The 285,764-nt window shown below is 40.3% G+C and overlaps 10 protein-coding genes and 1 long non-coding RNA gene across 31 annotated transcripts; 5 read left to right on the plus strand and 6 right to left on the minus strand.

Moving 5' to 3' along the window:
* The first annotated feature begins 5,473 nt into the window (after positions 1-5,473).
* Positions 5,474-35,250, plus strand: ENTPD5 (ectonucleoside triphosphate diphosphohydrolase 5 (inactive)). 7 transcript variants are annotated; one of them, XR_013929441.1, is made up of 16 exons: positions 5,484-5,614; positions 7,037-7,093; positions 10,850-11,127; positions 12,104-12,183; positions 14,157-14,300; positions 14,674-14,749; positions 16,404-16,439; positions 17,335-17,423; positions 20,147-20,226; positions 21,703-21,764; positions 23,150-23,251; positions 24,129-24,269; positions 24,607-24,663; positions 26,142-26,257; positions 26,443-26,593; positions 34,949-35,250. XR_013929441.1 is itself a non-coding variant. In XM_080395315.1 (15 exons), exons 3-15 carry the CDS (start codon positions 10,866-10,868, stop codon positions 26,527-26,529), a joined length of 1,332 nt encoding a protein of 443 aa, XP_080251441.1. In that variant the 5' UTR covers positions 5,484-5,614; positions 7,037-7,093; positions 10,850-10,865; the 3' UTR covers positions 26,530-30,078. The 7 variants fall into 7 exon arrangements, 5 of the variants coding, with proteins under 5 accessions (XP_080251443.1, XP_080251441.1, XP_080251445.1 ...); XR_013929442.1 differs by lacking the exon at positions 34,949-35,250 and adding an exon at positions 32,250-32,412; XM_080395315.1 differs by lacking the exon at positions 34,949-35,250 and having other exon boundaries at positions 26,443-30,078.
* COQ6 (coenzyme Q6, monooxygenase) lies at positions 30,595-39,867 on the minus strand (the record flags this gene model as incomplete). Of its 3 annotated transcripts, XM_080395310.1 has the most annotated exons (12): positions 30,595-30,747; positions 31,870-32,036; positions 32,422-32,537; positions 33,651-33,853; positions 34,261-34,368; positions 34,718-34,780; positions 34,881-34,988; positions 35,373-35,503; positions 35,945-36,068; positions 37,189-37,247; positions 37,938-38,072; positions 39,705-39,867. In XM_080395310.1, 12 exons carry the CDS (start codon positions 39,865-39,867, stop codon positions 30,718-30,720), a joined length of 1,407 nt encoding a protein of 468 aa, XP_080251436.1. In that variant the 3' UTR covers positions 30,595-30,717. The 3 variants fall into 3 exon arrangements, with proteins under 3 accessions (XP_080251436.1, XP_080251437.1, XP_080251438.1); XM_080395311.1 differs by lacking the exon at positions 37,938-38,072; XM_080395312.1 differs by lacking the exon at positions 39,705-39,867 and having other exon boundaries at positions 35,945-36,067; positions 36,536-39,695.
* A 130-nt stretch (positions 39,868-39,997) lies between these two features.
* Positions 39,998-48,667, plus strand: FAM161B (FAM161 centrosomal protein B). Of its 2 annotated transcripts, none has more exons than XR_013929440.1 (9): positions 39,998-40,123; positions 40,271-40,479; positions 41,668-42,230; positions 43,964-44,301; positions 44,680-44,807; positions 45,100-45,267; positions 45,756-45,855; positions 47,251-47,395; positions 47,640-48,667. XR_013929440.1 is itself a non-coding variant. In XM_080395307.1 (9 exons), the coding sequence occupies exons 2-9, from the start codon at positions 40,331-40,333 to the stop codon at positions 47,728-47,730; spliced, it is 1,668 nt and encodes a 555-aa protein (XP_080251433.1). In that variant the 5' UTR covers positions 39,998-40,123; positions 40,271-40,330; the 3' UTR covers positions 47,731-48,667. The 2 variants fall into 2 exon arrangements, 1 of the variants encoding a protein (XP_080251433.1); XM_080395307.1 differs by having other exon boundaries at positions 47,265-47,395.
* Positions 41,761-45,931, minus strand: LOC308067088. The gene is made up of 3 exons (XR_013929443.1): positions 45,835-45,931; positions 44,602-44,782; positions 41,761-41,890 (listed from the first exon to the last, which is right to left on the minus strand). It is a non-coding gene; the product is annotated as an uncharacterized lncRNA (long non-coding RNA).
* A 1,440-nt stretch (positions 48,668-50,107) lies between the features above and the next one.
* Positions 50,108-67,560, minus strand: ZNF410 (zinc finger protein 410). The gene is made up of 10 exons (XM_080395314.1): positions 67,424-67,560; positions 66,028-66,231; positions 58,400-58,535; positions 57,868-58,101; positions 57,391-57,582; positions 56,383-56,542; positions 55,369-55,550; positions 52,532-52,621; positions 51,299-51,424; positions 50,108-50,741 (listed from the first exon to the last, which is right to left on the minus strand). Exons 2-10 carry the CDS (start codon positions 66,058-66,060, stop codon positions 50,557-50,559), a joined length of 1,338 nt encoding a protein of 445 aa, XP_080251440.1. The 5' UTR covers positions 66,061-66,231; positions 67,424-67,560; the 3' UTR covers positions 50,108-50,556.
* Positions 67,561-71,024: 3,464 nt separating this feature from the next.
* On the plus strand, positions 71,025-89,548 carry FBXO33 (F-box protein 33). The gene is made up of 4 exons (XM_080395313.1): positions 71,025-71,649; positions 78,136-78,246; positions 83,723-84,408; positions 88,570-89,548. Exons 1-4 carry the CDS (start codon positions 71,123-71,125, stop codon positions 88,839-88,841), a joined length of 1,596 nt encoding a protein of 531 aa, XP_080251439.1. The 5' UTR covers positions 71,025-71,122; the 3' UTR covers positions 88,842-89,548.
* Positions 89,549-90,723: 1,175 nt separating this feature from the next.
* MIA2 (MIA SH3 domain ER export factor 2) lies at positions 90,724-137,168 on the minus strand. 5 transcript variants are annotated; one of them, XM_080395289.1, is made up of 29 exons: positions 132,613-137,168; positions 131,021-131,154; positions 129,630-129,716; positions 128,128-129,289; positions 124,170-124,385; positions 123,946-124,043; positions 120,714-120,845; positions 118,153-118,174; positions 117,942-118,030; positions 117,471-117,542; positions 116,676-116,786; positions 116,394-116,465; positions 115,863-115,967; positions 112,233-112,355; positions 111,582-111,705; positions 109,966-110,012; positions 109,452-109,542; positions 108,096-108,234; positions 106,069-106,170; positions 104,681-104,741; positions 104,329-104,364; positions 103,344-103,411; positions 102,583-102,665; positions 102,093-102,224; positions 100,153-100,305; positions 98,685-98,816; positions 97,134-97,210; positions 95,972-96,194; positions 94,568-95,132 (listed from the first exon to the last, which is right to left on the minus strand). In XM_080395289.1, exons 1-29 carry the CDS (start codon positions 132,725-132,727, stop codon positions 94,981-94,983), a joined length of 4,158 nt encoding a protein of 1,385 aa, XP_080251415.1. In that variant the 5' UTR covers positions 132,728-137,168; the 3' UTR covers positions 94,568-94,980. The 5 variants fall into 5 exon arrangements, with proteins under 5 accessions (XP_080251412.1, XP_080251415.1, XP_080251413.1 ...); XM_080395286.1 differs by lacking the exons at positions 123,946-124,043; positions 124,170-124,385; positions 128,128-129,289; ... (1 more) ...; positions 131,021-131,154; positions 132,613-137,168 and adding exons at positions 90,724-93,030; positions 121,692-122,290 and having other exon boundaries at positions 94,935-95,132; XM_080395287.1 differs by lacking the exons at positions 123,946-124,043; positions 124,170-124,385; positions 128,128-129,289; ... (1 more) ...; positions 131,021-131,154; positions 132,613-137,168 and adding an exon at positions 122,392-123,039.
* Positions 137,169-137,257: 89 nt separating this feature from the next.
* PNN (pinin, desmosome associated protein) lies at positions 137,258-147,764 on the minus strand. The gene is made up of 9 exons (XM_080395298.1): positions 147,549-147,764; positions 147,134-147,205; positions 146,203-146,271; positions 144,986-145,058; positions 144,807-144,901; positions 142,774-142,849; positions 140,910-141,065; positions 140,689-140,827; positions 137,258-139,645 (listed from the first exon to the last, which is right to left on the minus strand). The coding sequence occupies exons 1-9, from the start codon at positions 147,659-147,661 to the stop codon at positions 138,357-138,359; spliced, it is 2,082 nt and encodes a 693-aa protein (XP_080251424.1). The 5' UTR covers positions 147,662-147,764; the 3' UTR covers positions 137,258-138,356.
* Positions 147,765-149,393: 1,629 nt separating this feature from the next.
* TRAPPC6B (trafficking protein particle complex subunit 6B) lies at positions 149,394-156,832 on the plus strand. 2 transcript variants are annotated; one of them, XM_080395327.1, is made up of 7 exons: positions 149,400-149,576; positions 149,653-149,720; positions 150,741-150,858; positions 152,347-152,430; positions 153,472-153,565; positions 154,226-154,274; positions 154,944-156,832. In XM_080395327.1, the coding sequence occupies exons 1-6, from the start codon at positions 149,496-149,498 to the stop codon at positions 154,255-154,257; spliced, it is 477 nt and encodes a 158-aa protein (XP_080251453.1). In that variant the 5' UTR covers positions 149,400-149,495; the 3' UTR covers positions 154,258-154,274; positions 154,944-156,832. The 2 variants fall into 2 exon arrangements, with proteins under 2 accessions (XP_080251454.1, XP_080251453.1); XM_080395328.1 differs by having other exon boundaries at positions 149,394-149,576; positions 154,226-156,832.
* A 239-nt stretch (positions 156,833-157,071) lies between these two features.
* GEMIN2 (gem nuclear organelle associated protein 2) lies at positions 157,072-164,780 on the minus strand. 2 transcript variants are annotated; one of them, XM_080395326.1, is made up of 10 exons: positions 164,563-164,780; positions 164,055-164,139; positions 162,780-162,869; positions 161,080-161,139; positions 160,798-160,908; positions 160,381-160,425; positions 159,566-159,634; positions 158,107-158,217; positions 157,849-157,907; positions 157,072-157,521 (listed from the first exon to the last, which is right to left on the minus strand). In XM_080395326.1, the coding sequence occupies exons 1-10, from the start codon at positions 164,682-164,684 to the stop codon at positions 157,482-157,484; spliced, it is 792 nt and encodes a 263-aa protein (XP_080251452.1). In that variant the 5' UTR covers positions 164,685-164,780; the 3' UTR covers positions 157,072-157,481. The 2 variants fall into 2 exon arrangements, with proteins under 2 accessions (XP_080251452.1, XP_080251451.1); XM_080395325.1 differs by lacking the exon at positions 159,566-159,634 and having other exon boundaries at positions 164,563-164,777.
* Positions 164,781-164,935: 155 nt separating this feature from the next.
* On the plus strand, positions 164,936-196,711 carry SEC23A (SEC23 homolog A, COPII coat complex component). Of its 6 annotated transcripts, XM_080395290.1 has the most exons (22): positions 164,936-165,897; positions 166,105-166,280; positions 167,509-167,713; positions 172,381-172,622; positions 174,486-174,543; positions 174,805-174,891; positions 175,967-176,203; positions 176,303-176,382; positions 177,322-177,466; positions 177,804-177,962; positions 178,787-178,902; positions 180,978-181,101; positions 182,216-182,296; positions 184,069-184,158; positions 185,117-185,223; positions 186,235-186,388; positions 187,114-187,191; positions 188,246-188,407; positions 189,551-189,637; positions 191,063-191,218; positions 191,832-191,897; positions 195,285-196,711. In XM_080395290.1, exons 4-22 carry the CDS (start codon positions 172,402-172,404, stop codon positions 195,372-195,374), a joined length of 2,298 nt encoding a protein of 765 aa, XP_080251416.1. In that variant the 5' UTR covers positions 164,936-165,897; positions 166,105-166,280; positions 167,509-167,713; positions 172,381-172,401; the 3' UTR covers positions 195,375-196,711. The 6 variants fall into 6 exon arrangements, with proteins under 6 accessions (XP_080251416.1, XP_080251417.1, XP_080251418.1 ...); XM_080395291.1 differs by lacking the exon at positions 164,936-165,897 and having other exon boundaries at positions 166,026-166,280; XM_080395292.1 differs by lacking the exons at positions 164,936-165,897; positions 166,105-166,280 and having other exon boundaries at positions 167,481-167,713.
* Positions 196,712-285,764: the final 89,053 nt, after the last annotated feature.

Consider the following 285,764-nt stretch of genomic DNA (forward strand, 5'->3'; position numbering starts at 1 on the left):
TTTGTGTGCAGACATCTTTTCTGATTATCTGCATTTCCAGCAGCATTTTTTGAACAGATGGTTTTAGATAATGGCACTAGAAATACAAACCTTTTATCTGCCTTTTTTAATTAATGAAACACCTCTTCAGTTCAAGCTGCAGATGTTGACTGATCATGATGTACCTGCCTTATCTCACTGCTTACTGCTTTCCACACACTTCTTTATTCAATATTCACTATACAAATTAAGCTAAAGAATAATCTTTTATATTATACAAATCTAATATGAAGTATCTCATAATAAATTTCTTTAGACTATATTAAAATACAATTTTGTAGTCAACCATTTGTCTCCTATTAAGTTATTTCTTGCCTGGAAGGCACTGAAATCTAGATTGTCAAAGCTATTTGATACTCTTAAGTCCAAAAATTATGTTAAAATGGTTTAACCATCTTTGAGAATTGGACCCTGTGACTTCCACTTCTGGGTTTTTTAAAAGGCTACAACTCCCACCCCCGTTTCTGGAAGTGGTGGTCTGCCTCTCCAAAGGAGGTGTCTCTCATCTTTCTGTATAAATCCCTCCAGGGCTCCTGATAACTATTTTTTATCTGGTTATTTGATGTCTGAGTATTATTTTGTTTTGCGTGCTTAACTGCCTTGTGTCTGACATGATGGTGTGCCAGAACCCCTCCCTGCATATTCTGAAGTATTCTAAAGTGGGAGGGATGACAGTGGCATCCATTACATACAACCAGGACTGAGGAGATGTTAGATGGTGTGGTGTAATTTAGTATTTTACCAAGTTTTGCTTTATTCTTTAGTATTGTCAGGAGCTGAAGCTGAAGTAGCCAAAACTGGTGTATTTCCTGTGAGGAAGACGTAAGAGCAACATAATCCTCATCTAATGGTGATTTACACTCAGCCAGGTTTCTAATTCCACACCAAACTTGTTTTCTAAAATTAACAGCAAGCAAGAATGCCAGGGCACCTGAGCTATTGCAGTACACTCTCCAAAATCAGCACTAGGAATCAAACATGAGTTCAGTTTGCTACGGAATTCTGTATTTTGTGGCAAAATCGTTACAATTAAAAGGGAATGAGGAGAAACAAACAATTTTTTACAGGATTTATTTTAGTCATAAGTCAACTTGTGTTTGTATTCCATTCCTCAAGCTTTCATACTCTGCAGCTTTATGTGTGCTCTTATTTGTTGGCAAATACTGATAAAAGGAGTTAAATCCATGCATAAATTAGAACCATAGAAACTGACGAGTAAATCATTCAATTATACATTTCTTATATCCACTGTCATAACCTCAATAAAATTTGCCAAAATAAACTTTTAACAGAGAGAGACTGATATTCCACCCTAAGCATTAGGTCTCCCCAAACTACATTAAAAATCATAGCATTCTAGGTTTCTCTTTGGGCCCTCCTATGTCCCAGTTCATGGCTTATAATATATTTAATGCTGTTTGAACATTGAATTCCCGGTGTAAGGCGTATTTTAGGTATCTCTAAGGTCATGCTCCCAAGTTTCTTGTGCAGACAGCAATGAGCTAGAGTAAGCACACTTTTAATAATCTGGTTGTGGATATTTGTACTTTTTAATACCAGGCAGATGGCTTTACGGTACTCTTATGTGTATGAGGAGTGCTACTGTCACAATATATGTTATTTAGTTGTTTGGTCAAGGTGGATAGAGATTCATTAATGGCTGAACAAAATTAATCCCACTGCACTGAGCAAAGTTAATTCTCCACCCCGCTCCTCCCTTCCTCATCAGTACTGAAATTTACTTCCACTTGCTTTTCTTTTGATACTACACATAAAGATCTAACAGAACAGTCTGGTGTATGTCCAAAGTTAGTATATAGTCTATCAACTTTTTCAAAGGTTAATGTATCTCACACCGAGCCACACAGTTAGATTCAGAGTTCCTTGGAATCCCCTGAACTGGAGTTACCAGCCCAGCTCCTGTAACAGGGAAAAATCAGCATTCACCTACTCAGGAAACAGAATATTACCATGGATTTGTGCCGTTCATTTTGGTAAAAAGCAACTGCAGAACACATTATTTTTGTTCCTATGTCAACTCACTTGATAACCACTTTTTCAACCTGGATTTTTTTCTCTGGAAAACTAAGAAAAGATCAATGATGAAAGTTTCAAAGGCATCTCTCTTGGGTTCTGTACATGTAAAACAGGTTTTAAATTCTAGCTCTGCGTTGCTCTTGTTCAGCTGTTCATAGCATGTAAATTAAAAAAATAGATCTGAGCACACAGTGCTGTCTTGTCAACTTCTAAATCTATGGCTCTCTAAACTAAGAAGAACCAAACCATTGGTTTCTGTTACATGTGTAATGAATACTGGGAGGGGGAGGGTAATACTAACATACTAGTTTCAAGTACATTGTCCTTCCCTTGCTTCTCCTGTTCATACATAAAAGGGTCAATATGTATAACCAATTTTTATTCTCAGTTCCGGTCTCCCCCTTCTCTTGCTCCAAGGAGTAGCTTCCTTAGATCTCAGTAACTACTTTCAGCTCTGATTTTTCATGAAATGTTTCTGCTGTTATCATTTTTGAGGTAAGATAACCTGAACTGAACAAAGCATTCTGACTGTGTCGCCAAGTTATTCAATAGCCAATGCATACTAAGCAAACACTTTGCTTGGGAGTAGGGTAATTTTGACCTCTCACCAAGGATGTATGCAAGCTACACCAATAGGGGGCCTTAACTCTTATGGCTTAAAATCCAAGTGCCTGGACACCGCTGCAGTTTGTAGGCACTGACTTCTAGCAGGAGGTTGGAGACCTGCAGTCCTGGCCACTGCAGCATGTGTAGCCCTAACTTAAATTAAGCTGCATTCTAATACGGATTCTAAGATACTCATCACAAAGCTGAGATTTTGTTTTAGTCACTATAAAATGTGATCCTGTCAATCAGTGATGTGCTGCATGTGATCTCAGTTTTGATATGTCAGTCTATTTCATGTAAACACTTAATTTTGAGATTATTATGAAGCTTGAGGAAAACAGCCTTTGAAAGCACAATGCAAAGCAGGGGCTTCTGACATATGGAAGAACAGCTGAAAAAAGACTGGATTTGCCATCTACTGGATGTTTCTGTTAAAAAGATCAGCAGCATAGTAAAGAGCTGTTAGCAGGGGAAGGATGCGAGGAGGAAACAACCACAACACCTGTTCTCTCTCCCTCTGCATTTCTGTGAGGGGGGGAGGAGGCAGAGAATTCAGGAGTGAAGCTGAGCCTGGGGGAAGAGGGGAGGGGTGGGAGAAAGGTATTTTAAGATTTGGTTTTCTTATTATCCTATTCTGATTGGTAATAAATTTGTTTCCCCAAGTTGAATCTGTTTTGTTGTGATGGTAATTGCTGAGTGATTTCCCTGTCCTTATGACAAAAGGCTTGTGGGTTGAGATATTTTCTCTCCCCATGTCCAGCTGAGGAAGGGAGGAGTGATAGAGTGGCTTGGTGGGCACCTGGAGTCCATCCAAGGTCAACTCACATCTATCACTTATAGCTTTTTCTGCTCCTTATGATCTGAGGGCAAGACAAAGTTCTTTGTCGAGTCTGCTTGATGGGAGATAACCGTCTTGAAGTGCAGATGAGCACAGTTCTGTTTCTTATCAAAGCCTGATTAACAAATAATTTTCTCAGTTCTTTGCAAGAATTCTTGATTCAACAGTAATGAATGAAGAAGTATTCAAAGTAGTTACTGTTTACGAGTGAAAATGAAACATACCTTTGCTGTGCCTCTGGCCGCACCCATCATTACCCAGCTGGTTCCTAATACTATTTCAGATGCTATAAAATACTCGTACTACTATCTGAAATAATACTGGAGAGTCACGGGATAATTCCCACATCACCAGTGGCTTTTTCAAGTGCTTTCTTAATGCAATATTTTTGCATCAAAACCTGTAACAGTTTACTGCCCTAGCTTGTTCCTTGTAGTAAAATCGGAACTATTCAGCCTGCTTCAAGGATCCCACTGTTCTGAGGACAAAGAGAAAAGTTAATTCACCAGCTGCTGCTTCTCTTCTTGGACTCACTGTTTCAAATCAATCAGCTTCTGCTTCAGTCTCTCAATCTGTGAAAAGAGAAATCAAGAAACAGTAACTGGGGCTGGAGGGGGGGAAGTATCCTTGCTGTGTGCTTCTCTTCAAATTTAATTATGAGAACACACAGAAAGAGAAGTCCTTCATTGAGAGTGTTCAGGAATATTAAAACATGTTTAAAACTGATTTGTGTTAAGCATAGGAAATAACATAAGCTTAAACTATAAACCCCCAAGTATATTAGTCACAGATCTATTTGTATCTACTGAAGAATTAAAACTATGTGCACAGAGGGCTTTCTTCCTTAGTGTTTTGGATAGCAGTGCAGTGTTAGAGAAGTAGTTTAGAAAAGAAGGAGGAAAAAAAAAAAAGATACAGAGAGAAAAACTGGTAGCTGGAAAAAGGTGTAAGATCTTCCATACTGGGTAGGCTGGAAAAAAATGGTGGCATGTGAGCAAGAAAATAATCTCCTACCGTTTGACCTCACTGATGACCTGGGGAACAGAGCTTTGTATCTCCTTATTCAATCAATAGGATGTGGAAAGTAATTTTAGCCTCCATTTTTCAGTGGTTTTTTTCTAACTTAAAAAAGGGGTTTGCTTGGTACTTGTATTTAGAAAAGTAGGACTAGGACTAAAGTGAAATAACCTGCAACAGAGGAAATGGAAGCCACACTCTAAAGCTTCTTTCTCTTCATTGTTTTCTGAAAACAGTTTGGCTCTATTTTCTCTAAAGCCTTCTCCAGGTAGCCAACACCCGCGGGTTTCCGCTTAGCTTTATTTTTTTTTTTTCCCCAGGCTGAACAAACGCCTCAGCCTCTTCTCGGACACCGTGCGCTGGATCCGCCGACCACGTCAGTGCCTCCTCCGCGCTATTCGTTGCGGGATATCGCTCTCCCCCACGGGGCCGTCCAGTATTCCTGGGGGGGGGGGGGGGGGCAGGCCCCGGGCGGGAGGGCACCAGCGGCACGGCCCGTCCCCGCCGCAGGGCTGCACTGCTGCCTCAGGCCAGCCGGGAGCCCGCCTGCCTCCATCTTGGGCCGCAGGCACCGGGCCACGGGGCGAGGCGCGGGCAGGACCTGCCGCTCGGTATGTCGCTGTGTCTGGCGGCGGGGAGGGCGGCCCGACCGGTGCGCGCACACCGCCACCGCCTCCTGGACTCGCTCGGTGAGGAAGGGCCGTCCCCGGTCGCTCCCGGCCAGCCGGGGGGCGGCCTCACGCCGCTGGGCCCCGGACGCCTCCCGCAGCGCCCCGTCCCACTCCTCCTCAGGCGTCCGCCGCCGCGTCTCCGCGGCAACCCGCCCCGCCCCTCACGGCGGTGGCCCCGCCCCGTTGCCTCGGTTACCAGCCGCCACGTCACCTGCCTCGGGACCGCCACCCCCCGCCCCCCTCAGGCCGCGGCGGGGCGCGCGCGGCGGCCCGTTCTCATGGAAACCGGACGGCGCCCTCCCGCGACGCGATACTCCCGCGACGGGCGCGTCACGCGGGCGCGCTGAGGTGACGCGCGCGGGCCGGCGAGATGTGGCGCCGCCGCCGCCAGCGCTCCGAGCGGCCGGTGAGCGCGCTCGGGCGGTGGCGGCGGGGGCGGGAGGCAGGAGGCGGGCGGCGGCGCTGTGCTGCCATGGGAACAGTCCCGCGCCCCGCCCCGTGCGAGCGGTGCCGGCACCGGCACCGCGCGGAGTGAGGGGCGGCCGCCGTCCTGCCGGTTGCGGCGGAGGAGCGGGCAGCGCCGCTCCCAGACTGGGTGACAACCCCGGCCGGGGCCTGTCCCCGGTGCCCCGGGAGGGCGCGGCGTGGCGCCGGGGGGGCGTCAGGAGGTTCTCGGCAGCCGAGAGTCGGCGGCGTTTCCGTTACTCTGCTGGGGCGGCGGGAGGACGCCCTGCCTGGGGCGGGTGGCCGGGGAGGGAGAAATGCGCGTTCTTGCCGGGGTTCCTGCCTCGCGTTACCGGTGCCGGCGGCGGGAGGAGGGCGGCGGGGTCCCCCGGGCCGCGCTCGTCGCTGGCCGGGCGCAGGGGGCAGCCGTGGGGGCGTTTCCGTGAGGAGAGGACGTGAAGGTGCGGACGTGGCTGGGGCGGGCTCGGTGCGAGGGGTTCGGCGGCAGCAGGGGAGAGCGCTCAGGGGGCCGGCAGGGCAATCACCTCAGCCCTGGCGGCACTGCCCCCCGCCAACAATCACCCCGGCCCTGGCGCCACTGCGCCCCCCCCCTTCCGCCCAACACCACCAGTTACTCCAGTGGAAGCTCCTGCGGCGCCACAGGCGAACGGCAGGGCACAGCGCACTCTGGGAAAGCTGCCTTGGGCTAATTAAATTGGAAAAAATTAAAACCCCAGTTGGCCAGGCATGAGGATAAATAAGTAATGTTTATGTGGAGCCCCAGCGTGGGGAAAAAGATTAAAGCTGCTGATAACGCGTGCTTGTGGGTTGGTTCTGCGGGTTTTTTTCTAGCAATTAAAGTTTTAGATCCAGAATTTTCCCCGAAATGTATGTGTGCAAAGAATATCCTGCCATTATCTTTATGGAAATGCTGGGAAATTCTACCAATGAATTCCGTTATTTGTATTGTGACTTTTAAGCTGTGTGCTTTTAAGAAGCTTAAATTTTTGTCAAAACAATCCAAGAAACCTTTTTTTTTTTTTTTTAACTAGATAAGAATGAGCCCAGAAAAAATGTAGTGACTTTTTGTTTCGGGGGGGGAAGGTAAAAATGTATTGTGTAGTCATGAGTGTTAAGTAAAAGCTGCTCATCTGGGAAATAGATCTTGTTACCATAAGAGCAGCTCATCTGGAAAATAGATTTTGTTACCGGTTTAGTGCAGAAGATAGACTTTCCATTCTGGATGATTTCTGGTTTGCTTGAGCAATAAATAACAATATGAACTGAATTACATAAATCGTCTATTTTGTTTCCTAAAATATTTTCCTAAACGTTTATACATTGTAAATGTTTCTAATTATTTTTTTAATCTTTTTCTTTATAGCCAAATATTTCCCAGTAATATTTTGGGAAACAGAAGGAAAATTCTTGTGTGTCTCAGGTACGCTGCTTTTCCGTCCCCTCGGAACAGACAGATTGTTTTTTGCAGGGAAATGCTGCTGTTGCTGTGGTTTGGGTTTTTGCATGTTCTTTTGTCAGAAATATTCAATAACATGGGTGAGACTTTCTTGTCTTGAAAACTATCAGTGTTTCTCTATATGGTGAACTCTAATTAAGGTTGTGTTTTGCTGTCTTAAGGTTTATTATTATTATGGCAATGGTTTTGTTTTGTTGTTTAAAGGAGAGTTTGGTCAGGTTTTGGATTGGTTTGGGTTTTTTGTGTTTTTTTCTTTCTTTCTTTCCTTTCCTATTCATGGTTCTAGTTTTGGCAGTCTCTATGCAGCATCCCAGGATTTCTGGATCATACAGTCTGTGTAGCTACCAAGTCTTTATATTGAATGTGCTTCAACTTTTTGGTTTAGTATCTAAAATCATCTTATACCAATGATACTTACATGTGTTTCTCTGGGTTGGGAAATGAGTGTTCTACCTTCCGGCACTGGACTCAGGCCAGTGCTGTGGAGGTCAACTGTAATGTGTGTGTAAATGTTTTACTAACTTGTTGAACTCAGTTAACTTACAACTTGTTGAAATTCATCCTGTGTAATTATCTGAGCATGTTTCACTGCTTGTATTGAGTTACGATAAACTCAAATTTGAATAAAGCAACGCAACTGATGATTTCTGTGCCTCCATGACCTTATAATTTGCCTGATACATAGTCCACTCCTACTAGCTGAAAGTGAAGGTGAAGAAAAGTGCAGGCACAGTGTCTCTTGTCGCAGTGCTCCGAAGTGGTTTTCATTAGGAATCTCTGGAGTGGAATAGCTGTTGCTTGCATCCTGCTTCAGGTGTGTGCCTAATGTATTCATGATTCATGTTGGTTGTTGCTGATCATTTATAAAGGTAGTAAGTAAAACCTGATGATGATGGTATGTACATTCTACCTGCTGAACTGTTTGCTTACATTAATTAACTTGTGCTCATATTACTGTTACCCTGTTTTATTCTGATAGAAGCTAGGATTTTAAGTAGTTTGAGAGGAACTCTTTTGGAAACATTTTTCCTTCTCAATAACGAATCTTTTGTCTATATCTACCTTAAATTTTTTCTTCCATTCTTTCTTTTGACCCTCTCTTTCTGAATTCCTTTTCCGTTGCCATTTCTGTTATGCTCTGCCAATTTCCCCGTCTCATCTCTGACTTCTTAGTTTCCTCATCTACTTTTATGCTTCTTGTGAATGCTGTTTTGCTGGCGTGCTTGGGCAAATGGTCTTCACCACTCACTGAAAAGGCTCAGTGTGCTTGTTTCTTAATGACAGTGGAGAAAAGTAAAATTCAAAAGTGGTTGTTTTGGTAATTTCTTGTCTTTACAAGTGTAAAGGTGTAACGGGAAAAAGTCGGGGGAGAAGTAGAAAACGGTGGTGGATGTTTGAGAAGGGATAGAGAAGAGAAGTTTAGTGAGGGAATGTTTCATGGGCTAAGACTCATCCACTGGTAGATCTGGTGAGAAAAGTATGTGTTGTTGATGGCAGTTGCTCAGATATTTTCGGATCATCAGAGATTCTTGCATAAGGCTTGCATAAGGGTCACGTGTCGTTCGTAATAGGACTCTGGAGTTTGTTCTTAAGGCAGGTGCTTGGGATGTATTTGTGATGGTTCAGTAAGCAAAATTCTTGCATGAGAATGACAACACCTCTTCTGACCAACTGGAAGGTAGTACTCATTAATGCAGCTTATGTTCTGTTAAAACAGTACAGCTTCTTGGATTTTCAGTAGACCTCCTTGCTGTGGTGAAGCAAATGTGGGTAATGCCAGCTGCATCTTAGTACAAATCCATACCTACGAAGCTGCCAAATGGCTCGGCATTTTTCATAAGCTCTGTTCAGAACAGGACTTTTAAGTTTTGACAGGTTAGAATTAATTTTTTACTCATTTCCACATAAAATGTGAATGCTTTAGAGACTACTACAGCTGGGAGTTGATCTGTCACAGACGGTGGCCAGGGCTATTGCCTGTTTGTGGAATTGTAAAGTCACTTCTTCCTTTCCTCAGAGTGTGCTTCTAGGGCAGAGTGGATCAAGAGTTTGTGCTTCTGCCCACAGCTCTCTGCACTTACTAGGAACAGGAGGATACAAATAAAGGTCACAGAAGTCAGGCAAGGTTACCCTTCTGCAGTGGGCTGTGCATTTTGTTTGTGCCAGAGATAGCTGAAAGCTTAAGTGAGTTAGAGAGACACTAGAGGAATGACCCAGTGTGACGTTGTTTACTGAGAATGGGTAAAAGTTAATCTCACTTTGCTGTGACTGGGGACAAAGGTGAAGGATGGAAATAATAAAAGTAGTACAAGGGCTAAGTCTGGGATAAAATGTAGTGGAGGATAAGTGAGGTTTTTGGGCATGTGAGAAAGGTGGGCGGAAATAGAGGCTATGTCAGGTTCACATAGAACGGGAAGGAGAGAGGTTAGGATTAGGAATTAATAAATGTAGCATAGAGATCACAAAGAATTTGAGAAAATACAGTGGGGCTGAGCAGATTGCTGAAAGACAAGTGTTAGGGCTAGAGGTGGGTGAGGGTCTCGGGCAGAGCAGGTGAAAAGGCATACAAGTGGAATATTCAGTGCTGCAGGTGGATGGATGTGTTACTAAATATCTGGAGAATGATAAGGAGCTGCTTGCAACTTCTGTATGCTGAGTGCTCCATGCGTATGTCAGTGCAGGCAATACTGCATATGGTGGTGCATCTGGCCACACGGTCTTTTCTGCTGTTAAAATGCAAATAACAAAGATAGCTATGTATTCTTTTTTTTCTGGGCACTTAATGAACCCTATAATTTCTGTACCGGTATCTTTCCTTTATTAACATTTCTTAGGGAAAATATACATGCAAAGAGGTATGTGTTAACTGAGAGGAGGTGTAATTCAATCATGATATCCAATACTGTGTCACACACCTTTGAGGCTTTGGCTTTATTGAAGCTGTTGTTAGAAGCTGTGTAAGCAACCTGAGTGTTCAGGGCAACTGTGAGAAGGGTGGTGGGGTTTTGCTAGTGGGTGGGCGTTTTTTTTGCAATTTTGAAAATTAAAACTGTGTCAGGAGAAAATGGTGAAAAAACAAAATGAAGACAAAAAGGAAAGAGATGAAAAATACTGAGAGGCAGAGCCCAGGTGCACCTTACAGTTCAGTCCCTGTTGTGCAGCACAGGCTTTTTCCTGGGGATGCTGCTGTAAGAATATGGCTTCACTCTCTCTGTGTGCTAATTTCTCCCAGCAGCTGTTCATAGCCTGAGATGAAATTCTCTTTGTTTGTGACTCTGAATAACGCTTGTGTTCTGCCACAGCATCTCAAGTGTGTAAACGTTAAAGTGGTTCTGCCCTGAGCTTCCCTTTGCTGATGCTTCTTTTCAGATAATATTTGAGCTTTTTGGAGGTTCGGGGGACTCTAAATGTTGACAACCTGCAAGCCAAATCAGAGAAAAAAATTGTCTAAATAAAGTCAAAACTGGAAATACTGGGAAGCAAACTAATGCTTCTGCATTTGGGAAATGGAGAAACCCTTACTCTAAAAGAACAGTTTGTAGTTTTAGCACTAAATGCAGTAAATCACATCTTTTGGATGAGGTGTTGAAAAGCATCTAAAGGGCAGAGTATATGTGTATAAACTATGATATTTTTTTTTTGGTGTTTTTTTCCTACAGACTTTTAAAGGAGAGAGCTCTTGGTAATTTTCATTCCTGCTTTTTTTTTTTTTCTCTACAGAACCAACTGCAGCTCTATGATTGCTGATCCATGCTTGACTGCCTCAAGGGGTCCTGGCAAGATGGCATCTTCCAGACTTCCCATCCTTCTATCGTTGGCATTTTCCTCTTTGTCCGTTGTTCTTTCCCATTCAAACAGGGAGATGTGGTTTCAGGATTTCTTTCCGCCTAATGTGTGCCCTATATATGCCAAAGCCAACACTTTTTATGGCATAATGTTTGATGCAGGGAGCACTGGAACCCGGATTCACATTTACACCTTTGTACAGAAGAGCCCAGGTAAGACCCCATGTCAGTCTGTGCGCTTGGAGTATGTTGACTTAGGCTGCAACTTCCTGAAAGAGGGTGGATATTTTTTTTTCCCAACACAGCATTTGGGAACAACTGAATATTTCTACAGTTTGTCCTTCAAATGGTCCTCTGGCAGATGATCATTGTCTGTTTCTGGTGGAGTTTTGCTGTGAAAATACCTTTTTCATAGATCTTTCGAAACTCAGATGTTTAATTCTGGATATACTGGAGAGTTCTGAATTTCCAAAGATTTTCATCTATGCGGCTGTTTAAAGGAATGTCTCGTTGAATTGGAAAGATGCTTACATTGTTCTTGTCAAGTTGCATGTTACCTTGAATTCTATCAAGAGATATTTAAATTCTGCATATGCTTATATGTCACGTTTTGTAGCAAATTAAAATTGGTCAGGAGACCTCCTGTGCACAGATGCACCACACTCCAGTATGTCTGCTTCTGACGTGGTGCCCAGGTACCCAAATTGGCTGCACTCGCAACAGGATTCAAGAGGGTGAATTAGCTTGGGTACAGTGAGCCAGCAAATTTGCAGACGTTGCAGATTGGCTGCTGGGACTCAGCTAATAAGCCCTTCAGGGCCATGCATAGTACCTATGAATTAGTATTTCACAACTAGTTTGGGGACAGAAGGGGAAAGAAATTTTATTAAGATTAGGCAACAGTCATACTATATTGCTATAACTCATTGTAGTTCTCAAATGCAAAATTAACATACTTCTAGTTGTAACAGCTTAATAAATTGCTTTTGAACTTGGAGGTTGCAAGGACAACATTATGTTAAATATGTTCCTGAAGTCAAGGAACAGTGCTTGTTTTAGCAGAGTAACAGTACAGTTTGCAAGTGGAAATTAAGGATAGTCATCTTACAGGGGTTGCAGGCAACCTTTATGAAAGTAAAGAAAAAGATTGGAGGTGTTGATTGTTTCATGTAATGTTTTGTTTGTGCAGAAAATCTTCCTGAGTTGGAAGGGGAAATCTTTGAGTCTGTGAAGCCGGGTCTTTCTGCATATGCTGATCAGCCTGAAAAGGTAAGGTGCCCTTCTTCATCCCCTGTGAGTTGGCCTTGCTTCTGCTAATATGACTTGGACTCAAACTAGCAGTTCAAGTGTTACTAATTGTAATTGCAGAGAGTCAAGAAAAAGTTTAAAGGTTCTACTGCTGGCTCTTTAAACCTGTCGCTCTACTTTTGTGAATTAGTTTCTACACAGTGAAGTGGGAGCTGTTGTTTTACATATTTCATCAATGGAACAATGGCTTAATTGCTTAACTGCCATATATAACTAGACTATGTGCCTTTGAGAATTTCAAAGAAAAAGTGATTTTTGGCTCTAACAGCATCCATATTCAATGTTTATTTCCCCTATAGCTACCCCAAATATGAGTAAATATAATCTCCTGTCTCATTTACTAATTATTTTCTCAGTTATTAATTTTGGTCGAAATTTTCAGTGCTGGTCACAGTTGAAATCAGCATATTTTGTTTTGATTTGCTTAGTTTAGAAGTATGTGGTTAAGACCATGTGGGTTTTCTTTTTTTAGTCATGTTACACTGACAAGCAAAGAGGGTTCATTTGACTGACTCCTAAAAATGATGAATTTTTGTGTGCGTGTGTGTAGTTGGATATACAAGTTTATTTTTTTACGTAAGTTACAGAGAAGGGGAAGGAGAAAGACGCACTTAGCAGGTTAAGCCTGCTAATAATTTGTTTGTTTTGATTCTTTGCTGTTATCTTTGGAACCATGGCTTGGAAGCCAGTGATATGTAGGACTCATTTCAGTCAGGCTCAGTTAAATATTTGAGTACAGTTTTAGCTGAGAAATTATTTAGGTATAGGCAGTTACTCTTCTACTGCCTCTGGACTTTTGTTGTTTTGTTTATATGTGGAGTTTTTCAAAACACAGTTGGACAGTTCCATCTTCCACAATCAGATTTATTAATTAACATACATACACATTTATAATTTTAATAAATTGAAGTTAGGTGCCATCCTCTATTTTCAAATGGGGGCTAGTTTTGAATTCATGCTCAGTATACTCATTCCCTGCCACTCTGTTGGATCAGGAGTCAGAAACGAGCACACAGCAGAAAGCACTAAAATAGTCCTGTTGTTGTGATACCCAGGGCCATTCCTGAAGCAAACTGCTATTTTCCAGATCCCCTACACTGACAGTAAGCTCTTTCACAAGCTAAAGGAGGTGCCAGAGAAATGCTAGATTAGATACTCTACCTTGTGTGCTTTGAGTTGGGGACTAGCATAGGGGAAGTTTCAAGTTTCTCATTTTGCTCAGTTGCATTCAATGCTACAGGAATTTTGGTGTGAAACTTTATGGAAGAGAGAATGGCTTTTGGATTTTTTTAAACTTTGATGAGATCTCCCATGCTTTCACTAAATTGTCTTGTTCGTTGGGTAGGAGAGGAGAAGAATTCACTCCAAAAGGAATTTCTAGACTTTTCTCAGGAGAATGTTTATTGCTAAGGCAGAACTGTATTTGTTAGAGCAGTGTAACTAATTGAGAGCCCAGCAGCAATGCCTGTACCTCATGTGGTAAGCAGTCTACAGCTGGCATTTTAATTACACTACTTGCTATGGACACACTTGGAATTATATTGTGTTTAGTGAAATCTGCAGACATTCCCCTTGACCCTGATAGTTTCAGTTAGTAATTGCACCATCTAGTTTCATCCTACTGCAAGATGTTTAGGTTTGTCAAGTAATCAGTTCCCTTACCTGCCTTCATCCTTTCCAAAAAATACCTTCCACAAACAACAAGATTTCTCTCATGTAAGATATATCTCTGAATACACCCTTCTTTCCAATGCAGACATTCTCTTTAAAGTTCTAAGGAGTTGTCTAGCACAGTTTTTATACTTAGCTTGGGTGTGAGTGAGGTATCTTGGCTATTGAATACTGGTTTCACTAGTGTTGAGGGAGAACTGGGAGGCCTGTTCTCTGATGGCCTGTAGAAGGAAGTCAAAAGAAAAACATCCTTTTCCTTTTAGGGTGCTGAAACTGTCAAAAGGTTGCTGGACATGGCCATAGATGCTGTGCCACCTCATCTCTGGAAGAAGACCCCAGTGGTGTTAAAAGCCACAGCTGGACTGCGCTTGCTCTCAGAGGAGAAAGCTCAGGCTCTGCTTTTAGAGGTAATACTAAGATCTTTTGGATGCACTTGTATTGCTCCTCCTGTTTCATCATTCATGACTCAGTTCTCTATTCTGTCTAGCATGAGAGAATTTCAGCTGTCAAAAGTGATTGTAAACCTATGACAGCATGAAACTCGCAGACTTTCTTGTATGGTCCTGAAATCCTCTGAGTTGATGCAGATAGAAGGCATGGGGAGAGAGACCTATGATACTTTTTTCTTCCTTTCCTAGCCTTTGAAAGAGGAAGAATATTGTCTACTCCACACACTTGTCTTATTTTCTACTGCTGTGAAAAAGAAAACTTTCTTTGTCACCCTCAGAGCAGAACAAGACTCCTAAGACCAAGGAATATAATCATAATTTCTTTCTTCAGGTGAGAGAAGTCTTTGAGGAATCACCATTTCTTGTTCCAGAGGACAGTGTTAGCATCATGGATGGGTCTTATGAAGGTATGTTTTAGAAAGAGGAAAAAGTGAAAGCAAAGAGAAATAGGGGGGGAGAGAAAGAGAGAGATCTTATGAGCGTGAGAGGGAGAGATAAATGGTCACTAAACTGAGTGAAAAAATAAAAGCTTTCTAACCTTGTTTGAAACAATGCAATCCCGCTTTTCCTAGGTGGTGTTGATGACTTGATCATCTGTTAGGCTACAAGTGCAGACACACAGAGATGTATGACTTAGCTAGATGAAGGTTCTTCTGAAACCTTCTGAGGTTCCAGACCAGAACCTCATCGCAGAAATAAGTATGCAGGCTAATGCAGGCTCACCCGCTGAAGCCTGCTCTTGGGAACCAGTGGAAAAAAAATGGTGTCCCCTTCTGAAAGGCAACATGACAATACAGAGCAAGCTGGGAAGCTTATGGGAAGTGCCTTGTAAATTCTGCAGTATCAGCATTAAAAGTGACCTATTCTGATTAGCTCATCAAATTTTGGGTGAAAATTGAAAGCACTGTGAATATTAGAGGAGGATGAAGGATAATTGGCAAGTATTAAAAAATTAGATAACAAAACAAATAAATAATACATCTAAAAATATTCTGACCGGGAAAAATGCAGCTAGTAAAGTAGCAAAGGAAGTAACGTAGAATACAACAAAAGGTGAAATATGTTGTGGGTTTGGAGTGAGTGATGATTTTGCAGTGCAGAACAGACCACTGTAACATTTTGGCTACATATCCAGACATACTACTTTGGAGAACAGGCAGGTAATAATCCTTCTGTACAGATGCCTGAAAAGAGCCATCTGTGATGTTACGTTGAGTTCTGAACACTGCATTATGGCAGATGTATTGCCAGTTCAGAAGGTGTTCAAGGAAATCAAGAAGAAACGTCAGGATGCTTAAACTACCAATAAATGGAGGAAGATTAAAGAGCAAAATCTGTCTGCATGGGCCAGGAGAAAAGGACAAGTACCATAAAGTCTGCAAGCATTCAGTGAAGTATGATGCCAGGCATAGTTTGTCAACAGGATTAACGGGTGAATGTATAGTAGGGAAAAGTGTTGTATTGACAGGGAGCAGGACCAGAGGCATAATAGAGCACAGCATAGCCTGCCAAGGTTTATTTTAAAATCCCACTTCATCTACTGTCATGTTTGCCTGTGTTTGGGTGAGACTCATGCTGGTGTCAAGCAAGCTGCTGGAGTCAGAGGAGTTGTTCGTGTTTTACTTGTTGCCACTGTATCTGTAGTGTAATTACAGAAACCACGAGATTAAAACGCAGTGGTATGTATGCGCTTTTCAGACTGGGAATTGAAAAGCCCGGGGCAGAGGGTGGGGGGCTTGTGGAATCGGCCAAGGAAACTTGTGCATTGTGTCAGCTTGTTACTACTGTGTATATTGTTTGGATAATAGACATAATTTGTGCATGCTGCAGTTGCATGGATGTTACAAACGTTCTACCTATCACAGCTTATGAGATTTTAATGAATCAATAATGCATCATATCACTTAATTATAAGTTTGAATTAATCTCTGAAGGATGGGGTTACATGTAGTTAGTAATGATTTCTAGGTAAATATATAACATGTGAAGGAGTGCTAATAGCAGGCAGGAGGTTGTGGGAGTATTCAGTTGTGACTTTTTTCTCTTTTTCACTCTTTGCAGGAATTTTAGCCTGGATCACTGTGAACTTTTTGACAGGTAGTTAATTCTGCATAACTTCTTTCTAAATATCAACTTGAGTCTCTCCTGTAGAGGTGATCACCCTAAGTTTCTCTGCCTTGGTTGCTGTGTCTTGCTTTTTTTCCCTACTGCGGCATCAGTGCTAAAACAGTGGATTGTTTTGGGCAGCTGTGTTTCAGAGGGTGAGCCACACCTGTAGTAAAAAGGAGGCATCTTAATCCAGAAGGTTCCAGGATTTACTCAAGACTTGGGGGGCACTGGCAAGCTGGTTTTTCTAACATCATAGGTAGGGGAGCAGTACTGCTTATCTGTTAGAAGGTGGGAAACAATGTTTTACAATGTTCCTCATCCCAGCCTGAACCATGCAACTAAAATGGTGTAACAGGGGATGCGTTGGAGCTGGAGCCCTACTGGCTTTAAGAAGTTCTGGGAATGCAATCTAGTGAAAAGAAAATCAGTATTCTAGTAGATACATGAGCAAGCAAAAAAGCTGCTGTGGGTGAAGAGAAATGGTAATAGCTGATTCTGCTCTTATTATCCCTCCTCTCCTAGTGCCCTTGACCAGTTACAGAATTTATGTGCTCTCCCTCACAGTCGTCTTTCAGCAGGGGATACTTTGTCTTTTTGTGCTTCTGCTGGATACCTAGAGATTTATCTGCCTTTGTCTCTTGGGAGGGGAAGGTTGGAATCAAGGAAGAAAGTCCTATGAATGTTTTTGTGATGCCTTCTGTTTGCCAACCTTTTCTCCGTGATTTTTTTTTTTTTTTTTTTTTTTTTGTCTTTGAAGGCCAGTTCAGCCCTCCTGTATTGCTGTGATACTGTGATAACTTTGGTGGCTGACTGAGCATACACGCAGTATCCACATTTTAGCATTTGTGTGCTTGAGCTGTTCTGAGCATGGTGTTGTTTGCAGGACAGCTGTCTGGCCAGAACCAGCATACTGTTGGGACTCTGGATTTGGGAGGAGCCTCAACCCAGATCACTTTCCTGCCACAGTTTGAGGTGAGGAGTGGTTGGGTTGGGACTGCAAGGCCAGTGGAGAGCCCTGAGCACTGCTGTGCTCTCTGATAGCACTTTGTTAGCAGTGGCACAAGCAGAACATCTGTGGTGTGCAGAGCATCTGTGTTGTACAGAACATCTGTATTTCTGTTTCCTTGGACATCAGCCGTTGACTGATAGGCGCCTGCAAACAAAGGAGCCTGGATAACAAGGAAGTAAAAAGAAAGAAAGCAAATGGGTAAAACCAAAGAGAAACCGCTTTTGTTTTCTAGACCCAGGCTGGGAAAGCCCCATTAATGCTGATATTACTTTGTATTCAATAAATATAGAACAAACAGTTCCAGGGAGTATTCTTGCATATTACAAGAAATTTAGGGTCTGCTCTGATGCTGAAGTATTTAATATTTTTTTTCCCCCAGTCTGGTAACAGATCCTCACTAAATTTTGGAGGGGGCAGGTGGTGGGGTGGAGCAGGGAGTGTCTCAACAGGACAAAAGTCTTTTGTAATAGCACAGTCAATCTCAATCCTGTAGTCTTATTGATTTCTTCTCATTTCCTTTGAGAATTCCTTTCTCTGTTCCTAAGTCCATCTCTGTCCTATTTGTCAGAAATTCTATAGCTCTTTAGTAACAGTTTAAACTGGAATCCGAGTCTAAAGTTTGCATGGGAAAATTACGTGGGTATTGAAGGGCACTATAGCATTCTGTACTGTGATATTGTAAAGTTGGTTTTGTCACTCCTTCTGAGGGGAGTCCTTTGTTTAGCATTTTTTGTTTACAGAAATTGAGATTCTTTAAGGGTGTTTGGTGACCATAAAACACATGGTTTTCATATCAGGATATTATAATTCTGCAGTGGTGGGTCATGTTGAAACATGACATGTAACCTTATCTTGTTCAGCAAAGCCTCAAGTACTCTGGACTTGCCCTCTGTTTTGTGTTGATAACACCTGCTGAAATGGGCACTGGACCAACAGGAAGGAGTGTTGCATGTCAGGGTTTTGGAGAATAAATAGAGCTGTGAAGTAGGCTGAACTGCAGCTCAGGATTCAAATGTCTCCTTAGAGCCCTGCAGGAAAAGGCCTCAAGGGTTTGCTACTGACCGGGACCGATGGTGTGAATTCATAGGGCAAAAAATGTGGAGTCAAGGTTCATGTTTCCTTGCTTGTACGCTGTCTGCTTCTCACCTGTATTGTCAAGTTCACACAAAAAAGCACATGCATAGCTCTGTATGTTTCTGAAGACTTTTTCCCATCTGACAGAATTAGCAGGGATTCCCCGCTTTGGTTTGTAGAGGGTTTTCTTCCCTTCCTGCAGTCTGAGGCAGTCACATGTTGGCTGTTGTATTCATTTTGAACAAAATACTGTAATAGTAAGGGATTAATGAAATGCAGATTACAAGCAAATAAAGACATACGGTGATAACTGCGTGGAGCTGTTTTTAAGCTAGTGTTATGCTTTTCATGGTATTATTGCCAAAGTTATAAGCAACTGAAAAACAAACATAGTCATTATGAAATTGTCTGTCTGATGCCTGCCTCACTGAGGAGGGGTGTGAGGATTTCTACTTTTTTGTGAAAGCCAGGCATGAAAAAATCTGGTTGTTTTCTCCAAACCATTTTTTTCTGCATCTCTCCTTTTAGTTTTTGTGATGTACAGTTTAGGAACAGAACTCAAAATATGGCAGAATCTGGGTATGTTGGATCAAGGATGTGAGTGCCATTCCACGTAAGGCCCAAAGTAAATTTCAGTTTGTATTTGTTCAGGAGAAACTCAAGCTGAACACTGCCAAATCTCTTTCCGCTTTGAGCAGGCTTCTGTCTAGAACTCTACATTTATAACAGAAATAACCCGGATCAGGATCTGCATACTTGAATGGTAACTACAGGAACTGTGCAGCTTCAGTCCTCTTTGAGATTCTGCTCCTTGGCCCAAAGCAACTGTCAGATAGGAATGCAAGCCAAAAAAGGATGGGAGAATGAGGTCACTAGCAGAGGGAACACAGAAACTGGGACTGGGATCTTGGAGACTGGAAACAAGGGAGCAGTAAATAAGCCCTAGACTGGTTCAGATTTACAAGAATGAGAGTTAGTCTGGCAAGAAGGTAGGGACTGAGTACCAGTGGGGCGAGGTGCGCACAGAGGGAAGACTGTGAAAGGCGGAAAACTGGAGGTGGTGAGACAAGAGGTTAATTTAGAGGAAAGCCCTTAAGCCAGGTCATAAAGCAGCCCTAAGACTGAGAGTGAGTGGTCACAATGTTTCTTTGAGTATCAGTGAGATGTTTAATGTGGTCAAAACGTGGCCTGTACTTCACTTTGCATCTTTAATTCTTCTGAGTTCTTGAATTGAGGTGTCTATTCTGACTTGCAAAAGTCCATAATGTTTCTAGTGCAGCTGATTTCGGTGGGGACTCTGTGTATGTAGACTAGCGTGTAAGTACTCTGAATAACTCAGCTATCCTGAATTAGAAAGTATTTTCATCCTGATCTGTTGCGCTTCCCTACTATACATTGAAGTAACACCAAGATGCATATAAATAAACTCAGTGTTAAAAAGCTGTAGATGTTACAGCAGTGTGCACTGTTGGAAAACTGTTCTTTGTGTTCAAAGCAGATCACATGAGTGTGCAGTAAACCCTGTGGGTGTATCTGTGATATTGCATCAAAGCTGGTTATTTTTTATTGCATAATAGAAACTAAAAGATTTCTTCTTTTACTTAACTTTTAGGAAACTTTGAAGGAAACCCCTGGGGATTTTCTTACCTCATTTGAAATGTTTAATAGCACCTACAAGCTCTATACCCACAGGTGAGGAGCAAAAAGGCTGCTGTCTCCGCTGGGGAAATCAGTCTTTCTGCAGCCCCTGAGCTAACCGCAAATGGCTGTCATCCTGTTACCAGCTGTTGGGAGCATGACTTTTTTTACTAGTTTTCTTATCTGCTTGAAACATTAGTTGAAGTGGAACATGACATTAGTTGACTGGAAACATTCCAGGATCATAGTTAATATCATTGCAACGGAATATTAGTTAGTCTGTCAAATGGAGAGGAAGTATTATGAGTCACTGTATTTAACGAGAAGAATTCTTATTACTGCGTTCAAGCCAAATACTCTGGACCAAGCAGAAAGGTAGATATTGTGCCAGTAGTCAGAACTAAACCTGGTCAGAGGTTTGGAAAGAGGACCTTCCTGAGACTCTTTACTTCTTAGTTTGAAATGGCATATCTCATCAGCAACGGGACAAAAAGTAACACCTAGACTGATGTAAACCAGAGACGGCCATAGGCAGCTGATACAGACCCTGGAGCACAACAGATTCATGAACCAATTGAAGAGGGTACTTGGCCTCAGATAATACAGTTGTGCTTACTGCATTAAGCTGACACGTTTCTGAGATGTCTACAGTGAAATCCAGAGAGTTTACCTGCATGACTTAGAGTTGGTCTCAGCCAGTAACTAGTAGGGTGAAGATTATCATCTCAAGTCAGTTGCAGCATACGCTTGCTTGACAGCAGAGCTGGTGTAATAGTCCTCCTTTCCTCCTGCTTATATTTACTGACGTAACCTATCACTGTATTCACCAGTGCAGTCCATTAGATCACTTAAAATAATTGTGGTTGAAAATCTTCTCCTAAAAATGAGGGAGCTGGAGGTTAGTTTAACTCTGATTTATTCTGTAAACATTTGTGTTGACACGACTAAAGGGATAAGTAGCCAGACACAGAGGTGGGAATGAAAGGCCAACAGGCTTTTAATCTGGTTGTGTTTTCGTAAATGTTGTTTACATCCTAGCTTATAATGAGTATAGCAGTAATCTGTGGAGTCAAACAGGTGAATTTTCACAAAGGCACAGCTCCCATTTAGTTGGAGCTTCTGCAGTTGCCTTGTTAGTTCTGCCCTAAGAGCACATAGTCTTACGTGTGTGACAAAAATGGCCATTGTATTCCCCATGGACTCCTCACAATACCCTTCTTTTTCCTTCATTTTTAAGATTGTGTGGTTTTGCTTTTCATGAATGTCTTGCAGAACTGTCATCAGCTCTAACTGCTTTCTGCAATTTTAGATTTACCCATTTTACTGCTTGTTGGTAATTCTTGGGTTTGTGTCACTCTTTTTGTACTTGGAATTGTTCTGGCAAAGGGAACTCTTGTTTTAGAGAGGGGAGACTTGTGGGAAGCAGAGGAAGGCAATCTGGTTTGAGTGTTCCAAGATTTAGGAAGACACTATAGGTGAAGTGTATCAGATGTGTGAGAATTAAAACTGTAATGTCTTTGTTGTTTGCAGCTATTTGGGGTTTGGACTAAAAGCTGCCAGACTAGCAACACTTGGAGCTTTGAATATGGAAGGTATGTTAACATGATAAAATATACAATATTTTTGAAGAGATGGTCAGATGGAGCCTTGTATCAGCATCAGCAGCCCATTTCCCCCGTCTTCACTTCTGTTTCTTCTGGGTTTTTACATTTTCGCTGGTATAAATCTGTCTGCAAACGGGCTACTGCTTAAGTAGTTGTCTTGTGAGACAGCTACTTTTCCGTATTTCCAGGTTCAGCCAGCAGTGAGACTAAGTGAAAATTCCAGAACTGCACACATGGGAACATACAAACGCCATACAGACATGGCCTGCCACAAACGCACAGCTTTACACATCCACAGAAACACAAACAGCATGAATAATTCCTTTTCTGAAGGATTGCTGCTTAGGCCAAACCCATTTTATAGACCTCCCTGGTGGCCTGCCGTGTTCCTCCTGTTGTATTTGCTGATTAGTGAAGTCCCTGAGCACTCTCACTCACTAACTTGGATGCATAGTCACATTCCTGAGCCTTTCCAGTCTCTCACCCAGACCTTAAGTCCTTCCAGTCTTCATGCCCAGAGCTTGGGACTTTTGCCCAGTCTCTGTCCAGGACCCTGGATGTCTTTCCACCTTCTGGATTCTTACTTGCTAGCTAGATGGACTTGCGTTAATTACTGGAACGTACTCAAGTAAAAAATAGTTGGGAATAGGATTTAAGAAAAGGATAGGACAGACTGCAGTTGACTGGTCACAAAGCTCAGACAGAAAAGCATACTGACTTGTGATTGCCTTCTTTTGTCGTCCCCTTCATTTTCCCACATTTGTGCTTCCCTGATCCCCCCTTTCCCTGCCTTGGAGCCTTCCCCTAAACATCCCATAGTAATTTTTGCAGTCCCACAATCCCCCTCAACCAGCTTTTTCTGTGAGACCTGTGGTGGCCACAATAATCATGTTTTTTTCTTAATAGTTACTGTATTTCTGGCTGAACCCTTCAAAGGTACATTCAGTGGATCCTGGAGCAGCCATTGATCAGTGTCTTAGGAGGTTTTGTCTTCATTGCTAGTTGTTTTGTTTGTCTCTGTTATCTGCTGCTTGTTAGGGTTTGTGTGTCTGTGTTTAATTTGTTACCTCTCTTGTTTCTTGCCTTCTGTGGTAATAGCCATTACCCAGATATCCTTGTGCCATTTATCTGTCATTAACAAATGACAAGCCCAGCTGCTTCGCAGCTTGTAGGACAAAATGGACACAACTTTTCCAGACTGAGACTGGTCCTTAATTCATAATTAGTTTGTGCAGCATCTGTCAATTCAGATTTCCGTACTTTTGCTTAAAGACCTTAATTAAGATCTTTCAGCTTTTTATTTTCTGATTCTGCATATTGATTGATAACTGTTAAATTTTATCCTTTCTGACTCCCCTCTGGTTGCATTTCAGCTGTGGATGGACAAATGTTCCGCAGTTCTTGTTTGCCAAAGCAGCTGGAGGCAGAGTGGCACTTCGGGGGAGTGAAATACTGGTATGGTGGCAACAAAGAAGGTAAACTAAGGGGACTTGCTGCTTCTTGTAAGATAAGTCTTGTCTCCAGAATCTGAGGTTTTCCTTGGCAAATATTCCATCAGTTATCTCAGGTTATGAAGGATACCTGTCCAGTCATAAATGTGGACTTTTGACAGAGCCAAAGGAAAATTTGAAGAGATATATCTGAGAATAGCTGGTCTGTACTCTCTGTGCTATGGCTGTGATCTCTTACTACAAATGCTACTTTATAGGAAATGTTAGAGTTACTTGTGCGAATGGGAGAGGTTTTTCTGAGGCTTTGAGCTAAGTGAAAAAGGTCTGGCTGTGTTAGGATACACTTTGGCCTACCAGTTATTGTATCTCACTTGTGGAACTGTTTCTTAAGATACTGACCCTAATGCTGCATACAGAGGGTGACGCTGCTACCATCAGCGACTAGAACAGATCCCAGTGGTGACTGGTGCTGCTTTGCTTTACAGTGGGGAACAGAAGAGCTGTTTGTGGTGTGTGGACTGATAAAATTACAGTGTGATGGGAAAGGAAAGTAAGGTTTTATCTCGCAGGTGGTAGCAAACGTAAGTGAGATTCTGCTGACCACAGAACACAGCAATGGGAGTTTTGCCTGATGGGGAAGAAGCTTTTCAAGCACCTGTACTATTTGTGCAGTGCACCTTTCAGACTGCTATGACCAGGTCTAACCAGTTCTGCTTGATGATAGTGATTTAGAGTCCTTGCATGCAGATGCCATGCTGGCTTACAGAAAGGATACCTAAGCTCTTCTCACCCCATCCGATGCTTTAATCTTTTGCTTCTTCCCTTTTTCATCCTGTCGCCACTGATTCTTCTGTCTCTGGTTATGCCTGTTTGGCTCACCCCATCTGTGTTTTTCCTACAGGAGAAACAGGATTCAAGCCTTGCTACTTGGAAGTACTCAAGGTTGTCAAAGGGAAACTGCACCAACCAGATGAGATTCGCCAACGTTCCTTCTATGCTTTCTCCTATTACTATGATCGAGCAGTTGACACAGACCTAATTGGTAAATTGGTTTGGGATAATCTACTATGTGTGAGCATGTCAACAAGAAGGTTAGACGGAGGGAACAGGGGAGCAGGAAAAGGAATTGTGTTGAGAAAGAGGAAATACACAGAATGCCATCAGGGAATGAACGTATATCCATCAGTGCAGTCTGATGTTCAGTGTTCAGCAGATGAGACTTGTGCTTTAAGCTCCAGTTACATTTGCAGCTCTCTCTTCTGATACTAACAGATCTCACTCCTAGCCCAGCATCACAGTTGCACTCTAGGGTCAACTTAGATATAGAACTCAAATTCTTTCAGGTCTGTGACGATGTTTTCTCACCTCTTCCTTTTCAGATTATGAAGAGGGAGGTGTTTTGGAAGTGAGAGATTTTGAAAGAAAAGCCAAAGAAGGTAATTGTCATGAGACTTGGGAAACTGGTGTGTACAAGAAACAACAAAAATACGTATGTATTGGCAGTACATAATCTGAGTTTGACATAAAGGAAAAAAAAAAACCAAACCAAACCCCAGTTTGTTTAACCTTTATTCCACATGCACCTTCCGTGTCATGTTACTTTTATTAGCCAACACCTGTAACTGTTGCAGATGACAGTACTGATAGAGCAGTGAGGGGAAACATAGTGTTATTAGTGGCTTCACAGCTCTATTCAGGTGAGGAGGGATAGAGTTCATACATGTCAGTACAAAAGAAAGTGAATTTGCCGTATCAAGAGCTCTTTCTGTCAAACTGCAACTCTCTGAGTTTAGGAGAGCACTGACTTCTCTGTCACCTTAAAACCTTTTTAATCTCTAACAAAATGGAGGGGGAGAGTAAGTCTGACGGCCTTTTCTGCATTCCTTTCCCTCCCCTGACTTTTTTTCTGAATGCTTGTTCTGGTTTTGTACCTCCTCCTGTAAAATGAGAGCAAGGCATTACCTCTGAATTGCAGAGGTATCTACCTCATGATAGACTCTATTTTTCACCAGAAGATGTTTATGTAGTTGAAGACTGACCTTTTTCTAAAATAGAACTTAAATTCTAATGATTTTTCAGTTAAACTTAATATGTCTAGAAACTCTGATGGTTTTGAACAGGGGGATTAGTCTGCAGAGTTTGAGTGTGCATTGGTTGGGTTTTTTTCCCCTGGATACTGAGAGAGCTAATTTCCAAAGATGCACCTAAGATGTTATCTAACACCATCAAACCATTTATTTAGCTTTAAAAGCATTGGAATATCAGTTCTGTGACCCTAAATTAATGCTCCTCTTTCTCATTCAATAGTAGGAAGATGCTGCTTATCAGTTTCTAAAAAGAAGTGAACTCTGCTCTTGGTACTTGTAGAACAGGGCGGTAGCAGTAGGTCTAGAAGATGATGCTTAGTGTAAATCCATTTCCTAGTCACTGTCACCTTTATTGTGACTTAGCTGCAGCAAGGGAATGGTTGGTTGGGCAAAAGCCTTTTCCATATCCTTGGACATGTGTGGTTGGGAAAAAAATAAAAGCAGCTGCCATCTCAGAATTACTGGAGCCGTCCTTGGTGACTAGACAAGGAACACAAATGACATTGTGTGCTTGAAAGAATAAGTAATCTACCAACTCCCTGCCAGCTGTCAATTGAGCAGAGATTCAGACTTCAAAAGAGCTATGTGGATTATGTTGCTGTAATAAAAGCTGTATTTGCAATGGAGTTAAGAGAAAGTGGAAGTACTATATGGGTTTTTCTCCAACATTGTAGAGCAGCTGTGTAGCATGTACCATCTGTCATATGTACCCGTTAATAGAAGTGGGTGGCTTGTTTTAGTAGGCTTTGGCTTGAGGTCAGTTCAAATGTACAATGTGGATAAAAACTCTGGTTTTGCTGAGATCTGGTGTTTTTTCTTCTCTCTAGTCTGTGATAACATGGAGAGGTACAACTCAGCCAGTCCTTTCCTCTGCATGGATCTCACTTACATCACCGCTTTACTAAAGGAAGGTTTTGGATTTAGGGACAATACCCTCTTACAGGTAAGAAAAAGGTTAAATCCCAAAGCCAGCTTTCCAATCTCTGTATCAATCAACATGCAGTAGTTCATTTTTCTCATTAATTATCTACTGAGTTTTTCCAGGGTTGTGCCATGTAGTTGCTGTCATCTGTGCAACATATGAATCTAGAGAACTGTCAGGAACAATAACTCTTTCTTCCTTTATAGTTAACAAAGAAAGTGAACAACATTGAGACAAGCTGGACTTTGGGTGCTACCTTTCACCTACTGCAGTCTCTGGGGATAACCTATTGAGCTGTGACATTCCTGCGGACTTCAGCATTTCTGAAAGGCTGAGAAAGCAAATGGAAATCTCCAGGTACGTTGTTCAGCTGGAGTTGGTCACAGCAGAACACAGACCAAAGGTATAGAACAGATCTTCACCCCAGATTGGCGTCGTGCATCATGAGAGTTGCCACAGTGTGATTTATGATTGTGATTGCTGTAAATGATCCAGAAGCTGCCTTCTGACAGACAAAAGACCTTAACCCCAGCGGAGTATCCGCAAGGCGCTCAAAGCCAGCTTTCACCAGCACGTTTGTATAGCGTCCCATTGCTAGAAGCACAGAGTAAGTACCTGGCATATGGTGGCAGGCTACAGACATGTGACTTCCCCTCCCCATTTTATTTTAAACACACTTAAGTTTGCTTGTGAGACGTTAAATACAGACATCAAAGATGGCACCAGCAGTCATTCAGAGAAAAGTGAACAATGCTGGATGATGCCAGCCTCAGCGTTTCAAGTACCTGACTGTTAGCTTGGCTAATACGTTGCAGGAAGACTCCAGTCTTTCAAGAAGGGGTCTGTTATAAGCACACTTTGGGCATGGTTTTGGGAAAGGTGTCGGCTAAAACAGAGGTTGTAACTTACCAAGTATTTCTTTAGGCAGCAGTCATTTCCTAAGCAGAACATGTGCCCGACTGTGTTCCTTTTAGCTGCCCTTTACAAGTCTATGCAGCTATACCGTACATCCAGGTAGAATACCTGATAACTCGATTCATTTAGCATGTAGTCATAACACATAGTTGTGCTGGCACAACTAGGCAGCAGTGCTAGCTATTTAAACCCCACTGCCAAAAAAATGCTTGTCACGTTACATCCACAGGGAAATTAAGGGTGCAGTCAGATGAAATGGCTGATCTGATAGCTCACTTTGCCCTGAGAGGCAGTTCTGTTTCTCTGCTCTCAGCAAGGCACTCACACAGCTGCCTTTCCCCTGATGCTGGTGCTCCTCGGGTTCTTTGGTGAACCAATTCATGACACCAAACTTGATTTAAATCAACTCACCGAAGAGTCAAGCCTAGTGCCAGCATGAGGGAAAAGAGCACTGCACAGCCTGGAGAGACCTGCTGGGCCACAGCCCATTTTGTCCAAGTGAGCTGTGGATCTCCATCTGAAAGTTTGGGCTTACCACTTCCTGCACTTTCCTTAGGAACCTTCTCTGCCTACAGAGTTTTTTTTGCAGTTGTTTAATAGACAAAAATGGGGAGAGAGTGGAATTAGCATCAGAAACAGAGGGAGAACAAGAAACGAAGTAGCTCTGCTTGCTTATCTCTTGTCCCTTTTAAATTGTTTTAAACTTCATTTCTCTTTAATATAGTGGAGCTGGACCCACGAAATGTTGTTGCAGGCCTGCATTGCTCTGGCATGATTTTTAATATATATATTAGGACTTAAGGAACAGTGTGCCCGGTGAAGGGGTTGCAGCTGTTTGGGAAGGCCAAGACTTCTGTCAGGATAGCGTGAAGCTGTTTGAGTAACAATTTAAAGTGACACCAAACATAGAAGCAATGAAAGATCAGTATTTTAAATACAGCATCTCATCAGCTAGGTTAGAAAGCTGGGCTGTAGAATCCTGGTTTTTTTGTTTAATTGGCTGTAGAGAAGATCAAGGCTGCTTGAATACCTTGAGGCTCCAGGTGCAGACCTTGCATTGCCCTAAGTAGAAACAGCAGAAGAGACAACTTTTTCCACGAAATTTCCATGAAATAGCTGGCAGGTAGCTCATAAAAAAATTAGTATCTTCTACTCACTATAGAATGTACAAAGAAAAGGTAAATCTACCCCAGTCATAAGAACAGAGGTATTATGTGACAAAGGGAAGCTTTTGTCCACCAATTTCTTGTGATGAATACTTTCCTGTCAGGCATTTACAGTTACCTATTTGCTCTAACACACCTTTCCCACTTCTGTAAAACCAAAGACTGCCCTGACACTACCTTCCCTGCAAACTGGATTTGAAAATAATTAGCGATTCCCAGCAAGGGGAGGAAGGAGCTTACTTGTGCCCTCACCAATCTTGCCAGGCAGTTTGGAGGCACTTGCCTTACTGTGAATAGCAGTCCACTTGCAGTTAGCAGCATTGAGTTTGACTGTGGCTGGTCAAGCTAATCCCTTCTCCTGTCTCAGGTTTTATGGTGCTAGGGTGTGAGGTACGCTTTCGATTGAACAAGTTCAGTCAGCAACAGGAGAGCGAGGGCTGGGCACAGAGCTATACCCCTACCTGTCCCACCACTGACACCCTGCTGTCAATTCAGGCTGTTTCTTTGAAATATGAAATGTCCATCCTACCTGTATTCCTCCCTACCAGAATCCATTTTGAGATTCATGTCGAGCGTCACACCAGACTTCTGTTCCTTGCTCCCTAGGAGCTTGTTTGAACATGAAGAAAGTAGTTGTGGCCTCTTCAACTGCAAACATTTCTTATTCCCCTTCCTAGTACCTTATAAAGCTTAGCACATGGTCTGCTCTGCACAAGGTGACTGCAAACACATTCATTTTGTCTTCAGTGAAGAATTAATATTCACTTCTGTATTCTCAGAGAACATGAATAGGTGCAGTGGTTACTAGCCAGGCTGCGTCACGCCTGAGAACTAGCTAATTTAATAATCCCAAAGTCTTCTTTCTGTCTGAGCCAGTGCTATGACAAACTCTTACTCGACCTTGGGGCTGAGCCGTAAGCAGGGAGGCTGCATTTGAAACAAGAAGGGAAGGTGGGATGTTGTACGCAAGGAACCAGCAGCAGCAGATCTGCCACCTGAATAGACACTCACCCTGCGGAGTGCATAAGGGTTTGGTTTTGTCTGAAGGGAAAATGGTCTAGAACGAGATGGGTGCTATGCAGAGGATGCTTCTTTTCTGTGTTCTTTGCCTCAGACTCCAGTACTACAAGTGCTAGGTGGGAGCATCTGCTTCCCAGTGCCAAAGCTGTGTTAAAGCTGAATGCTCACGGCCTGCTTTTGTCACTGGCACAATTCATTTACTGAAGCATAACTGCTGCTCTCTACCAGGGGCCTGATCCTGCAGTCATGAGAGAAACAAAAACTCTACCCAAAGGTTTCTTTTGCAAGAAATTGCAGAATTGAGCCCCTGCTGTTTACATCTGAACTACTCGAGGTGGGTGGGGGATCTAGAGAAGCCAGTCAAGTCCTCACACCTACCCTAGTGCAATGAGATTATTTATTAGCTTAACTAAAAACTAAGCAGCCTTTTAAGAGTCCAGTTCTACTTGCAGCCCTGATTTCTGTCTCCTCCTTTGTAATGTCTTTTAGCCAGTCACTAACAGGAACTGTCTTATAGGAGTTACTGAAGAAGCACAAATAATGGGTTTCAGCTCAGAGCTTATGTTTCATTCTTTCTGACGTTAATTCCTGATACTGGTAAACCATACCTGTAAATCTTGCCTGTGGGCAGTGCTCACAATTTTGTGAGTGGCAAACGTCTAATGCAGGAGGCTGGTGTTTGGAACCTAAGACAGAATATCTTGAATGTCTATTTTAGTAATTAAAGCATTTTTAACAATATTCAAGACATTGTGGTACAGTTTTTTTCCTAGATATTACTGTTGTCTTGCAATTTTTTCATGGAGCCCTCAAGACCGGCCAATTTGACAAGAAACACCATTATTACATAAAGCACCAAAAGAAGGGTGGAGAAGAGGGTGAAAGACAGACAAGATTACAGCTTTAAAACATACCTGCCACCATAAGCTGTCTCTCTCTCTGCTAAAATCTCCCCCTCCTTTCTGAATCCAGGAAGTGCTAAGAACCCAGGAGTGACATTACCGCTCTAGAAATCATGTCAGGGAAAACTGAAAGTAATTAAGCAGCAAAAGTTGCAGCTGGCAAAATTCAGCACCGTATTTGCCAAAAGCCAGACAGCGGTTTTCACCTCAAGCTGCAATTCAAGACCCCCAAATTAAAAGCACATCGTACAGAGAGTTCTGTGGCTGAAGACACCATCGTACTACAGGAAGAGACTGTAAATCCTCTTGAGGAGAGCCGATGAGACAGAACTTTTTCATAAACCAGTGAATGATGTAAGACACAACTCCATCCCTGTTTTTATTGTTAAAATAACACAACTCCAAGATCCAAGTCAGTCAGAGTCCTTATAAGGGCAATACATTCACTGGCACGCTGCTGCTCCAAACTGACAACAAATCACTTGCTGGCAAAAGCCATGATTTGCTCCTAAAAAGAGTAGAAAAAGAAAAGTAATTCATAAACTGGTAATAAGCACATATTCTAGAAAGCAGCTGTAGTCTCCTTCCTTTTATATATATCAACAACAGTTCTTTGTCAGCCTTCCTAGCCAAATGCAGAGCACCTATCCCTGTATGCTAGAAAACTGAAGTTGCAGCATCCCATTGTAGCATGAAACAGAGGTGTTACCAACAGGTTGCGTGCTCAGAAAAGAGGTCTTCATTTGGTTTTCTGCTTTAAACAGAGAAACAGAAAAAAAATGGAGCAGTGAAGCAGTGGCAGCATAGTCCTCTTTTTAAGGCAACTAATACAGACACCTTGCCAGTGGCAGCTACTGTGCCTTCAGAACTTACTGCTCTTCAGCTTGGGTAGTGTCTTTACTGTGAGCGTAACACAAAGGAAACAGGCCTCCTCTGTTAAACAGGAAGAAGGTGACTTGATTTGTGGAATAAAACATTCAAATCCAGGAATGAGGAATCTGATTTGAGGGTCCTTGGGAGCTTTAAGAGCAGGTGGCTTAAGGAAAATCATGAAAATCCATCCACTAGGTCAAGATGGTGCAACAGACACCATCGGACAGGAAGACAGGCTGCAAATGGAGGGTCTTTTAAGACTGAACCTCCTCACAACTGCCTGCCTCAGGTAATGCCATTATAGAGACTTGCACTGCTGCTACGAGGGAACAGTTTCACAAGGCAGAACAGCACAGAAACAGGTAACTCATTTGAGCTGCACACCACATCTGCCAAGTCACCTGATGTCACCTTATTCTTAGTGAAGATGTGTCTACATAGGGCTGGTTTTTCATAGTGTGTTTTTGGAATGCAGTTCAAGGTTCCACATTTTCATTGCACAGCACATTGCACAGCACAATGACTTCTAACCCCTGACTACTGATAGAAACACTTGGATCCCTTATCCTCCCTGGTGCAGAGCAAGAAAAGTTACTACTGAGCCATCAGTTATTTAGGAATTCCTCAGGCTCATTCAGGACACAAAACCTCAGAGTGAACAAGTAGCATTTTCCAACCAAAAATTTTTCATTTAAAAGAAAAAATAATTCACAGCTTTGGACTCTTCCTACAGCCCTCACTAAAGTGAGAGTCTTACTTTGACAAAAGGCAGGGCATTTGTTGCTTGCAATCCCCATGTCCTCAGCAACACCAAGGGAGTCAGTCTCGTGGAGTAAAGCCTCTTTAGCACATCAATAGCAGCCATCAAGGAGACATTGTGCCTCTGACGTTCTGTCTCAAACTTTAAGAGATGTCTTAAGGAGCCTGGAAGAGAACAGAATGTTCCTATTAAAGCTGACATGCCACAATTGTGCATTTTATTTATATAGCAGTCTTCACTGACAACTGAAAACAGAGAAAGAGAACAGAGCAATGGTCTATCTTAATTAATAAAGGCCTCCATCCATCAGCTAGTGCTCTTCATCTCACCACCTCTAACTGCCATCCTGCAGAACTTTTTTTTTTTTTTTAAAGCAGCTTTGAGATTTGTGGGATGGAAACTGCATCCAAGAATCTTTCACTGCTCCACAGCCAATCAGAGATGCTTATTTCAAACACAAGACAGCAGCACACTTAACCTGCGTGTCCTGATAGCAGCAATGGCCTGTAAGACTCATCTTACTGCCACTTCATCATCTTGGATCCTTACCCAGGTCACTCCCATTGAAGGCTGCTGCACTGAGGTGACGCGCTAAACATTCAATATCGCCAAAGCCCAGGTTTACACCTTGTCCTGCAAGTGGGTGGACTCTGTGTGCTGCATCCCTGGAGCAAGAGAAGACAGAAATTTATATCTCTTCTTGAAGAAAGTCATAATGGATGACAAACCCCGGTATGGCACTCCTCAGTTCCTTGCAATGAACACCACCTTACAGCAGCATATACATTTTATCCAGTACCTCCCTGTATCTATGCTGAATGACCTGACTGCCTCTCCAGTTGTAGGAAGCAAGATAAAGGGGAGGCAACAAAAAGCAGTTCTGAAAAGAAAAATTATAAAGAGGTGACTAAACAAAGAATCAAAGTCCTCTCTCAGCTTACATGTGGCACAGGCCTTAATGTTTTTGTAAGTGACCTCAGCACAACAGGAAGTCTGTCATCACAAACACAAAGGAGACAGACATCATGAATACAAAGGAGAAGAGGGATATTATTGAAAAGAAACAAAATCAGGTTCTTTTATGAGCAGACTTATCTGTAAAGGACAAAGCCAGACATACTGATAAGTGAGTCAAAGTCAGAGAAAAGGAATGAAGTTTGGGTATGAAATGTAAGATCATGCACTTCAACAAGCTATCAAGCACAGAGTGCTCCTGAGCAGGGAGTGGCTCACAGGTTGGAAAGATGAGTATCTGAAGTGTAATACAGCATCCAAGAATTACTATAAGCTGCCAGTGTATTGCAGCTGTGGTGGAGAAAAAAGTACGTGCAACCTTAGAATATAAAAGATATTTTCCTTTTTCTATAGGCCACCATACAAAAGCCTATGACATCCCATTTGGCATAATTTGTAAGTTTTGTCATTTGCATTCAAGAAAAGTGAGTTTAAAATTCAAACTGGTACACAGAATGGCTGCTACAGTGTTTGGAGAAGAACAGGTCCAGCATGAGATAATACTGGATTGTTTCACTGAACTACACAAACCAGAAAAGGGAAATAATTATCCCACAGTTTATGTAAAAAGCACACACAACGGACAGAACGCTACTCACAGAAAACAACTGTTGGCACAAGAGCACACAGTACAAACTGGGCCTGGATAAAGTCACACTGAAACTATAAATTATTTCTAACCATCCAGTTTGTTGACTGGGAGTTGCTATACTCTCATCACTTCTGACCACACGCCACCCACGGGCTACTATTAGGGACCTTACCCGATAAGAGCCACGCGGTGCTGGACATACTCGGTCGCATGCCCCATTCCAAGAGGGAACATGGCTCGACTCTCTGGATCTGCTTTAGCAACACTTGGGGGCAGCTGACGGACTGCAGTCCCTGCGGGCGTCAGGAGTAAAATAGCAGATCGAAACATGGCCCCAGCAGTGTCGATGAAGTCCGAGTGGTTTATGTTGCTCCACTGAAAAAACAAACAAAGCTTTAAGATGTTAACCCTAACTAGACATATAAAAGAATCCAGTTGAAAAGAAATCTGAAAGAGCTCCAAATACTGAATTTTAACTTCTTGGACAACATTTTACAGTAGAAGAAATTATCTTCATCGTTTTAAGACATTTTCCAACTAGGATGAGTCTACCCTTCCCACTTTTTGGAAATTTAGTTCAACTTCTGTGACTTTCAGAACTAACCTAATTTAGTCCCAAAGGGTCATCCTTTCTTTGCAAAGTGCCTTTTTAGTACCATCCTCACCAGAGAAAGGAACTTGAGAATCCACCTCTCCCATGACTACCCTTTAAGCTGTAGGGTTCCATTATATTTCTCGTGATTACAACAAAGCCTCATACCCACCACGAGGCTGATACTCACAAAGGCAGAGTTGATGCTATCCACAAAACTTTCCTCGTCCATAGCAAGAAGTTCAGATGCATGTTCATGACATGTAGACCAGACCAGAGAGCTGGCAGTGTCAGACAGCTAGTTTTAAGAGAACATCAAGGGTAAGTATCAAGAGAAAAAGAAGGAAAAATAAACCATAAGTGCAGATTTCCCTGCTGCCCTGCCCCATACTAGTCCCTCTGCACATCACTCCTCCAGCTCAACTTGCTACAAGAGCAAAATACCAAGGATAAAGCGAGAGGGCAGGAGGGGGAAAAAATGCAGGAACTGAAAAGTAAAGGGCAGCTGGACAAATTCTGAAAGAGACAGAACCAACAAAGGCAGGCATAGACAAAATTACTAGAAAAGAACAGACTAAAAAAGTAAAGAAACCCAAACAAACAAAACAGACCTTAAAAAAAAATACAGAGACCACAAGTCATCTTACCGGAAGAAGCGCAATTGGCCCTGTGGGAAGGAACCTCTGCCACGCTACGTTATTGTCTGTGGCCTACAGTGGAAAGAACCAAGCAGACAGTTAGGAACTAGCAACCTGAATCACTGCTTAAGCTGTTCTGCTGCTTATGGAAGAGTCATTAGCAGCATTTCACCTCAGACAAATGAAGAGTTGCCACCACAGCTGACTGGTCATACTGATGCTCAATGTTCTTAATTTCAGCTTTCTGCCGGACTAGAGAGTTATGTCCATCCGCACCGATCTGCAAAACAAAGAGATATAAAGCAACCTCTTCAGCCACTCCTAAGAAAGCCAATACACCAGCCTACAAACCTCAGCCTGCACATACACATTTTGTGTTTATTCAGAATAAAAAAAAAAGAAAAATAAAAAAAAAAGAAAAATAAAAAAAAATCCCCCAAAACCAGAAGAAGTGGCCCATTCTGCTCTTGTCCACTTTGTCTCGTACTGGGTACAGAAAAGGCTATGCACCATGTCCCACAGCATCTCTGTCAGAGTTAGCCACTCACCTCACTCAAGCCCTCCACGTGGGTGGAGCGGCACACACGGAATCAGAACCAAATCCAGTGGAAAGGACTTGGGTGAGAGATGATGCCTGATCAACAGAAATAAAAAGTTTAGTTACCAGCAGTTTGGTCTGAAGTCTGCGTCCATCAGCTAACTCAATTTGGACCCAAGGGCTTGTATCACATCTGTGAGAGGAAAGGGGCCAGGTATACCCGACTGCTCTGCTCCCGTAGAAAACCTCCACCCGGTCTGATGGGAACACAAAGTACCATGGTCACAGCATGATACAGACATGAAAAGAGGAAACATTGCTACAACAGCAAAGGCCATACGTGTCTTAATGGCAACCTTAAGAGCTGACACTACAATTCTCAAGGCGCTCTGAAATAACAGATCTGGCCAACCCTTTGTCACTGCAACGCCTGCTCTGGATAGAGAGCTACAGATCTTCTCATTAAGTCTATTTTTGGAGAGACTTATGTTCTGGAGAACTACAGATGCAACTGCTTTCTTGCTGTATAGCCTTTGGAAGACAGATTTCTCCCTCCCCTCCCAATTCAAGAAGCTGCCTATGTCTCAGAGTTACTTATTAGATTAATTTCTCCCTCTCACAACGTGGTGCATACAACAGAAGGCAAGTAACTGAAAGCTCTCTGCAGGAAATAAAATATTAAAGAAGTTGTCCACTACCTGCTACTGCATCTAACTGTTTTGTGAGAGCAGACATAATGACATCATTCTCCACTATGTAACCCATGTCATCTAAGTCATCTTTCTCAAAAACGATCATGGCTTCTGAACAAGCATCCCACACCTACAAAGAAAAAATACATTACATGAAGCTACACAATAAGGAAGTGCTGTTCCTTTTAGGGACTATGAATGTATCCATCCTAATGGGAAAAGGACACGGCAATCTAGAAATGCAGAACTACAGGAAATGTCCTGGATTACTGTTTACTCCCAGCTACTACAGTAAATCACGTAATTCCTTTCATACAATTATTTAGCTTCATCTCAAAACCTAATTGCAAAGTTTTTTATCCCTACTTTCCTGTTACAGAGTTAACATATAAAGCTGCCCCACCACCCTGTGGGTTAACCCCAGCAGGCAGCTCAGCCCCACAACAGCCGCTCGCGCACTCCCCTGCAGTGGGATGGGGAAGAGAATTGGAAGGGTAAAAGCATGAAAACTTGTGGGTTGAGATAAAGACAGTTTAATAGGTAAAGCAAAAGCTGCGTGTGCAAGCAGAGCAAAACAAGGAATTCATTCACCACTTCCCGTCAGCAGGCAGGTGTTCAGCCATCTGCAGGACAGCAGGGCTCCAGCATGTGTAACAGTTACTCGGGAAGTCAAATGCCCCAACTCCAAACGTCCTCCCCTTCCTCCTTCTCTCCCTCAGCTTTTATTGCTGAGCATGATGTTGTATGGTGTGAGATATCCCTGAGGTCAGCTGGGGTCAGCTGTCCTGGCCGAGTCCCCTCCCAGCTTCTTGTGCGCGTCCTGGCAGGGCAGTGAGAGAAACAGAGCCAGCCTGGCGCTGCGTAAGCACTGCTCAGCCATAGCTAAAACATGCCTGTGTTATCAACAGTTTTAACTACAAATCCAAAACACAGCACTGTACAAGCTACTATGAAGAAAATTAACTCTATCCCAGCCAAAACCGAAACACACCTTTACCTTTATTTCCTGACTAGCACGCCTGCCTCAATATCTACAGCTTCCATTAGGAATCAACCTTTAATTCCTGTATTGTCAAGACGCTGAGGACAGGTATTTCTGAGTAGATTGCTACCCCAAAGAAATTAACAGAAATCATCATAAGCAGGACCTGCCCTTTGCCAAAGGAAAACCCTTTGGATCATTACTGTGAGTACTTCTGAGAATGCAAAGTGACAGACACATAGTATATTTGCAGCTGTAAGGAAGGCACCTGCATTCGCCGGAATGGTTTGAGTCTCAGGCTGCAGACATGATCCCAGGCACCAAAACCTGAAAGACGAAAAGGACACAATCGCATGGAGGTGCAGGTTCACACGTGACATTGGGATCCAGACAAACCGAAGCTCGCTCCACACTCTCCTCCTCCCTCCCTGCCCATCAGTGCCCAGACTCTGGGCCAGATCTGCCTCGATACTCTCACAGCTCCAGCATCGCATCACTGCACTGTTAACACAAGCCAGCAGGAATGAAACAATCCCTGGACACTGTGATATAACAGTCAACTCGCACTGTCCTACCACCAAGTAATAAAACAGACACAGAAACACACGGCCATCGTTGTTTAGAACATTTCTTTCTCCATAAGGAATCAAGGATCAAATCTGTCTTTAAAATGAAAATTAATTGGAAGCGAGTTACCAGAGCACAGAGCATCAAGTACGTGCTTCTTTTGTGAACAGAAGATTCCAGACGTTTTAGAGAGCACCTTACACCCTTTCACTAGCCTAATTTCACAAATATTTATCTCTAACAAATCAGACCAAGATACCAGAACATGGATCCCTGTTACTAAGACAAGGCTGATTTAATCACAATTCAGCACATAGAACACTAAGAGACAAATGCAAATAATTCTGTTGAGTTTAGGACGAAGGCAGCCCATGCTCAAAGGGGTTTTGTTTAAACAAAATAAAACCAGTTCAAATACACTGTTAAAAATGCAAACAACAGAAATCATACTGCTTAGCAGGGTTGCTGATCCTGGGGAAATGGAGCTGACCCTGTTGCTGTAACTGTCTGGCATGTGATCATAATCTTTCCTAGGACCAGCCTCCAGCAGAGCAATCTTCTTATCACGGAAGTGGATATCATGCCCTAAAACAAGCAAATACACGCTTTGTTACAATGCTCCTGCCAAAAATCTCATTTCTTATTTCTCTATCAGTAATGGCTCTGCATTTCTGCAATACAATAGAGTACATGCAAAACTTAATAAGCAACACATTTACAATACAGGTTTTGACCAGGCAGGTAAACTTTTGTATTACAAAGCTTTATGACCACAATGCTGTTACTGAGATGGACAACCCTTTTGCAGTTAAGGCAAGGATTAGATGTTTTCTTGTTGTACAAAATTTACATTTTTGTACAAATTTGTGCCTATCTTGTTATGGAAGTTCATTATTGAAGTAATTAAGGAGTAAAATCTGCAATGTTTACTCCACACACAGAACAAGTTTTTCAGAGTTTAAACATAAATTCACCTATTAGAGCAAGAGATCAAAATAAAACTTCTATGACACTTAGCAACTACAATAATGTTTTCTTTATCCTCATATTCCAGCAGTGGAATAGCACAGTTAGTTCAGACTTTTAACTATCACTTAAACTGAACTGGAAAAAAGAAAGAATGAAGAGAGGACTCAAGTAAAGAGTAAATCACACTACAACTGAATTAGGCAGGCCTGTTGCATATGACTGCTATGGTTGCAGAAGGTATGGAGAGCAGAAATGGTGTCATTATAACATCTAAAGTTTACTCCTACAGCACCCTAGTAGCAGCATCCTGAATGTATTTTCTAGATTATGCAAAATGTAACCTTATCTCTTGAAAGGTCCCAAAGCTGCATGTTAGCCTCAGATATCACTGCTGGAGGGGATCCTTAGGCTGTCTCAGTTCAGCTGTGGTCTTGTTTAACAAAACAAGCAGAACAACAACAAGTTTGCAAGGTAAACCTTATACTTGCAAAGCATTTATTACTTAGGACCTTTGGTCTTCTTCACACTCTTAACACTTCCGTCACTACTACACCCTTCTGAATCTACACTACAAATAAGGCAGCAGCCACTACTCTCAGGATTTCTAGTGGTACAAACCAAGCACAAACCCATTTTAATTTAGTATTCACATGCTTAAAACACAGGGTCAGAGAATAAACTTCGGATCAGAAAAGCATTCTCAGCTATGGCTGAAATTACACATCAGTGAGTTAAGGGTGGCCGTGTTTAACAGAAACACTATAAGCAGTCCACAGAATTCAAAGTAATGGCTATGCTAACATATATCTGTCTATAAATACAAGGCTTATCATAGCAATCAGCTAACCAAACAGCTTTAAGTCAACTTTAGAGTGCTGTCATAAGGGGATGCAGGAATAAGGTGATTCCACAGCAGGATCTTGAACATTAAGATTCTAAATAACTACAGACTTATCTCACGCTGTCACCAAGACGTATTAATAATTACGGTCGACTTATACAAGTACCCGACACTCGACACATTGAACAGTTTTGGGAAAGCTCCATAAGTTTTTCGTGGAATCGGGTGAGGCAGCAGGACACAAAACCCGTGACCCGCTGAACTCACAGAACGACGCCTCGGGAGGCCCGAGGACCGCCGAGATGTCGCATCACCGCGGCGGGGGCAGGAAGGACAGGAGGCGGGCCAAGCCGGGCCGGGGGCACCCGCGACACCGGCCGGAGCGGGCGAGAAGGTCACAGCCTTACCTAGAACGGCGGCCATGGCGCTCCCCACCATACCCCCACCCGACACCACCACATCGTAGAGCGGCGCGGCGGTGGCGGCGACAGACCGGAGCGGAACCCGCGGCCCAGCCCACAGCCGCCCACCCAGCGGAGCCAGCAACCTCCGTCCGCACACCGCCGCCATGACAGCGGAAATGACGACACGCCCCCACCTCCGAACGGAAGTCGCGCCAGGAAACCATAGCAACGTAGCCTGCCTGAGGGCGCGCTACGCCAAACAGCTCTTCCCGAGCGCCAATGAGCGAGCGGCAGGTGCGGCCCGCCTTGGAGACTGATTGGCTGTTTCAGGCTAAGAAGGCGGGACTAGAGTGCAGCGGCCTTCGCTGATTGGCGGGGCTCGGGAGTTGTGCCGTTAGAGAGGCAGAGGTGGCGGCCTGCAGGTGAGGGGAACGGCCTAGTCTTGGTGATCGCCGTTTTACCTCAGCCGCCGGGGCTGAGGTAAAGCCGCCATCTCCGAGGCGGGCACAGAATTTGAGGTCTCACCTCCGAAACTAGCGCTTTTCGTGTTATTTTTTATTTCCTTCCAGGTGACACGGCATCTCCTCAGGCTGTAGCGGCCTCAACTCCTGCATCTCCTGCCTGGGAGCATGGGAGGCCGCCAGTCTCCGTTAGAACCGGGCTTACCGTGCCAGGGAAAATTCTGGGATGCCCTCGGGGTATCGGAAGAGGATGAGGAGCTGGAGGGTTTCAGGCGGGAGGTGGCAGTCCTGCGTGACAAGCTGCGGGAGGCTCTCAGGTAGGATGGTGCCTGGTAAGGATGGTAGAATGGCATGGGGGATTCCTGCTGCTGCTGAGCACGGAAGTCCCAAGATACATGTATATAGTACCGAAAAACTGGCCACAAATGTTATTCACTAATGGAAGGATGGGACCAACAGGTGCCCACCTAAACAGCATTCACAGGAACTGCACAAATCCCATTCCTGCTCATCAACTAATCGTGTTTACAATTTGCTAGCAGATCACACGCAATTCTATTCAGCATCCAGTCTTCAGAGCTGGGGTCTCTCCAACATCTAGCTCTCAGATGTCTTGCGGTTAGCCCAGCTTGAAGTTCACTAGCAGATCACATACACATTACATGTGTACATACACACAGATATATATATATATATATATATTCACACATGTTACAAAGCAAATAGTTTATTCAGAAAAACAGTCTGTGACAATCCCCTGGCAAGTGCATTGACCAGGAAGGAGCCTGTTTATACATGACTGGCACCTTCCGTTTGCTCCCCTTTTCCCATTTTCCTGTTCTCAGTCCACCCTGATCCTTCCTTTTTACCTGCATTTACTCCTACCCCAAATATCTAGTCAGTTTTACTCAGTTTCACAATCACCCACAAACATCTTATGAGAATTTTGCTATTTCAATAAGACCCACAATAGTCTTGGGGATTTTTTCTTATCATTAATTATATGGTCTTGTCATCAGCTACAAAGTTTCCAGCTGAATCTCTTTAAGAGTTGCACTAAAGCAGTTCCTTGCAATGGCCCTTCCATCAGCATCTTAGGAATGCTGGTGTTCAGTACTGTTAGGATTTCTGCATCTGTGTACCTAATTTATTGCCTCTCCTGAGCAGCTATCAGCCATATATCCTTAAAGTTGGAACTTTCTGGTTTACTTGTGGCCTTTCTGGTAATACGAGTGCTAGCAGCATAATAAATTGCATTACAAAGCTAAGTAGGCGTAACCGCCATTTTATGCATGAAAAATGGAAAACAAGCAAAGCTCTGCTCGTGAACTTTGATAGCAAAGCAACATAAAGAGCATGAGAACGATGAATGATAAGCCCTAGGCCTGTCTTTTAATGACCAGCTCAGTCTGTGGTGTCTTTCTCTTAATCAGTAGTGCGTCCCTTCTTTTAACTTGTTTTTTAATGATTGCACTTATTTCCTCTTCATAATGTCTTTGTCTTAGTTGTACATCTGGAAACAAAAGGCAGTCTAGTTCTTTGATTGACCTCACCTCGGACAGTACCTGGGATCAGCAAAAGCCTCACTTGTTTCCTAAATCCCGCTTAAGGCCAAAAAGCGCTTCATCTCCCTGGATTCCTTCCATCACCATCCCTCAGCCTTTCAAAATGACGCTGCGGGAAGCTCGCAAAAAGTCCCAGCTGATGAAGTCATACATGTTTCTTGAACTAGACAAACAGAGAGACAAAATGCAAAGCCAGGATGAAGCTGAATGTCAGAAACAATTCCGGGCACAGCCTGTACCTGCCCATGTGTTTCTGCCCCTTTATCAGGAAATAATGGAGCAGAATGAGATTCGCAGGCAAACGGCAACACAGAAAAGAAAGGAGCTGCTACTTTCTACCCAGAGGCCCTTCAGTTTCCTGGAGAAGGAGGAGAAAAAGAAAGAAGCTATCAGACAAAAGTTCTTGGCGGCAGCAACCTCAAATGAGAGTTCCAAACAGAAGCAAGCCAGTAAAAAAGTTCCTAAATCTACCTACGGCCCACTTCTTGGAGATAAACTCAAAGGTAAATGCCAGGTTTTTCCTGTAAAAACAACTCCCTGCCTGTCCCTCGCTGTCTCCATGCTGGGAGGTAGGATCATGGCATTACTTGGAGCATGAAGCCAGTATCACTATGTGCCCTGGTGGTATCTGGTCTCCTGTATATCACTGCTCATTACATCTCACCTAGATGCCCTTACAGGAAAGTGACCTAAACTTAGCAGTCTTGTACCAGTGTCAGCAGCAGCAGTTCTGTACCACTCCCCAGCACACATGGGTACATTAAGCTCCTCAGGCAGATTTCCATACCCGTTTTGCTGCAAGTCATGACAGTTTGGGAATCCTTCCCTGCAGTGGATTCCATATGTTTGGTTACACTGAAGGGACTTGGATGATTTGTGGCACAAACGTGAAGACAGACATAGTGTCAAAAGCATCCAAGGTCGGTGCGGTATCTTGGAACTGATAATTTTACTCCCACCCAAGTAATCTGTGCTGCACAGAACCTCTAGAAGAAAAATATTTCCTGAGCCCAAATCAGGCAATTGATTCAGTTCTAAGTGACAGTGCAGTTGTCCAGTCTCTCCTGCCATTTTCTGATGTTTTCAGTTACCTTCCCACTGACTCTCCACCTTATTAAGTGCTAAAACAGGGGAGGTAGGTGCTAGGACTGTTCTAGCCAGAGGGACAGCCAAGGAAATTTTCCTGATGCTCAATTTCTTTCAGATGGCTTAAGCCCCCACAGCTTGAAGTGTGAAGTAAGCAATACAGACTTCATGCTTGAATATGGAACTAAACCAGTCTTCGATAATTCTCATTGGTTTTCTTACTCCTTTCTTTTTTTACCGTTTCCTACTAATTTCTTCTTGAGTATACACCGGTTCAGTTTTCATCAGAGAACATTCTGTTGTGTGTGCTAAACTAAATATATTAGAAAGGTAAAAGAAAGCAAAGGACAAGCTGGTGTTCTATCTAGTATATGAGAAGGGAGGAGGGATGAACATTTCATACCTCAGTCAATGCAAACTTATAAATAGACTCAGAAAAAGTCTTACTTTTCAAACAGCAGTATTGATTTCTTTTTTTCTAAAAGCAAAAAGCCAGCCCACAGCCAACCATTCATCTGTATTTTCACAAATATTTAGTGCTGCACAGGAAAGGACTCAGTTTGATGCTGTACCCTGAAGCACACTCTTTCTATGGAAAGTTTGTCACAGAAGTCACAAGACATGATCCATCCACCAAGTTCTCCTTACTTAAAATCTTTTCCAAGATAGACAAACACGGCTGGATATTGCATGTCACCCATTACAGGTGTATGTGAACAGTCATACACCTGGATCACACAGTCAACATAATGGCGTATGCGCCTGTATGTCCCATATGAAAAGTAGAACCTTGATTAACACAACACTTCTGCCAGACAAAGGCCACAGGTTATCTAGTACCCCTAAGAGCAGGAATAGGAGGAGAAGGCTTGTTCAGTAACTTAACTCTGGTAAGTGAAAGAGATATTTGGAGATTAATGGCTAAGAAAGAGGCTACCCATTTTTTTCTGGTATCCTTGAATATTTTTTTCCTGGCAGGCAGAGGACAGAGAGGCTGGAAAGTGGGGAAAAAGGACAGAGGACGGCTGGTCTCTCATACATGTGTAGCTCCCATCATAAAAAAAAAACAGCTGTAGAGTTGTGCAGTGGCAATTTCAGAGTCTTTTATGTCACTCATATTCTTCTCATTGCTTTGCTTTTGATTCATTAGAAGCTGAACTCTACAGAGAAATCCGCATTCAAATGAGAGCGAAGGATTTGCTTGAGAGCTCCATAGCTCCTATAGATACTAGCACCTGTCAGAGGGAGCCTCAATCCCGAACTGCCACTAAAACTAAGCAGGAAAGGCTTGGCTTCTTGCAGGACAAAAGTTTCAGCTTCAAGCCAAGGATTAATCCAACAATACCGGATTTTGAAGGACTTTACTGGGCATTTCAGAGGGAAGCAGTAAGGAGACAAGAAATCAAAGAGGCAACTCGTAATAAGCCATTCAAGCTAAGAACCTCCAATCTCCGTGGCAGGCAGAGGCAGGCTAATGAAAAACTAAAGGTGAGATGACTGGATATTTCTGTGGTACTGCTTTCTCCGATCAAGATAGTAACTTCTTAAATTTCTAGCATTAATTTATGGATGGTTAATGTCCTGTGACCTCTGCCCTTGTCTTGGGAATACTGCAGAATTCTAGGACAAAGCAGAGAACAAATTTCTACACAGAGATGAGCTGTGACAGCTAAGGCTCAGCCACCCTTCCATACCCTCAGTCACACCTCCTTCCCCTCATCCCTCAGCTCCTCCCCATGTAAATCCCTATTGATGGAAGAGAGAAGAATGAGTGCATTGCCCTCATACCCCAGCTGTGGTCTTGGGTAGACAGAGGAGATTCTGTACTGTGAACAAATACGCTGAATGAAGTTCCATTTTTTTCAGGATTCTCAGCAACTTTCCAAGGTTTCAGTGCAAAAAATTCATTCTCTTTCCGGACTTTCCTCTCTGTCTTCCAACACCCTTCCAGTGCATATCACAGATGCAACTAGAAAAAGGGAATCTGCTATTAGGTAAGTAGAAAAGTTTATCTAAAAGACCATACACCAACTAATGACCAAAATGGAGGAAAAAAGTCAGTGTTTTCCCTCATCACATTAACTACATCAGCAATACTTTTCCTAAATGTTTCTCTGTCTTCTTTCTTTGCTAGTTCTTGCCCTGACTCTCACTTGATTTGGGAGCTGCACAGTCATATGTCTGAAATTTTGCTTTTCTCCTTAAAGGACTACAAAAGTAAAATTCCCTGCTAGCATGTAGCCTGGCAGTCTTAAATGAGCTCATTAGTAACTTTTTTCTAAATAGATACTCCCAAGATAACAAAAAGGAAGGGGACAAGGAAGGAATTTATTGGCTGGAGAAACAGAAAAAGAAATGTCAAGCTATCCGAAAGTCAGTGAACAGCCGAGCAAAAGCCCTAGATCCGCATAAAAGTCTGGAGGAAACACACAAGGAGAAGTTGAAACAGAACCGGTCAGTATCCTATTCTGCACAGAAACAATCTGTTTGCTCTACTAATTGGGAATCATCAGATAATCATTTAGGAGGAATTGGGTCTAAGAACATTCCTAGCCTAACTTTCTTGGCTCTCATACCCATTCCACATTCATTTGGATTTCTCGACAATTCCACACTACTCCTTCCATACAGAACAGTTTCCTTTAGATTAACATTTGTAGAAACTAATTTGTACAAACAAGCCAACTGAAATATATGATTTGGTAAGGCACACACAAGAGCACATTTTCTGAAAATGTGAACACTGGTTCTCTGCTTCCAGTCCAGTAGTAAAGCTTTGCTAATGGGTCCGTAAGTGACCAGTGTAGGATATTTTTTTCCCAGTATTTGGAATCAAGAGAATTACCAGAGCTATTTAAAGGATGAAGCAGTTACTGAGAATTCCTCATTCCTGATCAGCTACAGTCAGACGGAACCTGTATTAGGCAACTTTTCCATTTCAGGCAAACTATGAGAGACAGAACAAAGGAATACAGAAAGGAGCTGGAAGAAATGCAGCTGCGAGTCAAGAACAAACCATACCTCTTTGAGCAGGTCACCAAGGTAACTGTTCAAGTTCCAGGTTGTTTCTGGGTGACTCCATACATTGTCTTTCATGTAAGGCAGGCATTAAGAAATGCAGTCTCAAGTTAATTCACAGATAAGAAGGTGCAAATGGTTGTATAGTGTCTTGACTACACTCAAAATAACACATGGAAGGGCCACCCAAGTAAAATTTAAATTCCTTCCCACCACTTGAAAAAACACTCAAGACTTTTTTTCTTGGTTGTAGAGCTTTCCAGTCCCCAGTATATACTGCAATCAAAATATCTGGTCTGATCAAACTCAAGGCCTTGTCACACCAGAAATTATATGAATACCTATTCTGCACCTAAATACCACAGCCTACGGTCTAGAATTTTTAAAACTTTTTTTTCTTAAAGCCCTCTCCAGTTGAGCACTTACTCTTTGTACCTCTACTGTTACTAGAAAAACATTCATGACAGCTGTATCGCTTATATCCCCTGCAAGTTCTGCTCTCTGGGGCTGCGTTCAGCACATCTCATCCATCACGCGCCGCCAGCTGCAAATCTGCATTGCACTGGAGGTGTAGGTACGATCTTTACTCTCTGTAAAGCATCTTTTCGCCAGGGTTTTCTCTTCCAGTTCTGTCTCCTTCAGGGATGATAATCTGGTTAGAGACAGAGTGACGATACACTGACAACATGCTGATTTAAGGTTTCTCAATAGAATGTACCCTCCTGGGTCAGACTTTCTGTTCAGGTGAGTGGTTAACGGAGGCACATTTGGATGATAAGTGTTGGTAACATTTCTGTTTGCCAGGTTCCGGTAGTATCGATAGCATTCACTCGTATTGAGACAAGATTTCTGTCCTTCCATAGAGAACACCTTAATCTTTAGGAACTGGCCAGTCTCCCTGGAAAACTGTCATCTCAGACTCCATTAATTGGCAAGGTTTATTTGGAGGCAGTGAGGATATAGGATCCAGGATGCTTGGTTTTCAGTTTCATGAAGGTGAGCCGACAGGAAGATATTTCACAGGTGTTTTCCATTTATTGAACTCCACTGTCATTAGTGCTTACAAGTTACAAGCAAACATGCTTCCAGAATTTCTCACAACCCTTTGTTGCACGTATTCTCAATTTGAGTGTCCGAATCAGGGCTCAGACACAAGTATGCTAGTCTGGTAGGACTGGAATGCTGTAGAAGCAGGAGGAACAGAAGAAGGAAGAATAAAAAGAACAGATGCAGAAAAAGGTGAGCTCTGGCTTAGAGAGATGTGAGACATCATCCTAGTATTCAGTTGTGGCACTGTACTGTATTGATGAGAGAAATTTTGGGTAGGGGCTTTACTCCTGTTCTCTTTAGGAGTGTCACCTGTGAACTTTAAAATGACTTACGGGGAACTGTATGCTTACTACATACTTACTGTTTAAGTTTCACTTTCATAGCATGATGCTCGTCAAGGAGCAGAGCGTCGCTACAGACACACCCTCCAGCAGGTTGGGCTAAGTGAAGAATTTGTGACGAAGAAAGGGAAAGATGCCACTGACTTGCTGGAAGAAGAATCTGATGTTCTCAGGTAATAAAAACAATGCAACACAACTCTTGTGCCTTTGACTAAGAACATTTTCCTTGTTCATGAACGCATTCCAGTTTGTATCATCTACTGTAGGCAAAACTAAATCAGCTTCACTCCTCTTATTAAGCATCACGGCTTCTCTATCTTAACTCCTGTGACTGCACTCTATTTCTTATGCATGGAGCAAAGCAGCAAGCAAGCACTGCAAAACATTTCCAGTATTAGACAATCCCTATTTCTGCAGAGTGCCCAAGCCTCGGGATGGAAAGGACGACTGTACTGTACAGGAAGGAGAACCTCACGAGGAACAGAGCAGAAAGGAAATGGCAACATAAAATCTAGCAGAAGAATCCATCGATCGTCTCTGGATTTTTTTAATTCAAGATTCTCCAGGTTAAGCCTCAGGAACTTTATGGTTTAGGCTGACGCCTAAGAGTTGCTGTGGGGTAAGTGAGATGTGAGAACTTAGTGAAGGAAAAAAAAAGAACCAACACGTTTAAAGCATGTCTTGTGCAACCCAGCAAACCCTGCAGCCTCCCTTAGTCTTCACAAGTGTTCCTCGTGTGAGCCATTTCCCTTTCTTTCACGGGCAACAAAAGTTAAAAAGGTTGAAGCATTATCTTTGGATAAAAGCAGATATGAAAGAGGTGCATCCTCTAGTGTCAGCTCCTTGTGTTCACGCCACAGAAGTGCACAGAAAGGGGAGAATGGCCTTCGGGTGTGCTGAATCTTGGTGTACACATGTATGTGGTAGAATGCTTTTAAACAAGGTATTTCTAAAAAAAGCCCAAACAGACGAATTTGACCTACCTTGGGAGAAGACTCAGAGGGAAGTCCTTCCCTGGTGTTAACTCTCCATTCATTCATTACCAGCTCTGCGCACTCCTCCCATTAGGAAGAAGCAATACACTTTCTATATTAAAAAAAAAAACACCCATAGGTCATTAATTTGGTCTGGAAAACAACCAAAATTATGAAGAAAGTCTTAATTAAATAATGCATCACTTTGGATTGCTGTTGTCCTAATTATACTAGTACTGTAACATCAAAGATGGACTTTGGTGGAAGAAAGATTACGTATCATTTATTAGCTGTCAGCATGTTGCACTCAAATGCCTGGTGCATCTTGAACAGTGCAGTTCACACATTAGCGGTCCTCCTTTACCTGACAGTAAGAATGACCTCAAAAATACAAACCCTTACCACCTGGAAAAAAACTTACCACTGAGAATTACAGTAGTAATTAATGAGATTAAAAGATTTTTAAATGGCTATCATGTTTCTGCATTGTCCAATTTCTTTATCAATCATCTTTTCCTCACTTAAACAGAAGCTGTGTCTCTCCATCTGAGTCACCTCAATCCATTTCTCCTTACACTGTAACAGCAAAACCTCATCATCAAATCAGAAATGCAGCACCTGTATTAGATAGAGAGATAAAACGGAGATATCTCATTTTTAATCATAACCAAGTACTAGATGCAAGAACCGATGGCGCTGGGTTGCAGGCTGCGCTGTTACGCTCCCGCAGAGCCCAATACCCAGCGGAGCGCGCTGGCTGGAGCCGCCCTCCCCTCCGCACTGCCAAGGACCCTGGGAGGGTTTGAGGAAGGCTGGTGTCAGTGTACCAGCTTCTACACAGGTTTAACTGCAGGGCACACAAAGGCTCTTCCTTCTCCTGTATCCCCTGGAAAAGAGCAGTGATGTAATCGTATTGTCACGCTGCCTTGTCACATTGAAAGGGGAAGGAAAGATCTCTTCCGTGCTCCAAGTCTGTGGTCTTAAGCCGGTCAAGCTTGAATGGCTATATCTGAAGGAAGCGTGAAGTTTTAACACATACATTTTAAGGGGTATTCACTAAAACTGGTTGCTAATTTCCATAATAATACTTGATGATGCTTGAAAAAGACGTTTCCAATATGTTAAAGTGTAAAGGAAGACCTTAAGAAAGGTCTTAAGGAACAGAGGCTTGACTTTACATTAATATACGCTATTATGCCACATCCCTTTAACAAACACTGAGGTGGCAGCATGCATGGGTACAGTATAAATCCAAGTCTAATATTGGTCCCTAAACAGAAATTGCTGAAATGGTGATGAAAGTAGAAGCATCAAACTAAGTAACTGAAACTCACTAGCACCTTTCTTGCTAAACAAAGTGTTGTTCTGAAAGTAGGATTACATTTCCGTCACGCTAAAAGAGATTCGTAATCTCTTAATATATCTCAAGTAGGGTATGGCAATAAATCATTTCAACTTTTGCTCTGGATTTTTGCATTTTATAAAAATACTTCGATATTTTTAGTTAAAAGAATCGCAGGCCGTTCAGCTAACCTATACACACACCGTGGTAAAGACGACCTCTCAGTGGAGCATACCGATGAGAGGGCAGCCAAACCACATCAGACCCTGATGCGCAGGTACCTGGTGGAGCTTCTGCAAGAACCTCCAAGATTACAACAGCTTTACCGACAGCAGCGCTACCTTTGCGTTCAGCTAGGGAGCAATATAAACTCAAAACATTCTCTGCATAGCAGCTATTAGAGACACATAGTATCTTAGCAAAACTGCACTCATAATAATGCCAATTCTGAAGTCTTTTAACAAAAATTCACAACATCTACGTGGTAGACTCATTTTAAAGAGTTTGATGTGCCAAACAAATTTTGGAGGGAAAAGTGACTGGGGAAAGCAGGAAAAGAACACAGCAAATGTAATTAAATGATACCAAGTAGTACATTTATTTCAGATAGTAAGTCAGCTTCTGACAGTGAGATGTATTAGAATATAGTCTCTGAAGGTAAAGGATGGGAGGAAGGCCTGTTGCTCAAGATACTGGATGTTGGTGCCTAGCACAATGAGGTCCTGGTCCTTAACTGGGGCTCCCAGTGCTCCAGCAAAACAAACACTTTAGGCTTTAGGAGAATGGACTGCATAAACAGTTTTAACATGGCGTTCCACGACATGGGCTAAATGACACCTAAGCAGCAGACTTCACCTTTTAAGCGCTGCAAGAGAGAAACTTGGTCCGGTAGGTCTTCTCCAGCTCCAGTTTTAGGATTCATTCTCCACCTACCCACCGGCTCCGGGCACCGATAAAGCAGTGTTCACTCATCCCACTGCGACATGGCGAGCCTCTGGGAGGAACGAGCGATCCCGCTTCAGTCACCGCATATAAGAGGGCGGAAAAAAGAGCAGCTGGTCTCGCCCTCCTCTACTCCAATGATAGACTCGGTGTCCGGCAGGTGCAGCGACTCAACACCAAGGCTGGGCTGAGAGTTCATGGAGATGAGGTTCTTACTATGCACTGTAGATTCTTCCAGCAAACTGCTGCCCATCAGCGACTCTAACGCAAAAAGAAAAGGTAAAACAAAATTCTCACGATGTCATAATACTGCAATAGAAGATACAATCCCTACCCCCTTCAAGTTACACAGACTTCTTCCCTACACGACTTTATCCGTTCCTACCCTTTAGGCGTCTGGATCTCCAGGGGATGGTAACTCCTGTATTTATTGTTTTGAGACTTAACATGGCAGGATCTCACACAGGCTTGGCTTTCTCTTTAAATAATTCACATTGCATAAAAAACCAGGCTGCTTACAACAAAAATACATGAAGGGCACAAATGCCATGTAAAAAAAAAAAAAGAAACCAGATTTGTGTTAATTTAAAAAATAATAAACCTATCTGCCCCTTGATCACAATACAGAATTACACCTTTGTCTTCTACCCTAGGAAAGGAGCAGGTGAGCAATCCATCCTCGTCTCCAAGAGGAACAGTCTTTCATTCCTCACTCGCTTGTGGTCTCGTATTTTCAGGACAAACATCTTCCCTTCTCTTTGACCATCCACCAATTATTCCCCCCCAGAGCGTGCCCTGCCCTCCCCTCCCTCCCTTACCTGGCTGCTCTCGCTCTCTGCTGCCAGCCGCTCCAATTCGGGAGTGGTGTTTCCTCATATGCACATTTCTGCTACCACTCTGGGAAAATGTCTTCCCACAAATTTGGCACTGATGGGGCTTCACTCCTTGGAGTAAAAGGGGAAAAAATATCCCAAGAATTACCAAATTGGGAATAAAGATCTCATCAACCAAGAAGCCAACAATACTGTTTTGAAATAGCTGTTGACACCACCGGGGCTAATTAATTATCAGTGAAAAAACAAATGAGAAATATTCCTGTTTCCTGGAGAGCACTAAGCTTCTAGAAGAGAAGAGTTTTAGAAAATATCAGTATTGTCAGCTGTTGGAAAACAGTCTGAAGAGTAACATAAAGTCTTCAATTCTGATTTATGAGAGGGAACAAGTTATTTGAAATCTCTTACTCAGTGACATGGAAACATTTGATGTCCCATACCTAAAAAGCCAAAAGCAAGGAAGCAGAGGCACGGAAGCTATCTCCCGCCATCACACATTGCAGCATCTGGTTTACATTACTGAGCAGAGACCAGATGATGACTTGTCACTGTCAAAGGCTTCCCACCTTACAGAACAGTCTATCATTTTCACAATACAACAAATATGTCCATACGTGTGAGCTCAACAGCATGGAAGCCAAGGAGACAAGAAAGAAAAAGCATGGAGAACTCGGGTAGTCCTGGAAGTTACTACCCCAGTAAAATGCCCCCCTTCCCCAAACATGACATATTCATCACGTGCTGATGATATTTAAGATAGATCAATCAAACCAGAAGGCAGAAGTTTTGCAACACTTGTGGTATACATTTCCATCTAGTGCTTTGTCCAATTACAAGTATGTAGCATTAAAAAACTAAGCAAAATCCCACCTGTGGCAAAAATCCACTCATGAGAGATTTCAGGTTTGACTAGCTTTGATTAATATATAGAGGTGCTAGATTCTCTCTTTCAAATAAGAAAATGGCAGCTATGAAAACTTCATGACATTTTAGAAACAATCTAAAAAATTATTTTTTAAAATTTGTTTTAATTTAGAAACAGAAACAACAGAAAAGATTAAAGTGTACAGGCCACAGGCACCACAAAGGAAGTCATGAAGCACTATGACCAGAAGTCCTGTAGAAACCTGGGAGTGTTTCTTAAAGAAATCAAATCAAAGTTCTACAATAAAGATCTTTTCTCAGACAGGTCACAGAATGTCAGATGAAGACTCTTACCCGAGTGGACAACCAAATGTTTCCGAAGGCTGGAGTATTCGGCAAAGGAGCGACCACATCCCTGTGCCTCACACAGAAAGGGTTTTTCCCCTACAAGGGAAAAGTAAGTTCTTAGATTTTGGGATCACAACTTGATCTGACTGTCCCAGTCCCTGAGAGCAGCCTGGAGATCTCTAGCCCATTCCCCCTTTTGGCCTTAGGTGCAACAGAGTTCAACAGACATTACATATATGCTTCCTAAGGCTTGTAAAGCACTCTCTTCATCAGCTTTCAAGAGGAAACGCTGGCTTGCTTTCTGAAATATTCTTAGATCATCATTTGCTGAAAGGGAAGCAAGGGTCCACTTTCTAAACTGACCTTCAAAGTACATAAATACCAAAAGAGTAACGTAAAAAGTACCGAGACTACGATATGTCTTCTATATGCAGTTCTTAACAACTAGCTCTCTGCTTCACGTACTCCCAGGATCCTGTTCCCTTTCTGCCTGTCAGTGCCAAAAATCCCATTAACTGTGGTTTCCCTTCATATCAGATTCTACACTTTATTTCAGATCAGGCTGAACTTGCCAAAATCCTGTGCGAGATGTGTCATTTGTATTTATACGTGGAGGAACAGGGCTTCAAGGCACAATTTGTTCTCACAGGCTGAAATTTGTTATTTTTATACATCTCCACGGCTATTTTTGTATTTATCTAAATGATGATAAATCTGGAGGTGACTACAGCAATGCAATGCAATATAATTAAGTTCTAAACACGCTCTTACAAAGCCTTAAATAAAACTTGAGGTAACTTTTGCCTGCAGCATCCTACTAAAGAACTCAATATACCATGTTTAACACTAGGATTTCAAGTCTTTAACTAGACTACTGTATCAGAGTAACAGCATGTCCACAGGAGATTAAGCAAGCTCTTTTGCTACTCTATTGTCTAACATATACATAGTTATTTCAGAGTAAACTTGTTCTTAAAGTTGTTTCTACTGTGATTTTGCCTTTAGAAGTCATCTGCCTACAGTTAATTTCTCAGTTTCTTACCTACTATAGCGTTCAACAGCACTGAGTAAGAAGGATCAACACAGCATGTTGACTGGTGTTACAAAGCTGAAATATGCAGCATATTCTCAAACACTGATTGTACCTTCTGGCTTGTTGTAAATATTTAAAACTTGGAAAGAGGGAAGGAAAAACTACCACTGACAAAAATAACAGCACACAGTTCCATCTGTAAGAAACCCTAGCAGTTTTGTAACACCTTTGGTCTGATCAAACCCTTAATTGCACATTACCAATTTGCAGTTAAGAAAGTTATTATTTACTCCTCCAGAAGCTACTGCTCTCTTGGTTGCAGAACACTCGCTCTGTCATGGAGGACTGCGCTGTGTCAGCTGGCCTACTAACTTTATTTGCACCTTGGCTGGGAGCTTTAAGTGCAAAAGTAAATGCAAAAACTAAGGCTGCTGTTACTACACATTCAACATTTTATTATTGGTATATATAACACTTAACTACATCCCAACATCTGCCCCCAAACCATGTGTTCTAGCTAGACTGGAAATTCTTTAAAATAGCAACCTTTTTCCATGTGTGTCTACAAACTACATACCATACGGTAGTGTTTAAGTAAGGCAGAAGGCATAAACAGCTGCTGGCGGCCCACATAATCTGCTTTTTCATGTTACTAGAGAGGCCTTGTGCTCTCACAGTTGTCAAGGTTATTTTGAAATGTTAACCAACTGTAATGCGATGCTACCTGCGCCTAGGCCATCAGGGAATCTCTAACAATATTCTGAGAGGCTTGAACTAGGCCATTTGTTTAATAACCCTGAGGCTTAAAAAAAACAAACCAAACACAACCATCAGAATATTCACCATGAACTTTCCTAACTATTAAATTGCTGATCATTTCAGCAGTAATTTTTATGCCTCTCAAACAACTTTCTAGGATAAAAACACCTAAAGTACTTTATTGCAGTTCCCAAGACTTTGGCTGGTACACAAACTTCTAAAAATATTAACATGGGAGCATCACATTCTCCAGAGGAGACAGCATAAACAAACCATGTATAAAATACAGCACTATGAAATAAAGATTCTTGTTTTATTCAATATAAAAAGCTGAGCATGAGTTAAGAGTACATAGGCTCCAGCATATGGTAACATCCCGAATTAGCATTAGCACAAACGGAGCAGTTTGCATGCCAGAATGCTGTCTTCTAATTATTGCCTTTTTCTACTAGGCTTCACTACTATATTTTTGCTACTCACGCCGCTGTATTCCTCATTTCCCTAAATTTCCCAAATGTAGTCATTCTACAAGCAGCACAGGTAACATAAGCCAGTCAGATTCTGCCACATGTCAGTACAGCTACAACCGTGCCCACCAGGACTCTTACACTGGAGAAATATCTAAGCTGTTGTGCCTTTCAGGAATTTAAAATAGCTTCGTTATGAAAAACAATTACAGCAGTCATGTTCACTAACTGTTCCCTTGGGAACAATCTAGTTTCTCCCAAAAACAACACACACACCTCCCTCCAGCAAACAACCTGAGGGGGGAAGGGAATCTTCAGAGCACGATACTGAGTAGAGTACAGCATCATCATATAGCATTTGTAGGGTAAACCTATGTGAAATTGTACAAGACAGTAAAGGCAGTAAGCAGTTGCTTACTTAATTTGACCTAAAGATCGATGCGCGTCAACAGATAAGGGACATTAATGAAGGGCAGAGATAAACAACATAATCTCAAAAGTTTGAGGATGGAGGAGGAAGTGGTTTATTCCTCAGTAAAGACCCCACCTCTGCAGACCACAAAAAGATGAGGTCTAAAACACACCGGTGTGAATTCGTAGGTGGTTCTTCAGATTTCCAGCTGTTGTGAACTGTTTCCCGCAGCCCAGCTCTGTGCACACAAAAGGTTTTTCACCGTTGTGAGTTCTCATGTGCACCTTCAGCCTCTGCAAGACGTAGAAACTTTTCCCACAACCTTCTGCTGGGCAGGTGAAGGAGCGGTCATTCCTGGAAAGCAACAAAATAGCTGTTTCATTACCAGCTACTGCAATGTATTCTTCAGGAACACTTGATTTCTTTCTTTTTTTTTTTTTTTTTAATTACATAAAAGTGGAAACATTTAAACCAAAATTAATTATACCAGAAAACAGAGGGACTCAACCAAAGTTAGTGACCTAAATTTGACCTAAGGAACTAGGGTCTGGGTGGTCCACTGGAAGAATCTGTTGAGGTAATATCTTATCATCATATTACGTTGCCTATTCCCTACCCAGAATGATTTAGTAAAGTGGTGCAACAGATCATACAGGCACACTGTGGTATTTCAGTCACTGTAGGATCAAAAATGACTGTACCGTACACGTAACATATGCAATTACTGCTGGCCCTGTCTCAGGGCAAGGTGATGGGCTTGCTTTTGGAGTCCTTCCCAGTTTTTAAGCTTCTTGTCTACAATTTACCTTAGAGACTGCCAATTCCTTAGCTAAAAAAGATTAGGGTCATTTGTTAGAGCAAGTTACTTTGTTTAAGGGTATATAAAAATATGACAGCATCCTACAGGTTCTAATGTTCATATACCAAAGAAGGGATCATGATGCTCTTTACTGAACACCTGTTAAAACGCAAATATTCTAAACTGAACACTGACAAGGACCTGCAAACATAACCTAAGTCTGGTCAAAGTGTTTCAACATAAATGACCTAAAGCAAGCAACAGGCCTAGTATTTCTAAGAGTAATACCAGGTTTTCACAACTGGTTGATGTCAAAAACTAACGCTATCCCAAATACAGAGCACAGTTTTTCAAAGTCATGACAATATATAGCTTTATTCTGCTCACCGGTGTGTTTTCAGATGATACTTGAAGTGAGCTGGCCACACAAATGTCCGATCGCAGCCCTCAACTGTGCACTTCAGCTTCCTTTCCACACGAGATAAATGAGGAATGGGGCTAGAGTCTTTCGGCTGCCCATCTCCTGAGCAAAGATGAACATTTTCACCTGGAAGAAAAAGCCCACCAAAATCTAAAGAAGATACAGATTACTATAATATGTCAAATTTAATAGACAAAACCAGCATCGTATACAATACAGGACTGTAAAGCAAGTATGTGCCTGGCTACTAATTGTTTACAATGTCCTACATGCTGCTGCCTAGCCCACAACGGGGATCAGAGAGATTTGCAAACCTTACCAGGCACATAAACTATTCCCAACAAGCTATCTGTATCAGATCAGCTGCTACCAGATGAGGCTCATCACATGTAGAATAGAAAGCCAATGCATCAAAAACGGTAAAATGGTCTCTATATCAATATCAACCAACCAATTTTAAGTATCAGCCAAGATAACTCTTTAAAAACATCTCAGCTAAAAAAAAGATATATTGCATTTGTTTGCAATCATTTATTAAAATAATTAAGTCACAAAACATGTGACTAAATGCAATCATGCATTCTCCAGAAAGCTGATCTCCAAACCCAGTGGAGCTAAGAAGAAAGTATGAATTACTGTATGCATTAAAAATAGACACTTGAAAGTGAAAATGAAAGTTGAAATTCAAGCAGCTGCAGTCAGAAAGGAGATACTCTTTACAAGTACCAGACAACAGGTGGACTACAATGGAACTGCTGGCTCCACTAAAGTTCATTCCCTGAGAAAAAATGGAGAGCCTGTTTATATTGCAGAAAAACCCACATGGCTGCTCTGTATAATTCTGTCACTGATGATTTGAAGATGTCAGAACAGATTAAAAGCAAGAGAGAGTGAAAGAGACAAAGAAACAAGCTGAAACTAGGGGCCTCATATGGAACACTCAGCTTTTGAGACAGGATCAGGGGGTTTCCTACCATTATTGCTTGCTTTGGCATTCTTAGCAAGCTGTGCCCGAGTGGCAGCAATTAAACTGTCATGGGCCAATTCTTGCACTCGTAGGAACCATGGGGTACTGCTGTCTGTGCTATCATGAGAGAGAAAGTCATTTCCAGAATCTTCTGCTTCATCTTGAACAAACACCAAGTGCTCTGCTGGAGACCCCAGCCCTAGAAAAGAAGACAACTTCATGAAACAGCAGGAAACAGAGGGAAATTAATCTTGCTTCCCAGAGGCTAATGTTCACAGCATAGATGCAATAGCTGCACTGAAAAAGTCTTCACTGACCTCTACATTGTAGAAAGTTGTTGATGATTAAATGCTCCTGAAATACGCAATAATGCCCAGCAAATTTCGTGATCCTTCCCCTTCATAAGCAGCAGGGGCAGAGTTGTATATCCTGCATTCTGCTGTCTGAGACATTTCCAGCCAGATGACAAACAGAAGACAATTACCTGCTCTTGTTAGGTTGAGAAGAATAAATGAAGTGCTGTCACCGGGCTGGAGGTCTTGCAATAAACTGGAAGTCTCTGGAGTTGACAGAAGTTCAGATGGTTTCTGTACATTCTGTGCCCTTGTTTCCTCTCCATCAGGGCCCACATTTACCTGGAGACTTCTCAAGACAGCAGATGAAGAAACATCTTTGGAGGAGTTAGTGTGACTTGGAGAAGTGAGATCTCTTTCATCATCTGGTGAAGAAAGTGAAACCAAAGTAAATAAAAGTATAAATACAGCATGACTAAAAAATACCTATGAAGTTATTTTTCTAGGAAAAAAGTAGAACTTGAGAGAAACTGGAGGAGGAAGGAATTTTCTAACTAGTCAGACTTCACTGTTACATGAGAAAAGTTTCAGTCACCCTTCTGAACTTGTTCCTCCATCCCTGGAATGAACGCCTGATCAGCAAGAGGCTGCAGGCCACAGTGGAGCAGTTTAAGACAGCTGTCCGAAGGGCACAATCACAAAGATCTGCCACACAGATTTTACCTGGCAACATGAGTCTGTTGCATTCTGAGGTCTCAGTCACAGGAAGGAGAGAAAGACAGGTGATGTCTTTTGGTTCCGATTCCACCAGCCCTTGCCCCAGTGGAATAGATGTATTCTGAACAAACTGAACCAGCAGCTGAAAAAAAGATACTGAAGATTAGGTCAAGAGTAGCACAAATCATTTAAAAAGGTACTAAACCCAGTCCATTAATCTCTCTTGTCTTGCAGGAGACACTGAATATAATCCCACGAATACGCATCAAAATTAATGGAAGCTTTTCAGTGTACATCAATGACAAAGAAGGAATTGTTTGCCATCTCTCAAGTACCTATAAAATTCTCATTTCTTTAACATACAGTAAACAGCTCTGGATCATTGCAGACTACTCTGAAGGTTGCTAAGGCTATACTATTTTTTAATTAATCTCTTACCAAAATAAATTTTACCAATATATGCCATGTTTTAAGGCATGTATTCCTTATTATTTCATCTTTTACCACCTGATACTTTACTACACTCCAGCCTTCCAAGTAAATGTTTTCCATGCTCAGCTTTCGGTAAGGGTATGTTTTGTAAATCATTTCCTTTAAATTTGTAACCGAAAGAAAGGTGGGCTTTTAAATAAAAAAGCAAGCAAAAGACTAGTTGCAAAGTCCTCTGGTTAATGGCTATTCAAAATAGGCAGATAGTGATCAGAGGAACAAGGTTAGGATGACAAGGGGGAGCACACAGCCTTATCGATCCCATCAGCTACTCCTAAAACCATCAAAGATGGGCAATTACCGCTATTGTCCATAGTGTGAAACCCACCCACCGCAGGGGACACCAGGAATACTATGCAGAGTAAGGTGGGCTACCGCACAGAGGTGTAGGAATTACACTGGGATGCATTCCCTGGGCAGGGCTTTGGGACTGAACAAGAGGTGTGGGGCAATTGTATAGGATTTAGTTTTTTAAGGGAAAAGCCAAAGGCGGGAAAAGGAAGGGATCAAAGTGGATCAGGGCAGAACAAACACAGGAACATGGAGAGGGGAGGATAAAAGAGGCCCATTACATATAAGCAGGAAGTTGGTCAAGTCAGTTGTCTGGCCCAGCCTACCCATTGCAGTCCATCCTGCCTCCTTACTAAACTCCATTCCTAACTGTTCCCTGTGTGATCCTGCTCTCTGGAGTGTGTGTGCGTGTCTGACACACTAGTGAACTCCCAAGCCAGACCAGCTGGCAAGCAGAAGGAGAAGTGTGGGGACATATCCTGGAGAAAACCATGAAGGTTTTCCCTAGGCAGCAACCCTTGGAAACAGAATCAGCCACTTTGTGCTGCCTGTTTATGTGAGGAAAGGTGGACAGAGCCTGGATCTGGCTCACCACTTTGCCTCGTCCAGGGCTGTGGATGGACCCTGTTCCCAGCACCCGCCGCTGGCTGCCACGCTCAGGCGCTGCGGCATTGTGCTCTGGTCAGGGAGGGCACTGCCTGGGCTGGGACCACCCTCGGCTCCCAGCTCACACTCCCTTAGGAGCAGCCCGTCTTTGCTGACAATTATGAAGGTAAAAATTAAGTCCTGAAGTTATTGAGATGGCAATTTGCCACTTGACTTAGGCCACAAGCCAGGCTGCAGTTTGAAAGGTTAGCACTTTTTCCTCTTAGGTGTAAGATTATCCAGAGGCCCCAGCAACAGAGGGAACTATTTTTACATCATCAAAAAAAACCCCACATAGGCAATAAGAGACAGTCCCTCCCCCAAGGCCATGCATTCTAATTTAAGATTAAAAAATGAGAGAAAGAGGTGTAAAAAGAGAAGAGAGTCAGGAATAACAGAGCAAGGCAACCAGAAGAAAGAAGCTGGGTCTAAAAAATGTGAGCAGCAAGACCGTTCTAAATTATGGGATTATCTTTCATTTAAAAGCTATTCATGATTCCTACTCCACCATGAAACACTTGTTTTATGGACTCTTCTGTTTTTATACAGAAAGCCTTAGATAAAACTTTCTCCTACAATAGGAAAGCTTTGCTTCAAACCTTCCACTTTCACAAAGCAACATTAAGCCATGAGGGAAAAGCAAAATGCAGCAGCCACAAACAGATGCTCAGAAGAAAAGAGATCCTGCTAATTTTCTTTGTAAAGTAATAAGCTAGTACAGAGAATTAAAAGGGAGCAAAAGAAGCAGAAGTGAAAAAAATAAAGGACATGAATCATGCTTGTTATTAAAATTTGGAATGAAAACCCCCAACCCTTCCCATAAACTAAAGCAAACTAATCACCAACTCTACTTCAAATAATTCAGAGCAAACAAAGATGTTCACAGACAGCTGTATCTTGACATCTAAGTACTTTTATAAACCTCCCTTCCTGTTCACAAACATTGAATACCTTTGTGACAACTACAGCAAGTGGAATATGGGAAAAAAACCTCATTAGTAATACTGTGTTCTGCTTTCTTTTAATTTGGTTTTGCAGGCAGCTGAAAGCAAATAGGAAATTGTAAGGGTATCTGGTGTTCTGCTATTCAACATAAAAGACAGGCTAGGAACAGGAGAGGTGATAAATTAAATGCACAGATACACAAATGCTAACAAACTGCAGATAAGGGAGAGTAACAAAGACCAGAACTCCCAGGACACTGATGGATGGGCCATTACAGGAATGACTTGAGTGTGACCTTGAAGAAATTCAACCAGAAACTTTGTAAGAAATTGGAACAACATTATCATGGGTTACCAGAACACATCTCAGAGCAAACTTCTTATGGGATATGGGGGAAATTCTGGGAGTGGGTGAAGAGGTATCTTCAGAGGCAGCTGTGGGAATCTGAAAAATTTAGGGATGTCTAGGGGAAGGATCAAAGGTAGGGAAAGGGAGGGAATCAAGGTGAATAGGAAAGGAACAACCATGGGGAACAGGAAGGGGGTGGGGAATAGCATGGGTGACCACATGTTAGCAGGTTGCAGGTCATTACGCTGCTCTGCCTCCTCACCACAGTCTACCCTGTCTTCTCAAATGCTCTTTGCTCCTAAATAGTTTCCAAGTACATTCATCTAATTAACTTCATGTTGGACTAGTCTGCGCATAGAAGGAAACAACCCGGAAACTCAAGATCCTGGCCAGAGACTGCACTAAAAAGCCCAGGGCCCCGAGACGGATACTGGAAAGACTCAAGGTTTGGCAAACTGGACAGATGGCTGACTGTGAGTATGTGTGCCAGCTGAGTGAGCGCATGTGTGTTTTTTCACCTTTTTTTCACATTTCAAGCCTGGTTACCTGATGAGTAGGAACAGGATGAGGATGGTGGTCTTTGTGTTCCATGTGAATGCCATTTGTGTTTGTGGGTGTCTGTAAAAGTACTGTCCTGCCAGGTGTTAGTGTTCACAGCCATAGGTGTCTGTACTGTCTACGGTGCAGGGGCGCATATTTGCAATTCAGGCTCAGCATCACTTGTACGTGCACCTGTGAACACAGTTCAGTGGTCTCTTGTCTGAATGACCAGAAAGGGAGAAATCTCCTGGATGCTACAGTTCATCAGATCTTGTAAGTGTATAAAATCTGGCATCACAAACAGGATCCAGATGGGCTGTATGTATTCCTGAGACAGTGACTATAGAATCCCTTTGTAAGGAGGGGATTGATCCTTCTGCAAATATGGCCAAAGCGGTGGAATTTGTAACCAAGCAGCTAGAACACCTTAAGGCATCTGAATAGTAATAGTTAGGGAAACTTAATGTACAGAATATCAACGGAAAGCAAAATGAATAAGAGGTGTGAGGTGGCTTTATAGTCAAGATATCCCATCCCTTGGAATTCGAAACAAATGTTGATACTAATTGCCAAAGGACATCCTTGACTTAGAGATTCAAACTTTATGGGCCATACGTGAGTCATACAGAGAGAATCCATAAGCCTTGAATGCATAGAACGGGCAAAGTTCAGCTGAATCTTGCTATAAAGAATTTTTTTTTCTCTGCCATACCACCTTCTTGAATATACACACCCTCCTTTTACTCCTTCTACTGAAACACCACATAACTCTGAAAATCCTGTAACTAACGTAGACAGTGCACGTACTAAAAATGTAAAATATTTCTTGGCTTTTGTCACTAAACAAATAGTTGTCATCCCTGCTGGTCAACAAGAGATGGTTGCACGGAATGATCCCAGGGTCCATCACCACAAGCAGTGCAGAATGCTTGTGTTACCAAGAAGCTTGTATGATGTCCCTGACCCAAGAGCGGAAAACAAAACAAAACAAAACCACAAAGAAAAATTTGTTTAAAGTACTAGGAACCCCTCCTAGAGATCCTTAAAAAAAACCCCAAAGACATTGCAGAAACAAATGAAAATATAGCCATCTGGGACGGATCGGGTTGAAGTGTATGTCCCATAACAGACCCCCTTCATCTGATGATTCAAAAGCCAGGAAACATCAGACAGCTGCTTTGTGTGAGGTGAGGGTGGCTGGGAGAAACAGGGGAGGAAGGTTTTCCAGTACCAGCATTCTGATCTATCCTCCCCCAGGACAGCTGGAGAGCTAGACTCCCAGAGCAGCAGGGACCACGTTTGTTAATCAATACTGTTTCTGTTCTAAATTTAACCAGTGAACCACTACGAAATAAAGGGGTCAAAAGAACATTTAGCAGAGGGGGAGGGGTGGAAGGGAAAGGAGGCATTGGCGCAGAAGGGTGTGGAAGGCAGGAGGCACTTCCTAGAAACTGAGATGACCTCCTCTCATACAACCTCTGGGGAATGAATTCATTCGGAAGAGTCTGTCCTTGTGAGGCCCTGATGAGGAGAGAAAGGAGAGGCTAAAATACCTCCCTCCACCCCTTTTTCAACAGCCAATTCAATTTATAGACCAGAGCTGTAGTTCACTTGAGTGTGCCAGAGCTACCCCCGACTGCAGAAAGCACCCTGCAGTGTGGTGGTGGCTGGAAATACTTGCAATTATAACAAAGCACCCTCAAGGCTTAACGCATGCAAAATGCAGATCTTACCAGTTCCCTGAGGAATGCTGGTAATACAGCATTGGGGGCAGGGAGTCCAGAAGAAAAAGCAGATCCATCTGCTCGAACAAACTGTCTCCAAGCAACTTTGTAACTTCCTACTAAAGGAAGATTCACCTCTACTCGAGTATTAAACACTTACTGGCACCTCTGTAGCTTCTTTAGGGATACAACCAGTAGCAAAGACACTTGCCAGCCACAGTACTTTGATTAACATTATCTAGACGCTACGCAAATATGGTTAGCTCTTCATACCTTTCTCACATGGTAAGGGATATGATATGAAAGAACATCTGTGGCTATAAGAGTTATGGTGCCATGGCTGATGATTTATCATGACTGATTTAAGAGATATTTGAATTTGGGAAAGGTGTAGAAAGGATAACTACCAGTTTCACATTGAAGGAGTAGAAAATAGCATTAATCTAACAGTCAACTTTTGCAATCAAAACCAGAAAGGTGTGTACAGATTTGGTAATGCAAATGAACCACAGTTTGCAGTATAAAATAGCCTCAATGAAAATTGAGGAATGTGGTTTAGAAGACAGCATCTATGGAAAGGATCCCCTCTGCAGCCACTGCAGCTTTCATGCATCAGGCTTATTCCTGCTGGAGAATGGCCTGCTCTGCTTCTGAGCTTGCTGGAAAGGAAATGCAACTCTGCTATGGAGAAATACAATTATTATGTAAACACACCTAATTAACAAACACTTTACTCAAGTGGAGAAAAGACTATGGCCAATTACAACTCCTATTTGAGGAATAAGGGAACAAGCATTCCAACTATCCTGGTCCTTGGCTGTCAGAAATAATCTATGGGAATCCACCCACTCACAGACTGAAGTAACAAAGTCCCCCCCTTATCATTCGTAACAGAGAGAAAATATGATAGCAGTTATGAGATATCAACCACAAAGCAAGAGGAACTCATTGCAGCCCATGCTGAGACTACTCAGGGCTACTATGAATTTGCAGCTGCTTTTCCTGAATAGTGCGACTGGAAGGGCTTTGGCTGCTCCATTAAGAAAAAAATACCTTACCACATCACCTGGGCTGTGAGGAAATACCAGCATGTAATTATCAATCTCTTTAGAGTATCAGTTTAAAATACCTGCTATACTGCATATGGACTGAAAAGGGATAGAAACATAAGACTCGAAAACAATTCAATTTAAACTTCCCCAAAAGGTACTTCACAGCAGTACTAAGTCCCCTGCTCCAGGATCTCAGCCTTCTGAAGAGGGGAAGCTGAGAATGGGAAAAGCAAGGACACAAATAATACAGTCCTCTGCACTTTTAAGTGGGGGAATGTACAACTTGCTGACTATCAGCTATTCAGCCTAAAAAGCAAAGGCAAGAAACAGGAGAGGTAATAAACTGAGCACACCGATACAACTGCGTTGAAAGTACAAACTGCAGACTGCTGTACCTAGAACAAATTATAGGCAAGAGTAACAAAACCCAGCGCTCAACACTTATCAGTGGGCCACTGCTGAAGTGCAGTCTTGAAGAGGTTCAACCAGAACTTCAGTAAGAAAATTGTCTTGCATTACCTGAATGGGTCTCACAGGAAAGACCACCCTTTTTGTCTGATGTAACAGGGACTGCAGGATGTAGAAAACATTATGCAACGTTTAGGGGGAGGATCAAAGGAGGAATCAACCAGGGGGTGCGGGGGAGTGGGAAGAGACTCCAATAACTTTTGCTGGCTGCTGGTCAGTACACTGCTGTGTTTGATCACTACAGTCCCTTCTATCAACTTACTAAACATATTCCTAAATATTCTACCCACAAGTGCGTGACTGCGACTGAACTTCTAGTTGACTAATATGTGAGGAGGAGGCAGCAAACACAGTCTGGAAAACCCCAAGATTCCAGCCAGAAACCAGCTAAAAAGCCCTGGGCACAGATACCAGAAGAACTTTAGGCCTGGCAGGGACCAAAGACATCTGTGAATGTATGTCAAGTGATGAGCATATAGATATATTGCACTAACAAACTTTAGTGGTGTTCATGGTGTTTGTGTTTACCTCTTAAAGTGACTTTAAGACCTGTGTGTGTGTTAATCTGTTTGTGGCCAGCTGTATGTGCACTTGTGTTCACACACATACATGGCTGCAATTCATGCTCAGCCATGCCACCAGCTGAACCTAGGAATGGTCCAGCAGCCTCACACAGAGCAATCAGGATCCCCTGGGTGCTGCTGCCTACCACTTCTGCCAACTGCTTAACAGAAACATGAGTACTTCAAAAAACAGAACTAGCTGATGCTACTAGAATAACCCAGACTCCCCCAAACCAAGTAAAGTCAATTTGGTTTGAGGGAAAGAAGTAGTCAATACAGTAATTTATTTTATTCTTGTAACAGAAAGAACATTATAATAGTGAAAAACATAATGTAACCTGAGAACAGGCAAAGAGTATGGGCTGACACTTGAAAGGGGGGGGGGGGGAAACCTGCAATATTCTTTAATCTTTTACTATTCAATTCAAACCATGGAAGCATTAGAAGATGCCAGTGAAAACACTTTGAGAATTAACATGTAAGCAGCAAATTGAGTAAACTCATTGAACTTTTTCAAAGTGTTGCCCATAAATGTTCCTGGGAACCAAATCCAGTTCATAATTGCTCACCTCAGGTTTGGATTCTAACTCATCCGATAACATTGATTCAAGTGTCCGATTCCTGCAGCTGTCCTCAGCAAGGCACAGGGGGGGTTTTGTTTGTTTTAGTTCAGAGAGAACAACTCTCCCTGCTTATTCTCATATTTTCCTAAGTGTAAAACAGCACGGTGGTCCTTCTGCAAGAAGCTGTGTTGCACAAATATTCAATTTAACCTACAACAACAAAAAAGGAAATATAAAGATATAGGAACTCTCTTTATGACAGCAAAGCAAAAAGAACCAAGAAAATACTTTAAAGTACGGGGAAAACTCATTTATCCAGGTTCCTGTATTTCTGTTGCCATTGAGTTGGCAAAACAACATCCTAACGCTGTGAAATTAGTTTTCAAAGGCCGTTTACCACATTTCCTTTGCAATAGCTCATTTTCAATGGAGAACTGAATTGTTCGTCCTGGATACTTACAAATGAACTGAAAAAACACACAGAGCATGCAAAAAACAAGGAGGCTGAATTCCCAGCCTGCAAAACAGTGGAAATATCCGAATTGTTGATGAAAGGCAACCATATACAACCTGTGTCACCAGGAAACCTCAGCTTTTCCAGTCTGTTAAAAGGTTACATTTCTGAGTGTATGAAGTGTCTCGATGAACACAGGTAGAAGTTATTTCAGTAATTTCCATACTACATTTCTTTTCTTTGAGCTAAAGGGAAAATGCAAGTTTGTAGCTATTTTTGCTTGCTGGGAAAGCACTCAGACACAAGCGGTGGGAGAAGAAAGTGAACTAGGTACAGTTCCTCCACGCCGGCTGCCATCACAGCTATGCCTACTGAATATATTAAAAACCAACGAGAATACTGGATCAGCTGGCATGAGAACCCACAGCACTCCTGACACCAGGCAGCTGCGGCACAAGGTACCCCGTACAGGAGCCTCCCCTTCTGCCAAGGGACAAGGTAACACGCCGAGGGAGAGCCGGGTACCGGACAGCCGGGTACCTCAGGCCCGGGCCCACCCGCCGCCCCTTCCCGCCCGCACCCACGGGGCGGGCCCCGAGCGGCCCGCGGGGCCCCCAGGCCGGGCCGCCCACTCAGCCGGGAGGGCACCGGGGGCAGCCCGGCGGGGGGCCGGCGCCCAGGGGCAGGGGGAGAGAGAGCCGCCGGCGCCTCGGGGCGGGACGGGGCACCGAGGCCAGCCAAGGGCCGCGCCCCTCCCCCACCGCGGGGCAGGTGCGCCGCCCCTCCCCCACCGCGAGGGTCGCTCCGTCGCCCTGAGGGGCAGCCCCCGGCGGTGGGAGGGCCAGGCCGCCCGCCCCCGCTCCCCGGCCCGCTGGGCTCCCCTGCCCCGCGGAGGGCGGCGCGTGCTGGCGGAGCACCCAGGCCCCCGCCTCCCCCCGCCCGCCTTACCGGCATCTCCGCCGCCCGGATGTGACGGCCGCCCGGCCGGAAATGCCAGAGGCGGGGGGGGGAGGGGCGGCGCGCTCCCGCCGGCGCTATGGTGAGCGCCACTTCCGCCCGCCGCCGGGGGCTCCGCGGGGCCGTGCTCCTCTCCCCGCCTCCCCCGGCTCTTACCGGGGCCCCCGCAGCGTTCCCGCCGTGGCGCGGCCCCGCTCCCCCGGGCCCTGCCTGAGGCGCCGCCGCGGGGCGGAGCGTTGCGCAGCGCGGGAGCTCCCGCCTGCCACGGACCCGGTTTCTTGTGATTCCCCCCCAGCCCCGACAGACCGACAGTACCAGCTCGGTGGTGCCTGGGGTTTCACCGGTTCCGCTGGGACCGTTACCAGGGCTGCGGCCTGGTTCCTCTTAAAAGTTACCTCCTGAGATGGGGAGTGTGTTCCAGGCGAAGATGATGCAGGCAGTTTACGGTCAAGTTCGACGTTTGGCTGCTCAGCTCCTCTTCAACGTAAATCAATGCCAAAGACACGTTAGTTCAGTTTGTTGCAGCACGTGTGGAAACACTTTTCCTACTAGTACTTTGTTTTCTGGTTTGCCTTTGCTCTGATGGTGTGTCTGTCCTTGCAGCTGGTAATGGAGAACTCCCGAGCTCACAGCAGCTCACTAGTGACATGTCCCAAGTTAGTACTTCCAGGAACACATGTCTTAACCTGTACCTAAAAATCAGGAAGGGACTGAGTAACTTTAAAAGCTTGTCCTTTGGCTCATTAGCCTTATCTTGGTACCTGTGGGTTAGCAGGACAGTGCTCCTGAAGCAGCGGGGTTGGCAGCCTCTGGTCTTGACATGAGCTACAGAACCGGTGACCTTCAAGCCCAGTAAACTTTGACATGGTTACGGCCAGCCCGCAGCTCTGGAGCCACGCGTGACTCCTGACTCCCATGCCAGAACAGCTGCTTGCAGGACGGTGCTGGTGCTGCGGAGCAATGAGAATCCCGGCGATATGGAAGTAACCCAAGAGCAGCTGTCAAGGCTGGCAAAACCAGGTTCTCTAGAGCTCCCTGGGCACGCAGCCCATTCTGGTCCATGGTGGACTACGCAAGAACCTGTGGTCACTTCTCAGGAAATGGCTGTCACCTCCTGCCTCTGAACTGCTTCAGAATGGTTTCTGCCTTTCAGCCCCTCCAAGATGTGAGGTATGGCTCCTCTGCCTTTCAGCCATTTGGAAATTTTGATTTCCAGCTTAAAGATTCATGGTTACCTTCCTCAGCTTTAAACGTTCAGCAAGTGGCTTCATGGGGGGCTATGCACTGGAGCGGTACTAACAGATTAGTGCTTCAGCAAAAAGGCTGTTGATCACCTGCCTGTTGGAGCCACCCAGTAGCTCCCTAAAGGCTGCAAGCAAGTTAGATGCACGTCTTTTTCCAAGGTATTATCCCACCAACTTGCAGTCACTGCATTAGTACTAACAAAACCCTCTCAGTCAAGCTGAAGCACATTTCTAATGCCCAGAGCAGGGAAAACTCTGATTTAACACCCAGAATAGGCAGCCTCAGAGACTGGGTTGCCTCAGTGCCATACCGGCCATGCAGATGGATTGAATCAGGGAACCTCACAAAGTCTGGCATTTATTACGTCAGACCACTTGGCCATAGCTGTGATAACCTGAAGTTTTAGACAGACCCACTTACTCAAGCCTACAAAAGTAGAAGGTAATAGCTCCTGGGACTGAGTTGTTTAACATAACCCCGATAAACTGGAGCTGAGTAAATGACCATGTAATGGTCACAGTAAAAGACCATTCCAGGCACGGTTCCAGCATGCCACATTTGCTGATCCAATGCCACCCAACAAAGGCAACCAGAAATGCAAAACCGCTAACTTCATAAACCATTTTTTCTTGATGCACTTCAGTAATTCCAGGGCACTGAATCGTAAAGCTTGATTCTATTACATTAAGATACTTAGTAATCTCGGAAGTCCTTTGACTCATCGTCAGCTCAACGATGTGCAAGTGTTGAGTAGGTATTAAAACACAGAGACGTGTAGGTGCCCAAGTTCCTTTCATTTGCATCCTTCTAGGCCAGATGAGTGTGGCTGCTTCAGAGCTTGCATCTTGATTGCCTGGGGAATTTTGGTATAATCTGAAAGGGGAATCTGCAGTGGGAGTAGCACAGCACTTACCCGAGTTGTTTACGCAGGTCCAAATCACTCGCACAGGTGCGTGAAGCAGCAGTGATCCCTGATGGGAGAAGAATTGCCTGGCTGGGAATTTCCTAGCATCTCACTTTCTCAATAACATCTGCCCCTCTGGGATTCTTCTCTCTTATCAAGGAGAAATAGAAGACTCGGTCACATTTCCCCCATGACCAGATTCAAGAAAAGATAAACAATACTGGTTTTTCATCCCTGCTGTGGGACAGAGAAAACAGCTAGTCTTGGAGTAAAAGGGGAGTGGTGTTTTAGATTTGGTTGTTGATAAAGCTGTTTATAGCGGGACCCTATTCTGAACGCAAAGAGGAGCCCAGGCTTTATTTCTCATCAGATCTTTTGCTCTTTCATGTGTGTATTTCTGTATGCTCAGATATAACACAGTTTACGTATAGTTACGTGCGTTACTCCAAGACACTAGCAGTACTGTTTTATTTCAATAAGGTTCTGAAATTGTACAACTTACACATTCAGCTGCAATTAACTTCAATGCTCAGCTTTGAAGCACAGTTTTGTAACAGATTTTTAAATTCTCTCAAAAGTCTGCATGCACAAGAGAAGTTATCTTCCCACACCTACAGCTGATGTTGGCACGGTTATTATGAAGCGGGTGACTTTTAAGGAGCTGAGAGAAGTAAGATTTGGAGCATTTCCCCATGTACCCCCTCAGGCTCGCAGCCAGCACCGTGACATGTCGGGCTCTGTCGCGCTTCGCGTCTCCTGGCCGTCAGCGCGTCCCGCGGCGGCGGCGGGAACGCTGCTGAGGTAACGCCGCGGGCTGAAGCGTACGTGCCCCGCGCCGCCGCCCGCCCCAACTTTCCCAACACAAGGCGCCTGCCCCCGGGAGCGCCCAGCGAACCACGGGCACTGGCGGCGGGGCCTCGCCCCGGCCCCGGCCCTCCCGCCGCACTGCGTTAAGGCGGAGGAGCCGCTGGAGCGGGGCGCGCTGCCGGGCCGGCCTACTCAGGGCGCAGCGCCGGTGGGTCTCGGAGCTGAGCCTCGGGGGGCCGCCGCGCCGGGGTCCGCCGCGGGGCTGGGGCGCGCAGCCCCCCCGCGCCGCGACGGGGCGGTTGGGCAGAGGCGGCCGCGCGCTGCCGCCACGGAGGGGTTAACGGCCAACGGCCCCTCACGGAGGCGGCAGGAGCTGGCTCCGCCTCCCACCCGCCGATGGCACGTTCCATCCGCCCCGTGGGGTAATTCCTCCACCAGACGCCGCGGCGGCTCTCCCCGCCCCGCAGGAACAGAGAGCGGCGCCGGCGGCGTGTTCGCTCGCACCCCCCTCCGGGCTGCGTGGTAGGGCCCACGCGGCGCCGCGCGGGTGGGTGGTCCGGCCCACATCCCCCCCCCCCCCCGCACCCCTTCCCCCCGCCTTGCGCCCCTCCCCGCCGCCCTGGGTGTTGGTACGGCCCGCCCCGCCCCTCGTCCCCCCCCGGCGGCGGCGCGGGTGGTGCGTCCCGGCAGCAGCCGCGTCCCGGCCGGCGCCCGCCCCCTCCGCCTTGTCATTGATGTTGTTGTTTTTGTCGCAGGAGCCGGAGGCGAGGCCGGGGCCGCCGCCGCCTGGGGCCGCCGCCGCAGCAGCAGCGGGGCTCGGCCCGGCGCCAGGCATGTCGGTGTGCGGGGAGGCGGTAGGCGCCGGCTCCCTGCCCAGCGAGCTGGTGGTGCACATCTTCTCCTTCCTGGCGGGCCCCGACCGGCTGCGGGCCTCGGCCGCCTGCTCGCACTGGCGGGAGTGCCTCTTCTACCCGGCCCTCTGGCCGCGCCTCCGCCTCAGCCTCCGCGTCTCGCCGGCCGAGCGCCCGCGCCTCGAGTTCCTCATGCGCAAGTGCGGCTGGTTCGTCCGTGAGCTCCGCGTACAGTTCGCCGCCGACAACTACCCCAGCGGCGGGGGGGGGGCGGCGGCGGGGGCGGCGGGCGAGGGCGCCGCGGCGGCGGGCGACGGGGAGGCGCCTCCGCTCTGCCCGCGCTGGCTCGACCTGCTGAGGACCTACCTGGAGCTGGTGCTGTGCGTCCTGAGCAGCGTCCGCAACAACAGGTACCGCCGCCGGGCCGGGGGGGGCAGGGGGCCGCGCCTCGGCCGGCGGGGGGCGGCGGGGGGACCCCTCTGAGCGGCCGGTGCCTGGGGGGCTGCGGCGCTGGAGCCGGGGGGGGGGCCGGGACATGGGGCCGCCGGGACTGAAGCGAGGGCGCGCTGCTTCGGGCCGCCCGTTTTTACCGTGTTCGGTAGCTCGGTGGGGAAACGGAGCGCAGGCTGTTGGCTGCCGAGGGGCCGGTCGGTGCGCGGAACGGGCTGTGACGGTGAAAACTTGCCCGTCTCATTGCGGGGAGGGGCTGCGGGGGAGGGGGGGCACCCGGAGCTGGCTGCGGGGGCAGGGGGCAGGGGGCCGGGGGGGGGAGGCACCTTCGCTTTGCCATGCCAGCCTCGCCGCGGACGGGCTTCACATCTCTTATGCCTGATGGAAAAATAATGGATGTCATGAGACATGAGTAGCGGGGTGTGTGTGTTCAAGTGACAGCCCCGGTGTTTTCTGGAGGTGTTCTGTATCGGGGTGCTGCCCCCTTCCCCCCCCCCCAGCCCCGAGGGCACCGCCGCTGCCCCGCCGAGCCCCCTGCCGCTCTGCCCTCACCGGCCGCACTGGGGGGCGGGCTCGGGGCTCGCTGGGAGGGTCTTACGTTTGTTTATTGGAAAAGTACTTCAGACGTAGGACTTGCTTGGCCAAAATAAATCGTAGAAATGTTTTCCTGTGGTTTGGACTTAAGATGCGTTTAGAGCTTCCTTTTTCGCAGGGTAACTTGGGCAGGTGGGATGATTTCCTCGCGTTGGAAGTTCCTTAAAATGCGAACGCTTATAGTGTCTGTACCACGTGTGGGTGTAATCCAGATAAATATCTTTCTAAAAAGATAACATTCAGATACCCTAATACATGGCCTGTAGTCAGCACCTAGGACAGGAAGGCAGGGATGTTACAGTCAGGTTGTGGTGTGTTTGGAAAGCCGTGCAGATATTTGGGTAGGAAGTGGTTAATATTATTTCCCCTCTGTGTGCATATAGCTTCACCTATCAAAAAAAAAAAAAAAAAAAAAAAGAAGAAGAAAAGCTGCAAGTATTTCAAGGTACCTTTAGGATGAATTAAACCTCGTGGAGGGCCTTTGGAAAACTGCGACTGAGTCGTGGTCTGGTCACCGCCCCTCTTTGATTCCAGAGGGATTAGAGAGCACTTTGAGGCCTCCTGGCTTCCGTATTTTGAATTATAGCGAGGGAACCTAACGTGTAATTCCTCGTTGCTTTGTGACTGATGCAGATGTGGTGTGTGAGGTCTCACTTTCGGTTCATCTGCTCTGTTGTGCCCAGCAGGTACCTCCTGCGGTGCAGCTGCCTTGGCTGGGTCATACAAACCCTGCTCTTGGAAACAGCTCCTTGGCCCCAGCTCACCTTGATCCGAATTTATTTCTTGCCCTGTGAATCCTCGGTGTGTGAATCGTGGCCATCTGTCTTGATTATTCTTCTCTTGCCTCTGAGTAGCTTTCACTTAACTGTTGAATCTTTGGGAAATCCAGTTAATGTTATAAGTGGAAAAAATGTCAGTGATTATCTGAGACAAGTATTGCTACACGGACTTGGAATTTTAAAATAAATAGTATCTGCAGGAGATGTTGCCTGAGGGTTTTGCTGGAAAAACTAGAGTGCTTGCTTTTTTTTTTTTTTTTTTTTTTCCTTTCCCTCTGTCTCACTAAAATATGAGGCTGTCAAAATTAAATGTGTTGTGAGGCCTTTGGTATGCTTTTTCTTTTGAAAAAGATTTATTCTCCATGGCCTTAACGGAAACTCATACAAGGGCACTTGCTTTCTAAAGGTCTTTTTGCAGATTCACTATGTACAGTGTGGTTTAGGACTGCGGTAAAATATTATGTGGAAGGTGGTTGTTTCTCCAGTACCTGTTCTCTGCTAGATTTGTATAATTTTGGGGCCAAGTCAGAGGTGAAAAGTTACCAACTTCGATAGGATTTTGCATTATTGTACTTTCTTGCTGTCTTCAAATCATTTGCGTGCTGCTCTTGTGTTTTAAAATTAAGTAACGTGTGACTGGCGAACACAGGGTACCTGGTTATTACAGCAGGCTTTTTTTTTTAATGAGCATTTAAAAAACAAGGGGGAGGGGGGAATTTACATTAAACATGACCTTTTATGCAGTTTTACTTCTGAATAGATTCCTTTTATCCCCTTGAACAGACAAGGTTTTTAGTTTATTTTGGTGTTTTGGTTTTGTTTTTTTTTCCTTGCAAGGTTTAACTACCAACAATTGATTAGTTTGCATGTAGAACATTGGATTTTAGCTCTTTTAAGTAGAGTTTCGAGATTGAAACAAAGTGGGAAGGAGCATTAAACTATGCTAAATTGCTGCCTAGTTCTCACTGTGACCACATGTCCAAACTGGAGGAATTGTCACCTTCCTGATGCTTAGTTTTGTCTAAGGAATGACCACAGTCCAGTCACTTTACTTCTCTGCTTCTGTTTATTCATCCGTAACTCGAGTATAATTGATAATTCCTTTTTGCTTGCTGTATGACATTGTACGTGGGATAGCTACAGTAATTTCCAAAATAATGGAAACAGCAGCGTTTTTGACTTCTCCAGTGGCTGAATCACTTTAAACGCGTTCCTTTTGGAATTAAGTTTGAAACAGGATAGTTCTTTCATAACTCCTGTCAGCCCTTATGATAGCTTTCTGGCAGAGAAGTTCAAAGAACTTCCATCTTGTACTTCGGAACTGGGGAGGAAGAAACATACTTTTGTGAAATGGTATGCTGTTTCTTAACTGTGTAATCTTCTTGTAGTCTTTTAAAATCTACTATTAAACAGTACAGTAACAACCCCCCTCCTTTTGTGGGGGGGAGCACTTCAGATGGGTCTAGAGAATTCCTTGAGGATTTGCAATATCGCAGGACCTAAGAAAAGTAGTGACTAAAAATAATGCAATTTCTAAATGCTGTCCTGGGTAGAGAAGAATGATGTGTATTTTTGCTAATAAAAGCATTTTCTTTACAACATAAAATTGCCAATTTCTAAGCAGATCTGCATGTTAAGTCTCTAGAAAAATATTTCCAAATGACCTTTGCTAACTCTGGTGGACTTAAGGAAGTAACTATTTGTCTACAACTTGATTTAAAACCAGCTGATGATATTCTGAGAAGTACTGCTGCTGGCAGCCAGTTGTCATCCAAAAAGGTATATTGTAGATCTGTCTCATATTTGAGGTAGAGCTGAAGTTGCTGTAAACTTTATTTTGTGGGTGGCAGCTTATTACTCCCAAAACACTGCCTTAATAGTGCTGGGACTATGGTGAACTCTAAAAATCTGTAATTTAATTAAATAAAAGGTACTAAAGTACTGTTTATAGTGATCTGTACTTTTTCCATAAGTTGTTACGTTTATGGCAGTAAACGAAGCAAAATAACTGCATATTACTGTTTAAACAGTTGATGTTCTGCTTCCTATTAAAAAAAGGAAAAGATACAGGTGGGTGTAATGTTCTGTAGCAGTAGCGGGAGGGACAAGTTGTTTGTTAGTGGCTCTTGAGAAATCCTAATAATCTGCACCTTCTCAAACTGATCTCTCAAAACTAAGTTCTGGAAGGCAGGTGGGAGGATGACAAACTTTGTGTGTGTCATTTCGGTGCATACAGTAGCTAATAAGCAATTGCTGATCATTCAGTAGGAAAAATCTGTGTTCTTTTATGCAACTGAAATCTCAAAGTACAGTCTCTCCTCTAGCTGATTACAAAGGAAAATAGGAAGGTAGTGATACATTTCCCCACCCCCACCCCCCTGCTTTTCCTCTGCAGGACATTAATTTGTGTGACTTGTTTGTTCTTTGCTGTGGAAACAAAAATGAAAGTTACAGTCAGACTGTGGCATCTCGGTGAGGTATGGTATCCATCTTGGAGTTGCCAAAAATTGGTGAATCGCTCAAAACAGTAGATTGTGGCTGTATTTGAGTTTTTTTTATGGCGCTTTTCTATAGGTCTGAGCAGGCAGCTGCAACTGGCAAAAACTAGTATAGTAATACAATATGTGCCTTACCACTTTGTTCATGTTGAATGCAAGCCAGGCCATTTTGTTCTTTTTTTTCATTGGGTGTTCAAAAAAAACCTACCAAAACTGAAGATGGAGCCTAGAAAGAAGCTTATTACATTTCATATGCTTTTTGAGCTAATGGAAAATAAACGGTTCAGAAATTCCCCCCAAACACGTTTTTCCCCAGCTGTGTGTCTGAGTAGTGCATAGGATTAAGATGCCATTATGACTTCTAGCAAAAGATGACAATTAACTTCTAAATAATTTTATTTAAATAGCAATCACTTTACTCTCTGCAATAAAGATGAGATGTGAGCTGAATGCCATAGAGATTATATGACACTGCAGATAGTAGCAAAAATCTAATACTGTGTTGAACTGTGATCAGATTTGTTGATGTCATCTGTGCTGTGAATGGAAAAATAATTGGATGTTTTCATTGCTTAAGTTTTGAGGTGGAGAACTTTTCCGTGTTTCTCTGTAGTGCATGAAATGGCAGTCAAATAGACGTATTAAAAATGTGTGGGATAGTAGGAAATAGTGTTTCGTGTGTCCTGTAGTTTGGTGGCTCTAAAATTAATACCTGCCTACGGTAGCATTCGCTGGGGGTACCAGTAGCACAAAAGAAAAAGACCTTCATCACCTGTGTGATGTGACTATGTAGGTGATTCAGAATTGTTCTGAAGATTGCATTTTGTCTCTTTGCTCTCAGAGTTAAGTCACCGAGATCAGAAGATAAAAGCTTAATTATAGCATTGGCTGTGAACACTGCCTTTCACACCAGGTGGAGGTTTCTGCTGCTTTCCCTGTCACACCAGACTATCTTACAGCTTTTGAGGAAAGGAGAGCCCAAAATACTCTTGGTGGTGGTGCCAGCATCTTCAGATTTCCCTGCCAAGCTTATTCTTCTGTATGATCTGGCATCGTCTTAGTCAGGTTTATAGAATATTGAGCATGTGGTCAGGGCTCAGTTTATATTAACGTATCATCGGTACAGTAGTTCTGTATTTAAAAGACTTCCAAATTGTTAGAATTTTTGGAACAGTTACAAGATTTTCTAGGAATTTTGATCTGGTATTTGTCATGACTCAATACGAAGCTTGTGGATCTTGCTACTAGGTGGTAGTTCACCTATAGAAAAAAAGTAGCAGGTGCAACAGTGGGTAGATTTCAGGAAACTAAGCTATGGTTATTGAACACAGGAACTCCAAAACAGGTGAAGAACGATTTATGATAGATACCAATCACAGACTGCAGTTCATACTTCTAAAATGCAAAACTTGGCCAACTGATACGTTTTTTTTCCTCCCCCCCATCAGCTCATACTGCGGAGGTAGTGACCGGTCACTGTAGCTTCCCTGAGCTGTGAGCTTTGTAATTGTATTGCATTTCCCTCAAAACTGATCTGAAATATTGGCGTATGATTTGTAAGCCAGAAGAAATAAGAATTTATGTAACTCAGTTGTCAGCTACAGGTTAATTGGCATCTGCTGTTTAAGATTAATTTAACTTGTGTAGCCATTTATGATGAAACTGGAGTTTCTGCCCTGTTAATTATCAATTGCAGACTAGTCCTTGCGTGTTAGGAGTAAATCTAATTTACAGCATGTATAAATATAAAAAACGTTGGCCCAAAACTTAGTCAGTTAAAAAAAAATAAAAGTAAATGCCACACAGATACTCTAAAACTGCAGTCATTTTCATATCTCTTGCTTGATCTTTTTTCAGGAGTAGAACAGATGTAAGTCAGGGAAAGGAAAACTGACTGGCTAGCACACCAAGTCATGTCCAGCATAAACTTAAGAGGTTTTATTTCACTTCTTTTTAGGTATCCCTTCCAAGAATTAAAATTGTATGTCATGGTGGACTGCTAATTCTTTTCAGGTCACTGATGGGAAAGATTAGAACAGCCTCCCTTACTTTGGTATAACAGAAATTAGACACTGATTAGGGTGTGGGGAGCTTTCAATTTTCCTGTCTGAGGTTTGTGTTGCCTTGATTTTGAGGCAGGTTTGGGCTCCGGTTTGTAACCCAGGGTTGTATGTGGTTGTGTTCTACTTGGGCGTTAAATGTTAAAAGGAATAGGTATTTGATGTTTTCATCTGTGGCACTTACCACACATGTTCCAAGGATTAAAAATTGCATGAAAGCCCTGCTAAAAGTTTTCTTTATGGTGCTGGCCTGCTGAAAATACTCCTGTGGTGACTGAAAACTGGCACTTGCTTTTACAGCTGGATTCAGCAGCTTGCATGGTCCTCTTCCCCTTTTTACTTCAGTCTCCTTTTCTTAGTTTCCATGTGTGCCTGTGTTCCAGGACAATAGGATGTTTCTGAAAACAAACTACATTGTTCCATGTAATAATGTGTTTGTTTGACTTAGCTAGAATGATTCCTGACAGTGTTTTAATTTTGTGTACAGATTCCTTTTTTATTTTGTCATTTCATAGGAACCTCCAGAAGTTAAGTCTCTTTGGGGATATAAGCATTCTGCAGCAACATGGAAGTATATCAAATACATACCTCGGCAAGGTTGACCCTGATGGCAAGAAGATTAAGCAGTAAGTTATATCTGTAATTTATCAAATACATTAAAATAATAAAAACAGATAACACAGATTTTCATGCCTGAAATACATGCCTGAGAAAGCTTTACGTTTTTAATAGGATGAGAATCTAAATTATTAAATTGAGTTGACTTCTGTTCCTGCTATTTACATGAAGTAGTCTGGTTTTGTGGCTTTTTTTTTTTTCTTTTAGCAGAGTGAGAATCCCTTCTTTCCTCTTTTCATTGTGTTCTAGAAACCATATCATGTTAACGGCACAAAAGAGGAGCAGGGATGGGGGGTTGTTACCAGCACCTCCACTATTGCTGCACATGAAAGAATTAGAAAAGTAATCTGTTGTGTTTCACAAGAATTGAGAGCATATAGCGAGCAAACTTGAAAGAGAGCGTAAACACAAACAACTTATTTCAAGTTGCATCTCAAAACTAGGTTATATATTTGCAGAATTCCTGGAAGATGCAGTTTGCAATGTGCTTGTTAGTTCAGAGGTGTATTTCAGCTTGCCACAATTACATTATGGTACAGTCCTTGAATGCTTATAATTAAAATAGCTGGTTCTTTTTCTTTGGAAAAAATTAAATACAGTGTAAAAAGCTACTGACTTCTGGAAAAAATTACCACAGAGGGAGTGATGCTAAGTTAACCATTTCAGTAGTTCTGCTAAACTTTCCATATAGATAAAACCTGAATACCATCATTTTAATTTGTAAATTTGTTTAATTTTTAAACATCTATATCCCATAGTTTGGGAGTGGAATGACTACAGCCACTCCAGATATTTACTATTATTTTTTGGAGTGTTTTCAGAAGTAGTATAGTATATTATCAGATCAGTGTATGTATGTGAACACAACCACTGAACTAAATGTTTGGTCATGACTTAAATTTGCAAACAGTGCAAATACAGATGTGTCACACACTGTGTCTTTGTCATCCGTTATGCTTAGAATGCAGGACTTGGAGCAATTTGGAATTCTATTTAACATGTGTACTGTAGTGCTGTGTGCAGGTAAAAGGCTGATTCAGTAAAAGCTCTTTTTTTTCCATATCCTTTGTTGTAAAAATATAAATATATAATATCTTTGCCAAGGGGCTTGAATAAATCAATCTAAGCAGATGTTTACTCAGCTGAGTGCATGGTTAAATGTTTCTTCAAACAAATAACAAAAATAAGAATGCACATTTTGGAGCCATAAACCATTCAAAACTCATTATCTAATTTGAAGTTAAGTCTTTTAAGGTAAATATTGACCTTTGCACATTTTGGAATGAGCAAATAAATATGGGGGGTTTGGAGTTTTTTTGGGGTTTGCTTTTTTTTTTTTCCTAGAATAAAACAATGTGTTTGGGACCTGCTAGTCCTTTTCTAAATTAAAGAAGAGCTGGCAGTGTTTTTTCAGTGTTCTCAAGTTCGTCAGCACTAGCAGCAGGCTTACTTGAGGAAGTAAATCACGATGGCTCCTTAGTCTTGTCTTTTGCATCAGTTAGGCTGTGAAACGTGGATACTGACAACTAATGTTGAAAGGTTTTCAGCAGCCTTTGGACACAGTGTGATTGGCAGTCGGGGATTTTTGGAATCCATTTGGTGATAAACCTTACCAGCTGTTTCAGGAACTTTTTTCAGTTAAAGCAGTTGGGGAAGAAAACATTTTCTTAATTCCGTAGCATTGAGCTGGATGTGACAGATCGTGGGTGAAATCCCAGCTAGCACAGAACCATTAGGATGCTCCCCCAGATTTAGATGAAGGGTTATTCTGAGGGAGAGGAGACTTTAGATCATGTTTTCAAAAGTATCCTTTTAGCATGGTTTGTAAGGCTTGTTCTTTTCCTGTATAGCATGTGTCCCTGGTTACTTCCTAAAATATTCTTTGCAACTCTGTTCCTTAGTGTTGGGAAGCTCAGCGTAAGCGATGCATTTGTCTTGTGTTGAACAAAGGGTAGTTGTTTAAAATTTTGGCTTTCTGAAATCTGCTTCCCATGACTGATCCATGTGGTTCAGATAGTTTGGTTTCCAAAAGAACCAGTTTAGCCTCTGTTACTAAACAAAACGTTTTGATTGATAGTCTTTAATTAAACAAATAGGCTCCATATGGACCTTAGTAAGATCTTTGCTTCCTGTCCAGGGCCATCGATGTGCTTGACTACTGGTCAGGACTGTTTTTTGGGCTTAAACAGTAATTCAGCTGTTCTAGTCAGGCTTTGATCTGTCCTCTGTCTGAAAGTGCCATTTGGGGCATTAATTGTGAAAGTTAATTTATTCTGAGGTTTTTATTTTTTAAATAGTTTGCTTCAGTATGATCCCACTAGGTTTCAGGTTGGTGGTGAACATCCCATAACTGCTGCTTACAGGGAACAAAGGGGGATGATTAAGTACACTTGCTGAAGCATCACTAGGTTATGTTGTTTTCTTGCACATGCTGAGCTCTGCTTATTATGTTTTGTGCTATACTTGCTAAACCATGCTTAAACTTGAGTTTTAAAAGTGAGGTTTAAGAAAAAATGTTGTACTACATGCTAAGCAGTTGAAGTAAAAGTTGCTATGATAATAAAGCGTTAATACCCAAGAATTCACTTAATTTGTCTAAACTTCTAGAACACATTTCAAACTATTTTTTGCAAACTCCAGTTAGATGCAGTCTGTTCATGGAAAAATAGAATGTATATAAGAATTTCCAGGGGAGGAAACCCCCCTGTTAGGGTATTTGAAAAATGTATTTGAAATATGTTAAAACTAATGGCCTGTGGTTTATATGGTGCTTCCTGTCTGGCCTAATACAAAGCAGGTATTAAAAACAATCCAAAAGTGATCACTGTTAAATACGTCTCTATTGACATGTTTGATCTCTTTTTATTAAATTGGCAAAGAACTGGGGCAAGTTTTCCTAGGGCCTTCAGGCTGGTAGACTTTCAGCACAGATCTAAATACTTGTATAAATACTTCAGTGTTTGCACTAAAAAGTTGATGTGTAGATAGCATTAAATCAGTATCTCTCTTTTTACTGTAATTCCCATAGGGCAGAAAACCCACCCTACAGCTCCAGAGTTCTGTATCATAATTCTTTTCATTAAATTGTGTGAGGACCGGAACAGTGCTCTTCTGAGCTTAGATGTTTTAAGTCATCCGAGAAGCACAATTGAAACAGATTTTCAGTGCGGTGAGGTATATAGATGGTAGTATTCTACTGAGCATCTCAAAAGTGATTTGTCATCTTTTCAATTGTTCTGTGAAATATTACAAGCGCTGTTAAGATTGACTGCTTAGGCTATCACGAAACAAATTCTACCATTGCTGCAACCACTACGGCACCTTTTGTAGGTGAGTGTGCGTGGTGAGAGGCGGGAGGGAAGGGTCTTGGTTCATTGGAAGAAATTAGAGAGGTTTCTGTGGTAGAACCTTGTTCTTTGGGGCACTGTCAGAGAATCTGCCTTCAATTTAAGCATCGGCAGGAATAATTATCAAACAATCATTGCTGGGATCAAACAGGGCTCATCTGAACTATAAAAGAATTTAGGAATAAAATAGCAAAACTACACTATCTGTGACGTGAACTGTTGTTTAAAACTTTAATTTGTGTCACAGTTGCCAGTCCTTGGTTTAAAAACAAAATGTTGAGAGAAGATCTGGGAGAACTGAAATCTTTAAACCTGATGACTATACTAGGCAAAACCTTGGAAACTATTCTGAGGTGTATAATAGATAAATACAGTAACGACACCAACTCTTCCGCTTACAAAGAGAAGTCAGGACTCGCAAACCCAGTACGTTCTTAAGAGAAGGAAGAAAGCACACGCAGGCAAGGGAGAGGATGAGTAAGGATTTCGCAGGGGAGAGGATGAATGAAGATTGATCCTGTAACTTTCTTACAACAGCAGGATTTATGGGGCATCAAAGGTTGTAGGTGACAGGTTCAGAGCAAGCAAGAAGAGGGTGGAAAGACATTGCAGAGTTCTTTATTATTGGATGTTACAGTTGCTAAAAGCTTACTTGGCTCAAAGAGGGACCTGGAGAAATCGGTAGAAGTGAGGTCCCTGAGGGTTACCGTTACAGAAAGCTGCCTCTGGCTCAGGAGGTCCGAATTACAAATTTTTGGAAACTAGGCAGATATTTGAGAAATATCTCTGTGCTTTCCATGTTCTGTTGCACTTTGGGCATTGGTGTTTCTCTGCTGTCAGTCAGGATACTGGGCTAAATAAGCTTTTATAATTTTTTCTGGACATTACGTCGATTGAAGATGTGTGGATGAGAATAACAACTTTGTAACATTGTTTTGCTTAGATGTATAAAGTATATAGATACTCGTAATGATAAAGGAAAAAGTGTTCTGTGCAAAACGTACCCTGATTTGAGGCACAAAGATTGCTGTTAGTTTTGCAGTGGAGCTGTTTACGTCTTATTTCGTGATGTTTCATGGAACTGTCATAGCCTGGCTTAACTGCTTCCCTTAAATGCTGATCTCTCCTTCTGGCAGACCAGGGTATGAGATCTAGCGCTTATCTACACGTGTCCTAAAATGTATATGCTCAAAGAACACTTGTCATTTGGGCAGGAGGACTGTTTTGGGCCTTAGCAGCTGTGGGAAGACGACTGGGAAAGTATTTATATGGAGTAAGTTTGTAGAGTTTGACTGTACTATTTAAACTTAGTATTCAAAACCTTATCTCAAAATACTTTTGAACATCCCTTCATTAAAAAAAAATAAAGGGGTAGGAGGGGTGGGATGCATCAGGATAAGTACATAATAATTATGCAGTGTAATAAATGCCATGAGGATTCTGGCAGTGCCAGAATTATCTGGTGCTTGTAATCTGAGACTGAAATATTACCAGGTCCGAGTAATTTTGGTAAAACTTGAACCTTTTGACACTTGAAAATCCAGTTAGCTGTACATTCAGAATTACTTAAAGAATCTTCTCACATGTTTGTTCTTTACCCTTTAATGAGCAAACTCAAGCGGTTAGTTTCAGATCACTCTCACTTACGCTCGAAGTCCAAGTTTCTGCAACCTTTCATTGACAATTACTTTTTTTTCCATATTGAATTTGCAGTTCTGGAGAGGTTAGCAAACATGAAAAGTTGTTTTTAAAAAACAAGAGCTGTGTTTTAAAGGCATTACAGGTTTTCTTATTTGCATAACCTTAAAATGTATGTGGGAGGGTGTTAAGTACGTGCTGGAAAATACATGAAACGAAGGTTCGTAGTGTGCCACGGTTTTTGAAAGGCGAAGTATGTAATTTTTCTCAAGACGGTTTACGATTTTAACCTTTTAAGCGCAGTGAAGATTAGATTGCTGTGGGAAGTCTGCAGAGCCAGGTTCTAACATTTGTAGTTCACAAGAACCATAACAGCACCTTCCTGCAGAGTAAGGCCATAAATGAAAGAAGAATTCTTGAATTAAAAAGTAGAATGGTATGCAATTGGTAAGACTAAACCATGTTTAATAGGATCATTGTCTGTTTTGTTTACTTGCAGAATCCAGCAGCTGTTTGAAGAGATATTAGGCAATAGCAGGCAATTGAAATGGCTGTCTTGTGGGTTTATGCTGCAAATAGTAACTCCCACATCATTGTCCTCCTTATCAAACCCCATAGCCAACACCATGGAACATCTGAGCTTGCTGGACAACCACATCCCTGGTAATACCACTCTGATCACTGCGGTTGAATTGGAGCGCTTTGTGAATCTGCGTTCGCTCGCGTTGGATTTCTGTGATTTTACAGCTGAAATGGCAAGAGTCCTGGCTGACAGCAACCATGTGCCTTTGCATCGACTGTCTCTCCTGGTCCACAGCGTTTCCATAATGCACAAGTCATTGAACAGTATGCCAGAAGATGAGAATTGGAAGGCGCTGACTCGCAACAGCACTAATCTTCGGGTCTATATAATGGCCTTTGATGTCAAGAGTGATGATATGTTAAGGATTCTTAAGCCCAGTATCCCCCTAGAGAGGATTCACTTTGACAGCTACATCACCTGTGTGTCAGGGGCTGTTGTTGACCTCATATCCAGGCAGTATGACAAGTTCCTCACTCATTTTATACTAATGAATGATGTGATAGATATGTCTGGCTTCCCAGATCTTAGCGACAACCGGAATGAAGATCCACTTGTCTTATTGGCCTGGAGGTGCACAAGACTGTCTCTCCTCGCTGTTCATGGTAGGTAATACATTGCAGAGGCACAGTATGTGACTTTGGAGCACTTAGAACACTCGAGCCTGTCTGATCATAATGTGTTTTAGCGGAATGGTGTTCAAAAGTCCCCTGCACAGTTGCTATACATGCTGTTGTACCTTAGACTGGTAATTTTGCATTTGAAAATTTGAAGGTGTTTATCGTGTACGAGTTCTAAGCGTACTCGTAGCTTACCAACTTCTGTTGAGAAGTCACAGGATTTTACTAGACTGCTCACAGAAATGGGGATAACTAAGAACTGAGCATTCTGGGAGGCTTATCCTGAAAGCAGTCTGCACTGTGCAAGTTCCACCAAGCAGCTGGTTACGTGAATATGAACACTGAAAACATTTGCTGTTTTACTGTGAGCTCATATGCTGGCAAGATTAGATAATTGTGCTTCCTGTTTGTAAATAAAATGGGTGAAGTGCCCCAAGGCTGAGGGAAGGAAGTCTCTTACCAGTTTGGTAAGACTTTGCCAGCAGATGAAGGCTGAAAAATAGAATGTGGAGGAGGTTACCTTGCTGAGTGCATTTGTTTCAGTAATACCGGAGCTAGGCTTACCCCACCTATTTATTTGGCGTGTAATTGCAAATGAAAAAAAGTGTGCATTTGTACTCAGCTCTGCCATCAGTACAGTACTGGCTAGAAGTTACAGTTGCTTGGCAAATTCTAAGGCACCTGCAAGTGAAACGGTGCAGAACAGTTATTTTTGTGCGTGCCAAGTCAGCTTACCAAGAGCAAGTTTGGTGGTGCCTGCGTGAAGGAGTTAATTGATGACTCTGTTGTGTTGCGTAAGAACGAATGCAGCATTCCTCAGACTTCCTCGGACTACTTGGGGGGGTAAATCATTCATTCAGCACAAGCAGGAGACCTTCAGCAGCGAAGGCTGTACATTCAGATTGCCATTGGTCGCAGTCAAGAAGGTCCTGCTGTATTTGCTTGAAAAAGTTTTTCCATTGACTTCTACTGAAGAACTGTGGTGGGGGATCAATTCAGTTGTCTCTCCTTTACAGTTTCCAGGTCTGACAGCTTTTGGCTCCCGGCATGTGACCTTAACTGCTCTAATGTGGATTTTAGCTGTTTCTTTTAACATTTGGACACAAGTTTGAGGACCTTTAAAAAAAATAAACACACGTTACCTTAATTTATCCTCCTGCTCCAGGGAAGTCCTCTAATATATTCTCTAAACTTAAAAAGAGAGCTGGTAAAATATTTGAACATAAGTTTGTGTTAAGTATCATTTAATACCAGTGCATCTCTGTTCAGTAGAAGGTATTAGTCTGTGCAGAGCATCGGGAAAGCAAATGCCTTCTACAGTTCTGTCTAGCAAGTGGTTGTTGCTGCATCTTCTTTCTTTGGAGAGATGCTGTGTGTACCCAGGGGAGAGAATGGCCAAATAATCACCCTTGCTCTGATGTTGGGATTCGGATTCTTTGCCCTTCTTTTCTCAGTTCCTTGCTTCAGAAGCTGGCTAAGCTGCTTATAATGCCTCCTGATCTTTTCTAAGCTGTAAATACGGCTTCTGTGGTACTAGAGCATAAGCATCTTTCTTCTAGAGCAGCAACTGTGAGAAGAACATGGCTAGGACCGAAGATCTAGAACATGTGATGCTTCAGTACAGTCTTAGCCTCATGCTTGTATTTTCTGGGATTTACCATGTAGTAGTTTCTGGCTCCACTTGTCGTATTCTTCATGATACTATCAAGCTTCCTTCAGGAAAAAGTGGTGGTTTTGTTCAGGGTGCCATAATTTGCTTTATATTTAAGTGCTCAGGTTTCTTCTGTCTCCTGAAGTGGTTATTCTTCAGTTTCCAATTCCTCTCAGGTGTTTTTTAGTTTTCCATCTTTTGCTATTATTTTTCTGTGAAAAAGCTTTGAGTTACATATAGTTTCGGCTGCCACTTGTCACTGGCCAAAAGAGGTGGGGGAAGACATACCCTAAAAACACTCTTTCCTTGGGTACCTCGAGAATATCTTCTGCCTTTTGTGGGAGGTCACATCATGTTTCCACCAAGGTAGTATCTTCAGGAGCAGAGGAAAGCCGATTGAAGGATATTAAATATATTCTTGCAGAATGAAGGAAAGATGTGAAGAGTGTGTGGTCATTTGGGATGGGATGGAGACAGTAGGATACTCAGAGTGGTATGATCTAGCACTGTGAATGAAAAGCACGCCTATGGGGCGTCAAGCTTCACCACCACCCCCCGTAAGAGAAGGACAATTCGCGTGGATTTCCAAGACTGTGTTGTAAACGTATTGTGTTACCTACGAGATTCTCAGTTTTATTCTGTCCGTGAGCAAAGCTAAAATTGGAATTTGACTAGCAAGGAAAACCAAATTATGGTATGTCCATGGTGAATTTGTTGTTCGGTAATAATTGTAGTGAGGTGATCATTCCTTCTTACCTCTGAATACTTAGCTGGGCAGAGGTTCTCAGCTGCTGGAAAGTTACTGAGAAACTTCAGGCAAAACTTTTGAAAGGAGAATTAATTGAAATTGAGATTGAGAATAAGGTGTTTGTTCCAAAACACAGACGATCTGACCATGAAAAGTTACAGCAAAAGCCACATGCCTGAACCGCAGGGATGGTACAGGGGACTTAACTGCAGTTTTTGTTCCCTTTATTCTTGCACTTTCTCTCAGGGATTTCTTTAGTAAGTTCCTTTACCATCAAGATAACCGGAAGATGGTGTGAGCTCTTTCAAATCGTGATGGGGAGTGTTGTCTCCCAGGTGGAGACAGCAATACAGGTGCAATTTTCTGTCAGGTTTAACGGCCTGCAGCCTTATTGACACCTTCATCTTCTGTGGACAGTCGTGCTGGAGGTGAAGTATCAGCAGGTGGTAATTGTAAGAATGCATCATTCCTAATGGTTAATATACCAGAAATGTGCCATACAGATGTGTGCAGACTTCTTTGTTGAAAACTTGCCCTGAGTAACGTATTTACAGGAAGCCTTGAGAAAAACGGCAGGAAAAAGTAAAAGAAAACAGAATGGAAATTTCTCCTTTATTACTTTGGCATCGGTTTTCTTCATCCTTTAACTAAGTGCCTTGATACATTATGATGTAGAGCATCCTTATTAATTTACCTTATAAATTAAAATAAATTAACCGCATTGTTGAAGACCAACCCACGGTTAGTTTTTATTTCTCAGCAGCTTAATTTCCCCAGTTCAAATACTGTGCAGTCTGCAGCTTTACTTGGAATCCCAGTGGGCATCTCCCCAAGAGGCGCTTAGCACCTGTGAGAATGATGAAGGCAGAAATGAGCCTTTCCTTCTGCAGTGGAGGGGCTGACTTGGCGGAGCTCCCAAAAAGGGATGTTCCCAGATCATCTGTGGTTTGCACCTGAATAAGGAGCTCAGCATTTGCCTTAGCCAGGGTACAGAAAGCTAACAGGTAACTGGGGAGTAGGTGTTTTTGAAGAAGGATGCCAATATACGCTAATGGGAAGAGCGGGAAGCTTTGTAATTCTGTTTAATCTTGGGTAGAATAACAAGATACAGGTAGGGGTTTTTATACTGGTGTGACCTGTTTCCTGGAGAGGCTTCTGGGGGGGGTGTGTGTGTGTTGGTATTTTTCACTTGGTTGGCTTGGTTTGGTTTTTTTCGTTGTTGTTTTGGCATTGATTTGGGGTTTTGTTTTGGGCATTATTTGTTAAGTCTAAGCTAGTGCAACAAAAGCAAACTTCAGATATTTTTTTTTCTAGCATAAGCACAGTTTTGAAACAATCCTTTGGTACATTCACTTAAAATAATTGATTATTCATTCTTTTAATTCTATTTATTTATACTATTAAGCAGATCACAGGAGGTTTGAAATTGAAGGTATAACTTGAAGTAAGAAAAGCCACTTTTCTACAAATGGTGAAAAAATTAGATCTAGAAAAGCTTGGCCAAACTATCTGAAATACTTTTGATACTTTCTTATTCAGAATATAAAATGGGGCTTTAACACTTGCAACCAAAAAAAACCAAACCCATGCTCTAGGGGGATTCTGCCAGACAGAAGATGACAAAACAGGTTGGGAAGGACGTTGAGATGGTCTGGTATTAAGTATTTCAGTAAAAAATTGCCTTGTAGCAAAACGACAGAGCAACCTTTTTTTTTTTTTTTTTCCCCTTTCTTTTTCCCCCACCTAGGTTACACAGTTTGGGCTCATAACCTTATAGCAATTGCTCGTCTTCGTGGCTCTGACCTGAAAGTCCTGGAGGTCACAGAAGAAAGCATTGATTTCGACCAAGGAGAACTGGCAGACCAGGATGTGGATCCAGTACACAATCTCATTGAGCAAGTTTCTCTCGGATTGGGTCGACCTTGGCACGCAGTCATGGACATCGAGCTGCTCAGTGTCTTCACCGAGCCAACCCGTCACTTTTACAGAGAGATGCAAAGCTTCAGTGAAGGCATTTAGCTCCTTATTTACAATTCCTGTGGTTACATATGCAAGTAGGGTCCTATTATGTTTTTTCAGTAGCGTGAATTAACCCCTTTTGTGCTGTGTTTAATCAGTATTAGCTATATAGAATTATATATGTGTATTCTACTTCTTGATCAAAGAACGTAGTCGGGTATTGGTTTAGAAGCTGAAAGTGGCAGTGTTTAGGGTTTTCACGGTTAATGGACTTGTCTACCAAACCTTACAGAGGTACAGCCAAAGGCTGTCTGAGGTTGCCGGCTAACTTTTACTTTTGTTGAGTAACTGCGTTTTGAATGATTTTTATTATCCCATCGGAGTTCCGTGCTCAGGAGCCAACTCTTTTTAATACCCATATCCATAGCCCAGTGGATTTCTGTGCTGTCATTGTGTGCTTAATCTGGTAGCATGCTACTTAATAGGCTTAAAGGAAGAGAGGTCTGCCCAGGACTGTTCGTTGTAAGACTCTCGCCTTGCTTTATTTCACGTGCAGGTTCCGAAGCATGACTAAACTCCCATTCTCAGCTGTTGGTAGCTGTTAAGCGGCAGAGTGAAACACTAGCTTTTCAGGTACCTGCACTTCCAGATCCACTCCATAAGCTGTAGTCTTTCTGGATTCTTTGCAAACTCCTCCTTGTTTATTCTCATGTTCTGTCGCCTTCCTTAAAAGTTAGCTTTGGGCCAAAGTTTTAAGGGGGGGGGGGGGGGGGGGGGGGGCGGGAAAAAAGCAAGAATGTGCACTCCGATGAGGTACACACGTAACAGTGAAGACTTCAGTACAGAGGTATACACCCGCAAACAAACATTAGTCGTGAAATCCCTAGCAACCGAGTCACTGGATTTTCTCTGTCAGCGCCTGTGTCAGCTGCCAAAGAATAGATTAAAAACGAAGAAGTGCCCACATGCTGGCAGGGGCAGGCCAACTTCTGGCCAGCCAGATACTGCTAGATTGTAATATATAAGGTCGAATTTCGACCTGTGGTACACAGCTGTGCTGTGGCTCAGTCAGCAACCTCAGAACTCTTAACAAACATGCACCTGTTTCACTGTGAATAGTGAATGTAAAGGAAGGAAAGGAAACAAATACAAAGCTTGTTCTATCACAGGTATGAGCTGCTATGATGCATGAAGAACATTCCATGAAGTATGTTTTAAAATCTTGTTATATCTGAGAGGCTTTAAAAGCCGATTTAACTGTTTCAGGGCAACCGCGGTACAGACGTGGTCTCTGTGAGACTTCCACCTGACCCCAGTTTTAAGTGGTACGAATGTTGTGCATTTAATGTTTAAAGGACAGTCTGCAATAATAAAGTAAGTGGCCAACGTGGGTGCCCAGCAGTGCTGAGACCTGGCTGCTATATTGTAAGCTTTGGAAAACACAATTTATGCAACAGATGTCCAGATATGATTCTATTTATGGAAAAAGTTTATATGTGTTTTACAAATGGTTTTACCATCTTATATTAAAATGACCTTTTGACAGGTGTGCGCTGTTTTGTCTCCAGTGAGCACATACCATGCGGATTTTATATGTACATCAGTAGAGTGAATCCACTGGCACAGTGTGTGTATATGCCAGATGTGGTGAGATTTTATCTTATAAATGTGATCAGATTAAAAAAAAAAAAACTCCTGACAGAAAATGTAAGGAAACCAGCTGAATGTTTGACTTGATGACTGATGTTGTATGGTTTATGTTAAATGTATATTCTTTTAATCAATGAATAAAGCATTAAAAATGGATCGCTGTATAAAATATTTTATTGTATCAGCATGAAGATTTTTAGAATTAAAAGGCAACATCGTTCATAAGCTGTGTGTAACTGGTAGCTCCCATTGTGTGTAGGTCAACAAAAGAGTCTAAAATAAGTCGTACGGTAATTTTTTTTAATTTGGCTGAATTTTGTCAACATTTTCTTGGGGGGTGGAAGAAGGGGACGGATGCTTTGCTAAAGATCAGACTGTCAGACCAGTTAGCACAAACTGGTGTATCATGATATACCAACAAACAGTATATCGTGATATGACTTAGACTGATACAGTAAACTGGATTGTAAAATATAGACTTATTTTTGAGAAATTCCTGCATCCATTGCAATCGCTTAAATCAAAATCTAATGTGCTCAAGAACAATGTGTAGTACTTCTTTGGTGTCCCACTATTAAATAGATTATGAATACCTGCAATGCTTTGGTTTGACATTTTATCCATGCTCAAGAGTACGTAGCTGTGTATTCCGAATGAAAACTGCAAATGTCTGTTTAGCTGTCGAGGCGCTGCCATGCCCTGTAATGGCTGATTGTGCTGTGAGAATTGTCGGAGTGGCTGCTCAGTGTGTGCGTGCCAAGCACGGATTTAATTGGAGCTTCTGAACTTCGTTTTGTGATGGTCCACACCGCTACCAGGTGTAAGAATTGTGCTGCTGCCTGTTCAAGCAGTCTCCTAGATCGGCTCGATTTGGTAAGCAAGATCATTTACCAGCATACTAAAGAGATGCGATTATGATAAAGCATAAGATAAATAATACAATTAGTAATGAAGATAAGGTAAATACTGTTACAGCTTCTCATATTCCAGGAAAGTGAAATAATGGGACTTGGTGCCTTTCAGGGCTCAGCCTCAGGAGGGAGGTTTATGTGACAGTTAAAACTGATGGTGTTTGTTCAGCATCATCTGGACCTTAAATTTGGTCATCAAGTGGTTAAGGTTTCTGGGTTGGTTTTTTTTTCTGTGTGACTTCCTGAAGCAAATGCTGCACCCTGAGCTTTAAGCGGAGTTGCAGGTTGTTAATTTTATCTCTGCGGACTACTGTGTTTCTATGGCTAACTGTCTTCATGCAGCTGGGAAGTAACTTGTTTACCTTTCTGTTACATAAATGTGGTTCTCTTTTTAGTTTGACCTATTTTCTTCTTTGTTTTTAATTAACTTAGTCTTGAAAGAGAGGACGAGGAGCGGGAGAAACAGGCCACTTGACTATGGTGGGGATGTTCGGTCCCTTTGCTTAGTGCAGTTACAGCCACGATGTTTACTGTAGGCAGTATGTATATGTATGTGTATGTGTGTATATATATATATATATGCTGATTCAATGGATGGCTGTTGTTAGTGCTCCAGCGCTGGTTTTTTTGCATATAGTCTGAAGTCTATAGTCACTGGTATGGCTTGTGGTCCAGGTGCACTTACAACGGATTGCTGGCATCTTTCTTACTTTACAAGTATAGGCAGTCCAGTAGGGCGTGAGCAGTGCTGGAGAAATACACCTCCGATTGTTCTGTTGTCTTAGAAATAAATAAGTTGGGTTTGTTGTTTGTATTTGTAGCAATGATCTGAATTAGTGATACCAGGATGAAGGAATTCAAGCTGAAGCGATCTGAAATCAGATGTTGGGGAACTAACAGGGCCTTAACACAGATCGTACACTGGCATTTGGGGTGGGACTTTGCAAACTGTGTGAAGTCACTTGGAACTTGCATAATCCCAAATGGGGTTTAAAATCCAAGGGGTTTTTTGTTCCTCTTTGCTTTTCCTAAAGAGACAGTGATGTCAGGTTGGCCTTGCTGCATTCTAGATTTAGCAGCAGGAACTTGGAACACAAGCCCTCAATTGTTAAAACTGGATTGCTTTTGCTTTCGAAGGGGAGCAGGGGCTTCCCGGCGTGCACGCTTGTGTGACCCTTCTCGGTTAAACATACCTAAATGCATCTTAGGGGGTTACTACACCCTGCTTCCTATGGCATAAATCTGAGCTTGTTCTCAAATTACTTGTCTGCAAATTAATTTTTGGGCTATTACTTGTGGGGGGGAATGTCTGAATTTATTCCATTCTCTCTGCGGGATGATCTAATCCGTGCTTGTCCTGCATTATCTTAGCCCAGCTATTTTTTGTTTTGCCTGCAGCTTCCAATATCATTGCGGACGTAGATTGTTTTGGTGGAGGAAGAATTGTTTTTTTGCAGACAGTTAATTACAAGCTAGAACAAATATTTAACCCACGCAGAGAAAATACTGTATTTGTTCAGAAAACATAGTTACCTTTGTAAGTACTTTGCAACCCTTAAGGTGAGTTGGAAAAAACGAGAAAGGGTTCTCATGGTGGCAGCGTTCCCAAACTAAGGACTCTCTGCTTGTCCACTGGTTCTACGTACAGGTCCAAGCTTGATAGTTGGCAGCTCTGGTTATTCCTAGGGCTGGTGTCAAGGGCAAGGGTAAGACCAAGTAATTCCTATTAGAATCCCGGTGAAGTCTTCCAGGCAAACTTGGAGGCTTGAGAAAACAACTAATTGGCTAAAAATGATGCAACAGCTGAATTAAGCTAAATAGGAGAACAGTTTGACATGGATGATGCTTTAAAGTGTCTGTTGTCAGCATGCCTTGTTGCGTGGCTCAAGTACAAAGGCTCGTCTGAATGCCTCAAGGACTGAAGTAGGGGTAGAAAGCAGAATAAAGAGCCAGGGGAGAGTTCTGCAGGAGACAAGCCTACGTGGGAATAATGGTAGGAGCAGGAGTACCGAGCTGCGAAAGAAAAAGCTCACTTGGCAGACTTGACCCAAGAAGCAATTACAAAAAAAAAGGGCTGGAGGTTTCTTTGGTAACTTCTAATTATGGGGTGTGGTGGCTGCATTTATATTAAAGGCTGAAACTGGGTTTTGTGTGTGTGTGCCTGTGCGCACTCGGGCAGAAAAAAGGGGAACGGGCTGAACTGCCCACCGCTGCTACTGTGGGTGGGGGCTTGCCTAGAAACATTTCCTCCTTTATCTGAGGGTCCCTCACCAGCTGACTGCATTGAGTACATATTTTCAAGTCGAAGCTAAACCGATGGAACAGCCACCAGCTTCTAGCGAGCCTCCAGATTGTACAGCAGTCAGTAAAAACGGAGCTGGGCTTTGTTCAGACCAGCACAGCACGGGATGCCTGTGCCCGGCCTCCTGTGGGGGCAGTTGCCACAAGGGAGGAAGCTACTGGTAACCTCACGGGGATGAGACAACACACCAAGTGCTCTTACAGGTACAAAATTATTAATGCTGCAGTTTGCTGCTTTTTAAAAAAAATTCTGCTTTTTTGTGAAGCTTAGCAATCACTACAAAATGTGTGTGGACACCATGTCTAAATTTATATGTTCGTTTGGGTTTTGTAAATGTTTGCCACAGACCACTTTTGTTGCTAAGTGTACTTGTTCTAGACAAGAAAAATTCTTCCTGGCCTTGCAGCTTTAACGCAGTACTAGGTGCTGGGATAGCCACGCATACAGAAATTTTCTGCCCCATCCTATGTGGCCATTTTGTTGATAAATCCCAAGTCCTCTCTGGCTGTAACAGTTGAAGGAATGGGGAGCTGTGTTCTGGGTTTTTTTGTCCCACCCAGCTTCCCAAATATTAAAATATGAAGGCTAATAAACTGAACTCATGTTGAGACAGTAAAAAATCCTGAGGAGTAGTTTGCTGCAGACAGAGCTAGATGATGCTTCAGCACCACCGGACCCTTGCCTAACTCCTTCCTCCCGTGTCACAACTCCCCACACACACACCTTCGCTAGAACGGTGCCCCCACCCTCAGCTTGGCAGCTATGAGTCAGCAAGTCTGCATTCCTCTCCCCTCCCACTGTAGTGGTCGGACAACTGCCACTTTGTAAAGCTGTGACAGCTGAAAGACTAACGAGGTCATTAACAGCATACGGATGTAGTAGGGGACAATATTAATTCCTCCCCACTTCAACAGGGACACTGCTTTTATTTTCTGTAGACTTTTATTAACTGTTTCAATTTGTTTTCACATTCTATTCATAAAGCAGCAAATATCACTTTTGGCATGCAGAGAGTCCCTGTACAGCTAAACAAGGACAAAGCAGCTGGACTTTTAAAATATGGTTCACATGATTTGAATTTGTACACCTCTGAAGAGATTACTCAAGTTAGAAATACTTAATTTAAAATGACTACTGTACAAATGGAAGTCACTTATTCACAATATTCATAGTTATTTCATTCTCTATTTACATAATACTATCCTGAGAATTTTCTATTAAGCTTCAATTTGAGCAAAGTAGTTTATATAGACCTAAGTAACAATGGTTACTTAATGTAAGGAAAAATACCATTAGGAGAGCACAGAAACAGGTCAGCGCGTTGCTCAAGTGACTGTCAAGTCTCTTGCTGCGGTTCTGGTTGTTCTACAGCTGATGGATTTGACTGAGGTGGCTCAACTCTGTTTTCAGGAGGAAGCGGCGGAGGCAAAAATCCAGGTCGTGGAGGGGGATAGTGAGGATACGATCTCATTGGAAATGGACTTCTTACTGTGAAGGGATCAGAGCAGTCCCGTTAATAGCAGTCACAACAGTAAACACCTGCCAGCTCCTCCTACCCCCCCCATGCCTTACTGCTCAGCAATGGCCGATGGAAACAGAAGCCACACCACTGAGCTAGGTGAGGGAGGTGTCACGCTCTGAAGAGACAGAGACGCTGGGATCACCTCTTTCAGTAGCCACCTGCGACAGGCTCACGGCAGCAGCCAGTCACTGTCCATAGGTGATCATACTTTACAACTATTTTGGAAGATAAATGGCTTAGCTCTTCACACATTAATCAGAGAACAGCAGGAGGCAGAAGCCCTTTGGTCTGATATGTACTTTGCTCCACTAATGCAAACTCTAAAGAAAAACTAAAAGGTATGTCCCGAATGCATGCCTTTGTGTGGACACGCACACCTCAGAGCTAAAGGATGAAACTTCAAGATTTCTAGATGATGCAACCTTATAGGAGGAAAAGGATTAAGATAAGCATCTACTTGCTTTCCTACCCCAAAAAAAGAACCCTTTAACTGCTGAGCAGTAAATGTATGCATACTTCCAGCCAAAGCTAGTATTTGTAAAAACATTATCAACATCAGCAACTGTGGAAAAGATGATGTACAACGCAATTAACTTAAATCAGCACCACAGAGTTGTTTAGGTTGGAAGAGACCTTTAAGATCACTGACTCCAACCGTTAACCTAGCACTGCCAACTCCACCACTAAAAGTTTAATTGAGAAACAGTATGTGCAAATAAAGATGTTACCCGGTGTGGTAACTCACTACCAGCACAAGGCACTCAGGTGCATCAGCTTGAACTAAAGGCTGGCAAAAGCTACGTACTTGGTGGTGAAGGGCGCAGAAGCCCGAAGTCTCGTACTGGAAAACATTCATGTGGTCCGTACATGCCAGCAGGAGGAGGGGGAGGAAAAGGAGGTCCTCGTCTCATGAAAGGTGCTCTAGGATCCACAGGTAGCGGAGGTCTGACTGGAGGGAAAGGGGGAGGAGCAAAGCCTGAACCGACGGCTTCACTTTCAGAGGCCAGCGACTGATCAGGTAGCGAGTTCTGCAACACAACGAAAACAGGGAAGTCAGCTGAGGGAAAGGGATAAGGAGAGGGAACACCTCCATCTTTATCAGGCCCACTTGGAAGCAGACTGCCATACTAGCTAACACCTAGTTCCAACTCTGCTAAGCTATGGCCTGATCCTGAGAAAGGCTGGCTATAGGCACTGACCATCAGCTTGACCACAGTTTCATCTTTTGGGTTATAACTAATTTTCCTCAGGGATTATATTAGTCATACATCAAAATTCATTCACAGGACAGGAAGTGCTGTGATAAAAGTCGTTGTGGTTTAGCCCCAGCTGGCAACTAAGTACCATGCAGCCACTCACTCCCTTCCACCAGCAGGATGGGGAGGAGAATCTGGGAAAAAGGTAAAACTTATGGATTGAGACAGGAGCAATTTAATATAGCAACAATAATTATATTAAGATGGAGAGAGGAATAAAATCCAATAGGAAAAAATAAGTGATGCACAAAACAATTACTCACCGCCCAGCCAGTTCCACAGCAGTGATTGTCAGGCCTGGGCCAACCCCCTCCCCTCCAGCTTATATAGCATGGAATACCCCTTTGGCTAGTTGAGGTCAACTGTCCTGGCTGTGTCCCCTTCCCCACTTCTTTGCCCCTCCAGCCCTCTCCCTGGCACGGCCTGAGACACTGAAAAGTCCTTGACTTAATATAAACAGGACCTAGCAACAACTAAAAACATCAGTGTGTTATCAACATTGTTCTCGTACTACATCCAAAGCACAGCACTGCACCAGCTACTAAGAAAATTAACGCTATCACAGCTGAAACCAGGACAAAGTATGGATACAATTTTATAATCTGGACCGCACAGTACAACGTAACATGACCAACGTACTAGAGACATATTTTCCTAAGTATTTTGCAGAAAATTAAAGCTTCTTTAAATCAACTTTGTTTAGGTACTTACACTAAGGTTAGAAGGATCTCTCATCCCATTTCCACTTGGTTCTGTTCGTGGGCTATTTTCTGGAGATGTTTGTCCATCTGCATGTAAAAGTTAAACAAGTCATTCAGTGCTGACCTCCTCCTCTCCACCACCAATTTCAGTATTTTTTCCTGAAATCAGGATATATACACAAGGAAAAAAAAAAAAAAACCCGAACACCAAAAAAAGTACTGCTATACCAAGCAACTATTCTGCAGGCAGACTGAAAGACAACTGAGGAACACAGAGCTACACCCCTGTATTTTCTCCAATTTCTCTACAGGTCACATGTGAATTACAAGGTTGCAGCTTTTACCAAAGTTTCTCGTACCTAAATCAGGCTTTTTCTTCCATTCTAGTATTATTGGGTGTTTTAGAAGTTACAAGTGCATTTTCCTAGCGATGCATCTTAACATCGCTATAGCAGTTCCATTTTCCCCCTCTCTCCTGCTACCACTTTCTTTGTTAAGTCCCTCACTGGGAACAACTGCACTACAGTATGCTCTTGCATAAAGCTTGGCAGCAATCCTATTCCAAATTTGACAAAACCCGATTCCTTAGTTGCTAAACATCAAGGAGACTTTCAGAACTACATCAGCTCTGGATAAGCATTCAGAAATAAGTATCCTCATATTTGCTGTACTCACTTTATAAATTAAGAGATAAATAGGAACTTTACTTGGTTTTTACCTTTATACTTCCAAGAACAAGTATTTTCAGTAACAACCAGAGAAAATCATTAAAGGGAATTGTCAGAGGAGAATCTGACGGGATATAAAATATACTAAAATTTATACACTAAATGTACTCCTTTCATAAAAAAAAAAAAAAAAAAAGACAAAAACACAAAAAAGCCAACAAAACAAAAACCCATAAACCCCCAAACCTCAGATTTGAAGAATGCTGCTTTCTCACACTTCTGTCTGAATAAAGACAATAACACTATAATGCACCAGACTGAAACAATACTTCTGACAAGTGATTTTTCATCTGCACGTTGTATTTCTTCTCTGAGGCAAACAAAGCTCTTCTCTCAATGAACCAATGACAGGTCTTTTCCAAAAATCTGTTACTTGTCATTTCAAGCAGGCTTTGCCTTTATTGAAATGACTGGTTTTTTGCTGTTATTCTTTCAGTCTTATTGACTCTGACTCTTTCCAACTTCACCAAAACGTAACGTGGAAATGCAAGTAAGGGTTTGTGGTATTTCAATGCTGTGGTGAGCCTCATGGGAGAGGTCAAAATAGACTCAAGGCTAATCCTGAACTGTTAGCATATAGAACAGTGAAAGTGGACAAGAAAAACACCTCGTAACTACCATTCACTGAATCCCATCCACCTGACAGAAGAGACTGCTATTACTGATAATAGGGCAGGACTGCATCAAGGCTGGCAGGTGTTAAAATGTTTTTTTACACAATGTAACATCAGGTCTGTGGTAGCTACAAAGTTGTCTTCTCACCACCCCTTACTAGGCATAGTCAACTTACACCGAGATTCTCCATCTGATAGCATCGTGGAAGCAATTCCCACCTGTTTTATCAAAAGACTGCACATTGTAAGTTCGGAGTTCTGCTGGTCCAGAAAGTCTTCCAGTATTTGGAGGATTAGGGAAAAATCTTTCTTGTCTTCGAGGAGGAAGAACTGGATCAGGGTAAGGCTCACCTAAGATGGAAGAAATTGTAGAACAGGTCAGTGAAGATTTATTCGCCCCATTCCATACAATTTTAGACCAACAAAATTCTCTGGTTATCTTATGCTCTTGTAAATACCCAAAGTGAGTATCACAAGGTGAGCAAATAAATCTTACAAAACACCAAACACAAGAATCCCACCAGGTATGTACTATTGCTTATGTTTCTAAGGAGCTGCAAAAAAAGAAAGCTCATTGATCTTTGGTTGAACATACAGTAGAATTATGAAAGTTATGATTGCCTAAATTATAAACAGTGAGGCCTTGAAACAAAGGTTTGGCACAGCAAGAAAGGTCAAAGGCAAAATAAAGTAGTATACATTTTAAGCCATTCTTAGATAAGAGTGCTGTCCTCTGCTACATTTCATAGTGCTGTTTCCACCAACTTCCTTGCATCAGACACGGCAATCAGTCACACAGCTACAAGACAAGCTGTATCAGTGAGATCCAAGTGCAAAGAGGGGGTAAGAACACAGCTCGGGTCAAGGAAACAAGATTACCCCTCTGCAATATCCTGTTAATAGATCAAATCTGGCAAATGAGAAACTGCATCCTGAGCAGACTTCGAGTTTTGTAATAGGGCTTTCACACAGATGTGTAGCAAATACAATATTGCCTGCTGCGTTTAATAACTGAGATACTTTAACCTTTTTACTTTTTAATGTTTTAATACTTTTTTAAACTTAATTGCATTTTGGAAGGTTATCCATCCCCTTGCATTGTTTACTTGAGAAGTATCAGTAGTATTCTCTTTAATTAATCTCTGTTTTCCTTGAGTGATAACATGCAACACAGATGTTTAGCTGAAGACTGATTTTGTTGTTGTTATCAAAGAGGCAGCAGCAACATGAAAATGCACGCCAAACAGGATGACTGTACCATGGTACTCCTGTACTATTAATATGAGGTTTTTTTAAAACTATACTTTTCAACATTAGCTAGCTTTTATTTATTCCTTTATTTAAGGCTAATGTACCATTAACACTTTCTACTTTCTCAGATCTCTTATTAATTATCCAACCCAGACAGGTCTTTTGATGCACTAGAACAACACCCAGTAAGATGATAAAACCGAACAGTTGATTGTACACTGCTAGAACCAATGTATATTTAAAAGACAGCGTAGAAGTGCAAGTGAACCACACCATTCAAGATGGAAAACCCCCTGCTATTAAAAAAACCCCACCTTTCCAGTGCAGTTCCAAGAAAACATTTCAAATTTTTAAGCAAAAAATACTTCAAATATATACGCTGCAAGTCAGTACCTCTATTTTTCCACAGATACAGTAGCTAAGCAGATTTTTATACCTGGTGGAGGCAGAATTATCCTGCGTTCTCTGTCCCAAGGAGGAGACAGGGATCCAGTATCTGATGGTGGTCTGTGGGGATCAGTTAATCTATCAGAACTCAGGTCTCCTCTTTCGTTACCAGCTTCATACATTGCAGTTTGTCCTCTGGATCCTAATCGAAAAAATAAGATAGCTGCTTACTCAGGTATTTTAAATCCTCTGTTATGGCTTTCTTCATTAAGTCTGAAAATAGTAAAATAAATCATGGAATGCCAACATAGTCAAGATACAAGAGGCGCGTGGCTCCACAGGACTCTCCAGCTGTTTGCTGATGACCAGTTACGTTTACTGGAAGCGTTTAAAAGGTTTGAAATGAAAAACAAATCAGCTCAAGAAGAGTGCAATCTAGACTACCCACAATTTTATTTTCTGTAGAAGTTTTAAGAGTTTTAGTTCATTCGAATCAGAGAAACTACCGCCCTCATGATAAATCTTTTAAAAAAAAAATAGAAAGACATAACAATACACACATAACCAAGTGCAAGAGAAACTGTAACAACGAGTGATTTTAAGTTGCAAGCTTCCTTTAAAATAGATTTGGTCTGAAAAATTACAGAAATACTGAATCCTGGTATCATTCTCTAATTCTCTATCCTAAAATTCAGCCTAAAATTTGAATCCACTTCATGTCTTGTCTAAAGTGAGATGACCACTATAATGACCGCTATAATTGCTCTGTAGCTGACATTATTTAAACACATAATTTGTTTAATCTGCCCAAATTACATCAGTGCTCCATTGTTGCGGTAGTTATGCCTTTGCATAGCCTCCTTCCTTGCTAATACTGCATCCTGAAATCCAATTTTACTCTTCCTCACCAGCAACAGCTGAGCTACAATTTAGAAATACATTGGACAGCTCAGTTTCATTACTTACTGTCTCTATACAAATAAATTGGCAAATACCATTTTGCTTGATTTAGCTACAGTTGAACACATTTGAACTCAAGCTTTTCTGACGTAGAAAATGAATCCATTTTCATGTGCAGCTGGATATGCTTTTTTACAAAGAATTAGAGTAAATAAATAGTTCATGCTGGTCTTTGAAAAAAAATCAATGTTGATTAGTGAAACCCTTACAGAACAGACATTTAGATGTATTTCCCATTAAGTACAGGTTTCAACAGGTGTAACAGTAGTAGTAAATTAAATAGTAGCTTCTTCATAACCTGTAACAGATGCTGAACTTCACTCTAGCATTTATCTACACTATGTCTGTCAACATCAAAAATATGAAGGAACAGTATTTTTCTTCCCTTACAACCCACGACACCATGGCTTACTTTCACCTACTACTCAGTCTCTTGAATTTAACTCCTTACACATACAACCTTTCTGGTCCCTTTTATCACTAAGGAAGACACTGTCTCTGTGTACAATGACTGCCTCTAATTTAGAACAAAGGGAGGAAAATAATTTACTGAATCGGTAGCTTTCTAGTGTCATAACCCCCAGCAAAACTGTCTCACATTTTTGACAACACAGGTACTCTCTCCTTCTCTCACTGACTGTAGACCAATGAGATAGAAGGGGCAGTATTCTTTCTTCAAAAATCTGGCTCTTGTTTACTTTAAAAATCATGTTTATTTCAGCAGAACGCCACTTGTCCAAGAAATAAAACAAGACTGATTAAGTTTGGCTTTTCACTTTTCTCAGTCTATGCTTCTAAAGTGAATCCACTGACCAACCTACCAGTAACGACTAAATTTTCCATTCTACTGTTACACATGAGACAGCTTTAGAAGCAAGCTGAAAAACAGGAAGAGTTTGTCCAACTAACTGTTTATATTGAATTGGTTGTTTTAATATTTTGTCACCAACAAGAGGAAAAGGTGTGACAGCTTTAGAGTAGAGGAGAGAGAAATCCAGAATAGATACTTTTCAAGTTCAAGAATTGTACCTCTTCCTCCTCCTCCACCTGGAAGCATAGGTGAAAGCCTTAAAGGACCCTCCAATAAAGTTGGAGGGGAAAGAAAAGCTCTTGTTTCAGATGAAGGCCGGCCCATTGGTGAGGGTCCATATGGGGAATGCTCTGGAACAGTTAAAACAAGATACTCAAGTTCACAATATATAGTTTAGCAAACTGTATGAAGTAATTAACTTCTCAGGTGTTTAAAACTAAATTATGTAAGTAAAATGAAAATTGTGGTCTAATTACCATGTGTATCACATTCCCAGCCTACTCTCATTGACGCTACAAATGCTTTTAGTTTCAACAAAATACTCGACATGACCTAGAGTCACTTATGACCCAATTATTTTTTAAAATGATTGTTATTTGTACATACACATGGCCAAAATAGTTTTCAAACAATTACATATGTGTGGTCTTGGAAAACAAAACCATAAACCAAAACAATTAGGCTCTATTTTACAATTCAATACTGTACCTCTGCCAAATGGCCTAACTGGAACATCAAGACCATAAGGATCTTTTTCTAAAAGGTCAAGTTTAAATTCTGCTTCAGTTAATCTGCAAATAAACAACAAAATAGTAGTAAATAATCAAGAAATGCAAAAGTTTTACCGGACTGCACCATTTACTGCTAGGCTTTCTATTTAAAGGATTAATGAAGCAAAGTATTTTATCCCCTAAATAAAGACAAGGATGTCACAGAACTCTGAGCTTAATAATTCCTGAAAGCATTTCTCTATGCTGCTCTATTTTAAATGCAATTTGAATTGGCATATTAGATGTCACAATTTCTAGTATGACATTACTCTCGTGAGTACTCTAAATGGCATTCCAAGTATTAGTTAACTTCACACCTAAAGGTTCCTCTCCACCACTACTACCTGGAGCTATTAGGTCAGTATTAATTTCTGAGATAAGCTGTAAAATCATTAGGTAACCATGATATCTGCTTGATACATACTTATTTAAAACAAACAACAAACAACACCCCCCCCAAAACCTTTGAGTTCTAGTACTACATCCTGCTTCCTTCCTGTAATGATAACATGCAAGAAAGTAAGAACTTAAGAACTATGTGAAATATTGAAATATTTCAGGAACATTCAAATTTCTTTCAGAACTCCAATGGGCCACAACTCATTAACATAGGTCTAGAAAACAACAGCTTGCATAAATCCAAAACACACATGCATGCCAAATTGCATTCATTCAGAATTAGATCCGGACTGCACTTACTTTTGTCTGTTATGTGAATTTTCTTTTTTTATATCACTGAGGTGTCTTTCAGCGGCTCGGGCTGTCAGCTTTGGGGAGGGACAAAAATCAGATGCTTAGATATTGCAGTTTACCAATTAAATGTTTCATAAATATGACAGGTCCTAGATCCAAGACATTATTTTCTATCCGAAGTGTGTGGACTGTGTTTTTGTAAGATATGACTCATGTATAAAGCATATGAAACAAAGCCTCACATACATGACCAAATGACATTACCAGTTCCACTACGCAAATTTTTGAGGAATGATAGGGCTTTCCTGCAGGTCCTTAAAACTGCAGAAATTAAATTATTTGGCTATAGCTGCTTTTGAATATCTACAGAATATACACAAGACTTAAGTCTCAAATTTTATATGAGAAAATTTTATTCTAAAATCCTATAGGTAAAAACTGTAAAATTATGACCACGAAGTGCCTCAGCACCGGAACTGAAGAATGTATTAGTCAGGAGATATTTTAAAGTTCCCTGTTTGGAGAAAAAAAAAGGTAAAAATGGATTTTGCAGCAGCCTTCTTAGGAAGCTGTCAATGGAACACACTGTTCCCACAGGGCATAATGTCTTCTATTAGTAGATAAAAGCAGTGAAGTACATCCAGGGAAAATATTACAATGGCATTGAAACGAGGCCAAAAGCTTATATTATTAGCAAAATGTCACACACTTGTTAAATGGTAACACGTTATTCCAGCAGATTTATTGCTATAGCAAATAATAGTGTAATATCAGTCTACTGTGCTAATAGATATCCAGCTTAATTATTCTAACTGCTCTACATGACAGAAGTATTTTTAACATGCTTTTGTGTATTTCTGCAAGAAATCTATATGTTTAAAGGTGACAGGTTAATTTTGATTGTCTGTTTTTAATAAAAAGTGATAAAAAAAGCTATTCAAATCATGGAAAAGATGCACAGAGTTCAGAAAATTCAGTATTTGGAACTTACCCAATTATCATGAGCTTTCTTCTCATGTGAAGTAATCTGTGAAAAAGAGATTCATTTGATCATTATTCATCTAGAAAAGAAAATTTAGTACTGAGTATATGTTCTTATTTGTAAATTTCTTGTGTGTGGGTGATTTATAATGAGACATCTAAGCTTAAATTTAAACTTTTTAGTAAAGTTATCTGGTGATCTCTGCTATGAAATTGTGTCAGTCAAAACTAGATGGCATTAAGGTGGGGGACACACACATGACAACAAAAAAACTACCCCACAAAATCAAGCCAAATGCAGTACCACAACCTAGCTGAAAGCAGTATTTCAGTTGCATTAACATCCCTCCTACTTGACGTACCTGATTCTGGTATGAACGAATGGTTCTTTCTAGCTCTTCTTCAAGATCTTTTGCTCGCTGTCTGTGACAAAGTTAGGATTTATGACATTGTAATAAGATACAGAGGAAAGTAATTTTAAATAGAGTAAATACTATGGTAAACAAAAGGTCTAATTAAGATTTTTTTTTTATATATCCAAAAGACAGTATTGCCACTTAGGCCTATGCGAGACAAAACATAGTATCAGTGGAAATTCTAGGCCCTATAGTAAAAACAGGAACATAAACAAAAGAACAGAACCAAAAAGCCCAACATCTCCCCAACTTTTCGATGGTCTGCAGCAAGTTTCCAGCATGAAGGATACCCCTCCACATATGCCCTGACAGCCAGCCTCACCCAGCTCTGCAAACGTGCCAGCGTAGCTAGAGCATCACGCTGTCACAGGCTACCACAGTCAGTCCTGAGGGTCAGTCATTTGTACTAAAGTTATTTCAAGACCACAGAAAGCACGATGCCACTTTTGCTGACAGCTGCCCTTGCACAGCCTCTCTTGGTTCTACGCTCTCTCAGCAGGTGGGTCAAAGACACATGCACTATTCAGTGATACTCCATTTGCAATATTCATAGTCTCTAAAATTAAGAAGTCTACAAAGTTTGCATTCCAAGTAAATTGGGAAGGGTGAATTCTGGCTTCCTGTATGAATACTGACAAAAGTCTACAAGAACAAATCTAATTAACTCTTCAGGAAGCACTGTTGATCAGTATCGTTCAGTTATAGTCAACGTTCCCATAAACACTGAAGGAAGATGGGGAATATACACTGCAGACTGAAGAACTGTGCCATAGTTTTGAGAAACTACAGAAACAAACCAGACGTACACGGTGTAACACAAAACAGAGCAAAGCAGTTAAACAACTACAGAAAATATTCCCACATCATAATAGTCTAGTAAAGAATTTCTAAACAACAGTACTATTCGAGAAGCTTAGAGATACAGATATAGAATACTGTAACTACACAATATAAATGTTAGGATCTATAGGAAAACTGAACATTGCATTTATTTCACAGTATTCACTTAACTTTGTATTTTTATCTCTGTTCAGTAAAGGGAATTAAATTAGAGACCCAATTCTACCACTCCATTAAAGCTAACATGTCAATATGATTAACATTCTAATGGAAAAAAGGTTGCCAGTGGTCTTTGATAGCTGGGCTTTTTAACAAAGCAAAACCTCCCTTAGTATGTATTATTACACACAAACTAGCATGTAACACACACAACACACCTCCAACAAAGAAACTAGAAGAAAATACATTAACTTATGCTGGTGTTTTTATTAGTTCTCTATTGCCTTTTGTTCACTTTGGAACAAGTGATTACAGCAACTGAAATCTGTAATTACCTGTAGCTGTTTAGTTCTTCAGCAGCATGATTAATTTTTTCATCTACTTTAGAAAGCTTTTCTTCTTTCTGTAGGCGTTCTCTCTCTTCTACTGTCAGCTTCCTTTAAGAAAATCCAAAAACTATGATTAATTCTGTTTCAAGTCAACAATTTTGTAGTTGGTCTGTCAAGAAAAACTTCTCCAATTATTCAAGTGTGATGAATACATGATATGTACCCAGATAAAGTGTTTTACAGGCAACATATGAAGTGGCATAAATAGCACTAGTTTGTATTCATGTTAGTTTATTCAGTTCATTAACTGTTCTGTATGAAGCAATTAGATTACCACTACTTCTAAAAAGAACCTGGGAAGACAATCCATATTCCCAAAGCATATTTCTATTGGGGAAGCGGCAAAAAAATGCAGCCACAAATCAAATCAGAAACTAAAAACCAAACTGCACTAATTTTCAGTGATTTGTTCTGGTACTTTTTTACATTTTAAAATAATCTTCTTTAGAAGAAAGAAGTTGTTATTAGCTATTAAAAAAGTTATTAAAAACATTATTTCCAGGTCCCTCTTTTTTTACGCCGTATCAGGGACTATGGAAGAGAACACCCACATACCAGACCAGAGATTATGCACAAGGTGGTGCAGAACACACGTGGATACTACTGCTGCATATAGCCACGAATGGATAAACTCGTCATTTTCCTGTGAACAGCAGTCCTTAACAATCAAGCTACCTAAATCATGGATCTTTTGAACATGATTTATACTTCTTTTCTACTCAGTCTTCACTTCCCACTTTTCTATTTCTGTTGTATGAACACATCCAGCTTTTTATAAGATACCTTGTTAATACTAATAGCCTTTCTTATTCTGCTATCTCATCATGCCAGCTTCTCCCCACTTCTTTTTGGCTTTTCTAAAATCTTTGATAAACAGCATACATTTGCTGAGCTTCAGTGTGGTATTTTTGAATATCACCTACACAGTCTGCAAATATTTTTTCCTTTCGACTGCCCATCATAGCTTCTTTCTAATATGTTCCTTCCCACTACCCCACCCCAGGATTTTTTTTAAAATTAAACGTTAATAGTAGATTTCTACGTTTTGTTGCATCTACAAAGATGCCAAGTATCTACACAAATACACATCTATGCGCTACAAAGCAGATTATTGAAATAACTATTGTATTTCAATACTTCACATACTTTAAAAAGGTCCTGCATATTGCTCAGTACAGGATCAAGACCTGTGCTGCTCCTCTTGCTTCCTTCAAGATTATGTCTACTCCTTGAAATAATTTCTGGGTAGTAAAACTGCCATTTTACCACCACACCCTAAAATTAGGCCCCCTGCTCCCTTCCTGCCCTGTCCACACACATAATTCTGAAGATTACTACGTGCCCCATCCTATTCCAATCAACATTATTTCTAGCCCTTAACTTATTTCTGATTTCAATCAGTAAATCATAATCCTTATTATCATCCTGACTGTGAGGCAAACAGTACAGCCTTCATACTCTGCCTTTATTGGTAAGGAAAACCTGATTCACAGGGGTTCTGTGTTGCCTACTGATAACAGGAAGCTTGCCTATGTTTTAACTCCAAGCTTAGTTTTATATATAGCATCACTCCTCTGCTGACATTACTACCTCTCAACTATATAAAATATACCTCACAGTTAAAGTAGCTAATGATCATCCATCTTTCAGCAATTTTGATAGCTGTATTATATCATATCTTAATTTAACAGAAGAAAATATATAATCAAGTTTTCCAACTTTACCCACCTTATTTCATAGATTAAAAATATTTTTTTTTGCTTATCTTTCTGTACTTGCTTGTGGAAAAGTCCTAAAATAATATACCACTACTTTCACGGAAACAATTTCTATAAAATTACTGTGATCACTAACGTACATGAAGGTGTAACATAACAGTCTTCACAATTCAGAAAACTCTGGAAAGCAGTATTAAAATGTTCAGCCCCCCAAATCAAACAGTAAGCATTGAATATAAAAAGAGGAACCAGCACCTGTGTAGTTTCATTTCATTTTCTTGATAAAGCTCAGTCATTACTTTAAGTTTCTGCTGAAGCTTTTGAACTTCACTTTCAAAATGTTCATTTTCAGACTGCAAGGAAGCTTGTTGACTTTGAAGTTTTTCTATACGTTCTGTCAAATTCAGAGATAATTATATGGGGATAAGGCACAACTTACAAAATTAAAATATTTGCAGTATTTTGGTATATAAAGAAGTCTGTAAAAACCTTTGATCCTATGTTGATTTTATAATATAAGCAATAACATGTTTATGTATTTCAGTAATTTATACACATTGAGAAGTAGTACTGCTCCTTTTGATGGGAAACCTACAACTATACTCTCTACCTGCCTCAAAGCGCAGCTCTGAGCACGTATCTAGCCTTTGCTCCAAATTGTATAGCTTCTTTGAAAACAATGCAGTTTTGTAACTCACAATATAGATTTTCATTCAGGGCTCTTATTATTGTAATTATTCTACTAAAGTAGTAACGCTGGTACCATCATACACTCTTGCAGATTCACCCACACGAGGACTTGCTGAGTAGCCTGAAGGGATAACTCAGATTTGTCAAACTACCTTATCTTTCCAAATTAAAATCAGTCGTACTTCTTTTCTTATTTACTATTCCTATGCCTCTCCAAGAAACACAGAAAACTTCAATAAGTTTGAGTATCTTTATGGGACAGAGTTACGATCTACTTGTAAAGCACACCAGCAGAAAGAGTCACTTTAAAGGACTATCAAAAACTGAAAAATACAGTTTTACAGAGCATGTCATCACCCAAATAACAAAGCACAGTACATTCAAATGTGATGGCTACCCTGCTGGCTGTTACCTGTAATTACAGGCTTTAATTTGAATTCAAGTAGCAGATTTCACTTCATAAGGTTTAATACAGTATGTCCTACACAACAAAGGAAAAAAACCAGAGCATGACACTTTTAGGTTCAGTTTTCTAAATGCAGTATTTTCGACTCATTACAACTAAGCTACCATTTTTAATAGATAGTTCTAGAATTTAAACACTATCGTTTCATGTCCAGAATATGTAAAGACAGTATTATATATTTATTAACATCACTTTGCCCATGTGTTTTCAGATTCTATAACTTAAGTTATACCATATTCCAGCAGAGTATAACAAAATTTGCAAATGATGCTTTGCCTCCAAAATCAAATACTTTAAATAGCTAAGCAACTTAAACCTAAACAGGCATTTTAAAAATCAAGTAGAGCTATTAATGTAAACTTAATTCAGTTTTTACTGGACGTAATACAGCCTTTTACATCATTTTACAAAAACAGCATCTTACTAATCTTAAAGGCAAAACAACATTTATTTACCTGTAAGTTCTCCTTTAGCTTTATTTTCATCAGACAGTTTTGAATACATTTGATCTCTTTCCGTTTCCAGGGTCTTTAAACAAGCATTTAACTATAATCAAAATTTTAAAAAATAAGCATTTTAAGATTACCAGAAACTGTTTGCATGCAAAAATATCTAACTAAACATTAAAAGATCCTGAACTCTGTGATACTAATATCTATATGCCTATATATTAATAATTTTATATTTATCACATATAATAATATAATATAAATTATATCATAATATTAAATCACTATACTATAATAATATCTATATTATTTTCTATATTACGAATATTTTTATTATTTCTGTTTATCATTAATTTATATTTTATATATAAACATGTATTTATGTATAATATATAAATATCTTTATGTATTATATTATTATAATTTTACATTAAAGATATTAATCTATAATTAATCCTACCATTGCATATAATCTCTCTAGTTTCCCCCCTCCATCCACAAGTTTCTTAAAATCACATACCTTTGCAGCGTAGATCAATTTCTTTATAGTTCGTTTTTGCTGATCATCTGATTGACAGAATAGAATAATGTCACAAAAAAAAAAAAAAGCATAAAAAGGTTTGTGACAGATTACTACTGTTACCTTTTTTGTTTCTACAAAAAAGCAATCCCCATCATACCATGACAGGCATACAAGTACTGAGGCTTGAGCAACAGGACCTGAGCCAAAGCTGACCTCTAGATGAACCTGCCCACTGAACATTTTATATATATATATATTTAGCATCCAATCATTAGCAGAATATGCATGATCATTAGTGAAATATGTATGACCATTAGTGAAAAATGTAGCTGAAATAGAATATAACCATTAGTGAAGATATAGTACATCCTTCCTTGCTTAAAGGCAAGCGGCCAAGATTATGAAATGAGATATATGGCCTTGTCCGCAAACCGGTGGTTAAAATCAAGTAGATAAGGAAAACTCCCCTTGGTTCCTCCCTGAGCCCTGGCCAGGCTTCAATGAGATCTAAGAGGAGAGCAAAACCAGATGTTCCCACATTTGAAATTAGGTAAGCTTGTTTATTCAGTGGTATAAAAGCTGGAGCCTCTTACAGTGACCTTGGACACCTCACCTACGAGTGGATGCACTGTGTAGGACCTCCCAATTGCTGGGAAAGGTTCTCCAGATCCTCACTGTAACCGGGGCTCCCCAGCAACTGTGGATCTGGATTATGGCAAAGTATTAGGGCCATTAGCGATGGATCTTTCTTTACTGCTATAGTCTGTCAGATGTAGGAGTGACTAGGTGTATTACCTTGTCTTGTTTAATTCTTGCTGTATTATTTCATTTGCTATTTATTTCACTTACTATTCTATTGCTTTAAACGTAAGTAAAGATAAACTCACTTTAAGTAGGTGTTTGTGTCCCTTGTGCTGACCCTGTCTATTGGCAAAACAGGGGGCGGGGGGGGAAATTCCTGTATTCTAGTGCTTTGTTTGCCAATCAATCAGACTCAGAACATCAGAATGTTCATGTTAAAAATGAGATGCTGAATACACACTGCAAGATTTACTGGGATGTGCTCTATGATCAGCACCAGTATAAAAAGAAGCTGAAGTAACAATAAGGAGGAAGAAAGGCTCTCCTGTGCTGCTGTTTTGAGACGACCCACACCTACACTCATCCTTGTAGCCGCCTGCTACAAGTAACACCTGTATAAGGACAAGGAAGCAGAAATTAGGCTCCAAGGACCCACAGTTCTACTGCTGGGAGGAGTGTCAAGAAAAAGTGAAACAAGGTTTCCACCTAAAAATGTTTGAGAATCACTGCTTAATGCTAACATAGGCTAAAGTCATTTTGTAAGGGACCCAGCACTGAGTTTTTACCTCCCTCTGTGATAATAGGTATGTATGTTTTAGCTATATCCACACACTGCTAAATAGTAGCATACATTGTTGTTCCAGAGGTGTCCACACATCAGTCAACTGTGCAACATGAGTAACATAGGGTGATTTTTGAAAATCCAACTTCTACAAAGCTTATCTTTCAACTTTCCTGGAAGTTTGTTGGTTCCGTATTTCTAAAACATCCACTAAATTAATATTTAAGATGGGAAGCTATTGAAACCATACCTAAGTGCTCTCCATTCTCTGTTTCACCCTTTATATCTGTGTCCCAGTGATTATCTTCAGCATCATCATCTTCACTTATTGCTGAACTCCAGTCTTTCATCTTCAGTAAGTATTGTGTCAGCGACTAAGAAAAAGCCAAACAAAACACAAACAGTAAAAAAACATATAATCAATGAATATGTAGTTACCATTAACACTACTTTTCCAAGATTTCTGTCTTTTATTTAGTTCCCTTAGCAGATTAAGCGAGGCCCACATACAGGATCCTACATCTGATATTACTGCGGGTCAGCAAGTGTGATTTTCAGATAGCCAAGTATGCATGCTTATAGCAGGGCTTGTGTATGTAAAGTACATACATGTAAGAATACACTCCCAACTCCCATGCTCCAAATTTTAAAGAAAATCAGACACTCTATCAGAATTATGCCAGCTTCCAAGCTTCCACAGCTATCAGACTGCTCCTTTGTGCTGCTAAGCAACCTTTTTTGTTCAGCAGGAAACAAGACGTTAAAAGATGAAGACAGCAAACAAAAACCCAAAACAGCTTAATGCATATTAAGACAAGGAGAGCTTCTTAAGACTTTCTTGGAACTCAATGATTATCATCAGTCCAAACAATCTAATTCAATACTAGCTGTCGTAGTTTACCTTGACTTGACTCTCTTTATTTTTCAATACTTCTTCTATATCCGCTTTAGATGATTCAAACATCTTAGTTTGTTCATTTAGTTCACTAAATCGTTCACCCCATCCTTCAGCTTCTTGTAAAAGCTAAAAAGGTAAATAGCAGATCAGCATGACTGTCTATTACAACCGAGAATCAAGGATGAATAGTACTTGAGTCTGTTATGCATATTATTGATACGTAAGCAGAATTTTAACCTCTCACCTATCAGTAAGAATTAACAGACATAGACTGTAAGACTGTTAAACCTCAAGAGTTGAAAAATAAGGCTTCTATGTTATTGTCCAGTTGCTCTAGCTGCAATAGCTCTCCATTGTAATTAGCTCTTAGGACATTTTTAAACATTTATAAGAACAATTCAGTTAATAGTCCACTCAGTTTAAAAACCCTGATGTGACAATATCAATGGATATAAAATAGTGACAATTTGTATAACAGCTACAAACACTGAGGAATGGATGGAGAGGAGAACATTCATGCCCCAGTATGCACACACACTTCTGAAATTGTACCTGTCTTTTCAACCTAGAAGAGGTCAGTGAGGTACACTAAACTAGGAAGCTTTTTAGACAGCTGCTATTTAAATTCACGTGACTTGCAAAACCACATTACTTCTCCTCTCTCCTCCATACCTCTTAAAGTAATTTTAAAATTTTATTTTAAAAAAGCTTCCCTGTTAATGAAAGTCACAGAAACTGTCCCTAATCTACACCTACTAGTATATGCTTTTGTAGTTAACAAAAAAGACAGGCAGATTCCAATTTACAGACATCTCCCCATAAAATCTCATTTCACAAAAATACTTTGCAGCACTAAAGGGGTTAGTACACTTAAGCACCAGTTCATCAAAAATAGCCACTGCAACATATTAACTCATTAAACCATGCCTTCATATTGTGAGAACAAAACTGAACCGATGCAAGTTTCCGTTAAGACAAAACATGCAGTACAAAAACATGGGGTACAGCACAAAAAAAATTGTGTTAAGAGTCTGTCAAAAGAATATTGCTTAAAGTTGCACAACAGGCAACCAATTTAAAAACAGTCAATGTACAGAAAGGAATAACTAGGTTGAGCAACAAGAACACAACAGCCAGTTATACTAAAAATAAAACCAGAAAATGGTAATTAAACAGGGGAACTGCCATGCAAATAGACAAGCAAGCCTGAATACTACTTATCAAAGATGAACTAGAAGGCAAAAAGCAAAAAGTATATGACTAGAATTGGATGAACCTCACTCGGCACACAACTGCACCTTTCAAGCAGTAAAAGCCATGTATGAATTTGCAGCATCATGCAAACTACCTATGATGGATAAAACAAAAATACTCTTTATGCTAATACTGCCCAGAAAATGTACACAGGCAACTACTTTTATCATTAATTGTCACCCTCAAAGGCAAGCTATACTTTTAAGAGATTCCTTCTTCACAAAGCCAAAGAAAATAATCTGACATCAATTTATGTACCTGTAAGAATTACAATAAAGAGAAATAGCAAGGATTTGCAATGATCTAAAGCAATATATATTTCTGATGTTCCTGCAAAAAACAAGACACAGAAAGTTTGGAGTTCATTAACAGTTCCCTTGTTCAAACTAAAAGGCCCAATCCTCTCTCTGACACATCATAAATCTGAGACAGCACATCTGTTATAATATTTAAACTATGATGTGCCAGAAGATTATGACCCATTAGTGCAAATGGACAGAGGAAGAAAGTACTCTACTTTCTGTGAACAAATAACACCTTTGTTACCTTTTGCGCATAAGTGAAATTCCATCTTAAAAAAACAAAGTAAGAAAGAAAAATAAAAAAGGGATCTAATACAGCAAACTAATTCACATGCTTACACAACCTCACAAAAGCAAACACAAATAAGCAGATACTCTCTTTTCCTTCCTTATCAGGTACCATCAACTCTCATCAGGTTTACCAAAATACAATATACACAAATGTCTCAAAATACTAAAAACTGCAACAAAGCTCAGTTAACAACAAAGTGCAGTAATTAATCCCAGATAATATGGTTACGGAACAACCATTCCCAGGTTATTTTATCTTGAACAAATGCAAAGAACCTTAGTTTTATCTAGGAACCTGGCAAATTAATTACACTCTGGGAGTTGTTTTTACTGATTTTTTTTCCTGGGTTTGCTTGATATAAAATGATTGCCTATAAAATGTAGAGTCATTGTCAGCACTCAATATTATCTTACTCTAAGTACTATTTTTTACTAAAACGAAAGAAAGAAGATTCTTTTCACACAAATAATTGGATTATTTCTGTTTGAACCCAAGACATTACCAGAGAAAAACCAAAAAAATCCCTCTCTATGAAAACTTTGTGTACCGATTCTCAAAATTTATTACATAAGTATACTGTTACATTCGAAATAAAGCACCAAGACCAGACCCTTCCTCCTCACAGAAACAAAAAGGATGTATACATTAGACAAAGATTCCCGAAGGAAAATAAATATCAAGCAACTTCGTCTCACGGTGCTAACACCAAATCTAGTGTTTCTACACTCATAGCACCCAATAAAATTGCCTTTTTTTTTTTTTTGTGGTCACAAACATGTAATCCTAAAATTAGAGGAAAATACAAAGTTTTACTGATAACAGAGTTGTCAGAACTTAAATATTCCTCCTGCAGATCTTTTATTTCCAGTAACCTTTTTTCTTTGTTCTGAATCACTAAGTCTGACATGCACAAGGTTTTGATGGAGAGGACTAAAGCACTCCCCAGCTTTTTATCAGACTGCTAAAAACCAACAGGCCTGTACTTCTCCTCCTTCCCCCCAACAAGATACCTATCAGGTTACTGTTCAGACAAGGAGATCACCAGTTCGGAAAATAAGCACATAGCCATTAAAAAACCCCAAACCACCCAACCCCTGCCCCACCCCAGCCCCAAAAGCATTCCATGGAACATTTAGTGTTCCGAGATATTTTTTGTTAGGAAAAAAAATAGAATAATTTCATTGTAAACCAGTTACTGCACAGGACAACTATTGGATACACCGAACTTTTTAAAATAATCAGCATTCTTTGGGATCTGGCTATGGCACGGAGGAAAATAAACAGCTAAAATTTGGGAAGGAACAGTCTTCTCTGTCCCTTTTTATTACCTACCTAACTTTTCATTAATTCATCCACAGTTGTACTACAGTAAGTTTTTTACCTGCCTTTTGCATACTCTGCAATTTAATTTCTGGATCAAGTATAAGCATTTTCACTCTGCTTCTGTAAAAGATTCTAGCTGCAGACTTGCTCAAATCTTTCTGCTTTCCTCTAGGTCTCAGCAAAATTCTTGCTAGTCTTATATTACCACATGCTTTCTTTCTCACTCTATGCATGTTTCCCCACAATATTCCTCTAAATACTAATTTCTTTTTTTATAACAGGACTATTTCAGACAAAGTTATTCCAACAATCATTTTAAAGCCATGTCCTCATCCTCATACCATTTCCTAGAACACTCAGGGGTATTAACAAACATGTTGAGGGTGAGCTCCTTGGAGAAATCATATTTACACAGCGTCATAAGAAAATAAAATATCGTAAGGATAACCAGGAAGAACCTACCTGTTTCTCACTTTCCTGGAGATGGCAGTTTTCATCTACTGCATCTTGAATGGATGTCTTGAGTCTCTCTGTATTAACCTGATATACTTTTAAGGTGGACTTGGCCTAAGTGAAATAAAACATGTTGTTTAAATAGTATAGGTGAAGATGTAAGCGGAGTCACAATGGTCATTTGACTTACTTTCTTAGGTTTTGCAGCTGCGTTCTATATTTTCCCATATTTTCCCTACAGTTTCAACAGTTTTTCCTGACTGTAGTTTTGCAACACTATGTATCATGGTGGAGTAAGACAACAAAGAAAACACAAGGTAACTACTTCCCAATAAATGCCAATCACTGTATGAAATTCGAAGTTGCTAAATCAAGTCACACAAAATTACTCAGCCTTATAAAGTATTTTGTTTTACACAGCATATTATTTCTGCACCCTTAATAGAAAAAAAAAAAAAAACGACCAAACCCCTAAACAGCAACTACGTGCAGAACAGAGAAATTGCAAAGATTTGAAAACAGAAACTTGACTGGACATACCTCATCAATTTGTGACTGTATAGATTTTGCTTCATTCTCTAAAGACTCCACTTTCTTCTGAATTTCAGCCACCTGAAAATTATTAGTTGTCATATAGCTTCTTCCACAGATTTGACCAAAAAGGACTAGGCAATTAATAAAGTTATTTTAATTTTCAAACTAAGAAGGTTCTACTACCAAATCAGTAAAAAAAACCCTTTTCTTCTCTGGTGTATTTTCCTTTATGGGTGTCATTTTTCTAATATGCTACAGGCAGTATGACAGGACTCTATTTATTCTTACCAAGTTATCATTTTCTGATTGCTTAGATTTTTCTTCTTCCAGTTCTTTTTCTAGATTTTCGATTTCTTGGTTGAGTTCCGAGTTTGACTTGTTCAGTTTCTCATGCATTTCCTGAATCAAGTTGTTTTGACAGTAAACATAAAACATTTGACATTAATTATATATGAAGACAAGTACGTCTTAAATATGACAGCAACGTAAGTTTAACAAATTTCACCTTATCAAGGATAAATCTCAAAGTACTCTAGAGACTCTTGCATGCTAACAAAACCTGTACAGGATCTGAGGTGCAGAATGAAATCTATTTGGGGTTTTGTTACAAACATTTTATAAAGCCCATTAGGTATTTGATTCAATTTTCCAGAAATCTTTTACAAATCTGTTCTCAGTTTGAGGGATATAAACAATGTAGTGGTAGATTTTGTTTACAATTATGCTCCAGTAGCCTATAAAATATATTTGAATTAAATGTGATGTGAGAAAAAAATACTCCATGCACTATTCACTCTCCTAGAAACAGGAACAATTTACTTTCTAGAAAATGAAATACTGTCTAATATACCATTTGCTCTAATATCAATCACTTTTAATGTAATTGTTACAAAGCCATCTCAATTTAAATGCCTCACTTCTGTATCATTTTCAGTAACTCAGGACTAAAGTAACAATGCTCTCAATGGAAACAAGGTTTTGGGGTTTTGTTGGTTTTGGTGTGATTTTTTTTAATAGTGGCAGCATTTTCCCAAAGTACTGCCTTAAATGGTAGAAATTAATAATTTGCACTTATCTTTTTACCTCAAAAAAAGATGTGTCTGTTGATTCTCTCATAACATTACCATCCTTCAGAGACAATTCTAAATCTTCAAACTGAAAAGGAAATACCTTACGTCAGAATGTACGTAAAGAACTGCTTAAATAATAGCATTAATTCATGATGCTCTAGTCTGAAACATAGCCACCATCTAAACATTCACAAATGCTCCTTGCTGGAAGTCAGGAAAGCCTTAGCCCTAGTAGGTTATTCCAGTGACATAAAGCAAAGACATTTTAAAATTGTTTCCAGTGAAATATATCATATTATGAGTTAAAGGTAGAGCTTGCTAACACCTTGGTGCACTTAAAGGCACTGACAGGAAGAAGCAGTTAAAGAACCATTTTAAAAGCTTTTAAAGATCTTACTTTTAGATAAGTGTAGTATTTTAAATACTTGATAAATAGAACCGTTTTCTGTGACACATCTGAAAGCAATTAAGTGAGGACCATTACCTCTTTTTTGCAAAGGCTGAGTTTTTCAAGAATTTTGCATTTGTCTTCAACTAGTTCAGCAATTTTATTGGCAAGCTGTTTTTCCCTTCCTAAAAAAAAGGCAGACAGTTAAGTGTTGCAACATCCAAATAATTAAAAGAAGAAAAAAAAAAAGAAGAAAAAAAAGAAGAAAGTCATACTCCAAATAAACAGTATAAAAAAATACGCTTACCTACATAAAGTCGACTTCTAACCTGAAATAAAAAGAATAAATACTGAAAACATCTGGTCAATTACTCTTGCGTAGTATCTGAAAACTAATCTTTTAAGCTGTGGTTCCATATCAGTTTAACCATGAAACTTAAATGCAGTATATATAAATACAGGCTGCTGTTAAAAATGAGCAATTGCATCCTCTGCTCTTATTCCCTCCATGGCTGTGTGTTTACCCTGTCCTTCTCCCACTCTAATTAAAGAGAAAGAAGAAGGGAAAGGAGGTTAGTTTTCACCTGGATCACTTTGACAACATACCTCTGTATAGTAATCACATAACCGTGAGTGCCAACACAAGGTGCTAGTGGATATGCACAGCCAAAAGATAACAAAAGGGGAGGGAGGGGGGAGCTCCACATGCCAGCTCAGATGTAACTTCCTATAAAGACACCCCCCCCCCCCCCCAATACATTATAAACACAACAGAGCAGCAGTAAGGGTACTACTTGATGGGCACCCTGCCCAGATGCAACTCAGTGGGAATTGCCAAATCAGCAACTGCCATGTGGGGTCTAGTGCCCTAGAATCAAAATCTAACCAACTGTGGGATAGAATTGTCACAAATGGCCTGGACAACGTGACAGACGCAGAACTTGGCTGAACCCACACAAAATTTACAACACAGCATTCCTCTCAAGGCTGGGCCAGGATCATGTGCCGAACATACAATGGGTCCCTCAGATTTTCCGTTTCTTCCTCATCTAAAACCATGGTAAGGCCAGGGAGTCCAAGTAATAGAAAAGGGAGGAGAAAGAAGCCAAACCAAGCCCCATTAGTTTTGAGTAAGTAACCACTAATTCTTCAAAGAGCAGTCAGTGTAGTTTTAAGAACGGATGACTGAAAAACCTATCATTAACATCTTATCTAATGCCTCAGTCACATGTGCAGGAAGAAAACAATACTAGGGGTACTGCTTGACTTATTTCAGCTGAAATGCCTCTTTCATACCACCTAGAAGGATGCTGCTAGAAAACAGAAGGAATGACCCGAATTACAGGTACATTAACTTATACAAATCCCCTTCCAAACAATCTGAATTGCTGCTGCAGAATAAGGTGGCATTTTTCCAGATCTGAGTTGATGTCAGAACCCTAAAAATGCAGTTGCTCATATCTAAAAAACTAAACAGCTACACAACCTATCTTCAAACATGAGCATCATTACACCAAGCACCAAAATCACATTCTGTCTATTAAGAAGTATATAAAAACTGGGGAGAAATTCAGAATACTGAATTATGGACAGTGACCCCATTTCCTTAGTAAGGAGAGTATGGTAGGCAGCTGTTATTACGCAGATCCTTACTTACTCACAATAGAAGACAACCCTTACCTCAAAAAACGTAATCTGATTTGTGCATTAAAAGGTTTCAGTACCGTGTTTCTCAAAGTCATCAGCTTAGTCCTCACCAACAGCACACAGTAAATTGGTTCACTGTTCCGATAAACAGAAACAAGGTCACTGTTCAAAGTTTTAAAAGGTCTCCCTTGATGGGAATCCATCTGGATTGCTTTTGCTTAAAATTACCTTGAAAGACCTGAGCTGGCCTGGCTATAGCCAGGGTAGTCACAGAGACATCAATACACACAGCAATACATACGCCCTAGGGAAGACCTCTATACCCCGTGAAAATAATTTAAGGCTGACTTTGAAAGCCTGGTGTAGAAATTACAAAGGGACAGAAAAAGGAAGCCTTACTACAGTGAGTTTCATTGCATTTCCTCTAACGACAAGTCAGTCGGTACACCTCCAAACACCTACTGTCTTGACAAAACTGACTACTTCTCGATTTCTCTTTTAGAGGGATTCTAAACTCCATCACAACAGATTTAAAATGCTGAAACAGTATATATCTCGAACAAAATACCAACTTCAATTCAAACCATTAATGCACTCTACACAATCTGCATGTAATCTGAACACTTACTGTGCTGGTTTTGTCTGGGATAGAGTTAATTTTCTTCATAGTAGCTAGTATGGGCTGCGTTTTGGGTTTGTGCTGAAAACAGTGTTGACAATTCAGGGATGTTTTCATTACTGCTGAGCAGTGCTTACACAGAATCAAGGCCTTTTCTGCTTCCCACACCACCCCTCCAGAAAGTAGGCCGGGGGTGCACAAGAAGCTGGGAGGAGGCACGGCTGGGACAGCCGACCCCAACCGAGCAACTTGATATACCATATGACAGCACACTCAGCATGTAACGCTGAGGGAAAAAGAAAGGAGGTGCCACGTTTGAAGTTGTCTCATTTGTCTTCCCAAGCAACTATTAGCTGTGATGAAGCCCTGCTTTCCTGCAGATGGCTGAGCACATGCCTGCCAACGAGAAGTGGTGAATGAATTCCTTGTTTTGTTTTGCTCTGCTTGCACACACAGCTTTTGCTTTACCTATTAAGCTGTCTTTATCTCAACCCACAAGTTTTCTCACTTTTCTGATTATCTCCCCCATCCTGATGCAGGGGGAGTGAGCCAGCAGCTGCGTGGTCCTTAGCTGCCAGCTGCAGTTAAACCATGACACTTACTGACTGGTAACTTCTATACAGGAACAAGAGAATTGTAAAGGCTCCAACAATGCCAGCACAAATCACTATTTCCCACGGGAAACCGTACAGATCAGGACCAGGTCTCATGCCTTCAGGGAGTGAAGCCACAGCCTGAAAAACAACGTAAAAAGCTTCAACTAAAGGAAAACAGGTTAATATTTTCAACAGAAACAGACATTAAATGTTGACTTGGTTTACTTCCAAGGCTTGCACATTTTTCTTCCTCAGAACTCTGAGAAAATGGTTAACATAAGCCCTTGATTTTTAAATTATATGTTTACCAAGTGAAGAAAAAAAAAGAAAATAATAGTTCCAGCAAGATATGATGATGACTAGATAAGGCTCTGAAAACTTTTCCTTCAGAACCTAACACCTACGGTAAATTCTCCAGTGAGTTGTCTACATGTTTCACTGTTGGAAGAATCAATGCTAATAAGAATTTTATGATTTACTGGTAAAAAAATCTGCTCAACCAAGTTCAGTATGTTGGGTTTGTACGAACACAGTTAATGCTTCAACACGTTTTAAACACTTTAACTCAGGTTCTATTTGCAAACGGATGCCACTACTTACTCAAAGATATAACCTGCTGAATGCAGCTCACGTACTACGTGTGCCCTCTGTTTAAGAACGTGTTACTGTGCAGCAAAGCCTTAATCTTGATTTCTTTAATAAACTGGTCAGGCTGCCCCCATCTCAGGCCAAGAGGGGTGTGCGTGCGTGTGCCATCAGGGAGCCTTCGTGCCACCGCTTTGCCTTTTAGAGACCCCCATTATTCTCGACCCAGCGGCCACAGCTTCAGCAGGACGGGCGCGGCCCGGCCCCCCGGCCCCGCCACAGGCCGGTGCGGGCCGCTTCCCTCAGGCCCCAGCCCCTCGCCGCCCCCCCGCAGCGCCGTTTCCCCCAACGCCGCTGCACAAGCCGCCGGCCCCGGGCGGAGGCGGGTCCCGCACTCACCCTGCGAGCCCCTTCCAAGACCCAGCCGCAGTAGCGCTGCGCGCTCTCCCGCAGGCCAAGCCAGAGGCTGGCGGTGGCAACGTCCAAAGCATCGCCGCGGCCGCCGGCAGCCATCTTACCGCGGGCGGCCGCCCCGGCCCTCCGCCGCGCGGCCCCTTCCGCCTCGCCGCTAGACAACCGGCCTGTACCACTGCCGCCGGGCGGGGGGGTGCAACAGCGAGGGGGGGAACAGCGCGGGCACAGGTGGGAGCGGCCGGGGGGGCCCGAAGGGGGCGGCGGGCTGTACCACTGCCACAGGAGTGGGGGCGCAACACCACCACCGGCGGGAGGGAGCGGGAGATACCACCGCCGGGGGAGGTGTAAGTGCCATGGCGGCAGCGGGCCGCAGGCCTCACCGCTCCTCCTCGGCCCGGGGAGCGGGGTGCCTCCGGGCGCGGCTCCGAGCTCCAGAGCCGACGGGGCAGCCGGGCCGCAGGGGTGCCCTCCCCGGGGCAGCCCGGCGGCTCTGGGCTCTCCCGCACCTCTCCCGCCAGACCTTGCCTTCGCGTCACGGCCGCAGGCGGGAAGAACCGGCCGCTCCCCTCGGCGAACGCACGGCTCCGGCCCCCGCCCGCCGCACCGACGGGGCCGCACCGACGGGGCCCCGCTGGCCGCGGACCTGCCCCCGCTCCCCGTCGGCGTTCTGCGCGGGGAAACTCACCTCCCCGCTGGAGCCTGCTGCGTCCATCCGCACCCGCGTCTTTACAGAAATAAAACTCTTGAGGGCTAGACTCCCGGGGAGAGGCCTGGCTCCGGCCGGGGAGACGTGCCGCCTGGCCGCCCTGTGCCCACACCGGGAGCCGGCGCCGCCATTCGCCCGGCGGGGGGGCGGGGAGGGCAACAGGTGGGTGAAGGACCGGCGGCCGCTTGCGCAAGTGCCTTGTGTACGTGCGCAGCCGGTACCGCGCCCCACGGCCGCCGGGGTACCGCGCCTCACGCTCGGGGCAGTTCAATATAATTTAAACTAGATTTCTTCAGCTGAGTTTGTTACAAATCCATCGTACCGGGGCTGCTGATACACAAATGCACGGGAAGATGCGAGGAACCGTAGCTGCAATGCCACCTGGCAATGGGTTCTTTATCATCTCATTCACCAGGACTGTTTTTGTATTCTTTTTTTCCATAACTATTTTTCCACATGCACCCTTTTTCCCCCCAACATACACTAATTCTATTTTTGAAGTGCAAGGTGAGCGACTTGCCTGCAAAGCTGGTACCAACTAAGAGACAATGATGGGCAGAATGTGCAAGTGCCTTTTTTGGCCATATCAAACAATACAAGAATGATTTTGGCCATACAGTGAACTATCAATGAGCATTGAAATCCAGTCTGGTTCATGAGAGGGGGAAAAAAAATAATCCTTCAGGTTTTCCTGTCCTAGGCTGCAATTTAGCAGCATTTACATTCAGCATTTACATAGCCAGAGTCTATGTAAGTACACTGGAAAACGAGAACAAATGTATGTGGTTCTTAAACATCATTTATCCAATCTAAACAAAGTTAAACCAAAGTACCAAAATTAATGAATTTTACCATATACCACTTCACCTGATATTACTCTTCAGTTTAGAGGGGACAGTGCAACAACATCTACCTTTTCTCACATTCCTGTGGCCACATTGTTGCCTATGCAGTTATGTCCAGTACGGTCCACCTTCACTCTGTTCCTACATTTTGATACTTAAAGACATCCCCATAGCAATCATAATCCCATTTTGTATCTTACATATTTGCTTAGAAAATTATTTTTTAAATGCAACTATGAACTATGGGAATATTTGGGAATCAAGGCTTTGAAATTACCTTTTAATGGAAGTATTCTGGTTATTTTACCTATTTAACACAAACTTTCTAAGTCCAAGCAAATTTAGCCAGTACTGTTATGGGAACTAGAGGGAGCTGTGAGTTTCATGTAAAAAACCCACACCAAATGCTGGTATTTTGACCACAAAAGTGTTTTCCTGGCTGTTCTGTAAAAAAAATCCAGCACACTAAGCTCATCAGATACTGCAGTGCAAACACGAGAGGCAGATGAACAGTAGCTAACCTGACATTTTCTTATTCTATCTCATTTAGGTTCTCAGATACCCTCAGAAGCAAGGGGAAGGGTTTTTTTTCCTTTCTTTTTCTAGGGGCACTTTGTTGCAGAACACAACCAATAACTGGCTTAATTTTGCACTAATGTCAACATTGTATCACATAAAGAACTCTTACCTTTTTGATAATACTTGCGAATGCTGAAAATACAGATTTTATTGATTCCCTGATCTCAAGAGCATTTAAGCAGAGAAGTATCTGATATATCCAGCCTCCTGGTTTGTTCATAAGGGAGGGAAAAAAAAAAAAAAAGTTTTTACATTACAATTGTCAATATAATTCCAACCTTCTTTTTAAGATTGCAAGTTTATTTTCCTTAAAATTAAGAAACTTAAACTTACCATTACTTGGAACATAGTTCTGGATGGCATCTGAGAAAGGCTTTTTGACATCAAATGGGAAGTCAGCTACTGAACTGTCCATTTTTTCTTCAGAATTTACTGCAAGAACTGCTATTGCTTTTGAGTGTTGGTCACTGTCACAGTCCTTGTCTGCAGCTGCATTCATTTCATACTCCTCTGGTGTTTCTTCTAGCAGCTTTCTTCTAGTGCCTATTCCTGCAAATAATTGTGAAAGGAAGTCATGTTTATTTTCAAAGGATTCAACTTACACGCTTTTATAAGATATTAACCTCTACAGAGGTTTTTATTTTTATTTTCCTCAACTTAAAGCCAAACACTGGACCGTTACATTGGAGTAAAAATATGCTATGCATTTATGATTGAAGAAATGCTTGTTCAAACAAACTGGAAAAAGCTTTACAAAAAGAAAATTAAAAATGTGATGTAGGATTAAAGATTAACAACTTTCCACAGTCTAACACACTTTACTGTGAAATACAAGAAACTACAGGCATGCTTGTGCAGAAGGCACCCAACTTCCTCAGTTTCAGTGACTTAGAGCAAATTGCCTGATGCCAATAAAATACCATTTTCAAAAAACCCCACACTTTGCTTGGCCGATGTAAGAAAATAAAAATAAAATTACAAATTAATTAATTTTTTAATTCTATGCTTCAAGCCAGTACTGGCCAAAGATACACATCACAAATGATAGTCCAATAGTCAAAAGTGAGGAAGAGTAACTGGCTCTTAACTGCTACCATTGCATTAACTAAATCTGCACTATTAGATCCTCAAAATATCATAAGTAAGTCATTAACTACTATTAGTTAGGTGTGCTACCACTTCATTTCCAATCACCAGAAGGAGACAGTGTTGTAGCTGTTGTATTTTTTTCCCTCAAATGAAGCACATTTTGTTCTTGCTACATCACTGATAGGGAAGCATTAGCCCAGTACCTTTAGCTGCAATTTGGGCTGCACACTTTATTGTTATAGCAGACAAAAGCTCTGGCAGCTCTAGAGGAACATTCCTTTTTTCCATACATTTTTCTTGCCCAATGTTGAAATTGTGCCCCTTTGTGCAGACACAATCACCTGTTTCCTCTGCAAAGTGTTGTCCTTACGTGAGTAAAGCTGTGAATTCAAAGAATCTTTTCAAATTGCTGGTGCAGCTGCATCAGTTTGCTTCCCTTGCAGAGATGCTCTGCAGGTTGCTTAGTATCTTAACTTTAAATAAAATTGTTGGAATGTAATGCACAGGTTTGGTAAATCTGAGTGTTTCTCATACAATATTTGCCTGGTTTTCCTTGGGTTTGGGAACGTGAACTTTGTCTGCCTTACTATGGTTTTGCCAGTTTGCTTGTTTTCGCTGGATTCTGCAGCAGTATTTTTTCCAAAATGCCAAGCTGTCCTTCCTCAAATTTATCTTGCGTGATTTCTAAATTGATTTAATCATTTTCTGCATCTTCTGCAGATTTAGTAGTATCTTTTTCTTGTTCAGATTCCTTTTCTCTTAACTCCGTCTCATTCTTCTGTGCAGTATGTAATTCTACCAGCCCCATTGTCATCCCTATTTTCATTTGGGTTTTTTTTTAACAAAACATGCATCCTCAAACTCTTTTTCTATAAGCTTAATTATTAGTTTTACTAAATATATTTTCAAAGAACCCCGATGGTCTAGTAAAAATACTATCTGGAACCCTTTCTGTGAGAATATGATTTTTATTGTTTATGTTCCTGGACTTGGACTCTCTTTGATTTTCAGATTCTTTCTTTTTTTCTTTCTGCCTCCTATCTTGTTTTAGTCACAGCAATTAATTTTTCAGTATTATTCAGTTACAACAGTGTCTTCTTTTTCAACATGTACTTTATCAGCCAGGTTTCTGAGCAATCCCAGGTTTCCAAGATCCAATTAATCTGTTTTTTTTTAATAGCAATCTGAATTTCTAGTTTGAGGAGATACTAATTGGACATGCTATATTTTTTTTCTTTAAATTTGTCTTCTATTGTAGAAAGCTTCTAGGGTAAAAGTTCACACTCAGTCAGGCTAATACCATGTGACTGCTCTGTTACTTTTGTTGTTAATACATTTTCTTTATAATTTTTTTTTTTTTTACTTGAATTCAGTTGAAGACTTTGGTATTATTTTGTCTTTTGATGATGCGTTCCAAAACGGTTTCATTTTCTATGTTTTTGTATCTTGCACTGTTGTAACGGCTTGATGTGCCTAAATCTGATGTTACAGAATAGTCTTATTTTACTATATCACATGTAATTTTTGTATTTCTTTCTAAGATCTGGATTAGGACTGTCCTCTGACCCATTCTTTGGTACCAGAAGCTCACGTTGGGAGCATGAATCTTCCTGTGTTATTTCTGCTTCATCTTTCTGATGTTGCATGTTTATAGGAATTTTTTCAGTTTGTAGCTTCTCTCCTGAGAGGCAAGAGCACCAAGTGTTGTCCTGTCCTTTACTAATCTGGTAGATTTTGTTGGGTTTTGGTTTGGTTGGTTTTTTTTTTGTTTGTTTTTGTTTTTTTATTCTGTTATTTTGCACTGCCAGCTGAAGAGAAAGATGATTCTTTTTGGAGGTATAACTGTCACCTCATTCATTATGTTTGGCTTCAGTTTCTTTTCATAATAGTATTTTATTAAGGCTTAAATTGAGGCCTTTTTTATTATTATTATGGAAGCTTAGCTCTTCTATTGTCAGCAAGCAAGTTTTACCTTCCATTCTGAAACTCTGTAATTCTCCAAGTGACCAGTTTCTTCAGAAGTTTTGGTGCCTGTTAAACTGAAGCCACTAGATGAGGGGTAAGGAGAGAAATGTTGGTCTGCAATCAGTTCTTGGGACTCCTCAGATTTCTGATCCTGTTCATCATTCAAAATATCCTGACTGAAATCTTTGATGATGTTTTCATAAAACCCTAGTGGGTCGTTTTTGTTCCCTGGTTAGTGAATTTTCTCTTTTATGTCATCATCCATTTTGAACTGGCTTTTTGATACTGAATTTTGATCTGTGCCACATCATTTGACTGGTTCTCAGATGTTTCCAAAGTAAGACTTTGTTCGCTGTCACATGGGTCTTCTTGATGCCCAGATGATTATCTGCAGTTCCTGGTAGTTCCCTATAACTTGGTAATTTGTTTTCTGAATTTAGAGGTTCTTGTATACAAGTGTTGAGGTTATTTTGTTCTTTTTGCACTGTTTCAACTGTTTCCATTTTTTATTCTCCCTGCAGATGAGGTATAATTTCCACTGTATTTTCAAAATTCAATTTTGAAGGTAAATATAGAGAATCTTTGGAGACAGAGTCATTATAATAACCTTTTATATTGGTGTTTTCCTGACCTTCACTACTCTTAGAAACATCATCTTTAGCACTGGAGTAACTAAACAAGGGTACATGCTGTCTTTGAGATACTTCAGGTTGCACTAGTGTTTCAACAGATAAAATCTGAAAGCATCACTATTACTAATTTGACAAAATGTTTTGCTTTTCCATGACTGCATTCATTATTTTGCACAGCTAGTGAGGAAAACATTGCTTTCTTGGATTGCACCCTCATCTTTTCAGACAACTGCTCGCTAACTCTCTGATTTACTTGTTATTATTTCCTTGTAATATTTCATCGTGGTTTTCAGTTTGAGGGGCTTCTTCACTTAAAAAAATATCTCTTTTTTTTTTATCATAATCTTGCAAATTCTGCACTTGGTCTTTTTTGGCTGTTGAATTCTGAAACTCTGTCTGCAAAACGACTAAAAGAGAAGAAATGGTTCTGTTCTTCAGCTATGTCAGGATTTTCTTCTGTATTTTTTGTGTCTGAGGGATCACAGTTTTGAGGTGGGCTAAGAGAAGAAGAAATATGATCTGATGCAATTGATTATGTGACTGTTGATTATCATACTTGTCCATGTTATAATTAATAAAACTATTAGAGGTATTTGTATACCAACCTGAATGGTCATGTCTGCTGTCTGACTCCTGGTTTCTCTTTTTCACTTCAGTGTTTTCCAGCAGTTGGCTTTTTGATACAAAGTCTTGTTCTGAACTGTGAGGTTCTATTGGCTTCTCTTTGTCACCTGTTAGTATATCAAAAGAGGATTCTCCACTACTTGACATGCTTTTGGTGTCTTTAAGGGTATGCACACGTGCTGGTATCTCCCCAGGATTTGGCATGTTACTGTTTGAATCTGTTATTTCTTGTGCATTCTTCTCTTCATCTTCTTCATCTGTCACTGCTTTAACCATTTCTTTTGATTCTTTGTCCATGTGCGATTCTTCCTGGTCTATAGTCTGCACTTCTTCATCCTTATTTGCTTCATCCTCTGTTTCTCTGCTTTGCTGGTCTTCCATTGCAATTGTATCTTTCTCAGCATGGCCAAAATTAAGAATATTACTTAAATCCAAATTAAACCAATTCAGTTTGGATTCTTGGCTTTCGCTCTTTTCTCCTTCTGTCAGTAACTCTGTGACTGTTGTTTCCTGTTCATTATTGGAGTGTCCAGGCACACCAGAAACATCATTGATTGGTGATTCATTTTTTTCTGATGCCAAACCAATGTCCACATTTTTGTCAGCAAAATACAGAAGGTCTGTCAATCCACCTTGAAACCAAACAGATGCTGGGGGTTCTTGTTCCTCCTTGTCATTTGTCTCCTGTAAGTCATTTTCAGCAGTTACCAATATTTTTCTGCCTCGGTATGTATTTTCTTCCAAAGATTCAGTAATGGCTGTTAAGGGCTCTTCATCGCTTTTACTTCCCATGGTAAACCATCCTGCAATCCAACTGGACTGAGCTGGAATGGTCTCTAGTGGGAGACTGTTTTGCATTTCTTCCTCTTCGGTATCATCTTTTCTGTTCTCATTTTTTCTAACCAACTTTTTGCTTGCCGACTCCTCCTGAGTGTGAGATTCTGTGGAATCATTTTCAGAAACCGATTCAGCTCTTTCTTCCTTTTGCATGGAGTCTTTTGTATGTTTGAAGAGTTCATCTTCCTGCAGCTTTGATTTGGCATCAGATGATGAATATTCTCTTTCTTTGTTGTGACCATGTGATGTGCTATCTTCATTTTCAAGAGTGTACTTATCTCCGTGAAGACAAAGGAAATCAGTTTCCTAAAAGAACAATATTAACTTTTAAAATGTCTTCATGTGTAATTTTCTACAGTACTGTGTAGCACAGCATTATATCTTTATTTTCTTTCTGTGTAGTTACATGTGTGTGCAGCTTTACATAAGGGACTGGAAGTAATTATATTATTCCTAATGGTTCTATATAATTAATTAAATAAAAATTATTTTAGAGGACAATAAACATGTAAATGGAACAATAATGAAAAAAATATGGTTTGAATTATCTGAAATAAAATATGCATCGACACTTGAATTTCTAACTGAATATTAAAATTTTCAGCCGCTGTGAACTACATTGGAAAATCTGGTGATGTTGGTTTACCCTAGTGAGCACTTCAACTTCTTCCACGATAAAAACTTCCTCAACCTTCACAGCATCTTTTGGGAAATATCCAAAATCCTTTCCTTTCTGTAAAAAATATAAAAGGAATGAGAGTATTTAAACTTCAGTGATACGTTAGTGCTTGCATATGTTCTAGAAAAGTACAAATAAGAAGTTTCTAGGGCTTCCCCCTACCCCTTCATTTTGTTTGGTCAAAAGATTGATTTATTTTTTCTTCAAAAAAGTGTTCCATTTGCCGTGTCAGAGAGCAAGGGAAAGTATATTACTCCATCCTGTTATTTTCTGTATTATTTTTATGAAGAAGTCTTTGTGCAGAACCAAACCAGTAGCCTTAACACTGCTGCAACTGAAGTCAGTGTTGTGTGCACAGGTGGTGTCCACCAGCTCCTACTAAAATTGGCTGCAAATTTCCCATTGAGTCCACCGGGAGAAAAATTGTGCCTTAATAATTAATGACCCATAATAAGTTACGAGAAAAGTAGGATATGAAATTCAGGTAAGAGGCCAGCTGAAGAGAAAACGGCGAAAAAAAGATGGCAATTATATACAAAATAATGCACATGTTGATGATAATGCCCAAAAGAATCAAGTAAGGTTCAGTCTGACTAAGAAGTCAACCACTGGCTTTACATCAAAGCATTGTACATAGCCTTTAATGGAGCAATACATCTTGGAAAGCAAGAAAGAGTGAGGTACCTGCAAAAATACTCTTGGATGAAAAATGGAAGACAGAATTTCACTGTTAAACAATAAATGTGATAGATCTTTTACCAAAAAAAAAAAAAAAAAAAAAAAAAAGCCTGCCAGTATCTTCTGGTTTTGAACCACTTGCACCGTTTTATTAGCAGTTGGATTTGGATCAGCGTATCTGTTCCTTCTTAGATATAACATAACCACATGGCTGTTGTAACAGTTGTTCCAAATCAAATACGTGTGGTAACCTCTCTGGGAACTTTTGCTGGGCACTTGTGAAGTCAGGTCCCAATACTGGATTGCTGATTAAACAACTGTAAAACCTTCTTACCCACAGACCCTTACCTACCCATAGGTAGGTACCTGACCTGATAGACCTGTGTGTTTTTAAGGGAACCAGATGAAATCATTATAGCCAAATCACTAGATGAGGGAGACTGGAAACTTGGATTGTGATCTTGACTTTGCCGCTCTGTGAATGATCTTTGCCAAGGTTTGATTTTTCTTTTTTATGTGAAGATAATAACCCATCTCCCAAGCACTGTGTTGATCCATGACTGGCTAATATTACAAAAAGAGATGGAAGATCTCTGGAAGCAAGCAAACTGCAGTTGTTATGCTATTATTACGCTATCTAAATTATTTATAGCAAAAGTCTTTCAGATTGAAGTACTTACACTTCCTGTCCACAAGTTTTCATTTTTCCTTGAAAGTTTGGAGTATACCATTATCTCTTCCCCTGTTTTGAAGTTAAGATACAGGCAGTCAGGCCCTAAGTAGTCTGTAGTGGCTTGAACTCTGCTCATTGCCGCTGCAATAGCATGTGGAAAGAAAGAAAGAAAGAAAGTATAGCAACCATTTTGTCTGAAGTCCGATAGGTTACTGAGGAAGTCTGATATATAAAAATACATTAAAATGTTTGTTAATACACCAATATGTGCTTTGTTATGATACTAATCCATTTATATCATCAAGTGGAAAACAACGAATGGAAAAAGCAGCCCTGTCCTGTTTTCTTTCTTGTTTGCTACAGGCATCAAGGAGAAAAGGCCTTGTTCTATACGGGCACTTCCCAGTCCTCACTCAGCCAAGCTTTCAATGCTGAGATGCCTGTGGAGAATTAGCAAGTTCAACTACTAAAGCCAGATCTAAACAACTAAGAGATATTTCCCAGGGATATTTATAGTTGTCTGATTTAGAGAGTCTTAAGTTAAATCTAGTAATTATTTTAGGGATGTTGTCGTCCCTTTTGAATATATTTATCTTATGGAGACAATAGGTAAGTTTAAGCAATATAAACCTTAAACACACTGTCAAAACCAAGGTTTCCAATTCAATTTGAATGACTTTAAATTCTCTGTCTCCGCCCCTTTCTCCCCACCGAAACCACTACTGATGTGCTCTGGGCAGTCTGGAGCCTGTTCCACAAAAAGAGACACCTCTGCGCATCCAGAACCTGCCGAGGTCAGTGTGGTTCCACCAGGATAACGAAGATCAGAGGAAATCTAAGGTCTCTCACACTTCAGGACAAGCTACCCGCATTGAAAGTGCAACAAGTAAGGCTGCCAGACCGATGGAGGCAGCTTAGAAACAGCTTCAATTACATATGCTTACGACAGGTATCACAATGGTAATCAATGGATAATAAATGGTGCATTATTTATTGCTGCCCACTTGTGATTCAGTGGCTCCGCTTGCTGCAGAGATATTTACTCCACAGGAATTCCACAACTAGTTACAGCTCTTACTGCATGGCAAAGAAGAAAAAATAAGTAAAGGGGAAATATTAACAGGGCCTTTTGTAGGAAGGATTACCAAAAAATGAGACCAAACAGTTTGCTTAGAGTAGAAAAAAACAGAGTTTTACTGAATGGGCTGTGAATGTACTAAAGCCACAAGACATATAGTCTTCTTTCTCAGTTTGTAACCTACTATTTTTTTTAATTCCTTTTGTACCTGTAAAGAATGAGTTAAAACTACTTTAAAGCTGCTTTACACTGCCAGTTTTGAGGAAACCTCAGAAAAATTAGCTGTTCAAGAGTATTACTGAACTTTGGTCTTTACATACTTACACAATGCGATCCAGCAAGTATTTTTTTCTTTCTGTTTGAAAACTTCAAGCCAATTGCTCATAAACTTAGTATATTGACAACAAATATTTTCTATGGCTACTCATTTTCAGTCTGTTTCATTGCTAATTTTGACATTATGATTTGTAATAGCTACACATACACCATAGACTCCTTTTGAAAAAAACTTTGTTACTTACTCTCACATTCCCGATCACCACACTTCTTCCATTCTGAAAGTACCTTTGTACAGTGCAGACTTGTTGAAAATGAAATTACTAGCAGCAAAATTCTCTGATCCAAGATCCTTGACATTTTAAACCTAGAACACACTGAAACTGTAGAAATTGCATCTATGTGCGATTAGCAAGAATTTTCTACTTAATATTTCTTAGCTTAACAAAACACTGCAAAGAAACTTATAACCCCGTTTTCCTTCTCTCATCCGCTTAAACAGAACTATGCTAACCTGCTAACAATCTGCACAGTCAGGTGTCCTGATTATATGCATAAGTTTAATAATTAACTATCTTCTGATAGTTAGACTGATGTTTGAATACAAAGAAACTAGTTCTGGTCACATAAAAACTTAGCCTCCATCAGATAGGTTCTTTTGTACTGAGTTGGTGAAAGACTGTGTTAGGGGAAATTCAACAAACAATTGTTTTAGGATTTTTTCCAGATTATGAATGCATTTTTAATACACATCTTCCATCTGATTTTAAGATGGACTAGCCATTTTATGCATATATTGCTTTGCATGATTGCTAATATAGGTACTAAAAAATGTCTAGCTTTTTGTTTTGTTTAATAAACTATATTTTGTGTGCACTGATATGTTTTGGATTATTTATAGGAACAGAATTTTTTCCCACATACTCTTTTGGAGTTTTCTCACACACTGGATGCCAAGTAAAATCCTTTAACATGGGGAATACTTACTCTACTCCAAATTTTTTTAAAGGTGCTTGGCAGTTTTCAGCCTCTTAAGACAACTAGAGAATCCATATGCCATCTCCACAAATATCACAGAGCAATTTATCAAAGCTGAGCAGATGATAGTTCCTGCTTTTTAAGGAATACCCTCTGTTTCTTAGCAACCTGTTATCCAATATAGAGTTATAAGTAATGTTTTCTCAAACACAGGTTATGCTTTAAAGCATTAATTACGCAGGGAGTTGTACACTGGTTATATAGGTATGAAGCTGTGCTATAGATGAAAACTTGCAGAGAGGTTTGTGTTAGAAGTAAGCTTTGCTTCAGAGGGCTCACGTCATCATCTCACACTTCCTTGGTGACCTTAACACAGTACGTCTAATTTATCTACACAACAGGGGCTTCGCCCTTCCTTTCCCTCCCTCCTGCATGAGGCAGCCTCCTCTCCCTCCCTTCTTGATAGCATCCCAAGCCCTGCATCCCTTCCCAGCCTGATATTTGCCCTCGCATGCTTCCTAGTAGGCCTGCCCCTCCTTTGGTCCTGAGCATGACTCACACAGAATTTGCTCTGCTTTCTCTTGCCATGAATTTAAGCTGTATCCTACTTGCAGCATAGGTTCCCCCACCCTCCTGCTCCACAGCTCCAACCTGCCATGCGCTGGCGCTTAGCCTCATCCAGCCAGCAAACAGCCTGGAGGCTGGGAGAGGGCACAGTGTGAGCCCGGGTCATGTTAACCAGCAATGTCCGGCAAACAAAAAAAATCAGTGTGGGTGACATATCCTCCCGTTGCAATCTAACACTTTGGCCCCTTCCTTTGCCACGTGACCCGGTAGTCAGACAGACCTATCCTATGACCAGCTGCCTCTGCTGTTAGGTAATCCACCGGAGAGCTGCCTTGTGCACCAGGCAGAACACGCTATCGATTGGCACCCCACACTCGCTCCTGACTAGCTGATGCAGCCCCATCCCCAGCATCAACAGCCCCCTTCACTTCCCTGGATCCTGTGTTACTTAGAGGGTCAGTAATCCGGGACCTTCCTTGGGGTCCAAGCAGCTAAAACATGACAAACAAAAAAAATGGGTGAGCAGAAAAATTAGACAGGCTTTTTTTTTAATTCTTCTTCTCATTCCCAAGTCTCTACAGATTAGGACAGATTGGTAAGAAGGAATATACAAGAAATATATACTGGGAGAACTCTATATGTATACTAAGTATATTGTGCAATATCAAAAAAAGGACGCTTTTTTCCCACTAAGATTAACAACTGGTCTTTCATAATGTTGCACACCAGCCACAGAACATGGGGCAAAGCCCAGCAATGGGCCTAGAAAGGCCAACAGCCCCTTTTTGAGCCTGGTAACATGGATCCCATTCACCTAAAAATGGAAAAGCCAGGTATTCTGGCACTTAATATTACATACTTAAGCAAGTTTGTGTGGGAAAGCAAACTATCCGACCCACACCTTGAGATCTGCACATTATTACTATGTTTGTCGAAACAGCTCTGAAAAAGACTCTGACCTGAGTTTTGTATGGACGCCTAGAACTAATTCTCAAGTCTTTATATGGAGAAAAAATCTTGCAGCTCATCTTAGCTACTCAGTTTAATCTGCATCTGCAGTTTTCAGGTTATTCTGGGCACTGCTCAGTGTCCCTTAGTCTCAACAATCATTCTTCTAGGTTTGACGCTGTTAAAAGCCTGATAAGCATTGCTCTGATCTCTGTTCCTCTAGTAACTTCAATAATAAATCACAATTTATATAAAATATTCTTTCCTTCTAGGTGCAAATCCTGTACTGGCAGACATTATACAAGTGTAACTTTTAATCACCTTTGAACTAGAGTCAAAGAGTAAGATTTGTGGAGTTTATCACAGGTGGCTTCCAAAGGACAAAGTTGAAAGCCGTACAGCAGATAATGAGAGCTTTCTGTTCTGCAGAACTGAAGCAACAAATGTGGGGACTGCTACACTTACAAAGACAAACAACGCTAATGAAAAAAGTAAATGGTATAGAGTCAGTGCATAGCATAAAAGCTCTAAAAAACCCCAAACAAACAAACACCCCTCAAACATCCCTCTGAAGTTATACTTAAGAAGGGACCATGTGATGGAAGCCTCCACAAGACAGGCATAGAGCATACATGGTACGTTGCCCACTCACATAAAGCATCTCGCTACTTTTCCCCTTTTTCTATCATTCCTTTTTCCACATGACTTGAGTGAAGAGAACAAAGTGTTTTTCCTTTGATCTTGACTCGCCACTATGGGGAACGGAATTAAGAAAGTGCTTTAATTGTTTCCTACCTCTATGCTATCTACATTTTATTCTCAGAACCCCTTAACTGTTGCATCACATTCAGTCTTGAAATTGTTGGCTACTTGACTGCACTCATGGTCTCAGCCCTACCCACAGCTCTGAAATGGTTTCAGGGTAAGGATGGAACCCAGAGGTCAAATGTAATAATTACTGAAAATACTACTGCTTTATAAAGACAAAGGTCTGTATGTAATACTGTGCTAACAGCATACTACTCTCTCGTACTATTTCTCTAGTGGTACACTGATTGGAATACCTTTTAGAAAGCTTTGTTCTGATGAAGTTACGACACACTGATGTTTATGTTGCACCGAGCCCCTGAGATTTACCCAGGCTAACTATTAATTGACAGCACAGCTCAACCTCACAGGAAGTTTCTTCTAACAAACACGAAACTATCAAAGACATCACCAGCTCCACACTTGGCAACAAACCTTGGTTTTCACCTTGTATAAAAATAACAACCCTGCTTGTAACATAACCTGAAACAATGTAATCAACCCAATCCCTAGTTGGGTTACCAGGACCCACCACACTGTTTTTATAAACCCTGTTAATGAGCTCCTCTGAAACAGCTGGCTTCTGACTAGCAGCCAACTTCTCTAGCTTTGCATAACGACTACAGCATCAGCCGTGAAAGCCCATACAGCAAATACACTATAGCAGTGAATCACTCAAGCACAACGTAAGAAACCTTCAGAATATTCCATTTTAGGGAAAAAAAACAAGTATGTAATTAATCAACAAAATTATAATGGCCTCCAAAGGCAATTTGAAATGCGAAGTTAGTTAGAACATGCAAAACAGTAACATTTACTCAGCTACTCAGTATAAAAGTTTGTTCTGGCCGTGTTTACCAACTTCAATAAGACATTTGAACTTTTGCTTGACCTTCAAAAAATAAGGCACATTAAACCACCGCATTCCTCTGAAGGCAAGGAAATACAGTTGGAGACTACCGACATGAACTAAAAATGATTCTCAGCTGCAGAGAAGCAGAAGCAGATAGGATACTGAAGTAGCAAGTGGACTGAAGACTCAGAATGAAGTATCAAACTTGTTGAGAAGGGGGAAGCCTGAGGAGCTTGCCCACTGCGTCCATTTGTACTGAAAGAACATTCTGCTTCATCCCTTGCCAGACATACATTTCTGTAAGACAGGAAGTTCAGCACTTCAGAACACAGAAGTCTGTCACTGCTCTTGCGTTCAGATGAAAATTCCCCAAATCAATACACTCCTGAACTAGAACTTTGCAAAAGTCTGCTTTCTGTTCCAGAAAAAAAAGGGTACATATGGCATTTCATACACTAAAATAAGCTCACATGTCACTTCCATTCCAAAAATATTTCTAGGACTTCCTGGTCTACGATTTGGCTTACGAGATATGACAATTCTCTTCCTGCCAAAACGACACAGATTACAGCAGTGTTTCAAATTCAGTTAATAGGCGTTAATTAAAGCCTGTAAGAACAATATTGGATACAGAGCTTCTGAGGTACAGTCACCTGCAATTATGATTCATGCTTTAAAGGTAGAAAGGCTAAGGTAATACACCTGTGTTATAGAAAACATCATAGGCATCGAGAGAGTAGTCTACAAAGCCACATTTATTTGCACATGTACAGAACAGAGCGACAGATGTTATTGTTTTCCATACAAAATTATATAAAAACAGAATTCACCTTCATAGATAACACCATACCACTTTAAGTTGTATTAAATACATTCAGAAAGCATTCTTGCACGCACACGACATTAGTATTAGGTAGTCCCAGGTAACTCCAACACTGCAATTTAATTATCCCTAGTGGTATGAAGGGATCAAAGATTAGTCTGCAACTAAAATGAAAAGAATCCCGGTAGAGAAGCAAGCTGAAGTCTTTCTCCACTGGCCATCAAAGCAAGGAACATCATTGAACAGATTTTAACTGTCTCCAGAACACAGATGTTAATACTACCAAAGCACCCGCAGAAGGCAGGTAAGAGTGGTATTCCAGACTGACTTGAACTGTCTTGGCCAGTGTTAACATTCCTATTTAATCATTGCTTGCCTAGGGATAGGAAAAAGTTTTATAAAACTGGAAGATAGAATTGAGTAAGAGCTTGTGATTACAGAAGAAAACAAGGAATTATAGATTCAAATCAATTACTTTCCCTTCCTACCCAGCACTGGAGACTACTCCCTTTTCTGGGTCTTAAGATTCCCATTCTTACAAGGAATAGAGAGGAAAAGCAAAATTTCACATTTCCTGCAACACTGCCTCCCTACATATGATCTATAAGAGGAATTTAATTGTCAACAGGACATCTCAAACAATTTATTTAAAATGCACATTTATTTCTAAAAAAAAATACGTATGATACAGAAGAAGTGATCACGCCTACTTAAAGGTTTACCTATTAAAATATACAGAGGATCTTAATGAGTACAGGGTATTTAAAAAAAGATGCAAAGGAGTGTTAATCTTTTATTTTTACATTTTCAGGAACTTCACATAATTTTGGTAAGTAACCTTTTACAAAATTATGTAAAAAGTACAAGAACGCCTGGTAAACAGTCTGCATTTTTCCAAAAGATTTTTTACAGCATGCAATTCTTAAGGCAGCCTTCTCCTCCTTACAAGGAATCCTTTCACTCAAATAATCTTCTGCTGCAAAGATTAGGCTAAAGAAGCTTGGTCTCTTCTGTTAACGCCTTTTGTCTTTCCTGTCTGATTTACGGTCTCTTTCACTCCGTGAAGTTCTCTTGCCTGACCGACTACTTTCTGATATAGACCTCTTTCTGTCAGATCTTGAACTTTTATCCTTTGAGCTTTTGGCATCTCTACTCCCACCTTTTGAGGACTTGTGACTTCTATCTACTCCTGAAGCATCCCTTCGCTTCCTGTCTGTGCTCCTTCTGCGTTTTCTATCTCTGTTATGCCCTCTTCCTCGGCTTCGACTTCTACTTTCACTACTGCTAGAGCTACTGCTACTACTGTCCCTGCTAGTAGTTCCACTTGTAGTGCTGCTGGTGGTGGAACTACTCCGACTGCTACTGCTGCCAGTGCTGGAACTACTTCCACTACTAGTACTGCTTGAAGTACTACTGCTACTACTGCTGCTGCTACTATGGCTATGACTCTTACCAGTTTTGTTCCCTGCCCTACCCCTGCTTCTACTCCTAGTCTTACTCTTAGTTTCTGCACTTGGTGTCTGACTCTGCTCAGTCTGTGCCTCAACCACCTTTACAGACACCACAGCATTTTCATCCTTGTCTGTCTGGGGCTCTGTATCCTGAGTGGACTGAGACAACTGAGGTGACTGTGGCAGTGGCACAGACTGCAGCCGAGATAGAGCCTCAGCCGCAGGTTCTGGCTGAGCTTCAGGTGCCTTCTCCTGTTTTTCTTCAGGTTCAGCTTCAATGTCTGGTTTGATACCTTTCTCCTTCTCGGGAGAAGGAACATTGCACACTTTTTCTGGCTGAGCATCACACTCTGTTTCTGGTTCCACTTCTTTGCCATTTTCATTTTCTATAGGGTCTACGCTATCTGCCTCATTCATTTCAGCCACATCCTGCTCATTATCCAGTGGCTGAACATTTTCACTTTCCTCTTTTACAGCTGTGACCTCTTCATGCTGACCATCCTGTTGCTTGTCATTCTCCCTCACCTCGGTAGTCTCTTCTACTTTAATCTCCATTTCATGTTTCTGTTCATCCTCTTCCTGTTCTTTCTCTGCATCACTATGCCCTGAACCTGTTTTTCCCTTTTCCTCCCCTACCTCCTCCATTTCTACATCATTGTGCTGATTACCTGTCTCCATCTCTTCCACCTGCTGAGCCACCTTACCCTCTTCCTGCTCCTTGTTCTGTTCTTCCTTCTTTTCTTCATTCTGTTCTTCCTTCTGTTCTTTTTCCTTCACAGATTGTCTTCTGGGCCTGGCCTCCATTTTGTTAATCTGCTCTGCAAATTCGTTTCGCCTGCTTTCAAAGAGTGCTGGGGAATAAATGCATAAATAATAGTTTCAGATTATCTACAGACACTGAAGTCTATTTTCCCCTTAACTATGAACTAATAAGTTATCAAACTGTTTTAACTTATAAATACTGCATCCTTATTCATTCTGAAGTAGCAAGCCATTCATGCATAATGGAAAAGACTGCTAGTTACCTTAAGAAAACAAAGCAAAGGGGATAGTCAGCTCAGCTGAGTATCAGAACAGTAAAGCCCTAAATCTAAGCTAACAAAAAGAGGTTTTGACTTCATCAAAATCAATCCAACCAACAGTATATCAATATAATACCTTAATTTCCTGGTATTTATATATTAACAAGGTTATACTACCTAAGGTAAACAAAAGACAGTAAGGATCAGCAAAAAGCTCGTTAGGTATTAAGAAAGCTTAAATAACATAAGCTATTCAGACAGGTGAGCTAGTTTCTCTTATCCCCCAACCCCACACAATGTAGAAGAGTTCCTTAAGAGAAAAAAACCCAATACATTCTCATTTCAATAAAGAAAGAACAGTAGGTCTAGCATCAACCGGAGTATTTTACATTGTTTTCCAAAAGAAAAATATAGTCATCCTGCGAAACAGAAATGAACACACATTAAGGTGAAAAAAAAGAAGTCATCATAAAGTTCTAGTGCTGTGCTTAAGAAAATGCTTCTCAAATCCCTTGTAAAAACCTGCATTTCCTTGGGTCTTCAATCCATAGAATCTGCCTTTTCAAAAACTAAGCTGCTGCACTGGCATACGTCTGGTAACTAAAGCTAATGTTAAGGACTATGTTTTAAACACATACCTCAGATTATGTATAGACCTCTTTTGACTTCTTGTAAGAGAACCAAAGCACATCCAACATAAAAATAAGTCACTGAAAGAGTAATGTTCACTTATGATGAACACCCATGCAAGAACATACATTTTGTTCTAACCATGAAAATCATGTATTTAAGCAGAGACACTTAAAAAGAAATCTGTACAGCAAACAAAGGGAGGCAAGAACAAGGACTCTCGTATCAAAAAGACCACTTACCATTCATCTTTTTCTGTGACTCTTCCATCAACTTCTGTGTAGCAGGACACATTCTGCCAGGTATGTAGAATAAGTGGGGTTTCGTCTTTGTTCTTATGTATTTAATTATTTTAGCATTATGTTCATTCCATTCTTCTTGCTGAGTAATGAAAGAAAATAACCCTAAGATACAGCAGAATAGTTTAAACAAGAAAAAGATGAAGAGCAAAATTAAAACTCACCAACTGAGCAAGCTCAACCTTTTGCTCCAGTAACCGCAGCTCCGTCTGTTTAGCACGTCTTTCCTCAAACAGTTCTCGCCTTTCATTTTCAACTTGCTTTCTTTCTTCCTCTGCCTGCACTTCAAGTTTTTGTTCAATTTCTTGTCGTCTCTTTTGCTAAAATAAATAAAGATGTATCTTAAATATTTGTTTCTAAATCAAGAAAGTGTTCTAGTTTGGTTCACTTAAATTTTTGAATTACTTATACCATTAAAGACAATCCTAAGAACACACTAAGAAATATTTCCTAGATTACAGGTAATAGAAGAGAGTCATTGCTGGCTGGCACCTAATTTTTTGTGGTTGAACTATAAAATTGTGGGCCCCTGTGGATTTCTACCTGCTTTTCTGTCATTCAGTTTTGATTTTAATTTTCAAGACAAGCTTCAACAAGTTTTTTCCCCAACAGCATAAAAAAAAAAATTATTTCTGTTATTCCACTGAGGAAAACAAAGTCAGCTCCCCCAGAAACAAAGGACTGCAGACTGGTGTTTGTGACCAACAAAATTTACATTGTGAATACTTCCAGTATATTCATTGCTAATTAGATATATTACTACAATCCAGGAATGTCCTGTTTCTATGTCCTAGACAGCCATATGCTCAGATTGTACAATAGCTGTCTAATAAAAAAAAAAAGTACAGTTTAGTGCCTGGACAACAAAATAGCTGCGCCATAAAACTCTTCAGGCCTCTACTTTGATTTATAGCAAGTTCTTAAGTAAGAAGAGAACAATGCCTACACAAATTTTCAGAAAAATGCTGCAAAGAGCAGTAACTCCTCGAAGTCTCCTGATGCAAACACATACTACTACAGATTAGACAAGGACTCCATGTTACTAAAGCATCCTAATCAATAGTTTCTTGTTCTAAAGGCAGCCAGGCAGCAAAGAACTTTGGTCCTTTCTCATGAGCTACATGAGAAGTTAAACAGCAGGATATCTAAATACTGGATCTGAAAGTAATCAATATCAACACTGCAAGCCAGCTATGCTAACGCTACACAGAAAAGATTTCAAGTTTAAAGACTTGGTTTCTGTTTCCACCAGACTGCTGAAAGTAGAACTTTCAAACAGTGTTTTTGAGCTAAAGGTTATTAGCATTAACTGAATTACCCATTTAGGGCAACAGTAAACAAAGAGCATACCCCGCACAATTTAAAAGGAGTACTAGGAATAAAGTTACCACCATCCTATATACAAGTTTTTTGAGGTTACCACTAAGCTATGCAAAGCCTTCACTTCAGTACAACCACATCTCCACTTAAAAACAGGAATTCTTGTTATCTATACAGGGAGGGAAAAGCCATTCGTAGTCAGACAGCACAATACAACGACGCATTTCTGTATACTTGGTTATAATTTTAAAGATCTGGAACGCATCAGGGTGGGCACTGCTTTAGCAACACTGAATCACTATTATTTACAGAAGTAACCTATGACCTGTTGAATAGTTATCTGATTAAATTCCATTTACTTTGAAATGATCCCCAAATAATGTAAACAAGAAAAAAGGATCTATTTTGTATTTTATATGTTTTTAAAATGTATAGCAATAAAAAAAAGCCCACAACCAACAAAACATCGCCTTTTCACTTCTGCAATGGTCATAAACAGTGCTTTAGAGTCATGAAATTGTTGGGAGTCCCCTTCCTGCCTCCCATTCCAATTCCACTAAACCAAACTAAACAAAAACCTACATGCACTCTTACTAATCCATTGCACCTGCAACCTACGCTGTGAAGAATTTTTATTCCTATTTGAATCTGCTTAACCACACAGCTTTACTTTATTGTTTACAGTCTGATAAAACCAAAAATAAGTACCCTCTCAGTAGCAACCGTGGACTCCTGTTTAAATTTCTGAAGAGTGCCCATCAACAAGCCAAATATACGTCGATTCCTGGATAAAAACAAAAAGAAGTTTAAGATTCAGTTCAAGTACCAAGATTTTTATTTGCATAAACCATCAGAGAAACCTTCCACCTCAGTGTTTATTTTTAAAGGCTCGAGTATTACTAAAGGCCATAGCGATAGAACACGTATTGGCTGTGCCAACAGTAGTCAAGGATATAATTTACATGTATCATATCATATTTTCCTGAAGAGCAAGACACAGCTCTTATCCGTAACACAGCACAGTTAACATGGGAAAAATTGGAAGCCTGTGCATTTTACATCTGGAAATAATGACACTAAGGAAATACTAAAAAAAAAAAAACCAAACATCCAAAAGCAGAAAGTACTGAAGAAAAAGTTGACTCAATACAGTGTGAGCTGTCAATAAAGCAGTGAACTGGAAGGTCATTGGACTTTCTGAAAAACGTACCCCACCCACCCACCCAGAGGATTAAGGAGAAATGGAACCACAGGGGACTGAAAGCTCATCTGTCACAGTTTGCCTGACAGTATCTTCTACAATGAGATGCTGCACTGAGGGATGAAACCAGAACTGCTCTCATCCAATTAAGCATCGTTTTGAGAAAACCTAAATAAAGTCAAATTCTTCAAGTAATTCCCTTCTTCTGAGCAAGAACTAATTTATTGAATTTCACTTTTTCTTTCTTTCCATTTTATCCTAAATCAAGGCTTTACAGCAAAAGGCAAACTCCCTTATTCGCCTTGAACTTTCACCCAATTAAGAGAAAAAGGAAACACTACTCTGTTAACTCGGTACCACTACACTATGGTGACACAAACCTGACATGGAAAGGTAAAGGTACTTGTATATTAAGGAGCAGAAGCAGGAATAAAGGAAGAATTATTCAAAGTGTATTTGTATATGAATGACATCCCAGAAGACAGTGAGCAAGGGTTCAATAGATGCTGTCCTCTTAAAATAGTCTCGTTCCACCACCAGTCATACAGAGATCAATACTAGTTTTCTCACCTCATCTCCCCAGAAGACTACTGAAGTGGAAAACAGTATAACTACAATTCTGAGGAAACAAACTTTTAGTGCCTTAAGTCCACTAAGAATTTTGGAAGTCTTTCTGTGAGGAAAGCAGTGGGAAACTGGTGATGGAAGCAACAGGAGTCTTGTAACTGTAAAAGAAGCGAGTGAAGTGCCTTTTCTGTGCTAACTGATCTGCGGTCCTTATCAGAGAAGCTCTCTATAGTTCCTTATTCCAGCTCTCATTCTTCTATTTATTTGAGGTATGGGTTATTAGTGCACCAGGTGAGCTGCAGGCTGAAGTGGATGGAGTCCAAGAGGTTGGACAGAGTTGCAAATTTGCATTTCCAATACCTCTTCCCAATAGAACTGCATTTCAGCAAGAATTTCTATGGGCTACCCTGACACAAATAGAATACAGGAAAAAGGAGATATACACAGGTCATCTCTGAAAAGAAGCCGCCAAAAGAAAGGTCAGATTGTACACACATTAACGAGTCTGAATGTAATAAGAGACAAGAACCACATGATGGAACTAAAATTTAATGTTTAAAAAAAACAAAAGAGGGGGGAAGCAGGAAACTCACACCCAAAAGCCTCCTTCAACCAATAAAATAAATGAAGTGCCAAGACAGTTGTAATGGTCCAAGATGTTCAGTAACCAGTGAAGCTATATATATTCTGTCTTACTCAAAGACGATCAATTACAACAGCACTAGCAAACCTGTTCCTGTAGGTGGCCTGAGAAGTAGAACCCGTCAGTTTACAGCAGTAACACTGCATTTTTCACATCATGTTAAGTATTTTGAGAGTATTTTTAGAAATCTATTTTATACCATTACGGTACTTCTTCAGCATCACCTTTGACACATGATAGCATGCGTATAATGCTTTTTAAATCTAAAGCTACTTCCTATACTGGCACTCAGAAGTACCACGTTAGTGCTTAAAAGACATTTCTGCATACCTTTGTTTTCCTTTCTCGTCCATATTTTGATCTTGTATAAGGTCTCGACGTGTTCGCTCTTTGGAGGTAGCAACAACAGAAGATGGCAACGCTGGCTGCAACAAATTAAAACAAACTACTTTGTTCATGTTCCAGATAAGGAAGTTTCCTCCTGCACAGCTCCATTTATCATGTATTACCTTTTTAATATCATCATCCTCTGCGTCGCTTTCTTGGCGTGATTCTCTTCTTGTCCGACGTTCGCCACCCAGCCTGAGGAAAGCATTAGAGGTCACTAGAGAACATATATTTAGGACATCATCTGTTCTAACACGGGAAAAATACAAGTCAGCATATCTAGTCAGAAGAATCCACAATTCTAGCTGTTGAACAACTCCCCACTGTTCCAATGACCAGTAAGTAGCGTTTTACAGACAGAACCTACTGTTAGTAAAAAAACAAACAACAAAAATCAGTGAGAAAAGACAGTTTTAAGATTTAATACCACTTGCATAGTAAAGAGCCCACATTACTACCACATTTGAATTTTTGGAATATCTTTGGAATTTAATTCTTGCTTTTAATGTCTGCAATTCTCTTTTTCCAAATCTCTGAAATGGCTACTGGTATAGAGGATCACTAGATAGATTTTAATGCATCATGATATAAAGGGTGGTATGACTTTTCAAATGGGAACTGCTATTTAAGTTACCTAGCCAAATACCTAGAAAACAGGTGAGGAGGGGCAGAGCACTTCAGACCTGAGAACTTGGATGAACTGAGGCTTTAAACTACTAAGCAGGGAATTAAATTTTTTTTCAGCTTTCACTCTCAGCTTTGTGGCACAGCACTTTACTCCTGGCAAAGCTGTTTCACAGTCTTAATTTTGCATTAACTCAAAAATTCAAAAGCAAGCCTTGCTTTAGTTGAGAACTACCATTGCACCTAAGTGACCACAGAGTGAAGCTCACTATAGTCAGTCACATCTGACAGACCTGCATCCAGATGTGGAAGCTCAAAATCAGAGTCTATTGTCACGCTATACAAATTTGATTTATTGAACAGGAGATCTCAGTCATAATTCAATTTGTGTCTACTGTAAAACAAATCTGGGCTACTAAGCAGATTATAATACAGCAGACTGTACACCAACAGACAATTCCAAGAATCTTTGTACTGCTGTATCTTTACATTATTGCTACAATCTTTATATTACTATAAGGTACAAAAAAAGATTTCACCACAGTCAATTGCCACCATCCAAATATATTTCCAGGAAGCCTTGAATACGTAATCTCTGAAGAAGACTGTGAAAATCATCAGATATTAACAGTTATTGAACCTAAGTATTTTAAATTTACCATTATAAAGTCTCACTCTGATAAAACAAGTTGTCTGCAGCAGTTTTTGCACCTACCTACTGGCTGCCCCTTCAAGATCCCTCTGTTTGGCTGGGGGTCCTCCTCCACTATCCGAGAATCCACGCCTAAAAAGAAAACACTTGTGATATCAGAACAAGTTAGGCTAACCCCAGGTCTACCTTAAGCCTGCACAATCAAACTGAATTTTGGCTTTGTAGTCACAGTGTAACAATAAATGTTACTCAGCCCTATCTTCATTTACTGTAACTACTGCAATAAAGCATTTAAATGTACTGCTTATGGAACAACTAACGTAAACATGAATTTCTGCACTTATTTAATTAAGCAGCTGCACTAAACCAAGGAGCCCCATTATGTTCATATTTGCAATAATTTTCAATATGTATTAAACCTTAGCCAGCAGTTAAATACTGAAATTCAACAAAAAATCCACCACATACTCCATTAAGAACCACTGAACAAAAATTGGCCTTTTCATTCTACGGGGCAGGGGGGAGGGGGGCGATGACATGACGACTCACAATGAAGCACTGGTGGCATTAGTTACATGTGCTTGAAAATTTCCGTCGACTTTGACTCTTTCTATTCTTCCTGGAATAGGTACCAGCGTCTTAGTTACTGAGAGACTGATTTTGAACAATTTCAAAGAGACAAGGTCCTAGGCACCACATTACACCTCCCTTAACTTTGATGCTTCCCCCTTGTTTTTCAGGCACATAGTTGACAGAGTTAGGGAAAACCACCGGTTTAAATTTGTTATAACTCAGAATAAGAAAGTCCTTTAAATTTCAGGCGGTGACATAAAACCCAAAGTGCCCTGTAGCTCAGCTTCAGCGCAGACTTACTGGAACAGCAGTACAATAAGCAGCGGGATCAGCCGGGGAACACAACCCCCGCAGCGGAAGGAGCGCAGCCCGATGCTGGGGCAAAGGGTGGGAGAAGCCCCGCTGCCCCGCAGCCCCTTACCTCAGCAGTAAGCTCCCGCGCCCTCTACCTCCACCAGGGCCTGTGATGGCTAACAGTCTGTTTTGAGGGGGCCTGCAAGAGACAGCGTGCGCTATTAGCGGTGCCTGCCCCACCCCCGCCGTTGCAGGAAGCCCGGCCGGAGGTACCCGCTGCCACGACCATCCCCTCCCCCACCCCACGGCCCTGCCCCCCCCTCCCAGCGCTGCGCCAGGGCAGCGGGGACGGCGAAGGGCGCGGCGGCCTGCAGACAGCTCCCCGCCGCCCGCCCCTCGGCCCCACCACGCAGCACCCACCCTCACACCGGGACAACAGCGCGGGGCGCGCCACCCACCCCCCCCGCCCCGGCCCTTCCTCACCCCCCCCTCGCCCCCCCGGTGGCCCGCTGCTCCCGCCGGCGGCCCCCCCCCCGCCTCACCTCACATCGTTGGGGTCCCGCCCGGTGAGCTTGCGGATGTTCTCGTCCACGTGCTTGAGGCTCTCCTTGGCTTTCTCCAGCTGCTCCTGCAGCGCGCGCACCGCCACCGCCATCCCGCCTGCCGCGCGGCCTAGCCGGGGCCCAGCGCAAGGCACTGCTGGGTAACGAGGAGCGGGAGGGGGAGAAGCCCCGCCCACGCGTCCCGCCTGGCGGCACCGCGCTCCAGCAGCCGCGGGCCGGCCCGGCACAGCCAATGGCTCCTCAACAGCCCCCTCCGACCGCCAATAATCGGGCAAAAGAGGAAAGGGCACGCCCCACGGGAAAGGCCCGCCGAAGCCGTTGACCAATCACAGAGCCCAAAGGAAGATTGGCATACCGGAAGACCAATTAGCGGAAGGCTCCCCTGCCGACTCCACGAATCACCAAAGGGGCCTCCGGAGTGACAATCACTCCGAGCTAACGAGATCTCATGCGCCTTTTTCCCGCAGCCCAATCAGAAAGCCACTTCGAGGACGTTTATCCCCGCCCACCCGGAACGCGTCCTACTTTCCGGCTTTCTGCGGGGCTGATGAGCCCGCACGCAGTCGGCTCAGGCAGGGGCCAATCACCGCTTCACTCTGGAGGCCGCCGTGCCTGGCGAGCCAATAGGCGGGGATGTTGTTGAGGGCCGGCGCTCTGCGCCGTGGCGTGCAGGCCGTGGCCGGGCGGTGGCCCCGCTGGGTCTCTGCCCTCCCGCCCGTTACCCGGTGCCGCGGCGGTTCGGGCCTCGCCATTTAGCGGCTGCTAAAACTCCGTTAGCGGCCGTTATTCCTGACGCCTGGGGGTGGTGAGGACGCTAACTGCGCAGCTCCCCCGCAGGCAGCCGGGACCGTTCCTGCGCAGAGGCTGGGCTGGGCCCGCGGGCGCCGCCGCTTGAGGGCGACGGGACATGGCAGGCGGCGGGACGAGTCACGTTCTGGAAGCCGCAAAACCCACCGCCCCTCCGCAGTGTCCCCAGCGAGGCGGGCCGGGGTTGTAGCCTAGAATACGGTATTATTGCTTTACTAACCTTTTGTTAGGAGATCTAATAGGCCAACATAATTTTTGGGAGTGTGCAGCTGTGGCCTCCTATGGTGACAAAAACAAAAGGAAGCCCGAAGGTAGGCAAGTGATAAATAGGAGAGTCGAGGCCTGTTCTTAAGAGATAACAAGGCTACAAATCAGGACTAACCGGCCCAAGGCCACCCTGGCTGCACGGCTCCCTAGAAGCCTCCTCTGGGCATGTGTCAGCCCTGAGGCCAGGTAGAGGACATGGTGATGGAAGGCATTGGATCGCTGGTGGAGACCCCCAGAAGACCCACCGGCTTATTTCACGGCATGTGCATAGGGTGTAGTAGCATATGGTAGCGTATGTACGAGGATCCCAGGAAATACCCTGAATATGTAAATAGTTTCTTAGGACCCTGATGAGGCTGTGTAACTCGAACGCTATGTAACCGATGTGGTGGCGGGTGACGGGCGCGCTCATCTTTCTTTGCGTGTGCGCCAAAGTGAGGAATGCCCGCTTTCCAGACCTCCGAGAGGAGTCCTGGCGAGCTTCCCTGCCGGCTGTCACCGTACGGGGGGCAGCTCCCCAGCTCCGGCCACCCTCGGGACACTGGCTTTGCGCATCCCTGCGGCACCGCCCGCGGCGGCGAGCCCGGGAACGCGGAAGGCCCTTTGCCGGCCCGGGGAGGCTTCGGCCGGTGGGGGAGCGGCGAGCGCTTCCCCGCCGGGGAGCACGTGCCGTGCCGTGCCGTGCCGTGCCGTGCCGTGTCGTGTCGTGTCGTGTCGTGCCGCCCCGCTCCGCCCCGGCCGGCAGCGCCAGCGGGTGACGGCCCAGCCCGCCGGAAGGGGCGGCGCGGCGGGTCCCGGCGGTCGCTGCCGGTTGCGGCGGCGCCGGGCAGGGAGCCCCGCTGCGGAGCGGAGATGGCGGACGAGGCGCTGTTCCTGCTGCTGCACAACGAGATGGTGGCCGGGCTGTACCGCGCCGCCGAGCAGGGCGAAGGGGTGAGCGGGGCCGGGGCCGCCCTGGGGGCCGCCCGGCAGCGGCCGGGGCTGACACCGCGCCTTGTGTGTCTTGCAGGAGAACGGCCGCTGCACCACCAAGCTGGAGAGCATGGGCTTCCGCGTCGGGCAGGGGCTCATCGAGAGGTGAGGGCCCGCGGCCGGGGGTTTGCTCGTCCGTGGGGGGGGTCCCGAGGGGCTGCCCGGGGCCCCCCGCCCCCTCCTGCCCGGGCCGGCAGCGGGGAGCACTGTGCTGCGGGCGCGCCCCTCCGGCCTGCGGGCGGCTCTTGCGGGGCGCTGGGTTTGAACCCCCCGGGCCGGGTTGGAGCCTGTTTGCCCGGTGGTTGCCGCCCCGACCGCGGGGCCGGGGTATGCGGCTGCATTTCAACCCCTTTTTAACTGCGCTTTTTATATACCTGCTTTGACATGCTTCCTGCTTTTCATTATTTCCTTCTTAAACGTAATTTTATGATTGGCCACTCATCTTTCGTCTGTCTAAAGCACTCGCACTCGGAACCGGGGCCCCGAGCCCGTTACCCCCGCGTTCCCCCGGCGCTCGGGGAGGCGCACGGTGACCGGCTGCACCGCCGGGGTCCTGCGGCAGCGCTGGGGCTGCTGAGCTCGGGCTGGCGTGGGGCAGCGCTGGGCTTCGCTGCCGGAGAAAATACCCTCAGGGAGGATAAAAGGAGAGGATTCGGAAATAAGAGAGGGAGCGAAGCTCGCTTCTTGAGAAGCAGGAACAGGTTTTACATGTTTGTTCCTCTGTGTCAGAGCTTTTTTTGCATGTTTGAAGGACTCCTTCCAAGCAGTAGCGTGGGTGTGAGCTTATTGTTCATCCTCTAGACATGTATTTGAAGATAAAACTGGAATGCCTTGCATCTTTCTGTACTTCGGCTGTCCTTAATAATCATATAATTAAAACTGTTTATTTATTTTGCTGTCATGTTACCGGTATTAAGATAACACTGTGTTTCTCTGAAATAAAAATACTTGATGAATGCAGAATGCTGCTAGAATGAGACTGTACAATGGTTGGAAAACTAATTTCTGTTAACAGCCCCAAAAATAATGCTGCATAGCAGTACCTTTTTTTTTTCTTCTTTCTTTCTCTGATTGGTCAAGCTGTGGGTACCTCTGTTATTGATACATTTCTCACTTATCTTGTAGGTTTACAAAAGATACTGCCAGGTTCAAGGATGAATTAGATATTATGAAGTTCATTTGCAAAGATTTTTGGACAACTGTATTCAAAAAACAAATAGATAACCTAAGGACTAATCATCAGGTACAAATGTTGTAGAATAAGATATAACTTAGAAAATAAGTAACAGTTTTGAGTTACTAGTGCATTTTGGGGGGCTTTTTTGGGTCTAGAATAATTCTACCTGGTAGGAAGCCCAAAATGTTCTGTAGTTGTTCTGTTTAAAAAGCAGGTTTTTAAGGTTCACGTTAGCATGTAGCTTAACAATACAATTTAGTAATTGCTTGTGATGTCTGTATCGCTGCTCTGCTTGAAAAGACTAAATGCTTTGAATTCATGTGTGCTGTTGCAGTTACAAACTGACAGGACAGTAACAGTTACAGTTGATTAATGCTTAAACAGGAACCTTTTTATGTATCTCCCAATAAATTTTAGCAGAAAACTAGTGTAAGAAGGTGATATCGCTGTCTTAACATCTATTTAAATAGAATGGCTGCCTTGAAGTAATGTTTTTATTTTGAAGAATATTTACAGTTTTCAGCAGTTGAGACACTTAGTTGCACAAAACTGAACATACTTGTATAAGAAACAACTGAAAAACTTCCCAAATTTGCATGTCGGTGACACTGCGTTGCATCTGTGTCCTTTCTTAAATTGACAGCCACAGTTCTCAAAGCAAGATCAAAGTACTTGAAGGAGCCATTTTACTTGGGTAAAAAATCTTTTTCTTTTTGAATGACTTTGAGTTTGTATGGCCATTTTCCTGTTGTATCAAAGTAGGAACAAGAGAATTTGTACAAGCATTGTGACAAATAAAATAGGTTTTATTTTTCAGTGAGCTGATTATCAAGTAATAACTTTAACAGAGAATAATTGCCTTAGAAATCTGTTTTTGAATTCAAAGAAAGCTGCAGTACTGAGCTTAGGTCTCAATTGTATATGCAGCCTTAATTTAATGCTAGGGGTTATAAAATTCTGAAGTAGCCCAGTCATTAGCAAAGAAATTTAAATGACAGGTATAGATTAAGCTATACTGTGTTCATAGTTAATTTATTAAAATGCATATTGTGGCACAAACTTGTAGTGTAGAAAACAAGAGACTCTTAATTTGATCATCTGCTGGGTGTTGTTGCTTGTAATGCTATTAAAGAAGGTAATTCTCACTGAATTTGAGAATAAGAATAGTGAATTACATACCAAATGAGATTTTAAATTTCAGTGTAAAAATCAGCATGTATTTGATTTATTAACAAAGACTTTCTAATACAGAATTATTGTTTCTGAGCACTGGAAAAACTCTTCCAAGAAGAATGTAAATAAACTTTTTTTTTTAGGATTAACTGATCATAATATTATTTAGGGGTTTAAACTCACAATTAAGTATCTTTTGTTTTGATGTTTTGTATAAGTAAATAATACGGTTTAAACTTAAATCACATATGCCTTCATATAAAATTTCATTTTTCAACCTAAGAACATTTATATTGCATCTACAAATTAAATCCCTTCACATAAAATGTTAATTACATGCTACTGCATATTCAACTAAAACTTTTTGGTTTTTTTCAACAGGGTATATATGTCCTTCAAGACAATAAATTTCGTCTCTTGACACAAATGTCTGCAGGAAAGCAGTATTTAGAACATGCACCAAAGGTACCCTTCAGTTTTACCCTTGGGATCTACCAGTTCGGTTTGAATTATCTTGATCTATTATTGGTAACTTTGAATTTTGTAATTGAAAGGATACAAACTCTTCAAAAGGGCAGCTAAAGTTTGGTCTCCAAAAAATGTGCTTTTTAGAAATGGACCTTGTTTTGGAGCTGTGGGTTTGATACACGGCTCAGGAAATGGGCATAGTCGTTGTGAAACTTGGCATTGTCATGTTTGAGTTACTGGATGGTAGGAGCTGGTTTGCCACTATCTGTCACTGTCACACAAACTTTTTTTCTCTTTGGAAAGCGTGTGCTTTCAGAAACTTTTAAAAATTTCCAAAACCTATTTGGAAGATGCTTTTTGTTACCTAGGACAAGCTTCTGGGATTATATGAACATTCAGAAAGATATTCCACCAATTAAAAATAGTTTTGAGTGTAGATGCTGAGTTTAGGTAAGTAAAATCAGTGCCTCTGCAGAACCTCTGATATAGCACTTTGGTTCAGGGGGATGTGAGAAATGGGGCATTCAGTTCTATTTTATGGTTTCTTAATTTTCAGTCTTAGTCATCACAGTTGCAGGCTACAGTCCTTGGCTCTTTTTCTGATACTTGGTGAGATATTGATATTTTGCAACATAAATTCTAAATACCTGCAGGCCATTGTATTCTAAGATGCAGCCAGTGCAAGAATGCTGACTTGGACTGTTCCTCCTTTGTTGACTTTAATGCCAGTTGCTAATTTCAGCCAAGTCTTGGGAATAATTGTTTTAAGGATATGAAGTTCCTATAGGCTTAATGGAAATAGAAAAAAGTTACTGAAGATAGTGCCTCTAACAAGAGGAATCTATGTTGTGAGCTCCACTGTACCAAGTATCAGAGCTTTCATCTGTTAGAGACATGACAAAGTCTCTCTGCGCGGTAACAAAACCACCATAGTTTTATATTATCCAAGTGCTAAATCTTGTTCTTGAGTACTTAGTTTCAACCTTTAGCAACAAGCTTCACCCTTGATGCTTATTTAAAGTGCAACTTTATTTTTAGTATTTAGCATTTACCTGTGGACTAATCAGAGGAGGCCTATCGAATTTGGGAATAAAGAGTATTGTAACAGCTGAAGTTTCATCAATGCCTGCATGTAAGTAGGTCTCAGAGTACTCAAATTATTAGCTCACCTGGTAACTTTTCTTACTGACTTCATCACTGTATGAGCATTTGTCAAGGTGGGATTAGTTTGAAGTTGCTGGGCCATAGGAGTCAATATGAACTTCAGGATATGGCTTGTCACTAAATGCTTTAGTGTTTAGAAAATACTGACGGGGGGAACCTCCATGACGACGAGTGGAAAGCAAAACTGAAAAGTTGTATTTACATTTGGAAGCATCAAATGCATAAGAACATATGTCCAGAAGGCTATTGGAACAAGTGAAGATAAAAACAACTAGACACATGCTCTTGCTTGACAGAAGTCATTAGGAAAGTTACTAAGTGAAGTCCATTGTAACAACCCAGGCTGCTTAAGGCGGATTTAAAAATTTCCACAGACTGCACACGTTTTAAATTTAGCAGACAAAACTGTTGTGATGTGGAACATGGATCAGCTTAAAGGAAAAAGAAAAAAAAGCTGTTCAGCTGGAGTTAAATGCTACGTTGAAATAATGGCTAGATGGTTCACAATTAAATGGCAAAATTGAAATGTTCCTTACTATTTCTTTTAATAAAATAATTACAAAAAAAATTACTTGGAAAAATAACTCTAATGGTGATACTTTAATCTGACTTTGCTTTTTCTTTGCAGGTAAATTTCAGGTGATGATACAGAAGATGTAGAGCACATTCTAATTTGGGTATCTACCTTAAAAATCCTTTGTGTGTGGATTCAGGGTCTTGGTTCAGCCTTGTATGTAGCTTGTAAATTATAGCAGTGTGCAGCATAATTCCAAAGTGTATAATAAATGTTAATCAAAATAATGCTATCCTTGTATCTTGGTATGAGATTTATTCTATACCAAGATATTAATGTTCACATGGTAAAAACTATCTACTCAAAAAGTTTTCAGCAAAATATTTCAATTACCAAAGCAGCACATATGGAAGACCAGAGGCACATTCTGAGAACTGAGTAAAAAGCCTGACCAAGACAAAATTGAAATAAGCAACTAACGTGTTTTGTGTCACCTAACAAGAATGCCAAATTGCTGCCTTTCCCTATTCACTCTGAACTGTGAAGCAGCAATTGATTGTGTTATTTTAAGGAACCCACTAGCACCTGAGCCAACAGCTTTCCTTAAGTTTTCAGTGGAGGCTTAGTTCTTCTAGGAATGATTTGGGGCAGTAGAAAAGAGAATTTATTTCTGCATAGTTAAACAGGTTTTCCTATCTCCCTAAGATTAGCAGCTGTTTTTTGTGTCAGAAGAATTTTACAGCTAAGGTCATCTGTACTGGCCAAAGAAGGAAATTTGTTTTAGCTTGTTGTGCATAAACTCAATATTAATGTCGCTGTTTTTAATTGCTAGCTACAACTCACTTCTGTAATGAGTGTGTGCAGGAAGATGCTTAGGCCTGCAAGAAGCTATACAGACATCACCAAGACTCTTGAGGACATTGGGGTTTGCTAGATAATACTTGTTATAAGATTTGCATAACTTTCTCGCCGTAGGTAAGCATGAAAACATCTTGTTAAAACTTTTTAACAAATTTTGCTGTACAGACTTTTCTGTTGGCAGGTTCAGGCCTTACACTTACAAATGAATCACAATAGAAACTTACGGTGTTTATGCAGAAGTTTACAAGCACGCCTTGTGATAGCGATTCAGTTACTACTTTGAGACAAATAAATAACAGGCTAACCAGAAAAGCTAACATGTTAATACAGCACCTTTGATTGTTTTAACTGCCTTCTGTGTTGGGAGAAGTGTGTGTTGTCCAGTTGTGTGGTGAGCAAGAACAGTGGAAGCTGTTCTTCCCTGAGCTCCAGGGAAGGTCTGGAGTTTGTAATGGATCAAGCCTTTTCTAGGTAGCTGTTACAGGCAGGCAAGCTATAGATGACAAATGTGATAACCAGGGAGTTTATTATACTTGAGCTTAAGCTGTGACCAAATTCTGATTTTTTCAGGTGCTGTGAAAACTAGTTCAGATTAGTTGTAGTGGAATAACTTGAGTTCTAGAAGAGTGCTAGAGCAAACCTGAACTAGCATAATGCTGCCCTACTGTTTATAGAACCGGCATCAGTTCAACTAATTGAAAGTGCTGTTCTTATACTGGTGGTTTATAGGAAGGCTGTGCTGGTTGTTCACCTTTGTAACTAATGTTTGAAATTGTAGGGCTAGAGAAACAGCTAACTAGTGTTATGCTTTTCATGGGTTCTTCGGCTGCCAACTCATCCTGCTTTCACCATGCTGTCATGGTTTAGTTACCAGCTGGTAACCAAGTACCACATAGACACGCGCTCACTCCCCACCCCCTCCACCCCGCCAAGGGATGGGGAAGAGAATCAGGGAGGAATCTAGAACTCAAGCGTTGAGATAAGAACAACTAAATAATTAAAATAAAATATAAACAATAATTATAACAGTAATAATGAAAAGGAGGGAGAAGGGGAGAGGAATAAAATCCAAAAGGAAGGGAGAAAAGAAAGGAAGAGATGCATGTCCCATGTCTCCCTGGCAGGGCCTGAGAAACTGAAAAGTCCTTGACTTAGTATAAACGTTACCAAGCCACAACAAAAAACATCAGTGAGTTACCAACATGGTTCTCACACCAAAACATAGCACTGTGCCAGCTACCAAGAAGGAAATTAACTCTATACCAGCTGAAATCAGGATACACGCCGAAAATGTTGGTAGAGGGAGTAGAAATAATGTGCACTGTATGCCTAATAACGGACATTTCAATGTAACGTTATAGGCATCTGCAGTGTGGTAGACATTCAGTATCAACATATACAGAATCATTGGTATTTGCATCTCCATAAATAAATGCTAGTAATTAATGTAATTCATTTTGATTTTTCACTTGACAGTTAAATTACCCTTCCAGATGCAAAAGTGTCAGTCATTCAGGCATAGTAAAGGTTATCAATAACTGGTTGTGGTTAATTATTATTTTTAATGGTGAGGGGAGGGACTTACATTTTACGGTATATAGAAAGCAGATGTCAGTTAATATTGTGTATCAATTTGCTGCTATGAGCAGAATTCATAGTTTCTTTGACATGGATTTTTAACTGTTGAAGATAATTAGAACCAGAGGGAGTCATGTACGTACCAAGCAGATACTGATACTCTTGGGGAAGGACTCTGTTAAATATATAAAAATAAGTGAGCCAACGTATTTGTCAAGATGCCATACAGAAAAACTTGTTCATTGTGTTTAATAAAAGCTTCTATTAAAAGCATTGAATACAGCTATGTAATTTTCGCTGATTTCTACAACTGTGTGCTAAAAAATAGTACTGCTACTCAGAAAGTAGTAGTGCTTTACTAAAATAATTGATTCAGTGACTTGCTGGCTATATTTGAACTGCTTAGCAGTGCTTAAGCTCAGGAACTAAAGCTTGAAAAACCACATTCAGTCCTAGGTTGTATAGATTTCTATAGTAAAGGCTGCTGTTAAATAGTACAAAGAATGAGAAAAGCCACCATGTTTAAGAACACTTTTTTAAATGGTTCAGTTTTATTAAAAAAAGCCCTCCATTAGGTGTGTGTTTAGGTAAAGAATAATTTGTAATGTAGCCTTAGATTTCACCTAATAGCAGTGTCCACAGGATTACTCAGATGGTAGAAATTTCCAAGATGCAGCTTAGAGACAGTAGCTTGAGAGATGATGCCAGACACTTCGTTGACCATTTTACAATGATGGTATCAGAGACATTGACAATTGCATGCTAAAGCTCAGCTAAAGTTACTCGCAGCTGTCCCAAATGCATTATCGTGAGGGTCTTCCGAAGGAGTTGTATAGTGCTTCAGGGCTGAACAGCGCAGCGTCCTGCTGTTAACTCTGACAATGCTGTTTGTACTATGGCAATGCAAATTACCTGATATTCTCAAAACAGTCTATGAAGGTTCATCAGCCAGGTCACGCTGATCGAAGTACCTAGTGGAGAGAAGTGGAAGACAGTACGAAACCTCCAATACAACATACTCCTTACTTTGCCCTGAGCTTTTAGGCCCCTTGCTTTCCAGCTCTTCTTTTACTGTTTATATCTATAATTACTGGTTTGCAGTTTAGGGGGCTCACATGAGGAAACAGGTAAGATAAACCTAAGAGTAAAGTAAGCTTAAGTCCTTTTAGCTAAGTGTATTTGTTACATAGGCCCAGGGTACTTTGACTTCCACTTTGAAAGCATCTAGGTTAGGACAAGAGTAATCACACATTTATTCTGGACATACTTGACTGGTTTAGGTGTTTAAATTGCATTACCTGCTAACTAAGCAGATTATCAAGTTCAGAGCTGATATTTGTTCTTCATTTTTGTTCTCCTGAAAGAGAGGTATTAGAACAGTTCTTTTGTTACCTGTGTCAAATAGAAAAGCTGTTACGTGCCATGGTATGTGCTTGTAGTGTTCCCTTCATTCTCGAGGAAACTTAGGACATGAAAAATTACCTACCAGGATTTCAAGAACTGAAAACTCACCCTAATAATTTGCTAAGTTCAGCAAGTCCTTTGCGCAGTCTTACCTCTAGTACTCTGACTTCTGAGCATCGTCTTGCCAGCTGTCGAATAAGGGAGTGAGCTTCAGGCAGCAAAGGTTTTTCAAGGCATGCTAGCAGTGCATAAAGCCACCTACCCTGTGTAGATTCAAATAAAGTTTTGTGAGATGTCCTTGAAGTTTCGTGCAGTTCTTGTTATATAGAGGAGGCCTACAGTGTAGGTCTCAAGACAAAACTGCATTTAAGTGCTACTGCCAGAATTGAAAGTTCAAAAGCCAAAGTAGACACTACACAGCAGAATTTTTGCCTCTAGATAAGGTTCTTGTGAACAGTACTCCTGGATTTCCTGATACTTCTTGGAATACTGGCTAAGACATAAATTAATACAGCTTACACTAGTCAAGTCCGAGGGAAGGATTATTTTAGTAGTATCTGAAGATTATTACTTAGCTATTAATTTTTAACTTCACAAACTGGGGAAAAACATTCCTGAGTGAATGTATCAAGTCAGATCTCTGTGGAATTAACGCTGTTAATTTTAAGCTTTAATTTAATGCTGTTAATTTTAAGCTTTGATTTGCACCATTGTGAAAAGATGTGCTTTGCATTTTACTTCACTGAATTTTACTGCATTCTTATGAGCGTAACTTCTGCTACCAGTCTAACTTCATAATTTAATTCCAGTGTCTAGTGGCTTGCATTATGGGAATAAACAAAAAGTCAATGTGCCATGCACATTCGCTGCAGCATTATCTGTTAAAAAGAAAGCAGTCCTACAGAAAAGGAGAGAACATGAAAGGCCTTTAAGTGACTCAAAAATAGTGAAGCTGTGTTTAGTATTATGGAAGTAATTGTTCATTGCTCTTTTGCTTTGTGGTACTGAATGAGATGGGATGAATCCACCAAGGTCTTTTGTAGATACGACGTCATTACATAGCCAGTCAATCTGGCTGTGGCCAAACTCCACGCCAACATACCTTGCCAATCAGAATTTCTTACTAAGTTTGATTTCTGACCACACTAACGCAACTAAGCTTTCTGGCCTGTGCCACACATGGAAGATTAAATGTGTCTTCGCCAGCACAGTCACGCACCTCTGAATAAAATCAGAGGTGTTGGTAAATACAGTGTGCAGCACCCTGACAGCTTAAACTAGTCAGAACCAAAGCTGCTGCAGCCTGACCCCCTTCTCTCCCCAGTGCTGATACTCATCTAACCTTGCATTTAAGTTCATGCAGGGAGCAATAAAAAGGGTAGGGGGTTTTGTCAGTACTTGGTAGGTCTGTATCTGTATGTTTGGTAATTAGCCTTTCAAAAAGTTCTGTGAATAGTAATTTTAGCATCATAAACTTTTTGAGAGTAACTGAATGTGATACGTGCAAAAAAACCTCTTTAGAAACAAAAATAATTTCATAGGAAACTATGAACAATTTATCCCTTGTTTAATGCATTTTTATGCAAGTAGTTAGAACAAATTAAAAATTACCAGTTCTGGAGTAAATTTTTTCTCTCCAAACCAGCTTATCAGGTGTTCTAAGACACTGGTTACTGTTGCCTTCAAAAGAGGAACAGAAAGAGACAATACGATACCTGCATTGTTTTGTTTTGATGTCCTTCTACCCAAAGGATTATATTACATAAAAAGCAAAGTGATTTTTTAAAAAATGTACACATCATGTATTTCTACTCCACTGTGATACTATATGGCATTTATTCCAGGTTGAAGTTACATGTAAGGGTAAAGTGAGTGTTAAATCACCAGTTCCTGGAAAGAACTTTATATAAAATGAAGTAGTTTTCTGTGTTAAGAAAACGTTATGGATAAATAGCTACAGATTAGGAAAGAGGCATTACACAGGAGTGTTGTTTCTCTACAAAGGTAACTCATGGGAAACATAGTAGTTAGTAAAGGAAAGGTAAGTGTGATTCTTCTAGCTATGCAATGTACGTAAGAGTTCATGATCAAACTGAAGGTCTGCACTTAAAACACTAAATGAGAAAACTTAAAACACTGTCAAGCACCTAATGGAACATTCAGCAAAAATTCAAACGCTGAATGTTAACTACAGAAATTACAAGGACAAAATACTCTTAAAACTAGTCATGATAAATGTTCACTAGTAAACCTGTTTGTAGCTGAAGGTCAGATAACGATATTTTCCTTGTAAGCGTACAATGAATAGCTGTTGTAATAAACAATTGCCTACTCTAGCACAGAAAAATAGATAAGACTTCTGCAACAGACAATGAGAAAGAATGATTTATGCAACATCACTATGCAATTCTAAGAGATGGGCTTACCTGATTCATTCTGCTTACAATACTTAGCAAAGGGGGAAAGCCCACCTGAAAAAAAAATTAGTTGAAAAATGCAGACGTTATCATAAACGTTTTTGTTCTAATTTAGAATGTACTAACATTTTAATGTGATGCTCAGACATTTGTGTGACACTAAAGCAGACAATGCAGAAAGCTTTCAGTTCAGTGAGCAACAAAGTAGTGCGCTTTAGCTGATAACAGATGATTGACTTTTTGACTGAAGGGATAGACTTGTTCTCTGCTCAGCTTCCAATTAAAAGGGAAGAAAAACAGGACTTTGTGGGCTCACCAGAGAGCGTACTTTCTATTTAGCACCATTTGGTAATAAACAGTAAGATGGTTTCTGGCAGTTACTCTTGAAAATAGCAGCTGACAATTAGACAGAAGTCCTATACTCACCTTTATGTAATCAATTCCTAGAGTTTCATTATCAGATAGTGCATCTATTTCTGAGTATACTCTTTCACCCAGGCAGAACTTCTTCCAGCCTTCTTCATCCTCTGATTTTGGCTGAAGTAAATAAAAATGAATAAAACCTGTGAAATACTGCTATCTTGAAGACACTGAAGAAAAAGACTTGGTAATATTACCAAGTTATTGCACTCAACTGTAAAGCAAGATTAACCACAGATTTAACGACTGGGATAAAAAACCCACAGCACTGTTACGAATTTTACTCACCATAGTAACGTTGCTGTCCAAATGTTGTGACCGCCAGTGATTTCTGTGCTTGTTCAGGCTCTGAGTAATAAAAACAAAGCCACAACAAGTTTAACTTTGCAGTTATTTTATGCTAGCCATAACTGCTCTTCATTTTTCTTAAAATGTATAAAGTATATTTTATGATGTTCCATAAATCAGTAGAGGCATAACTGGCTAAATATTTCCATGCCCCTTAGTATAAATGTAACTAAGTTGCTCATGCTGGGTTTTTGGAAGTAATGTTAAAGCTAAAGGAATTTTAAAGTCTAATACACAGAGTTAAATTGAGGTAGTAAGCTTTAATAGTCTTCTAGACTTGTCTTGGTACAACACGCTTAAGGGAAAAAAAAATTAGTCCAAAACCACACTCAAAGCCAATATCCTGTTCCAATGGTGGTCAGTGTCTGTATCAGATGTCTACAGAACTGCTAGAAAGAAGGCAAGCGTACTTTCCTGGAATATTTCTTCTACCTCCCAGGGATGCCATATAAGACCAGTTGGCCTGCTTGACAGTTTCCTGTCTGGAGGTATAAAATTTTTGTAACAGAAGAAATTCTCACCCCAATCCAAATGTTATCGTAGCAATAAAAATGACCACTAACAGCAGCTGATGTACAATGTTTGCATCAAGTAACTTCTGATGCTCTCCTCTTCTCTTAAATAATTTTTAGGATATTCTTGTACTTCACTGGTACAGATGAGAGGACAACTGACTTGTGTATAAAAGAAATATCTGTACAGTGAATATGACTTTAGATGTCAGTTTCCTTAGTTCTACTAAAACCTTAGATTATGCCTTATAAACAGTATGCAGTGTGACACCTTGTAGAAATAGAGGTGAGCTCAGCTGATGTTTACAATGTAGATGCAGTAGTACAGATCTCCACCTTGACTGATTTAGCTCCCTCAAAAAAATACAGTAAACTAGCTCACGCAAAGTTCAACGCTACAGCAGCCTCAGTGCAGTTCATTATACTCAGTTACTTGAGGTATTCCTACAATGCAATTATCAATGTGTTGTAAACACATCTTCCGCAGTACTGGAGTCATAAATGACCTCTACCTACATCTTCATTAGGTTTTTCTTTTCACCCTGTTCAAACTGTAGAGACAGCCAGCTCAGTTCTCTGTTTTTGTTATTATTTAAGAGTAGGCTGCAAATGCGGTAGGAAAGATTTAAGTCTGTGCCAACCTTACAAATACGTTTTACCAAATCGTTATTTCTGCTAATAATGGGTTCCACCACTGTCCAACAGTATTCTAAATGGACAGCGTGTTCTATGTACATGAATCTCCTGGTGGGTTAGAATCTACTTGTTTTCCAGTTAATGTTGAGTTCTGCAGAACATTCCTGCTAGCACCAGGTTTTAATGTAACTACGTAACATCACAGAGATTTTTTTCCTCCCTCCCTCAGCTACTCTGTATTATTTCATCTAAGTGCTGAAGTTTGAGACACCTTTTTTTCCTAAACATGACACTCTCAAGAGTCTTATCAGAGGTTTAAAAGCCACACAGTATATACTCAATTCTTTTTCAAGAACTTAAAACATATGCCTACAAACATCCGTCCTACATGAAGTCAAAACATTTCTATACTAGATACAAGGTTGTCCCCCATAAAGCACAGATGTGTTCTAGCTAGACAGTGCAAATGCCCTCACACACACCATTTTGTACCTGACGAACGGCTGAGAAATTGGCTACTTGCTGCTGCTGCCATTTGAGTGTTGGGGAATATCCTTCCGGAGCAGGCCGACATCCAGAAATCTAAGAAAACACTGGCAATAATTATAATGTGAAGAAAGCTTTAGAAGAAGAATCCTTAAGAATAAAGGAATCGGTAAATGTTTACTATCAGGCAAACAACAGCCTTTAAATCTTTATTTAAGAAAGGTATATCATGACCACATCCAAGACTGACTTACACAGAAGAAATTTCATCTGAACCAACTGTTGACCCTTCTCAAATAAGAAGGAGAACCAAGTATTCAAAATACATTGTCGAAGAATTATTTAAGGTTATATTTTTAGCAATTGTTCTGCCTTAATTTCCCTGTTTATAAAAAGCGGGATGCTGTTTCCTTATATGGGACAGCTGCTCCGAATCCTAAGCATTCTACTTTCTGAGATAATACAGTTGAGGAAGACAGAAGGCCACAAAAATGCTTTTTAGGATATTAATTCTGACAGTTATGTAGATATAACCTCTTTAAAGATTAGCATGAAAGTTACTAAAAAACACAAGGAAAAAAGAATCTTTCTACAAATGTTTAAAAATGCCACTACAAAGAGATAAGTCTAAGAGAATGGTTACAGAATTTACACGGTCATATATCAGTACTAGGAACTAGTCATGGAATTTCAGATTACAATTTTCACTGGAGAAATGCAAACTTGGTCTCTTCAACTATTTTAAAGTAGATTAAAAACCAAGCTGGCAGGGCAATGACAACAGAGAAATCTGCTCAGGCAATCAAGAAAAATTCTGATAAAATATTCCAGCAAAAGGAAGAAACGGTACTAGACACTAACTTCAGTAAAGTTTAGCTGCACTTACTACTACTCTTATCCATGATATATATTTAACTTAATGTATTGGTATGGAGGTATCTTTATTCTAAAGTTTATGCAGGTTTTGGGACTAAATGTTTGTAAAATGTAATGCAACATTTGACTTCCTCAGACAGTAAAATAGTCTGCTGTGTGTCAAATAGTACAGATGTTACCAATCTGAATTGGTTATCTAGACTGCTGTTGGCCAGCAGTTGACCAGGTCTTTCTTCAAACCCATACATTTAATGTAGTTCTGTAGGTGCTTTGAAAATCCAGCTGTGGTATTTAGTTATGCCAACCACTCCCCAAAATTAGTACCAACATTAAGATCTTAACACCTTTCCTATTTATTTTCTTTCTTCCTCTCTAAACAAAACGTGTAAAAGCTCTCAGACTTACTGAAACGTTTACTGTCTGCTTCTTTCTTAACTTTTTGGGGTCTATTTGTGCCACGACCACATCTGGGCATCGGGCTGCTTCAATCCTACAAAATAAAAATCAAACGGTTGCTTTGTGTTGACCGGCGGTTACACGGCGGCTGTCTGTGAAGCACAGCGCCCGCCGAGCGCTGCAGGCACGGGAACGCTGACTGAACCGGCAGTTCCTACACAAGGCCTGGCTGGAGTGACACACCGGGTGACACACTGGGCCCCCCGTGGCGAGACCCCGCCGGAGGCCGCCGGCGCGGGGAGCCCAGGCCGGCCCTGCATCCTCCCGTGGGGAACGGGGCGGCCTCGGCCCCCACCGCCGCGGGGCCCCGCCGGCGCGACGCGGCCCCTCAGGAGCAGCACAGGGGTTTAGCCCCGATGCCGGCCGGGATCCCGCCGCAGCGGCCGAACTGCCCTTCTGGCGGCGGGTGGCGGGTTCCCGGTAGCGCGGCCCTGGGGTGCTCGGCCCCTCCACTCACTGGACGCGCTTCAGGTACTCCTGCGGCGTCCTGGGCGGCACCGTGGGGTCGAAGTCCTCAGCCAAGTCACAGTCGTCCACGGGCAGCAGCCGCGGCATCAGCTCCTCCCAGCCCGGCTCCATGGCCGCACCGCTGTCACCCGCCCTGCCCCCGGCGGCGGCGACGGCCGCCTCAGCAGGCCCCGGGCCGGCCCGGCCGCGCAGGCGTGCTGGGGGGTGGCGCGCGCTACTCTCGCGAGAGCGGCGAGCCCGGGCGGGGCGACGGGGCCGGGCGGGGCGGGGGGGCGTCACCGCCCCGCCCCGCGCCGCGCCTGCGGTGCCGTTACAGGCGCCTCAGCCCCCCCTATCACGTCCTGGCGCTGCGCTGGCAGGCGGTACCGTGAGGGAGCAGCGGGCCCGGGGCGGGCTGCTGCGGGGGCCTTCGCCGCTATGACACCCCAGGGAAGGGGATCAAAGGACATCTGGCCTTAGAGCGGCACAGGAAGGGGCTGTGCCCATCTACTGCTCGGCGGCCCGGGCCCGTGCCCGTGTCTGTGGTGAATTGGTGTAAACCTTTAATCAACTAGTTTTATTAGGCCCTGTGCCATTATTCTAATACACCACGGTTTTTGCACGCAGTTCTTCAAAACTCATCTGGTACTATTTTCTATTTTACCTGTGGACATCCAGTAATAATACTTGTCTCTTCCTTGAAATGCTTTGAGATCTATAGTTGACATCAGTTACGTGAAAGTTAACTGCTATAAATTTAAACAGTTTTCATATTGGAAGGGTCAATACCTAGTTTTTTACTTGTTGCTGTATGGGTTTATCAAGTACTGTTACGTGGGAGTATCCACAGGCAGGATCAAAAGCAGGTAGCAATAGCAGAAAGGGGGGTTGCTTCTCTGTTAAGACAAAAGGTGGACGGATGATGCTGGAATCGTTTACATTGTGTATTACAAAATTCCTAGTAAGCAAAATGTCAATCTGTGTGTTACAGGTTTGCTATATGCGAAGTCTGTTCAGTGGTACCCCACAGCACATCTGGTAGATCGGAGTAGCTCTAAATACTTCTGACATAAGTTCAAAAAAAGCAACACTTTTTTTTCCCTGCTGTATTTTAGCAGTTTGGAACGAACATCTACCCAAACTCCTCCTCTCCCCGGCCTTTGTTTGTTTTAAGGTGTTTCTAAAGCCACCTACGTGTAACAGGGAGTTTTAATTCTGAAACCCGGATCTAACGTCCTAGTTGAGTATGCAACAAGTGCAGTCACCACAAGAAATAAAACCTGCTTAGCTAAAACTACAGCGATGTCTCTGGAAAGGCTGACCAATGATGAAGACAAAAACTTTGGTGAGTCCAGCTGTAAAAAAGTTCTCTTCTAATACTTTGGTAATACTCAGCACTTATTTTTCCTACTTGTTGTGAAGTCAAGAACTGTGAAAAGAAAGAGAATCCACAAATACAAATATACTTTGAACATACACTCTTTAGATTACTTCATCTGGAACTTCCCATTGATACTTTTAAAATGAAGTAACATATTTTTAATTATTACAGGTAGCCTTCCACGGATAATAAAATTGTTCCTAACAAGTTTTACCAGCAATGTTGATGCAGTGGCTAGCAAATATGTGGAGGAAATCAGTGGAGGAAAAGGAAAAAGAAGCTGGAAATGAATATTCTTTCTCCTCAGCTACCTAGGCATTATGTAAAAGTACTTTTCCGAAGAAAGGGTGAGTTGCTGTCACTGAATACGCACTGCTGACTCTGCGTTAAGAACAATTAAATGATTTCACTGTACATTCTAATATTGGGAGATAATAAATTATTTTCTAATAATGAGTATTTAACGTGTTAGGATCCTATTTTCTGTTCTTTTTTTTTTTTTTTTTTTGCTTCTCCTTACTTTTCTCTGTACTTTTTGCCATCATAACAGCTGGAAGACAATTCTGGAAGTTTAGAGCATGGGATCGAGTCATTATGTAATTAAATTAATTGTGTTAATGTCTGATTAAAAATGCTGTGTATTTTTTATTTGTAGTGAAATTTCAGAATAGTATACTTTGCTATTCTTCCTTCTCCCCTTTTAAGTGTATTTGAGTGTCAGTTGCCTCTTTTTCTCTTTTTGTCTATAAAGTTCGTCCCGTAGTTGACTTTGGGACTTGCCTCTTTTCAGTGTAACTGTCTGAAAAGGTTTCACAGAGTATTTGAGTACGTTTAAAATGGCAACACCGAATGGCTTTCTGTGCATCTGTTGAAGTTTGCCCTGTTGTAGGTTTTGGTTTATGGATTTATTTTTATTTTTTGTTTTGTTTTTTTACTAAGCAAGGAGTACATGTACTTGGCAAGCTCCTGCTTAATACTCCCACAACTGGCAGTGAGATTTGTGGACGTGGAAATTTGAAACCCTTCCCTTTAAGTTCTGCTGTTGTTTACCAGCTGGTTTTTAGACTGAAGACTGGCAAACAATACTAGATAGTAATGACATAGAAATTCTATTGTAATTGCATTTCACGCATAAGAAGAGAGGATAAGAATGTTTTAGTCATTTATATTTGGTTGGTGGTCATGGCATATTTCCAGAGTTGCAGTGAAGGAGGGCGTGGTACTCCGTAGAATATTTTTCAGGCCACCTCCATGTCCGGGTTGGTGGCACTGAGGTTATCTCGGGAAAGGCAGAAGTGACAGTTTTAGCCTTTTGTGGCAGGCTTGTTTAAAACGATTCTGAGGTGCCGTGAAACCTAAGCATCACTGTAACTTGGGTTTGGGGGAAAAAAAGAAAAGGTGACCACACTAACAAAAAAAACCCAAACTGAACAAAACTGTACAGTTATGGCTATGTGTAAATTATTGTGCGGGTAGTAAATAAATGTGTTTTATTTCTAAATATGTATTAATATCAGATGAAGTATTATCTTGGGCTAAAACCCACTAGGAATACAATTTCAATATTTTTCCCAGGCAGGCCAAAGAACCACGTAAACAATCTTCCAGATTAAGGAGTTGCCATAACGGCGTGTGGTGGAGGACGGGCAACAAGCGCGGTGAACGCGAGGGCTCCCAGAAGCCGGGCTGGCTCGGTCCCGAGGATTTCCCCGAAACGTCCCCTCGCCAGCAGCGAACAAAGCGCACCGGAGCCGTGAGTCCACGGGCGGCGGCGGCTCCGGTAAGTGCGGGCACCGGCGCAGCCGAGGGGCAGAGAAGGCCAGCGGCGGCCGGGATGCCCTCCCTGCCGGAGCGGTTCGGGGGGCGAGGCTGAGGCGAACGCGCTCTGGGGGAAGGTGAACGCCGGACAGTGAAGCAAACACCCGCGCCGGGGCCGCCCGGGCGGCGAAGCCAAGGTCAGCGCTGTGGGGCGTCTGACAGCAGGACCCTCCGCCGCGCCGGGCAGGACCGCGGGCCCAGGGCTGGGGGTGCGCGGGGGGGCGGCGGCGCTCAGCCCGCCCCCCGCTCTCTGCCCCTTGACGTGGCGCGGACTCTCGCATCAGCCATGTTGCCTGCGTCGGCAGCGCCGGGGCGGTTGCGTGCGGGCGGGCGAGAGCGAGCGGCGGCGGCGGCGGCCGGGACGCGGGGTGAGCGGGCAGGGCCGGGGCTGAGGCGGGCAGCGGGGGGCCGGAGGCGGCCGGCGGGGTGGGCTGGGGGCGCCGCGGGGAGGAGAGTCCTTCTGCCGGCGTGGGGTCGGCAGTCCCGCTCCCCGCGCTGCGTGGGTACGGGGGCACCTCGGGCCGCGGGGCCTGGAGGGAGAGGGGGGTTCCCCTCAGGGGGGTTTCGGGCGCTCACGCCGCCCTCCGTGGCAGTAGGGGGGGTCCCCCCGGGCGGGCTGAAGCTGCTCGCCGGAGGGGCTGGGGGTACCGCTGGCGGCTGTTCCGCGGCCTTCCGAGCCGGCGCTGCGTCCGCCCCTTCTCGTGAGGCGGCCGCCGAGAGCCCCATCCTCTGCGGGGGCGACCGGGCCGGGCCTGCGGGGAGCGGCCGCCGCCGCGCCGGGTGCCAAGTGCTCCCCGGGTCCGCGTCCTGGTGCCGCTGCCAGGCTCTCGCAGGGAGCCTTGCGATGCAGGTAAAGCCACACAAAATTTTATTTAGGCAGGCCCTGCTGCATTTGAATACGTGTGTTTTTGTTTTTTTTTTTTTTTTGTTTTTTTTTTTTTTAATTCAGGCGGGTTGTTAAATACAGTGGTTGTTTAAAAAAAAAAGTCCTCAGTGAACGAAACTGGGACAGCAGGTTTGGAGGATGGCTGTGTTTGAGTAGTGAAAATGAAATTTTTATGTTGTCAATTTGACAACTTGCAGTTGCTTTAGATAAGTACTAAGTCATTCTGCTCGTATATTTGAGTTTTTCCTTGGAACAGAGGTAATTTGAATCTGAAATGCTGATTCTGGCATTAAAAATTAATTAAAGGTTTATTATTGATGTCTTATTTCACCAGATTGTCAATGCATAATAAACTGAAAGAATAAGTTTGTTGTAAGTGAAGTGCATGGTGACCTGTACTGCTTTAGTGGTGTTTAAATACAGGGCCGTATGAGGGACTTTGGACCGTCTATGCTGGAACTCTTAAAATGCTGTGGAGAGAAATGTTTTCCTGTTGTATTTATGTGCTTCTAAGGATTAGTGGGTATTATTTTGGTGATATTCTGTATTGGTACACATGTACATGTGGCATGTAAATGTTTAAAGGTGCTGAGATGAAGAAGGAGCTTTTACAATAGAAGAAACGGTTTGTAGTTGCTTTCAGAAGCATTTCAAAATAATGTTGTTTCAAAGTAATGCATCTCAAAGCTGTTTATTCAGCTATAGGATAGCTTTCCGAATGGTGTATCAAACATGTTTGGTATGTGTGATGGTTAGAAATTCCTAACTGTAGTCTGAATCCTGTTATTTAAGCGAGAATCAAGCCTTCATGGCAGATATAGTCAGCCTGTGACTCTTCATGCAATTCAGGTGTGGCTTCTTTGTGTGACACAAAGTGAAATTGCCATGGTGCAGGGATGCGAGGTAAATTCAGCCTTGGCAGTGGGAGGGAGGAAGCAGGCCAGGAAGGACAGCTGGTCTTGTCTGGATGTCCCATTCTGCAGCAAAGCTAAAGCAGTGACACCCCAGCATGGGAGCTGTTGCTGTGTAGCTCTCTCAAAAATCGCTTCTTTGTGGTTTTCTGAGGTGGGCAGTATGTGTTTTGTGGCATTCAGGTGTATGAAGTTTGATATGTAGCCTTGTGGGTCAGGAGAATTTGCTGCTCTGGTGCATCTCCACACCTGTCCCAGAAAATGTGCCTGCATAGCTGTGATACTGGTACTGAAACTGAATGTAACTTGTCAGACCATTAGTTTCACACTGATGAATGATGAAATAAGTAAGCATTATTGGCTCTGGAAAGGAAGAAGAGGGTGGAAGAAAAGATGGAGGAAAGTTTGATTATTAGCAGGCTCTGCCTTCTGAATAGGAAATACATGCTTTACTAGAAAATGGTATTTAACTGAGAAAAAAATTTCCAACATATCTTTCATGTATATATGTGTGCTTCATTAGGCACTGCACACCGGTGTTTGTACAATGCCCTCTGAGGGCAGTAACTGAGTGGTAAAAGTAATGTCCACGTAAAACCTTTCAAATGTAGCTAGAGTAGAATGTGGAGGAAAGACTTTAAAGTCCAGTAGAGAGAGTTGGAATTCACGTTGCAGTGTATGGAGATAGAGTTGGTGGACTTTATAGCAGATGCCTATGGAGTGGCTGAAACGGCCTTTAAGCTGCAATTTTCTGTGTCTTCTAAGGAGGTAATTTTAAAAGGAGAGATTATTCAGTTTGTGGTTATAGCTGAGGTGGCTGCCTTGTGCAGATTGTTGTATCAATACCCTGTTTTTTAGGGGTAATGTTTCTTTACCTTTTTACAAAACACTGATGGATTGTGATATATTAGGAGAGAAATCTCTTAAATTCTAGATCCTTTTCAAATACCAGGCTATTTCTTCTCTTAGCTGAATTACCTTCTGTCTCTGATCCCTCTGTACTGATTATGACTTCCAGATAGTCTCTCCCTTTGATTTTGCTCAGTTCTGTCCTCTGCCCAGTGACCTCTTTCAGCCTGATGGCCTTGCAGCAATTTGAGTAAAAGCGATGGTGGAAGTGCTGTCATGCACAAAGTCCCATACAGCTCCTTGTGTTGCAGTTGCCATGACATGTAGATTTGCCTCTCGTATCAGTAAGGTGACACGCCCTTTAAAATGTTGGCAGATTAATTATCGTAGTATTTCTATTACAATGTGGAGATAAGTGGTAGCACCTGTGGAAGACATTAAGAGAAAGGTACTCTATAGAGTTAAGTTTGCCTGTCACACTGTGTTTTTATAGGAACAATTTGGAGACTGGTTTTTGTAGCTTTCATCACATGCTGACAGTTGATTATTTCCTAGTGATGGTAACTGTGAAATGTGGGGCTTCTCTGAGTTTTATGCACGTTGTTAATTTGTTTTCTTAAAAGCCAGCATTAGAATAAAACCATTACATTAAATTATGATTTAAAAGAACTTCAAAAGTTTTGAACTGTCATAGAAATGAAAGGTGCAATGCCATTATAATTGTAGTAGAGATAGGTCTTTATGAATAGAGAGTTTTCCAGGAGTCACTCTTAGCATGTGTAATTGCAGGACTAAGAAGGTCAGTGTGCTTGTAGAAACTCCTGATTTAAATCCCAGTTCAGGAGGATTCCAGTGTTTCTAAAAGCTGTTTGTTAACTTAGTACAGTCTAAGTTGAGACCTAGGAGTATTTTCTCAGACCATCTCTTAGGTGGTTCATGTAGACTAAGTAAATTCTTAGTTACTAGGCAGTGGGAGTTTAGATACCCTAGTTGCTGGAAAAACCTTTACTATTTGTACTATGAAATATACTGGGAAGCATGCAGCACGTATTCACGAACAGTGTGTATATAGCTGAGGGTCTTTGGGTTGCAGGGAGGGAGTATGCTGCTTGGTGGATTTCCCACATGTTCCCAGGTACCTGTTGAACTTTTCAGATGTGTCTGTATTCCAGCTTCTGAGTAACTGGCTGAAAATTTTGAAAGCCTTAGGTTGGTGCCCAGAATGGTAATTGCAAACAATTAGGCACATCTTGATAAGTAATGGAGTGGAACATGAGCTTATTTCTTACAAAGTTACTTCCTAGCATTGCTGTAGGAATGTACTCTTGTGCAGTATTGTGTTGTTACTCCTTTACATTTAGGCTGCATCGTGAGTTATCAAAACTGTGGTTAGAAAAGTCTTACAAAATTTGTTACAGTAGAAGACATAAAGCAAGTACACTTAGGAGAAGTATTTTTTGCTATTTGATTCTTGAAAGAAGTTAAACAGTTTTCAAGAACGAATGATTCTTGAATAATGAACAGAATGAATAACTAAATGCATTAGTGAAAGTTCCTAAAGCAGTGTGTATTTTTCTGTAAGCACATCTTTTTTTTTTTTTTTTTTATAGTGTCAGTGTGCTGCATAATCTCATCTCTGATCTAACCTAGAATTACTGCTTTAGTTGCAACATTTCTTGACCAAGTTTGTTGCTTAAGTCAGGAAGTGCAGAAGATGGACTGTTTTAACACTGTGTATTTTAACTTGGTCAAATATTTGTTATTTTGAAGAGGTTGCTGCATCCTAGGAGCCTTAATTTCTTTTTCTTTCACCTTGGAATTCTGTGTGTTGCTTTTAGGGTTTAAGAAGTACTACTCAGTCTTTATTGATTGTAACTGAGTTACAGTGTTTGAATGTGTGACTGTCATTAAGTGCATTCAGTATTTAGTGATTAGGAATGTTTGCATTTCAACATTCTGCTAATGGTTATATTTTTATTTTAGTGATAAACAGAGAAGTTGACCATGACAACCTTCCTGGAATTTATCCAGCAGAATGAGGACAGAGATGGTGTTAGATTCAGCTGGAATGTTTGGCCTTCAAGTCGTCTTGAAGCCACAAGAATGGTAGTCCCAGTGGCTGCCCTCTTCACACCGCTGAAAGAACGGCCAGACTTGCCTCCTATTCAGTATGAGCCAGTTTTGTGCAGCAGGACCACGTGTCGAGCGGTTCTGAATCCCTTATGGTAAACATAATACATATTTTACTCCTAAAGATTGTTTGTAAGGTAAAATATTGAATAGTGCCAGTTCAACTATGCAAAAGGTCTGTTGTGTGGAAATTCAAGTACTCCTTACATGAGTATTGTGCTGTTGTGTATTTGAATATACAACTCAAACTTTTAGATCTTGGAAGTTTCTGTATATAGATTTGGATATATAACATATATACTTAAAACAGCTTTCATTTAACCAGTCTTTTAAATGTACTTCATTTAACTAATGATTAGGTATGTTATTCTTCTGGAACTACACACTTTGTGAGTTAGTATACTACTGCACTTTGCCTCTAGAAAATTATCTGGGTAGAAAGTTACTATGCTGTCTTTTTAACTACTGAGCCCTGCTATATTAATTTCCAAGTGAAATAAACTGTATTTATTACTGACCTTAGTTCATTTGTAGATCAAAGCAGGTTAGCTGGTTTAGTTTACCAAAACAGAAGTTGAAAGATGTGATACATGGATAGACAGACAGACAAATAAATACATCAAAAGTAGGCATGAGAGAATATGAAAAGCTGTTCAAGCTAAAAGGTGGTATTGGCATGAGCACAGATGATTGTGGGCTAATCATGGATAAGTTTAGGTTGGAAGCAGAGGAAGTGTTTCATATGTCATTCCAATCACAGAATTATGGAAAAGGAACAGAACAATTTCTAAGGTGGAGTTTGATAGGCATGGGAAAGGTACTGAGTAATAGTGAGAGATTAGACATGATGTAAAAGATCCTGTAGAACGAACTCAGTTCTGTCGGTCCCTACTTGGGAGAAAAGGTGATTTCAAAGCAGGTGTAAAGTTGTGTTTCAGTATTAAACACACACAGTGGCCAATTACACTGGAAGTCAGACTTAGTGGAAGCTAACTTTTTCAGAAGTATTATCTTTTATTGAGGGCTGGCAGAAAAATAATGGAAAGGCAGGACTGTCAGATCCCTGACATTACAGTGTGTACTTTTTTCCTCTATCAGGTATGCAATTCATGACTGGATTTTTTTTTTCTTTTCTTTTTTTTTTTTTTACAAGGTAAGATTAGAGACTCAGTTTGGGGGGACCTTTTGAAGCCTGTGGTGCAGGTGGCACAGTGCGTTGGGCTAGTTAATCAGCAGCCCCTGAAATTGGTATAGATCATTTGATCTCAGTAGAGCTGTGTTGTCTTTACAGCATGATGGGATTTATCCAAAGATTTAATGATATTTTAAAAACAGTTGCACTTGTAGACAGGAGAAAATGTGATAGCAAGAAGTTTACATTGAGAGCTTGTGAAGTTCACTTTCCCTTAAGATGTGAGTAGGACTTTGTAAGACATCTTTGTGACATGAGGATAGGTGCTGCATTTTTTATTTTAATTATCTGAATACTAATAAAAATGTAGATGAAAGGAGATAGGCTCATCAATTGAAAAAATACTATTTTCACTTAAGTTGGAACCTGTTGTTTTTTAGGGCATAATGCATATTCAGGATAGTCTCAGACTGTGACAGCTAATAGACTGAGAAAAGAGAAAAATGACAAAGTAGGGAGAGTTAAAATAATTTGCCTCAAACCATGCAGAAAGTCTCTAATAAAGGTGCTGAGTCTGTATTCTGAAATTTCTTGTTTACTACTTTTCCTTGAAGACCATTCTTCCTCCCTAAAGGTAATAATTTGCCTGATGTATCTGTGTAAGACTACACTTATTTGTAAAATGGGTATTTAGGAGAAAGTATATTAGGGGGAAGCTTTTTGAAAGTCATTGTGTTTTGAAAAATTAGAAGAAATGTATTCTAGGGTCAGTGGAGGAAAATGAATTGTTCGTACTGTATAAACTTCTGTTACTCTATTTTTCTAGCCAGGTGGATTACCGAGCAAAACTCTGGGCTTGCAACTTCTGTTACCAGAGAAATCAGGTAAGAAAATGAAACATTCAGGATATAAATAATTTTTTAATAAGTTAAATGTGAAAATCCTCATTTTTCAAATTATAGTTGCAAACTGAAGTTGACAGCAAGAGTGTGAGTGTGCAGCTATACCTTCAGAGATTGCAATGAGATTTTTTTCATGACAGCAATAGCAAACATCTGTTGCAGAGGAAAATAGTCCATATGTTTTTTTTTTTCTAGAAGTTGTAATATTTTATTTATACTTAATTTCTATGTTTTTATTTGCAGTTTCCTCCTACCTATGCTGGCATATCTGAAATGAATCAGCCAGCTGAACTTTTGCCTCAGTTCTCCAGCATTGAATATGTAGTACAGGTAAAATCATGAAATAAAATCTTTAACATCTCTAGCCTTGCAATATACAAAAATAATTACTTTTGGTTTTCTTTACTGTATTTTAGTGGCTGTGAGTCTGTATGTTCTTGTTAGTAGACTGAACATTTATGTCATCAATTGGAAATGGAAAGAATAACTTTTTACAAGAACAAAAGGATGGCTAGTAAGACTGGTTTAACAAAAAAAAAAAAGAAGAGGCAATTCTTCTACTGGGTCTGTTTCTTTACCAGGAGTTTAATTTGTGTTTGTGCTGGGGGTCTGCTTACTGCTGTTGCTTGCTCAGACGATTTCAGTTCAAATTTGACTGATTGTTGATTCATGTCTTATTAATGATTTGAATTTAAGTTCGTATTTGAATGATTATGAGTTAGTTTTAGGGCTGGCTGGTTTAGAGAAAACAGCTAATACATATTCAGTTCAGGTGTTTGAATTTTAATATTTGTTCTCTTTGAGAAGTTACTTGAATAGAAATAAAAAGTGGACCTAAACTGCAAAATTGCAAACATTTGCAAAAATTCTGTTTTTGAGGTTTAAAATTTGTAAGACTTCAGTAAGGTGTTCAGATATGTGAAGAGTGGACTGAACAGAAACTTTACTTTTTGCCAACTCTTGTAATGCAAAGTAAAGGAGATGTTTGCTCATAGTACAGCAAAATTAGTTTATAAAGCATAGAAAGAACTGATGAACTCTAGAGTAAAAGTATGAGGTGGATGGAATGTCATTAAGTTGGAATATTTTGTAATTGTGAATAGCTTTATGACTATTATGTTAACTTGGAGCAAAAAAAGCTGATCATATTGCTTCAGAAGTATCATGACATCCTGAAAGGATTTTTTTCTTCTGTAGTGTTTCATTTTTGTGCAAAGTTCATTATGGTAGGGGTTTTGTTCACCCTTAGCCCCAGTTACAGATTACTACTTGAGCGGGAGCTGTTAGGTGGAATGTTGATGTTATTGGTATGATTCAAATTAAAACTTTTACAAAATGTACTTTATTTCATTTTTGATCCTGTAAATACTGCTTTTTTATGTCATTATGTTTATGTTTCTTAAAGCGTGGTCCTCAGATGCCTTTGATATTCCTTTATGTTGTGGACACATGCATGGAAGATGAAGACTTGCAAGCTCTGAAGGAATCCATGCAAATGTCACTTAGTCTTCTGCCACCAACTGCGTTAGTAGGTCTCATTACCTTTGGCCGAATGGTGCAAGTTCATGAGCTTGGCTGTGAAGGAATTTCTAAAAGTTACGTCTTCAGAGGAACAAAGGACCTATCTGCAAAACAGCTTCAGGTAACGCACAAAAGCAAACAAAAAGAAATCATGATGCTGAAGAACTTAAGGTAGTCTGTAAACAAATTTTGTAATAAAATCTTATGTATTTGACTACAGGAAATGTTAGGACTTACAAAAGTAGCTGTTTCACAAGTTGGTCGGGGTCCTCAAGTGCAGCAGCCACCACCGTCTAACAGGTAATTGTGCTTAAAACATCTAAGAAGCATACCTTGACTACACTGATTTACGGGAAACTTACGTTTTATGACAATGAAAACAATCAACTGACAGTTGAACCTTTTGATCAGCCACAAATTTACTAGGAGACTAATGGTTATAGCCTTTTTGTTTCCTACAGTTAGTACTGGAAATAAAAAACTTCATGGGTGATAGTAAAATCATCTGGATGATGCTTTGGTAATGTTCTGAGAGAAAGTTACATAGGCATGCTGTAGATGTGTAAATAATGATGCTTCTGTTGGTTGGTATGCTGGAAAGTGTATTAACACTTTAGTGCCCCTTTCTTATGTGGATATCCAGTTTGGTCTTCCCTTTTTCTCCCTCTTCTGCTCCTCTCCCATCCCCTTCTGTCTTTCCTTTGGAAGTTGCAGGCTGGTGTTGTGATTCTCCTGTGTATTCTGCTGTGATGCAGAATAAATGAAAGAAATGATAAAAAAGAGAGGCAGTTTTGCAGTCCCTGCCTTGCAATAAATAGCTGTGTTTATAGACGGCCTGTAGCAGAGAGCACAAAATAATCTGTATATGTTAATGTTTCTTCCAGTCATTGATTTTCACTGCAGTAGAGTAGTGAAACTTGAGTTTCTTTTTGAGATACATAGGTCATCATCTCCTGTGTTCTTTTGGTTAGATAGGGTTCTTTCTGGATAGTGGTGATATCACTAAGTCAACACGTTTTTATTTTACAAGCTCTTTGCTGAACTTCTTGAGCTGAGTATGCTGTGCATGTAGTAGTACCAGTCTGCATTATGTGGGTGAGACAGGCATTGTTCTGAATCCAGACTAGAATCTGGAAATAGACATTGCTGCTATATGTCTAATATATTGCTAGTGAGTAACTGATAAAATTTTTTATTTAACAATTTGAATCTAAACTAGTTCCATGTATTTGTTTACAGGTTTTTGCAGCCAGTGCAGAAAATTGATATGAATCTTACTGATCTTTTGGGTGAACTGCAACGGGATCCTTGGCCTGTTCCGCAAGGAAAACGGCCCTTACGTTCTTCTGGAGTGGCTCTTTCTATAGCTGTAGGGCTCCTTGAGGTAATAGCTTTAACTACAGTTGTGCTAATATGTAAATAGATCATTTAGGTGCAGAAGAGCTGCCATAATCAATATGTAAAACCCTTAGTAATTGATACTAGACTTGTATGATGATTCTGATGGATATTGTCCCTTAGATGTGTAGAATAATTGTAGGTGTTTATGCACTTTAATGAGGCAAAATTGAGACTTTGAATTAATGGCAGATCTAAGTTTTGGGGGGGGAGAAAGTGCAGTTATTGTTAGAATCCTATCAACATAAATACCTGCATAGCTATTTCTTTTGTTCAGTTTGTAGCAAAACCTGATGGTTTTATTTGTCTTTTATTTCATGCAGTGCACTTTTCCTAACACCGGTGCACGTATAATGATGTTCATTGGAGGACCAGCTACTCAAGGACCTGGCATGGTTGTAGGGGATGAATTGAAGTTACCTATAAGATCATGGCATGACATTGAAAAAGACAATGCTAAATATGTTAAAAAGGGTACTAAGGTAAGTGATGATAATGGGTGTTATTTTAGGCATCTTACCAGTAAGTAAACATTTACATTGCCTGGCACTGTAAAATACTGTTAGGAGCAAATGTATAAAGAGCTGGGAATTGTGTGGTTTTGTTTATCTGTTTCTGGCTAGTGGTACGTCTTCAGGAATTTCTTCGGAAATTTCAGTATATTGAGTTAGGACTTTGTCTAGCTCACGTTGGAGTGTTTCTCTAGTTTAAGTCAGAAAAGATTTATGTGACTAAGTGGTATGTCTAGAGTAAGGCTGTCTGCTTTGAATTCACACAGCTGCTCAGAACTATCTCTGTAGTTGGGGGAGGGTTAGGCGCCAGAGTTTAGGCATAGTTCATTTCATCTTAAAGGTAGATCTGGGCAGGTGAACAGCATCCAAAACCTGTTGAATTCATCTTAACTGATTATGATGGGAGCTGGAACAACTAGATCAGTCGCAGGCACCTGTCATTAGAGACACTTGAGATTAGAGAGGTAAATTCAACTCTGTGTGTTGTATCTAGTACTTTAAAATGCAAAGTTTAAAAAGTGAAAATCAAGGTCATTTTTTAGTTTAAAAAGCAACGACTGGTCTGTCTAGTGTGAGTCAGGTTCTCAGCTGGTCAGAAAAAAAACCCCAAGTGTTGAAAATTCCTTCTGAATTTTAACTTCAGGAAAAAAACCTTTTAGCTTGTATTAGAATGATGTGTATAAAGTCTGATAATGTTGTTTTAGAAGAAATTTTGGGAGTTTAAGATTTAATATGAAAATGAGGAGAGTTCATGTCGTAAATTGCTATGAACTGTATTTTCATCTTGGATTTAGCATTTTGAAGCCCTGGCTAATCGGGCTGCAACAAATGGTCATGTTATTGACATATATGCATGTGCATTGGATCAGACTGGTCTTCTGGAGATGAAGTGTTGTCCCAACTACACTGGGTATGTGCCTATTCATTTTTAAGTAGTACATGAAGATACAGTTTGTGGTTTTTTTTTTTTATTGTTTTAACAGGAAGCACTTAAGGAAAGCATTCTGCTACTTAAAAAAGAAAAACAATGTACAAACCCACTCTGATACACTGTGATGGTTGTGTTTGTACTGGAATTTTGGAATTTCTCAGCCTCTGGCAAATTTGTCACCACAATTGTGTGTTTAATCAGAAGGGGTTTTGCTGTTTTTCTTTTAATATGATCTGTTTGAGGCTTAAATGTCTTTTAAACTGGCAATTTATCCTATGCACTGGTGCTGTTTTTCAGTGTATGTATATGTAAGCTGCAGTTTTCAGTGAAGATAAGGACTTTTCATCCTTTTCTTGCTGTTCAGAGTGATTCAAAACCCTGTGTTATCTTTTTGTCTTATGTCCCCCTTCTATATCCTGTTGTTCGTAGGTTCAACTACTGTTTAGGTGACTATCAGGTTCATCTGTTGGTCCTGAGTTTTTACTCCCTTTGTCCAGTTCTACATTTTAGACATGGTCTTGTTTTACCATCAGTTCACTTTAATATGATCAAAGCAAGTTCTAGTCTTTCTTGTGAAACTGCTCCCCTGTTTCTTCCACGTCACTGTGGAAGATACCCTCACCCTTGCTGTTACACAGATCTACAGTCTGATAAAGCTTTTGACTCTTGCTTGCGTGTCACTAATTTTGTACTTCCTGCCAGTTGTTCCTCCATATTTTTTCAAAGACTATCTTTTTCTCTTTCTGAGAGTCTCTTCTACACTCGTAATGTGTACACTCATCTGATTTTGATTTTTAGGTTAGATTTCCATATTTGGTCTGGATTCTTTTTGCCAAGGTCACTTTTCTTGCTTTTGTCAATACCAGCTGCAGGTAAAATTAAATGAAGCATCTTTGCTTATCAGTTTAATATCTGGTATGTCTGTGAGTAACGGGCTGCCTTAGTTGTCCGTCAGTATCTTTGTATGACAGAGGATCCTAAGCACATGCTACATATCTAGGCATACCAAGAAGAATGAGAGATGCAGCCACAGGTTGTGGTGAACGTAGGCTGCTGTGTTTCAGGCCGGCTTGGCCATGCTAATCACTGCTGGATTGCTTCTTTCCAGAGTTGTGTGTGTAGCTTTAGTTTGGGAGTTTTCAGTGCTTAGGTTCTTTAAGTTTATGACTTTACCTGTGTATTTGGCTCCTATTCCTTTTCTGCATCAAACTCAAGCTATATTTTTCTATATACTACAGTGTAATTTTTCTCTTTCTGTCTGCTCTTGTGACTCACCTTGCCCTGTTTTTGCTTTTCCAGCAAAACTAACCTTTATGTATAGTATGTCTGTTTCTCCTACAGTTGTTCCTATTTTCTGTTTGGTTAGATCCTGCGCACCGGGAGGAATTTCTGATTCTGCCCGTGTCTATTCTCTTCTGTCTTTGAGTATCCACCTTAAAATTTAACTTTTTAGGTCTTCTGTTTAAGCTATTAATGTATTTTACTAGTATCATGTAATTAATATTTTTTAAAGAATAAAAATAACATATTCCATTACTATTTCCGAAATCCATTGTATGGTATTTCATGATAAGCAGCAACTGTTGCAGTTACATCCACAGAATAAATATTCTTGAGCATAGATTTAAGTCTGAAATAATGAGTGAACTATACAAAATAAAGTGGTGTGGAAATAAGTTTTTAATGTTGAATATTAGAAGTAAACTGGCTTTGCATGACAAGATTATGAAACATTTGTAGTGTTGAAGTCCAGTACAATGTTTTCCCAGTGAAAGATTTTGTTATATATTATAATCACAATGACCTTAACATGTTGATTGGGCAAGAAGCTTGTCTAAAAAATTCATCCATAGCATTAACAAAGTACTAATTTAATTTACAAAAAAACTAATTTAATGAAAATCCATTTTAAGAAGGCAAATACGTACCTTACAATCAACTATCTCTAGTTTTAGTCTTTAATAAAAAAAACTTCCATAAATCCCATGTGCTAAAGTGTTGCATAATTATTCTAATTCAAGGGTTTTGTTTGTTTTGTTTTTGTTGTTGTCCAGAGGCTACATGGTCATGGGAGACTCTTTCAATACATCTTTATTTAAACAAACCTTTCAGAGAGTATTTACAAAGGATATGCAAGGACAATTTAAAATGGGATTTGGTGGCACGTTAGAAATAAAGGTGAGAATACAGAAATGCAGTGTGTTAGTGAAACACTGGAATAGGATGGCTATGAACTGTGGGACCTTTGCCCTTTAAGGAATTTTCAGGAACATCCTAAACAGATGTGTTTGGGTTCACTCGGGCATAGCTGTTACTGCCTAGCTATCATTTTGCAGTTCCACGATTCTGTAAATGTGAGTTAGGTATAATGTCAATTCCTTCTTACCCTGCATTCAGCGACAGCTGAAATGGAGACTAAAATAAATGTTTGTTAGAAATTCACAATGCTGCATGCATAGATTTTTGGTATCAAGTAGTGAGTGTTTCTTGTTTTACGTCCAGGTTCTCTACGTAGCCCAGGACAGTTTTCATTTTTCTAAACTGCAGTGCTTTAGCAATGTTCATTTTCACCTCCGCTATTGTGAGATGCTTAGAGCTGAATGTGCTGTTAGGTTCAGGTACCGTCTTCCATGATGTTTCTTGCAGAATATTACAACCCTGCCTTGCAGAAGAATATGGGGCTATTTTCTTGTTTGGTAAAATTCTGATTAAGTTTTTGCTGCTAGGACAAATAATAGAACCCTCTTTTTCTTCTACGTGTTATGAATTCTGTTGGAAGATCTGGAAAATGCAGAAAGGGAGTCCTTGTTCTATAGGGATGTACAAATCAGTTCAAACAGGAAAATGGCATTGGAAGAATGTAAATAACTGGGTTTTGCTTTCAGCTAAATATGTTTAGGAGGTAAATTCATTGTGGGGTATATACAGGCTTATGTTACCAGTCTTCAGTTTTAATCTCATCTTGTGAATATTTTAAATACTTTGCTGGAAAATAGACGTTATCCAATATACTTTCTAGGCTCTCAGCTTTATAAATAATAGCAGTTTTCCTCTGTTTTGTTTGTGCTGTTGTTTCAGATGTACTAATTGGTGCAGCAAACGTGTAATTACATGTAGAAAGTGAGCACATGAAAAGTTCCTCTAACGTATCAAGCATTTTTATATGTATAACCTTTCCTAAAGGTATCAAGAGTCTGATATGCATTGAAATTTTCATTAACTAATGATAAAATAAGACTGATGTCTTTCTAGTGTGGCATATTAATGTATGTTTTTTCTTATAAATATGAAGACTTCAAGAGAAGTAAAGATTTCTGGAGCAATTGGACCCTGTGTGTCTCTCAACTCTAAAGGACCTTGTGTATCAGAAAATGTAAGTTAACTGCTGAAAACGAAGGTAATATCCTACCATGGAGAAACAGAATTTAGGATCTCTGGATATGAAGAGAGGCTGAAATGTTTCTATAAATGGAACAAGTAGTGTTTACTTTTTACCAATTTTAAATACGTGCAAGGGCTGTTGTTTTTGGAGAAGCTCCTGTTCACTGCTAGATCAGATGCAAGTTGTATTAGACCTTGCAGATCCCTTGTTACTTGTTTAGGTTTGTCCACTGTGTTGTTGCTTTAAAGTTATTACAGAGAAGTTACATGCTAGCATTGCAGAAACCAGTAGCAGAAACATAGTAGAAAGTGAGTTAGCATGCTTTATTGTTAAAAACAGAGCTATGTCCTCTTATACAAAGAGAACCATAAAAATACTTTGTTCAGAAAGACTGAGAGAACAGGAAGACAGAAGACCATGGAAACATGGCCTTTATCTTGACCCTGTCTTTCCATTTCTGTATCTGTTTCACAAAATGCACATTTAATTAATTGATTAGAATATTCAGCTCTTACCGGCTTGTGAAGTAACTCCTTTAAATTCATACTGGACTTAAATCATCACTTATTTTCTTATCAAATGATACTATTACAGCTTAATTTTGCATTTGATTACTAATCAAAAACAATTTCTGTAACCGAAATGTCTTACATTTACATGTCATTTACATTTACGTTTCCTAACGATCTGCATAATAGAGCATGTACCAGTATGAAAATGCTTACAAACAGCCTGCTTTAATCAAGCATTTTTCACACCTAAATTTTCCTTGTATTTATGATTGCATCTTTGTGAACTAAAAATCTCAATATCATCAGCTGCTTTTTTTTTTTTTTTGTGGTCTGGTACAGATTTTCTTATTTCATCACCAGAAAGAGTTCATATATTAGAATGAAAGTTAAAAACTCCAAACCCCAATTAAATGTACATCTCCTTATTTAGGCTACATATCTAAATCACAGGATGTACTAGAAAATTTAATAGTGAATTATTGTCTATTGCCTTGCAATTATATCGTGATTAATTTCTATTCCAAAAACCTTTTTGTTGAAGTTACCTGAATTAAAATTTTTGAGGTAAAATGTATGAATAAAATGTAGATGTGCACAGCTCGTTTGGAAGTGGTAAATGGACAATTACTCTGGCCATAAGGCTTTTAACAGAGAATACAAGCATAGCGACAATAATGCCAGTGTAATTTTCCTTGAATGTTTTGTTTGGTTTCACTGGGTCCATTACAGATGACTGATTATTTTAATTGGTTTTGCTAGGTATTTGTTGTTTGGATGACAGAAAGGAATTGTCACTTGAAATACATTGCTATTTGTAGACAGTTACCTTGTTAGTTAATAGAGACTATGTAACTATGTACAATATACTGTGTAAGCTAGCTACTTGAAATTTTACTGATGTGACTTAGAAGAAGAGTTGTTCCGCTTTACATGTGCTTCTTACTCTTGAGACTGTTTAACCAGTCTAGTACTTTTTCCTGTTTCTGATGTTTCCCATTTTTCTAACGCCACCTCCTTGTCTTTCTAATATTTTAGTCTTTTGCAACTGTCTCCTTTTTTAATTATTCCTGCATTCAACACTACGGTTGTTTTGTTTGTGTGTTCTGTTTGTCTGAGAAGCTGACAGAGTGAGCAGGGAGAAAAATTGTGACAGCGTAGTCATAAACACTTACCTGTAATGGCCAGATGTTGTACTTCACAAACAAGGTAATACTTCTGGTTTGTAAAACTATTATAAAATCTTCCCTACAGGAGATTGGAACAGGAGGTACTTGTCAGTGGAAGATTTGTGGGCTTAATCCTACTACAACACTTGCACTGTACTTTGAGGTAGTCAACCAGGTAATAATTTGTCTTCATGTCTACTAAACACAGTAATTTTATTTCATGTGACTCTTGAATCCTGTGTTTTTGTGTGGTTCCCTCAAGTGCCGTAGCAGGGTTACAAACATTGTTGCCATTTTGTATTGTCAAAGTTTCGAGGTGGACACTAACAGCTTAATGATGAGCTGATCTTCTTAGATATGATGAGAACCAAAGAGCTCTACAAATTTTGGATAGAGTCTTAATCTAAGTTCTGTTTTCCTTTTCAGAGTGTTAATAATTAAAATATATTGCAATTGAAATATATAAAAATTATTTTGTATATTTAAAAATGCTTTCCAGTATTTTTCTGATGTTTTAGTTACAAAGTAATTACTCCATAATGTTACATTTTAATTTGTGCTTTAATTGCTCAGTTTTAGCAAGTAAAGACTGGCTTCATTGAAATGCCAGTCACGCTGAGGGGGTAGTAGGAAAGAGGATAAAAACATGACAAGCAAATGTGCTATGTCTTTCTAGTACTTTCCCTTCTGCCAAATATTTGAAGCTCAGGAACTGTGAGCTGACTATAGTTTCTGTGTGTTTAGTATGCTGTGTTGCATTCTTCATAGGCTATGCAAAGGTTTGAAAACTTGAATTTACCTTAGCTGTTTTTCATTTTCCTTTTTGTGTAGTTATTTTGGTCTCATTTTCTTAATAGCTATAAAACTGGTCTAGTCATAGTGTATAATAGTTGATTTCAGCTGTCCTTCCCTTTTGGAATTACTTACCTTGCTAGCAGCATATAAACCTGTATTTCTGCTGACCAGAGTTTTGAAATTTCAGTTTATACCTGGATCCAATCTTTAAGTTCCAGTGGCACTTTCTGGGATTCATTAATTTTACCATTTTCTAGTAATTTGTTTATACCTTTTTGAATTATACTGTAAACTCTTGAAATCCCCCTCCATTTAATTTTTTTTCCTCCTCTACGTAGCACAATGCTCCCATTCCTCAAGGAGGACGTGGTGCAATCCAGTTTGTGACTCAGTACCAGCATTCCAGTGGACAGAGACGTATCAGAGTGACCACAGTTGCCAGAAAGTATGTTTTACTTGTGATGAATCATTTTGGGAGGAGCAGGATGTATGTTTGCCTTTTAATCTTTGATATCGTAACCAGTCTATTGTTCTGAGATATGCAGTGCCACAGGTGGTGAAGGCATGATCATACCTTTGAGACAGTTGCTTCTCTTGTTCTGTGGGCTGTTTCTTCTCTGAGAGGTTGCAGTGGCTGTATAATGATGTTATGGGAGTGCTCTGATGTAACCCAGGTGATTTTAGATGAAGAGGAAGCTTTGAGTGAAATTCCATGGCCTGAACTGAGGAGGTGATCAGACTTAGGGAATGGCAAAGATCACTTCATAACTTAACGTGAGAGTGCTAGCTGCAGTTCAGGAGGTTGGAAATACCTGATTTCTGTGTACAACCTGTACCTCAGCTTCCTTGATTCAGTTTATTTCACAGTTTTAGAAAGTGATGTTTAACATTACGCAGGCATTTTTCGATGTCCAATGACATTTCCTTTAAGCTGAAAGAGATTGATTGGTTAATTTAATGGAAAATTCAGTTTATCAAAAAAGCATTTTCCTTACTGTTGATATGAATATCTTATTGACTTGTATTAGTTATGTTAGTAAAATATTCTTGGTTGGCTGATAAAAGGACAGATCAATAGTTCACCTTGTAAATTGAAAAGAACAAGGAAGATGCACAAGAAAACTGCTGGTGTGGGAATGTGTGATTAGCTTCATGGACAGTGTTTTCTGTAACCTACCTTTCATAGTTCATATTTTTAAAATATTTTAACTTTCTTAAAGTGGCATTGTATTTTATTTCACTGGTTGCATGGCATCTGTACATATAAGGGACATTTCTAATTAAAGAATGGTTAACTGAGAGGCTGCTCATTTACACTTGGTAGATTTTTGAAGCTCCAGCATGACTTTGTTAAACTGCTAACACTGCTTTCTTTGCCTTGATTTTGAAGGGATATTTTGAGGTTGGACATCTTTCCTTTCACTGTGATGCAAATACTTGTATTTTTCTTTTGCAGCTGGGCAGATGCACAGACGCAGATTCAAAACATTGCTGCATCTTTTGACCAGGAAGCTGCTGCGATTCTCATGGCTAGATTGGCAGTGTATAGGGCAGAGACAGAAGAGGGGCCTGATGTGCTTAGGTGGCTGGACAGACAACTTATACGACTGGTAAAAAGGACTATATTACAAGATTTAGATTGGTTTCTTGTCTCCATGCCTATAATTCTGAAATGACTAGTGTTCAGTTATTGTTTCTTAAAAAAAAAAAAGGCAAAAAAACCCCAAATAAGAAAATGAACTGAATGCTTCATTTCCACAAGTAGGTATGCAGAATTTAACTAAGGTTTTCTATTTTAAATGGAAAAAAGAGCAGGTATGTTTTCAGTTCATTTATTGATATTTCCTCAGCAGCTGGTAGTTGCCAACGACTGAGAGAAATTCTAGCACAAGATTAGCAGAAATTAAAGCTTTCTCTGCTTTCTGCTACCTTTAATGATTTTGTAGAGGAAAGACTTTTAGCATAAAAAAAGTCAACTGTTTGGAATTTCTTTATTTTCAAAAGTTCAATTTTCTGTTGTTTTTTTTTAATTATTTCTTACAAGTAGTTATTAGTAATTCAATTTTAAACATGTTCTCCAGGGCTGTTTAATCATCTAACTCTGCTGACCGATTTTGGAGAATAAAAACCCCAAAGCCATTAAAGCCTCATATGCAAGGAAATCACTGCTTGTTAGGGAAAGAACTTATATCACTGGTTTTGCTAGGTTTCTGTTTGCTTAGAAAGCTGTAAGCACCTCAAGTCATGTGTCTATTACAACCAAACAAACTTAGAGTAATGGCATGAGCAAGCAAGTATGTTTCTTAATTTGGATAATTTTTTTCTTTTATTCTAGTGTCAGAAATTTGGAGAGTATCACAAGGATGATCCAAGCTCTTTCAGATTTTCAGAAACCTTTTCACTTTACCCACAGGTGAGTGGAAGGGAAGATGTGTCTATAAGGGGTAAAAAGACAATGCTTAGTGAAGGAAGAGGCACTGTAGCACACAGTAAAATAAGGCATTACACTGGATACTAGAATGAAAAGCCCCCCTGCCCCCAGGCCTACTGTCTGGCATGCAACATTAGGCAAATCACCTCTGTTGTCTGTGCTGCTGTGCCCCCTTTTGCCCTCTGTCCTTACAGCTAAACTTCCTCTGTGTGTATTTTTCATTTCTTCTGTAGCGGAATCCTCATGTTACTTGAGTGTTTAATTCAGATAATGACACTTTTTTTTTCTTTTAAGGGGAAGTTTTAAGGAAGAAATTAAAAAAAAACATGAGAAGAGATACAGTTTTGCTTTGTTTCTACTTTCCTGTATGATTTATAATACTGACCTGAAAAGAAACATTCCTCTGGTGAACTTGAGCTTGACTATATTAAACTTTGAATAGCTTCTTGGCTAATAATAATTTCTGATAAATTCCTCCATTCTGATAGCTCCAGATGTGTTGCTTTTGGACTCTTCATAGTCTTCCGTGATATTTCCGTTTGAGTTACCTACGGATCTGTCTCAGGGTGTTAAGTGTTGTGGAGAGACTGATTCAGCAATGAAAGGATTTGCTTTTTCCATTTTACTAACAAAGTTCAACTTTGCTGTGGTTAATGTTCTTTTGTCTGTTCGCACGCTGTAATTTACCTTGTGTGTTCAAGCACAGCAGCCTCCCTCATAGGAATAGTAGAACTTGCAGTAAAGGGGTGGCTTGGCAATATTCAGTCATACTATTTATTGGTTAGTACAGGAGAAGAAATACTAAACTTTTCTCTTAGTTCAAAGCTGCTTTGTAGGTTTATCCATTCTGATCTGTGTTACACTCATGAGAGTGTATAAAAACTGTCAAAGGTGCATATACAAGTTAGAAATGTTAAAGGATTTGGAATTCAGTTTTGTTGTGGCATTGGTCTTGTGTAGTTTGTGGAAAACATTCCTTGTACAGCTCTCCTTTTTATCTGTGAAAGTTCAAACAAATGTTTTTTTTGTTTTTCAGTTTATGTTTCACTTGAGAAGATCTCCTTTCTTACAAGTTTTTAACAACAGTCCAGATGAGAGCTCATACTATCGTCATCATTTTATGCGTCAAGATCTAACCCAGTCACTTATCATGGTTCAGCCGATTCTTTATGCCTACTCTTTCAATGGGCCTCCGGAGGTAACGTTGTATATAACATAATAGTACGTTAAAAGGTGCTGTTTTGAGAGAGATATGATTGTTGTCCTCCCTGTTGCATGTTATAAACCAGGTTGTTTTAAAATCTATTGCATGAAAAAGAAAATTCATTTAATACAGAACATACTATGAACAAGGCATATCTCAGAATTCTGATGTAGTGGCCTTGAGAACAAAAACCTTCAAACTGACCTTATTGTGGCACATTCTGTGTAAACCTAAAATAAAAAGATGATCTTCCAAGAAGCTTGTGAAACAAGTGTAAGATAGGAGACAACAAAAGGAGTCTGATAGATAAGAGAAAGTGAAGAAATTGTAAGACAGAGAAAATAAGTATAGAGAGTTTAAGGTAATGGAGTGGTTTGTGAAGAGCTATTCACAGGTGTAAGATCATTCTCCCATGTATGAGTAACAGCTAGTTACAGGGGTGATGCAGAGGAGAAGCATGATCAAGTGGGAGCTGACACCTCAGTGTAGAATGAGTAATAGTGTTGGGTTTTTTTTTATTATTCTTGGAATAGTTAGTATTTTTGGTATCCCTAATAAGATTGGTCAAGTTAAATCATATGGTACTGATTCAATTCAATCATATAGTGCTAGTGTAGTGTCACTGCCCTTAAAAAGGTGAATAAAACCTTAAATACTACATTAGATGTCATAAATCATTAGTATTTACTATATGCAGTATTGGTGGATATATATGCACAGTAATAATAGCTGCAAGGACAAGACAAAAAACCCTAAGCAACCCTCAACCCTCAGATCTTTATACTTAAATAACTACTGAATCTTTATACGTTGAAATACCGTTCAAATTAATGGTATTTCATAGGTGAATATGGAAGTACTTGAAAGACTAGAAAAGTGCATAATAATGAAAGAAGTTTTGGTTCTTGAATACATCTTTTATTACTTTCATAAAATTATATGTTCAGGATCAGGCTGGATAACTTTAGGTTGAGTTTGTGTGGATTGCAGATATATAACATGAAAACGAGCAAATACAGAGCTTTAGTAAGTGACCGAAAAAGTTCCTAAGATTCAGTGAATGATTCAAAAAGCTGATAATGCCATCTGATTGCTCAATTCCACATCAGTTGGTAATTATTTATTTTTAATTCTTAGCCTGTTCTTCTGGACAGCAGCAGCATTTTACCAGATCGCATTCTCCTTATGGACACCTTTTTCCAGATCCTTATTTATCATGGAGAGGTAAGATTTGTAATTTCTTACATAAATATTCTTTTTCTATAGGAGTGCTACATTGTGAAAGTCAAACCCCAGTTTTAATGCACTCCAGGGCTTGACCTCTCATCTGCATGGTTGATAGCAAACTCCTGATTAGTGTTTGTAACCTGACATGCCTATACAGATACCTGACACTACTTGGTGTTTTGGTCCTGTTTGTTATGATGGGTTTAAGATGAATTAGCTTCAAAAGGCAGATTATTTGTTTTAGATCAGTATTTTTCCGGCTTCTGAGAGTGTTATTCCCTGTACCCCTCCTGCTTTTCACTCATTTATTTTAGACTTTTAAATTAGTTTTTCGGGGCTAGGGAGTAAGAACACCAAGTTTTATAGTCACCATTCATCTGCACTGTCCAGGAGGAATGAAGCTGCTCCTGGCAGTTAGGTAGATAGACATTCCCAAGTAATACAAATATAAATGCTTGTCTAGTGCTCTGCTTCCCTGGAGGAATTGCATTGCTGCTTTTTACTGCTTTGCAACTGTAAATGGCTCAGCTGACAGTTTGAGGAATACTGTTCTGGATCATGTCCTCATAGCAGCACTTTTAAAAATAGTTACTAAACTTTTAATGCTTCTTAAGTAGAAAAATGTTCTCTATATTTTTGTAAGATACTGTCAGGAAGCAGCAGGGTTGGGCTGTTCCCTAGGGGCAGGGGAACAGGGAACTGATGGCAAGGTAGGCAGAGGCCTCACCAGTGAGGTCCTGGCCCCACGGTACCTGAGCAAAGCAAGCAGAGCGGTTTACAGGCAGTAGCCAGGCTCAGCCTCCAATCCAGGTCACCAGACAACTTGATGGGGATGAGGCAGATCCCAGTTCAAGCCAGGGAGTCAAGTCCCCGGGTGGGCATCCGGATGAGCAGGGTGCATGGCCAGGCACAGGCAGGGCTGCCAAGCAAAGGAGGTGGGAACCCTCTGCTGAGGCTCCCTCCAGGTCTTCCTTAACTACAGCCTGTATCAGTGAGCTGACCTTGAGCAGCTGGCTTCGCTCCTAGCAGGTGGGGGTGCTGTACTACAGGCCCTGAAAGATAAGTATTGGTATAAATCTGTATTTCTTCTGTGTCATAGGCATAAATATTAGAGAACTGTAAATAGCATCCTTGACTTCCTGAGCTAAATATGTAGCATACAAAGGATGACAAAAAAAGGAAATACAGATGGACCACAAATTGTTTCGAGTTAAAAAACCCTGAACAACCAACCAAAACCTAGTGGCATGTTACTTGCACATCTTGACTTTTAAGAGTTAACTTGCATGCTAAAGGGCAGAAAGGGGTGAGTGATAGAAAAGAGGCCAGCAATGGCACATACTCTCCTTTGAAAAGCCCTGTGTATCCTCTAATAAAGATTGGTGAATCAGTTCTAAACTTCTTTCTTCTCCCTATCTCCAGACCATAGCTCAGTGGCGTAAATCAGGTTACCAAGATATGCCTGAATATGAAAATTTCCACCACTTGCTACAAGCTCCAATAGATGATGCCCAAGAAATTCTCCATTCCAGATTTCCAATGCCCAGATACATTGACACAGAGCATGGAGGAAGCCAGGTATGGTAAAGTATATATTACATTATCTGGGAAGAGATGTGTTAGTAACATCATGAGACTTTTTTGGTAGTAAAGATGCCTTTCTGTGCTAAAATATATGTAAATTGCAAGGGAACATTTTGACTTTCAAAGCTTTTACAGAGCCAGGTATTCAATAGTAACTTTTTGGCTAATATATAAATCCTGTTATTTACTACTATTTTCACCATACTGACTTGGACTCTTAAGATTCCTTGTGTGAAGTCCGTAGGACAAAAAGGAGAATACTTTTCAGGGCCTCTGGACAGCACTGGAGTTATTCTTTGTGTTGATTTTTTGAAACTTATTAATTAATATCTTAGTCATATGCACATTTGCTTTGCTAGTGCTTAGGAAAATACAAAAGCTTACTTTTTGATGCATTGAAAAGTTGATAGCTGTTCTGCATTATAGCTATAGAATCCAGGGAGTGGCTTTATTTATAGAGGTGCTACTTGCTCTTCTGGATAGGTATCTGTGCATCGTTGTATCTCCAAATAATAGGGACCTATTTCATACACATGTAATGTATTCTGAATATAAGAAACTTCTATTTGAGAAGACTAATTTATTGCCTGTGTTTTGCTTTTTAAAGGCTCGCTTCCTGCTTTCAAAAGTAAATCCCTCTCAGACTCATAACAATATGTATGCATGGGGACAGGTAAGTATGAATCTGCTGATGAAGCTTGTACACGATCTTTTTTTCCCTGTTTCAGAAATCAAGTGACACATCATGTACATGTAAACAATAATGCCAGGTTTTGAAACTGAAAAAGAAATGTAGTTTTGGCCTGATGCCACCAAAATTGCGAAAAGTTAAGAAAAATGGTTTCATTTCTTCAGAGAAAAATGATCTGGTTTGCTGTTGTAAGCTTCTGTTAGGTTGCTTTCATAGAAAAAGAAAGGTTGCCACCTTTCTTAGAGGGACACCTTCAAATTCCTTGGAATAAGAGTGCTTACCACACATAATGACTAAGGGGGAAATACATTTTGGAGTTAGTTATAAGCAAGAACTGAAATGTGCACCAGTATCAGTGTACTGACGTTTCCCAGAATTTTTGTGGCCTGGGTGACCAGGAATCTGCTTTTAAAATACTGTCTTTAGAAAGGAAGTTACATAAGTGTTCAAAAGTTAAACTTTCTGGAGCAGCTTGTGTTACTGAACATTGCATCCCAGTTCCATGTTCTCTTTCCACATTCAGCTTTTGTAGTGGGAAGAGAAACACTGCTGTGGGTGAATACTAGTGCAGTGCCATTTCCTGATGAAAACGTAATGGCATCAGACAGTCGAAGCTACATATTTAACTGTACTTAAAGTATTTTGCTAAAGGGCATGCAGTGCTCAGGTCATGAGGGAGAGAGCTCTGTAGCAGTTTTATGGCAGTGATTTTTGTCAGGTAAGTTTTATCAGGGTACGTTTTCATAGGGACATCCTGGTTCTAATGAAGCTTCTGGCAACGAAGACCACTGAGATCCAGAGCGAAAACACTTGAAAACTTTGTACTGTGTCAGGGACAGCACTATTTGTACCCATCTGTCTTGCTTTCAAAGTTGATAACCTAGCCAGCAATCTTTAGTGTCTCTCTTAATCGTATTTCCTCCACAGCATACACACACATCCTGTAGTTTGAAAGGTCTTGTTTTTTTATCTAAACATTACATAGAAATTTTTGAAGTTTTGACATTTCCAACAGTACAGGACAATTGTTTCCTGCTCATTTAACTAGTAGGCAAGTGAAACAGTATTCCAAATGTAAATACAAATAAAGAACAATTCTTGAACTGATCTCTAAGAAAATTGTTCATGCTGGACAAGTGAAACTGATAGATACTAGAAAAGACAGCTTCCCCTTTTCATGCTGAAAATAATTCAGTTCTAGGGTAACATAAGAAATGCTGTGTTAATCTCCCCAGTGGTGTTGCAGCATGTGTTCACCATAATACCCTCCTTAGCTTGCAGGGGTTTTTGTCAGCAAAGTTGAACCAAGTACAAATTATTAAATGAGAAATGTAACTGTTGGGAGAAAACTTTAAACTGAATTGATTTTGCTTTTGTTTTTCTCATGAGCTTCCTGAGTTTCATGACTTACATGAAATTTTATTTTGAGCATAACTGAAAGTCTACAGAAAAACTTGTTAGCCCACGTTGAACTGAAGAGGGCACCCGCACACCACTGAAACGATGTTTCAGGTGATGAATGTAGTTGTTTTTCTTAATATTGTAAGTAAAGATTTTTTTTAAATTTTAGTAGGTAGGTGCCTTATTTAGTACAGAAAACATTTTCAGAAAATAATGGTAGGGCTGTATGACAGGTTTATTATTTTTGTTAGTCTTTGAAGATGCAGTTGAAATTTTCACATTATATTGGATATGGCATTTATTTGAGAACGCTTTTATTTCTGGCCTTTTAATTTTGTTAAATCTTTGTTTGTATTGGTAACTATGGGGAATTTGCAGTGAAAGATGAGGCAAATGGCCAGCTAGCTTTCACCAGATCACTGTTAATTAAAGTTCTCATTGTATGCCTTAGATCAAAATTTTGAATGAGCAGTCTTCAGAGCAAAGCTACTGCTGTTGGTGGTAGCAGTGGTGACAGCAGCTGCCTGTGTGCACACTGAGCGAGGTGTTCATCTTCAGGAATAGAGTCTGTCCATTGGATTTAATTACCCTGGATTACCACTAACAGATCTTTGTGAGGGATCTCTTAGGGGTCTATCAACTCTTCTGGTGGTTTATTTACTAGAGGATGAGGGACTGTTCGTCCATGTGTAAGATACAAGGTGACAAATCATTTTCTGCCCCAGAATTAAACTACTTGTAATTCCCTTGTGGCTTTTTAAATAAGGGAGCTCATGCTTAGCATTTGGCTGACTTGGAAGCAGAACACCCTTTATTCTCATTTTACCACCATCAGCTGATAGATAATTTAGTGGGCCCTCCCTGAGAGTGGCTGTGTATTGTGTCAAGTGTATTGTAGTGATCTAAGGACTCCTGCTGTTCCTGGATTTGTCCCTTGATGATTAACTGAGTTGGCCAGTTCTCAGAAAGGGGCACCAGTTCTAAGCAGTCTCGTTCAGGCTTACAAAATTGTCCAAAACACAGACATGCGAGAGTTCAGACAGCTCTGATTTCATTTGGAAATAGGGTGCTTAGTACCTCTGAAAAGGTTGAATTGCTGAGATTTATAGGAATTTTTCCTACATCTGTAAATGGAAGTAGTAGCAGATTGGTTTCAAAGGACTTGAGAGTTGCTACGTAACCTTTGCAGAGTTGCCACCTGCTGTTTTATTTAGGCTGTAAATTTGTTTAAAAATAGGAATTAAAAGATGACCATTTTGAACTTTGTGAATTTCTGAAAATTACTTCTGAGGTTAAAGAGTAAATTCCAAAATCCACCCAGAAGGGTTTTTTTAAATCTGTTGTAATCTGATTTTGCAGTGGCATGACTTTGAGATGTTGTTTTTGGTGTTTCTCTGAGGTGACACAGAGCTGTAGGAGAGAATCAGCCCAGCTTTCCTTGAGAAAGATAGCTGACCTTGACTCGGTGTCAGATCAGACCCTTAGTGGATTTGTTTCCTCATTTTGCCATTTTGCTAAGTTGGAGTTTCACTGACAGATATCGATGGGTTAGTTGTGTCACTTGCATGTTTCTGTTTCTTTCACCTTTTATCTACTTCATTTAGGTAGCAATGATACAGGAACTGTAGAGGGAAGTTTCAGTTTTAAAAAATTCTAAGTTAGTATTTGTCAGCTGTCAAAACCTGAGGTTTGTGTGGTTGATATAAATATCCTGCTATGCTGCAGCTTGTTGCTGTATGCATTAATATGGGAGAGAGTGTAGTTGTGGTTCATGCCTGTATTTATGTAAACATATGAAAATCTATGTAAATGTACAGTCTGCTGTTTTTTTTTTGTCAGAGGATTTCAGCAATGATATCCTTCTAAGGTCTTTCTAAATTTACAAAGCATTTATTTAATGGAACATACTGTGCCTTAAAATGCTTTTTCTTCAGAATGAGTATAATCAGTTCCTGTTTTATTTTATAGGAGTCTGGAGCACCCATTCTTACTGATGATGTCAGCTTGCAAGTATTTATGGATCATCTGAAGAAACTTGCTGTCTCTAGTGCTGCCTGAGATTCTGCAGTGCATTAAAGGCACAGATAAGCTGTAGCCATGTTTCAGCTTTTTCTGCTTTACCCTTTTCCATGTCTCTCTTGACAGAACGCTCTGATATGCACAAGCTGCCTGACTAGATGTAAAGCAGTGTTGTCTTCAAAGAAAAGCTTTTGTTATCAGCAAATGTTTTAATGTGAACTGCGGTTTGTAAAAATGACTAGTAGATTAAATTAAGTTGTAATTAGAGCAAAAAGAACAGTTGTTTTGATTACTGCAATACTAAATGATCTCCAAGTAATTATATAACAACTTTGAGATGTGATTTCAGCTTCCTTTTTTAAACGGTTGAGGTTGATCCTGCTATGCACTACAAAGGCACGTTGAACAGTAAAAGAAATCTTTGGTGATGTTGGGCTTTTGAGACTGCCACATGACAACTTTTGCTTACTCAGTTTGAGCATGAAGTGAACAAAGAAGCAAGAAAAAAGCATATAAAAATGGTATTAACTCAGTCTTTTGACTTAGGGTGCTGAACTTTTCTTTCCTGCAGAGATACTATTGTTCATGTCCAAGTATTTCTTCCCACTTACTCTACTTGACTCTTTGGGGGAACAGAGTTTTTCTTTATTTCCACATAAAGAGTTTGAACTGAAAAAGTAAAAAAAAAATCTGTTATTGCACAAAATTTAAATCCACATGTTATTTTTGACAAAAGTATCTGTTATCACTGTAACAGATGAATATGCTCAAAAGGTAACACAGCCTGAGCTGCGAAAAATCCTACACTACTAAAACGAACTGACTAAGAGTACAGCCTTGATTTTTGCCTTGGCGAGTATACTTAAAAAAAGAATATATATATATTTACCTTTTTTATTATTGCCTTATAATGTTATTAAAGTAATGCATGACACTGCACATCTGCTTTTTGTTTCTGCATCCTTTTTGTTGTGAATTCAACAGGCTATAGTTCTTGTTGAAACAGTATTGTATGGAATATGATGTAATTAATTTGATATTTAGTTCATACTTGATTTTTTTTGAGGGTGGATAAATTAGTCTGATTTCCCATTTACTCGTTGAAGTTTACACATAAAACAGATGTTTACATAAGTAATAGGACATTTTGACAAGTAAAGATGTGAAATGAGGTAATGGGCAATAAAAATTTGTGCCAAGTCTAAAGGACGAGAGAGAGTTTTGACATAGGAAATTCGGTCATATACTGATGTGATAAGCATGAGGGTTGTTTTCTGTAAATTCTCCAAAACTTTACTACAGCTCTCCATTTCTTTGATCTAAATGAGATGAGCTCCTTTTGCCTCAATACAAATAAAATAAATGTTTTTCTCTCACTTCTTGTATTTACTGTGCTGGTTTCTGTTGGTGCTTGAAACGAAATGTGGAAGTAAAGGTAGTAACGATACGATTTGAATCACTTCAGCACTTCTATTCATGTAATAATTGGTATCGAACTTCTTCAACTTTCAGAGATACTAAACTGTTCACACTAGTGGCAGTTTAGGAGATAAAAATTCAGTAGCCCTCTTGACTTTGTTTTGTTTTAGCTAATGAGCAGCTTAAAAAAATCACTCGTAAATTAAGTATGTCCAATTTATTTGTCAGTAACGCACTGTTTGACTAATAAATCAGTTCATCACCAAGTCATGATAATGGATGGATTTTTTTGTGTTTTCCTTCCTACCCTTAACCAGCTTTCACCTTGTTAGAGGTTCTTCTGTCCAATCTCTTGGCAACATTAGCTTCCTTTGTAACTTCAAGTATTCAGCACTGTCAAAGACCTTTTGAAAATCCAGGTATCCCTCCTGCTTATTCACCTTTTTCCAAGGACTCAGTGTGGTTAGCGAGACAGGATTTTCCTTCATAGGTATCATGCTGACTTTCCCAAAAGTCTTGCTCTTTATTACGGCCTCAGCTGTCTTACCAGGGATAGAGATCAGACTCATCAGCCTGTAACTTGTAGGATTCCCTCAGCAGCCCTTTTTGTGGATGACAGTGACATGGAGAACAGTCTGCCAGTGATCTGGCGTGGTGACTGTAATGACAGTTACACGTGTTCACTGGCATCTCTGCCCTTTGATGTCTCACTTATTTCAGAACTCCTGGATGAAGGCCGCCCAGTCCTGGTAACTTGTTAGCATCCCCTTCGTCTGCTTGACCTAATACCTCTGGCACGTTTACAGAGGGTCCGATGAGCTACACCAGGGTAAGCAAGCTGCTTGTTGTGACTGAGAGTTATCAAGATTTAAAATAAAAACAATACTTTGTGGGGTTGTGCTACAGGAGAAGGTGGTTTAAAAAAAGATAAATTGCTGCTATTTGCTGTCCTTGCTAGCATCTGTCTTACTAGGTTTCTTGCTGAAGAGATGCCACCTATCTGTGCGATATCCATGACACACGAGAGTTGACTTGTTTAATTACGATAGCAGGCTTTGCAATGATTTCTTGAAATACTTGTTTTTTGCTGGACACAGATTGGAAGTCAGAGGAAGAGTTGGTAAAATCTTGTCAGAAACACAGGGCCTTAGACTTGGAAGAAGTAGCCTTCATCAGGATGGGTTAAAATAGTTGCTGACTGTTCTGTTAAGGACTGGGAAGTTGGGAACTGAAAATTATCCATGGGCAGTCAGCGGTAGGGGGGGAGCAAGCCGTCAGCTGCTGCTTTTCGTGCTTTGTCAGGCAGGCGGCGAGTAGAACAGTCCTGAGAGCAATCATGGGTGAATCTGAAGTTAATGTTTTGCCAGGATCATGAAATCGGACAGAGGCTTCCAGGAATGCAGTAACTGTTCATGTTCTTAGGTATTCTTGTTGCTGGTGTCTGGGCATCGTATGGAAAAGCACGTTGTGATTGGCAGTCCTTGCATAGTGCTTGGACTGTAATGTGCTTATTTCTAGCCTGCTGCTTTTTTCTCTAGGCAGCTTTTCAGGCTGTATGTGCCTACACAAGCATCTGATTTTTTGCTTCTGTTTATTGCCATAAGTCCTGTACTTATAGTCCATTTGTTATGTCCTCATGCCATCCATGTGTTTAGATCAGCCCACAATACGAAGCTCTCACTGCTAGCCTGTTAAAGATTAGGTAAAATTTTGTTGGACCTTGTAAGCATGAGAGGTGCCCTTCATTCAGGAAAAGAAACTGTTTAAGCTCTATTTTGGAATGAGCCATTTAAGGCAGTAGAAGCCATCATCCAAAATGTGGATGATGATTCCATATTTATATGTATAAAAACCTCAAAGCTGTAAATGTTTCTGACTGATCCTCAACATCAAACTCCTTGCCGTTCGCGCAGAGATGTAAGTATGCTGGAAGGAAGGTTGGGACGTTCCCCTGACAGTGCTCTGCTCTTTCACTGGTGAGACAGCAAGCCTCTGCGGTTTGGTTTCTTGCTGACTGTGAGCTGCTGTAAATGCTCCGGCTTGGCCTCTCTTCCCTCGCTTCACAGATCTGGGACTGGCACAGCTGGTATGTTAAGAACCTTTGGAAGTGCCTTACAGTAATTAAATTGATGTTATATTACAGCTTCAAGATCTCATTTTTTTTGAGAGTTGAGGATTTTTTTTAGCTACTCTGTTTATCACATATTTTCTGGCTTTTTAATATGAAGTATCAATAATTTGCTTACTTCCTGCTTGGGAAAAGGTAATGGGTTGTTAACTTTAGCCTGTCTTCTCCTGCTTAGATGGGTAACTCACAAGGTACTAGGTTTAGACACAGTTTTAACAAGCTCAACCAAAAGTTGAAGTTAAATTGCTTAAAGGCATGCAGATTTTCCTAGAAATACAAATACTGCCAAATTCCTAGAACCTCATAGCTTGGTCTGTGAGACTGTGGCATTGATGACTGGTTGTGCGGCTGCCTCCAACACACAACGCCATGTTTCGAAAATTGCATTTCCCAGTATTCCCTCTTTTTCTCGTTTAAAAGTAATTGTTGATGATCAGTGACCTGCAGCCTGTCCTGTTCTACCAAATCTGAGGCAAACAACTATAGCATCTCCCTGTCAGACTGTGAAGCACGATAGAATTGAGCTCAGTTTAGCTTTTGGCATTTTGGGTTCATACAAAAGTTAAATGTTACATGAAAGCCATCAAGCCTGAACAGAACAGATAGAAAAATTAACGAAGCTGCTGTTCTGCTCTGAATTTAATGTAAAATCTTGTTTAAAATAGCAGTTTGTGCCTAGTGGTGTAAACTTTTGTCTGAAGAAAGGACTGTGATGCTCAAAGATAAACAATTAAATCAATGACCGTAACCAGATTTTTGGCAAAAATGAAGCAAAATAATCGCTGCGTACTTTTAACAGCGGAGGCTGTCCCCAACACCTGCAGATTGTCCGTTGTGTGTGTGTGTGTCTGTCCTCTTCCATGACTGCCTGGAGGTGTCATGCTGTGTGGTACGCTTACCATCAAGTGGGTTAAGAGTTTGCTTGGAAGCTAGCGTGTGTGGAATGAGCAATAGGCTGTACTTCTATCTTCTTGGGGAGTAATACGTGTTGTGTCGTGGTCTCCAGTCAGCACATTGGAACCGTGCACGTTCTCGGGCTTGAGAATGGCCAAAGACCCACCTACTTTATTGGAAGAAGACCCAGTGGCTCACAGAGCGCAGACACGGCAGCCCTGTAATTTTCTCCCTTTTCCTTAATACTAGGAGCAGGCAACCACTCAAGGGATTAGCCACTTTCAAAGCATGTGTGTAAATTATGCTGCTGGAATAGCTTGGAGCCACAATGGTTGTTGAAGTGGGGTCAAAATAACGTCGGGCTGGCCTCTGAGGTCCCTGAACATGCGCTTCCTTCTAGGTTAGAACTCACCTCTGTGTGGTTGCCAACCGTTCAACCTCAGGAAGGATGCTGGTGACTCATGGACCACAGCGCATCTACAGATAGCGTGTGGAACTGTATTGCTTTTATAGGCTTATTAATAAAAGTTTAGCAAGGGAGCACAGCGGCGTGTGAAAAATTGAAGCTGCGTGGAGACCCAGAAAAGTTTAGGTGACTCTAGACTGGTATGAAGTAGCCCGTGTAATTAGCAAAATACCAAAGGAGGACATTACGTTTCTGGGATTCAACTGTGAGCTCCTTTTCAGCAGTGTGCCAGGGGCTGGTACGTATTTCTGTGGCAGCACGGTGTTTGAGTCTTGGCTCTGAATTGATGCGAACATTTTAAGACCCTGTCCTGTATGACCTGAAGAGTGCTACCATGGGAGAGGGATTTTTTTTTTCTTTTTTTTTTTTTCTTTTTTTTTTTTTTTTCCCCCTGGTAGGTATGTCAGCATTACAGGATGTCTTGAATTACTAATTGAAACATGTGGGATGTTTAAACAGAGCTATTCTGATCTGCAGACGTGTCACACCTGGCTAATGAAGTAGAGTTATAAGTGGTTTGTAGCACTGCTGATCTTTATTCATACTAGAGCAAGTATATTTTTGTTAGCACTTCTTTTTAGAAGGACTTGCATTGAATTTTTCTGGCAAACTCGCAGGAAGTCTACAGGTGGGCAGAATGCTACGCGCTGCATTTTTCTGCTGCGCCATGAAACAGCTAAAAGAGCAGTGGATGACCCTCAGATCTCTTTGTGCTCCCGATTGTCTAAGAGAAGATGCGAAAGGCTGTAAGGAGAGGCACTGACCAGCCAGGCTGGCTGTCTTAGGGCCATGTTGGGACCATTGGTTGCTGAGCAGCTTGCGGTTTCAAGCAACGCCGCCGGTCTAGTTAGGCTCAAACTGGATCAAACAGCTCCCGTACAAGCTGCTGTCATATGTCCTCTCGCTCTAGGTATTTACACGCCACCCTGAGGGGAAAAATAGCCCAGATGGATCTAGCGCTGTGGGGTGAGCAGTGCTACAGCATGAGAGCGTGTAACTCCTCATTGCAGAGCTGCTCCTGTTCCCCTGCGGAAGGAGGTGGTAAATGGAGATGACACCCTTTAGATGATGGCATTGAACCAAACAATGGAACCGTACTCCATTTTTGTCCTTGTAAAAGCAGAAAATGAGAGTGCGAACTTGTTATAGAGCTTAACAGAATGTATGTTTTGTCCTTTAGAAAATGAGGATTTTATCACCGATTCTTTAAGCTAAAGCTGGTTGCAGAAGATAGTGTCTTTTCACTGGAGTAAAGACAGATCTGCAAAGAGAGGTGGCCATCAGAGCAACCCCCCCAACGGTACTTGTGTCACTGACACTTTGCTCAGCCGGGTCTGCTTTGTGCCACTTCCTCTGTGAATGAGCCACAAGAAGATACTTCACCATCTATTGCAGAATTAATGCTTTTCCTACAAAAATGCAAGGTGAAATTTGCTGTGTGTCACGGGAGAGAAAGCAGCAGAGATCAAAGTGTATGACAATGTCTGGAGCTCTCTGCAATAGCAAAGAATTTTACAGTGAAACGCCCAGGTGACAGGAGGAGGGTTGCCATGTGAAATGCGGTCCTTTGATGGTCCCTGCCAATCTAACTGGAGCAGAAAAGTCCTCGCCAGCTTCCAATCAGGAATCCAACTTAACCCTAAATACTACCAAGGGACCCTGGTGCTTCCGTTTGATTACAAGCACCAGTTTGGCATCCTATAGCAAATGGTGGTTAGCGGCTGTTTCCAAGGAAGGCAAAAATGCCCCAGAAGCAAAGCTGTGCAGTGGATGGGTGGAGGAGCAGGCTACTGCAGCCTTTTCAGAATAGATTATCCAGTGTGTTCATGGCAAACAGAACTTTACTCAATTCTATTTTCTGATTTTTGGCCCATCAGAGGTAAATTGAGCCAAGTACACTGTGATTGCTATTTTTATAATTTGGCTGACTGAAATGAAAAAAGATGGTTGTGCTGAAATTTTAGCACATAAATGTTCTGCTGTTACTTCCCTTCCTCTGGGAATAACTGAAATTGCTTTACTTTGTACTTACCAGATGCGTTAGTCACACATTAACAGGATGCTTTTGAAAACAGATGCACAAACTGATGGCTGCGCCTTCCAGGCTGAAGTGATTGTAAAGTGCCTTAATAACCTAATAACCTCTTTCTGGCTAAGAGGTATGAATGAATTTTCCTTGAGAAAGCAAGACTACAACCCTGATAGATAACTGTAGAAAATGAAAGGGATTTGGTAATTGCATGTGATCCACCAAGACTTGCATCAGGATAGAAAGTCCCGTTATTGTGTATGTTACTTTTCACAGAATCACAGAACGGTTGAGGTTGGCAGGGATCTCTGCAGGTCAGTTTGTCCGTCCCCCTGCTCAAATGGGGCTACCTAGAGCTGGTTGCCCAGGACCTTATCCAGATGACTTTTTCTGACTGAAAAAGGAATTGAAAATGTACAAATTTAAAGATAGGTCCTTGCGCAGGCTACTTGTTATCTAGCATAATTGTAGCCCAAATGGAAATAGTCCCATAAGCTGCAGGAGATGGACTGAAAGATCTCCGCTGCCTGTGCCAGTCTCCCTCTTTGTGGCGTGGTGCAAACCTGCATGTATAAACATGCAGAGAATACTTCCCAAGAAATGATTTTAACTGAAAAGATAATGTGGGCAGAACACTTTCAAAGGTTAAATCCATCTTAATCAGTAGACAGAATGCAGATTAATCAAAAAATTAAATTATTCCCTGTGCGTAAGGACCTGAAATCCATGAAGTGAAAGGTCCTCATAGTAGACTGGTTGCATCTGAATGAAAAATACCCTTTGTCCTAGTAAAGTAATGTGTATAAATAAGTCTGGATTTATTTTTTGAGATATATTTGGTAATGTATGACATAATGCCACTCAAAGCAGAGCTTGAAATAACTTGGAATTAAGCTGAACAGAATAAACAGGACATCTGTTTTAGTCAGATTTCTGCAATGTGTTAATCTTAGACACAACTGTCTTATTTGCTGATAGAAATATATATAAAACCGAAGTATTATTTGAAATACTGTGTTGCACATTGCAGTTGACAGATCCCATGTCCTTACCAGAAGCAAAGAATACTTTTAGAGCCTCTGCTTCCAGTCTCACAAAGAACTGGTTTTGCTTTTGCGAATTTGATCCCAATGGATAAATGGTTACTTTGCTCTGTGTGTGGATCAAATGTATGTGTTAACCCCCTGCGGGATCAGAGCTTTGGTTAATGGAAGATGTTATCTTCTGAGGTGAGTATCAGTGCTTAATGCTAACAGATCTGCCCTGCCACACTTTGGCCACAATTCCATGTTTCTGTAGGACTGCAGGACAGAAAACAGTAGTATGGATTTGCAGCAGAATTTTAATTGCTGGCATTACCTTTGGAAACCGCGAGAGGGCAGTACAAGTATGAGGCTTCTTGACTCATTCTGGTTCCAATTATGCTAGTTACTGGTGTAATCAGGTGTCTTTGATTATTCCTCTTTTACATCCCTGTAAGTGTGGGCCCAATCAGTGTAGAATTTGAATTAAATCCACCTTCACATAGAAAAACACAGCAATATTTTATTTCTTTCTTTTTTCAGTTTAAAGTTTTATGATAGAAATAGTGACGACCCTCTAAAGTAACCAACCTGTCATAACCGTTTTTGATGTTTTAAGAAAAAGTCTAGAAATAAGAGCTACAGAGAACTGATTTAAAATATTTTAATGGAATAAGCTGAAACTCCCCTAAGTGTAACAAAGCATCTTCTTTTGAAAAGATGAACGTGTAAGATGAAATGTGCACAGATAAACACAAGAGAGGGAATTCGGCTGAACGACCATCTTTTGATTCTCATCTTCTAAGAGGAATACAAAACAAGCAGAAACTAAATACGCAGACACTGATTTTCCTGCATCTTCTTTATTTTTCATTTGTAAAAAGAGAAAAGTGGGGTGTGATTGACTAAAGGAAATGAAATGTGTGGTATCTATGTGGCTGGACAAAGACTTGCCCAAAGTATTCACCCAACTGGAACCAATATAAGAGGGCAATTATTTGGGAGGTGTAAAAACTCCAGAAGAAAACTTGTTAAGTTAGGATTTTTAGTGTTGATGAACGCTTCTGATAACTCCAGGTTTGTTTGCTAATTGGGACAACCCCCCCCCACCCCCCACCCCCCCCCGGAATATACAATGAATTATTAGTTCAGAGAACGAGAGGATCATCGCACTTGATCACTGTCCAAGGTGTTGTACAGATGAGTTCAGCAGCTCTGCAGAATGCTCAGCTGGGAGCTGTCCCATGATATGAAACAGCTAAAGCAGGCAAAGCTGAGCAAGGAGGACCAAAGTGTCAGGGGGGAAAAAAAAGCAAATGATGTCAGAAGGCTGGAGCAGCACAGGCGTCTTTGCAGCTGAGGAAAGGTATTCATGAATCGAGGGCACTGCAGAAATTTTTACAATGACGGAACTGGTGGCTTTGATGTGTGGAGTCACTGAGGGCTGTATATCGTGGTCGTTGCTCCCCCCGTGTCCACATAGCAAGCTGTTTTGTCACAGAAAGCCATCAGATCAGTCGGGGCTGATCTGCCCTTTGTAAATCCAAACTTTTCCTCACTGCCGCCTTGTCCTGTGTTTGTTTGGAAATGGATCCTGAGGAGATGTCCTGCATGGTCTTTCTAGGACAGAGTTGAAGCTGTCCAGCATTTAGTTCCTCAGATCTTCCTCTGCACCATTCTTGAAGACAAGTGTAATATTTAGCCCCTTTCTGTGGACCTCCCCAGACCATCACGTGTTCTGAGGATGATGTGGCTTCACAATCACATCACCCAGCTTTTTCACCATCCTTCTGTGGGTTTCATCTATCCCTGTAGACATGAATACACCCAGTTCAAATAGTCCTTAAGCGTCTTACTTCTGCATTTCCTCCTTTCTCAAACTGTGCAGGTGTGTATGGAGGGCTAGGAACTTTCTTGAAGTCTGAGGCAAAAATATCATTAAGTATTTCAACCTTCACTATATTGTCCGCCACCAGGTTGTCTCCCTCGTTCAGCAACAGCTTCACATTTCTTTTGAACCTGTTTGCTACTAGCATGATTACAGATGTTTTTTACCCCTTTTTTTTCTTTTTACCCTTTATACCCCTCAGCAGCTTGAGCTCCAGCTGGGCTCTGTCTTTCCTGATACCATCCCTAATTGCCTCAGCGATGCTTTTATACTCCTCCCTCGTTGCCTGTCCTTGTTTCTGCTTCTTGTATGTTTTCTTTTTTGCATTTTAGTTCATTAACAGCTCCTTGCTTTGCCAGTTGGGCCTTCTGCTGAAACTTCTGGTTGTATACAAAATCAGCCCAGCCTTTAATTAGAATTAGGGAATATTTGGTTAGGACATCTATTTTTTTATTATTTTTAGACTAAGTTCTGCCATTGGCCAACTCGTAGGTCTTGTAACCCAGTGTTTATGGTAGTCCTGCCCTTCAGGAAACACTTTAGACCTGAATGATTTCCTCCTGTTTCTTCTTTCAGTAATTTGGAGTTTTGCCTTAATGCAATGCAGTAAGTAGTTAAGGTGACACTTGTAACCTTCGCAAGAAGCAAATGTAGCTCAGATCCAGCTGACATCTTTATTCAGATCACTAATTTTATTATTATTATGTATAATATTACATACTTGTATATATTATTATTATAACTTTACATATTTATATATATATGTATAATATTACATACTTGTAATATTTCTAAGTCTGTAATATTATACACCATGGAATGTGTTTATTTTACATATGTATTGCATAAGGGCATGACTTTTGGTGGACCCAGCTTTTGATAAAACACCGCTTTTCTCTTTGAACATAGTACTTGGAGTATACTAACTGGGAAAAGGAAGTCTCTGTTCCACAAATCTGGGTACCTGTTGTCAGCTTGGAAGTCTTAGGTCACAAGAATTCATTTTGATAGGAGGTTTTACACATGAGGACTTGTGAAGTTCTTCCCATGTCAGAGTTGAAGATTTTTTTTGGGGGGGGAAAGGAGGCACTGAAGGTCAGCATGCTGAGTGATGCAAAGGCAAGGCTTGTTCCATACTGTAAGAGTAACAGGGAGAGTGGGCTCCGCAGCGAAAATAAGATGTGGTTTTGACTGGATGCAAAATTGGTATGAACAAGGTGATGGTAGTAACTTGTGATCACTGAATGTATTTTCAGGTTCATTACTAGTAGTAAGAATATATTGATTCTCCATTCTGGGGTGATGCGAAATAGATTGGAAAGTTGCTTGCTTGTTTGTTTGTTTGTTTTTTAAAGGATCATTAAAACAGAGAAAATTAAGTAAGTAAAGAACCCCAACAAAACCAGGCAATGTAAAAATAAAAGTACTTTCTGCTACAGCATCATCCAGTGCTACATGCTACAGCATGATTTGGTGAGGGCAGGACTGTGTTTCACTTTCCAAGCAGCTATTGCACACAAAGGTTAAACCGCAGAAGTTGCTGCAGCATGAAGCAGCAGTTCTCACTGTGCCATGGAATCGGCTGATTCCATGACCTGTGGCTGCAGGTGTAGAGGCTCAGCCTTGACTTACAGCATGAAGCATCTTTCAGAGGAAGCGAGCTGTGAACAGTCAGCCGAGCTACGGGAACAGGTGGCAAGACGGTTGCTTTGCGTACTACCTCATTTCTGTTTATTGTATTGCATCAAGAGCTCAGTTTGAAGTCAAGCTGTTTATACGTTGTTCACTGGTAAAGCTTCATTTGCCAGAGGAGGCGAGCCTTCTGCAAGCTTACAGTGAATGCAAATTTCAAGACAATTGCAAGAATTTTTCTGCGTCAAGTGAGGGCAACTTCAGCAACAGACAACTGGAGATTTAGTGTGTTTTTAATAAACCAACCAAACAAAAGGATTGTGGATTTTAGAAACCCAGCTGTTTGCTACCAGCATGCTGCTAGCTCGCAGAGGCAGTGGAACCACCGGAGGATTTTGTTCACCAGCATCGGGCCACTGCAGCCAGCTTGTCACAGCCACAGCTGCCACGTTTGGTGTCCCAGCTCGGTGTCCGTGCACCAGCACCCCAGTGCAGCTGCTTCATGAGACCCTGGCTCTGCAGTGGCTGCCTCTGGCCCTGGCCCCGTCGCTCCTGCCCCAGCCCCGTCCCCCTGTGCCCCCATGGCCAGTTGGCGCCAGTTGGCACTGGTTGGTGCCAGCTGGTGCCGCCTGCCTGACGCCTGCGTTCCTCCCTCCTGTGAGGGAGGCACAGCCCTGGCTGCTCTAGCTTCAGCTTCAGGTGGAAAAAGCATTTGTTGGGGCACCTTGGCAGAAATGGAGGTATCTGGCTTCTCCTGTCTGTCACAAAATGGAGAAAACACCAGTCCCGCAGCACACCCTGTGGAGGGTACGGCCGGCGCTTGGCCCTCCTGCTGGGCCCAGACTTGTGCTCCGCGGCAGATATCACAAACACCAAGATGCCCTTGTGACTGGAAAGCTACTGTGGTGCCGTGCCAGGGATTGAGCACCAGGCCCCCTGTTTACTCCAGGAGAACATCTCCAGATCCAGAAAGGGCTTCTTGCTGGTGAGGTGCTGGTGTGGCCATTTTGTCCCAGATGGTGGCCATTTTGTCTCAGAGCGTGGCCTTTTTGTCCCAGATGGTGGCCATTTTGTCTCAGAGCGTGGCCATTTTGTCCCAGATGGCGGCCATTTTGTCTCAGAGCGTGGCCTTTTTGTCCCAGATGGCGGCCATTTTGTCTCAGAGTGCGATGACCACACAGCCTGCCCGGGCTTCAGGTGCCGTGCATGTGGTGAGACAATAAATGTCAAATGTGTGAGGAAACACAGGATGGCTGTACATTTCTGGTGAATCCAGACTCCCCTAAATGTACCAGCAGGACCCGAGAGGAGGTTTTATTTAGAGCTGCGCTGTGACTTTACAGTGAGGGGGAGGCTAGAAAGAGATCTGCAAGGCCTACATATGGTGCCACCCTAACACTGATGCCGCCATTACTCATCTGAGCACCAGGCAGAACCCACCTCTGTGCTTCACACTGATATTTTTATTACAGAGCTCAGAAAAGAGCGCTCAACTTGTTTGCTGGAAATAAGGACATTATCCTATAACCCAAGATATAGGGAAATGAAGACAGTGGGTTGATTGACATTGATAATATGCAGCTGTGGCCTTGCTTTGATGATGTGCAGCTGTGACCCTACAGCAAAGTAGTTAAATAGCTCTGAGGAGTGCAGGAAAAAACCTGGATGAAGCAGAGACAAGGAGCAGCGTGGTGTGGCCTCTGGAGAAGGGAGAAATAGCACGGACAGTAGAATTTGGCCAACGGTAAAGCTTTTTGCTGCTTGCTATTTTATTTGTGTTGCGTTATTTTCTGACCGCCGTAACTTAAATTGCAACACCAAGAAGGAAGGAAGTAATTTGGAGAGAACTTCATGCTTCCTAAAGTACCCATAGTTTAACTTCTTTGTAGTTCTTGTGCTACCGTGAAACATCTCATGACTGTGGCCTGAAGCAGGACAGCAGATTTCTGTGCAGCATCGCTCTTCAGTGTGGCTTCCTTAGTCAGTGTGACTGCATCCTCAAATGGGATTAGGTGACAGCGTGTTTGAAGTGCAATGCTGATTAAAATCAAAACCATCTATTTTCTTGTATATTAAGTATATGGCTTTGGGAACATGGACTGACCTGACTTTTCTTTAAATAAAAAACGGAGTCATCCAATGGAGGTCTGAATTGCTATTATCTAGGATTTTCCCCAGTCATAGATGACAGGAGCTAAGATGCTTTTGAAATAAATGGGACAAAACATAAAAAACAAATAAAAGCATCTAGGATTACAGACCTTTTGCCTGCTTAGAGCTACTGCTGTAAACAGCCTATGAAGTGGAAATAGAGATGATAAATAAAAAAAAATAACAGAGATAAAGGATGCTATGTTGCCTCAATGCTGTTCCATGGTAGAAGACAGAAGCAACTGAAAACCCACGAAGTCTCGGATACAGATGGGTCAGGGCAACTGGTAAGTTGTTCCTTTATTACCTTTCTTCCTTCAAGCAGTTATAGTAATTGGGGTCACATAGTCCATGTAGTGATACGTTATTCCCTTTGCTTTTCCAGGTGTGTGGGCACCAGCGGCAGCTGTAGCTGGAAGGCCCTTGGAGACATTGTCAGCTTTGTGCAGGTAAATTTTCAGCAGAATTCTCCAAATTTGTCTTGGGCAAAGTATGCAGCAGACTTGTTTTTGTCATCTGACAAGATGTGGAACTTTTTTTTTTATTTTTTTTTTTTTTTATTTCTGGGAAGAGCTGGAAAAAGTTTATGTGAGTTTGAGTTCTTATTTCCTAACAGGTCAAAGTCTGTTATCCTGAGAACTCTGGCTTGTAGATGCTGAGTATCTTAGCAGATTGGCATTGTAGTCTCTGGGCATAATCTGGATATTTATTTGTTGTGGTAGTATAGTAAAGGACTACAGCCCTAGAGTATAGGATCGTTTTGTTGGTTGTGTAGTCATGAGTTGGTCAGAAATTTTTGGGAAAAAGTGCTAGTGAATATTCTTTGCTGGAGAAACTTTGAATGGAGTTTCTGATTCAGGGAGCCATGCCAACCCTTTAAGACTAGCTGAATAAACAATTGTCACTGGGGATCTGTTAATGCTCTAATGACCTAGTTTTTGCTTTAGTAAGAAGCAAATGCTAACTTCAAAAGTTGCGTCCTTGTACTGAGTTTCTTTTTTCTCTGTCCAGATTCAAGTTGTAGAAAGTTGTAAAGCACTTTCACAGCGGTATAACTGCTCAAGGGTTGGATTTTATTGTTTGTTTGTTTTCTTTAGTTTTACCACTATGAGTTAAAACAGTCTAAATCTTTAAAATGTTTATGACGTTTATTAAATCATTTTCTTTACCTGCTTGTCGGTAGAAGTATCTTACATGCTTAAGTAAGAGAACACTAGCTTATAATGTTGCCCTCGTGTTGCGTCAGTCGTCTTTATTTTTTCCTTCCTCAGTAAATAGATGTGCTAAAACCTATCACAAACTTTTGTTAAATGTGTCACTGTTACTACGCTGTTATTTTATGTAATAAAAGATGTTGCAGAAGGAAAAAAAAACCCCGAAATTTGATTAGGACAAAAGCTTATTATATAAAGACTTAATTTACATTTCACTTTTCCCAATATGTTGTGCAAAATGGCATTAGCCCAGTCATTTTTGTAATGCAATAATCCTGTACTTGGACAGCAAAATCTGTAAGTTTAGGTGAAGCTAAATAAAATCATGGAAGGGTAGAGATGATATGAAAAACTATAGTTATTTTCTGAGTAGTTACTACTGCTTTCTGCCTGAGTGCTCACAGAAATAACTTTTTACAGGAGACCAAGTGCTAGATTGTTTGCACTCTCACCGTTTTCACCTCAGAAATCATTTAGAGTTAAATGAAGTTATGGGATAGTAAGATTAGTCAAAGGACTAGGAGAACAGACCCCTAAAATAGCAGATCAGGTGCTGTTATGGCTCAGTACTTCTGTGTTTTATTCATTTGTAAATGCCACTTATAGTGCTTTGAGAATTTCTGTCTTAGTGAACAAACGACACTAGAAAGACAAAAAGGAGACTCCTGAGTTGTCTCACTGGTTCAACACCCTGTTGAAAGAAGTAGTGAGACTACAGCTTCCAATTATGACCTAGGTGCACAGTGAACTGAAAATAAAGAAAATGTCAACATTTAATCAATGTTTGTAATATCTTCAATATGTTGCAACTTTCTTCTGACTCTGGGAAGTGTTATCCTTGTGTTATAGATAGTGATACTGGGAGGTTAACAGGCTTAACCAGGAGTCTATGTCAAGTCATGGCATCATCAGATACGGTATTCTTCTCTCCTTAATATTAGTCCGGCACCTTAAGAGAATTGTCCCTTCTCTATGCTCCTGTGACCCAGTCGAAAGGTTGCAAGCAACCCAGTTCAACGTACTGATACGGAAAGTCATTCTCCTGTAGCGTGAAAAGTTCAGTGCCTCAACTTAATTTTGTGTCACCGCTGATTCTCTGGCTATGTTCAGTTTAAGCAGAACTGATCGGGAACACATTTCTGCAGATATGTTGTTTCTTGGGTATATGGCTCTTGCTATGTCACCTTATTTCAGGTTAGGACAGTTTTAATGTCATCTCTAAGTAACAGTAAGGGAAGAAAAATATTTCAAAATCTTTCTTCTAAAAGCCTTAAGGATACTAATTTCTCAAGGGTATGCTGAGTTCTTTTGCAGTCAGTGGAAGGTGAGAGTGGGTGCTGCTGTCACTGAGGCCTTTGGGTTTCAGTAGTTTCAGCAGTTTCAGCATGCATGAGGCATGAGCCTCTATTAATGACTGCAGTTCATGCCCTGTAATATCCTGAGGTGAGCAGTCTCATGGCATGATTGGAAAAAAATATAGGTGGATAACTGAGACTCTTAGCCTGAAACAATATAGATAAGTCTCTTTGTATAAAGTTTTGTAAGAAACATCACCTCATTTATAAACATAAGTGTATAAAACTGTGATTTAATTGTCTTATTCATGTTTATACACAAGTATTTTTCATGGTGACTTCTCAGACTGAATCTTTATTGGCTATTTAATAGGCAACTTTTATGAACCAACTTGATTGCGTGTTCCTTTGATCTTGTGTGTTAGCAGTGATTTATGCCTAATTTATTCAGAGACTATTGGCTGTTTATACTAAACTGAAAGAATCTGTCACAGACGGTTTTGCGTTGTCATGAAATAAAATAGTGAAAGCTACTGTAAATGAAATTAAAAAAGCAAGATAGTAGCTATACAGCTAGGTTGTCTTTTATAGTATTTTGTAAATGACTTGAATACAAAAATAATATTCCTACTATTATAATTTTCAATGGGTATGTTTTTATCGGATTTTTTTTCTGGAATATTAAAAAAGATTCTAAAACAGTGATACTTTTCGGTGATGTGATAACTTAGTTATTGTATTAGTATTAGCAAATCCGATGCTCTTCAGGCTAGGAAAGAGGAACAAGCTCAAATAAATGGTCTGTTCATATGAGCTAGATGAAAGGGTTTGTAATCCATTTGTGTAAAATTTTTTAAAAGCTTTCTGGAAAAAGATGCCCTTGGTAATAAGTGTGAGGCTAAAAACAGACAACAAAAAGGCAGTGACGTAAGGGGTAAAATCTTGTGCCTGCTGACACTAGCAGGAGTTGTACTAACCCCAAATCCTCTTACATTACCCAGAGATTGAGAAGTGAAGCTGACTTTGGCTTTCTTGAGTAGCTCACCACTTCAGGAATATAAGAGAACTAACTGTAGTGGCTTCTCCTTACACCTTTGGACAATGAGTCTAAAGAATATAGTACCTACTTGTGGTGTTAAGAATAATTTTCAGCTGCTGTAGTCAGCAGTTTTGCTTTAGGTCTGCGCAGACCACCTCTGGCAGCTCAGGAACCTTTATTTTCTTTCAAAAATCTGAGTTTTAGACTCCCTGAGGGCATCCTATTAACTACTAAGGGTAAGAGACAGCACCTCTTTTCTATCCGTTTAAAATGCTTGGAGGGGCCTTCAGCAAATAGCAAAATGTGACAAAAAACTTCAAGCAATCATTTTGTGTGGAGGAACCGACAAGGAGAGGTAGCTTGTCAAATAAAGGGGGTTTTGAATAATAATAGTGACAATTATATATAGCAGGTTTCCTTGAGCTTTTTTTTGAAACACACTAAAAGATCTATTTAGAGAAGCAGTGAAGTGCGTTTGGGAGGTCGGGAGTTTGCCAACAACTAAGCATATCTTACACAAGTTGAAAAGTTAGTGGTACGTCAAGCCGTGTATCTGATACAAAATCAGTAGATGTAGGCTCTACTTTCTGTTTTCACATAGCTGTTCCGTTGCTGCTTCTTGTGCTGTGGATGCTGTTACTGCTGTTTGCCAATTGATATGTTAGCTTCTTGTACATTTAAGAAAAATCTTTAAGTGCACACTCCCTCTTTACACTGATGTGATCTTACACTGAATTTAAACGTTTCATGCGCCACTAAAGAACACAGCTGGCAAAATTAAAATGCATACCGAGCCTGCATACTTAGGCACAAAGTAGCATGCAGGCAGCTGGATATTAATGTGAGCTGATTCTCCAACTTATAAATGATCATATAAATTCAAGTGTCTTTACTGGGAATGGGCTTTGACAGGGCTGTTCTTGAATGTTTTTCTTGGCTTATGAATTGTCTATATGAACAAATCTTTTCATCATCATATCTTAACTGGAAGAGCTCTGGAACAGAAATTTCAGCTACACACATTTCTTTAGAAATCAAGTGTAAATTGTAGCCCATTAACACACTGCTAGGAATAGTTTTGTTTTCAACATGCTTTTCAATTTTGAAGCAAATCCTGTCTAGACACCTACTTTTTGAGGCTTCCTGTAGCTTGGGGGTACATGGATCACAGACACATGTAAAACAAAAAATGCTTTACACCACTTTTTCTTAAGGTACTTTGCTGGCAAACAGTGATCCTTGTATATTCTTCAGGTCCAAACGTTCAGAATATGCTCCAAGGACCAACCCCTGTTACAAAAGCAATAAATGAACCTTACACTTAGGTTGTGACTCCTGTGACAGATTCGTAGGTACCAGTCAGTTCTGTGTGCTTACAGCTGTTGGGGACCTTGGGATAAAATAGGACCTTTGGGAATTCATGGAGCCTTCAAAAAATCTGGAGTTCTCTTAGAGATGGTTGAAAATGCTGCAAGTAAAAATGATCAGATGGTGTGGAAGGGAAACAATATTACTTATTGACCGAAGAGTAGAATAGCAAGTGGTAAATACTGCTGCTGACAACAGAAACAGAATTGGATTAATGAAATGCCGTGTAACTTTTTGTTAAGGGAATGTACTGCACTGATAATATTTCGTATTTAATGACCAGTCCAATATCTCAGCTGTGGTTAGAATTCTGCCACGTGTGTTTTTTGAAAGTTGCCTCCAGCTTGGTTGTGCAGACTAGTCTTTGGGAAATTCCTCTGAGTATGGTATGATGTGGTAGGCTGCAGGGAGGGTTCTATCTGTGCTGCTGCAGATATTCCCTGACTCAAGGGAAAGATGGTGTGTGAGACCAGGCCATGAAAAAAATTGGAGCAGCTGCCACCTAGTCCTGGCAAGTAACCTTCCTTGAGGAATCTCTGTATGACTATGAGGTCTTTATGCTTGACATGACAAGATGAGAGAAATCATCAGTTTCTTTGGTTATCTTACTGGTGATGTCTTGTAGAAGGAAAACCAAAATGAGCTGGTAGACAAGTAAACCCAGTTTTCCGCAGCGTTACAGTTTTAACGTCAAGAGGAAGATAATTTGATCGCAAGTGGATGCTCCCCAACATGTTGAGGGGGGAGTGTGACACTTCTATATTCTGGTCTGCCCTGTATGGCAATGTAGTTATGACCTTCAAATGCACAGAACCGAAGCTGAATGTCATTTTCTGTAGAGCTCCCCTACCAAAGGCAGTGATCATCTGGTTATTACCAACACATTTTACTACTACTACTGTCCTCATACCCAGAGTAATTAAGGTTGCCTTCTGATTTTTTTCTGCAGAATGGAATGAATTCCACCACTGCTTGAAATGGTCTCAGTCTAGATTATGTCCACTGCAGTTAGGGATGTATCTCAAATGATGTCACTGAACTGATTAAAAACTGAGTAAAGCTTTCCAGAGTTAGCTTGTCTGTTCTCAAAATGTGTCTGTAACTTGTGTCTGGGCCATAAACAGTGCAGTGGCCCAGCCGATGTAGTTTTGCCGGGTGCTAGTAGTAGGTTTTGTGAGAATATGCGTCCTCAAGCTTTACATTTATTTTAGGCTGCTTTTTTTTTTTTTTCCATTTATTTTTTTCTTTTTAGCTGTATTGGCAAAATAGTTTTAAGAAACTTTTGATGTGCCTGCAGTTTGGTTTATGATCAGGTGACCACTGTCCCAACTGCAGTAGTAAAATCACCCAGTGTGTGTGTTGCCTACGTGGTAGTTTTGGGCTTGTTTCAGTGAACTGGCTCGCAGTTTAGTTATGCAATGATTGTTTAGAATTAGTAGTTTTTCATGTATAAAATGATGTTTTAAACTGTCTCATAGTGTGGCACTGGACATGTGTGAAATCTTCAAACTCCTCTTAGACACAATGTATCGTATCATACCTGTATAGACATTTCTGTTAAAGAAAAAAATTAATAGTTCTAAGTAACTCATAGTTCTGTAGGGGTTTTTTGTATGCTTGGAGAAGCATAAGGCTTTGAACAGAAAACATAAAAAAAGTAGGCTTCTAGAGCACATCATTTATTACGAATATAGCTATACAACAGCAGACTTGGTGTATGTGAAACAATTTTTCAAACTTAGGTGGTTTTAAACTACCTCTAAGAGTATCTTTTGATCTTCAGCGTGCTTATTTCATCTTTCCAGATAACTTTCCAGAGTGTGGGTGAGAGTTCAGCTTTGTTATGTATACTATGGGCAAGGATCCTGAAGGGGAATGCCGTTCTCTGGTGCTAGTTAAAATAATCCTAAAATGCCTTTAACTTGTGCTGGGGTTCAGCCTGGCCTTTCCCTTTCACCGGCTGTTGGAGATAAGGTAAAGTGAGGTAACGTGTGTGTTATCATTCATAACAACAAATCCTCCAGGTCCACTCTGTGTTGCTGCCATGCTCCTGAAGACCTGTTCTTAGTCTGTTATGCAAGAGTTTCACTAATGCTGATAAAACGAAGAGCTGTAATTACTGTATTCAAATGTAGCCCACTTTGCTAAGCTCACCAGCCTCAACTCTTTTCCTATCCAGGCTTAGTTGATTTGCTATTTAATGTTTTTATTACTTCTCAGTAACCACAAACCATTTTCTGTGACATAGTGACATGACATATAAATACATATCTGTGTGTGACTTCCAAATCTTACACCAAATTTCAGGCTATGACTTTAAAATATTCAATTAAGTTCTGAAACTGCTTATAATAGTAATACTAATGCATTCATGACCGCAGCTCTGTCATATAAGCTGTTGTGTGAAGTTTTCAGTCTGAAACTTTAATGAGTGAAGCAGACCTGTTTATCAGCTAATCCTATGATGAACTGCAACAAAGATAGGAACCACTCAAACAAAGTAAAATTTTCATATAAATACAGTATTGCGAAACTTCCGTTATAAAAATGCTTCTAGATTAGGACAACCTTGTTACAATAAATAACATTAAATTATTATTTCTGCCCTGTAACTCTTTCAGCCTTCAGCCGAGTCCCTGTAAAAGTTACTGTTTGTTTTTTTTCTTCCACTTGGCTTATGCAGGACAAGTTTCTGACCATCTTGGTAGCCTGAACAGATACCCTCACATGGGGAATATGGAAAGATCTCTTTTAGATGCAGTAAAACAACATTACCAGACAAAGCATCCCTTGTACAGTAGTTGCCCACGTGCAAGTTCCCACAGGAAAAAAGGGCAGCAATCTTCCCTGTGTGCTGATCAGACTGAGATCTAATAGATTAGGTCTTAAGTTTACTATATTGACTGAATTGCTTTAATAATGTTCTTTTCACTCTTTTCCCTCTTCCTACCAGCTCTTCTTTGTATCCTTAGAAATGGGAGCATGCTCCTAGTCACAAAATACACAGTCAACATTTCTAAAGTATGCTGTTGAATGGAAGCTTGTACGTTTGACTGGGAGCTAATTACAATGGTTGGGAGACAGCTCAGTGACAGGGCCAGCACTAGAAAAGTCATTTTGTCAAGTAGATCAGTGTTGTAAGTGATGGCATATCTCTGTTGATTAGCTTACAAATTATGTATGTTAGAATGAATTGCATTCTGGTAGTAGGAAGGATTTAATTCTCCAATTAATTTCCTTCTGGCTAACACTATGGTATGTTTTGTCTGGCACTGGTTAAGGATATATTTACAAGGAATTAAACAAAACTGCTATTTTTATTCTTGGAAGTATTCTGTGATGCTTATAAATATTCCTTTGACTTTTAATGAATTGATTTCAGATATAATGGAGTAATTCAAGAAATTAAATAATCAAAAAAGGTACATTGTTTTTCCATCAATTTTCAATGAGTACACACATGAAGTATTACACAGCGTTCTAAAGAGCAACGCTTGCAGCTATTGTATCCTTGATATAACTGGTACGTGTGCATTTTGATGGTTGACTGCTCTTTAGGAGGAGGTTTCTGGACAGACCTCTGTGGGCTGATAAAGAAGCTGAAAGACTTCCAGATGGTGAGGTCAGACTTGGCACCTCCAGCACTTCAACTTACTTGTAGATGTTGAATTGTTCACCTTGGGTTTTTAAACTAGTGCTTTCTCATCCACCTCATCAAAGGAATCCAGCTGGCCCTGCTTATCTGCATGACACCTTTCTCCTCGCCCAGTTCCAGTATTTCCTATTAAAAAGGAAAATAAAGTTTTTCTTCTTATCCTCTCTTCCTCTATTAGAATTAGCCTTCTCAATATTTTTGACATGTGCTTACAGTAAATGTTTACAAAGCAATAAAGATAATCACAGTTTTCATGGTGACTTGGGATCAGTCACTTGAAACACATCTCCACCCCTGAGTATTTGTTTCCACTGTGCAGCTTCACTTGAGACCAATGAAAACCAGGCAGCACTAATTCCATGTGTGTCTGTTTTGCCATTTTAGATGGAAAATGAAATTTTATGTTTATTTCACTCACATAACCACGCAAAATGTAAATGGTTTATTTGTGGCTTAGTAACCTCCTTCAGGACAGTTACAGATACTGTTTCCTTTCAGGATGGGAGATGTTTGCACTTAGCTATGCAAAGTGATTATTAATATTTTTGGGAGGAGGAAGCAGAAAGGGAGTGGAAATAATCTCTGTGTGCAGGTTTAACGTCAAAATAGCTTTTCAGGTAGCTGGCACAACCAGAGGCAAGCCTTTTGAACTGGTTTGAAGGAAAGGAAGATGAAATTGTTTCTTTTTTCTGTCCACTCATATAAAACTTTTGAAACTACATTACCTATATTTTAATTTTAATGATTTTTTAACTTACTTTTTAGCATAGCCTCTCTTTAAGGGTGATTTTTCAAGGTAGCTGCAAAGTATTGATGCAATATATCCATATCTTATTATTTTTTTGACGGGAGGGAAATGCCAGTAGGGGACTTGACAGCAGAAGAATCAACATGAGTGAGGGTTTTCCTCTAATAGCCAGGTGACACCACGGAAAATGGTGAGCAGAAGGACACTGAGGAGTGCTTGAGCTTTGAGAGTCACAGGAAAAAAAATTGTCAGGAAACACAAGAGAATTGGTGAAGAAACATGGGTATATGTAATAAGCTACTTATCCTGTCTTGATACAGATGGTGTTGGGATGGAAAAGAAATTGGAGAGTATTGTAAGGCTTGCTTGTTGAACGGGTGTATCTTCTGCCTGCTGGCTGGCAAGTTCGGAATCAAATCTAAATGGGCACCCACTTATTGCTGAGTTACTACATCCCTTGACAGCAGAAAAGATCATTTGATAAAACTGCTTAACCAGACTACTGAAGAATGTGCTGAAGTTCTTGGTTTCATAGTGACATGATGTTTTTCTTGTGTGCTCTACTCATTTATTATAATTTTCAATTTTTATCTGCATATGTCATTGTCAGGATTCATGACTTCTGGTCTAAGTATTACAGTCCTGTGTTGGGCTGCATTTTAGGTTTCACCACAGATTAGTAAGAAAGCTAATGCTGAAAGCCGCAGCCTTCTAGGTAACACATCCAGTCTATCCTCCATGACCTCTACTGGCTAGCTGGGAATTTCTAAATGAAGTACAGGGAGGAGCTGTAAAGGAAATTTGCTTCATTGATACCTTCACTAAAATATTTAAGTTTCTCTGTAGAAAACCTGAAATTATATGTTTAATAGAACCACCCACTTTAGGTAGATGCAATGTAGTGTTTTAAACTGTGGAATTTTGCGTCATTATCTGGGAAGTTGTAACTTATGTCTCTATGCTCTTTACTAATGCCCTGGGTACTCCCTTGGAGTAATGAGCTTTGTGCTTTACACGAGCTTCGGTGCATTATACAATACTGGGCCTGTTTGAAAGGTTTGACCTACAGAAGTGACTGAGGGTGTGAAGTACGTGAAAGATAAGTATTATGAGACATTATGAACCACACATAAGAGACAGACCTTTTGAGTGGTCTCCCATTCATTCTAATGACACATCTACCCTAATTCCTTCAGACTTTCTGAACTGTAGCCTCACTCCTAGGCAAAGCAAGGCAACTGATGCAACTTGCTTATCCAAGCCTTTTTGATTAGAGAAATTATGGCAGAACTCTTCAGTGAAAGGGAAGAGGCAAATCACTGAAAAGTTAATTCCTCAGGGCTGTCCAGGCCAATGGAAAACCTTAGCATTGTTAGAGGGGAAAAAACCCACCCAAACTCCCTTCCCTGTCTCCAACAGAAAAGCAATTTTATTATAATTCAAAGATTTTGCTGTGTGGGATGTCAACAGGTAGGAAAGCCCAACACTAATGCTCTAGCTCGTGCCAGATTGGATTGTGATGTAACATTTAAATGGGTTAGTCTGTCTATAAATCTTTGTGGCTGTTTCTGATCTTCTCCCATGAAAAGCAAGGAAAAGTGATCTTTAAATCATGCTGTTACCAACATCTTTTATTTTCCTGTTTTGGTTTTAGGAAGAGAGGATATATTTACTTCTTCATTTCCTTTCACTTATGCTTAAAAAGAAAGCTTTAGTTTTATCTTTGTTAAACAGAAATGGCCTTTCTGTTAGTAACTAGGCTGATATTGTGTAAACGTTTGGCGATGACTGTGCAGATTGTGTCAGAGGCAGGTAGGTCTGTTCTGTCAAAGCACCAGTAGAAACGTAACTGCATGTTTGTGTGGCACAGTGTAAGAGCAAGCGCGCAGGCGTAGCTGCTCTGCCTGCTGCAGCAGTGATGTGTCTGTGCTGCTGCTGGGGAGCTCTGCGGGTGGAGTTCCTGGGGTGCTAGGCAGGACTGGCATTTGCCTCCTTTACCAGCTGCCCTCTTCACTTCCCCATGAAATGGGTTGGTTTATGTTTTCTGTGCATCCCTATTCCTCTTCACGTGTTTAGTAGTGTGTTATTCCTTCTGCATTTTACAGTGATCAGCATTAAGAACCTGAATTATTATGGCATAGTGTTACAAAACTGCTTAATCTAGAAAGCAGAGCTGTGTACTTGGCAGAACCTAGGGAAATAAGCCCTTGAGTGTAGCTGTGAAAAATGGAATAAAATCAATATTAATTTGTTTAAATTTAGTCAGTGCCCCAGTCATGCCAAGCTGTGGCAGGTTCAGTCGGATGTGCTAGAAGAGGTGGAGCAAGTACATCTTCCCCATTTCCACTGTGACTAGTTGGAGAGCGCTGTCTGGAGCCAGGAAACCTTACACCTGGCTGGTGCTAGGTGGAGGAGCTTTTGTTCAAGACTTCTTTTCTAAGCTAACACTAAAGAGGTTTTCAGCTAAATTTATGTTCCCCAAACATATTTTTTTCTTTAAGCTTTGAGCTTATTTCATGTTTTTTGAAGATGGATGGCAGGTTTTCTTTTCTATGAGTGTTTGGGTTCTTTTCACCCTCTGTTTTAGGTCAGAAAGTTTTCAGGTACTGGTGGGAGGAAATAGTTTCTCTTTAGACTCTGTTAAAAGGAAGAAGTACTCTGACCTTTTATGCACTTTCCCTGCTGGCATTTTAAGTATTGGCTGGCCAGTGTCTGTGCTTAATCTCAGTAGAAGCATGTAACTGGAGCTTACTATGTTTTTAATTTGGTACAATAGATCCTTTTGTTTTGGCAGTGTTGCCTGTTTTCTTATAGGTAGATTTCTTATGTATGATGAGATTGTGCCTTAAGGCTTTTAGTAAATTAGTTCACTTTGTTATATGTGGTTTTAGGAATGCTTCAACAGCTAAAACCCCAATTGATGGAGAAAACAAGAGAACAAATGTATGTGTTTGTTCCTGTAGGGGGTAATAGCTGATCTGATGACTGTAGTAAAAGCAATTGCACTGGATGGTGCAAAACTGCAACAGTTCACTTGAGACCTGACAAAGAAGTTAATGACACAGATGAATTGAGAGGAAATATGAGTGCCAACAGAACATACAGTCTGTCATCCTTCACATCTGTTGAGGATGTAGGTGAAAACTGGTGTGGGAAATGAGGGCAGTGTCTCTGAAAGAGGGAAAAATCTTGTGGGCTTGCTTGCTTTTCTGTTGCAAAGCTGAAGAAATTGCATATTGCAGGTGAAATGAAGCTGGGAACTGTCCTGGGGAACTGAGGCCAAGTACTACAGTGTAGAGGTATTTGGATGGCATAGTACTTGCCATAAATTTATTGCAAGCTGCATGCAGAGCCTCTGTGCCACAAAAATGTAATCCAGGGAAGAAGTGCTGAGTTCAAAGCCTCTGAAATGACAGATGCCTTTGTAGCATGAAAACCTGGGACTTGGCATAAGGACATGCAGGTATGCTTTAGGGTGCAAAGCCCTTGGGATAGCTTTAGAGGATGGAAGGAAGCCAAACCTAGTGCTCTCTGTCCACACTGCCAACTCAGAGGGGATCTTGGCATAGATATGTCAGCTCTGAGTACTGTCTGTGCATTGTACTGGGGACCACTAGTTCCAGTATGCCAGAACTGTGCCAGGGTGACAGCAAAACACTGGGGGCGAGCTGTAGTCATGTACAAGAGCTTGTCCTATGGACTACTTTAGGACCCTATAATTCTGCTGTTGAAACAGAATGTTTTCTGCAGGGTCAGGCCATCAGAAGTGGTCCACAAATCCTGAGGCTTTTATCTTGTCTATGAAGTAGCAAGCAGCTCTGCTATGGTGTAGAATAAATTCTGTGTGGTGGTTGAAAAAATAACCCTGTGTTGTGTAACACAGGCTTTGATTAGTTTTTTGGGGAGTGCTGCTTTTATGTTATTTCTTTATAGAAAGAAACACTTGCCATACCTAGAGGGGATTTGGTAAAATATCAATAAACATAAAGTGGCAGAGACACAGAATATTAGTCTGCACTGTCAATGGGAGGGTCATCTCACAAGTGTGATTTGGCTTTTGCTCTGTAGAAATTCAGTCACAAATACTACAAGATATATAGCACACTTCATAGCAGAAATGTGTTGAGTTTTGTTGTGCATCTTTTCTAGGACTTCTATGAAATTAGTTTTTTCTTTTAAATTATTTCCTCATGAAATCTGGTGACTTTTTTTTTTTAAAAAATCAGTGTTCCATGTTGCTTTGTTTGTTTTTAGTTTGTATGGAGTTTCTAGACACAGTCGCAACTTGAAAATACAGCCTTGTATTATAAACAAATGTGATGAAGCAGAAGCAACTCAGTGAGGTGCTGTGAGGGTTTCAGCTTACGACAGATGTTAAAAGTAGTTATTGGTACAAGTATGCTTATTAAAGCGATGAGTTCCTAGTAGTTCTCATACAACTTTCTTGGGAACAAGTGAGTTCAGATTTCACTGCCAATGTTTCCTAGGTAGAAATTCAAATAGGTAATGAGCATGATGTATTTGTTACCTAAGGCAGAAGTGTTCTAAAAACATGGTGGGAAGGTGTCCATTCTCTAGCCTGAGTCCCAAAAAGCTGACTGTTTATATCGACTTGGAATTGGTTTCTACGCCACTTGGGTCTCCTATCTTTTTCTTTCAGTTAGTAATGTTAGCTGTGGTTGTGTTTGTGTGTGTGATGGTGAAAGATTACTGTAGCTGTGTGCGGCTAGATTTTTTTTCCACTATGATGAATAGGAGAGTAAGTGTAAGTCTGTAAGATCATGCCTTTAATTCATAGCATAAGCTTCCATTGCCCAGGGGCCTGTAAAAAATTTGAAAATCCTGCTGAATGAGCCAGAAACTATGAAACTAGGGAATCATTATTCCTCTAGCCTAGATTCCCTGCAACTTTGTTTTTGAGTGCATGTGTCTTAAATCAATTTTGTTTCACTTGAGGAAAAACAGTTGCTTGTTTTTAAAATAAAAGCAAACTTGTATGGATGTGAAAGTGGGAACAAAGCTTGATGACCTCTTAACTATGAGATTGCATATTTCCAAAGTTGTACAACGAAGCCCATGATGAAAAACTTGTGCTAAGCCAGAGAAGCTTACAATAAATGACATTGCAAAAAATTGGAATGGGAACTGAAGGCAACAGAACTTCTGAAACTATCTCATCTATGATGGTATTTGGTATTTAAGGAACAAATATTCTAGGAGAGTTTTGATTTGTTACTTTACCTCCAGATTTTTCTTTCACAGTCTTGTTGCTTCTCTAATTCTGGAAAGAAATGCATGACTTGGACTACATTCCTATGACATGATGACTTGTATGTTAAATAGTTAGCTGCATTATGGCAAGTCATGTCATTCTGATTTCCTTTCAGGGAAGAACTAGTTTGAAAGATTAAACAACTACAGGATATACTAATTGATATCTTTGTCTTCTCAGAAGTCCCTGAAATTGATTTAGATTTTCTTCCAAAAGATTAGCTGAAGGTCTGGGAGGAGAAGTGAACGTAACCTTTTATCATTGAAACAGGATATTTTGACTTGATACTGATTTTGAACTGGCATCTTCAAAACCCACTCAGATTGTATATGTACTATTTTTTCTTAAATGGAGTGTTTCTTAAAAAAAGTAATTAAATCTGCTGCTTTTTATGTTGAAAGAGTGCTTGCCAATAATCTCATCTCATATAGCCCAACAGTTAGTCTGTTGTCATATTTTTTCCCTGCACCCAAGGCCATGCTTTGGAAACACTTGACCTTATGTGTTTTCAGGACCTAATGGTTGGATAAAGAAGACGAGGGAGTCCTGGATGACATTGGTAAATGTCAAGGAGCTGTAGGTTAACAACTGGCAAATATCTGACTTGCAGGTTAATGAGTAAAACATCAGCTATTGCTCTAGAGCTGATAAATGGAAATTTATATCTGCTTTGCTAATGGTTGCAATAATACAGGAAACCATAGAAGCAGCTTCAAGGTATTTCAGTAAAAGAAACTTTTTTACAGAGATCTTTAGCAGCTTATCACTGCAAGAAAGTTGGTGGTACCAAACACAGAATACATGTTTTCTGAAAAAGTTGGGTTATGGCTTTAGAATATTGTATTTGGCTAACACACACTTCCAAACATCAATCTTGTAGTCTTTGAATCAAGAACATAAATGGTCCTTTTAGCCAACCTTACAAAATATTTTTGTGATTCTTTCAGTGAGCTAGTGCTGTAGTTACATATCCGTTACTTCGTGATGGGAACAAAATGTCTGCATTACTACTGCAATGCAAGCAGTAAGACTTACTAGGCTTTCCTATGCTGATGGACTAATGATGACTAAATCACGAGTTTGTTACTAGAGTAACTGGCAGAGGTTGCAGCTGAATTTGTTTATCTTCCCATACTTGCACTGTTTCATGTCAAGTCTAAAGAGCTTTGTTATTCTCACTTGTAAATCTAATGTAGAAGTTCCAGATTGTTGGTTTGTGTGTGTTTTGGGCAAAAGATGTTGAAGTCGGCATGTGCAAATGGTGACTTTTGTCAAGTATGGTGGGGAAAACCTATTTTGCGTTGAATAGAAGCAAGTTCCAACTTTAATTACATGTGCCACTGCTCAGTTGTGGTATGGTCAGACCATTCAGAAAGTGGGATGGTATAGGTGGAGGCACCTTGCTGTAGAGGTCTAAGAAAGTGTGGTTAAAAGTCAGATGGAATAACAAAGGAAGGCAAAAATTTAAAATACGCCTCAAGAATCCAGAACCTCTGAGAGAAATTTGAAATTAAAATGATAAAAAAAGCACCACTACACTAAGGAAGTTGAAATGTGTTTTGGAAATATTCATAGCCTGAAGAAACAAGTTAGATGATAAAAGGTATTGTGAGCTATGAAAAGAAGCAAAATTGTTTAAGCTATTGTACTGTGAATCTTGGATATAGATTATTCTTATCCCTGACCTACTAGATCATCCTGAAATGTCTCAAACCAGTGATACTTCCAGTGGCTCAGTAGGAACTCTTTTATTGTTATAATGGCAAATGAAGAGAAGACACTGAAGATGTTTTTCCCTTTGTGTTTGCTCTTCTTCCTCTCTGTGGCTCTGGCCTGCACCCTGAGTATGAGTATAGTGAAAATGATGCCTTGTGAAAGTAGTAAATTCAAAATATTATGTTGACAGGAATGGAGAAAGTAAGGGGCAGTAGAGAAACTTGGTTTTCTCCTGAGTTCCTGTTCTAGAGGACATGGTGATCACCACCTTATTTGCTTTCTTTGAGCATGGAGGCTTTGTCCTTATCCATGCCCTTCTCCCCAGAGTACTCTGTTGAGTGGGTAGGGTACATTTTGATGATATGCTTCTGGGGGAAGCCGTGGGACAAGGAAACGGGGTACAATCCTGTGAACAAAGGCATTCTAGGCAGATTACAGAAAATGTTCCGTGTTCCAGGTGAAATCAGAGGCACTCATAAGTAATACAGAGAAACTCTGTTCTCTTCTGTCCAAATAAGTCACTGGAAGAAGCCTCTGGCACAATGCTGAACTCTAATTTCTCTACCACCCATTGCCATGTTGTTCCCTGGTTGGTAGTTCTGGTCTGAAACTTTTTTGAACTGCCTTCTATGTTCTCAGTCTCTGCAGAGTTCAAAAACATCTGTGTGCTTTTTTATCATTTAGTCCGATTTAATCTACTGATTCTGTGTGACTGACCTGTACTATTTTCTTAAAGACATACCTTTGTGAAAGTGAATTATGTTATTTATCTGTTCATTCAGTTTGTAAAATGGACTGGATATATTTTTAGATCAGTCATCCAGTAGAATTGAACTTGTGAATAACCCTTTAATATAACATAAGAAAAGAAGTAATTGGACTGAATAAATCAATCTGCAGTGAACAGCTGAACTAAGCTGTTGTTTACAGATATTCAAAAGCTTAAAAAGGCAACAAAGAAGTTAATCTAGTTTAAAGAAAACAAAATAACACCTACATAAATCCCATCAGGAGACCATGGCTTGCAATCTTTAGATGTTGCAAGCTTTCTTAGCGTTCCTGATGTTGGGATGTGTGAAGCATCGTTCCAGGATGTCTCTGTTTAAATATGTTTAAATACAATATGTTTAAAGGTAGAATCTGATATGCATGAGGATTCCATTTATATATAAGTAACTTCATTTTAACTGTGTTCTTAGGTTGGACAGTAACCAATTACTATCAGAGTCATATTTTAATACCATAGCATCTATGAAAACTTAGAGACTACTTTAAAACACTAAGAAAATGCTATATTAAATGCTGTTTTGTGCCCTGACTCTCACAGATGCAGAGGCTGGAGCAGGCTACTGGCAAACATACAACACTGGCATGTTGGCATCAAAGCTGTGTGGGAGGAAATACCATCCTGTATCAACCTTTCAAAGATGCAATTTCCTGCCATTTTGCTGCTAGCTGGACAATAGTTGCATTTTTAGTAAGAAGTTTCTTTGCATATTCCTTCAGTGCACTCTTCATTATACTTACAACCTTTCTGCAGAAGGGATGGATGGTGGTTCCCATCCTGAACTGCGCCATTCATCTACCATTCCGCTAGTTTAGGCCATATAGATTGTAGTGCTTAAGTTGGGTAACTGGAGCAGGGGAAGTCTTGGTCTTCCTGTGCTTCAGTTCTCTGTTGACTCCCACTTACAGCTGAGATGGGCAAGATGGGAAAAGGATGAACTGTTTTGAGGGGAAGAGATAGTCTCATGCTGGAAGGGATATGTTGTGTTGTTCCCTTCTGGCAACTAAAAGCAAGTCAGAGCAGGTGATGTAAGTAACACTCATGTCTGTCAGTGCCTAATTTGGAAGATCCAGACCTGCCTGAGCTCTCTTTACAGTCTGTGCAAACTCTCATATGTAAATGAGAAACACTTCTACAAGCTATGAAATATTGCCTCTCAACAAATAATTTTTCACAATATAAAATGCATTGTTTATTTTAACAGTCATAGTAAATGTTATACATGGGTACAGGCAGCAAACCTCAAATCGTGACCTTTATTATCTGTTAGAAAACCTGGATTGGCACCATCCCTTGAAAGCACTGGTAATATTTGCATGTAAAAATGACTGCCTGTCTGGTGAATTAAAGCCAATTGTGAAATTGCAGCCAGAATTCTTCTCACAATGTTTTCACTCCCCCTACCAAAATTAATCAACTAGCTGACCAAAACAAAAATCATTTTTGTCCTGTGCCCATATAATATTTTTATTGAAAGAAATGCTTTGCTTATAGTCATTGTTTACTTTGCATTCAGTTTCAATTATTGTGACAGCTTTTTCTTTTAACTTGCATGTTCTAATTACTTATTTTACTTCTCTGGATATTAGGTAAAAGAAAATACCATTTCTCTTTTCTCCAGTGTGTAGCTGAGAAGTCTTTCAATAGCTTTTAACCATAACAACCCCCCAGATATTTCAGAAGTCTCAGTTGAAAAAAATCAGTCATTACATGTCTACATCCTTCTTCCAAGATCAATAGCTTCTCCTCAGTACTTTTTCATTCACGTCGCCCACCATGATTTGCTATTCAGGTAACCAAAGTGTACCTGCTGTAAGGGAAAGCAAATATTAGCACTAGTGTGGGAGTTTTCTTTTAAAATCGCAAACAGAGACTCGAGCTCCCTTTTGTCTGTGACCTTTTCCATAGCCTTAAATAGAATCCAACTCTTCCACTGAGTAATCAGCATGAAGAAATAATGAGGTATACATGAAAGAGTTAATATAATAAGGAAAAAAGACTTTTTATTATAGCAGCTGACAGTGATATTATATCCTATGAGACAGAAGTATCTTGAATGTGTGTTTAAATGGGTTTGTTGTGTGCTTACACGTGGTGCTAGTCAGATTAAGCAGACAGCAATGTGTAAACTGAAGAGCGCAACATTAATGACATGAATGAAAACTTATTTGCCTATCACTAGCTATCCTGTAACTTATTTTGTTTTCTTTTCTGAAAAGCTAGTTGAATATTGGAAAATCACAAACCTAAATCCAACACAACTTCCACGGTTTCCTTCAACAGTTGTTGGACTGAGGTCATCTGACTCCTCCCTCCTCCCCCAGTAACATAATTATTGTAATTCTTTCGTTATCTTAGTCCATTACAAGGGTGCTTCTTCCTGTCTGGGCAGAAACAAAATAAATCCTTCAAAGGTTGAAGGGAGAGTGAAACTAGCAGAGAAATGAAAAAATTAAGAATGAAGTGCTCTGCTAAGAGAACATGTAGATGGTCTCTTTTCTGTATGTGGGAAATACACTCTACGTATCCAAGATTCTATGCTTGGATAGATATTATTCTTGGGTATATAGTCTCCTCTGTCCTTGCAGATGGAGGTTTCTCAGAGCACAAACCACTGCTCATTCCTTATGCCTTTTTTGGGGGGGCCTATTTTCAGAGTCTTTTAGGCTGGTTGGGGTTGTTCCTGCCTTCATGCGTAGGAAAGATCCATTTTCTTGACACAGTTGATTGTATTTATGTTCACAGGACTTCCTGCTGATAAGAAATGTAACGTGTGAATTTGGGTTAGTGAGATTGAACCCAGAGGTGATGTATTTCAATCAAGCCTTCAGTCTAAGTGTAATGACTATTAAATTCCTGTTGCTATCTTTAACTTGAGTACGTCTTTTGTCAGAGTACTTTCAAAAGTCAACAAAGCAAACATTATTCCAGATTTATTTTGATGTGTTATTAGTTTGTTCCAAAGAAAAGAAACACTAATTACTTAATCCAAATAGATTTATTTTTTTCATTCTCAGAAAGGTTATACTTTTCCAGGTCTTGTAATTAAATTTTAACTTGTTTTATCCCTTTCTGCTTTCTCATAGTAATACAAGACATCATATGTTCCATATGGCCAAAGTATTTATCCTAAAAAAAGCACCTTTTTTTGATACAGTCATGTATTCAATTACATTATCTTTTTCTGTGTGTTTTTTTTTTTTTTTTTCTCCTCTTTAGGTACTTAGATATGCTATTCTTCCTAAGTACCACAACTTTTAGAATTAACACATTTGCTTGTAGGCTAAATGCTGTCTTTCACCTTTGGTTGATTATATTGACTTGTTTTCCTTTTAGCTTGAGTACCGTAGAGCTTATTTATTGTGTTTCCCATCCCTCTCTCCTGCGAGAAGTAGTCTTGAAACTTTTTTAGTGTAATGGGTGATTTTAATAGTCTTGCATTTTAATCTAGGTTAAATAGTGTAATACCCAGGAAAGGTTTTAAACATGAAAGTTTTAGCACCATGAAGAGAATGATCTTATTTTTGTGAGACTGAGAACATCTGTTTATTACAGTAAATGGAATTATGAATTCATCAGTGAATTCTTAACCTTTCATTTGAAAGAGTTTCTGGAAAAGAAATTATAAAAGTTCATTCTGTATATCCTTACCATGTTCAATGCATCTGAGCATTCCAGCCTATACGCACTTATTCTGGCTCCCATCAAAGTCTATGGCAATTCTGCAGAGGGAGTAAACTTCCTGCAGTGGATGATAAGTGGGCCTGCACCAGGGGCAGCAGTTGGTCACTCGAGAGTCCCCGGCAGGACTGTGAAAACACCCAGGATAGAAGTTCCAGGGCAGCTGACAGTGATACACAATGAACTAGAAATGAAACAAAATCTTTATACAAACCTGAAGCAAGATGTTTCATTTCTGTTGACAATCAACAATTTCAGGGAAATCTTCAGTAATGTAAATACTATAGATTGTTGTTTGTTTTTTTTTTTTAGCTTTCATAGGAAATTTTGATCACAATCTACTATCTGTTTGCGGAGATAACCCAGCATGAGATATGCAGGACTTATTTTGTCTCGAGCTTCCTAATGTGCATGACACATGATATTACACATTCTGTTAACTTTGGTTTGGAGCACGTAGTTTTGAAAATTTGGATATAGGTGTCTGAAATCAGGCATTTAAAAAATGAGGAAGAATACTTTGACTTCAGCAGTTTAAGGTTTGCCTGGGTTATCTGTGACAGAGGCAAGTATAGACACTTCAGAAGCTGAATTACTTTAAGCATAGAACCAATTTATCTCTTTGTAAAGCACACTTACAGTATTCAGTATGCATTTTTCAGTTTCTGCTTAAAAAAAAGAGACAAAGATAAGTTCTGCAGACAAGCATAACACATTTATTGTCATTCATCATTTGTAGTGAACTCGGATTTAAAAGAGCTATGTGTGGGTGGAGGAGGCGATGAACTTCTACTGCATTGACAATATGAATCCTAGCATTTTTTGAGTTCTGTTTATTTGACGTTACAGTCTTGGTGTTCTGCTGACATACTAGCCTTATGTTTTCCTAATTACAAACAATTAAAAGAAAATATATTCTGCATTACTGTACTGGAGACTTTGAGCTGCATACAGAATCTCAGACGTGTCTAGAACTGAAAGCTTGCTGGGATAACTGTTACTCTTTACATGGACCTGGAGACTTTGAAGAACACATTGTTTTTTAAGGAGATATTCCTCTTCCAATAATATGTCTCATCTGTAGAGTTATAAAATGCACAGAAACCATCTCTGGTATAGAAAATTCCTGATCCACAAATTGTTGTGCCTGGGACAGTGTGAGTATAATTAAGCAAAGACAGTACCTCTGTTTCATCATCTGATTTTTTTTCTTAATTCCATTTCTCTTGTTTATATCATTGATAGTTCTTAATTTAATCCAGACTTAATCAAACTGGTCATACGTACCCTTACTACAGCCTGGCTACCAGGCATAAGGAGGCTTATTTTCTCTTACTTTTTGTGCCAGACACCACAGCAACTCCTATTAGTTGGAATACAAGATGCAGGAAAAGTACAGTTCTCCAGTTTGAGAGGCTTGCTTCCTTCAAATGGATGGCATTTTGCTCTGTGAGGATGGCACATGCTGATGCACAAGAATTGTGTACTTGGCAGATTTTTATGGCAAAATGTGCAACTGTAAACCAAAGGAATATCTTCTGGAGAGATTTCTTTCTTCAAGGCAAGGCAAGGGCTAGTATTTTTTCAGCAAAAGGGAGGAAAAATTTTTCTTTTCTCTTTTTCTCTACTAGTTCCTTCTCAGAATGAAGGCATGTAGATTTGTATGAGGTGGGCTTGGATCGTGCTGTGGTGCCCTTTCCAAACAGTGAGGTTTGTCCTGAGTCCCTGGTCTGAGCCAGGCAGTGGGACTGCTGCGTGGGCTGTGACCAACAGGGAGGAGATGGAGCATGGGGTGTGCAAGGAGCAGCAGGCACCTTTTAACTGAAAATTTTAATATGCTATTCCAAGGCACACACTTGGTATGGGAGATTTTAGTTGAGTCTTAGAGAGTCAACTTAGATCTTAGGAAGATTATTAGCATTGAAAACAGGACCTTCAGCTTGAAACCCTGAGGCAAGTTTTTCTATAAGTTACCATCTTTGCAATACTCGGACAGGAACAAACACACTTGAATAGAAGTGTGTGGTGTCAGTTAAGGTGTCTAGTGTCTCATGAATTGCAAATCTGAGAGGAATATTCAAAGTAAAATGTAGTTATTCTATTCCAGACTGTGAAAATTGTATTATTAATGAACTGCTTCAGGGCTTCCTGAGACCTTTTATAGCTGTCTTGAATGTTCCGATTGAACATTATTGACTGCTACAAATTATCCTTTCTCTTATATTCATCTTTGCTCTGAAGCAGAAATTTAATGTTAGTGTGCCATAGAAGACAACTTTCTTTCAATATCTGTTTTAGGATTTTCAGTGTGAGTTGAATAGATACTCCAAATTACTTACTATTATACTCCAGTCATTCCTAAAAAGATCAATGACAGAGCATGACATAGTAGGGTTAGGTAGAAGTAAACAAACATTTTTTTAAAAATGTGAAAATAAAAGGAAACTGTACTGCTATGAATGTTGTTGCTATTATGTAGTTGTTGCTATGAAAATTGCTGTACTGTGAATGTGCTTCCTCCTGACTAGCAGTGGTTCAAGTGTGTATTCATTAGGCAGTGCAGTAAAGATAATTTAGTCTTCATGATTATTCCATTGTGATTAGTATTGGAAATGCAAAGGAAATGACTGCTATGTTTCAGGAGGGGAGGAAAAAGTCAATAAGAGCAGAAAAATAACAAGAGTTAGGGGGAAAAAAAATCAGAGGAAATTAACAAAAGAGATGCTTACGGAGGGCTCAGAGAAAGAATAAGAAAGGAAGCAGAGCAGAAGGTTTGGGTGGGTTGAAGTGACTGAGCATGCTTTTGAGGGAAGTGCTAGAACTAAGAAAAGCAAACTGCTGAAAGCCCAGTGCTTGGAAGAAATCCAAACACTTGCAGAAAGCTGCAGCCATTTATTCCAGTCCCTCTTTGTCTGTTTCTTAGCCAGCTTGTAATCTGTGAGAAAACTTTCCCTTTTGTCCTCTGGTATCTTTAGATTATTTGAAAGCCCTAAAGAAAGAAATTAACAAAGAGGAAGGAAAAGGGAGAAAGAGAGACATGTTTAACAATGTAGTGGAGAATACAGGTAGGGCCTAGGAAAGATCAGTGCATGGACATGATCATTTCTTTGTGCTCCTAGATAATCCTAGGAGCTGAGCAGTGATGTGGCAAAACATCAATGACACAAAATTTTCAAAGCAGTCAGATGACAGGTGACTGTTGAAGGTCTCAGGCTATGTGTTACCATCACTTTCTGTGCATGGATCAGAAGCTTTTGGCTATCTATTACCACTTGGGAAAGATCTTGGCATCGCTATTCTTTGCACTGTGAAGGGTCAGTTCAAGGCTTCATGATAACAAAGTAATAATAAAAGTACTAGGGAATAGTAGGAAAGAAGCAAACAGAAAATCTCAGGTTATCATTGTGCCTTTTTCTAAAACTATGTCTCATCCACCACATGGTTCCTCTCTTCTCATGAGGAAAGTTTAAACAGCATAGAGGTCTTCAAAGTGGGAAGGACGGGAGGAAGATACAGGAAATGAATATAAAATTAGGAATGTTATGAAGATGTATAAGCAATAATCATCTACTGCTGAGTGTAAGGACTATCCAGCAGCAGGTTTAAATGAACAACAGCAAAGTAAAATTTTTATATATGATATCTCAGCAAGATTTTCTACAGAACTCCAGAAATGAAGGGAGGCAAGAGCAATTTTTGAAATTAACATTAGAAATATTTCTCAAATTCTATTAAACACAGTGCTACAATCTCTGGCTTGGGAACCAAGGAGATATCACTCAGCTTGCTGTATTCTTACAGACTCTCTCTCCTGGGACATACTGGTCAGAGGTGGCTTTTTGTGATTCATTTAATCTCCACTTCATGAACTGACGTGGAAGAAAATGAAGCAAGATAGAAACACCCCTCCCTCCTAGTTCATAGGTCTAGCGCTAGAAGTGAATTCTGTCTTTCGAAATATTGCTGTTACGGATGCCATTGCATCTTCCAGGGTAAGGTGAACAGAGTTGGAGGATGTTATAATCAGGTAGTGTATTTTCTAATGATCTGTGTTCTTGTGTGCTTTATCCTATAAGGAAACAGCAGAAATATCTTAGAAAATATGCAGAGCCTATTTGCAGGTACCTTTCTGTGTGCATCAATCAAATGTTTCCTATACATTTGGAATCAAATGCTTCCAAATACATCCTATACAAAAGCTATACACTATGAAGTTTGTACCTTTTGTGCTTACAAACCTAAATATGCATTATGTCCCTATTCTTTCAGTCCACATCCATGGGGAAATTTACATTTGAGGAAAGCATGTGGGTGGGAGAGAAGAAACTTGAACCTCCTTTAGCTTGGAACTGTTACACCCAGACCTGCAGTGTAAATGGGTTGGGCACAACATCCATCTGGTCTCTCTCCCTTCTTTACAGAACAGATGGGGAAGCAACACTTGCAAGAGCAAAGGCTACCCAAACCACTGAATGACCTTGCTTGCTCTTTTTGCAGATCTAGGCTGTTGGGAAGGGATAGATAATGAGCTTTGGGATGAGGAGGGAGGAAAGAATAACTACCTGCTCTCTCATACTGCTGACGGCTTCAGCATGTTGGGTTTTTGCATCAGGTCTTAGCAAAAAAAGGCAGATACCTTTGCTTGTCACAGAGGCAAGGAATAGTTGCTGCTAAGACTGGACAACATAGCTGACTTGCTTGGTTCCCCTGAATCCCATATCCAGACAGATAATGCTGCTGAGGTCAGACCATCCCGATATGACAGAGCAGGAGGAAGGCTATGACATATAAGCATCAAATTAATTTTCTGTATGTGGAGGGAGGGTATTTGCTCACTTAAAAACACAAAATAAAAAAACTAGGTTAGCCACAATGTAAGTGGGCTACTGTGCCAAAGACTGATGAGGGGGGTAGGGAGGCAAACTGCAAAAAGGTTAGTAAGAGGGAGGGACAGATCTGAAGCAAGCAAATAGATGTCACCAGCCAGAGCTAGTGTAGCTAGGTCTGAAAAGCGCTTTTTGGCTGTTTCAGTAGCAGGTCCTCTCTGCATGTGCTTCCTACAGCTGAACAATGGTAGCCTGGTGCCCCCAGGCTAGGCATCTACTGAGCAGCTATGAATGCAGGAGATGAGCAATGACTGCACATTTCCATGCAGAGAACTCCTTTCTTAGTAATCTGTGTCTTGCTGCACAGCCACTGAGATTCGTTTATGGAGGGAGAGTTTTGATATTTGCAGGAATATAGCAACATGTTTTTTTATAAGAGTAATCTGTTATTCTGTGCTGGTTCTGTATAAGCAATATGTACTTTCAGCTAGTGTTGTAAAGACAAGTAAGCACCTACATGAACATATTTAGGGTTTCTTTTGTTTAGTGAAATTTGCAGTGCAAAGTAGAAATAACCTCTTACATTTCCATTGGTCTTGTATTAAGAAGAGTAAACTTTGGCATTTTGTGTATGTGTATGCTATGGAAAACTGATGGTGATAGTCTCCGCTGAAAAATGACTCAGATTTTGTCCAGAGCATATGTGAACATATTGTCTTTCAGCAATTAAGTAGTGCTCATACGCTCTTTTTATGACAAGCAAATTTGTAAATATTGTTAGTCTATTATGAAACAGTTTCAGGGAAGAAAGACAGGCTGGCCTGTTTCTTGCTGTTTCACTGACAGAAATAATTAAGCACTAATTTTAATTTAAATTATTCATAGTTTCTACAGAATTGCTTAGGGCAGTATTTAACCTTTAAAAATGTTTAATGTTTTCCACTTTATTTAATGTAATGTTCACATATTACTGTAAAACAATGAGTAATTAGTTTTGCTTATGTGATGTCCCTTAATTTTTTTTTTTTTGAAACTAATGTTAACTAGTGTTATGGTAGTGGTTAGAGTAGTACATGCAAGCTGCACGGCACTAGCTAAACTTAGTAAAGTTATCCAATATAAAGATCTTATAATCTTCAATGGTATTTGAAAGCCAACATTGATACAAGTGATTTAATGTTGATGCCAGATACATAAAAAAGATGAAGTTTAATAAAACCTCAACAACTGAACATGTTGTTATCCTTAAGCATGGCTACTTAACCATGCAAAACTGGCATGAAAACCCTCCCGACTGGAACGATGGTGATGATGTACAGTCATTTTGATCCAGGTTGATGTATTTGGCTGGGTGCAAGTGCAAGGTAGTGAGGCAGTGGACAGATTGCTGGTGGTAATCTACAGATGAAGCATACTGGCTTAATTATACTTACTACCTAAATGCCTTTCAACACTTTGTTTGATAGAGGAAGGGAAAATTCCTTTTTTTTGATTCTACAGATTTGAAAATTGAAACAGAGGGCTGAAATGAGTTGCATGCCAGGCAATGGAAAAAAAAAAAAAAAAAGCCTTGTAGTCCCAAAGAAGCAAAGAACAACTTCTCCATTTGTGGAGAAAAATGTTAATTGTATTATTAAATAGTTATAACTAAAAATACATTTTTTCCTTCTTTCCAGTTCTTTTTCACACTTCTTTTTCTTCTCCCACATCATGCTGTCCCAATTCTGTCCTGGGCTTTTGGGTACCCTGATAATTTCATGTAATACAATTCCTATCCTCTGTCCTGTGTCTTGTTCTCCTTCTGGCTCATATAGCCTGATGTCCTCTTCTGGTACCAGTTTGGAGACTTTGCAGCGCTGGTTCTTTCAATGCTTGTTCTCCTTTGAAGACCAAAATAAACACAATTCATAAAGGTCAAATGAACCAGAAAGGAATTAGCAGAATATTCAGAGCACCTAAAAATTAGTTGCAGTCAGTTATGTCTCCTTCTTGTGGAACTTGCTTATTAATGTTTTTATTTAGTGTACTTTGGGCATGGATCTCTAGGTGCCCTCTTTGTGTGTGCAGTTCCTACTGAGGAAAGAAACCTTGTTCACTGCATTCTCCTTGGTGATGTTCTGGAGGCTCACAGTGACCACTTCTAGTACTCTGTATTACACCAGTGGCATTTTCCGCTCTGTTATGCTTGAGTTGACACGTGCTATTTATAGTCTGCTAAAAGTTCGAGGCATCAGCTAAGCTTTCAAAAGTAGAGCTTATAAATATTTCAAAACTTCTTGATCTTCCAGAATTATTATTAGCATCCTATGCCACCCTCAGAGACTACCCTACAGGAATATTTTGTTTCGATTTGACTGCAGTTCCTTCCCCATCCTCCCCCTTCAAATCAACAAAACAACTTTTTTAGAAGAAAGTTATTCACTGATCTCCTTTGTGGTTGAGTCATACTATGTATCAGTTAGTAGCAATGTTTAAAATATCAGACAGACTATATTTCTGTGATAATTTCGGCCTTCAGTTTTCCCAGGAATAGTCTCATTCATGTCCAAATGAGTGTGTCCTATATTACACAGATCTTTGATATGCTGAGACACAGTAAATCACAGGGGACAAACTAAGAATGTTAAATAGGGTACCAAATATAAAAAGAAATGGAGCTGTTCTATAAATGGATTTCAATGGGAGGAAAAAATCAATATCCCCTTCATCCATGTTTTGTAGGAGTGGTGATAGATAATAAAATATTGAAGAACACAGTATATATTGCAGTCTTTTAAGTATTTTAATGTTGTTACCTTTTTCCCTCCTCTATTTTTAGAAGTTCCGTATTTTAACTGACAATTGACCTATTATCAGACTCCTTTGTATTTTATTCTACCTTGTTCATTGGAAGCTTAGTACTTAAGCCGATCTTATAACCTCTCATGCCATTTTCTTTTTGATGGGTGAAATCAGAGGTAACTATCCCCATCATTTTTGTGGATTTTGATTCCTAAAGATGGTGAAATGCATTCAAATGTTATCCTGAGTGGAATAATGACTATATAACACATAAAACAATAATAACTAAAACCAGCCCTGCCAGTGACTCTTTCAAAGCAAGCTTCTTGGACTGCTTCAAGTACTATACTCTTCTCTTTTTTTTCTAACCTTGCAAAAGCTTAGTTCATGTGTAATGAAGCTTGTCTATATGAACACCCTCTATTGGTATCCCCAGCTATTTACTGACAGTGCTCTTTCCCTCCTTAAAAGCCTCATTTCAAAGAATTCTGTCTTAAAATACCCAATGATGCCACTTGAAGTGTTAGTAACTCTTGGTTATACCTTGATTGCACAATGCAGAAAAACATATGAGCTTTGTTCTCTTTTTCACTCTGAAGTCTTTATTTTGGGAAGCCGCTCTTCTTTATAAATTGATAGCTTTTCACTATTAACTTTTTAGCATATAGAAGGGCCAATGAATAATCAGAAAGTGGAACAGGGAGTTGGGCAGTAGGAATAACAGAGGCAGTGGAAGACTGTATAGCACTATATCAAAAATAAATCATCTTACATGAAGGCTGAAGCCTGAGCTAACCCTAACCTTTGCTGTGGGAAGATGAGCAAGGATATGAGCCCCACAGAGCTTGCTTTGTTTCTACTGCTGGGAATGGGGGAGGAAGGGAAAATGGTTACTTTTCCTAGGAGTGAGTAATTTGCTTGATTCTGGCAATGGCTGCTGTTCCACCTGCCCAAACTACTCCAAAAGGAAAGCCAGCACAGGCAAACGTCTTAGTTTCAGAAGCAGAGTGTACCTAGCAACTCCCTCTAGGGCAAAATGACTGGTAGGGAACATGAAAAGCTTCACAGTAACTGTGCAGCATATTACATGATCTTGCTTATTTGATTTAAATTTCAAATACTTTTCTTTCCTGTTCTTGCTGTTACTTAAATGAGAAAGACAGTAATTTATACTTGGTCTTTTTAATATTGACAGGTTTTGGTAATGTCAAATGCTCATGAAAAATTTAAATGCATAGCTAAAGCTTTTAACATTATGATCCTGACTGCTTAACTTAATAAACATCTGACCCAACTATTCTTGTTAGAAAACAAGTGCAAATATCTAAGACAGTGGAAAATGCAGACTAATTTGCAAACTGGGTCTTGCTTCACAAAGATCACTTTTAAGAAGTCCTGGTTAAATGGAAGCAGATTTCATTTAAATAACTTTCTACTCTGGGAGAATAGAAGCATTTCTATTGGCAGCTTAATCTGCAACTTATAAACTACATTTTATGTACTCCCTTCTCACATAATTACAGCTTAAATTTTCAAAGGCAATGTACAGAAAGCAATCTACCTCCATAATAACAAACTAATTTTCTGTAACTGTAAATAGAACATGAATGCTACTTTAAACTTGTCACTAGTGTAGATTCAGATAAAATTAGCTTTCTTACTATCCCTATCTTCAATGCTCAAAACTAAATCTGTTGTAAAATATAGGGCTGTTAAAAGGCAGTAGGACAGATACATACTATGAGGTTCTTCTGCTCAAATATTTTGATAAGCCTATTTTGGAAAAGGGAAATGAAACTAAACCTCTTAATTTCCATGGTCATTTGCTCTTGTCCTGTATTTCTCAAGTGTTGTTGTGAGGGGAATGGCTTAAAACCTTTAATGTTTCTTGCTTTTGGGGGTATTCTAGGCAAATGATTGCATTATTATGATGATGCATGCTGCTACAGAAGCAGCAACAGTGATACAGTATAGGCACAGGGAGTTGTCTGGGTCATTAGACCCTGTGGGGTAGCAAAAATACCTGGTATAGGCAGTGTGTAGTCCTTGAACACTCTAAGGGCAACGGCTGCTGTTGCTGCAGTGTGTGGGAAGGTAGATAATGCTTCCTCCAGTTCCCACGGCAGCATGCTACAGCTCTTCAGGGCTTTCCTGTTGTTCACTGTCACGCTCCCACTCTTTTTCCAAGGCAGAATTAGCCTACTTTAATCTCCTCCTTCAGGAGGGTTCTTGTTCTGGGCACACAGCTATGGAAAAACACTAACAAAAGATCTCTAAGAAATTGTAGTCTGAATGTCTGGAAAGATTCAGTGTAAGATATGGCTAGTGATGAGAAGTGTCATACCTGGCACAGACCATGGGATTTCTCCATCTCTCAGCTTCCTCTCCATAAGCATAGGCAGGTTCACATCAGCATTCGCATAACTGTGTCTGAACTGCTGCTGCTTCTTAGTGTAAGGAGTTCAAAAGGTGTTTTCCTTACCAATCTTCTCAGTAGATGCTCCTGTGGTACTAGGATCTGGGACCCTCAACATTATGAACTAGCTTCACCCTCCAGTATCTTTATAAAATGAAGAAATCAAGTCAGTATGAAGAATTTCACTAGCTTTTCCCTTGTGCACTTTCTCTAATGTTTTTACTCTTCAGCCTTAGGAAAATGTTACATAAGTTTTGCCAATATTTGTAAATATATTGATTGCTAGTAAAACAAAACCCAGCCACAAAATGTTGTCGTCTTGGTAGAAAAGGCTGATATGGAAAGTTCAAGCAGGTTTAAGTGGGATTCTGCTAACCCATCAAAGATATTAAACGTATCCCAGCTAGAACATTGCTATAACTTGAGAATAAGATGTAGCAATATAAGGAGGCAAGTACCTGCAGGAACCTCTACAGAGAGAAACTGAGTCAGGTCCCTGCTGCTCTCTTCCTTTTGGCCCCTGTACCCCTTTGTCACGGGCAAGTAAAATGAGTGTTTCTGTTGCATCTATTGACTTTGGTCAGAAATATGCATGATTGTACTCTCTGATGCTGTGTGTTTCTAGTTAAGGTATCTGTCCTGCTATCTGAAGGAATTCACTTATCTCAGCATCCTTACCTCCCCTCTTTTTTTTTCTTTTTTGAGGGATGTAGACTTGTAGCAGCAATATTTGAAACAAACTAGATATTTTAGAGAACAATAAACTATGATATGAGGTGAAATGAACATTACAGTAATTGTGCAGTATTTCGTTATGTTCTACATGCTTATTTAGGAGTAATACTGGTTAGTATTATGATGTGGGAAATAGAATCACTATCTTGGTCCTTTTCACAGTTTATTATTTCAGTACTTGGGCAAGATTCCTCAATTTGTGAATATTTTACTTTTTTTTTTTTAACTTTTCCCCCACTCATATTTACTTATTTACTTGTACTTCAATGAATTAGTGAGATTTTTAGTGGAACACATTATGGATGTAGAATCTTTGGTTTTTTTGTAAGTAGGATCAAATATGAACATATTATCCTTGTTTTCTTTCCTGTAGCTAACTAGATGAACCTACTGGGAACTGGGGCAGGTCAATGACTGAATGTTGGACCTCTTTCCGCCCCCCCCCCCCCCCCCCCCCCCCCCAAAAGGTAGAACCATAAAGTGTGTAACTCTTGCTTCTATAAAATTTCTGTGAACTGTAATGAAAACTGAGAATGTGCAGAGCAGCACAATCAGTCAGCAGCTGTTTGCATCAGGTAAGAAAAAGTTAATTTGTTAGATTTTTGCAATCACACATAAGTAAAAGCTTCTTAATTAAGCATATTTCAAAAACAGAGCTTTGGAAATTGAGTAGTCTAGTGCAGCTGCTTAGAAGTGTCATAAGAAAAAACCAAGATATTAACTTCATACTTTCAAATAACAGGGCATTTTTATCACCAGAGGGCACTATCCTTCCAGGCTAAAGATTAAATTATTGTTAGATGGTTTTAAATCTTGGGAGATTTTTTTAATTTAAGAAAAAGAATTTCAGGCAATAGTTTTTGTTTTTTCTTACTTATACATCAATTTAAATAAATACATTCTGATAATCTTCTCCTTTCCCTTAAGCTTTTTGTATTTGTAGGGAAAGAATATGAATATCCAGATTAATGTTGGACTAATTTTTAGAACCCCACCCCAAGATGTGTGGAAAATGCAAAAGGTAAATGTTGTTGTACATTGTCAGATGCCTCTTGTTGCAGTTCAGCTGCTATTATAGGAACAGAACTGCTTTTGAAAAGCTGCAAAGTATTCTTTCCCTCCAGAGGGATTCTTCAGGATGCTGGTCTGTTTTCCTTCACTCCCACCAACCAGTGCTTCAGCAGCTGAGGTGGCTTGCAGGCTGTGCTGACCACATCCCAGCATGAAACATTCCTCTTTGTTGGTGGCTCCTGCTGGCATTTGTCCCTTGCTGAATGCTTTTTTCCAGTGACCAGTTCCAGCACTGCAAAAGCTCCAGTTGCTATTTGCCTTCCTCTCAGGAAGGACTCCTAGAGACAGTATGGGAGCGAGTAAAAGTCACATTTGATAGAGTGGTGGCCACACAGCAGCAATAGTTCCAGCAGCATGAGTTCAAAATGTTGCTTCCTTATAGCATACAATGATATTCTGGCTTTTTGTATGTAGTATTATGCACTAGAAGCAATCATTCATGCTATGAATATATATAACATATATTTAAATGTTATATCTGTACATTTCCCTATCTTTTTTATTCTCTTATTAACAAGAGAAGATCTTAATTAATTCTTTGGACTATGGAAGACTTCCTTATTTGTGTCTTTACTAGTTGTGTGTCAGTCCCTCTCAAATTGCATGAGTATGACAATAAGACATCACATGTCTTGGCTTTACCTGCCTTGCATTAGCTGTGTTAACACACTGGACTGAATTTCCTTCTCAAATATTCCAAAGATGATGATCTTGAACTGGATTAAAACTTGCCTCATTCCTACACCCACAGATCTTGCTTGTAACCAGATACTTGAAATTGTCAGGTTATCAATCCAAACTTGTGATTGACAGAAGGGAGACAGGAGTGCAAACTGACAATGTTCTTTATTGCCTTCCACTTCACTGCTGTGTGAAATTCCAGGTAGTGATGATAAGCACTTCAAATGACTAAGAGACCCCAGCTCTCCAGTACTATTATTTTGTGTTTCACCCCTGACAGCAGGTACATATCTGGAAGGAGTGCTTGATGAAGTCAGAGTCCTGCTGTGTTTATTGATCTGGATATTGGTGGCTTCAAAACAGGGATAAAGGACACAAACACTGGAGTTTTCTGTAGCGGCAGGCCATTGTCTAGGTGAAGAACAGAAATATGGCCCTTCATTTAAGGGCAAAAGAAGGATTTACTTTGCTGAAGGGAATTCTCATAAGGAATCATTTTAAAGGTAAAATCCTGCATGAAATGAAAGATTAGAAAAATGAAATATAATTAACCTCTGCTGCCCCATGAATGTTCCCCTGGTGTTCATAGGCATGCTTTTCAGCAAAGCAGAGAAGCAGATCAGGTAAAACTATCTTCTTCTCTTCTGTCCTGTTAACATCAGGCCTAGGCATGCCCTTTATTCCTGGTGGGTTTCTGTGACTGACCCCCTTTTTCCCTGACCTGCTTGATCCACTTTTGAGTGGTCAGAGCAATAGCTCTGGTTTCTGCTGCTGGCTCTGATTTGAACCACCATGTATAGTCACAGGGAACTGCTTGCACAGAACAGCATGTGATTTGTTTTTGCCACAGGAGTTTTGCAAGCAAAAAGATTAAAATAACAAACCCTTAGACACACACAGTCTTATCTAAATTTGGCTATTTGCAAGCTTAGGCAGGTCCTTGCTGCCCAGTTACAATCTGCTTCTCTGCAGACTCTCTTTTTTCCATGCTGTGGCTTTTCAACTGTTTCCAAGTTGTGTTTAAAATTTCTGCCTAAAGATTTCCTATTCAGGAGTTTTTCTCCATGCCTTTAATCTGCTTGAAGAAGAAGCTGTAGGAAAGCATCAAAGCACGTATAACCCCCATTTGCTGCATGATTATAGCTGCATGATTATAGCCCCTCTTCATCCAGTGGCTTTTTGCTCCAGTTTTCCGAAAGTAACTCAAGGTGATACAACTCCTTAGTTAACTCTTACCTGATTATTGCAGTCACCAGACCAGTGGAGATGCAAGATTAGTTGAAAAAAAAAAAAAGCCTAAATTTGTCTTACCCTACTAGAATAGGAAAACCAGGAGTCTGTTTTTCTAAGCATTTCAAGCTATGATGTAATGAAGTGACCGTGGGGATTCTTAACAATCTACATTGCCTGCAACAAATGTTAAAATTATGGTAAATTTTTTATTCAAGAAAATCCCTGAAGAATTTTCAGGAGGCTTTAACATCTGTTTAGTTCTGCTATGAATACAGCCTGTAGTATAATTAATTTCATTTGGAGAGAGCAGAGTTGCGCAAACTCTAATCACTTTTGAAAATCCCACTTAGTTTCTGAAGACCTTCTAAATAATATCAAATGCAAATACTACGGTATCTTGCTTAATGCCTTACAGTGTTAATGTCCCCAAAACATAGCGGTTACTGGTATTTTCTTCAGTGAGGATGACATTATCTTCTGAAAAATATCTTGTAGTTGGCAATGTGGGTGTTTAGTGTTTGAGAACATATCCCTTCTAACGCATAGTACAACTTGCAAGATCTTAGCAAACTGACAAGAGCACTTTAGAAAACCAAAATAAAACAAAACCCACCCTTGTACAAAGGCATTGTTGAATTCTGGCATCAATGTGCAGTTAGCTGCTCACTTTTCAGTACAATTGTCTTCATGGCATTTGCAGCATTTGTCACTGACTTTTGCAGCAACTGGCCTTTATGGCTGCAATTGCATGTCTCTTATTTTATAACTATATGTGTCTGTATGTGTGTCCTGGTATAGATATAGATATCTGTATCTATAGATATAAACCCATGTGGATGTATGTAGTTATATAAAAATTACCTTCCTCAGTTACGGAGTGTAGCATCATAAGGCTACATAATTGAAAATGTGTTTGGTGAAAGTCCTTTTACTGTTTCAATGTCACAGGGAGGTGGGAAGACTTTAGAAGGAGAGCTCAATCCTCAAAAACAAAGTAAATTGATTAAGTAGTATCATTTTGTGTTTTTTTTTTTTTTTTTTTTTTCCTGAGGACAGCAGTGTTGAAGCCTGCTTGCAGTTTTGGTGTTTAACAACTGTTTTCTGTTTAACAGCTTGACAGCAAGATTTCAGTTTATCACACATGAGTTCTTGGGTGACCTGGCTCAAGTATGCCACAGAATCATTGAGGATTTGAATACTTAATGGTGGAAGCTTTCTTCTGCCTTCGTGTTTTCCTATGGCGATTAGATATTATTGGTAATTAATCTATTTGAGGACAAAGCAGCTGAGCCTGAGACTGTGCAGCTTTCAGTATTGTTTATAGATGCCCACTCTAGCTTTAAATGAGGTAACTTGGGTATATGTAGAAATCTTGCTGCAGCAGCACAAGGCTTACCGTGGGTAATTTACTTTTCTCGGAAGCAGGATATATTATCCTCTGCTGAGCATCATGTGGCTGTGTCTGGGCAGATTCTCATACTCAGACTTTCTCATTTCAAGCTTGCTCAGATCCTGACACCACATTGTAGTCTTCAGCATAGCTATAGCCCTTTGAACTGAGTTTTTAGTAGAACCAAAACTGAATAGTAGAAGCATAGAGTTTTGAATGACAGTCAAAAATCAGCAGCTGAGGAGCCGACAAAGAATAGATGCTGGAGGAAGCTTCTCTGGTTTTACAGAAGGCAGCTGTTCTCTTTCTGATGGGCATCTACATGGAATAGCTACTTGGTGTGCGAAAGGCATATTATAAAACAAAATTCTGGGTAATCTAGCTTCATTAAGCAAATGTTTGGCTAAAAGCTGACTGTCCTTTTTTGCCTACCTGGCAGTTTATGCAACTGTAGGGGAGATGGCTTAGGTCAGAACTGCAAATTGAAATAAACAGTTAAGGTTATGGAACATAAGAGGAGGAAAAAACCAGAGAAATACTGCATTTTGCTGCTAGTGCAGAACTCTAGCTTGCAACCCACCCACCTTCTGGGTTAGTGATCATGTCTAATGCTTTATATGTCTCAGTTATTCTCTCCTGTGCATATTGGCAGTTATGCTGAAACAGAACAAGATTTTTTTTTAAAAAAAAAGATTAGTCGGGATGAGTTTGGTATAATGCTCTGGTTGTGTTGAGAAAGGAATGTACTCTGAAAAATTAGAAAAGGTTCCACTGAATGTACTCTGAATAATTAGAAAAGATAAGGTGGGGACCTGAAGGAGATAAGGAGACCATCAAGTCAGGAAATCATTGAACAAAGAAAATTGAAAGGTCTACTCCACCTAGATCCCACCTACTGTGAATGGAATGAATAGGTGTCAAAATCAAATGAGTATGTATGTAAAGATGTTGTGTAACCTCTCACAAAACCTGCATAAAATACCTAACTTTTCACTGAAAATTTTGGAGCTAGTTTGTCTGGTGCCAATTGGCTAGCTCCCCAGTGTTGCATGAAATAAACACCTTTGCTGCTTAAAGACAAAATTAGTCTCTGAGCAGTTATGCTGTACTGTTCTGGCATCAATGCAATAATAACTATTAAATGTGATCTGTACAGCTGCACAAGAGACACCTGAACTGAGTTTGTTCCACTACTGAAGAACAGGTTCATGTGCGAAGGTACATACTCTTCATACATCTGTTTCTGTGGTCTCAGCAGTTGCTGTGTTACTCTTGTGTTCTGGGCAGCCTGTGCTTAAAAGATAAGCACTGCAAGGGGTGATTTAAGGTCTGAAGTGAAAGTTCTAGTGTTCTTACAGGACTTGCTGTTGTGATTTATGTGGGCCAACATGGTGTTAATTACTGCTTCTTTAACTGCTTAGGTGAAAGAAAGACTGACACCAACTCTTCAGTACATTATCATTCTTAAATTTCAGACAGCTGCACAGCATCAATAATTACATTCAGATTTTCAGCTCTCATGGAATGTATTTTGAAATGAAACAAAATCCAAAGTATCTTGTGAAAGCAGAAACAGTTCTAGATGTGTTCTCTAACACAGGTATTCCAGCGTACAGGGCTGTGATTCTTTCCTGCCTTCTGCCCATTCAGTTACTCACATCTGTATGAGAAGAGTGTATCCAGCAGTACTGGGCAGCATTTAACTGAATACTCATCTAAATGGTTATAGTATGTGAGGCTGGGGAGGGCAAAGCTTGTGATGCTTAGATGGAAACCTAAAATTTTGGAATAATATCTTTATGGCTCATCTTCACACCTGCACAGCTGTCAGGTTGTGACATACACAAGATATTTATTTAAAACCTCTGATATTAGAAAAGAATATGTGCTGCATGTCAAAAGGTTATAGAATAACTCCACTAAAAAGTTCAGGGTGAGATTCACCTTTCTTTGACTTTGGCATGCTACCTGTAGTCTCAGGGCTTGTCTACACAATGGAATCTGTCCTCTGCTGAATTGTCTTGAATAAAAAAGCCTTGTCTGCTCTGGGCAATTCACACATGACGTAGTAACAGATGCCATACTGTGTTGTTTGGAAGCAGCAGCTAACTCCATCTTGTGATTTATTGTTGCATGCTGGTGTTTGCCCGCATTGCATGGTGCTTTGGCAGGCCTCCGTTTCCTCTCCCATGTTGCTCAGGCCACCTGGTCTGCTACCTGTGTGTCTGTAGCTGCTCTGCAATCACACAGACAGACAACTTGTTCCCTGTTTTTTAAATGCTGGGGAGCAGCGATGTTCAGTTCCTTCGTGCTTTCAGGCTCTAGCAGTCTACACAATTACCATGGTTTTGTTTTCTAGTCTTCTAGCCTCCATTCAACTGGTGGAACAACAACAATCAAAAAAAAAAAAAAAAAAAAAAGATCCCCATAGAACAGAGTTGAGAGGAAGTGTTTCCCTAAAATACAGGCATAATGTGGTGAGGAGGCTAAAGTTGCTAATGGGGATGCTGAAACAGAGTCATGACCTCAGTATATGTGGTACTGTGTCAGAAATCACGAATGTGAAACCATCTTGCAGTGAATCTAGAAGTTACTTTTTTTGGGGAGCTGGAGCAGTGAAGGTTCAAATTCTGCTAATGAGGAACTAGTACAGTTTTTTAGCACAAGGCTCTGATAACTGGCTCTTTCACCTTTGGCGCTGCTGGTGCTCAAAATAAAGACAATAGCTGTGGGTGAGGTCATGATTTTAGGTTCAGATTAGCTGGTAGTCTGGAGGCAGACAGCACCCTGATATCTTGTCATAGCCCCACAAGGCTGCCAGCTGGCTGGCAGAGGGACTAATAGGCATCATGATGCTGGCTTCTGCTGTCAGTCAGTAATATAATGAACAACCACCCATCCTTCAGTTTTCTTCCTGAAGCCAGAGGCACGCTGGATCACCCTGTAGCCTGCCAGGCACAGCACCTTTCATGCTGTCTTTCCCCCTTAATCCCAGCAAGTCCCACCTTGGCCGTACATTGTGTTCAGAAGCTAGTTGTGCTGCTGCTAATCAAAGGAAATCTTATAACAGAAACATGTTTGTTGAGGGCATGTCATTCTATAGTTCTGTAATAAAATATGTAGTACATAATTTCTGGCTTAATTAGAATACATTATTTCAATTAATCAATACAAGTCCACCTGCTGTCTTCTCCCTGCTATCCTATGCTCCAACTGTAAGGAAACTCCAGATAGGAAAACTGCACATTGTTGTTAACAAGGCACTAACACTGTTAACCTTTAGTATGCTGGGCACTCACTGAAAAACATTTCCTGGGGCCTCCGAGTGTGTTAAAGAATAAGATTCGAGACTCATAAAGTTCCCAAGAGGGCCCCAACTGTTCAAGACCAGGGTGCTTTCCCTTTCACAGGAGGGAAGCTGGCTACCTCCTCCAGAATGTCAGGGGAGGAACGTTTCAGTGGCTTGCAGCAGCTGATGTCAGTCTTGCCCACTTACTTGGGGGAGTCATGTACAATCCTTTTTCCTTGCTGTTCCTGGTCTTAATCTGTCACAGATGACCAATATGTTACATCCATTCACTTGGATTTTGTGGGTAGGCACTTTCTTCACTTTGCTGACTGAGGACACAGGTCAGGGATGTGTCCTCTAGTATTAATGGATCTGCATGTAATTAATTAGTTGTTTGCCTGTCTTCAGCATCTATGTCATTCCGGATAGCACCGTCAATAAATATCTTGGCCATGCACTCTTTAAAGCTGTAGCTACAGACCCATTAATGTGAAATGGAGTTTAAAAAAGTACCTATCCAACACGCCCCGAGTTCAGCATGACAGCTACCCACCTGACTAACAGAGTGTGCAAACTAGAAAGTTCTTATTGTGGATGTTGTCAAGCCCAGGTGTTCAGAGAAACTGCCTATTTCAGTTGGTTAAAGTACACTGTTCTGAGAATCAAAATGAGAAATTAATCAGTGAACCTCTCAAGTGCCATGTAGTTTAAGGTATGAGATGGTTTCTCAAGGTTGAGACAGAAGGCAAGACCAGAGACACCAGAGGCCCATCTGAGGTGGATGAGGGGATAGTGAAGTTTTTTTTATGTGAAGAGGGACAGCAGAAATAACACCCAGTGACAGGGGAACCACTGGAGACTGTAAGGGAACACCAGGACAAATGCTGGGGATGAACAGGAAGATCTTATTGGTAAAAGATATATTCTGTGGAAGCTGCTCTTCCAGTGAATGAAAGTCAACTTTTGTTAAGACATGGGCTCAGGAAAACATCCCATTCTGAACTCCAGTGCCCCGTAGCCAGAACCTTGAATTTTTTGTACATTTTTTCCTTAAGACGAGTCGCTATAGAGCCTATTAGTTAGCTCTCCTATACAAAGTTGCATAAGGCAGTGTATCGACATTATCATCAGTTTACAGATAACTGTCCTTCGGCCTCAGTTTCCTTTCTGGTAAAACCTTTAGCCACGTGCTTTAATAAAGGCTTTCTGGCACCCATAAATGTGGATGAATGACAAAGGTTATATGGGATGTCTGGGATTTGGCACAATAAACACCCAGGCCTCCCAAGTCTTCCTGGCTGCTCTTTGTGATGTGCTAAGGGAGTGCTGTAAGACCAAGGCACGTTTGTTTGACCTTCTGGGTGGTCTTGGTGCTGAAGGGATACTTGGAAGGCACGGGAACACTGTAACTCTTCCTGCAGCTGACTTTTGAAGCATAATTATTTTTCATTGCTTCTAATGCTCCCACACATCTGGGACTTCCTATCCAGCAAGTGTTTACTCGGAGCCATGAGTCAAGAGATGCAGTATGTCACGAGGTGCTGCAGGATTTTATTGTAGGTGCCTGGATCAATAAAAGCTGATTACACATTTGTTTCCCTGTGTGCAAAGCAGAGCTTAACTGACCAAAAGATGGAGATGGCTTTCTGTGGGGCATTTCCCATGTCTTTATTCCTTGCTTAGAGGTTTTTCCTGTGTGAGCAGAGTGAGCTCTGCCTCAGATGCTGTGAACTCAAGCCTGCTATTCATGGCTTCGTCATCTTTGGATTGAGTTACAGTGGAGGGTTTCTGTTTGAATTACACAGAGGAAAACATTGTGTAACCTTTTTCATCTGATGTGTCATTAACTTAATTCTGGCTAATTACAGCAATAGCTAGGTAGTTTTTGGTTTTTGTTTTTTTCTGGGGGAAAATAGTCACTTTTCTCTTAAAGAGGTCATTTAATAAATGGGTTAATGGTTAATGAGTTATGACTCACATTAGATAAGAGGTAAGTATTGTAAACAAAGCATAAACCCTCCCTGATTTCATAGCTGTTAATACAACTCCACAATCATTCAGTAGGTTGTATTACAAGTCACAGCTAAGGTTTTTTAGTTCTGTATGATTTTTACTGACTGAGCAATTTATTTCGTTTTCATCAACCTAGACAAACATCAAACAGCACTAAAACATTAATTCAGTGTTAAATTTAAACATGGGAGAGTATGTATGCAGCTTCAGTGATCAAAGAAGCCCATGGGAGTGACAAGTCAATTAGCCTGTTAGTACTTGCTGTTATGATAGGGATCGAATTTTCAAGATTAGCGTGTATCACACATAGTGTGCCCTAGGATTATACAAACAGCATTGAACAGCAAAGCCAGAAGGTGAGCAAGGGACAGGATCTGAAACTTGCTGAAAACTCTTCTTTCATATTTTTTCTTTTTTTTTTTTTTTTTTTTTCCTAAAGATTCATTAAAAAGCAGGAAGCTGAAACAGGAAAAAAAGCTTTTCAAAGATATTTGCTCTGTAAGATGTAGTAACTGCAAATACTCAAAGCTGACTTACGTACCTGTTCTGGCTATCACACTTTCACCTTCCACTTGTGACAGCAGGAAGAAGTTAGAGACACCTGTATTATTGTGGGTTTTGCCCTAAAATTTTTATAATGATATTCAGCTTGCTCCCTCACACTCCTACTTATAAAAATTGTTTGTTTGGATTTTATTTTTAAAGAAAAAATTACTTACCATAACTAATTCTTTCTGGTTGTCTAGCTTGAATGAAAAATATTAAGGACATGTCAAAATGCATAGCTTCAGCACAGCTGTTAACCTCTGTGTAATAGTTTATCCTAACATACCTACTGTAACGTAAACACTGAAATCTATTACACTACTGCATCTGACTTTGGGGTAGGGAAAAAGAAGAAGGTTCTGAATTGAGTTTCTTTAAGAAACCTTGATATCTGATTTTTTTGCAGTTTTCCAAACAATGTTACTTGTGTCACTATTGGCTATTTGGGTTATGATATGCTATGCTGAAAATTCATTCCTAACCATTTTAACCTAGTTTGTGGGCTAGAACAAAAGTAAGTGGCCTCAAGTTACACCAGGGGACATTTAGATTGGATATTAGGAAAAAAGTACTTCATTGTAAGGTTTATCAAACATTGGAACAGGCTGCTCAGGGAAGTGATTGAGCTGCCATCCCTGGAAGCATTTAAAATATATGTATATGTGGTGCTTAGGGATAGGGTTTAGTGTGGACTTGGCAGCATTAATTTTACTGTTGGACTCAATAATCTTAAAGGTCTTTTCCAAAACTAAATGATTCTGTGATTCTATGAAAATAAAATGATCTATCAGTGATACATCCAATAGCGGGAGGGTTTGTTTTTTTGGTGGTTTGTTTTTCCCCCCCCCGCCTCTTTCCTACTTGTTTTTGTTTTAAATATAATTGAAGATTCCTGTGAAGAAGTAGTTGGTTGTTTTGGTGCTTTGGGTTTTTTGTTTTGTTTTTGTTTTAAATACATTTTTATGCCTTTTGAACTTGACTCTGCAGTCCTGCAATAGTACAGCCCTCGTGCTCAGTGAAAAGGGGTAATAAACCAGGCACAGTCTTTCTAGTTTTCCCTTGTGTTGGCCAAGGGCAATTGAATTAGTGTGTCCAGACAAAGATGACTGACTTTTACTGTTTTGTAAAGAATTCTTGACCTTTCTATTTTCCTTGTTGTCCAGCTACTCCAAGGCTGTCCTGCCTCAGATGTGAATTTGAGGTGCTCAGGCTATATTGGAAGGCAACAATAAGATACAATGCTACTGACTCTTTTGTCACAGGAGGTGAAAGGAGTATAACACAATTGGGATACAGCTGGCACATCCATGCTGTTATGTTACAAGCCCCGTGAACGTAGAATATCCTGTCTGATTTTTTTGTAATACAAAATAGTTGTTTGGGAGTTCAGCTGTTGTGAGGCATATTCTGTCTTGAACTTTTTAGTTTTTTGTGAATGTTGTACTTATTTGTCTGTCTGTTTGCCTGTTGGAATGTGCATGACACTGAATAAAACATGCAACTCAAGCCTGCACCGGAACTACTAAATTGGTTCACTCAACGCAAGTCAAGTAAAATGAGTTTGTGGCTTTATTGTCCATTTTACTTAAGGAAAGAAAGTGTTATTTGTAGTTCAGTTCTTCCTGGTATGATCTCTGTTTTCACAACTGAAAAAAAGGAAGGTCTAATTCTGGTCTTTTGCCTTTACTAAAGCATAAACCAGCCAGGAATATCCAGTCAATATTCTTCCTGATTTCTATACTGAAATATGTCAAATATATTAATGATTAGGGATGAATTATTTTTATTATTGTGACAGTTCAGGGAGGAGGAAGGCAATGTTGTAGAGGGGATGGACAAGCCAAGCCATGAATACACAAGCCTGTCTGTGTGTTGAGGCACTTTTTTCATGATACAAGTTGTAGCATTTCTTAAAAGGTGAGCTGCTCCTCTGCTGTTCTTGTTACATCCTTCACCCACATGCTTCTCTTATACTTGAGAAGAGTCTTTGTTCCCTTCCCTTGTCAACAATAAATGTCAGTGATTAAGACAGTTTCATCAGAGCAACTAGAGTCCATATGAAGTCAGTCAGCATCAAGTATGTCTAAAGGCTTGTATGCAACAGAACGTTTGTTAGCAATTAATTTTGGATAAGTAAATATGGTAATTTCAAACCAGCTAATTAAAACCATCTTTAATTCCTGTCTAGATGATGCCATTCAGAAATAATAAAGCCTCACTGTATCTATATTAATTCACTGTAAGACTAAATAAAGTTAAATCTTCAGGTGTTTTGATTCTAAGGAACTTGATTCAGTACCATTTCTGTACGGTAAGATGACAGAGATAAAAGCTATAATAAATGCACTCCAGTGCTGTTCCACAGCATCCTCCTGAAGTGTACTGTCTTAAACTACCCTGAGTTCACTAGTCCTTGGGCTGGCTTGGTTTTAGGATAATATAAACCAGTTTTGGGCATATTAGCAGTTACGTAACAGCTGTTTATGAGTTTTCTGGTATACGAATGTGCTGACTGTGTCCCTGTGAGGGCAGGGGGCATAGATGCTTTCTAAATATCTCCATCTGCTAACTGATAATTGTCTTCAAAAGGAGGACTCCTATGAGTTTTTCTACCTTCTTTTAAGTACAAAAATAATAAAAAAGAGCAGGAGCAGACCAAGGACAGCTTCCAGAGTGCCCAACAACTTGACCAAATGTAGTCATACAGTCTTTAAAAGGTGTACATGTACAGGTTGAAAAACTGCTCCTGGGACTACATAATATCTCTTCAGCTAAAGCTGAAAGTTCAAAGAAGGACCATTCCTCCCCATTGTGATTTATCATTGTAGCTCTTGCTGGCAGGTTTGGGGAATAATTTGGAAAATCAAAACTAGAAATGTAGAAGTAAAAAATTTGCTCTTGCCTTTTTGTAATTCTTATCCAAATAAGAAGAAATAGACTTTGAAGCCAGCATTTGAGGTGCTCTGATCATGTCAGATGCAAGCCACAACACTGAACGCCTCTGAAGATGTATTTATGGGCAGGCACTCAAGTGAATCATAAAACTAGATTAGTAAAGAGTTACAACCAAATAAAATGAGAAATAAAAACTCTTAGGGCAAGGTACACTCAAAAAGTCATAGCTTGTATGGATCAGATCCAAGAGAAGCCTGTCTTTAATGTCCACTAGAAACACAGAATTCAGGCGTAGTGCAAGTGTTAACACTGTCTGGGTTTGTTTTTCTCATTTGTTACCTGCTTTGCCTGCTGTATCTCTGTCTCCAGGTTATTTCATTCTCAGTTGGTTCAACATAAATTTCAGATCCTATATGCTTGTTTATGTAGAAGCATTGTCAGTTTGATGTCAGAGCTAAATAGGATCTTGCTGGTTTTGTCTCACCTTTTCCATACTTAAATAGATGCTAAACCAAGATGAAGGTAATTGTATTAAAGAACAGAGACGTGTGCTATACTCACTCCTACTATGCCAGATAGCACAGAGCAGAACGTGAGATGCAGCAAAGGGCACTAGTGGCAAGTCTCATGTGGGTCAGGCAGTACGGCTGAGAAGACGGACAAGACTTCCAGCTCAGGACTGAGCACACCACTCTCTTGCCATGTCTATGTGAAGTCTGGAGCCCAGGGAGAATGTTAAAGGTGATTTAAATGGAGATCTTTGCTTTGGGTCTGAAAGAGAGTAAACATGCTCACACTACTTCTTGCAGCTGCTAAGTGTTCTAGGAAACTGCTTTTTACTGCTTTCCAACACAATACCTGATTGTAAGAATGTGTATGGATTCAGCACATACTAATGCACCAAATGTTGATGCAAAATTACTGGTATGGGAGGTGTTCCATGAAGGAACTTAATTATACAGACAGAATAATTATACAGCTGTTACAGATATGCCTGTAAAGCACAACGTACAAGAGAGCTTCTAATACATACTGCAGTTCTTTTTCTCTTTATACCTTCTGAATGGAAGGCAGTATAGGCTAATCTTGCAATTTTAAATGTTGGGGAAAGCATTCCTCTCTTTTATTTGTCCATTTCTTTGGCTTGTATACTTACTCATTTAACTGATTTTGGTGGAAAGGAGACTTCCAGAGTGGCAGATAAAACATTTATTAAAGTATATTTCTACAGCATGGTGCACGCAAGGGGGCCTTACGTAAAGGCTGTAAATGTTAAGTGTCAGTTTATAGCGTAAGTCTTATAGCCTCTACTTCCTTTCTGATGCAGACTGTCTGCGGTCAGAGAAGTCTCAGGGAATAGTATTAAGCAGTGATAATCTGAGTTTTCTGAAGCAAAAATTATGGGTTCTTGTGATTTTAAGCTCTTGCAAGCTAAGGAAAAATGTCCATTAGCTGTAAGAGTAATAAGGGCTTTTTCATTTTTAGGTCTGGTTCTGAGAAGCCATTCATCCGTGGGTCTGTTACTCTTTCCACTTAGGATAGTAGAAAAGTACTCTTTTCCAGCACAACTTCCATCTGTTCTAGAAAGGTGTGCAATGGGCATGTGTATCTGGCTAAACAGTGGCCCATGTTTCATATTAAAACTGAAGCTGGGAATGTGCTTGACAAAGCATTAAGATGGTAGGGTACATTCCTAATATTACAGGGATATTTTTGTAATTCAAGTTATTCCCTTAAAACAAGGGATGATCTGATCCCAGTGGACTAGTTGCAGTTTAGGGGGGAAAAAAAGGAGGAGGGTTGGGGCAGAGCTAGACAATTTCTGATCTTAGTAATGATTCATACTGGTGTTTAAAAGGGTATTATTGAAGGCAATTAATCCACACTGTATCCCAATGTAATCCTCTGTGAATAAGTGAAATGAACACATTTCTCAAAGTTTATTCCCTCCTTTTCTCTCCCAGCTAAAGCATCTGAGAGCAATCAATGCTTGATCAGACTGCCTAGGAGAATGCAGCATTTAATCATTATGCCAAAGGGACAAATGCAAGAAGAACAAACAATTAGATAAAAAGGGGTTGAAATTCTGGCAGAGAGGCTCAGATATTCTTTGCTATGTATAAAGATTCCAGCTGCCATTAATTTAGTTGTATTATCTTTTCATTGCAGATGTTTAGGGATGTGTTTTATAAATTATTGAGAATAAAAGCATTTTCACCAGAAAAAAACTAGTTGTTATCGTAAGAAATATAATTGGTAGTGTATTAAAAGCTTTTCATACTCAAATATCTGACAGACTAATGGGAAAAGCAGAAAGTTCTTCAGCTAAATGTCTTTGTGAAAAAAGGGTGAACACAATGACCCGAACCAATGTATTTCCAGTTATGTTGCCTCTGAATTGTGAATGCTTAAGAACAAGTGATTAGGTTGAATGAATATTGTCTGGTGACATATTGATACTCAGTCACAAGTTGTTCATTAACTGTGTTGCTATCACTAGTGATAACTTGTTAGCACTATGAAAGCTATAATGGGATAGTTTGGTTAATGTATACAGCTTCTAACAGTTTTATAAAACTTTCTTGGGAACAAATCAAAGCTGATAGAAGAGTAACATGACCACACATAACTTTATGATGGCTTTTCCTCTCTTAGTTATTGGCAATGTGACCTTCAGCAGCAGTAAAATGTCTGATGGATTTAAAACCTTCTTTGCTTGCTATTTTCGCTATGTACGTGATCTTAAAAGCAAAGCCTACACTTAAAATTAATTATCCTTCAAAAAACCAGGTACAAATGGTAAACACAAGTGTTAAACTAGGGGTAAACCTACAAGTACACTCAAGCTCATGCTACGGGGAAGCACAGAGCACCTGAAGACTAATTTGCTCTGCTTCAAGGTGCTTAGACTGTGTCTGAGACTGACCAAACCAGCTTATTTAGAGCTGGTTTGAAGATCTTGAGCTATATGCTAGTATGCAGTGTAGGTAAATCATTAGTTTAAGGTTTATGCTGATTATTTTATTGCTAATTCTTTAGAAAGGCTTCTAAATCTTTAAGTATAGATTACGGTTAGGACTGCCCTGGATCACGTGTCTGTCAAGATTCATTTGCTGCTGTGTCTACTTGCCACCTTTCTAGAACAGATGTAAATTGTATTGGAAAAAATTACTTTTACTAGTAATATAAACTAGCATGGTGCACATGTTATGATGACGGTAGAACTTCCTTTACCATTTAATAGAAAGCTATGAAAAAAATCAGAAATAAAGGACTACCAAAAGCTTTTCATTTTTCCTTTGCCCCGTTGAAATTTTTAAATAAACTCTCATACAGAGAGGCTAAGAGGCAGAGGTCTTCAAGCTGTTGTTCAGCGTTCTCAGTCCTGCAAACCTTTAAGAAGTGTTTAACACATCACATTTATCATGTCAAGCACGAGTCAGTGGAGCTTATGCAAAGTGAGGTGAAAGGAATCAGACTGCAGGTATGAGCTCACCTTGTCTGCTATACTTTTCCCCATGCTAGAATCTACACTCAGTAGTAAGAAATTCACAGTAAAGCCTTAGGGACAGGGTGGTGTTTCTGCATGTGGGGATGCAGTGTGCTTTCAAGCTGAATGAAAGGCTTGTAACCAGACGTAGTGTGTTGAGCTTGGCAGTTTACCCTTGGTAAAAGGAAATACCGATGCAATTGGAGTCTCATGACCACCTCCACATGGTGTGTGCTGTGCCATGTAGGATATGAGCTCTCTCAGGGCAAGAATGGAGTTTTCCAGTGTTTTCCATGTAATAACGTGTTGACATAGGTCAGCAGAGGAGTAACAAGATTGCTGAAGAACAAAAGCTGAAAGAACTAATTACCTCTTTGAGCACCCTCTAGCTGGAAACTTTAAAATGGAAACATCACCAAGGAAGACTATCTCTGGATGCTATGTGGTACAGAAAAATATTTGCTCAGTGTACTCCAGAGAGGGGATCTAAACCTTCTGTTCAGAGCTGATCACATTTTCTAAACAGAGCTTGTTTGTGTCTTCCTCCCTGAAACCCCTCATGAGGGGAAAAAGAGTATTATAGATAATTTTTAATTTCTTTTGCTTTTTTTCTTCCGCATGCTGTGTGATGGTGCTCAGGATGATTTGTTCCATAACATTCCCCAGCACTGAGGTCAGGCTGACAGGCCTGTAGTTCTCCGGATCCTCCTTCGTGCTCTTCTTGTAGGTGGGTGTCACATTGGTTAACCTCCAGTCTGCTGGGACCTCCCTGGTTAGCCAGGACTGCTGATAAATGTTGGAGAGTGGCTTGGTGAGCTCTTCCACCAGATAAAGTCCAGGATCTTCACATTTTCTCTTTTTTACCTCTGCAACTTTTAAACTTTGACAATAATGTCAATATAATAGAATGGAACTGCTGAGAAAGCCGTGAAATTACATAACTGGTTTCTGTATATTTTCCTTTTATGCTTGAAATTCCTCTACAGGTACAAAAATTTGAAAAACCATATTGGCAACAACAAAATACACTCCACTGTTTTGTAGAAAATGACCATCCAACTTGCAAACAGAAAATTTTCAGCTTTTAAGAACTGAGTCAGGATAAAAGGTTTAATTCTAAGTGAACTGAATACTGTAGTTTTATTACAGTTTTCTCAGATAAGATAGTTAAAGAACACTTTCCTGGAGACAAGAAAGGGACAGAAATGTGTTTATTTTATCAGTTCCAACCTTTAAGGAGCATGCCTTTAAGGTCACGGTTCTGCTTTTCTCCTTCGATTCCATCTTGGTGTTACAGGAGGTTATTGATACCTTGACCTTGCTTTTGTTTCTTGGAATACTTAGTGGAAATAATGAAGAAGAAAAATCCATGAAGTATCACTTGATGGTGCCTGCTGACATTTGTTATTTATTCTGTCTTTGTGCAGAGTAAAACCCACATTAAGAGTGCAGTGGCGTCAGAAATTTCCATTGCAAATGCAGCAAAGAATTTGTTTATGAAAAGGGGCAGGCTTTTATTATTTGAATCTGTTTAAGTTTTCTGCTTAAAACCAGCTTTGAGATGCTGGCTGTGGTTGTGCTTCAGTCTGTTCCATGCTAACAAGCAGGTGTCAAACTAAGCCCTCAACAGAAGAAGCAGGAATAAGGAACTAATGCTCAGGCAAATATGGGGTTGAACTTATCCCTAACACATGCACAAAGGAGTCTGTAACTTGTGGAAGTTAATTGAAAGATGGTGTGGTTTTTTTTTTTTTTTTTTTTTTTTTTTTTTTTTTTTGAGTATTAGAAGAGTGCTCAAAACCAGTTCTTGAGTGACTTTTTCACCCGAATAACTTTGTTCTATAACTAAAACAAAGGTTTTTGGTTTTGGTATTATGGTCTCCTGCAGGTTTCTTAGACCTTCGTCTCCCACTGAGAGAAAGAAATGTCTTTCTGATTCACATGAGTTACCAGCAAACTTCATGAGACACAGTGACATTTTATTTCTCTTCAAAGGCAATCAGTAAAACTGAAAAAGGTCACATTCTGTTTTCAGCAGAAGTATCTTTGTTTCGTAATTTAAGGTGAACAAACTTCTAGCTCCATACAGAAAGATATACATATTTTATATCTAGTTTCAAGGCAAAATGTTAATTCCAAGTGCACTAAAGCTTAGAAATTCAGGGTGCATGTTTCTTAATGATTACTGTTCAATAATTCTTATATATTTTTAATCCTTTTATTTCTGTATGATTTTTTTCTGTCATTGAATCATTCCTACTGTATTTTTGACAAAATTAGAATAATTGACAACTTAATGAAAAAAATTATGTAATTTGACTGAAAAAGCACATGGTATTTAGTTATTGGAGCAATGTAATATGACAAATCAAAATATGCTCCTTTCCTGGATGCAGATTATAAATTCTGTGTTTTCAACAGTTTCACTGTTCTGCCTGCAGAAGGATAAACTGAGGAAGATCAGGAAAACAAATGGCAGATTTTGTTAAACTATCTTGCGTTATCTTGCTCTATTCATCCTAGCCTTCAGTGAACATTTTTATTTAGAGAAATTTTATTGGCTAATTTAGTTTCTGTAAATCTAAAGTTATATGCTGATTTTCCTCATTTATGGATCTAGTTGCTTCTGGTCTAGGATATAATTTTATATACACTCAAATGTAAAAAGACTTTACAAATACAGAACTATTACCTTGGATGAAGTTATTCTTGTGCAAGGATTAATATTTCTGGACGAGGAATATCTTCATTAACTTCAGGATAGCTAATCAGTGCAGCACTGGGAGAAAACTACTGGTGACCTCATAATGTATTTTATTTTAGAAAACAACACCTTCTACAAGCAGAAACTTCACACTGGGTGTTTATTACAAAATTAGATGGTTTGCCTTGAGACACTAATTGTTTTCTTTGCTGTAGCAGGGCCATAATTCTGACCAAGTCTCCTGTAGATCTGAGAGGTTTTAAGAATGAAATTGATTTTTTTGTTATTTACAGATAACTTCATTTGCAATGGTTAAAGCAGATGAGATGTTCAAGCTGACTCTTATGACACCTTGTGGGATTCACTCTAGGGCTAGACTGAGACTACAGGTATGCTCTGAGAATAAGACAGCGTGTAAATACACTACTTTGTGAGGAACTCAGGGAAAAAACAGTAGTTATGAATGAATCCTATGGACCCTTGGGGAACAGTCTGCTGGATACTCTTTACCCTTCACGCAAAATCTCCACTCTTCTGCAGAATGTTCTGCAGATTCAAATCTTTGAATGACTCAGGTGAGAAATAGGAGAAGGGAAAGGCAAAGAGCAAAGTATATTTGCCAATGTGACTTGGAGAGAAGTGAGGAAAATGAGGTAACAAGGTACAGTTAGGTTGTTCCAGATGGGAAAAGACATGGTGTAAATGAGTCTTGCCAGAATGGAGAGAAACAGAAAAGGCTTTTTATTGGCTCATGGGCACTAGTGCAGAGCAACTGGCTTTCCTCCCACGGGCTTAGGGCTTTTTGTGCTGGCATGGTATAAGTGCAGAAACATGGCAAATCTGGTCCAATGTGTGGAAGGATTTGAGCACCTACTGAGAAAAAAGGCTTGGTTGCCTTATGGTGGGAGCAGGAGCATGAGGCTAATAACTTGTTCCTTCTCCTGGAACTCCATTTATTGGTAGGACAGGAAAAAAAAAAGGGAAGAAATATCTGTAGATCTTAATGAAGTATACTTACTGTCCCACCACATTCCTGTGCATCTCTCTCTCGGTGGCTGGCTGATATATTTGGTTCTTTCATTATGCACAGGCTGAAAGTTGTGTGCATCTGATGTTCAGTTTCATTATAACTGTACTTCATTGCCAACTCCTGAAATCTCCACATTTTCATAAACATTATTTTTGTCGAGTAAAGAGTATTTTGTTTGAGCTACTTCACTTGGTTAAAAATAATCACTTTCAGACATTGAAGAAGAAAAGAGAGTTTGAAGGTTGTTTGAAAATCTCAGTGAGAAAGGATTCTGTTACCAAGATGTATATAGCTGATTAGTGTGTGATATTTTTTGTAGCTTGATAGTTTAGTAAATAAAAGAACAGACAACTTAGTTACTCTGCAAAAAAGTCTGCCTGGCTGATTTACCTCATTTATTCCCCTCTTCTCCTACCTCTGTGCTTTTCCCCAGAGACTGTATTTTCATTGTTTAATCTCTGTGTTTCAGGCTTTTGATACGTCATCATTAATGCCGCCCCACACCCTCGTTTTTAAAGGAAGGCTTTTCCACCTTAGGGCCAAATTCTACAAGGTCTAAAAATAATAACAGGAAGGATATAAACCAGTGGATTTACGACTTCACTCCTAAATCTATTTCATGGATTACGGGCAGGAAACCGTGAGTGGAGGCTGATTGCTTGAGAAGCTCCTCACTCTGACTCAATGCCTTATTTCCCTGGTAAAGGCAATAAAAAAATATTTGCTCTGCTTGTATTTCTATAGCGTAATTCTCCACACCTTTCTTGTGGACTAACCTATTCTTTTGTATTCCTAGTCTGCACATAGTTCCTTTCTCCTACAATTAGTATGGGGTTGGGGAATGAGAAGGGAGGACATGTTTGAAGCTTTTTAATTATTTTGCTAAACAATGAATGCATGTAAGTACAAGAGCTGAAGAATTTCCCAGAATATGAGGATTGTGTAGTTACTTTCTTTGCAAGAAGGAATTAAAATTGAAACCTTTTGAAAAGAGGGAATTCCCTTATATGGCTTCTTGTTCTCTGGATTGAGCTGGATTATGCAGAGGGATTTAGTGGTTGCAGTATTAGGACATGGAGCAGCTAGGTTTCTGAGTAAAATATTGAAAGCTGAGCAGGATAAAACTAGGCCTAGAGTTTAAAGAAGAAACTTGGACGGTTCTATTTTCAGTACATTAGTCCATCATTTCTCTAAATTCTTGCACAGCAGGTTGTATGAGTTTGACCTATTCATCTGTACACTTAAAAGTATGTCTTGTCATCTGCGTCTGCTGTGCTGTGCAGTTTGCAACATTGAGCACTTGATGTTGCACAGCCTCGTATGTGAAAACAGCCATTTTCACGCATTGTTCTAGGATAATGGCTAAGGGGTTAAGCACTGCAGTATAGCAATGACACAGACATGCAGAGATGGAAAGGGTCACAAGGGAAATGAGTTTCAAATGGAAAGGACTCATCCTGTTTACGGAAAATGCCAGGATCTTGTGGGCTACCATGTTTTGAGCAGGGACTGCCCAGAACAGCACTATACTGGCATGTAATGGGGCTCTTTCTCTCACAGTATGTAGTTGCTCTACGCAGTTTCTTGGACTGGAGTTGTTCACATCAAAAGCTGTCCCTAACTCTTGTTAGTTCTGAGTTAGAGTATGAGGAGCTTTTCCACAGTCACTTACAATACAGCCTTAAATGTGCTGGTCATCTGCAGTTCCCTTAAAACCAGAAGAATCAGATCCTTAGCATCACTCTGGATTTTGTTTCTGCGTAAAGAAGAGTTTGGGGATTTCAGAGGGCAGATATCTCAAACTTTTTCTCCTTTGGGCTTGTATCAGTAGCAAACAGTTCTATTTTGCCTACTTTGCCCATATTGAAAATCCTTTACCCCCCTAATACAAGGCCAGATGTAAGATTTCTATGTGAACGCTACCAGAGGCACTGGGAAAATACAATTACTTCTGTTTGTTTAACTTCTTTAATTTGCAGTCTGACATTTCTCAACTGCAGTCAGAGCCAAGATTCATTTGCAGTCTTAAAGCACTTTATAATTTTTTTGTATGAGTGAAGAGATTTTATGGAATGACTTGAGGTTTTACATATTTTTTTATATTAAAATCAAGAAATTATTCTGAAAGGAGGATTTACTATAAAAATTCCCACTGGAGGGAAAACTTATTGGAGTTTAAGTATCTGCTAATTTTGCTCGAAACTGGATTGTTTTTTATTTGTCCTGAAATTGTTTTTCCTATAGATGCTGAAAAATCCCCTAGTACTTTATTTGGCACAAGAAAAAAACCCCTCTGCAATCCCCCAAACCCATTCTCAAAACTCAGAGACTTAAATGGGTCTATGCCATCTGTTCCTCTTCACTTTGGCAGCTCTTGACTTGACATCTGGCAGTTACAGAACTAAGTGTGAGCTTGTAATTGGAATTCAGGGATCATGACAGAGATCTCATGTTCCTTGTTTTAATAAAAATTCCCTATGCTATGTCATGTTGCAGAGATGCCGCCTGAATACGGGTGTATCCAGCATGCTCATATGTTTTTAATGGCTTATCTAGAGTATGTAGAAAGAAGCAGCTTTATAATGATTTTTGATTTACTTCTTTCAGACATGAATAGAACATGCTCTAATGATGACACTAGAGTTATTTTTCTTGGTGTCATAACCTCATTATTTGTATAATCTTTCTCTGGATAAACAGGCAATATGACTTCTTCCACTGGGAGAGTTCTCAGCTGAAGGATAGCAGGATTAATCCCTGAGGAGGTTCTGTTTTCATTTGTAGTACATAAAATGGCTGAGAGCTTCTGATGAGTAAGGCACAAAGTATTTGGGGACCAACAACGTTATGTACTATGAAATTGAACCCAGTTACCAATGGAGAAGTGTCATGGTTTAACCCCAGCGGGCAGCTAAGCTGCACACAGCTGCTTCCTCACCCGCCCTGGGTGGGATGGAGGACAGAAGAGTTAAAGTGGGAAAACTTGTGGGTTGAGGTAAAGACAGTTTCAATAGGTAAAGTAAAAGTCATGTGCACAAGCAAAGCAAAACAAGGAATTAATTTGCTACTTTTCATCGTCAGGCAGGTGTTCAGCCATCTCCAGGAGAGCAGGGCTTTATCACACTTGATGGTTACTTGGGAACAAAACCTCCATCACTCTGAATGTCCCCTGCTTCCTTCCCCCAGCTGTATGTGCTGAGCATGCTGTCATATGGCATGGAATATCCCTTTGGTCAGCTGGGCTCAGCTGTCCCAGCTGTGTCCCCTCTCAGCTTCTTGTACACCCCCAACCTACTCGCTGGTGAGGTGAGAAACAGAAAAAGCCTTAGCTCTGTGTAAAAACTGCTCAGCAGTAATGAAAAGATCTCTGTGTTATCCACACTGTTTTCAGCACAAATCCAAAACACAGCCTCATACTAGCTACTATGAAGAAAATTAACCTTATCTCATCCAAAGCCAGCACATGGAAGGAAGGGAGAGAAAAATGAGAAGGACAGGCAGAAATTGGTTCAAAGATGGAGGAAGGAGGTATATGTAAGAGAGACTACAGAACCAGTTAAGGAGTTATACTTAATTCTGGCTTTTTCTATAGGCATGGCTCTCTCTCTCCACTCAAGATTTCTGTCCTGAACACTTTCTGATTAATGCTTTTCATTCATTTGCTCTCATTTTAATTTGCTTCACCAGTGGAAATAATTTAGGGAGTATATCCTTACTTAAGTGAAGACAGTGATTTGGCTTTTTGCTTCAGTTAACAGCTTGAGCTCAGTTCTGCAGGGGATCCTGAGAGTGAACTTAGAGCAGCTGCATTTGACTGAAAATCCAGGTTAATGTGCTTCTGCTGCCATTTAAACCCATTCTGTTTTAAGTTGGTTAATAATTTCTAAGAAATTCTCCCCACTCCCTCATACCTCACTCCTCATGTCCTTGTACCTGTCTTTAGCCAGTGAAACTGAATTAAAATGCCCTCTTAAAGGCAGTGTACGTTATGCTTTTTGGAGGATGGTGTTTATTTTCCCCTGATTTGTCATGATGCTGCTTCTGTGAAAATGATGTGCTTTCTTTTTGTAACAGCTTTTCATTTAATCCAGACTTGGTTTTGTTTATGTCTATTACAGTCTGTTTCCCTGTACATTTCTTATGCAGCTCTAAATTTGTAAGTGAGCCATTATCTTGACATTTTATTTGGGCTATATTTTGAAAAAATGTAATTGGGCTTTGTCAGACTTCTTTTAGACAGTCAACACAAAGTTATTTCTTTTCTCTTTGATATAAAAAGCTCTTTTAAAATGATTCCCTTTTAATTACTCCTGAAGATGTTCATATTTGAATAAGGCTGTAAATGTCAAGTCTTGATGAGTCAGACCTAAAAGGTTAGAAAGCAAACTATCTCCTAATGTTCTCACTCTGGCCCAATTCCTGTGAAGTGCCAAGAACTTCCTTGAAGGTGCTGAGTCTTTTCCGGCATCAAAGACAGGGAAAGCTGAAATTGCCTAGCACCTTGCAAAGCAATCCCATATCAAACAGTCTGAGTTAAGCCCAAACATGTCTGATGTCCATACAAAAGAAGCTATGATACTTTTTCAAGAATTGTTTTCTTATAATTGATGTCTTCATTTTTGAAAGGCAAAGCTAAAGCCAGGTTGCACTTCATGTGTTGGTCCCACGCTGCTATTTGGAGATAAAAAATTAAATTAGCAAGAGCTACCCATGTAGGCAGATGCCTGCATAGACAGGTCAGTGCAAAGTACGTGAAAAGAGAACTATAGAGCTATAAAGTTGTCCTTAGATATGTGTACCCATACTAGCTCTATCAACACTTTCTACTCCCTCGCATCTTTTCTGCCTTGAGCTGAGCTGTGACATGTTGATTACAACTTGGTTTTACTTGGAAAACAGATGTCACAAACTGTGCTAACTGGGGAAAAGCAGCCAGCCATGGGCCTGGTTTTATGAACTTCAGTTTCTAATGCTTCAGTATTTCCAGAATGTTACGGTATTATTTAGATTCAGGAGACAACCTGATCTTTTCACAAAATCTTTAATTCTTCTTCCCTCTGTCCCTTTCTTTTTCAAGCATAAAGGTTCTTGAGACAAATCTCCTTTTGCTCCTGCCACCTGACTCTCTCTGCTGTGGATATGCAGAGGGAGAAAACCTACAAAGCCGTTCTTTTTCTATAAGCATCTGGTGACAAAGGGAATACTAATGGTCTCCTCGCTTGACCAATTCTACCAGATTCTGTTTTTCTATGGAAAAAGGACTTCAGCTTTATAAAATGCTGGTACAGTCCTTTTTGTTGCTTTTCCTCAAGATTTTCCTTTTGGTTTGACAGACAGTAAAGGGCTGGGAACGTGGAATTAAGCTGGTGTTCCTGACAGGGGAAAATAGTCTTTCGTTCCACTTGCATCTCTCCTTCCACATGTCCCTTATGTTTTTTCACAGCTGACTGGCAAATTCAGAAGGTTAAGCTCATGCAAGATCACTGCAATGTGAAGTAGAAAAATCCAGATCAGTGTTAACCTGATTTGTTTTGTAGCTATGTGACTATTTGTATCAGAGTTTAGAATTCAGCACTAACTTCTTCTCACTTGTTTCTGCTGTGGCTTTACCTCTTATGTAAATTTAGCATACTGAGATGTCTGTCTAGAGTAATCTCTTCCCTCTGGGCTCATTAGCTTATCAGCTAGTCCCTGCACTGATCTGTGATCAGAATTCTCTTTAATGTCCCTGTACCAGCATCTTTAACTTGCTGGTGTGTCAGCTATGAGAAGTTTTTATGGCCCAGCCTCTTAGTTTTGAGAGTGGGTGATAAGAAATTAGTCTGTGGGTTTAATGGGTTGACAGTTTTCATAACATTCCCATGCCCATATTGAAAGAATAAATTGCTTGCCCTCTTCATGTTTCCTATGCAACTGTGCTTGTCTTTTGTGTTACCATTTAACAGTGCCCACTCAGGTTTAATATGCTGTTCACAGTAACTCTTACCAAACATTATTTTCGAGGTGACAGCCACTCAATAGCTTTGCTTCATGCTATAGCTCTCGCAGTTCTAATGTTCTGTCCAAGGTGACCATCATGTTATATGGCAAATTGTCTTTCTCGCTTTAGTCTCCAAAGCATTTGCAGCTATTCTTCCCTTTTAGTGGACCTGTGATTGTGATTTATAGACTTCTAATCTGTGTGTTTCATTTTGTTTATCAACATTAGTAAAAAAAGTTTTCCCAGAGTCGTGGGTACCTCTCATCAGCTCAATATAAATATCAATATAAACCTGTTTACAGTTTCATCCGTTTTGTTAATCTTTCTGACTGTATCTATTATCAAGTTCATTTGAATTAGTTTTTTGAGTAGGAGAATCAGGACATAGTAAATGTTGTTCAAAATGGTGATTACCACTTCATATTGCTGTGCTATGTTTTAAAAGAAGGAAAGGTAACTGTCCTAAAAGGGTAACAAGTCTGAATTGTAAAGACAGAAACTTCTAAAAAATTTGAATCTACATTCCTTATGCAGCCATTAAAGAATACAGTAAAATAAGTGAAATTGGTGGAAATATTAGAGCTTAGATTGTTACACTATTTGGGCACTCTGACCCAGTAGATGCAGACAATCTCCAACAAATCTGGGATGACAGGCAAGTTACCATTAACATTCAACAGAGCAGAGACTGAAAACTTTACCACAAAACTTTTGTTTATATTGCCTAGCACTTCCTGATATACTCCCTATTTTTAGTTGTTTAGAATTTTATTGCAGTATAAGCTTCTGGCTGAAGCTTTTTGGTTTTTTTTTCTTGACTTAGCATTAATTTTGATTTTTTTTTTAATCAAAGCTTTCTTACAAAGAAAAAAGTAGATTTTTTTTTTTAAGATGGAGGAATTTAAAAAAGGGAGTGTTGCTGATGTTGAAAGCTCCTGTCGTTTGTTTGATTGGTTTGATGTCATTTGGTTTAACTACTTCAGTATCTTGCGTTATGTTTATCTACATTACTTTTCATCAGGCCATATGTTTGTTACTGTAAAGTTTTTCTGTAGCCATCAGCCCTCACCTTTCATAGCCTGGATTCCATGTTTCATCAGCAAACTGTCTCACATGACGCCTCCTCTCCTTTTAACAGATTGTTTACAAATATATAAGAAGGAGAGAGTGGGCTCAGTACAAATTCTTGTGTTTTCTTTAATGACTATTTTAATTAGAAAATGCAACCAATTATTTTTGTCTTGTTTCCTAATTTCTAATGAGTTTTTCCCTAACTTTTTAGTTAGTTATTTTTTTAACCCAAGTGAGAACTTCTGTCTCATTGCTTAGCTTCTTCAGGAATGTACAGAGGGGGGACCTTATCAATCAGACTGCAAATTCAAACAATTTGCATGGCTCATTCAAATGCCACTTTGAGTTGTTGCATTGTTTTATTCACCGGTGGGACAGTTTTCATATCAGATTGTGCTTTCTGAATGGTTGTTTTGTAAAAATGCGATTCTCTGGATAGATGAGTCTCTGTCTAAAATCTCCCTGTGATTCTCTGAACCAGGTCTCTGTGCTAGTTATCTAGCTCAACCAGACGTGGGGCTTAACGTTGCTACAGCTTTGCTACTGATGGGAGATCTATTAAGGAGTTCTGAAGCCACTGTTAAATCTCGGTTGTGTGTATGGTTGGACTTCATATGCCAACAAGACTGAACAAATATTTTTCTACTTGAGAATCTCTACTGTGAGACCATGCAATCTTGCTGCTGGTCTGGATGTCCTTGCTCTGTGTGTGTACACACACGTAAGTATATATGGCAGAGAAGTGTTAAGGATAACTGCATTTAAGAGCCAATTTATTCTCTGGCTGGAATGAGTTACAGGGAATACTGAAGTAGTGCTCAGTTAGAGAAGCTTTACACAGCATGATCTGTTGCAGATATATTAAAATGCATCCTCAAGTCCACATGGCAATGAACCTCAACTAACAAAATCTGCTGCTTCAGTGATGCTACAAAAATGTGGCTGGGATGTTTCTCGTTCTGAAATTACCTTAGTTCTTCCTAGGCTGGGGTTCTCTACATAGTAATCAATTTTATTGTGTAGACATGCACTAGGACTCCTGGAACAGCTCCCAAAAGCACTATGTTACATTTTATTGCAGGATGTCATACATCAAAAATAATGTGATTTTCTGTCAAAGAAAAAGGTAATTTATTCTTCTATATGTCCTTTTAAGGCAGAAACTATGCCTATACAGAAATTCATACAGCTTTGTGATGCTAAATTTCATCCATGTCACGCAGCATATCTTGCATTAATCCTCCATTCATAAGACAGATTTTATAACAATTTAGTGCATTATAATGTGATTTTTTCAGCCACATTTTATCCTAACATCACTGTTTTCTCTGACATATTCTGTTTCTCCTAATCACCTGCTGAAATTAATTCCAAACACTTTTAATACACATATAAAATACATGGAAGTAGATATAGAATATAGCCACTTGAGGAATTTTGAGTGTAGCAACTCCCCATTTTCCTGCTCATTCTCCATACCTTTTAATGCCAATACAATGAGCATGAAAGACAAAGTGATTTTTCACTGTCAGAGACCTTGTAAATCAATTCATGGAAGGAATTATTCAGAGAAAGTTACCAAATACATTTTAGGTTCAGCTCTGGATCTGTCTGTAAAAAGTCAGTTATCAGTAGATGTAAACATAGAGTACAGACCTCTGAAAATGTCTTGGAAAACAAAAGTAGGAGTTAAGATCATTTATAGGTTAGAGCAAAGGATTTGGTGGAATAACTGATTTACCTTAGTTGGGTTTCCAGAACTGACCTTCACAGGAACACAGCATGGTCTCATGTTTCTCTTCAGGACTCAAATCCTGGTTATCTTTTACATGTGTAGAATGCTATGTGGAGAGGCAGAGATCTGGTCTAGGCTGTAATCCAGGTATTCCTGAAGGACAAGAACTTCAGTTCTGGAATTCAATTTTTGAATGTGATAAAGACTACCAGTTGTGAGTGAAAAATGTATTAAAGTATTTCTTGAGATGATGTTAGGTTAAGCTGTGCATGCAGATGCAGCCAATGGGAAAACAATTGTCAGTGTTTTTTCTCAGTAAATGCTGCAGCATCTGTCATTATCTTAGTCAAACTCTGGTAAAATACTTGAAAAAATAACCTTTTTTTTGAAATGCTGAATTAGCACAAATTCTGGACAACCTGAATAAAGTGAATTCCATAATGATTAAACAAACATCCTTTCTTTATAAAGAGAGTGTGCTGGGAGGCACTGGTTCTTTTAAAGGATATTTCTTTGTGTAGAGATGTGCAATTACTCATCCAGAAGACACTGCTGCTTTTAAAACACATATACTATTCTGAATTGGGAAATGATCAAGAAAGATTCTTATAAATTAAAATCTGTCTTGATTTGTTATTGCACCATACAGCTAGGCATAGCTCTTCATCTTCCCAGAGGCATGCGTTTCTAATGGTTTTCTACTTCATATTTTAGTATTTGGTATATATGAAGTTCATGTAGGCATATTTGTGTTAGAAATACATCAGTTGTCAGCCTTTATTTTTTTTTTTAAAGGGAAGCATATTGTTCTTTTTTTACATTTCTTACTGCAAAGCAGTTTCTAGCATTTTACCGTCCTTTCATAATTCTCCAATCTTTCAGCATCCTAAAATATGAGCAACAGAACTGCTACTCAGTGTAGTTCATTGATACTGGACATCAACACATAACCATTTTACTGCTTACTATTCCGTTGTTTGTGAGACTCTGATATTCATTAGAAACTCCTGTTGAGGTGTTTCTGACCCATTATCTGGAAAAATTCATTTTAGTATCCCTTTTATTCTGAGCGTGGTTGTGGTTTCTATGAGATTGTCTGCCATAAATTTTTCCTAAACATGTAATTGCTTTTGTTTTTCAAGTGTTTGAATAGTAAGCATGCTTGATGACATTGTGTACTACTGTTATGTAGTGGTTTACCAAACACTGGGACACCTACACTTTTGTTAAAAGTAGTTGTATATCTACATTTGAATCTTAATTATTGTGTTGAATAACATCAAACCTGAAAACAAACCCTGAAGAAGGCTAATAACATATTGAGTTATAAAACAAATGACAAAAGCAGCTACTTTGATACCTATTGAGCAGTTCTCAGTTTATTTCATGTAGGACAGATTGTTCTTTTGTAGTGTTAATTCTTAAACAAGATCATTGCCAGTTAGTGGAGGTTCAAATATGTTTCCAGATTATTGTATCTGTCCAGTTATCTTTATCACTCTTGTAGTTTCATACAAAATTTATCAATTCATTTGATGAGACCTGTCTTCTGTAAAATCATTTTGGCTGGCATAAATTATTATTATGTATTTATTAATTGAATCTTATATCTTTATTTTTCCTTGGTTTAATGGCAGGCTAGCAAGCCTGTAATTACCTGGGTGAATGCCATTACTTTTGTTGAGTGTCAGCAGAGCGCTAGCATCCTTCCAGGCTTCTTGAATATCCCTGCAATTCTGAAACCACAAATACGCTCATCCAGCTGTTAAGGGGTGTAAATTACCAAGACCTCAATGTTAAAAGTATCTATACTTGATGGGGCTGTTTGACATTTCCAATTACTAGTGAAGAGCAAATCACTTTTTTGCTCAAAAGAGCATCCTCTTTTGAATACCTCACTCTGCTTCCTTTTTAAACACATAACAGAAACGCTTTTACTTTTCCACATTATTATGAATGTTGAAAATCACTTTAATGGTGAGGCTATACCATTATTACAATATATTTTGCTGTAAGTATTCTTTAAAAAGCTTAGATTCCTGTTTGCTTTAGCCCTGTTAGCTATGAGTTTTCCCAGATATTAATTTCCCTAAACATTTTACTGCTTTTTCATTTGGTATATAAAATTATATATTAAATATTTTTAAAACTCTGACCTTCATTGAATATCTCTCTTAAGCAGCTAGGTACAGGTAGTCACATCTTTACTTGATTATTTTTCTTTAAATTAATGGTATTCAGATTTAGAAAATTAGCTTTATTGAATAACCTAGTTTGCATTGAACTGGGATCTGCCTTCTGTTATGAAATAAAAATCATGTAATGATTCCTGATTCTTAGATTACACATAGTTTCAGCCCAGTGATTATTTCATCTGTGTATTGTGTGATTCTGATGACAATTATATCATGCTTGGTACAATACTATTTGCATTAGAAAATTATCATCTGTATTATTTAGCTAAAACAGTTTCAGATTTTGTATTAAACTAGGAAACATGGCTAAACTGGTCATGCAAAATGTTTTTGAGAGAAAAAACACAGGCTGGAGACCTGAACCAGGTGAGATGGAAATCTGAGTTCTGTGCCATAAATCCTTTCCAGATCTTGAGGTAACAAACTGAACATACTTTTTGTTTATGCCCAGGAGCATCTGAAGTCAAGAAATTGATATTTTATTGTGTTTTGAAAATAGGATGTATGTGTTTGATTGTCTTAAATTAAAATTATATGAAAAAAACTGTGTATAACTGCTCTTGAAAAGTTCAAGGGTAATAAAAGGGAGAACAAAATATAAGTATCTTAGGAGGGATGATGTTAAAAGTATTCGTTAATTTTTGCATATTCCCTTGGAACAATTGATTTGGTGGTTCATGGTTGCCATAACAACCAGATGCATGTTCGAATTTTTTTAATTCACTTAGTTGAGGCTTGTTACGTTTCTTGTTTGTAACCTCTGCATATGGCCTTATCCCAGGTCTCACTCAGCAGTCACTGCTGTTTTCAGTCTGTGAAGCCAAGAAAGGAGAGGATAACCAGAGGTTACCGCCAAGCCCCTGAGAGATGCTGCTGGCATTGTGTATGGCTGATAGCTTTTTAAGCCATTGTCTGTTTAGGTGGGTTTATTGAAGCATGCCACGTGTCTGAGGAATGGGAATTTTTGACAGCATACCAGTGCTTTCATGTCTCCAACCAGTGTAGTGTGCTTAACATCTCAATTATGTACAAAGTGAACAGTGAAATAAGACATAATGTTCTGTTGGTCATTTATGTAATTGAAAATTTACTGACAAAAGTCTAAAAAAAATGTGTAGGCAGAGTGAGTTGCCCATTCATAATAAATTTTATTGGTTTGGATTGGGCGTTCCAAAAGAAATCTTCTTTGTAATACAAATCCACTGAATTTTCTAAATTTAGTAGATCTTACAAACAATTTTAGATTCTATCATAATGAGAAGTATCATCTATATCAAATACCTTCAAAAAACCTCATTCAAGTCTGTTTATTCAGTGCCTGTTTTTTTCTATGGAATATTTTTGATTTGTCACTGGGGTCCTTGCTTAATACAAAGTGGGTATTAGACTGAGTTGAAACACTTGTGTAGTGAAGGAAAGGCTCAAGGCTCTATCAAATAACTATTAATACTTAAGAACTGTTAAGCAACAACCTTGAATGCTCTTTGTCTTCTGTCCAAAGCAGTCACCGGTGTAAGGATAATGAGTGCTGCTGGTTTTATCTTAAGTTTTGTCTTGATCTTCTTCACTGATCTGGTTTAACTAGAAAGACCAAAGCCAACAATAAAAAAAGAACTGTGGCAGAATTAAAGAAAAGGCCGCTCTTTCATTGATAGAGAGGTAGTTCAGCTGAAACCTGGACAAGATAGGAGTGTCTCTAGAATCACTTAAGTAGATTTTATTTGTAGCAACAGCTTTAGGTAAGAGAACTGTACACACAGACTCATCTTTAAAATCCATTTTTTCCTCTTATACCTATATTTTAATATAAACCAAAAAAATTAGCAACTTCTTATATAAGAAAGAAGGGGTTTTTTGCCTGTCACTGTTTATGTTCTGGATAGCAAAATATGCAGTGGCAGTATGCTGAACCATAGGGACTTTTGAAAAGATTTAAGAGAACCCAGGAGTGGTAAAAGCACAAGGCCTAACTCCTGAGTGAGTGAACTGAGGGAGACCCATCAAGATTTCAATAGCTTTGAAAGATATGCATTTTACTATATGTTACACTCCTGTTTTGCTGATTGACTGGATACCAAGCAAAAATGAATGCCAAATCAAATATAAGAATAAATGCAGTTTATTATATTACATTATAAAGGAAAAATAGCATGCAATATAATAAAAGGAAACAGTACTGGTTGTTATGTGCAATATGATTAAAGAGCCATAAGAGTGAAGCATCAGATCATTACTGCAAAGTGTTACAGAGACTTAAGAAAAGGATACATCACCAGTTACCACTTTAATATCATCCAGGCCCACCCTTCAGCTGGGAAGCCCCATTGCAGCTGGTGCCAGGAGTGTCTCAGTAACTGGGAAAATCCCTACCAGGTGTGTCCACCTGTAAGCGAGGCTTCTGGCCCAGTCCTGGAGCTTTCCTACCTTTATACTCAGTGAAAAACCAAAACAGCTTACACCTACTGTATGTAAACTTTTAAGTTGAGGCTAAATGCGAACATGCACTATATTGTGATTTGTATGGTTCACACATGCCAGGGGTGTCAGCCAGACAAAACACATACAACAGGCATGGTGGAGTTACTGTCATGACAACCTGCACACAATATTTGTTGTCTGGATGTTCCTGCTCATATATTATTTGTTCAGGGGGCTCAAGGCAAACACCAACTGCTCATTAAAGTTGCCCTTGAGCTCCCTGAGCTCACTGTCCATGTGATCCCTAATTAAAGACAAAGGCTTTTTCATAAGCAGTAATCAATTTAATAAATTTTTACCATGACCCCAAATCACGATGGAATTTGGATTACTCCACAAGGGTTTGCTATCTGTAAAGTTCACTCTCAGATTGTAAGGAAGCAATAAAAAATGTTGCGCCTTACATCCTAAAATGGATGTAATATTTCCTTTTCATCCAAGGACCCTCCCCCCCCTTAAAATCTTCTACATTGAATTTGTATTTTCTTCTCCCCAAATTCCACCCATCTGCTGGATTTGGCAAGCCTGCCTGAATTCAATGTTTCTAAATTGCACAATAAAATAATGAAATAAACTTAAGCCCCTTCTCTGACAGGTGTGGGAAAGTTGATGCAGCCTGCCTGGATTTCCTCATGAATCGGAAAATCTCAATAAAAGCCATGAAATATTTTGGTAACATGAATGGATCAGAATCATAAAGTTATAGAAAATCACAGCAGCAGAGTATGTAATGTAGCTAACAAATGTAACAGCTCTTCTTTTGACAACTTTGTTGGAAATCTACCCACTCCTTTCTCATCACACAGCAGGGGTATCCCACAGAAAGCAGTTCCTCAGCTTCACAGCCTTCTCTGTAGAGCAAACCTTTCTCCTTTGTTGCACTAACAGGTAGGAGTAGACTGGGTCCCTCAGTGCCTGCCTGTTGCCAGGTCTGCAGGAGGTTTTTCTGTCTCTCGTGAAAGGGCGAAGGGACAAATATTTGTCATTACAGCTATTGGAATATAGAGTTTATACTGAATTTCCATGTTAAAATATCATTCCAGGGCACAAGCCCATTTCTGAACACATAGCATGGGAGCAGAAGTGGACAGCTTGTGCAGAGGCTCCTCAGCTCTCATTTTGCCCTGGTCTACGGCAGAAAGGGACAACACTGGCTTTTTGGGATTGTTCTCCCTCCCTGCATAAAGCTGCAGCCATTCACTAATGCCAGCGCAGGGGTGGGGGCAGACACAAGCCGCCTTGGTGAAGGGAAAATTCACCAAAGACCAAGAACTAGTCTGTTTCTTTAATCACCTAGTCTATTGTAACCACTCAAAACTGTGCTTGCAGTGAAGCCTTGCTGTTATGCCTAGTTCTTAATATCTATCAAATGCCCTTATGGCATCATAAAATGTCAGGACAGAAAACAATATTCTACTGCCCTGGAAGTTTTGTTTTTGTCACAAATCTTGGTCTCTACTTCCTTAGTCAGGTTAAGGATGTTTAAGATGCAAGCTCCTTTCTCCTATTAACAACCAACAAGCAAGTGTACTTAGGGCAAGCCTGGGATTATTCATACTGTCAAACCCTGGCATGAAAGATGGTGGACTATTGTTCTTATTGTAAAAGGAGATATCTAAGCTTCTCCAGGGAATTTTTCAGAGCATTTCAATCAGCTTCCTGTTCTAAATTGTCCTTCAGAGAACTCCACCTCTTCTGTATAAGGAGCTGAAGGATCTAAATAGAAGGAAATAGAAACTTACTGCACCTCACTTTTGGGTAATTATCAAATGATTTTCACTTGTAGTACTGACTTCAAGTAGCTGTTCTCATTATACAGCTAGTGTCACAGAAATGGGGCTTTGTAATCATACAAACTTTTTTCTCCCAGGTAAATTAATATATTATTGAGTTGGGCTTTTGAAATCCTTTGGGCTTTTAAATTCCTTCTTTTTGAATTGAGCTTTTGAATTCCTTTTATTTGATTCAAATTAGCTGAAAATAAATACTTTAATTTGAACATTTTGGTGCAATTTTATTAAAGATGTATTCTTAGAGCATTACCTTAAAAGGGGTTGTAAACACTTACAGTACATAGCTCAGAATTAGCATAGCTGAAGTGGGAGTAATTTTTCATTTTTATCGCTCTCTGCCATGCCTGACTTACCTACTAAGTGCAGTCTGTTCAGTGCAGCCTTGATGGATGAAACAACATACTTGTAAATAACAGATATATTTATATTGCTTGCTGATCAGGAAAGAAACACATCATTGCCACAACCATGTATCCATAGCAGTTTTAGGATCTGCCAGTACTCTCAGATCAGTTTTTCAGTTTGTATCCAGAAAATTTTAAATTTCCATATATTTAGACCATGATGGAAAAATAGCAGGTCTATAAATGACATCAAAGTTAACTTTATTATTGACATTTCTGCTTTTTTACTGGTCTCCATTGAAACTATTTTCATGTTCTACACAAAAATGTGGGAAAGCTTGGTTAGCACAGGATTTAAATACAATTCTTAACTTTGCATTTCAGGCTCATCAATATGATATTTACATGTCAGTAACTTCATGTCTTAGCCCAGTGAGAGAGAAATTTAGAGGTCACTCAATCAGAAACCCTAGATCTGTTTTCAAAGGCCAAGATCTTCAAAGCTGTGTGAATAATTATAATTTACTAAAATGTAGATTTAGCAGTCTAAAATATGAGAGCTACCTTTTGGGCATGCTAAACAACCATGTATTTTCACTGACTGCTAAATAATGCAAAACTGTTGACTGAAACATTCAAACAGGTAAGCAATTAAGAAGGAACTGCAAAATGTTATACAAAATTCTAAATTAAAAGGTGGAAAATTACAAGAGAAAAGTTAATCTTCAAATACGCATATGTGAAATTTCCTGATTAACAGATTTCTAACTGAAGGAGTTGACTGAGATAAGGAAAACCAGAATTTTCATAGTGAGAAGAGAGACTTGTATTCTATTGCTCCTTTTTCTGACTTTCAACTTTTGAGGAATAAGACTACAAAATCAGGTATCTTTAAGAAATAGTTCACAGGCAGCAGGTTTTGACATCTTTAAAATCTTTTTGCTGATTTCATGGAATCATCAACTGAAAATCATAAACAAGCTTTTTCTCTGTATACCTGCAAAGAAGTTACCATTTTCCATCTTAGGAAAAGAAGGAAAAAGAAAACTTTTCTACTAATGGCAGTAATACAAGCTCACTAAAAAGAGGATGAAGACTCTGAGTGGGGCAGAGGAATGCTTTCTGGATCAGAGTGGAAATATGTACTGTTCTTTTGGGGGTGGGAAATGGGATATGCACATGTACAGCTGTGAACACCTGGGCTTGCTAGGAGACCATCTTATTTTCCAGTGGTGACAGATTGAGTCAGAGCACAGCTGGCTGCCCCAAGGAAGTATTCAGACAATATCAGTCTGTTATTTGAGTTGAGAACAGGTGATCTGTTGCATTAATATATTTCCTTTAAGACTATGGGCCAATGTCTTTCTCTCATACACTCCTAGACAAATGTAAGGAAACAATGACTCTTACCTGACTGGTCTTCTGAACTGTGGTGGCGGTCTAGCCAAGGTTGCAAAGGAAAAGACGTGCTGAAAGGGCCTTTGAAGTAGGTATCTCCCCAAGCTGTCTAAAGATTTTTGGGCATTAGGCCTGTTGGCTTACCAATGAAGACCTATACTGTTCTGGGTGTCAAATTTGTTAGGTTCTAACCATGCTGTCTGTAAGAATTAAATAGTTCCTCAGCTTTGCTATACAGTCCTCTTGGAAGAATTTAGTTGGCCTCCCATAGGGAAGGAGCAGGGAGCCCAGAAAAGAGTGTAAACACAGTTTTGACTGCAAGGGATGGTCAAAGAAAGAGGGCCTGCTTGCAAGCTGGTACTGGGAGAGGGGAAGCCTGAGGACTCTTATTTTTGGCTTATCTGGAGTGCTGAGGGAGGGACTGGATCAGAACCAAGGCCATATCTATGTTTATCTTTGACCCATTGAGACAGTTGACTTGGCAGTCCCACTGTCTATTTTTGTTGAAATTTCTTGTGCTGCTTGTCACCTCGTGGTGTTATTTCAGCGTATCTTCTTTCTTCCTTCCAGGCAGTATGACCTATGCCTTATCATCTAAATTTTCCACTGCCAGTTAAGATACCTGTTCTCTTAAAGTGGGGTAGGGAAGACCATCACAGAGATAACTTTTCTTCAGAAGATGGCAGTGATATACCAGGAGGCAATTTCAGTGGATATCTTGTGCTCCTGTACTATTGGAATCTCTGTCTTCAGAGGGAGTCTGTTACTACTCATTGGTTTATAAGAACCTCTTATAAGTTGAGGAGTGTGTCTGTTTCGTTTGTTTGTTTGGTGGTTTTTTCCATTTGTTTGGGTTTTTTTCTCCATTTAAAGTCGAATTCTTTTTTTTTCTTCCAGATGAAATTTTATTGAACAGAATGGTTTGTTATTTTGACTCAAAAGACCACTTGGTGACCTCAGAGATTTCAGATACTTTTGCTTTCAGCAGTAACAGGTGTGAAATTTCCATTTTATTATCAAATTTCAACAAAAAGTCTCTGGACAAACTGTCAAGTTTTTGATCTCTAGGGTATGTTCAATTTATGTTTGGATCAAAAGCTTGGTTTGAAACAAATCTGCTCATTCCCTGTTTATGCTTTGGTTGTGCTTCAAAACAGTCTCAGTTGATCCTTTTGGTATCCTTTCTGTCTTTCTCGTGGATGAAACTGTGTTGGGAGATGTGCTCCAGGAATGGCTTCTGATGCACATTGTAATTCAGTCCAAGGGGCCAGGCTGGAGTTAGGCTGAAGTTTAAAGAGCAAATGCAACTGCCACTGGAATGAGTGTAGTGTGGACATTAAATCCTTATCACCAACTATTTATCTTTACAGGTCCACTGTGACTTGTCTGCAATATCTTCTAGCAGGACATAGACCTCATGAGACTGTGCTGTATAAACAATGCCTGTACCACTGAAAGCAATATCCTTACAATCTAGTCATATTTTATTACAAGCAGCTTCCAGATCATGGTATACCTGCAAAAATCCAATTCATGCCTGTATTAAAATATCATTGTATTTGTACTGTAACATAAAAGCAGTGAGAGTGCATTTAGCTGGTATTTTATAGAAGGAAATATTTAATACGAATATGTTAATATGAACATTGATGTATTTTTCTGCATTACTCACTGTGGTAATTTAAATTAGTGGTTCATTGTGATGATTTTTAAGGTAATGTGTCTTATTAACAGTGGAGCATCTGAAAGTTTTAGGTTCATAAAGGGTTTATAATTAAGCCATGAAAATTAATTTAGTCCATTTATAACAGATTGTTAATTAGTTTGCTAATAGGGCTGTCACTTCCAAACTCTCTGCAGAAGGTGAATATTAGGTTAGCTCTGTCTCTCAGGGTTTCAGGGAGGTTTATGACATTCCTTATGAAAGGTATTATTGTCCAAATTTTTCTTGTGAAGAGAACTCCTCTTTCCTGCCAAATGTTCAAGGATTATTGTGAATGCTGATGATTCTGTTCTCTCATGTCTGCTTTTTGGCATAATTTTCTGGGTAATCAATGGCTTTTTTCCCCTATGTGACATTGATTACCACAAATATTAGAACAAAATGGAAGTAACAGAAAAATCCTATCTAAATGCTGGAATAACCTTACGGTACCTGAGCTTTGTGTATACCAAATGCCTTCTAAAAGAAGATGAATTGATTCTCTTTGGAAAGACTATATTCTAGAAAGGAAGTTACCTTTATAGCAAAGAGATTTGGTATAATATTTATGCCAGCACTACTAAATCCTGAAAATTACAGTGAATATTAATTCAGGTCTATTTTGCACAGAGGTCAGAGTGTATACAGTGTACCAGGAGTTTTCTATATATTCCATCCATAACGAAGCCCTTCAGAAGGACAGTGAGATGCTGCTTCTAAAAAAATAATCATTCTGGCCCTTGTATAATAAAACTATTCCCCCTCCCTCTCTCCCCTGCTTTTTAGTACATGTCATCTCTGGTGGCATTAATGTAGTGGTATTACAGCTGTCATCACTTAAACTGAAAAGAGCTGAGGCAACTGACAGTTTAAAGATTTTCTGATTGATGATCCAGACTTCTTCAGACTTAATCTGCCATTATGCTGATTTTAGGTGCACTGAGATAAATTAATACTGCCCCTGTAGTCTCTGGAAACTTTATAAAAACTACAATTAAAACATAAGCTCTACAGACTCTAGATATAGACCAAGAGTTTTTTTGTTGTAGTTAACTTCAGCTTGTTAAATCACATGAATTGTCTTAATCCAGCCCTGGGCTATGAGATAAACGCAAAGTCTGAGTGGTTCCAAATATGCTGAGGTACAGCTAGAAGACATATTTGCATTTTTAATACAACTGTAAACTGCTTTGCCTGATTGTCAATATGCCACTGTCTGTGTTATGAGTAGGCCTGGTAGCAGAGTGGAGAAAGTAATTAGTGTTGTTTCTCGTTTCTGTACTTATTGTCAGTGCCAGCCTACTCATGCTATTTGTACTTTATTATTGTCATGGCTGTTTGAAACCAGGGGAGAAGAAATTCCTCAAGCATAAAATGAAGAAAATGTTAATGGATTTGTTTTCAACAAATAAAATACATTTATTCAAAGTAAATCAAATACATCAGATCCTATAGAACTCTCAGTGCAAATTTATTAACTTCATAGGGATTAATCAACATAAGGAGTGAAAAGCCTGGAAGTATTTTGAACCTGCTTTCTAAGGCTACAGTTATTCACTAATTTTGGATTTCTTCCATAAGGGAAATATTATCATTTTAGAAATTTATTTTCCCATTCTGCCTTTATCTTAAAAGCATTATTGCTGCTTAAATTGCTTTTCCAAAGATTTCTATAGCCCTCACAGAAGGTGATGTATCCTTGAATTCTTTATTGGTTTCTGAAGAAATAGTCTGAAAAGCAGACATTTCCTTCAATCTTTTTGTTGATAATAAATACAATTAGACTCAATGACACATGAAGTTGTAGAGCCATGAATTCAGAGAACTGAACTTACCATAAAGTTCACATACAAATGAAAATAAATGGAGGTCTCAAATACTCTGGTTTTCAAGGATAATTCTGGGGGAAGCTGGAGAAAAGGAATGTATTAATAATTCCGGTATCACTTGCACTAGAACTAAGCTTATGTTAGTTTGGGTTTTTTTATTTTTTTTTTAATGAAAGTTTGTTAAAATGTATGGGCTAGGATAGCTTATTTTGTAATTTGACTGAAATTGTTGAAAAAAAGATGATAGAATAAGACACTAATGAAATATTCAATATCCCGTCATCTTCCTGTGATTAAGAAATCTCCAGTCTCCAGATCTCAGGCTATTCAGTGACAATAAGCTAGCTGGGTTGTTAAATTATTGATATTCAAGGTGGACCCTGAATCCCCTTTATTTTCTGGTCTATTAAATAAATGACACAGAATACTAAGGCACAAAAATACAGGTTTGTTAAAATTCTTAAAAAGCTTCAAATAGCTGTTAGCATAGATTTGTTTTTAACTTACTCATTTAGAAAACTTTACAAACGTTGTTAAGTGACTTTAACATAGTAAAAATGTTTATGGTGACAGTTGATTAAGATGATGTGGTAAGAAAAAAAAAGTTACACAAACGAATAAGAATTTGAAAACATGAAAATTACGATCAATAGTCTGATATAGTTTGGATTCTTTCTGGATTATTTATTTTTAGTTGAAATCTGCTAGCCATATACTCTTGTCATAAGAAGGCCTAAAACAAAGTATTGTTTACTCCACCAAAATGAGGAATGCATATTACACATGCTGAATTTAATATATATGTACACTTGTTTGAATTACACATTTATGCCTTGCCATAGCCAGAAGGATGACTTCCTCAGCGCTTTTCTCAACATTCCCATTTTTAAAATTAAGACACAGTATATTTGTGAGAAAGTGAGCATATTCGCATTGTGGGAGAGGGACTTTCTGTGTGCTGTATGTTTCAGACTGATGTTCCTCATTTCCATCTCACTCTCAGAAAACTATCTTGGTAATTAAGGTAGCTTCCTACCTAAAGTGAGGGGAATGTGTGATTAGAATGGGGTGAAGAAGTGAAAAAACTATGGGGTGTGGAAAGCAGAAAGGTCATACAGCTCTTCTTTGTTTTGCCCTTTACTTCTTTCTTGTAACTACTTTTACTTCTACCATTGCTTTGTTTACAGGTACTGGATGTTCATAATCTTTTTGCACCTCCTTGCTTCATATTCAGTATCAGAATGTTCGGTTTTACATAAAAGAAGTCAGTGGCCATTTGGAGTCTTTACTGTTTGTTTGTGTTTTTTTGTTTTTTTTTTTCTTTTACATGGAAATACTTGCTCATCAACAGGTTCTTCTACTCTGCAGTAATCCCCCTCATAATGCCCATAATTTCTGTAGACAAGCATGAATTCAGCTGTAGTTAGCTATTTTACTTCCAGGTCCAAGACTTTTCTCATTTATCGCAGTGGTGAAAAACCTTTGATGGCTTTCTTCATGGCCGCGTTATCAGTGATTCCCTTGCCAAAGACACAGATACCCATGTACCAGTGTTCACATTTCACCAGAGACATGTCCTCCCATACAACTTGTGTGATGTCAGTGTTGTAGTCAGTGGCTCTTACTGCCTCAAAAGCTTTTGCTCCAAAAAGGAGTTTAACTACTGCTTACATCTGTGATGAATGAAAAGGGGCCGTCTTTTCTATACCTTCAATAAGATTTCACCTAATCCCAAAATAAGAGCATTTTCTTCTAGTGGAAGAAAACACAATATGAAAAACACTAAAGTATTAGGCATTATACTGAAATTAAATATGACATACTGATATTTCAATACTTGTATCCCACATTAAGTCAAAATGCCTTATATTTTAAAGCCTTGGATGAGGAGCCTTGCTGAGGACCCAGAAACTGAATGTAGCTCCACAACAATCCTTTCTATACATGGTCAGCAGAGGGAAAAAACCCTCAAATCCTGCTTTGGTTAGGCTAAAACTTATTTGCCATGTGTTTTTTCATAGTCATTTAATTTTGATGGCATTAAAAATTATCAAATTTAAATTTTAAAGTAGCCTTTCCTGTCTTGTCAGCTGTCGTGCAATTCCTGCAGGAAAAGGACAGGACGCTGCATTGTCTAAAAGAATTTTAGTAAGTAGGTTATTATAAAGACAGAAAGTAGCTGTTTTCATTGTAGCCTAAATACATAGTTATGTAAGATTTTAGTCTGCTAAAACGGAAATACTTCTATCCATCACTGAAAAGATGATGAAAAGGTGGTACCATATAGCTTTTAAACCCTTGTGAGTATCAGGCATGAATTTAGGAGGAAGACTAAGGTGGTACTTAGAAGACTTTAGTCCAGAGACTGAGCTATCAGGAGCTTTGGAAAGGGGGCACTATGTTATGAAACAAGACATTAAGCAAAGTTAATGCTTTATGTTATATATTCAGTCATTACCCTCTGTCATACCACTTCTACACCAGGCACCCAATTGCTCTCTAATATTTTCAGAACACCATTGCAAGGTCAAGAAAAATCTGTATCTGAAATCTTCCTAGGCCACCTGCTATGAGCTGGGATATAAAGAAGGTATTTCTGTCTACCCAGGCCCAGTATCTTCTCAAATCCTCCCTAGTAGATCTTCTATATTTTCCTTATTCATATGCAATTTGACAGAAAGATGTTTTCAGTCCTTCTTCCATCTTTCTGCAGCTTGATCCACCACATTTCCCCTGTGGCAGATTCTCTGGCTTTGTCCTTTGTATTTGTCCCAGATAGTTTCATCTTTTACAGAAAAGACTGGCAGGGATTTTTGAACCCTCCAGATCATCTCTGCACTTGTTGCTAAATCCTTTTAATACCTAATCTTTTTCCTGCGGCACTCACTTTGGGAGACATTGTAGATATACCTGCACTATCCTAGACTGTAAAAATCTTATTTCCTATTGTAAAGATTAGCTTTCATGCTGCCATAACAATGAGATGGGCAATATTACTTACTAACCTAAACAACCCAGTCTCTACAATTCTCCCACTAACCCACCTCTCCTTGCCATGTCAGTTGTGCCTGGAGAGGATGGGGCATGGTGACCTTGGGTTCTGCTCCTTTCATGCACCACAGTAAAACAGGCAGTGCAAGGGTGAGGGCTGGGGGGGGTGCGGGGTGGGGTGGGAGAGGAAGCTGCTCTCATCATGGCTTTTGTTGGTTTGAGTGTAAGTGGAACGAACAAGCATTTATGAAGGATTTCTTTCTTTTCTTTTCTCTGAATTATTAATTTCTGAACTCATTGAATTGTTTAACATTTCTATCTTCTAACAAAGGAAACAATAGCTAGAGGCATGTAATGAGGATATTTACAGTAATCCATCTGTAAATACAGCATGTGTATGGTATAATCCTTTTGAATTTAGAGGCAAAAGGTAGATTATTTTCATGCTTCATTTATACACGTGTTTATGTACAACCATATTATTTTTATTTGTCTATGACAACACAGACATGGGGTCCTTTTGTATAAACACTTATTAATAAGCCTTTTCTTCTGTAAGGTGAGATGTTAATCTGAGCAAGGGTAGACCATGGACTCTAGTGTGAAATGTTTGCTTTGACTGAATTATTTTACTGTGAGAAAATGCATACTGAATGGAGAACTTAGTGATGCAAGTTAGAGCTTGGTGAGATAGTGAGGCCAGTGCCTGGCATTAGCTTACAACAGGTTTGAAGGACAACTCTACTACAAGGTAAAATTTAGTGTAAAAAAAGAAAAAAATGAGCAGTCATCTCAAATACAATCTACTTCAAGGTGATGACTTAAAATATTAATGGAAACTGATGTAGCTGAAATTTTACAGTTGTTGAAAATTCAATTTGATTTCTTTGATTGTCAATGGAATTCCATTCTTTTAAAACTTTGCTGGCATGCAAGAAGACAGTATTCTGTTCATATTTTGTCTTGTGCATTGTTCATGTAGCTATTGTCCTTTAGAAACTTTTAAGTTGTCTTTGTATCTACTCTAACGATCCTAGTAATGTTACTAGAGGCAAAAAGTATAGCAACATTCTCCTTAAATAGCACAGAAATAATGATTTAAGGTTATAATGTGCCATTTCCATAGGGATGTAATTTCGGTCCAGATGGCAAATGCTGTTTAAGATGTTTCATGAATTAAACAGAAGAGGCCGATTTCAGTTGTTACAAACAAGATGTCTCTCAGCACAAAAAGAAAGTCAAATGTGGTTGTATCTTTCTTAGTAACTGCTCTGAAATGTTTATTAGCAAATACTTGAAATTTCTAAGAGGAAAGATTTTCTTTCCTACTCTCTGAGAGACAATACAACTTCTCTATCCATAGAAAGCAGAGTTAGTATACTCCCTTATTGTGATTTTACCCTGGAACA

This window comes from Falco punctatus (assembly GCF_963210335.1).
Source record: "Falco punctatus genome assembly, chromosome: 7".
Lineage (NCBI taxonomy): Eukaryota > Metazoa > Chordata > Aves > Falconiformes > Falconidae > Falco > Falco punctatus.

Coding starts and splice junctions, on each gene's coding strand:
- MIA2 (XM_080395289.1), bottom strand. CDS start 132,727: ATGTCAAGGATCTTGGATCAGAGAATTTTGCTGCTAGTAATTTCATTT. Junction 111,706..112,232: donor ATAAAGAGAGTCAAGTCAAG/GTAAACTACGAC, acceptor GCTTTTTCTTAG/TCGCTGACACAATACTTACT. Junction 102,666..103,343: donor AATTCACATAACAGACAAAA/GTAAGTGCAGTC, acceptor GTTTATTTGCAG/ATTAACTGAAGCAGAATTTA.
- SEC23A (XM_080395290.1), top strand. CDS start 172,402: ATGACAACCTTCCTGGAATTTATCCAGCAGAATGAGGACAGAGATGGT. Junction 176,383..177,321: donor CAGCCACCACCGTCTAACAG/GTAATTGTGCTT, acceptor ATTTGTTTACAG/GTTTTTGCAGCCAGTGCAGA. Junction 178,903..180,977: donor TGTTGTCCCAACTACACTGG/GTATGTGCCTAT, acceptor GTTGTTGTCCAG/AGGCTACATGGTCATGGGAG.
- ENTPD5 (XM_080395317.1), top strand. CDS start 10,866: ATGATTGCTGATCCATGCTTGACTGCCTCAAGGGGTCCTGGCAAGATG. Junction 11,128..12,103: donor CTTTGTACAGAAGAGCCCAG/GTAAGACCCCAT, acceptor TTGTTTGTGCAG/AAAATCTTCCTGAGTTGGAA. Junction 24,270..24,606: donor AGTTGACACAGACCTAATTG/GTAAATTGGTTT, acceptor CTTCCTTTTCAG/ATTATGAAGAGGGAGGTGTT.
- FAM161B (XM_080395307.1), top strand. CDS start 40,331: ATGGGAGGCCGCCAGTCTCCGTTAGAACCGGGCTTACCGTGCCAGGGA. Junction 44,808..45,099: donor AAAAGGGAATCTGCTATTAG/GTAAGTAGAAAA, acceptor TTTTCTAAATAG/ATACTCCCAAGATAACAAAA. Junction 45,268..45,755: donor GAGAAGTTGAAACAGAACCG/GTCAGTATCCTA, acceptor TTTCCATTTCAG/GCAAACTATGAGAGACAGAA.
- PNN (XM_080395298.1), bottom strand. CDS start 147,661: ATGGCGGTGGCGGTGCGCGCGCTGCAGGAGCAGCTGGAGAAAGCCAAG. Junction 146,272..147,133: donor CGCGGGAGCTTACTGCTGAG/GTAAGGGGCTGC, acceptor TTTTCTTTTTAG/GCGTGGATTCTCGGATAGTG. Junction 139,646..140,688: donor GTCACAGAAAAAGATGAATG/GTAAGTGGTCTT, acceptor TTTATTCCCCAG/CACTCTTTGAAAGCAGGCGA.
- FBXO33 (XM_080395313.1), top strand. CDS start 71,123: ATGTTGTTGTTTTTGTCGCAGGAGCCGGAGGCGAGGCCGGGGCCGCCG. Junction 78,247..83,722: donor GATGGCAAGAAGATTAAGCA/GTAAGTTATATC, acceptor GTTTACTTGCAG/AATCCAGCAGCTGTTTGAAG. Junction 84,409..88,569: donor GTCTCTCCTCGCTGTTCATG/GTAGGTAATACA, acceptor TCCCCCACCTAG/GTTACACAGTTTGGGCTCAT.
- GEMIN2 (XM_080395326.1), bottom strand. CDS start 164,684: ATGGAGCCGGGCTGGGAGGAGCTGATGCCGCGGCTGCTGCCCGTGGAC. Junction 164,140..164,562: donor GAGTACCTGAAGCGCGTCCA/GTGAGTGGAGGG, acceptor TTTATTTTGTAG/GATTGAAGCAGCCCGATGCC. Junction 161,140..162,779: donor ATTTCTCAGCCGTTCGTCAG/GTACAAAATGGT, acceptor TTTATTACTCAG/AGCCTGAACAAGCACAGAAA.
- TRAPPC6B (XM_080395328.1), top strand. CDS start 149,496: ATGGCGGACGAGGCGCTGTTCCTGCTGCTGCACAACGAGATGGTGGCC. Junction 149,721..150,740: donor GGGCAGGGGCTCATCGAGAG/GTGAGGGCCCGC, acceptor CTTATCTTGTAG/GTTTACAAAAGATACTGCCA. Junction 152,431..153,471: donor ATTTAGAACATGCACCAAAG/GTACCCTTCAGT, acceptor CTTTATTTTTAG/TATTTAGCATTTACCTGTGG.
- ZNF410 (XM_080395314.1), bottom strand. CDS start 66,060: ATGTTATCGGATGAGTTAGAATCCAAACCTGAG. Junction 58,536..66,027: donor AGTTAGAATCCAAACCTGAG/GTGAGCAATTAT, acceptor TCTTTTTTTCAG/CTGCTGGTTCAGTTTGTTCA. Junction 50,742..51,298: donor CAGAGAGCGAGAGCAGCCAG/GTAAGGGAGGGA, acceptor TTTTTGCGTTAG/AGTCGCTGATGGGCAGCAGT.